Here is a 281,536-nt window from a genome sequence, read left to right as displayed (position 1 = left end):
TTTTACAAAAGCAACATTTTTGATCAGCAATCTGCATAACTGGGCAGTTGTTGATTAAGTGGACATCAAACTACTAATGCTACTAATAAGGGATTACAAGGAGCTCTGTCTATCCCAGACTAATCACTGGATGCTAGATATTTCTTCATAATAGCCAGTGAATGCCAAGTTTGTTTGTATTACATTTCTGTACAGAAAGCAATCTTCTTTAGTGAATTTTCAACCTGCAGGCCTTTTATTGGGCCTGCATAGGGATTTGAAGCAGGAAACCAGAGCTAATGCCTACACTTACTTCAAACAAATGCCAGGAGCTCTTTAAATGTCGGGTGGGCAGGAGTGGGGCTTATGTTATGGGGGGCAGATGGGAGAGAGATGAACCTGGAAGTGCTGAGTTCAGAAAGAGAGACAGATGTCTGCTTCTGCTTATCTGGAAAGCTGTAGTTGGTCATATCTACAATACTAAAACAGAACAGACGCCCAGGGTTGATACCATACGATTCGAGGGTCAGCCAACAAACGCATTGCGAGAGTGAATAAATAGAACATCTTCTTCCAGTCAAAACCTTCCAAAAATGCACATATGCTAAAACAGCATATGTTGTTAATAACAACTCCTTTCCATCATCTTTTGTGACCACATTTTGGGCGATAGTCGTGAGTGTTTCCAGTGATGTCTGGAGTAAATGGAGACAAGATTGTCACTGCAGGTCATTATGGAGCTTGGCAGATATCTAAATGTCCTTGCCTTGAATGACTCATTTGAATGTAAAGAGGGAGTGAAAGGATAGGAGACGCCTATATTGTGTGTACTTGGATCGACTGGCTGCAGCTGTTTAACTCCGTACACACACCATAAGGTCGAAATGCTCTGGGTTTATATTTAATCTAAATATCAACTGACGCTAACAATACACATCGTATGCATTACAAGGATAAACGTGTCCATGTTAAACGATACGTCAGCAGCCCTGCAGACTGAACTGATATAGTCTTTAAATGCGGTACACACACATGCCAGTCCGTGTCCTCTAGACATATCGTACTGGCTGTTAAATAAAGTACAGACTGCCAGAAAGCCCTGAAAACCACAGCCACCCTCACTGTGCTTCAACACCACCCGAAAAAACAACTCTGAAATGCCAAGCTGCCCCCTCCATTTGTTAAAGAGACACTTTTTTTCCCTTCTAAAAGAGGCCAAACTATTTTTACTGGCTTTAGATCCTAAAAGAATGCATATATGGAGGTTTTTGGCCAGAGGGAAGGCGATCCCTCAGAAATGCACCATACGTCTGCATGCGGCAAATGTTTCTGCTCCATAAACTTTAGCAGCTATGTCTGACAGTCAGTGCACTGGAGTAATGCCTGCTGTGATGATGGGAATATTCATGTTGTTGTATCCTCAGGTCTTCTTTACACTGATGACAGGTTTGGACGCACTTCAGTAAAACTATTGATTAATGAGTTTGAATGTGCTTACTTAAACACATATTTAATTAAAAAACTTAACAATTAAACACATTTAATGAATTAATATTGAACAAAATAATAGCTTTCTTTCATTAACACACAGCAACACAACATCAGTTAACCACATAAGTTAGCAGGGGCAAATAATGAAAAATAGAAAAGTAATAAAAGGATTAAAAAAAACATAATTCTAGTTCATGTTCATTTCAACATTTATTAATATCTATTATTAATAGATAATATTATTTAATGGTCCTAAGCTAACATGACCTGCGTTGTATTACTGTAAAGTGTTACCTTTTATTTAACTAGTTACCAAGTTTATGAGATCCAAAATAATTCACTCATGATTCCAAAACTTTTGGAACTTTTCTGATTTTAGCTGAACAGCACTGTCACTCAGCACAGTAATGATTCAAAGTATATGCTTAAACGGTAGTATTTATCTTAATGGATTACACACAAGAGATTATTAATTATTATTTACGGTGGGTTTGTTTTCAGATCTCATTTTTGTATTATAAATCAATCTTCCCTTCGTTATTCTTATGTTTGTTTTTATTGTGGTGTGTTATTTGTTATCTGTATCCAAAAAGAAAATAAAGAAAGAATATTTTTAGGAGACATGTCATGACTGGAGAGGGTGGGGAAGGGCGTAGGCTACTGAGAATCCCACAATGTCTTTCTTTCTTTGCCAGCAGCACTGTTTATGAAAGTGTGTTTGGATTGCCCTCCCTTGTGTGAACAGTTTGTGCAGCTAAATCATATTTTATCTTCATCGTATTAGCTTTGGATGGATACTTCCTGTTGATTGTTTTATACTTCCCATGGTCCGATTCACCAAAGGCATATTTGTTTGATGAAAGAAGTGGCAGTTTTGATGAATGCATTAGTTGTACCTTAGATTAGTGTTCCTGCGACGTACTGTAGATTTCAGTTGCCTGTGAGAAAACACAGTCTGAACAATGGCAAATGAATCACGTACTGTACTTGAGCATACAGTACTAACACACAGAGTGTAATTCACTTCCACTACCTCAGTAATAGCAGGATTCCTATCCTCAAGACTTTTTTCAGCTCCCACAGTTAGATTCACATGACCACATAATTCCACCACAAAGGTCAAGAGGTCATAGGTCAGGTCACCTCCCTCCATTTGCGGGTCCCACATGCCAGTTAGTATGCCCAGTCTCGTATTAATAGGCTTACAATGAAACCCACAAGCTTAAACCACAAGACCGGATACACGAGGTCCACAGAGACATCAAAATGTCGGGCTAAACCAGCATATCTGTCACACTTAGTCTGTGTGTGTGGCTGGCTCTCCTTTAACATTGATTTTTGATTAACTCTACTAAAAACTCAACAGGGATAGGGATATATAACTAAAAGACTGCCCTTCCTGAGAGAATATTTCGTATACCTAAACAAAATTTGCTTCTGTTTTTCCAAGCGAGGAGTGGGAAAAGCATGTAATAATGTATGGTTATTGCTTGCATGTTTTCATCATAATGAAATAAACTTTAACCAGACCTCTTAATGAAGCTCATAATTTGCAAATTCATACAAAAATCCCTTAACATCCTCTTAATTCCTGCAAGTAGTTAGTACCTTCACTACATAATGTCATGGTGCTCCCTTCGAGTCAATCTTTGACATGAGGCACTATCATGGAAATAACTATTTACCTTTTTAAAAAGAGTTCAGCTATGATTTCTGTCTTTTCATTAATGTCAGTCTTACAGGAAGTTTCCTTGCCTTTTATTTCACCACAGATGCTTTTTCAAAGTGAAAGTTATGACATTGATTTATTTTGCCAACTTGACCTTCATGGTTGAATGCAGTTTAGAATTCAAAATGCCTTTTTCCCACGCAATTGCCGTTTTTATGAGCAGTTTTTGACTGACCCACCCATTAATTGAGACTATGGCTATTACATTAGTATCAACCCGAAAACATGAAGTCATACCCACCCAGAAATTAAGCTGCCCTGAAATGACCCAGAGACTGTAATGCAGGGTGAACATATAAACCTCTTCTTTTACAAGAAAAATGTCATTAAGGTAATCAGTGGGATAAAACATCAGATACGATCATGTCAGATGTGTCGGAGAGTTTTCCTCCAGTAAGACAGGACATAAATTGTTAAACTTTACAGTGTTTAGTTGGTTTACATTGCTTGGTGTTTCTGAAGCACTATGACCTGGTGATCCCTCAGTGCTGAAGTCTGTCTGAAGTCGGGCGCAGAAGGGCCTTCCTGTGGAAGTTCTTTGGCCAGCTGTCAAAGAACAATGATGTTAAGCAGCAGCATCAGCTCATCCTCACTGCTCCCCAAAACACTCCTTCCATTTACCTCCACCAGGCTGAAACAGACACCCACATCCTCACAAAAACAACACTGACGGCAGTTCTAACCGGGGCGCAATATAACTATTTTTTTAAGGGGTCATTGGGTTTCTACCAACTTCACTGTTTTTAACAAAAGTATCAAAAATGTAGTGGTACAGTTTTTGATACAGGGAAAGCGTGCTTTAAATTCAAATCTAAAACTTGCTAGCTTTGACAACTCGATAATAGCACTTCTTTTTTTTTTTTTTGCTTTTAAAGCACTGTGTTTGTGAAAATTGGGCAGTGACTTTTGCCTTTATGTTTCTTCACTGACTGTGAAAAGAGTTTTTCCAGAGGTTTGGCAATTAGCTACCAAATACATGCAGTTACTCAGGCTCCCCTTTTCCAGAGGGTGTATATGCAAATTTTTCTTCCACTGGTCCTCATCCACCACTTAATTGTGTTTATGTACATGTGTTTGCATGTATATGGTCATGAGTTCTATAATACCCCAACTCACAAATGGAATACTTCAACTGCAAGGCCATGTATTATTCATGCTTTTGTCCTTGTGCGTAGCTATCCAAGTTTTACATTTCAGTGTTTTCCTGTTATGCTCCCTGTCTCCTACAAATTTCCACAGCAACGGGAAAAAACACAAGAGCTGATGGAACCTCAGTGATCCTCTCTGCTCTTAAAGGCTGGAAAATTTGGGATGTCTCTTGGCATGTTTTTATGAAAGGCCAATTAGAGGCCTAATTCATCAAAACATCTATTGAACTGAAATGACCTCTTTGATCTCACATTCTTTCACATTTCTGTTGTTTTTAAGACTATGACCCACGGGTTATGGTTGGTGGAAACCCAAAAATGGCGTTCCAGTTTTCATTTTTGAATGAACTATTCCTTTAAATGTTTCAATAACATTTTTGGTGCAGTTAAAGAAAAGCTTGGATTAAATGTTCATTAAAAGATTTTTAAATCAATTACATGTGCTGACAATTACCTGTCATACAGACAGATATTAGAAGCCTTGGTATGTACCACCATCAGACCCTGGCCCTCTACCCAGTGTGCAGAGAAACCATAATGAACGTCTGGGTTTGCTTTGCCTTGGGTGGGCACCAGCATGACAGGAGACTATAAAGAGACCAGCTGAGTCAGAGTAGATCACTTCCTCTTGGCTTTCTCCTGCAGAAAAGAAAAAAAAACTGTTGAACAAGCATAAAAACAGTGAATAGTTGGTGGCTCACCTCAATGAGAGTGTGAAGTGTTTCTATACTGCTGTAGGGAAAATGAGCTTGATTATTTGTGAAGTGTGATTTTAAATTATTAATATTATTTTGACACACATACAAATGGCAGGTGAATTAAGATAGAACATTTCTTACACTGAAAAAAAAAGATGTAGAAACGATTTTCAGTCAGAAATTGCTAGTCAATTTCATAAAAAATTATAAAGAAATGAAAAAGTAATGTTAAAATTTTATGTGAAATTTTTAAGTTAAAAAAAAAACATAATCCAATAATCTTTATTTACAACTTCAAAAATAATTTAAACAGCCATTGAACTGTATTTTGTATTATTTTATGTCCTTTCAGACCTATCTGATCCTTAACACATAACACATATAAAATCTAACATATTTAAAATGTAAATATAAATTACAAAATGAGCCGTAAAACAGGTCGCAGAACCTGATTTCACCAAGTGAGACAAGTTCCTGGGACAACATCTTTGTTGTCCCAGGAACAACATTGTGATTAACCAATCAGATTTGAAGAACCAGTTTATAGATTTTGTGAAGTTTACGCTTAAAATCACTGTTTGGAGCTTGTACATCAGTGTCATTCATCTATCATTTCCTCTGATTTTAGGGATTACTCATGGTTAAGGTTAGGTTTAGGTGTAGGGATATGGTCAAGAATATATTTTTGGAGTCAAATGTTGTCCCAGGGTCAACAAAATATGTTGACCTAGGAACACGTCTAACTCAGCAAAATCAGGACGTGCAAAACAGGTCACTACAGGGGCCAGAATGTGCCATAACTCATGATGACTAATGAGTCCATCACTGGTAAACAAGCAGAATCACATAAACCCACACCCCCAAACCAATAGCTGAGACAGAGACTGAATACAGGAAATGAGTGAAAAGATAGATGCAGAGTGATCAAGTTTCTCTGAACTTGCAGCAGAAAGCCGAGGTGAGGGCTCGAGTCTCCTAGCATGTGAAAGCCCTGCGGCCAAGGCTACTGAGCCTTTCCCCAGACAGGGGCACCAGACGGCTCACTCACACAGGAAACCCCCCTGCAGAAATGCTTAGGACCCCTTATCACCCCACTGTTTGGATTCCCTAGGGAAGGACACATAGTTCAGGCCTTGCTCAATTATTTAAGAGCAAAGGGGCAGGTACTTAAGAATTAATCATTTCGGTCAACTTTCGTTTGCTCGTAATGTCATCCAGCCCTCATACTAACCTGGTGATAGAGGGATGTGAGGGAATAGCTATTGGCCAATGAGCAGACAGAAACAAGAGCAAGCTGAACAATGGAAATACAGAATTTAACTTGGCAACTGTCTTTTAAACTGTAGAGAATTGGGAGGTGCTGCATGAAGAACAATCGGCTGAGAAACGGGCACACCTTCAGAAATCCCCTAACTCTTATGAGATGGGAGAGGAAGCCGTGCCAAGCCCCGGATTGTAGGATTGTGTTTCGCATGAGAAAGGCTTCCGGACTCTGTTAGAAAAGTGTGGCTGGTATTAATGATGTAAGTGAGGCACTGTCAGTTACAATAATGGATTTGCAGGGCCCCTTAGCGTAGTATTATACGCAGTAAAATGGCAACCTCAAGATGGACTATAAATCCCTAAGAGAGCCAAATGCTGCCACAACTATTAGCCACTGGGCCTCTTAGCCGCCAGTGCAGCTCAACACGGTGACCACCAAGACAAGAAAAGGGAACAATCAAACTGAGTCAAACTACTGGGAACCCTCGTGCTTGGCCATAATCGCAGTATCTCGACCACTATTCCCAAGAGAATAGTGAAACCTAATCCGAATCTGCAACCAAGGATACATCTCTGGCCTGAAGGGAAATTAAGTGTTTTTCAACTGAAATAAAAAAAGAGAAGATTTAAAAGGTTCGGGAAATATTATTTAGAGGGGTTTTCCCCTAAATTGCTGTTTTTCAATTTGAGACCCTACATTGGCCACCACGTTACTTTTCGCTCTATTTAACCAACTCCTCCCACCCTCTTCCTGTCTTTTCTGATGCACTGCAGTCACGACGGATCGTGGAGATTAGAGGCGATGATGAAATATTTCCTTACTGTCAGATAATCTAGGGGAAATAAATGGCAGCCTGCTCCTTATTAGGGCCTAGGCTTGTATTAGTTCCCAGACTGCTCTGTGGCCTGACCTGCGCCTTTCCCCTGATTAGGTCATATGCTAAACATTAGCGCCACTGCCTCTTTCCCACCAACTCAGCACCTTAAGACTGTGGCCTGAGGGCGGCAACGTGACACGCTCTTTTCTTCCAAAGCCCCGGTCGGCATCTGTCCTTTCATGGCACCTCGTTAGGTCTCTACTGATGAGATGAAAGAGCCGCTTTAAAGGAGAATAGAGGTGGGAAAGAATCACAGGTACGGGCCTGACATGGATAGTTTTACACTAGCGGTTCTTGTCATTCTTGCTTTTGAAAAACGAGCAGTGCTGGTGCCAGTGACTCACTGTTGTGGTGACTATGATTGTGAAATTACAATTAATTTGCTTCCCATGAAGATTTGTTTAAAAAGTCTGAAAGATGGCAAAAGGAAAAACAGCAGTAACTTACGTTACTAGAAAAGCTTCAGGACTTCATGACGATTAACTGTATTCATTTTTCCCCCAAGTGTTTTTCTATGTCCAACAAAGTGCTTGCATTTTGGGAAAAGCCAAGACTGTAATGCTCACATTAGTACCATATGTTCAGCCTCATTAAAATGTGGTCTAAAATAATAACTACTGGCCTGTGTTCACATGTCAGCACTATATAATTTCATACTGCACCAGAAAACTTGAAAACCTTTAGAAACTAGATTACCTTGGCTTGCACCTTCTCCAGAATTTCACACAGGTGAGCCTCCTGTCGATTGAGGTGGAATAGTGTGATTTCATCTTTTAACACCTGGCAGTTCAGCTTCATCTTCTCCAGAAGTTGGACCTCTGATGGCCTAAGGAGTAAACAAACACAAGCTGTTCCCTTGAGCTCTTTTAAAAGGAATAGTTGAACTAGAAATGTAAATTCAGAAAATGTTATCCCCATATTGACTTAAATTGTGGTCTGTTCTCACATAAAGCTATCGTACGGCTTCATAACACTTGGAATATAGTGCACAAGTTATATGGACCAATTTTATGATAATGTTATTGTTTCAAGCAGTTTGGAGCTTCAAAGTCCCTTATTGCATACAAAAGTGTGTTCAATATTCTTCTAAAAATTAACCTCTTATATTCAGAAAACAGAAAGCCATTTAGGTTTGGAACACCATAACACATTTATTTTTAGAGAAATATTCCTGTAAGCTTTGTCTTGGATTAGGAAGCTGATCTGAACAGACTTCCAATGTTCTGTCACTTTATATCAAAGATTAGGCTTTTTATTATTCTGCGGCTCGATCTTAAATAAATGTAAGCGGTCTAAGCCTCTCATTTTCTCAGACCCAAATATCTTAGATTAATGTCATCCAAAAACCCCGAAACTTAAAAGATTTGTTTGCATTTTTGCTGGGGAAATGGCCAAGCACATGAAGGACATAACGTAACAAAAAAACAATAAGCCTTCATCTAAAGTGGCTTATCAGGTAATTAATGAGGACTTGGACATATTGATTCATGATGGTATTTTCTCACACCCTTATCCATTCCTGCTTTCAATCTGTTCAGCTCGAAAAGATGTCAGTATAAATCAAAGGCCATAATGCTGAGGAAAAGCAGGAAACCACTGGTTGAGACCCACACTGGCTTTTTCCTCAATCACCCTCTCTTTACCCTCATAAATTAAACAGGTACGGATTCCCATTTCGCAAAGGTAACTGTTTTCTCATGATAAGGCTGATCTTTAAAAAGAATCATGCCTTTGTGTTCAATTAATAAAATAAACAATGTCATGAAACATCATAACGGTAAGTAAATAATAACAGAATTGTCATTTTGGGACAAACTATCCCTTTAAACATAGTCAGAATCATGTAGGTATTTATAGTAAGAATTACATTAAACATTTGCATGATTGGTCCAATAATAAGGTGGACTAGGGAGCAGCTTTCTCAGAACTTCAGGAAAGTAGGAAAGATCTGTGGACTACCCATTACTCTCATCCAAATGACGCCACAGAAAAACAAACTGTAACAGAGTGTAAACAGAGCATCAAAAATCACAGGATGCACTACACTCTCTACAAGTAAATTACACTAAGTGCATCCAAAACCAGCTCTGATCATCAGTTCTCCCAGCCTCTCCTTCTGGAAGACGCAACACATCATTACCCATAAAGACCAACGCATTAATAAACAGTTCCTTTTCCTCTCCCTACTCCCTGTGATAATCCCTAATTACCCACCAGCTCTGTATTACCTGCCAGAAACTTCTATTCTGATCCATTTTATTATACGGTAAGAGCATATACTGTACTAATGACGCTTTTCCACTGAATCGTACGGTTAACTTTTGGGGGGGGGTTTCCACTGGGTAGGGTACCTGGTACTTTTTTTGAACCATACCATTACCAAAACGTGACATTTTAACCAGGGGCGTCGGAATGGGGGTAAAACCAGTACTGATTACCAGGGCCCCAAAGGAAGAGAGGGCCCTTGAAAAGTCTGGAATATATTTTATTTACCTGGATTTTTCATGGGCGGGGCCATGGGGGCCCATCAGGACTACCTATGCATAGGGCCCGGGATCTTGTGCAACGCCCCTGGTTTTAACTCTGCTGATCACGGATTGGCCAGAGAGAATCTTCCCTACCTGCATCACTGAACTTATGACACAAACACAACAGAACTGCTAGATTGAAATCAGCACAGTCAGCGAAGGAGCTGCCACAACTGTTTTGAACGAGCGCACCTTTTTTTAACAACTCAAAAATGTCTGTTTCGTTGTCTGTTGAGGAAGTACAGATGTTCCTCTCATTGATAGCAGAAGAGCGGATCCAGCGACAGCTTGATATTGCGATGCGGAATAAAAAAGTTTTTCATCGGCGAGTCGTGGCAAGAATAATGACATGTGAATAATACCGCCCACTCTAAAGCGGTACTAAACTGCAGTGGAAACGCAAACCGAACTGAGTTGAGCTGTGCCGTACCGTACTGAGCTGTACTGAACAGAGTCGTACTTCTGGTTATCATTCACGGATCAACTAAAAGCAATAGTGGAGAACAAGCTAATTTGTCTTTTTTTTTTTCCCCTTAAGGCAGGTTTATTTTTGCAAGTCTATTTCTATGGAAGAACTTACCTCTAAATGTTGGCTACAAAAAATAAAAAAGCTACTCAACATTTCCACTGTTATTATCCTTGCAAATAGATGCGGTTCATTGAACACACACAAACCCTGTGATGACATGCTTGAACAGTAGACACAATACTAAAATAGTTTTAGAACAAAATTCAAAAGAATTATTCTTTCCTCGTTGACAACCAGCCCTAGTGTTTATTTATAATGGTGAAAAAGAAGACAGGATGTATTTACCTGCATGATGACATTTTGAAGGGAGGACACCTGTTGATTTAGCTCTTGAATCTTCCTGGTGTTGTTTATCAGATCTTTTCTCTGAATATCATCAGTGGTACAAATAATGTTATCTGATGAATAAGGACCCTCTTTCTTTGTTTCCTACCATTTTTGAAAGGGCAAAAGTAGAATTTTTAAATAAAAAAATAAAAAAAGTATCTCTGAGACAGTTATGTTTGTGGGTTTATTTACTCCATTGAAATACTCGACTAAAACATGCAATTCTGTCTACCTTGCTACATAAGTGAAGCTCCATTAGGCTTGTCTTTGAGCCAGGCAAATCTCCAGTCTCTGCTCAGGGGAGAAATCATCTGAAAAACGTGGAAAAATAGAGACGGTGTGTAAAAGTAAATTCGCTGTGTAAATTCCAGAGCACTTACAAGCCACAAGCCATATATGATTCTCCCCAAATGTAAGACTAAATGACTGATCTTTTCCAAAGAAGACAAAAGAAAAAGCCCTAAAAATAATACAATAAATTGAGCGTACATCAGACTGATTTGATTAATTTTTAATGCACGCTCTCCTAGGTTTTTGTGTGAGTATGTGTGTGTTTGCATTATTTCAAATTACAAACTAATGGACATGCTAGGTGTATATCCATCTGCTTTACTGCAAGTAATATACAAGTATTCTATTTTACATGAGCATCTAACCTGAAGTCTTGCTGTCATATGTGATATTGTATACATTTTAACAACAATTTGTAAAATGATTCCATAGGTTCTTCTGGCTATAAGGTAGATTGTTATCCAAAGGCAACGTGTGCACATCTGTAGATATTTTATTCCGATTTGTTCCTTTTTTGTTTTTTTTTATATACAAAACCTTCTTTGTCCTCATTAATTCCTAGAATCATCACACTTTTCCCACACTTGTCTCTTTGGGTGTCCTTAAATGAACTGTTCAATCTGATGCTAAATCAAAATAACAGACAGATATAGGCCTTTGTCATACTTTAAAATTAAAATGATGTTTAACTATTAAATGGGTCAAAATTGAATGGACAGAAATGTACCATTGACAGTGATTTCAATGAGAAATTATTTGTTCTGAAATCTAGCATTTTGCTTTTTCTGTCTGTGAGAGAGAGCAGGGCACATATTAAGGTCAACCTATAAATACTGTTATGAAAAATAATGTAAGTGTAATTTTGGAAATGATTTGTGATTATGTAGTATTTTACATTCTACAGAGAAGGACGTTCTACCTGAATCTGAATGAGCATCTGTTCATGTTGATGCTGCTAACTTGAGGAGAAGATGTGGACTTGGTCATGGACACCAAAGCCGCTGTGAATATCTTAACATTGTGTGCAACAAATCATTTTCGGGGAAAAGTAAAAAAGTTTGGTACCAGAAAATTGCAGACAAAGTACTTAGGTGTTGACTCAAACTGTTCATGATTGTGTTATAGTACCAAGGAGGGAGTCGGGTCTTTGGGTGGTGGAGTTCGGTGGTTTTAAATCATGGTTAATGGCAGAAAGCCGCCTCTCTCTCTCCTCCAGATTAGACATTTGAAGGATTTTGAGTGTGTTGAGATCAATAGAAGTGATGTGAACTCGGTTTGATCCACCCGAAGCCACAACATTACTATTAACATCTCTTTAAACTGTTCTTTCTGATAAATAACACTAATGGATCTCTAAAATAGCTCTTTATTGGTTTGAATGTGTTACAAAAAGGCCTTGAAAACCATTAGCCAGAAATGGTAAACGTCTCCATGGAGTTATATTAGCTAGCAAATGTTGATTTTCCTCTCTTTTTAAGTTGATGCACTGAAATACTCCTTAAACTGATGCAATAACTTAAAAGTGCAAATGAGTAATAGATAATCAGAACAGTTATTGGTTTGTGGCTATGCATTAGTCTGGTGAATGTTTGGTGAATTTAAACATTCAGAAAGGGTGGGAATATGACAAAAACAAATGTGCAAACTGAACTTTACCTTTAGTGAAGGGCAGGCATTTCTGTAGACCAATATTACTAAACCACTGGAAAAGCTCCTTTGTGTTTAGCTTTGCTAATGTTTTGGCTCTGTACCCAATTAGAATCCCACTAAAGACAGACAAAAACATACAAAATAAGGTCTCAATATGCATGCCTGACACTTTTATTAACTTTAAATAATTCTTCATAAACATACTCCTGCATGTTCACCGTGAATTAACACTATTTAACCTGTGTCCACACAAAAAATGACCTATCTAGAATATTCCACCATAAAAGATTTAAAGTTTTTTATTTATTTTTTTAACCATGGAGAATTTTCAGTGCTCCTATGAAAGATGCTGTACGAGTATGTGTATACCCTACAGCTGTGGATGCTCTGACTGTACATCAAAATGAGGGGTATTTTCAAGTGGAACTGCCTGTTCTTTTACAACATGGCTATAGTTTTCCACTGACTATACTATTTTACTGATTTTGTGTTAGATGGCCAGTGGGGTTAAAAAATAAATCAGTGTATGTTCAAAATTATGTAGGAATAAAAGTCTTCTATGTTTATTGACTTGACTCAGATACAAAAATCATGAGAAATCCAAAACAAAACTACTTGAGAAACTGAAGCAGAAAATTAATACACACACATACATACGCATACACACACACACACACACACACACACACACACACACATAATGTATATATATATATATATATATATATATATATATATATATATATATATATATATATATATATATATATATATATATATATATATATATATATATTCATAATTTATTTATCAGAATATTTTTTACAATCTTTCATAAACACACATACAAATGGCCTTACCTTCAATGCACTTTCTCCAGTCTGCTCCTTTGACCGAGTAATGTATGATGCTAGGAAGAAGAAATATAACAGGTCTAGCTGTTGAACCATCTTTGGATCCCCACCAGAAAAACCAAGCAATGGGTCACATCATCTCTTTATTATTCCTTTGATGTGGAGATTCCTCATCTTCAGGGAGAACATCTCTTCTTCAGCATGTGGAGTGAAAGGTATGACTTCTCAGCACCGTATTGCCCAAACTACTGGACTTAGTGGCATCTATTCTGTAATAGAATGACAAACAAGTGCATTCATACATATACAGCTTATTTTCAATTATATATTCTGTGTGAAATGTTTAATATATTAAAGGGTTACATCAAATATGTGGTCCCCGTGATTTTGCCAAGTAAGACATTTTCATGGATCAACATTGTTGTCCAAAAATATAGACTTAGCCCAATCCCTATCCCTAAACCTAACCCTACCCATAATTTATTCCTAAAAATCTGTAGAAAATGATAGCTGATTAACAAGAGTGTAGAAGCACCTAACCCATATTGTAAGTCTAAAACAGATATTCCCTTAAAAATAATATCTCAGTTCTGATTGGTTGATTGGAGTGTTGCACTTGGTAAAATCACGCTCACCTAAATATGTACCATTTGTAAAAGTTAATGCTAAGAGATTTTTACCTTTTGGTCTGTTGACATGCTAATCTTACTGCTCAGCAGAAGTAGCCTCAACTCTTCTTTTAGCACCTCATGGCTGCTGGCATCCTTGTTGCTTATGTCATCTAAATGAGTAAAACAACACATCACCAAGATGTCAGCATTTTTTAGACAATGCACTCTGATCTGATGGGAAATAACTTTTGGATCTGGAGAAGTCCTAACTCTGTCTGGGTTACTGAGTCCATCTCTGGGAAACAAAACAAGTAGAACTTCAAGCTAACATGGGAAAAATTGGTCCCAAACTCCAGTCTGGACAACATGGAGCACCATATTTGGTGTATTGTGCTCTGTGGAACACACTTGAAAGCTTAGTTGGAATTTGTCTCAAATTAATAATGTCAGCCGGAAACAGCTACTAAATCTCAGCATGCTAGTGCTAATACTTAATAATGTTGAGGGAGGAATGAAAGCATTTTCTTTAGACTATGATTGTTTTTACATGGGGTCTGTAACATCACTCATCAATGATTTATCATGAACCTTATCTGCATACTCTGTAAATACATGCCAGCATGAAGCAAACCACACGATACTGTGATACTGTGTCAAACTTGTGGGATATTTTAAAACTGGGTTGATAGTGAAAAGGACAAGTGAGGGACTGTCTGACCAGTGGCATACTTTAGTGACCAGTGACATGGTATGCTTTCACACAGACAGCAGACATTTTAACATTCCCATAACCACACTCCTTTCTGAACCCCCTCCCTTTCCTTCATTAAAAAGCAGGAATAACAAACAGTGAATAACAAAAAGTGCTGGGAATTGACACACTGAAATTATGGTCTTATGTCCTGTCAAAAGTCCACTACCTGATCCCTGTTGGTTCTGCATAAAATAGGGAACATTATGGGTTTGGCATCAGTTCTAGGTTTGTACTGTACATTGCCTGCAGTCATACTACTGAATTATGTCAATTCATTTGTTAAATATTAAGTGCAACATGGTAGAACAATATACAGTGAAGATCTGAATTTTTATTTATTTTTTATTTTTTGGACCCTAAAGATTTGTAAGTTTTGCAATATTTGCATCTATTGAATTCAATTAGAATTACACAGTGTACATTGCTCCCAACTCCCTGAACAGGGAAAATCAGTTTACTTCATTTTGAAACATTTATTCATGGATTTGCACTGCGCATCATCTTTACACACAGACAATGACATCATATTCCTTACAAGTTAAATTCATGTCTCGCACACTTCAGTGCACATTGAATGGAACATATTTGTTTGCTTCAAACTGGAATCACAGTGGCATATCCTTTGATGTCCACTTCGCAGGGCACTTACGTTCCAATAGATCGAACATCTGAAGCGAAAAGAGGGACATACAAAATGTGCAGAGCAGGGGTCACAAGGACTGGAATTGAGAACTGCGGATCTAATAGACTGCTATGCAAATAACAATTTGTCTCTAAATGTTGATAAAACAAACTGAGACATCGATTTCAGAAAGTCCTGCATTGACCACCTCCCATTGCACATCAATGGGTCTCCTGTAGAGACTTCTGGGTCTGCACATCACTTGTACCACCTCCACCTGACTTTCAGAATTGTTCCAACTTCCTAGATCAGGGTTTCCAAACTCTGTCCTGGAGGTCCACTGTCCTGCAGAGTTTAGCACCAATTTGCCTCAACACACCTGTCTGGAAGTTTCTGGTATGTCTGGTATTGATTAGCTGGTTTAGGCATGTTTAATTATTGTTGGATCTAAACCCGGCAAGACACCAGCCCTCCAGGACTGAGTTTGGAGACCCCTGTTTTAGAGTAATTGTGTGAAACAGTCCAAACAAGGTAATTTTTTTCCTGCACATGTACACTTAAGTTAAGCTCCAGCTACATCTATTCATATTGTCATTATGAAAAAACGAATGTGTCTCAGCTTGTTTAGTTCCCAGACAGAGCTAAAATGGTCCAGCAAAGGACAGGAGGCTTTTCAGAAACTGGGTCACTTCACAGAGTCTGTGCGGTGCAGTCAGTCCTATGAAAGCTTCTGGTCATTCTAGACAGTGAACAGAAAGAGGAAATGTGCAGAGACTGCCCTGAGACTGCAGGGAAAACTCAGTAAAGCCATGGACTTAACACAGGACAAGATCTGAGGGAACCAACAACGAGTTCTCGCTGCAGGAGAATAACACCCATATGTGCTGTAGTCCAACACATTTTCCTCCCTGCAAAATACAGTAAATTGCTAAATGGATTAATAGAAAACTGACTCACATAGTATTTATTCCATAAAGTGTTACAGATGGTGGTACTGTTGGAACTCAAACAAACAAATGTTAACTGTCTTACAATGACAGGTGTTAGTGTGAAAACCTGGTCCCTATATCGTTTTGATAAATCTTGGACACAGAAGGACCACCATTCAAGTGGGGCTTAAATATGCCATGGAGGGATGTATAAAAGATTTTTAAATAAATACTGAGGGTATGAATTTGGAAGCAAGGGTTTACAGTTAACAATTCAAGTGGGAGAAGTCTCATGCTACATTCATCACTCACAGATAACAACATCCAGGCTCAACACTGTTCATGTATCGCATGGTACGATTAAATTAGTTAACATTTAACCATTTTAATATTAAGAGATGTAGTGAAACGTAGACCTTCATTTATGTGTTTTTGTCTCACACTGTACAAGATGCATGAACAGTCCGCTATTTAGGTTTCTATTTTACTTGTTTTAGCCAAAGATACCTTGCTAAAGCACAATGTGACATTAACATTCTGCTTGAGCAGACGAAAATCATAACTTAATGAGAGTATGGCTAAGTATAAATAAGGTTTTTGTCTTGATTGGGGGTGAATACTTTGGGACATTTTGTTCCGTTTTGTTTGGGTTTAGGAATTATAATCAAATAAATTGCATTGCCTGTCCTCTCAGGATACCTGGAATCACTGTTAAAAGTACCCCAGGCACATCATTTTTTTTTCAATTTTTAAAGTATAAATCCCATAAAAGTGACAGTATTGTTTAATATAAAATTAACCTATTATCAAAACTACCTAGTATTAAACACTTAATACTAAATAGCCTAATCTGTGATCTTGCCCTTTTTGGTAGTATTCTCAGACTCAGATTCAGACTCACCCAGATGAACTGCAGTAAACTGATTCTAGTATTGAGACTTCCTGACAATGCAAAAACACAAGTGACTATTTCAGAATGTATCATGATTAAAGCATCACATTGCTGCCCTCAAAGAGATGTGTGAATAAATTGAAAAGCCAAGCTGACCTGACTGATGTGTATAAAGAAAAATTACAGTTAATTTAGGATCAGTAATGAAACTACATGATCAATTGTAGTAGTTACAGTACAACTTTGAAATCTGTTCTTTTTCTTGTTTGGTCTGTTGTTCCATCTACAAAGTTGCTGTGTTTTGTTAAGCTATGCTGCTAATGCTGAGCATTCTGAATCACCTGATACACTAGGAGGTCACTAACACAATTTGCCTGGTAATAATGTTTTTCTCCTTTATTTGATCAGTTATAAAAGAGAAAATGTGCACAAAAAAAATCTAGTTCAAACTAAATTATGTATTTAGCAATAGCTCAACGGTAATTGCACTAGGGTTTTTTTATGAATATGGTTTACTCTATAATGAGCTTATGTAAAACGGAGAAAGAAGGCATGTTTACATCAAAATAAATGATGATGACTTAATTTGAATGCAGTACAATCTATTTTAGCATATCTGGCTAAACTGGACAGCAGATAGATGAGTAAATAGCAAGTTTTTGCACTGAAATACAGATTCATAATTTGATATAAACTACCATTCAATACCATACCATACCATACCATTTTTTTTTTTTTATACTTTTTCAGCAAGTATGCATTAAATTAATTTTAAAAAGTGACATTAAATTCTGGAAAAAAAAAAAAAATATTATTAAAATAAACAGTTATTTTAAAATGGAATGTTTCATAATATTACATAACATAATGTTTCTCTGTTAACATAATGTTTTAATGTTTGCATTTTGACCAAAATAATGCAGTGCCGATGGGTAAAAGAAAAAATCTTACCGACCCCGAACATCTGAACAGTAGCGTATAACTTATCTTGTGCAGTTACCTTATCTGAGTTAAAACTGCAAGTAAGGATTAGAGTACAAGGAATATGCATTCATAAAACAGAAAAGTATTGCTGTTAGAGGATTGCTTCTGTATAACCTTTATATTTCAGGGCCAATAAAATGCCTAAAAGCACAAATAATAATGTTTTAATTACAGTGTTGTGCAAGTTACTTCCAAACTGTAATACATTATAGATTACGTATTACTGTTATTTAAATGTAATACTTTACCTTACAATATTACTGTCTCAAAATTATAATACATTACATTACTCCTGTATTACTTTTGAGTTACTTTCACGAAAATAACTACAAGGTAGAACTTAAAATTCTAAAATGACAAAATGTAATACAGAGCATTTTATATCCAGTAGAAGGCAATTTGATGTTCCATAATGACTGTGGGCTATTGTAGGCTACTAACAATATAGCATATAATTGTCAATGTCTAGGCTCAAGACAAGAAAAGGATGACAGACAAAATCACAAATGATTAAAGTCTGTTAAAAGTATGGTAGAGGTAAAATTATTATCTGGCAATATCCGTGAATAGCTTGGGTCTATTAATATTAGACACAACATAAGTAAACTCTAATGCCATGAAAAGATGCACATTTGTTTTACTTTATTCTCTTTGAATTCAAGAGATTCACAACACAAAACTGTCATGCACAAAATGCACATGATGAACATAGCTTAGGCTGTGCTTTCTCAAGTATAAAGTGCAATTGGAGGACCAACCCCTTCGCGTCCATTATTGAAATCTCGCGGTCTCGCTAAGGTTTTTTTTTTTTTTTTTTTTGTAACGCACGCTTTGCTGAAAATGGACCGAGTAAAATATTACTGAAAATTAATTAGTAATGCCTTACACTACTGCGTTACAGGAAAAAGTAATAAATTACTGTAATGCATTACTTTTGTAACGCGTTACTCCCAACACTGTTTAATTATCACCAATGTCTTTGAGCACAGTAGGAGCGGAAAGCACTGTCACCATGTATCATGCGCTCGATGCAGAAGAAAAGGCCATCATACTTTTTTTTTAAGAGCCAGTTGTTAAGCCTGTTGATCAAAGGCTCCACTGATATTTATATATATATTTAAGCAAAAACATTTGTGCACAATAAAGAGGGACAGCTGTGCAGTAACTGTGTTGCATGACTAAGCATCCATTACAGCTAGCCTAAGATAGAATCTGCATATTACTTTTTACATTTCCTGCTGATTTTGTGAGACGTCCTGTGGAATTCTGCAAATTGTATTTAAAAATGGTAAATATGTTAAACAGAGCTGAGAAAAGGTTAATATATTCTAACTGGTTGCTGAAAAAGTAATCAAATTAGCCAAAATGTTTAATAAACAAATAAGTTGCTAGAATTGTATAAAGGAGTTCTGTGTGCAAAGATTCCTTGTAGGCTTAGTCATAACCATGCAAAGAAGTTGAAGCAACACTTTTATGTACACTGACAAATGGTATTTTACAGGAACCCAATGAAAACCACAGTCAACTGCAATTCTGAGAATGGAGTGCATTTTCATGTAATCAACTCTAAATAAAAATTCAAAATGGCCAAAACTAGCATTTAATGAAAACATAAAATAAAAAGTTACTGCACATTCCGTCATCTCTAGCTACACAAACATTTACTTGAGCCATCCTGCAGTTCAGTCTTCATCAGGCAGCTGCTTTCACAATAATGGCAATTAAGTTACTATTAGGAAACAGGGCATTTGTTAGACTGCAGCTATCTGTCAGGAACCCACAGTCAACAGAGGCAGAGTGTGTTCCTTCAAGGCTCTGGTAGCTCTTAAACTTTTATGGGTTTGAGCATCTTTCAAAGACTTTGAGTTAAAGCTTGACTACTTTTTCCTTTCATACCTCTTCGAGTTTCCAAAATCCAGTACATTCGTTCACATCCAAGACTGTTAAAGAACTGCAACCCTACTGTGGTCTTACTTGAGGAAACCTGGTGGAAACAGCCCTGGGAGACCTTTAAAAGTCTGTCAAACTCATTTAAATGACCAAATTGTACATCTTTGTATTTAGTTTATATTTTGTTTATTTAAGCTGCAGGGTTTCGAAGGTGGAGGATTCCCTATGGCTGCCACAGAGTGTCACTAGCGTGCTGATGTTCTCCATCAGATATGACGAAAGGAGAGGCTAAGTTTTGAAACTTGGCATTCCATTTTTTGGGTCATGTTACTGAAGAACCACACAAATGCTTTTCATTTACCGCTCAGCAAAACAGATATGGCATGATACCTTAATCAAATATTTGTAGCAACACCAATTTTCCCCTTCATTTCTTTTACACAATATTCAAATGCCATTTGAGAACAGCTGCAAACTTAACACGATCTTCTATAATGAGATTCTCTTAGGCACTGGTCCTAAATGCATGCAATAAATACATTATTCGTGCCAAACGCTGAGAGGGGTACTGTCTGCCTTTACAATTTCCCAAATGTTCTCTTTCGAAGCATGTTTTCTTTTGTTTTTGACTGCTCTTCTGCTACAGAGCATGAGAGAGAGAGAGAGAGAGAGAGAAAGTGTGAGGCAGATCCGGGAGAGCGCCCAGACTCTCAGCCAAGAATAACAGTGAGTTTCAGCACTGTCAGAAAGGGCTCCTCGCTAAAGAAAGCTGCAGCACGGTTTTTAACATTCTCCAACATATTGAACATTTCCTGTGTTGCTCGTGTTTCCCTGGGCCACTCTCCTGTTCACTGTCATGGAGCAAGCTGGTTTGTATGGACACGCCCCCTGGTATAACAAATCTAATTGGTTGAGTCTTATACTATATTTGCAGTCAGGTTGTTTCACCACCCTCCCAGGCCTCCACAGCTATAGGCAAATGATCCCTTAATTGCCTTTTTTCTCTAGGAATTTGCTTAAATAACAACCATATGTATGGGGACAAATAATCACCAGTTTACATTAAGTATAATCAAGTGATGATTATACATAACATTCGTTTAAGACAGACAGCGAACAAGAGGATAAATAAAGAGACAAAACAAAACAACGTATATATATTTGTATAAAATGCCAGTGTTGTCATGTTCTACAATCATAATGAATAGATAAATAATATTGTAGTTGCAGACCATATTTTATCGCCCAGTGATATATTAAGAGTTGGATCTACAGTACATCCTGTTTTACCTGCATACATACACGTAAAGCAATATAAACTATATAGCAAATATCATGTGCGGGATTCTTTATATTGTGGCAAAATGTAAATTATATTAATTGCACAGCTCTATGATATATCAACTTTATCCACAAACATACAGTATACTTGCATTCGGTGATATATACTACTATATAGCAAATCGCAACTACTTGATTGCTTGTTTTGTAGCAAAGATTGAACTACAGTTTATTATCATTCAGTGTTAATGTACTAAATGCAACTAAAATGCATGAAGTATTGTGAAAAGTGCTATACAAAAAAATTGACTGTTTGGCTGTTTTCTGGGCTTATTTTCAGTTGTATAAGCTTATTTTGGTGAGGTAAGTCACTTATGGGTATGTTTTGACAAACCTCCGATACCAATCGACCGAGATTTGGCAACACTGCATGATGATTTACAGATTAGGATTTCTATCATGCTTTCCCATTGACGGATAATCCAGAAATTAGAGAGTTACTGAGATGCCAGTACACCTTGGCCTTGAGCAAGCAACTAACCAATGCAGTTCACCAAGAGAGTAGCAAGCATGACTAGTGCGAGACTATCCTTCGAATGATGATTTACAAGTTCACAAACCCTTAAGGACAAGACTCAACTCGTGCTCTCAAGTTCCCCTCCTGGACGCAATTATAGAAATAAAACTGGAATCTGTGCGGCGGAGGGATGCTGGAGTGAAGTAAGCAGCTGTTTATCTGCCATGTTGTGATTTAGGGGATTAAATGAACATGTGACTCTTTCTTTCTGGAATTTTGTTCCAGTAAATGACTCAAAAAAATGAAATGAAAATAAAAGTAAAAAAAAACTTCTTAACACAATATTTTTAAACGTGTTCAATGCAAATCTCATTGAACGTGACAGGGGCAAATACAAAGTGCATTAAACAACATCCACATAAAAACTACAAAATAAATAACATGTTTTTTACGGCTTAACAGGCTATGTTTTCTTCAGAAGTCGACTTTCTCCTTGCCTGTGAACCAGAAACTGCTAAGAAGCACCTAAACAACATCCTGATGTTTTCCAGCTCTCCTGACTCCAAAGTTTTAGCAAATGCAGCCAAATATTTGGAGTTTCCCTGGTGGCTGAACCTTAACAATTATTGCAATGAAGAATCTGTCCAAATAATTGAGAGAAAGGAGGCAGAGAAGAAGGAGGGAGGCATTGACCTTGGAAACCTCTTTCACCTCTCCCCCTTTAAAGCCCTGTGGCTTCAATCCCATAATCAATTATCCACTGAAGGCTGGAGACCACCAAAGTTTAGCAGCAGTGAGGTTACAGGGCTGCAGGACTGTTTGTGTGAATGAGTGGGGGTGCTACAGACATTTTTTTAACCAAATACTTCTGTGTGAATGAGAAATTTGATTTTTTTTTTTTTTTTTTTTTCAATTTGCATGAAGGACAACTAAACTATTTAGATGTTAGTGTGAAACAACTGCTGTGCTCTTTGTTACAGTTGTAAGTCTCGGAATATTGGGCCAGCTAAAGTGATAATTCATGAGAGGTGGGTAATTTTACCATGGTTACAAGGTGGTCTTATATGAAACTTCTATAAACGGCAAAAAAAAAAAAAAAAAAATTATCCATCAGTTAATATTCATAATCCAAACTGTAAACTGTGGGATAGTTCACCCAAAAAAGATAATTCTGTCATCATTTACCAGAAAGAATTTATTTTTTTATTTTTTTATTTTTTTTTTTGTGGTGGGGGGGGGGGGGTAATTATAATGAATGATGATAATTATAAATCATAATATATATATATATATATATATATATATATATATATATATATATATATATATATATATATATATATATATATATATATGTGTGTGTGTGTGTGTGTGTGCGTGTGTATGTATATTGTATATATATATATATATATATATATATATATATATATATATATAAATATATATTAAAATTAACATTTCATATTTATATTAATAATTACAGATATTTAATTTTTGACAAAAGAGAGAAACAATGTGTCATGCAGAAAAGGGGAAAACATGCATACACTAGCATCTTGCATCTATTTGGCTTTTTGTCAAAGGCAAGGAATACTTTAATTGCCACCTTTTAAACAAAACCTGCTTTTCCAGTGTAGTTAAATGAAATCCAATTCACTTGTCTTTAAATGAGCTGATTGGCTCACAGAGTGTAAAGATGATGACACAAGTTAATCTCTCCTTCTTTCTCTCTCTCTCTCTCTCTCTCTCTCTCTCTCTCTCCCTTTTTTTGGTTGGTCCCCTGTTTATCTTTTCATAGAAAGGGCCACTCGTCTCGTGCATGTCAGCATTGTGTGTTTCTTTTATACTCCCCTCGCTTTTATGCAGGGAGAAAACAAGTGAAAGAATGAAAAGTGTGTGTGTGTTTGTGGAGAGCTGTGGCTCATGAAGACCTGATTTACAGGATGTGGGTTGCTCAGGGTTCCTGATGTGTCCCAAACCCTTTCTTTAGCCCAACTTTCCCCACACACAGATTTAATGGCATTATGAGCTGCAGTGGAAATGTTTTGTGCTAAAGGAAAAGACAAACTGTGGCTTTCTACAAACCTTCCCATGGGACTGGTGTTTGTGGCCGCCGGTTCCAGCTTTAAGACGCAGGTCCACTGTTATCAAGGATAACCTGGCAAAGATAAAATAATGCTTAGCTTGACTTTTCCTTTTTCTCAAATCAGACGTAAAATATTGAGGTAACAATTGCCAATTACCAGCTGACACGTAAAGTCACTATTCTGAGATATAAAGTCATTTTGAGGTCTAAAGTGACAATTACTGAAATAACAACTATGACTGCGCACACAGAGAAAATGAATTACTCTTGCAATAATGCATACATGTATATATTTATATGATCTTGTCAAATGTGCCATTATGATTTCTAGGTTGTTAAAATAATAGTAATAAACAGAGGTGGGTAGTAACGAGTTACATTTACTTCGTTACATTTACTTGAGTAATTTTTCGGGGTAACGAATACTTTTCGGAGTATATTTAAAGATGGGTACTTTATACTCTTACTTGAGTACATTTTTTGGGAAAAATCTGTACTTTTACTTCGTTACTGTGGGCGACGCCCCTCTCGTTACTTTATCTTAATGCAATAAATGCTTCAGTTTATTCCAAACGCGCCGTCTACTTTTCTCTGGACAACGAGCGATGCCCATTCGCGAATGATTCATTCTTTTGGGTCAACTCTGTTCAAAGGCTTGATCAAACCAATTGGCAAACGAGTGAATTGGTTCATGAATCAGTTTGATTGAGTCGTTCAGTTCCATGCTGCACGCGCTGAGCTCTGAAGCGGTTCACTCAGAGTTGTAACGTTTAAGAATATTAGCAGCGTTGAAAACGGGGCTATGGAACTGCACTGAATTGAAAGCAAATCTGCAAAGGCTATTCTTTGCTTGCGATGGAGATCCTTATTAGATGAACGCGTGTGCTGTCTACTGTTTAACAGGTAATAACTTGGGCTACATTCGATTACAGTACACGATACCACTGTGACATTAGTTTGTTGTACGTGTGTGGCTTATAACAGGTTGAATGCAGCTTCCAAAAGACAAAGAATAGCCGATTAAGATTTTATTAATTTTAATACAATCACACCAGTGCGAGTACGTTCAGCAAGTCATATCATCAGCTGCTAAATTCAGATCTGTGATCGCTTGCTGGCGCTGAGCCAGAGACAGACGCGTTTTTACAGCGCTGCGCATTAACCAATCACACACGGTTCTGTTGAGCTTTTGAATGCAATCAGGCCAATCAGAGGTGTTCCGATGAGTCATCGCTGAAATGCCGGTGCTTCCTTCACTCGCTCACTTACTGAATACCTCTTTCTGCCGAATTCTCTCGTCAGAAACAACAAAGTGCAGATGTGTGTACGAATCTATAATTAAGATATTGATTTCACAGTGTTAACAGTTTCAGTGATTTTAATGGTAGTTTCTGAGAGTGAATGAAATCTAGACTGTCAGTGAAAATTATGTTTAATAATGTAAATGTTATTTGCTCTCTTTCTGAACAATGAAAGATTAGTAGCAATATTTATATCACATTAACTTTCAATGTTAAATTCACATTTAAAATAAAGTCAGTCGTATTAAAAATATGTTATGGCATGACACCTATATTTGTTACTTAAATAAACAGACAGGGTTTTATAATAAATTACATAAATTGGATTAAAGGCTGATGAAATATATACATTTATACACACACACATACATTACATACTTTTTTTGTCTATATATCTATATAAAAAAAGGCTCCGTATATATGACCCAAAGTAACTAACTAACTACTTGAGTAGATTTTTTATCCGATACTCTTTTACTCTTACTCAAGTAACTATTCAAGACTAGTACTTTTACTTTTACTTGAGTAAATATTTCTAGAATTACTTTTACTTTTACTTGAGTAAAGTTTTTGGGTACTCTACCCACCTCTGGTAATAAAGAAACATTTTAATGACCAAAACACTAAAAACTACGTTAACTACAATCCTGAAACAGGACCCAAACAGAAAAGTCGCTATTATCATAACAGCAGCGCTCATCGTGACACGACCCGTCCATGTATTGTCACTATTAGGAACCTCGACCTAGCAATGTTCAGATCTGTTCTCCTAAAAAATATTTGGATTATCTTTAATTAGCATCATCATGTTTTGTCTGAACTCTGAATGATAGGGTATGGCAGCTGCCATATGCAAACGCCGCCCCTGTGACTGCCCAATAAAAGAGCTTGAGAGTCTAATTTGGATGGGCTGCTTTTTCAGTTCATGTTTCTTTAAAAGCATGTTGCTTGAAAGAAATTATAAAGGTTTATTTAAGTGTAGCAATTGATTGGATGGGCCATATTTATCACAAGAAGGGGATGTGATGGAGGAAGACGCCTCTTCAAAGTAATAAAAGCAGAAAGAGCTGATGGCTACAGTGCTATTCTTTAAATTCCCTTCTTTTAGAGCAAATGGCCCACGGAGTCATAAGTTTTTCATGATGATATTACTGACACGTGCGGATCTAATCCACAAGTCTGCTCATTGAATGGTACAAAGGCTGAAAAGAGCTCATGAATAAAAATGAGAGGGCTTTCTGACGGACCTTGAAGACCCTAACATGGCTGCTTCTTTTAAATCAAAGGAAATCTCTATTTCAGTTTGATCTTTGACCACAAAACATCCAAAGTTCAACGACAAAAGTTCATAATCTCAAAAACAGAATTGACCTATTTGCTATCAAACAAAAGTCAAAAAACGTATATGACTGACTTTCTTCTGTGGAACAAAAACATTATTAAGAAAAAATGCTTCAGCTATTTATTTATTTTTGCAATGAAAGTCATTGGAGTCCAAAACAACACTGGATCCCATTGGCATTCATTATTTGGACTAAAAAATACTCTACAGCTTTGGAATTTTGGGTAATCTATTTTATTAATAAAAATAAAAGTCGAATTAATGGAGCACAGGCGTTACTGGAATGTGTCATTATTCAACTAGCATCATGATGTCACATTCCACACATAGATCCGGTATGATGGCTAAATCCGATTTAATTGTTCTCTATGGTGTCTCTGTGGACCAAACATCAAAACTGATGATTTTTTTTTTCGGCACCATATTTAGCATTTAATGAAAATCACATTTGGCTTATGGCTTACCTCATACACAAATCTTTTATTTGAGACAGAGTTTTCCTCTTAAAATCATTCTCCAAAGTCATAACTAATCTTGTGGCATACTGTGCAGTTGAGGAATGTGTTTACTCACACCAAGTGGGTTTGCTCCATAAGACAGAACCCAAGGCACCAAAAAACAAAAACAAAAAAAAATGATATTCTGAGGCCAATACAAAACGAAATATTCTTACATACTGAGTTGCATAATCACTTCTATAACAAATGAAGATTATTTTAATAACCCTCATGTCTTTTGGAACCTGTATGACTTTATGTGTTTTATTAAAACTCTTGAGGCCTGAGGGGGTTTAGTGGCCCTGGAGAAGTTTTGACATGCCCTAATATTTGTGCTTTTTAAAAAAAAAAAAAATTATAAAAATATTAATGGATAAAGTCTGATTACATTGTATTCAGCACAAACTGGGCTACAATAAAATGTAATCAGCATGTACGAAAGATGAAGAGAGGAAAAGTCAGTGCTGTCCAATGCTGTCTTCAAAATATCTTCATTTATATTGTAGATAAAAGTAAGTCACACGGGTTTGGAACAACAGAATCAGTAAATGATGACGGACTTTGAATTTTTGAGTGAACTATCACTTTAACTGCATTTATATTAAACATTCATGAATCAGAATGTGTAATAAAACTGTGTTTAAAATATTTCTCCTCAATCCAGCTTGCGAGACATTATGATCTGCAGTGTTTTTGTAGGTCAGTGTGTGAAATGTACATGAGAGAAAGCAGCAAAAGAGTGAGAGTTATCATGTGACTGCCCCTCCTCTCTTGTCTTTTTTCGCTGTCAGACATAGTGTAATGTCCCCAGATGGATTACAGGCAGCTGTGTGAAGTCGGAAGCCTGCAGCCACGAGTGTAATTATTTATCCACCTGTTTTACACTTTCTATTCATATTATTCTATTTTCTATTCACATATTGAAAGAAAGAAAGAAAGAAAGAAAGAAAGAAAGAAAGAAAGAAAGAAAGAAAGAAAGAAAGAAAGAAAGAAAGAAAGAAAGACAAGCATATGAAACCACTTCAAATGGCTTCTCTAAAGTAAAGAAAAAATAATAATTTAAAAACATTTAATAGATGACCAGAGCTATATAAGGAATAGTTGACCCAAAAATGAAAATTTGCTGAAAATTTACTCTCAGGCTATCCAAGATGTAGATGAGTTTGGTCCTGTCCCAAATGGCACACTTCATGTACACTTTTGGTCTTGAGACTTGGGACTTTTATTTTAGCTGGAATAAATGGTTTACATTTTATTGTATTTGTTTATTACAAGCAAACAGGTAGTTCTGGTCTTCTAATCTGATTGGCCAAGTGTGGTTCCAAAAGACATTTCTAAACTTCTTTTGGAACAATAGTTAAAATTTTATTAATTAATTAATTAATTAAAGAAACAGAAATTCACTTGCCAAATTCAGTCTGAAATTTACTCTATATTCTATATCTTCTCAATGTCAGAAAAACATCCAAGCGAAACTCAGGATTTATAATGCTGCCAAGGAGGGTCTTAAAGTACCATCATATAAACTCACCAGAGTAACAAACCACTAACAAAGCACAAAGCCGGTGCTTGAAAGAACACAAACACACACACAATATGCATGTTGACAGAGGCTAATGAACGTCCTACGATCGGCTGCCTAAAGCCGTGAGAACCACTTCTCCGGCTTGTGGTGTCCTGCTGGGTCCCTGCAACAAAAATAAGCATTGTGACAATATATTTCAGCACAGGAACACAAACTTAATCACAAAACCGGGAATAGAGCACCTACACCTGATACAGAAAAGTACACTTCTCCACCTCATCAGAAACAAACACAGATCCCCAGCTTGCCAATATAGGCCCTGTAACCAAGGGAACTGATATTTATTGTGCTGGAAAAACGGTTACAGGAAACTAGACACCTGCAATCCAGCCAATTAGCTTATGAGGGAATAGTGCCGTTTCATTTCCTGACACTGAATGGCCTTTTCAAATGACCAAGAATAGCCATGAGAGTTATTCATGCTCGACTTATAATCAAAACACAGACAGATCTCTTTATGTGCTTGCTTAGACAGGACTTACATCTCAGTGAGTTTATAAGCTTTGTTTGTTTAGTTGGAAAGTCTATAGGGCGAATTCAACAGTTCAGATTAAAAAAAAAAAAAACTGCCTGGTGCATTTTTGTGCAATGACTTTTTACAGAAAGACATAATTTGATTTTAATAGATGTTTTTGTGCATTTTATATTATGACAGCAGATATTAATCAAATGATGAAGAAGAAGAGTGTTGATTAAGAAGTACTTTTTAAAGAGATTTGTAAATGAAGAAATGCACGTGTTGTCATGTTTTCCACCTGTCTGGTAATGGGACAAAACAAATCTCTTTAGCTATTAAAAGTCAAACACCCGGAGAAATTTAAATAACCATTTCTAAAGGAGGCACCATTTGTAATCTTTTTCCTGTTCCGCCCAGTTGGCGTCTCATGGGTATGATATCCTACAATAGACAGCGGCAAGCTGCTACATACTCAAGTTGCCAAAGGTCCTCCACTAGCCTTGACCCCTGCTGACACCCGATCCCCCTGAAGCCATCTTTTATTCCTCCTTCAAGAAGCAACATTAGGATCATTCTTACACCCCTGCTGTTTGGTTGTGGTGACCTCTAAGCCTATGGGAATCCAAGGCCAATAGCAGAGTAAACGGCAACAGTCGGTTTCTTAACAATCAGCTCTCCTTGCGCTCTTCCGGTATAATGTTGAATAGGAGGGATTTAAGGTTAACCGAGTGGTGCTTGGGTTGCTGTCTCCTGTTCTGGCTCTTGACTGAATTAGTTCAGGATGACCGGCGCTGCCAATGATGTGTTCTCAGGCTAACACTGCATTCCTCACAGCATTTCATTCTTTTATACAGCATTTGTCCCTGAGCCTACGAGCAACACCAGGTGATCACTGCCCAGAATCAACCACATGGTGTGTCAGCAATTTCATGACTTTTTGCAATTTTACCCTGTCAAACAACCAATTTATAGTCTGATTCTGCAGTACTTGAATGAATAGTTCACCCAAAATGATCCCTGTTTTCACCCTTATTTTGTAATAATTTTCATGCATTAAACAGGAAATTATAAAATCCATCTGATCTTCAAGGTTTGGTGAAAATGAAAACTCTCCTTGCGAGTGTACATTTTCAAATGTGAATTTGGGTGTGTTTCATGGTTTAAAAAGTTTGCATCGATTCTGCTATAAAACATACTGAGTATACCATTAGGTTCACTGCATAAAGCGACGTTAAAAAAAAACTTGTAAATCTTTTCAAAGTGTGGAAATGAGCTTGGGGTGTAATAGCAATAATTGAATAAAGATTGATTTGGCAGTGTTGTGTCAAACATGCTTTGATTATATTTTCTTGTAATGCATGCACATGGTTTGAACCCAACCCTTGCCTGCAGTCACACTCAGGAATGTGCAAGAGAAGGGAAGGTCCTCTCCTTGGAAGAGCACAGTCCTCCACTCCATCACAGAAACGGCCCATGAGCACCTACGCTGCATGCTAATAATGGCTGGTGATCTTGACCCACAAAACAACAGAATGGAGAGAACAAAAACACTAGAGCATTAAAAGCTTGAGACACCCAAAAGTAGCTCTACCTGCACTGTAACAAAACTCCACCTTGAAAAACATTTAAAAACACATTAACAACTTAACATGTTTAAAAAGGAGAGAAGCTTTGTTTATACAGTCACCACACCTTCAATAAAGACAACAATGACTTGACAAGTATATATATATATATATATATATATATATATATATATTTTATTTTTATTTTTTTAATTTTTTTTTTTTTTTTTTTAAATTTTTTTTGCTTCTTAGGTCTTTCATGACCTCACCCTGTATCCAGATTCAGCCTGTACCTTCATTCAGGCTGACTTAGCAGTAAAATCCCAGGAAATCTTTTGGCAAAAAGAAAGTTTGGATTGCAGAAGCTCATCGTATCCGGGCCCTGACAGCACAGTAGGCGATGTCATCATGGGCCCGGGCCAAAGCGTTTCATTGTCCCTGCTCATGGCACAACAAAAGAGGTAAATAAACATCAGCGGCCCTGACTCCCTTCTGCTGTCAGTCCAATTACCCACAAACCCATACCTCTCAAAACGTCTATTTACCCATGACCTCAACAGCTCGTGCCTGAGGTGTTTTTTTTGTTTTGTTTTGTTTTTTTTGGGGGGGGGGGGGGGGTCTGCAGGCATGTGTTTGTGCATGAGTCAATTTTTGCTGAGTCAACAGTTATCTTCTTGTTCAGTATCTGAAGTCTCCCATCCAGCAGATAAAGACCTGCCCTCTGTCTGAACCCTATAAATCACTCAGTTCACACAGGCACTGAGACTCAAAGACTCACGAGGGACCAAAAAGCCATAGAGCATCAGCCTGTAAACTGAAAACAAACAAATAAATAAATAGATAAATACTAATTACATTATATATATATATATATATATATATATATATATATATATATATATATATATATACATCTAAGTGAAAAAGAAGTAGACAAAAGTATAACAAAACATATTTCAACTTTTCAATAGAAAACAAGACAAAAAAAGAGAAGAAAAAACATTTAGATGAAAAAAATATATATATATGATTAGACACATGATTTAGGCCTAAATGATCTCCACTAGTAATTTATTGTATAGAATAATTATAATTTCAATTGTCTCATTATGGCCTGCCATCCAGATTCATCTGTATAAAAATCACACTTGATATGACAACAGATTATGGTTACATTTAAAGGATTAAAAATTGCTGACTTGTTTTTTAATATTACACTACAAACAGATCTGTTCTATTATTAATTGCCATCAGGCACTGCATCATTCTAATAATGCAATCCAATAAATGTCATGTGAACACTTGCAGTTAAAGAGGGATTACATTTATGACTAATCTGTGTGAGAAAACAAGATTACAAGATTACAAGACCACTGTCAGCACAATTTTACAGCAAACATTTAGGTTTGGGAGTGCATGTGTACTGTGCATTATTAGTGATGAGGTAACCACTGCTCTGGAATTAAACAGAAGCTGGTCAGTCATGATTGTCGGGTGGCTAATCCTGTCATATGATCACTGGTCATGACTACCAAGAGATTGCCTAATCTCCCTGAGAGCCTGACAAGAGAAAAAGAGAGAGAAAAGTTCTGATCTGATGACCCATGACATCTATCTGGGTCATACTTTCCAACCAGGACCACACAGACGAACAGACCTTCCATCAAATCACATCAAAGCATTGTGGAGAATGATTGAGCTTGGCTGAAGACAGCCAGAGACACAACTAAGATAGATAGATACTTAGGACTCAAATCTGACCTGAGTCACTCATTCAAGCCATATGACATAACTCTGGCCAAAGCGTGAGAAGCAACTAATGTGCATACCAACCCAAGAAGTCATCAAGAACTAAACAAAACCTCATCAAAGATCACGAAACAATGGCTTGGCAGATTGTCGCCCACTACAGTCCACTGATACGGCTCTCCTACAATTAATCCAGAGCAAGCCACACTCTCTCACTTTCTACCCGGGTAAGATGATGCTCTGTGGGTGGTGGTCTCCAAAGGCTTGTCAGGACAATGGATCAATGCCAGCACTGTTCTTTTGAACTATTGTGTCTGTGTCTCTCAAAAGGCATTATCTGACCCTGGACTTACCTGGCCTGTCAGCGAAAGCAGCAGGCACTGCTCAATGTAGCAAGAAATCCACTTGTTTGGTATGTGACATGGGAAATACTTTTCTTTATTGTGCTGCTTTGGGTTCTCTCAGGGAAATCTTTCAGGTCTCTGAAGAGTGAATATATGTGGATAAGATCATGACTCACAATGTTCTTATCAAACTGCATTGCTTGCTAGAAAGTTAGAAAGTGTTTTGTTGTTGTTGATATTTAAACAAATAATGACAATAGTTTATATGATAAAAACATGAGAACCCACCATTTTGTACACATTTAAGATAGACAGACAAGACAAGAGAGCTGATTAGTTTCACTGTTTAGGAACGAAACCACCAGCACTACCCTACAACTTGTTGAAAGTCGTCCAAATACAACATGACATGCTCTGATTGACTGATCTGTGATATCTATATAGGCAGATTTTCCCAGGTAAAGTTATTTAATGCTAAGCAAAGATTTAAAAAACTATTTTACAGATTTTTTGCTGAATCACTTTGCAATCATCACAGTGGACACTTTATTACAGAAAGCTAGACCAACAACAATAAACCCAGCAGTTTCCTTGCTTTAAGCTCTGTCAAAGGTATTGATGGACCACATAGACTAATTCTGTGGACTTTGTTATATAGTTAATTTTAATGATGTGGCATTGAAATAAATTTTTCGTAATGGGTTAAATGAACCCATTTGTTCATGGCTTCCAGGGGGAGGGATACACTGGTCCATGGCAAAATAAATAGACCACAACCTTCTGCTGAGTGGGTTCCCATTTACTGTAAGGACTATGGATGAGGAACCCCACATTCATTATGTCTACCATGCCAAAGTCTCATTACGTCATGGCTGCTACATCAGAGTTTTTCCCCCTTGGGAGGTTATCCCTCCAACAGCTGTACTGCCCATGATGGTGGTTGCCATATTGTATGTTTGGACTACACACTGCACTCCAATCCATGAATCTTCTCCAGAGCCTGTGCCAATCCATGAGTCCGCTCCAGAGAATGCTCAAGCCCCGGAGCTCAAATCTGTGTTGGTGCCAGTCTGTGTGTTTCCTGCTTGTCCTTTTTTTGACTACAGTGGTCACACATGAACCTTCTGCCAGTCATGCCATGGTAAAAGAGGCCATCTCTGAATTTACGGTCTGTCCTGTCATGGTAAAAGAGGTCATCTCTGAATTTACAGACTGCCCTGTCATGTCCAAGGAGGCTGTATCTGAGCTCTCAGCTGAACTTACAGCCTGTCCTGTCATAGACAACGAGGCTGTCCATCAACTCTCTGCCAGTCCTGCTACGGCAAAGGAGGCTGTTTCTGAACACTGCCTGTTATGTCATGTCTAAGGAGGCTGCTCATGAACTGTCTGCCTGTATTGCTATGGCCACTGTGGACATTCAAGGATGCTCTGCATATCACAGGCATGAAGACCACTCAAAAACCTTTTGCCTGTTCTGTCACACCAGGTGGTCTATCCATGTCTCTGCTCCAACATGGCCTCCTGACCTGTGGTGATCTTCTCCTCTGCAGGCTTAACCATGGTCGCCTGCTTAGTCCTGGCTTCCTGCTCTGCATGGCGGCTCCACCCTTGTGGTCATCTGCCCCACTGTGGGGATCCTCAATCCTGCCTGCTCTGCCCTGGTGGTCTTCGGATCCACCTGCTTCCCCCTGCTGGTCTTTGGCTCTGCCCTGGCCTCCTGCTCTGCTGACTCCACCATGGTAACATGGACAAGGTACTCTACCATGATCCAAGCCCACCTCTACTACACAGTCCATGGTTTCCGTCATTGCTCAATGGTCCAAGCCCACCTCTGTTCCATGGACCAGACCTACCATTGCTCCACAGTACAGGTTCACCACTACTGCAGGGCCCATGGTCTTGCCCATTGCTCCATGGTCAAGACCTACCCTTGTGCCACGGTCCAGGTCCACCACTGCTCTACAGTCAAGACCTACCCTTGCTCCATATCCAGGTCTACCCCTGCTCCATGGTCCATGGTCTCTGCCTCAGCTCAATGGATCAGGTCAACCACTGCAGTTTGGGCATCTGTAGCTGCTCATATGGGAGTGGGGGGGGGGGGCGTTCAGAATCTGAATCAGAAGAGAAATATGCACAGAACAAGCATTGTTCACAACCGAAAACAGTCCTAAACCGTTCTAAACTAATTTTTATATGAGTGGAAAACAGGAGAAAACCAGAAACCAGAAGAAACGTTATTATGGATTACAGAATTGTATTTTGGCCAGAAACAATGGTTCAAAGTTAAAATGCCATAATGGACTTACTTCTTACATGCCTCAATCTGATGGCACCCATTCACTGCAAAAGATCCATTGATGAGATGGTAATGCTGAATTTATTAATTCAGATTAATAAAGATTAATTCAGATTAATTCAGAAACTGAAGAAGAAAATGAAGAAAATCTACATCTTGGATTGCCTGAAGGTGAGTACATTTTCTGAAAGTTTAATCCAGCCATGAATCATAATGGGAAATGAAGGTACTGCTTGAATCACTAATGGCAGCATGATGACCTTTGCCTTCCCCTCTGTGGTCTTGTTTCACTTGAGGAATTGCTCTGGGGCAAGTCTGTATGATTGTTAGCAAGCCCATCTGGAAACTGCCATGAATCTATTGAGAAATGAAATGATCACTTACAGAATAAAACGATTAGGAATGCATTAAAGAAAAATCTCATCAGCCAATGTCTAATCTCACAGGCCTGCTCTTAAACCAACAATCATGGCCAAATTAAAATGTTCAGATATGCATATGTAGTTCAGTTACTCAAATGCATGAGCATTTGAGTGCAGCTGGCTGACTCAGCCAACGCAGCTTTTTCATTGCGACTGCAGGAGCGCTGATGATGACACAGCTGTTTCATGAGTGGCCAAATTCACCACATGACAACGATGACATGGGTTTTGAGTTTATTCTAACATCTTTAATTCAAATACTGCACACAAATCTGTATTTTTAGAACAGGAACTATAGTCGCAATGTTATTTTGAGTCGTGTTTATAGAAAAGAAACACTGCTAAAAGCAAAGATGACAATACTCTGTATTGGTATTTAAATAATCTCCACTTTCAATTTCGCTCCCAACTGCAAGTGGCCACTCTCGCTGGTCGGTCTACGTAGCACTTGATGAAGTCAAACGAACCTATTGTCTACATTATGTACTTTCATTGACAGGAAAACTTCAACATCTACTGTCTTCCTGTTCTTGAGGAAGGTTTTGTGATTACACTCTGACTCAGCGACTGCAGCACTGACTGACTCAACAGATGTGCAATCTGTGAATCATGTGAGTTTTAAATATGTGCAGCACTGCTGCAAAACGCACTTACTGCAAAACTTGCACTGCATTCAATGTGGTATATATTAGTACAATTTAAAATGTATTTTCTTATTAGACAATTTATTTGTCTTGTGTTCAGATAGTTATGTACAATTATCTAAACAACTAATTTCTCAGAAGTGTTATTATCTTCTTATGTAATTTTGCTTCTTAGGTTAAGGAGGTTTCTAAACTACAAATTATAGTTAGCAGAATAAGCAAAGCATAACGACATTGCAAAAAAAAAAAAATCTGAAAACAATTATTTGGCATGAAAAGCAACATTGGTTAACAGATTAAGACTGGTAAAAAAAAAATCTACACAAAATAAACTTTAATGATAAACAATCTTGTAAAATGTGATTTTTAAAAAGACACGTCAAACATAATTAAAAAGTAAAGAAGTAATTTTTGCAGTGCATTTACAGCACACACAGCATACCATTAAGCATCTTTAATTTGTGGTTTGACCAAAACGGCCTTCTGAACATTTTCCCCTTTACCTTAATAGATTATTTTATTTGTTTTAATTTGTGCATTATGCTCCACATACATTACTCCCAGCAGAAAAGGAAGCACATGGTGGAATCATGGTGATTAACGTGATATTTCCCAGGGAGTGTTTGCATTGCTGATAGAAATCGTCAGAGAACATGTCTGAGAAGCTATGATGACAGAAACACTATTATGAGGAATTCAAACTGGTTAATCATGGGGAAGTTAGCTAATGCTGCATTCCCAGGACCTAACTATTTATTTAGAGTGTGGTGTGTCTTTTTCTGGATACTTAACAACAGTTGCTTTATGCCTTACTGTTTCATTGGACTTGCTAGCCACATTGTAAAATAAAACAGTGACATTGTTTGGATTTGTAAATAGTAACAGCAACCAATTTAAAACATTAGATTCAACCTTTTTTAAGTGCAAATCTTATATTTCTTTTTTGTTGCTTCTTTTGGGGAAATACGGGACTACATGCACGTATTTTATTGCGTATATAAAGAAAACCGTTACTATTGCAGAACTGTTGTTAATATGCATTTGCCAGCTCTACTGTGTATTGCATTACAAGCAATTATGGCTACTTTAGGGGTCCTATAAAACACACTGATGTAGACATTTAACAAGCTAAGACAATATTTTCTCAAGAATTAAAAAAAAAAAACATTAAACGTATTAAATAACGTCATCTGTTCCTACTAAAACTGTTAAATCAGTTATTGTTTTTTGACTTATGTTTACCATGTTTGGAAATAAACCAAGCTCTATTTTTGTAAAATAGATGTCTAGTCTACTTACTTCGCGTGCTATTCTCTACTGATTCCAGCAGGTTACTCTCATGCACTTGACCAGGATTTAAAGACAAAAAGAAACTCTCATGGAACCAGACCATGTGTAAAACTCCTCACAATGTCTTTAAAGTTATTTATAGTATTTTATAGTAATGCAACAATGCTAATAAAAGTGTCCTGTAAGGAATAACATTCACTGTAGCCTTTTAAGTGAATCACTTTCCTTCTAAACAGCAAGTTTAATGCAATGCTATACAGGATTATAAAATACTGGAGCTTTTATTTCTATTCAACGATGTATCAGAACTTCAGTTTCAAGGCTGTCATTAACACCAGTAATCAGATATGCTGTAACTCCAAGCAACACAGAGTACCTCAAGTAAAAGATATCCAGATATCAAACATCCTTTCTTGGCCCAGATAAGAATGAATTGGCAGATCTTGAAATCATCACTTCTGAAAAGCCGACGTGCTTTTTTGAGACTTCCAACAATACTAAATTCTTCCACCCTCAACGGACGTCTAGGAGCTCAGATCCTCTGCAAATCAAAGTATAACAGTGAAGTCTTGAATTTATGCTAATTGAAAACAGCTCATTCACCATTTCACAACTATATAGCAAACATACACTTCAGTTAGATAATTTATTACCATTAATGCATTCAAACAAGTCAAGTTTATACTGTTTGGCTGCCAAAAATAAAAAGCCTGGCCATTTCTGGAGGATTTTATTTTTAATTATGGTTGTTTTGACTATATAGCTTTTTATGACTAAGGCCCAGACCCAAGGAGACAATTCCAGGAAATTAACTTACTTAGCACTTAGCAAAGTGGCTGAACAGAGCAAACAAGCAAACAAGTTAATCATTTTAACGGCAATGGGTGTGCGCTTATAGAAAAATTGAGAGATTGCCCAGGAGCCCATTTTTAACAATTCCCTCAACCTTTCTTCCCCTGCCAATGCATTGTCCACCCCAAAATACCTCATTCTTTTGTTGCTGCAAAATGTAGGGAAAAAAAACAAAAGACTTGAATGGCTATGCAATATATATTTCCATTTGGCTCCATCTTAAAAAATTAGTTGTTTGGTCTAGTGCTGATTGAAGGTGATCACTTGTAGAGTTGCTATTTAACATGATGATTTTGGAATAAATTTGTATAAACAATTTGAATGGAGTATCATAAGAAGTTTAGGACATAACTCAGAGCCGTTTGTATGGTGAGACGCCTAATAAGAAAGAGATGAATGACTGCTTTGAGATCTAACATGCACAGTTGGCGTAGAGATGGATGATAAACCATGTGGTGGTTTTGGCCATGCCTTGGGAGATGTGTGGGTGAACAGCAGACGAAAGTCTGTCTAGCTATTTTGAGTGACCCAGTTAGTGAGTGACAGTCTAGAGAGTCTATTGTCTTTTATGTATGTATGGTATCTTTGATGTATTTGAAAAGCATGCATTTACCAATGAAGGCTTGTGGTGAGTAGGTTGGTGGCCCATGATGAGGAAAGTCCACATCTCCCCCTGCCTTCTCTCATTCTCACACTCTAAGACAAAATCTGTGGAAAAATAGAAAAGGTGCTGGTAGGTTTCTGCCAGGACATGATCGGTGTTGCTTCGGACATGTCCCTTAACCCTTAAAACCCGTATTTGTCTGTGACATCTGACATACTGATTCAGCTCGCTTGAACTGGATGTGAAGATCCAGCGGTGGGGGTATCTACAATCTATTTCAGAGATTGAGACAGATGTTTAGATACCGGCTTTTTTATGGTTTGTGTATGACTAATTTACAGATATTGTTTTAACAATATATGATAAATATATAGGGAGAGAGGGAGCTCAATCATACTGTATAAACTAAAATTTTCCAAACTATTGATACACACGTGTGAACTCAAAGATACATACATGTTCTATAAGTAATTATGAGACACTCTGTTTTTCTCTCATTCTTATGCACCATTTGCTTTTCCAAGACATGTCTAGGAATTCTTAAGTTCTCCAGCTCTGAAGGAAAAATACAGATTCTATCAGCTCTAATTTATTTCCCATGTCTGATAACTCTGCTCTCCAATTTAAATAGTAAAAAAATTATCAAATAATAATAATAAAATAACTATAAAACAATAAAATAACTCTCTTTCTAATTCAGGAGAGCTAATTAGTAGCATTAATTGATCTAAAAGTACACCAGTGTATCTATCATCATGGTTTTACAGTATTCCAGAAAATAATACTAATAATTTTAGATTAATCAACACAAACCTTTATAATGAAAGGTTAAAGTATAGTTTAAAATGTATTTATATGCTTTACATATGAATGATGAAAACAGTAATGCATAAATATTGCTGTAGATTCATAATGAGTAATTTAGTAAACATTCAATATATTATTGCAAATACATTGTAACTAACTAATATCCTCTTTCTGTCATTCCAATTCAGCTTCCTGTGGGGTGTTGCCAATTCAAATTCATGCTTCAATTCAAAGGATACAATTCTTCAGTTATGAATTTTGCACAAACTCTTGTCTTAACTTTAAAGGTTATTTCTGGTTCAACAGTTGAACTGCTTGTGATGCAGCTGTACAGATTTGTATGTCATGTACAGACAGTGAGCAAGAAGAATAATGCTGTCCATGCTTGCTTTTGCTCTGGAATGACATTGACCTGCCCTCCTCCATACTGGCTATTAGAGAAAGACACACACACAGTTTCACTCTCTCCACTATTTCTCTCCCTTGATTTCTCCCCGCTTAAATCTCTCCCTCTCCAGGAACAGAGGCATGTGTCAGGCCGGGTCTGGGAGAAGAACAGACAGGGATAGGCCATTGAAAGAACAGTATTGTGAGGTCACATTCTTCCAAATGTGAGCGGGAGCCAAGTCAGTAGCTGTCGGAATTACCCCATGAATCATACCCATTGTGATGCCGACTCCAAGATGAGAACATGGAAAGGATTTAGGTACAGCTAGTCTTATCAGTCCTCCAACACGGACAAGTGTCCATAGTGACAGGGCGACGTTCCTGCGACTGTCAACGAGAAGAATTCCTCCACTGCCATATGTTGTTACTTAAGGGCGTGCTGCAGCCAAGCGGAGTGTGCTTTTCCATACACGCCCGTCTTCCTGTCTGTGCACTTTCTCCCCTTGCCGTTACCCAGAGATCTTTGTGGTGGGTCCTGGAGTTCAGGCAATATTAGGTTGCACCTCTTAAAACATGTCAGCTTTGTGGTGAAAATTAAAGAATGGAAAAAATTATGACACATAATGTTTTATTGATCCTTTTCTTCAAGTTTCAACTGTTAAACAGAGAGAGAGAGAGAGAGAGAGAGATGGCATTAAGGGGAATGGAAAGACAGTTTTGGAGGCGTGCGAGCGAGGCCATCACCACTCGCAAAGGGTGGTTTTTCAACAACTTGGATTTATTAAGCATGGCAAATTTGCATGGAAATTGTGTTACCTCCAGTGTCTGACTCACTGTTTGGTCTCAACGTCGGCACTTTGATTTAAAGGAGCGAATGCTGAGCTGGAAGTTTTCAGGGGTTTACAGTCAGACATTTGTTTTTGCTCCTCTGCCATTTTCACTTTCGCAAGTTTGTGTTTTGATGAGGAATTTTTTTTTTTTTTTCTTCAGAGACCTTCAATGGAAACATTAAAACACATGTTGAATATTAGATACACAGATACCATGTTTGGAGGCCCCTGACTGCCGAGTGAAGACATTTCCCTTTCGAGCCGCCGTATCTTCATGGCAGGCCTGGAGAGAGAGAGATGCGAGCGAGATATGACAAATGAACTGTGTTCTGCAAGTTGAAAGAGAAATGTGTTTGTCATTTTAGTTACAGAGGATGAAAGAGGCAGAAATCAACAATGAGGCAGTGTAATCTAAACCACTTTACAATGGAAAGAGGCATGGTCTCTCCCAGGATATGGGAGGGGATCATGAGGTTAAAGAATAATCAACTGGACAGGTCAGATTTTAAGACATATGAGTTGAATGTCAACAGAGAGACCCGTCCTCAAGGAATCTGATGATGGATAAACACAGTGCCAAAAAAATGTACAAATTGAATGACGTAATAGTGCTCTGAACAGAAAAACACACTAGCAGGAAATCTCATGTCAGCATTCTCCACAGAACTCAAAAACGCAAGAGAGGAGAGGGAAGAGACGGGGCGGAAGGAAAAAGAAAAGTTCTCTGAACTCACAGACAGCAAATCTCGTGTGAGACGGCTGCTGACTGTCAGTGGTTGGGGGAAGGAGGTGGTCTATATGTACGAGTCATTGGTAGATCCTATGCACAATCCCTCATGTGGTCCTCCCCTGGAGGAAACATACTGCAGTGGTAAATTACAACATGTAAACTGCACAGCTTATGGGGTGAAGACAGGCAGATACAGGATATCAAGAAAGGCAATGACAAAATTATTATTAGATAATAAAAATGAAGACTAAGAGATGAATTTAAAAACTGTAATAATCAATACAAAGTAAACAAAAAAACTAAGGGTATGTTACAAAGCAACAAAATACTAAAAACTCAAAAGTGTGTCCTTTGCGTGCAGGTGACAACACTGTCAAAATAACATTGTCACATGTATTAGCAAAAATAGCTAAAACGCTGTATTGTGCATTCCAGCCCTAAAGTTGGTGATGTCACTTCGAAAGAAACACGATGTGCACATACCTATAGACTGAACACATAATACGCTTGTGCGTGACGTCACCATTTCCACAACTTTGTATTTTTGTAATATACATGGAGAGGATAACTGTAACATTTTCAAATACTTGCACTTTGAAAACTGTTTTTAAATGTTTGCATTTCAGGCCCCCAAAATGCCGTTGTTGTGTAAATTAATGGCCAAAGAATAATTTTCAACTTTAACTTTTTACAAAACTGTCAAATAAACTCTCCCTAAATCTAAGGAATAAAATATAATTGTCTACTTAGGTGCTATTTGACCATTTTTTTTAAAGGTTTTCTGACCCAGAGACTCAACTATTATCTGCAATTCTCCAGCTGTGATCCTTGGAGAGTCTCTAGCCACTCAAACTATCCTTCTCACCGTGCATTAGGACTTCACTTCTAGGCAGTTTCGTAACATTTTATGTTGATTGGAAATTTTAAATTATTGCCCTTATGGTGGAAATGGGAATTTTCACTGCTCTGGCTCTTTTCGTAAAGCCACTTAACTAATTTGTGAAGCTCAATTATCTTTTGCTGCACATCAGAAATATATTCTTTGGTTTTTCTCATTTTGATGGCTGATTAAGGTATTTCAGGCTTTGTTTCCCCTCCTCTTTATATTTATGTGAAACAGGAAACCATGGCTGGATAATTTCATGTTTATAACCATGCTGGCGTGCTCAAAATTGTGAATATGAATGGGAATATACTTCAGAGATATTTTACTCATAAGAACTTCTAGGGGTGCCAATAATTGTGTCCAATGAGTATTTGAGAAAAACCTTTATTTCCTAATGACATTTCCCCCCATTTTAAATTCTTATTATCCAGTGAAAGGATACATTTTTGTGAATTTTTTAAATAAAAGATCAAAAGGATTAACAATGCAGATGAATTTTTACAGACTTCTTTGATCATATTTACCAAGGGTGCCGATATTTTTGGCCATGAATGTATATATATATATATATATATATATATATATATATATATATATATATATATATATATATATATATATATATATATATATATACAAAAACAGTAGTAAAATAATAATAAATAACCAATTTGCAAAACTACAATAACATTGGTAAGCAAAAGATGAAAACAAGGGAGAGATGAAAGAAACGGCTCAGTGCTGAAAAAGCCCCCCCAAGTTGATTTGCTGGCTGGTGAGTAAAGCTCCCAGTCCATTAGGCCAAATAACAACCAGGTGCTGTCACTGCGGCTTTTCATGTAAGGAAGGTCTGCTCTGTTTCATAAAGAGACGCAGGAGGTCGGGAAGCGGTCCAGCCAGAGCCATAAAGAGAATTCTCACTGCATTTAAACTCTTCTCCTTTTGTCATGTCACCTGAGTCACTCTCCTCCATTCCGAAAGGGCACCATACTTCCCATTTCACGTTCTGATATCAATGTGGGTTACAGAACCTCATTCTTCTGTATATGTGGGTGTCATCTCCCCCTGAGTGAGACCTCCTAACTATTCACGCTGCTTCCCACAACAGAGCATGAGGCCCCCAGACCAGCACCAAACAACCCCCCCACCTCCATCTGTCTCCCCCTGAACTTTTAATGAGAAACAAGTAAAAAAGAAAGCAATGGAGGGGAGAGGAATGTTTGAGAGAAGTACAGAGGAATTTGACAAAACAACCACAGACAATATATGTGAATGACAATAAGAGAGGTATCAAAGACCCTTCTGATTGAGTTCAAATGGTATACTCTCTTGCAATTGGAGGACATGGACCACCTGGAGAAATCAGGGTCTGACTAACACAGAAAGACTAGGAAGATCTTGTATAGGAGTTTCCCCGAAGTTTTCTCAAAGAATATGTGACTTAAGCTCTGGAGAATCAAGGCTTTGACCAAAAGCCACAGCAGAAAGAAGTGCAGCATATATTTTTTATAAGTATCCCTGCATAATTCAAACAGAAATGACAGGAAAGCCAATGCCTAGCTTGGGTGTGCCGCATACAGTAGATCCAAACGGGTAAACTCTTTGCTGTGTACACTGTGCTCATTCACATTCACACAATCCTTCCATCAATGGGAATACATGTCAGAACAAGGAAAGAAGGCATTTATCTCTTCCTTCTGGATCTGGTTTGTCAGTCTAGGCTGCATCTCAGTGTCTTAACTTTGAAAAGACCCATTCCAGAATGTCTTTCTACCTCCGTGCATATTTGTCCATGGAAAAACACACCAAGTGGAGACACTCATGTGTGACATTCAGGGTCAGTTCTCACTTAACATTCACTCAACACAAATCAGCGATCAAGAAAAGGCGGTATAAGAGTCAACCCAACCAGAAAATACACTTGTTTATCTTTTTCCCCAGATCTGAAAACAATCATTATCTGACACTAAAGAACCGTCAGTCATGAAAACAGCACTTTTCCAAATCAGGGATGAGTCAGGGGCACCGCACACATTATGACTCCTCGGATCAGTAGGTATATGATATTTAAGCTTGGGAATGACGGACAGCTTTGTTCAAATCTAACAGTGAGACATATTCAAATACCTCTAGGCTCAAATCAAGCTGGGGTGTGGTGAGTCTTAATGCTTTTACTTGCTCCGTGGTTCAACCTCTATTTAAAGAGTTGTGTTTACCAATTTGTACTGAACCACTGAATACAAAATTCAATGAGCAGTAAAAACAGAATGAACATGTTTTTATGGGAGGGTTTATATTGTCGCATGCATGGCAAATAACACTTCTCTTCCAATCAATCACCATATACATAGATGTTTTTTTTCATCTTTAGGAAGGCAATGAGATGGAAAGTACTTCAGATACATTAGACAAGGTCTGGAAAGCAGGCAAAAAATTATTTACATAGATCTGCCATCACATTACATGCAAACTTGAAAGAATTGGAAATGTTTTACAACAAGGTTCTACTGTATATGTCAACATTAGTTGCAATACCTAACTTGAATTGATAATGAACAAAACTTAAATACAGTATTTCTTAATCTTGGTTAATGTTAATTTCTACATACACTACTGTTCAAAAGTTTGGGGTCAGTAAGAAGTAAATGCATTTATTAAGAAAAGATGCATTATAAACTGATCAAAACTGACACGAAATAAAAAAATCTATTTCAAAGGAATGCTGTTCTTTTGATCTTTCAGTTCATCAAATAATCCAGAAATTAATTGTCAGTCAATGAAAATAATGTACATTTAAAAAGACTTATTTCTAAATTAGCATTTACTTAGAATAATAAATGCCGTAAAAATTTGTGTCGCTCATTGATTCATCATACCAAATGTATTAACTATAGTTAACAAATTGAATCCGTGTTCATGATTTCTCCTGTCAACAAAGCACCTAACAAGACATGGTCTACTCAGAAAAAACAAATTCTCATGCTATACATTGACCTAACTTTACTATGTGTTTGCTTTGCATTATGTTTATTGGACTCCGCAGGAGGCCCTAACCTAAAAGCACAAAGATTAATGACTGTGGTCCAGTGTGGTGTTATTGAGCGGCCATCGCAGACAGAAAACCAGATGGTGTGGCCCAGGACATGGTTCCACTTAAACTATTGTTTTCTAACCTCACATAATCTTCTCCCTATATCATATTTACTATTGAAGACTGTACTGTGTGTAATTAGAAAGTTATATTATAAAGTTTACTGTAAAGCATGTGGGTATTCAGTAGTGTGCATTACCACAGTAGATTTTTTTTGGAAGTGGCATTCAAAAATCTGAAGGGTCCTGTGTGTACAAACTATATACACTACTATTCAAAAGTTCTGGGTCACTTAGATAGAAACATATTAAATTGATCAGCAGTGACATGCGTAATGTTACACAAGATTTATATTTCAAATAAATGCTGTTCTTTCGAATTTTCTTTAAAGAATCGTAAAAATTAATCATGTTTTCCACAAAAATGTTGAGCAGCACAACTGTTTTCAACATTGATAATAATGTTAAGAAACAAATCAGCATATCAAAATGATTTCTGAAAGATCATGTGACACTAAAACACTAGACTAATGATGCTGAAAATTCAGCTTTGCCATTGTATGAAAATATTACATATATTACATATTATATATATTATATTACATAAATGACTCATTAAATAAAAAAAATACAGTTTTTAGTATTTTGTTGTTGTTGTTGTTGTTAGTGTGTTTATTTGTTTGTTTGTTTTGGCCTTAGTGAGCATAAGAGATCTCTACGGAACCTCGCACATGACATGCAAGAAAAAATAAATAAATTGTGCGCACAATTTACTAATTCAATCCCTAAATGTACTAAAACATGCTCACATTTACTATTTCGTTGCCTCGATTTATTAAATTGCTCCCTCATTTTGCTAAATCGTGCACACAATTGACTAATTCATTCTCTCGATTTATAAATCGATTTATAAATAAATTATTTTTTTCCTGCATGCCATGTGCAGGGCTCTGTAGACTTCTTTTTTTAAAAAAACAACATAAAAACATCTAACCAACCCCAAACTTCTAAACAATAGTGTAGGTTATTTAAATGATGTTTAAATGTGCCTAAAAACTCAAAATATCTTATATCATGGGTTTGGCTTCTTAATCAGTATTTCTTGTGAAATACTTAAATACCAGTGTAATGCACTCATTAATAACTGCACCAAATTATAATTATGCAACTGTTCCCCAAATAATGATCATGCATTTTTCCACCTCTCAAAGATTATAGGATTATCCATTTGTACAGGCACTCTTGGCTCGTTCTCAACAAGGGATTTAGAGCTAAATAGATTTAGCCAGTATAAAAGCTATAAAGCACACTGATTTCTGGGAGATCCAACTCATCATAAAGGAGCCTCTAAGACATTGCACGCACTCAGAGAATAACACTGTAGTAACTTTCTCCATGCACTGACATCAACATTGGAGAGGATGGTGGTGGTTAGAGTCAGTCAGCAGGGTGTGACTATGGGATGGCTGGCAATAGGTGCCCTAGAATATGCCAAGAGGAAGAGAGATTCCAAGTTCCTGTCCAGATTTCATAGGCTTGACATGACTTGGGTCTACAACATTACAGTTAAATGATTATTTATTGAGTTTATTAAAAAGGTTTCTTCAATGAAACACTGTGAGAAACACTGTGAGAAACTATGGAAACAGAGTCCAACAGAAAGTCTAAACTGTAATTTGTGTTTGCTCAATGGTTTGAATTGCTGGACTTTGCCATGGCTCACTTGCTGGTTTTGATGGAAGAGGGCAAATGATACGTAATTGCCTCTTTCCACTGGTGACACCGTATTACAGCAAACAGTCCAATACCATTTTCAAATTATGGTAGATTTGAGGGGGTAGTTCTGGAAAGTGCCTCCACAAAAATGAATAAAAAAAATAAATTAATAAATAAAATGGAAAATAATAGAATAATGGAAAATAAATCTCCTTTTGATAAACCAATATCGATTATTAAATGCCAAGTGTCTGGCTTTTAGTTTATGCTGTTTTCATTTGATGCATGGACAAATATTCACTGAACATTGTTTGTAGCACACCTGTCATCCAATAATCACAATAGGCTTGGTGTTTTGTTACTTCTGATATGTAAAAAAGTCTCAACTTTCAAATTCTGTCAATTTTATTACCAAATTGAAACGATAAATAATAATAATATTTTGGTGTTCTTTAATGTGGCGTGACAACTGTATCACTGTATCTGCCTCAGTTCAAGCACCATGTGGACCGGTCATGCCGTCCTCTTTACTACTAGTTATAGCATGAAATAAAGAGGAATGAAAATCAGAACAACATCTGATTTTAGATAGATAGATAGATAGATAGATAGATAGATAGATAGATAGATAGATAGATAGATAGATAGATAGATAGATAGATAGATAGATAGATAGATAGATAGATAGATAGATAGATAGATAGATAGAAAACATATCGGTTGGTAAAACTCAATATTTCTGTCTCTGTCATACAAACAAGTTGCATGCAAACACAAGATGTCTTTGTAATTTATAGCTACAATGTTGTAAAAATAATGACTTAAACTCCAGTTACCGTTATGTTAACTGGAACCAGTCCGACATTCGTTTGATGAAAAGAGGTCAAACAACAGTCATTCTCTGTATCCACAAGAGGACCAGTCTGTGAGCCAGAACAACATGTGGAGGAAATTCATGTTCTACAAATTCAAATCACAGCTGGAGACAGAAAGCATTTTTACAATGTACATGACAGGATGAAACCAGGCTATTTGAGATCATGATCTGAGCAAGCTTACTTTTGGTCTCTTTTGATCTTTGCAGAGCACCTGCATCTGATGGCTCAAGGAAATCCTTTAAAAGTGACTTCTACAGTAATGTGCAAGCAGTTGAGATGAGGCAGACCACTCTAATCTGACAATGGTTTTTCCTCTAGGGTAAACTGCAGTGAGATAGAGGGAAATGCAGGTCCTCAAGACACATGTGGAAGAACTAAAACATGTAACAATGATTAAAATTGATCCAATGCTGACAATCATCTATGTGAATCCTCTATGGTTACTGACCACATATGGGATGGGAAGAAACATATAATACATGTACTCCACAACAATACCATTGCACTTTTTTTTTTTTTTTTGGTTTTAATTGTGTTTGTGGCAGCATAGTGTATGAACACTGATGCAGAAATTATGAACAAAAATGATGAATTTGAGGTGTGAGGTCTACCACCTGAAAAAGTTTGAGAGCCTTTGACCAGTGCCAACCTTAGCATTTTAGGGGCTCTGGGCAGATTTTCAAAATCAATTAGTTTTGTTCTTGTTGTTTTATAACATTTCATTTTAGTTTTAGTTATTTTAGAACATCAAGAGAAGATAAATGAAAACCAACCCTGGTTTTCCCAAACTGTCTTAATCAGAATCTAATGTACTCTATCTGCATTTTTATTCAGCACGTCTGCTGCTTTTGTTCAGATCAATGTGAAAATCTGAGCCAACTTTACACAGCAAACACGTTGTAACTAGTCGATGGAAAGTAAGAAAATGTAAGTTTTAAAAATCTAAACCATTTTAATAAAAGGATATCTTGAATTATTCACCTTTTTTGAAGCACCCATAACTATAACGTTCATTAGCCTACCGTTGTTACACTTCAAAGCACTCGTAGCACAATGCATGCAGCAACGCCATTTAAACCATATATTTTCAAAATCCATCACTTACCCTTATCTTGCTCACCTTTCTTTTCTCTTTTACCTCTTCTCTGCAGTGAGTCCCAGTTTATAGTGCAGCTCTTCATTTTCAAACATTAACACACGTGACTGAAACTTTGTCAAAGTTATTATTACTGAATTTAGAGGATTACTGTCTGAACCTTGACATGGGGCCCCCTGGCGGCAACGGGGCCCTATGCAACCGCTTAAATTCCTTATTAGGTCGGGCCGGCTCTGCTTTTGACTAAGGTAAGATGAAACCAAATTTTACAAACAATACAGTGCAGGAAATTAGATAAATCCTGAAACTGTGTGCATGTGTGAGAGTACAAAGATGCACGAGAGATATAAAGATCAAGCACATAGTCAGCGGGAGTTTGCTAAATAACCTTTGTTGTTTCACTTAATCAGTTTCACCTGAAATCAAGCTATGCACCGTTGGCAAATGATGAGCCTGGGTGCAGGGCAGATGGGACTTCCTGTCTGGCATGGGCCACGCAGGGAGGGCTGACTCATCGCTCATGTGGGGCCGTGACTATGAGTGTGAAGATCAGGGGAAGTGAGCACACTGGTGGCCTGCATCTCCACAGGGCTAAATCACTGCCCTCTAATTAACAGCAAAACGGCTCTTTCGGAGGCCCCTGGTGCTTAAACCATTATAGACACCGTCTAACACAACTAATAATTTTTGTGGTCTGGGGGGTACACGCAAACCACTTTGAGGTCTCGCTTTCTCTGTACTCAGTAAATGTTAATAACTAACAGGGACCTCCATGGTGAAAACACGGACAAAGAAAAGTATGCTCAAATTAAGGCTTCTTTTCAAACTAATGAGAAAATTTTAGCGTGAAAAAAAAAGGAAATTTAAATACAATTTGTGTGTGTGTATGGGTGTGTGTGTTATTTTTTTTATAATTTGTAATTATTTTATCAAAAACAAAAATGATATATTAGATAAAATAAATAAAATAATACTACATTTAAATTGGGTAACACTTTAGAATAAGGTTCCATTAGTTAATGTTAGTTAACTACTTTCGTTAACATGAACTAAGCAAGAACAATCCTTCTACAGCATTTATAAGTCTTAGTTCATGTTAATTTCAACATTTACTAATGCATTATTTAAATCAAAAGTTGTGCTTGTTAACATTAGTTAATGCACTGTGAATTACCATGAACTAACAATGAATAACTGTATTTTCATTAACTAACATTAATGAAGATGAATAAATACAGTAATAAATGTATTATTCATTGTTTGTTCATGTTAATTAATACATTAACTAACATTAACTAATGGAACCTTATTCTAAAGTGTTACCTTAAATTGTTATAACTAGGATGAAATTGCTTACAATTTACAATGCTGTCACAGATTTTAAAATGCTGTCACAGTTTTGGTTCCTTGCCGCTGCTGCCTCTGGCTTGTTTAGTTGGGGACACTTAATTACAAGCATTTTCGTTGACTTGATTGCACAGATACTATTTAAAATGATCTGATCTGGATGATGACATAATTGAATTCAAGGATGAACTGCCCTTTTGCTTTATTGACACATTTTCCTTTTCATTTTCCAATTTAATGCTGTTCGGTTGCTTTGTAACAATCTATATTGTTAAAAGTGCTATATGAAATAAAGGTGACTTGACTTTACTTGACCAATCAAAATCAAGTATTCCAGAGAGCCTTGTAAAAAGTTAGAAAAGTAATATGGTTAGAAAGACAGCTGAATAAACTTCAATGAATGATTATTAACAGTGTAAAATTGTTGCAATATACAGTAAATCTACTATGAACAGAGACTTTAAAATACTATGTTATAAAATATTATATTCAAGACAAATTTGTTGTGTTGCAAATTTCCATTTCATCCAAAGAGACAAAGTGCATTCAAGCTAAAGATTATGTTCCCTTGGAATCTAACTTTTGACCTTCAACATTGTTAGTGGCATGTTCTATCAGTTGCGCTAAATAAATATTTCAATATGTGAAATATTTTAAAACCAAACTCTGTTTCCATTTACAGATGTTGTGATTTTCCTCAGATATCTTCAAAGCCATTATGTGAAATAGATCCGACTAAAATGATTTGGCGGCTTATAAGCTTGACCTATTGGAATTTCAGAGTGGTTCGCAAAATCTGCATACGACAAACCACAACCAACCACGGACAGGACAAAGTCTCTCTGTATTGCAGCAGTGCTTTGATTCTATCATTATAAACAAACCTTATAAACATGACTCGTTAGGAAAGAAAATGCAAACATATTCACAGTTCCACAGTTTCGGAAGGCAAATAGCCAGTATCCGCAAGAGCCCTGGATATGGCTGACATAAGTCATTTATAGATTATACAGGCCATTGAGTAAAGCCTCTACAGGCTCTGCTGCTATAATAGTAAATGGTCACAGAAACAACGGCTATGCCCATGTTTAATAAAGCTTTCCTGTTAACCTGGACTCAGTTGCTAACATGTGGTGTATTTTTGCATCAAGTGTGTCCACCCCAAATCCTCTGATATACCCCAACCTTCTAGTTATTCTGCATTTATATGCAGCGCCCCTGCCAACTCTGAGCTGGGTTTGAGGTGAAAGTATATCCAATTGGGCTCCAAACATGATTGCCGTCTTGGGAGTGCCACAGAGTGGCATCACTGGAAAGAAGTTCGGGTCAAAGGCTGCCTATGATGTAGTGTTGATGTAATATGGCTTCCATTATCTTCAACAATGGCCAACAGATGAGGAATATCCTCCCTAACGTCAGAGTCAATTTGGCCTGGAGAGAACTAGTGCCGCCTCCCTGCCAACTGCACACATTAAAGGATCAAATCCCTAACTGTACTGGAGACAACAACTTTAACCAATTCAGATTTACTGAATGATACACAAAAAGTTATGAAAGTAACACTAGTGATTGACAGTGCATAATATAACAAGGACTTATATAGCACACAGTGTACACACTGAGTGATATATGCAATATAGCAGATCTCACAGAACAGGTGTCCTTGTTACATGTACTTTCTATTATAATAAAAATTTATTACGTTTAATTATGTGCAAGTAACCCTAAGCCTAACCCTAATCCTTACCCTGACCATGTTGTAAGTACATATAGTTATTTAATATTATTCAGTAGTACTTAAATGTATAATTACACTGTTACAACAACACCTTTATAAGGCATGAAAAATATTAATATATTCTATTCTGCAGTTCTTTTAGCACATATTATACAATGTGTATCATAAATACATTTGACTATACTTGACATTAGTGTAAGAGAATGATACTTTTAAGAGAAATTTTACAATATTGCATTATTCATAAAAAGACTAATGATGTTACACTCTTTTTATCTAATATAATGTACAACAATATTGTTTTACTTAAAGTAAATGTTTCATTTTAACATCTTATAATACTGCATTACTCTTAAGTTAAAAATTTATTTGCATATCTGTAAATAGTACGCATTTAAGTTAATTGTATTATGTGCATTAATGTGCAACTAAAGAAGCCACATAGTAAGCACATGAACAAGCCCATGGGGCAAGGTCTACATAACAGCAGAGGTCTCATCAAGGACCAGACAGAAGACATGGCCTTACTTACAGCTTGCACACACAAACATGTCCCGAAATGAAGACACACCCTGACTCAGTCTGTCTTTTTAACATTCAATCTCTACTAGCTGAGGTCTGACAAGTCAGACAGAAATTTCAGGTGTTAGCGGGCTATTTGCATAATAAATTGTCTAGATCAACTGTTATTATTAAACAATTAAAGGTGACTCACTGTTTTCTGCACTCTTGGCAAGAGTTCCATATGCTTATTCGGCCATGTGAGACTGCTTTACATATTAAAGTGAGTACAAAATACACGGTGTGCTTCCTTTTAGAAGTAAGACCTCCTGGAAAAACATCTCCTGGAAAACTTCTATCCAAAAGCATTGGTAATGGTGTGGATAGCTCTGAGGAGAAGCAGAACAAACATGTATTTTCATTGGCACACTGCAGTCACATTGTGTGGGGCATGCAGCTCTGCAGACCCCAGGCGATTGAAGTTTCATCCAGAAAATGATGTCATTGGATAAAATGTGGCATTCTGTACGACTGTTAAACAGTTGTGTACCCACACTGCAGAGATCTCAATATGAAAAAAAAAAAAAAAATGATGCTGCAAAAGACGTATTTATGGGTTTCATTGTCTTAATTTACAATCATGGGGCTTGTAATTATGGAAATGTGTAATTTTGAATGTCTGTAAGTCATAATCTATCTGCTATTAGTTGTAGATAAAAGTGGACTGGTACAGTCAAGTAAAGGAACAGTGCATCCAAAAATAAAAATTCTCACCCTTACTGTACATCATTCTAAACTCCTTTTTTCTCACCCTCATTTTGTTCCAAACTTATATACACTTGTTATATCTGTAGAACATAAAAGAAGACAGTCTGAAGAAAGTTGGTATCTAAACAGTTTCAAACAGTCCCACTGACTACTATTATATAGACAAATAATACAATTAAGCTTAATGGGTTTAATGGGTTTCTTTAAAATATCTTTTTTTTTTTTTTTTTTTTTTTTTTTTACTGATAATCTTTAGAGAGTTATTGAGGACAGATAAATAAAGGAATCATTCAATTCGCTGAAAAGACCTGGTTCAAAAGTAAATGACTCATTCAAAAGTGAGTGTTCATTTATGTAGTTCAAATGAGGATTTATAATGAAGTAAATAATGACAATTTTCAATTTAAGGCAAATTTCATGTTTCTCATTTTTTAGCTGCTTTGGAGAAAAGTATCTGTTAAACACACGAATGTAAATGTTTAAAGACAAACTCAATTCTCAAACAGATTCATGATCAAGAGGAAAAGTTTGGCACTGACTACAAGAAATTCAAGATTGTATTGTCTTGAGGCACTCACTCGAATCGCCAGGCATTCCATGACTTGCACTTCAGATGAAGAAATGTTTTAGTGAGGGGGAGCTCCTGAGATCTGACTGAAACATCATCCCCTCGTTCAGGATGTTCATGAAGCTCAGCAGCCTGTTTTCAATGTTGTTGCAGCACAGTTGCCAAGAACAGGAACACACCTGAGTAAATACACAGCACGCTTTCTCCCTTTCACTCCCTCTCCCGAGCGCAGACGAAGAACTCTTGGCTCTATGAGGCAGCCAGTTCTTCAGTCTTCATTCTTCTCGCTGTCAGTGCTGTTAGGCTTGGCGATTAGCATAGATCCATCTCACTTCAGTACATTGTCTGACCCGACAACAGCATATCTGCTCCAATCCAGAGGCCCAGCGTGCTGTACCACATGAAACCACTTTGAATCTAAAGTATCTTACTCCATCAATCTGCTCTTCAAGAATTTCAGCCATTGAGCACGTCAGAAAACATGTCTGGACCTCCTTATCTCATGATGCAGTCTTAGGGCTTAAAGGGCTAGTTCATGCAAAAATGAGACTTCTGTCAACAATAACTCTTCCCTCATGTCATTTCCAAAACCATACGATTATTATTCTTCTATAGTACGCAAATCATTTTTAGCGGAAGGTCAAAGCCATTTTGTCCATACAAGGAAAGTGAATGGTGACTAAAGCTGTCAAATGATTTTCAACTTATATTTGATATTGATAAAGTTATCATAGAGCTGAAATCATGTTTTTTCATGGTCTTTTTGACACCCATTATCAGCAGAGTGAAGACAGCAGCTTGGACACGGTCACTCAATATTTTTGTCTGTTCTGTACAGGAAGGTAATGTTGTCAAAAAGCCAGGCACTGCCTTCAAACTTTTCCATGCAGTTTTGTTTGAACACACTATGATGAGCTTCACAGGTTTCTAACAACATATTTTTGAAGGGTTGAGCACTGAAGTGTGGTCTGCTGAGTGTGTAAACGCACAGGCCAATCAGAGGTTGTAGGTTAGAATCTACACAATACCACTCAAAACATTGAAGCTTTTGGTCATGATAAGTTCATTAAAGGGATTGTTCACCTTCAGTTGCTGGTCCCTACTATGGAAGTCAATGGGGACCAGCAACTGAAGGTGAACTATCCCTTTAAGTTCTTCATGCTTCTTTGATTATAACAGGAGTTTTTGAGCTAAACTGAGATGATTGACATCTGCAGTGAATATGACCAATTCAAAATAAGAATAAAAGTCATTTTTCACAAAGTCCCTGTAAAGTCAATAATAAGTATGTTTTCTGAGTTGAGTACATAAAAATGTATTATTAACCACTCAATGATAAAAAACAGCTAAATATATAAAATAAATGGTCAAAATAAAATTTAAAAATGGGTGGTATCCTCTGCTCTAAAACGATGGGGCCATGTCTGCTGTCTGTGATGAGACCACGCCCACTCACGGAAAAGCTGCTACCACTTAACTGTTAAATACCGCTACGGCCTGAATGGATGCTCCTAGCAGCTTAATTGGATTTACAAAGCTATACACCTGTACGTATTTGCCCATACATATTTGCTCTGGTGCGTCATTAACAGTTATAATAGTTTTAGGGGAAATGCTCCAGTGCATCAACGAGCCACCATTTTAACCCCGCCCCAAACATTCTGAACACAGAATTGGTGAAAAACTGTTTAACGGTCTAACTCCACTATTCAGTACTACAGACTTCACAGTCTTTGTAAGGTGTTTCAGCAATACATTTGTAACATTTATAATGCATTTAGAAACAATTCTCAGAATTGACTTTACAGGGAAATTAAGTATCCCCTCTGAGCATGGCAGGACATTTAGAGAACATCCACAGCTTCCACAGCTGGTTGAAAGAGGAACTAGTGGAAGTGGTTGCCAGTTCTACTCATGTCATCAACGTTTGCAACTAAATGTAGACTCCATAACCTTCTCAGCTGCACAGTGGGGCCTCTCAGTCTGAATGACATAACCTTGTTTGCCTGTAAACCAGGAAAAAGACCAACAGAATTGTTATAATGACTGTTTTGGTGGCCCACTCTGCTTCAGAGTAGGGTTTTGGCTGAAACTCTAGGCCGCGTTGGAGGGCCAGCGAGTATTAGCAGTTCCAGTAAAGTCCTCTGAAAGCCAATTTGTTTCGTATCTGACATCCCTCTTCTGCTTTCTTATTCTTTTTCTCAAAGGCTTGCTGTTTTCTGACAGGGAAGGTATTGAGCTTTTTTATTTATTTACAACTTTTTTTAATACCAATGCAGCCTGGTCCAGTTTTATAACAGAGGTAAGGTACAGGCTCACCCATTAGTATCCAACCGTTTGTCCATGGAAATCTGGTTTCAGTGATGCTAGGCTCATAAGAACATTATTTATTAACATGATTGCACTGTTTAAAGGGAGGTGGTCTAAGTTACATTGGACTAATCACAGGGACAGTTCAAAGTAGGGTTCTCCTAGGGTTAAATGCCTCACTTAAGAAGGCAGCATTTGAACAAAACAGCAATCTCAGTCACTTTTAATGGCACATGTTTCCTTGTAAACTAGCACAAAAACTGTAACAAATTAGGGATTCAAAGATATTAACATTCAGGCCAACACCAGCTAAACCAGTTACTTTTTTATGCCTGCTAAACTCAAATGGCCAATACAATAAATAAAATAAATTGCTAATGGAAAATTATTTACAGATTTTTTAAAAATTGTTTAACATGACAATTAAATATCGACCATCAACACATACACTAAAGCAATATTTCCAATATCTAAGTCTGATAACCCACACACTTGCATAATTTAACATAAATTATAATTAATTTGACATTTATCAAAATCAAATTTACACGACAGAAAGAAAAACCTAGAGAGCAGCAAAATTAAATGTAACTTGTCACTGTCAGAAACACAGAGAAAATGATTTTGTTTAGTTTTTTCATGCCTGGTTAGGACGCATATTTAGTGATAATTTCAAACATGACTAAAACTTACCATTGATTTAATTTTGATGGCACATGCCACAACAAAATCTCAGTCTTCCTCACTAAAGCTCTCATTCTAAACCATGTTCTTTCTCCCTCTTATCTCCACTTTTCTTTACCCATATGGCTTTTATAAGAACCAGACCCCTATGGAAGCATATTAAAACAACGCAACATGAACGGCAGGAGAGTTAAATGGAAGGTAGTGAAGTCTTTTGAACCTCTGTTACATTATAACCCTCCTAAACACATCCAGCTGGCCAAAGTTCAGGGAAGACATAAAAGGGGCTTTTGCGGGTTACCTCGGAGAATGATAATAGTCAAGTACCACTAAAACTACTGAGACACTTCACAATCAAAGGAACGACTCCCCACACTTATTACTGGCTGCTAATAGGAAGTCTATATGAAGGAAAGCTCAATGTGAAAGGATGTCCATCTCATAACGGCCAACAGCCATCGTAAAGAAGAGGAAATTTTCTGTGAAAGCGATTAAACAAGGGTTAATTAAATTTCCAAGTAACAGGATTTGTACTCATCTCACATGACAAGGTCGTCAATGTCATTTTGATGAGAGTACAGAGGCTACAGGTGAAAAGCAGCTTTGCTTGTGGATCATGTCAGCCGCATGAAGCCCAAAATTCAAGATTGCAGATGTGGTATCTTTATTCTCACACACTGTAAAACCACAGATCTGTATGCATTAGCTTTGAGAATGTTGAAACCTCTAGTCTTCTATCATATGGTCTGGTTTGGAATGTCTGTTTGGAAAAAGACAAAAAGAAAGATTAAAACGGAAAGGGGAGAGAGAAAGACAGTTTGCATGTTGTTAGTGTGACGACAGATTTTCAATGGTGATTCTTTGCACGCATTGTGTGTGTGTTTGTGCATCTCTGTATGCAGTTTATGTTTGGGTCATGTGTTTTCTGTGGTTCCAGTGTGGAGCTTCTACCACATGCAGTAAATATGAGCTTGTGGTGGGACTGCAGGGTTTGAGGAATGCTCTCATGTGGAAGGGCCACTAACCACCATTGACAAGAGAGTCAGGAGTCTTTCGTCAGCACTGCTGGCTGGTGACATATGAGGGACAAAGAGAGTCTCTATATGGATAGTGACTGGATCAGTTTATACCATCCTTACTGACTTTAACCTCTTTAAAAATTGGGCTTACTGAGCTGTCTGTCCATCCATCCATAGTATCCCAAATATCCCTGAAAGGATCTTGTGAAACAGTCCCAGAAGTTTCTCTTTGGTTGGGTCTCAATCATAAACATTAGCTTAAAAAAAAGAAAATTTCAAAGCACTTCTTTTAGTAGAAAAACTTTAAAAAGCACTTGTTTCTTAGTCTGAGATTCATCAGAAGAATTTGCAGAGCTGGAGGTGCTACATACAGCAAGGAACAACACAAGATTTGATAAACTTCCCACCATTTAACTCTTATCATTAGTTATCTTGGTCGTTAACAATATTAGCATTAAACTGATTAGTTTCAATAAAAGTTATTTTTCATAGTATATCGAAGTCAAAATGTAATTCCTTGTGATACAATCCCCTTTAAAAGAAACATAAATAGAAATGCATTCCCCAAACTGATATTTCCCAGAAGTGGAGAAAAATATATTTCTAGATTAACAACAAACGCTGATTAGCGGTTGGTTCGAGATGAATGTTTCCACCGCAACAACATCCAGAGATGGATGTGAATGGAAAAAGGCGGGAATGACAGAAAACATTAAGGGGAAAGCAGGGATTCGGAACCAATGCCAAATACAATGCATGTAGTGATAAGCTCTCTGTATGCTTTGTGATTTATCAGTCAAATCTCAACTTCAGAACTCAGGTCTGCCACAAGGAATAAGAATTTGTTCCAGCTTCACCCCTAAAGGTAAAACATGTGGACATATTTTAAGCATTCCCTGATATGTCTATCAGCAAACCTCAGGCCAGCGCGTCAACTATTTGAATACATTACCCAGACATCTTAGAGAATGAAGACTGGAAATTCTGCGCAGGTCAGTTGTAGCTGACCTTGTGTGCCAGAGGTTCTGAGAAATAAATGCAAAGGTGAGATAAAGCCCAGCAGCTGTGTGTGAGACTGATGCCACACAGTGAGACAGCAAAAGACAGGAAAAGTGATGCCCTTCTCCCTGCACATGGAATACTTCACCCATGTGTTCAATGCAGATCTCATTCGCAACATTTCCCTGAAAAAAAAGTAAAAAATTAATTGAAATTCATATACCCCAACAGGTGTAATTTGTAACAAGAAAATAGGGAAAGTTTGTCAAAACAAACTCTGAATGTTGGCTTGACAAATGTTTTTTGACTTTAAGTTTAATTTAAAAGTTTACAAATTCTTCAGTTTAGGAGATTCATAGACCATACAGACAAAGATAAATTTATAGAACTGTGTGGTCCAAAATATCTTGCAAATAAAGCATTAACACTTCCAGTTTCACATTTAAACATTTCCCAGAAAGCTATTTAATTTCTTTGAATTGCACTTTAGTAAATTCCACTTACTGTCATTCCGAATCAAATTCCAGTTTAATTTACTGTAAACTGTAAACATGGCCAATTTTTAATTTAAGTTCCAATTTATGAATTGAAAGGAGCCAATCTTTAAATTGTGAATTTTGTCCAATCCTCCCATCACCGCAATTACTGTCAAGGAATGATTTACTAAATTCCTGGAATGTGCGGCATAATGATTTTTCCATTGCGGACCAGACAGATGTTTCTACAATGCCCGAGGCCAGATTATATTGGTTCTTTCCATATTTATGGCAGATCATATTTTTGCTAGATCATAATTACACAGCCTATGCTGATTAACGCTCTTAATCTTTTATAAAAGGACTGTGCAAAATAAAAAAATCCCTAGTTCTATGACATCTCACATTTTATGCTAAATTTCATTAAGTGAGTTTCTTGATTTAAATAGTTTCTTCATTATTTTTTGAGTTATTTGGAGTTGCATATGTTTTCTTGAATGTAAAACTGATTGGAAGCGGAAGGTGCTCTGCTACAGCTCCTAATATTGTTCACTTTCTCTGAAATAGCAGGTAAGATACAATATGCCTTTGATAAGGGTTACTTATTGGTTAAGTGATCTGAATGAATTCTTGCGCACTCTGATCCTTCTGGCTAGTTAAGAACAGACAGTGAGAGTCCGCCCCACTGGTCAAGGGGACTCATGACATTAATTACATGCTCTGTTAACATTTGCCCCTAATGTTCAGTCTTTGCAGGGTTAACTCCTTCCTGACAGAGAAGAGAGTAATAGGGCTTTAGGGGTCTATTTTCCGCTAGTCGGCCATGACCGATGTTCCGTGTCCATGTCGCACCCTCTGTGTTTGTCTGAGAGCCGCGGTTAAGTGCCATATACACAGAGCGGATCAGCCTCTCTCCAGGTGACAGGGAAAGGATCGCCATCAAAGTCTCTGTTAGCTCCAGTGAAGGGCAAAAAGAAATAGCTTTCACGGGTCAATTCTCAGGTTTCTGCTGTTGTTTAGATCCTTGGAGATGCCAAATGAGAGAAAGAGAGAGAGATGGATGTGAGAAAGCATGCAGTGACAGGATATTCCCCTTCTTCAGTGAGCTGTAGAGTAAACACAGAGTAAGCAACAGGAAGCTTCTCAGCACTGTGTACAAGGCTGGACTCGTAACAGATGTCTTAAGAGGGATATTGTACATAAGCAGATGTATTTCGAGGACCGCGGACCAGGTATTTGTTTAGGATCATTGAAGCACTCTTGAGAGGGAGACTGTAACTATTTGTATCAACAAGCAGTCAGATTAACACTAATGGGGAAACATTTCTAGGAAATGGTGGAGAGGTGTAACTGGGTTGTCTGAACCAAAGATCTTTAAACTTTTTGAAGCCAAAGATACAGATTCAACAATGCTATCTCATGACCAATTTGTACGTATTTTACGAGGTAGGAATTTAATTTGTGCAAATTCATATGACCTCACTCGTATGATTTTGTATGATTTGTCTAGACCCCAGTGACGGGTAGATTTAGGGGTGGGGTTAGGAGTAGGTCATGCATACAAATTCATATGAATTGTGCAACTCGTAAAATATGTACGTTTTAGCACAAATCGTATGAATTTGTACGAATGAGGTCATACAAATTATTACAAATTAGCCACCTCATAAAATATGTACGAATTTGCTGTGAGATCAGGCTGGATTTAGTGATCTCATTGTGAGGGAACCCTTCTTAAAATGTAATGATGGATATGCATTATATTTCCTTTATAACGGCCCATTTCAACTCCATTTAGAAACCCTGACAAATACAGACTATTCTTGAATGTTTGTTTATTGTAAGATTTTTAAATATTATATGCAAAATAATTGTTTTTCTATTAAAAACTGGAGCTGTATTTTAAATACAATCATCACGATTTATCTCATGGTTTCCAATCTGAATATAAAAAATAGGATGAAACTATTACATTTGGATAATATTGATATCAGAATCCTAAACTACACACATCTGCACAGACCGAACATGAAATATTACACTCACACACACACCTGGTTGATTCTGGGTGGTGCTCTGGGAAAAGGTGAGTGTTGGTGGAGTCTTGGGGAAGTTCCTTAAACACACTGTAGACACGAACACACATACATACATATTGTACATCTACAGATGCTGCTCTCTTTGTATTGAGACATGACAGCAACACGCCAGGAAGTGTTTGCCCAAATCTGTTATGACACACACACTATGATGCAAATCCCACACACCCTAGAGAGTGGGAAACAACAAACTTGCACCTTCATGAGGGCGCACTGTGTGTCTGCGGCCCACACTATAGCTTCACCACTGAAGCAGAAATGGAAGCTTAGAAGCCATGATTCATATGCTTTTGGATGAAAATGTAATAAAACAGCCACTAAAACCTAATGTGCTTGGCACTGAGCTTGCAGCTTCAATAAAAAGCAACTGTGTTTATTCATTGCTGGACCTAATGAATTCATATCTAGTTGCACATGATAACAACCTTTTATATTGTTGTTATATTGGGAAATTACACAAAACAGAATAAAAATTGATTTGAAGGCTGTATCATTTGACCTGGCAAGCTCCGCAACAATTGTTTGTTATTCTTTGGAAAAATAGTCATTTACACATTTTTCATTTAGGAGAATGCTAGATTTCATATAAAGTGGTTATAAGTGTTTTTAACTTTTTTGGATTTTGTGATATTTAATCGAAAATTTCATAAATTGAGTTTCCGGTGAAACGACTTTTCATACTATCAACTGCAAGCTCACATTTACATCTGCAAGTATCCAATAAACTACCAATGAATAGAACCACCTCAAGCCTATTGTTTTTATTTTTATTTTTATTCCACTTGCATCCAGCATGTCACAATAAAGAAGAAATGATCTTGTCACTACTTACATCATGACCTTAAACTTTGGTGGTTAACTTGGCCCACACTGTTTGTGCTTTGGACATGAATGATATCTCAATTTATATTATAACTTTTCTGTGTATTTTAAAAAAAACAATAACATGAGCAAAGTATAGACCAACAGTAAAAGTAGAGCCATGTCAATGGAATTCAATGTGATAAAAACACATAATATCATCATAAAAGCATTATGATACTGTGGTGGGCTCTTTGGACTTGATCCAATAAGCAATAACCTAGCAATGTATAGCAATGTTTAAATCCCAAGATCGATCTCTTAGTCTATGCTGTTTTCTGTTGATGTGTTAACAAAACTTATTTAAAAGTTTATTTGAAGTGCATCTGGCATCCAACAATCGCAATAAGCTTGGTGCTTTTAATAAGACACAAAGACTCAACTTTGAAATTCTGTCCATTTTATCACAAACTTTAAACAAATATCATTTGACATTCTTGAGACTTCATCTTGTGATAAGACGGGCTTCTGTAGCCATCTCTGTTCAAGTGGCAGCACGTACTGCATGTCATCATATCACAAATCATGAATGAATATCAAAAGATATGCTGAAAGATATAGCATGACTTATTGAAATGTATTTTGTCTCATGTAATGGCTCAGTCAGTGATTCAACCGCAGAAAGATAAACAGCTTGTAAAAAATGACACTTAATGTTGCATTTACCTCAATAAAGCCATCAACTGTCCATAGAAATATGCCAGTACCCAGACATATAAGCAATCACATAGAATCATGCTCAAAACCACCCAGAAGGCCATAGGAACTGCATATCAACATGCTAAAAGACCACCATCTAGACCACCATGGCAACACAGACACATTAAAAACATTCAGAATACCACAGAAACTCATTATGACACAAAACCACCCTCAAAACACACAGAAATGCATAGTAACAAAACCACTTAGCACACTTTAGCAACATACAGCTACATGCTAACTAGCTTTAATCATTTTAGCAATATATGTAATACACTGTTAACCCCCCACAGGGTCAAGAAATAAGAGAAACAAGATGCCACTCTAACTTTTTTTTACTTTTCTAAGGCGTTGTTTGGACATCACATCTGGTCGGGGTTAGTAGCATAGAGCTCGATGAACCTGTGTTTGTGTATGTATGTATGTCCTGCCTCCAGTGAGAGTGGAAATCATCCATTAGGATCAGAGACCAATAGTAACATGCATACCCACCCGAGGGACGATGTAACTCAATCCAGAGCAAACTATGACAGCTAAAGGAGGCAGTTGAACATTTCTGGCCCTCGTGTGACTGGGGCCTGTTTGTGGAGATCTGCACTGATGCACGCTATGATAGTCAGTGCTCCTAATCTACTAGATCAATGCCAAGACGGGGAATGAACCTCCCTTGAAGTACACCATTGATGGGAAAATCTTGGAATCAGTTTCAATAAAATGAATTTATGCCAAGTTCAAATTTTTTTAATTTTCCAAATCATTCAATTAATTAAACAAACACACTGAGGGGCTTGTATGCAGCTTGAACTTACTCACTCCATTAAACCATATGCCATGGGGCTCAGAAATATAGCTAGATAATAATTAAGGCCCTGAATGCACTGTTGAAGCACTGAATGCACAGTTGATTATAGTTGTGTACAATAAAAGTAGGAAATTATTGTGTTTATAATTATGTTGTTGTTTTTGTTGTAATGAGAGGATTCATCTGCTTGAAGAACACAGATAAACCTTACATTGTTGTGTTGTGTTAACTGTTTTATGCTTGATCAGTTCAAGTGTTTTCATTTTCTTTTTATTCAGTTGATGCCTTTGTACATATTAGGGATTTCCTGGAACATCATGAGCTCTATTACGTCTGTGAAGCATATGTGGAGTTCCTGCACGAAGATGCTCTCTGGAATCTAGTATGAGCGTAACTGACATTACACACTACACGGTTTTAAACCCGATTTGCCTGAAGTCAACAAGCTTGCCAACAGGTCGGGCTGTGATTGGGGAAATCAGTGGGTGATCAGCATGCAGAAATCTTTATGTATGAACTACTCAACGACACATCAAAGAGGCTCGCTGAAGCCTTGTTAATGACTCGCAGACTCCAAAAAAATATAAAAAATAAAATAAAACAACTCCCATAATACAAAGTATAACATTAAAAAGTGTATAAATCAGTAGTTTTTTTTTTGAGTGACACTGTCCAACAGAGACACCCATAGGTAAAGTTACAGCGAAGGCTTGCCAGCCTTAGGCCATTGACTTTTAACAGAGACCCACTAGCATGCCGTGACTTTACTGGGGGGTAATTGAGAATAAATGGGGGAAAGTCACATGAGAGGAACCAGTGACTCCATAATGATATGATTGGATATCAATGGATATGAAGCGCCTCTTGTGTTCTTTAGAGTTCCGTGTTCGCAAATTAGTTGCATTTATAATGGAGTTAATTGGAAGACTAATTAAGAAAGTAAGTAAAAAGCCTACACACTTAGATATAACTAATTTGTTAAGACTTAAAATGGCAATCAATAATTTATTAATTGGTGAAATTGGTGAAATTTCTGTCTGTGAACAATATTTACCGTGCTTTGATGACTAATGATCTGAAAAGAATGGCTAAACATAAGTTCACAAATACAATACATTGTTTAAGTTATTCTGCTTTGAGTTATTATTTGTATAAGTGTAAAATAAATGTAAAATGCTCCTATGAATATTCCTTGAAGGCATTTATCATGCCTCTGCATAACATGTTCTACATTAAGCCCATGAGCACTAGCTTATGAATGCTAGACATGTCACTAGACATTCATTCCCATCAGACAGGAAAATCAAACGCTCAGCACTTGTGAACATCAGCTTTAGTGCTTGAGCCTCTCCATGCAAACCACTTTCGTTTTATGACACCACAACATCTACAAATAACCCTTTAATTCCTCAGAAGGATATTGTCATCACTTTCTATCCAGCAGAGATGCTCACAAGTCTCTGAGCTAGAGTCCAAGTCAAGTCTCAAGTCTCTGAGCTAGAGTCCAAGTCAAGTCTCAAGTCTCTGAGCTCGAGTCCAAGTCAAGTCTCAAGTCTCTGAGCTCGAGTCCAAGTCAAGTCTCAAGTCTCTTTATTATATTAAGTCTCTGGTTATAATAAATGTTGCATCACGTACAGCGACCCATCCAAGCTGCTTAGAACACTGCATAGCTATATATAAGGAAATTCAAAGCATGTAATATTTTATTATGACAACTCTATCTATTAGCATACAATATCAACTTTGATTTTGGTATATAATCAGTGTAAACAGGCTATTGCAACATGACAAAAACACCAAGAATGCTTTACTTTTAAGTTAATATCTGTATTTTGCATTTATGGATTCAGTAATGGCCTTCTGTCTGTCCTGGCTGTATAGCTGCACACCTCTTGTCTGGCTTAAGAATGAACGAAGCTACGCTGACTTATGTTATTCATACAATACCTACTCACAAATAAACATCAAAAACAAAGCCGGCTGCAATGAATTTCTGTGCAAAACAGCTTTTACTACAAACACTTCCACACAAGAACATTGTTATCACACAAGAACATTTTGATAGAGAACCAAAAATATTTAAAGTAGATAAAATTAGAATAAATAAAATGGAAATGTCTACATACTATTACTACTGTAAACTTTGCAAATAGGACATCAGCCCCTTCAAGTCAATGAACAATAACAAAGTGGGCTGCAATGAATATCTGTGCATAACGTCATGGCTCCGCTCCTACCCAATGACAGAGGCACGCAGGTTTTTTTCCACTGGAGTACTCACGTGAAGGATGCGTGCACAACTAATAACTAATATCATCACGCTATAAAGGGTTGGCCTGCGCTGGGTGCGCCCCTCCCCCTATAACTGTTCTGTCTCGCGGAGGAGCTCATTTGTGTGCATCTGTGTGAAACACGCGCTCTGAAACACGCATAGGAAAAAAGAGCGACAGAAAGAACGGCTCCCCTCCAGCCGTGACTCGGCTCCCATCGTTCATGTTTATGAGCCGTTCAAAAGAATCGGTTCGTTCGCGAACGTCACAACTCTAACAGCGAGCTCATCTGACGTTTACTAAAAATTAACATTGTTCACGAGTCCCGGAGCTCGAGTCCGAGTCGAGTCTGAAGTCTTTCGAGGACGAGTCTCAAGTCGAGTCTGAAGTCACTGTTTGTGCGACTTAAGTCGCACTCGAGTCCGAGTCTCAAACTCGAGTCCCCATCTCTGCTATCCAGTGACCTCATCTTTTTATCCCCACTTTTGGACTTTATTGAAAGTGTGAGGGTGTTTCCAGAGACTAATTATGAGTATGGGAGACGTAAAATAAAAGTGGAGGAGTAATACTATGTTTTTTTTTCTGTTTCCAAAGGACACACAAACCCTGTCTGCTGTTGCTTTACAATGCTTTGTCCTGATAAGCCACTGAATGAAAGCACAAATGGATCGTAGCTTGTTTTACTGCAATATCAAATAGCTAGTTACATTATGGAAAAGTTTGCGAGCATGAAAAGCATGTCACTTGTAGACGATGGCATAAAAAGATCTCCAGATGTGACTGTAGAGGAGTGGCAAAACCAAACAGTCCCTCATTCACCTCGTTACACAGATCTGACGCATGTGGTCTGCATTAGTGCTTAACGCTAATTGAAACAAATGACTGCGGGAGAAAAGCTCTCTGCTATCACTTTAAAAGCATGCCTGAGTCGTGTGTGCATGTAAAGTACATTGCTAAGGTAACATGAAGACTAGCTTTAAAGGCATGAATCATTGGAATCATTGGGCATTTTTGCATTTCTAAGATTATCTCCTGCTGCTACGCTGTGATAATAACTGAATCAATGAGTGCAACACGAACTGAGAGTTTTGAAGTTAATTTATAAAAACAGAAAACAGCTCCATCACCTCGATCCTGTCATACGGGTGGGCCCTTTTATTTGTGGGGGGTCCCTTCAACGTTCTGGAGGATCCTGCATGTGCACCACACACGCTTGTTTGGAAATAAGAAAATGTGCCACCAAGGATGAACTGAAACCCTGATGTCAGTGGAAGAAATGACAAGCACTGCCATAGCAGAAAACCCTAAAATACAGCATAGCCGAACCCCATTTCCAAATAATGCAAAATCTTTATAAAATCATATCACAAATCGATCAATGTAAACTAATTTTGTGACTAAATAAATTTCAGCAAAACCCAAAATGTTTCTGTAGGTAAAATTTGATGCAGTTTCAAATATAAAACCTCCACTAGGATGCTAGAAGGGTAGTATATTTTACTTCTATCGAGACGAATAAAAACACTTTCAAATCAAATGGCACCTTCCACATGTTCCAGCAATGCATTGTCTCTAGTCTGTTTGTGATTCGAAAATCAGTCACACATTTCCTATTAAGCCAGGCTGTGACAACTGGTTGCTTAAAACGTGCCAACAGTGATCCACTAACAGCTCATCAACAGAAACTCTAATAAATTTGACTTTCCTGATTCCTGATCCCTGATATCTGATTTCACTGTAAAGTAGTCAATGGCACATGAAAACATTACATACAGTAACATGAGAGGCCTTTTCAACAGCCCATCTCCTAAAACAGTGAACACCACCTGCTCCCCTGCGCAAAGAATGAGAAAGATATGAAAGTATGTATATTATTTTTACAAAGTGCCATTGTGTTATTATTATTATGATTGTGTTATATAAAATTGCAAAAACTGCAGAAATGCAAAATAATATTAACAATAGTTATGATAAAAGAGAATAATAAAAGTGTTTACTCTCCGTAAACTGGGATAGGAGGAAGTACTTTAACACAGAGAAAAATACTTCATCTCAATGGATCAAACTGAACTGGTTTAGTTTAATCCACAGCTGAAGTAGTTATAGATCCATATCCCAGTCACAAGACAACACCCTATACAATCTTACCCTCCATATATCATTCAAAATCTTTAAAAAATGACCTAGATGTACAGCTTCTAGCCACACATCAATCCAAGCTGCTTCATAAAGCTCTCACATGCACACAGGACAGCAATTAACATTCCTGAAAATTTTATATTTAATTAAGGTAAACTGATACAGCCCCGGGGACCACAGGGTCAATCGATGCATGAGGAATGCATGAAAGCTGGTCTTCAAGGAAGCCTGTGCTCTTGCCTTCACAAACATGCACACGCTCCAAAATCTGTGCTCCAGTTAAGAGGCTGAAGTCATCAGACGAGGGTGTCTCTGGAAATCTCTAGTTGTGTTTAAAGCCGCACCCCTGGCATTCTGTTTAACACACCACCCCAAAAATAAAGAATTGTTATGGAGGGGATTTTCTAATACTCTTTACCCTCAAAGAAAAAGCAGCACGCTCTGTGGAATCCAGTCGCCCACGCACTCTGTCAGGACACTTGATTCCAATTAGATATTTTCTTTACTTCTTGTTCTAGCCTGTCTGGGCCTCTAGACTCCAGCCCTCCCTCGTTCATTTTCTGACACACACCAACTCCCTCCCACTCTTATTTTGAGGCCTTTTCTTTCTATTGGTCTCCCTCCCATCTCTCTCATTGATGGTATCATTGTCCAGATCAATCAACTATTCATTTTGGCCTACATTTAGAACACATTTATACATTTAGCTCATGTACGAGACTTTAAATGTGGGTTTGTGGGCCCTTGGTGGTATAGGAAACAAAACAGCTCTGCCATACATCACCCATTTGACTCCGTTATTACACTGTGACAAAAGAAGGGAAGGGAACGAATATCTCACACTGGCACAGTGAATTACATGCTCTTCCTCTTCCACATCAAAGTAGACAGGGCCACAAACAACAGAAGTAAACATCTTGGAAAAACAACTTGGAATTGTTTCTTTGATAATAATATGAGAGAACAGCTTTTCTTCTTTGTGGTGAGGTTATTTATTAGTTTAGGCTGAAGAGGATCTTCGTCTGCGGTCTCACTTTGGGACATAGCTATGACAACATGGGCGCAGAAGACATTCAAGACTTTTACAAAGAATATAAAAAGCATGTAATTACCCATCCAAACACTAATTACTGTAATTAAAACATTTAGCCAGCCTTTGGAATTTATTTCTCATCATGTTTCTTGTTCTTTTCTATCTCAGGATAAAATTTGAAGTATAAGAAACGAAAATGACAATGCTAATTGATCAAAATGACATTTGTGCAGTCTTGGTGTTAATTTTTTTTTTTTAAAGGGGTCATATGATGCAATTTCAGTTTTTTCTTTCTCTTTTGAGTGTTAAAATCTGCATAAACAAGACCTGTAAAGTTGCAAAGACTAAAGTCTTAAATCTAAAGAGATATTTTTTTTAAAAGTTAAGAGTAAACCATGCCTACCTAAAATGGCTCGTTAGGGTTAGGGTTAGGGTTAGGGTTAGGGTTAGGGAGTAAACCATGCCTACCTAAAATGGCTCGTTCTAACACGCCCCTACGTCACAATGTGGGAAGATTTGCATAATGCCACCCAAATATTCATGCAAAGAAAGGTGTAACTTTTATTCTTGCTCTTCTGGTGATGCTGTATTTGCAACACTGTTCCAGAACAATTCCAATTCCAAATTTTCAGATGTGTGCTGCACATTTAAAAGAGGACTGTTTCCTGATCCTGGGAGAGTAGACTGCAATGTCAGCTGTTCTGACTCACAGTCTGTAAGCACGTTTACATGTGAAAGGATTTGCCACTGACTATTCAAACGCGAGTTTTAAGCAGTGTAGAGTAGTGCTTGTTTGTCGTTTCTCCGATCACAAATGCAGACATGATTTTATTTTTAAGTGGCGCAATGCATAAGTCAGTATATAGCCCTATTCGGACGGGACTAGTTTTACAGGGGGTCCTTAAAGAAATCTGTGTTTCACAGACGTACTTGGTGATTTTAATCCCGTCCAAATCTGCTGCATCTGTGTTTTTCTCACACAACCTCTGTGATAATTCCAGAGCAAATTACCTGCTGTTTTTCAGTAAAATCAGAATCCCGTCCGAATGCGAATGTCTGTGATTGCCAGCAATATTTTATTACACAACACATTTCCTTGTGTGTTTTGGCCGACGTGAATTACCGTAGATGCTCTTACCGCACGCATCTTTGATATATTTGCTTCCCGGCAAAGAAATAATAATAATAAAATAATAATAATAATAAAATCAATAGCCAGATCACGTAAACTGTTAATACTGGCTATTGTAATATCAACATCAGGTAAGATTACTCACTTTCATTTATTCACTCAGTTATATAATATTTTAGTTACAGACGTACCTTTATGAAAATTAAACTTGGGTTTAGCCTACTACAAATATATATATATATTGAAACCGAGTTAAACTAAAGAAACCACACATTAACATGGTTTTGCTACACTAACCATTTAGTTTTTAGTATTTATTGTGTAATAATACTAATGGTAATCTATCCGAATTAATATACGCAATGCACGCATACAGAGTGTGTGATCTCTGAATGCCCAGATGTACAAATCCGTCCCTCCCACCTCTGTAAAAAAACACGGAGATGTTAGTCCCGTCCGAATTGGTACATGAAAATCACAGACGTCAGGTGGTAAGAATCGAAACTCAAACGTAGTTTAGAAAACTAGTCCCGTCTGAATAGGGCTTAAGTCAGCGGTTCTCAATTCCAATCTTCGCGCCCCACTGCTTTGCACATTTGTACTGTAGCCCTGTGAAGCGGACATCCCAGGATATTTCACCATGATTCCAGTTCAAAGCAAACGTATATGTTCCATTCAAAGTGCATAACCTCATCTGCATATTATTACCATGAATATTGCCATCCACATTTAACACCGTTTAAGGTACAAGAAATTAAGGAAATATTAGATACTTACTATAAATGTCATTTGTGCCATACACAATTTTTATTGCTAAAAATCATCCAGTATCCTTGCTATGTTTTAACATAAATATATCAAAATCCATAAAAACAAAACCGGTTAAAATAATTTTCAGATAAATATTTTTTAATAGAGTTGGTCTCATTCTTTTCAACTGGCCAAATAGTATTTCAATTGTTTTTTCAAATTTAATTGATTAAGTTTTGCTGATAAGGTGAACATCTTTTAGCTATTTTTAGCCTATATTTATTGCAGTGTTAAATTGTCTGACTCGGTGCGTCACTGACAAAGTAGCCTATTTTAAAAAGAAAACATGCAAATTAGCATTTTCTTCAAGTTGTATCATTCAAACACAGTGTTATTTTTCATAATGTTGTGGCGATGCCTTCACACAGCATCAACACCAATATTTTTATAATATTTGCAGGAAGTGACTTTTATTTGCGTTTATTTTTTCTTTCTAAATTTATATTAAAAATAAATAAATAAATACATATTTTTGAGAGAAATATAATTATAGTGCTAACAGAGCAAAATTAGATTGATTTCTTCCTTATATAATTATGTTTCATTTGTTGCCTGGAGGACAATCAAATAATAAATAAAAAAAATTAAATCGCTTATGATATTTTGTGCTAAATATAAAAGTATGATAATTCGACAGATATTTGGGGGAAATAATTAAATGCATTTTATTCTTATTTTGAACCTTTAAAAAAACTAGCTGTATACGTAAGTGTTAAATTGACAGCCCTTTTTTTTTTTACATTAGCTTACAGCTACAAGTTTGTTTTACAATAAAGGTCAAAATGCATGCAATTGCACACACACATTCTAACAAAGCAGAACGCTGATGATCTGGATCAGCGTGTGAACACGATCCCATCTGTGTTCCAAAAAAAGTTGTCCTCTCACGAACTGGGATGCCTGGAATGTCTGTCCATTTATTTAGAACACCAGAGTGCAATTACGACTTGAAAGAAGGAATGGAAATAAAGGACAAACGAAGGGCATGGATTTTTTATTGCCATCTCTGAAAACCACAGAGATGATGAAGCATCCTCGGTTATTCTCTTTGCGTGATTTAAAAGACACTGAAGCCTTGAGTTTTTCTAGCAAAGCCCCAATAAATAAGAAGTACATAAAGAGTTTGCTGTTGAAGCCAAACCAGATCAGTACAGATATTATGACGAGCATGTGAAAACACAGCATTCTCCATCCACTCGCAATTATTATTGTACAGTAGATTATTTCCCAAATAATTCAAAGTATAATTATGATGTTCTAAATCATACAGAAGATAAATTCCTGTTTGCCCTCATGCAAAACCCATCAGTTTTAACGCCTGATAAGGTGAGCATGTGGGTGGTGATGCAGATGAGACAGGAGATCACGTACAAGTTTGCTTGTAAATATTTGTTATATTGTGTTTAAAGGATAAGTAGAGGAAGTAAATTTTGAGTGTTCCCAGGCTTACAAACACGCACATGCACAAGTACAATCTTGTTTTCCTGTCCTGAAAGATTTGTAAGGTCAAAGTATTAAGAAGCTTCCTGTGAGAAGTGATGACTGTTCTCATGGTCAATCAATGTGGAGGAATTAACAGCATTGGTATTGATGACTATGGGGAAGTCATATCACTGGTGGAGCATGTACACAATTGGGTAACCAAGTACAGCTGGGCTTGCATTGACTATCTAAAGGTCATGTGTATCAGGGGGCTTGAGGAACCAGCTCTGATAAGGCAGATGGCTCTTACCCTGACAAACCTATGGTCTGAGTTTCCCCACTGCTTCTGAAAACACCAGCTTTGCTGATGGCCAGTATATATTGGGGATTTGATGCTGGTCATGCTGGTCAACTGGCTTTGGATTGCACCAAACCGTCACCAACCTGGACTAACAAATATTAACCAAAGCTGTCAAAATTGATCTTTTCAGCAAAGCATGTTGCTTGCAAAATATAAGGGTAGCTTTTCCTCATAAAATATAATATTCGATTGCATGTTTGTGCCATGGTACTAGAAAAATACATGGAGATTCGAAATGGATGACATCTTTTGCAATATACCAGTAGAAATTCTCCCCACGATAATAATGAAAAACCCTACTTGATGATATAATTCCCATTCGTTTTTACTCCAAATTCAATTCATAACATCAGTCGAGTGTTTGAAAAAACTTCTTTCTGTCATCAGATCAGATTATTATTATTATTATGATTTTATAAACACTTCCAAACTGTTCCATCATATCGAACACAAATTCAAGTTTGAAGAAAATCTGAAGATGCACAAGGAGACAGAGACACCAATACCAAGCAGACGGTTTTATGCTAAGGTTTTATGTATATTTTATATAACAGGTATACCATATTTGATGATGGGTAAGTTTTACTTTTAGTTCAGTGTTTTTGTTTCTGAGGTTCTCAAGACTGCGTGCAGCTTTCATTTGTAGCCAAAAACAGTGGAGTATGGTACTTTGTTTATATTATCATTGATATCATTAATGCAATAAATACCAGAAAATATTGTGATGTAGTTTTAGGTCCATACCGCTATCGCTAAATGTACATTTATACTGTATTTATGCTTTTAGCACATGCTTTTATCCAAACTGACTGACATTTTGATTATATTGATGAATATTTTGCCAATATCATAATTTAAAACCATTTTGTCAAATAAATTAAATAATAAAACGCACACACAAAAAATTGAAATGCCACAAGACAGTAGCATTTAAAATATTCATATTGTACATGTACAATATGAAAAGGAATATTGATTTTCAGATTACAGTTAACTGTAAGCAAACCAATATCTGAAAAATAAATTATAAATAGTAAGCAGTACAAAGTAGTTTCCTCTGGTTTTCACATAAAAATCCAAACAAGACATGATCAAATTTAATATGCTACCAGAATACCAGCAGAAGTTTTTACATGGCTGAGTCTGAATTGGATTGCCAACCCATTTTACTTAAAACCATCTATGACCTTTTTCTCATGAAAACAAAGAAGATGCAAGTTCTGACATGATGTTATCAGTTATTGGGCATAGTTACTGTGTGTTCATATATGCAAAAACAATCCTGGCAGACTGGGAACCTGAGGGCAACCAGATGGCTTCTAAAATGGCTTGGATCCAGAAGTGGATGTATGAATCTTGAATTGATACATTTTCCAGCATGTCTGCAAATGTTTTCTTCAATAAGAACTACCCCCCAGTCATTAGAAACGAACATCCCGGTCGCTGCATGCCTCCCCTCGATGAGGGAAAAGTTACTGCTCACCTGAGAGATATACATTCATCACAGCAGTACTACAGAACAGACATATGTGCACAAACAAGCCCCCTCGGCTGTGAAAAGAGGAACATACAATAAGAAACAAAAAAAAACTCATCTTGCAGTCAGCAACCCTGACAAATCCATCTGACCCAAGGAAACAGAGGCATCTGTACCTCTTTAATGGATAGAGCAGATGGCTTGGAACTACCAGTGCTACACGTTTATACGAGCAAAGTTAACCAAAACTATATATTAAAGACAGAATTTCAGGCTTTACTATATAACTATATTGTAAATATATTTATGTATAATTATAATTATATATAAATTGCAGTTATATCAATGCAAACACACAGGGAGGAAATTATTATTATTTATTTTTTATATTTAGGTGATCAAATGACTATCATTCATTCTATCTTTGTTTTGGCGGATAAGTTATGAGCAAGAACCCTGCGTTCTCACCTTGGAGTCTGCCAACTTTGACTTTCTCTCTTTCAGAGTAGCTGATGTGTCAGACACAACCATCTTTCAGACAGGGGTCAAGGGATGGGCCAGGGACGTTCCCCGAGGAGGGCTGACCTTCTAACGATTCAATCGTTTAAGAGGGAAGTTAAGATCACTGTGGAACACACAAACACATTCCCAGTCATTTACTAATTTGTTAAAACTGATGGGTCATACCACATGTCCTTGACAGAAAAAGGTCACTGAAGGGGAGGGTGGGAATAAAAATAGAACACTTCAAATGCTGTGTCTAAAGGAGAGGGATCAAATCAGTTCCAAAAGCTAGTCCAACCCCTTTTAATAAAAAAAGTTTAATTAAAATTTTACCTAATATTGGTGTGCTATGTATTTTTACACTACAATCTGAAAAAAAGGCTGCATTACCTTGATTTAAATGGGGGGGGGGGGGGTAATTTCACACCCTTAGGCCAGCCATGAAGTAGGAGGCTTTTTTTCTTCTGTAGAACAGTTTAAGAAGATTTTTAGGTCTAACCATTGTCCCTGGCAGTTAATTCACTGCACATCCGCAGCTGCCGGTTTTTGAGCACCAAAAAAAACATACAGAAGACCAAATCAAATCCCGTGGCTCCTGAAGATACATTGAGGTCTTATGAAGCAAAACAATCGTTCTGTGTAAGAAAATGAACATTATATTCAACATTACCTTTAATCTACATCCCTGGGCAAACTGAGAGAAATGACCAAGTACACACGTGAGCTGATGCTGCCTCTGTGAGGCCGAGGACTTTTGAGACGTATTGGTGTTCTGCCCTGTGTCAGTGTCATGCAATGACAAAAGAGGTAGAATTGATCTGGAGCAGATGTCAGAAATCTGTGAGAATTCTATCATCCCGAATAGGATCATGCATGCAATTGTACTCTTCTTTTTAATTGGTTCCAGTGTCCAGGATAAGAACATTTGAACACCAATTTAATTTACCATGTTTTATGATGCTCAAAAACCAGCAGCCACAGACATGGGGTGTATGAAATGCCAAAGAAAACCGTTATGCTGCATTCCAGACAATTCAGAATTCAGATTTATTCCTACCTTCTACTTGGAAATATTGTCAGCATTTTACGTTAATTGTCTTCTGTTTTTGCCAACTGACAAAAATCACAGAAACAGTCTCATTCTGTCATGGCTAGATAATGTGGTCAACATGTGAACACAATGTGTGATTGTTTGGAAATCAATGAGGTTGGAACCTCATCTGGAACGCAGCATTACACCTAAAAATCTTCTTTACTGTTCTACTGAAGAGAAAAAGTCACAAATGTAAATTTTTGAGTGTACTATCCCTTTAAGAAATATAATAAAATCTGTAATATTGTGAACTATTAATAGAATTTTAAATGACTGCTTTATATTTTAATATATTTTAAAATTATATTTATTCCTGTGAATATTTATTCCTTTTCAGCAGCCATTAGGAGTCTCCGGTGTCACATTCTGATGCTGATTTGCTGCTCAAGAAACATTATGCTGCTTAATATTTTGTGGAAAATATTTTGTAAAAATTATTCATGCCACTGTCACTTTTGATCAACTTAATGCACCCTTACTGAATAAAAGTCTTTAAAAAAAATATTTCTGACGCCAAATGGAATGGTAGTGTATTAGTAGAGCATTGTGTCTTTAGCTGCTAACAGAAAATTCTACTGGATTTACAGTCATTGTAGAGTTGCTGCCAATGTAGAGCATTCCAAATCAGTCCCTTATGAGGTTAGGAAGCGGTCTTAGAAGGCAGCTGCCTATGAAGACAGTAGACAGCGACGGAGCTTTAAGGAAAAACTTCAATTGATTATGAGGAACAAGTCTTTAAACACAACAACAAAAGCATTTTTTCCTTTGAGGGAGAACTGCTTTTCCTGTTAGAAAGAATGATTGTGCCTTGATTGCCAATGCTCACTGTCAGCATGTTATGGCCCTACTAATGCAACTGTATAAATTAAGATCACTAAAGAATTATTCTACTCTGTCTAGCAATTAAAGACACTCATGTGTGGCTTTTCAGGGCAGGCAGCCAGACTCTCGCCGGCACCAGTCCTGGCACTCTTTCATTCTTTGTGAGCGCCTCTATTCGTCCTCCCTAAAACATTTTTATCAGAAAGGAATGTGCGAACGAGCCGCAGAAATCTGTCTCCACAGCAGGCTGTTTTTTGGGGTCGAGTTTTTCTTAACTCGATGAACTTTGATGAAGATGCTCCTATATTAATTATGTTCAAAAGAAACATGCAATACACTTTGCAACCTGCGATCCTGAGCTATCATACATCATCATGTACCAATCCTCACTAGGCTTACATACCACTGTCAGAACATAAACATTGACGTAACAGATCACAATGTCTAGCCATAAAGTCCAAAAAAGCTTTGTTTCAACCGAAAGCATCTACTTATAAATAACACAACAAGTTCTTTCACCGCAGCACATGCATGTGATCTCATTACACATTCACAGGGAAGCACGGCAGTGCTGGTAAATCACTGACTTTATGTACATCTGAGGTTTGCCAAGCTGTGTGAGATACCATGCCTGAAAGAGCACTCCACACCTCAGTGGGAAACCCTAACTGATGTTTAATTCTTGGGTTTTGTGGGTCAGGATCGTACCTCCCTGTAGGATCTGGCAGCTGGGGTTGGCGAAGGGCCAGAGGAAGGTGGTTTCAACACGGGGCTGCCACCAGGCTTACCACTTCAATCACATTCCGCCAGTCGCTTAATGCCCCGCGACAGCTAACATATACCATACGGCTCTCTGCTGCAGCGGTCAGTTTGAGACCTTCTACAGTACCTGCAATACAGAAATGACAAGTTTTGCAGGCTTTTCCCCAGAGGTAATTTGTTGTACATAGGGATACAGCTATATCTAAATTCTGGCTTTGATTAAACCATTAACATTTATGCATTTTAATAGACACTTTTTATCCAAAGTGACTTACAAAAGAGACGCAAAAGCAATTTATATATATATATATATGTGTGTGTGTGTGTGTGTTAAAATAAAGTTATTTATTAAATATAAACTGAAGTGATCAGCATCATGAAATTATGAAAGATTTTCAATTTGCGATCTGCTAATTAAAAAGTTAAACAACAAAACATTCAAATAAAAATAAATAGTTTTAAATGAAACAAATGAATTCAGGCATCAGAGAAAAAATATGTAGGAAAATATGAAATAATTTAATATTTTATGATTTACTTATTAAAATATTAATATAAGGAATGATTCAAATAAAATAGACTAAAAATGGCAATTCATCAGTAACTTTAAACAATGTAGTGCATGAATTGAGGTGGATTTTCAATTGGAGATTTACTAAATATTACAATTAAATATCAGATTGGCCAAAAGTGTTTAGTTTTTAGGTATTACTTTATTTATTGGTGTTTTAAATGCTAATAAACAGTAACTCATAAACAGTAACTATCACAATGAAAAATAAAATAAATAATAAAAATCTAAATGTTTAAAAAGTTAATAAAACTTAGTAATTAATATAGAACACATTTTTATATAAAATAATAACAATTATAAAATCTAAGGTCAAGAACTGGGCTGATTACTGATGCTGATATTTTGTACATCTGTAGTTGCTCTGTTTGGGGGAAGGCTGATACATTCTGCTCAGCTCCAAAAGAGTGGAGACTCTGACTTAAAGGCTTCACAGAGCCAAGAATGGTGTGTTTGACTGCTGAGGTGTCATTTCTGAAGCAGTGGGTGAATAAGGCCCGGCAACATTACACTCCACAGCCAGAGCCATTCTGTTTAAAAATACACTATTTCACAATCCTCCAGAGTGCTGGACTGAGGTACTAGGCTACATTTTCCTCCCGTCTGCAAATGTAAGCATTCCTTCGGCTTACATTAAACCTTCAGTGTGTGTATGTGAAGCGAAACCGCTATGTTACTCTGACAGGCCAGATTCTGTATGTTACTTTCAGTTAGCTCAGCACTAAATAAAGAGAATAAGTGCCCCAACTTGATCTCTTCTGTATCTCCCTGGAAGCATTCCTTGAAAAGCTTTGCATTGCAGGGGGGAAGCCAAATGTACGGGGAAAATACATCCTGACAGAAGAACTGATAGCCAACACATGTTATTAAAGGGGGGGTGAAATGCTCGTTTTCACTCAATATCCTGTTAATCTTGAGTACCTATAGAGTAGTACTGCATCCTTCATAACTCCAAAAAGTCTTAAGTTTTATTATATTCATAAGAGAAAGATAGTCTGTACCAATTTTTCCCGGAAAAACACGACCGGCTGGAGGCGTGATGTGTGGGCAGAGCTAAAGAATCACGAGCGCGAATAGGCTTTTGCGTTGAGAGCATGTGGAAACTGTGACATTACCTTGAGGAAAAAACCATCATCCAAAACAAACCATGGCTAACAGTCAGATTCAGCCGTTTATTTATGATCCAGAATCAGATCCCGAGGCTGAAACTGAACGAGAGCAGCAGCAGCAAAGACTCGCTCCGAGCGGGGCTCGAACCCGGGTCTCCGGCATGGGAGGGGACGCACTAACAAGGAGGCAGAGATATTTGAAGCAGTTTTACTCACCGCCTGCGGTTCCAACACACGATCGTGACCCTTTTTCGTTGGGATTGCATCATCCTTAAGAAATAAACAATACGCAAATCCATCGTCAAACTGGGCCTTGTTTGTAAAACAAGCATCTTCGAAATGCAGGGAACAAACACAAACACTTGCACAACTCCGTTGATGCTCTGTAAAAATAAACTCCATCCACTGGTCCCTTAATGCTGTTTTTTTGTGGTAATCTGTGCAGGGTTGTCTTGCCCTGGCAACCAAAAACACACTTCTTTTGTGACTTTTCGCAACGCTCTCGCTCTGATCAGTGAATCACTCTGATCAGTGAAATGTCTGTGCTGCTGCTCAGCCTCGCTATACGGGAGCGCGTGCTCTTCCGGCAGAAGTGCCTTAGCACCCATATAAGGAAATTCCGCTCCATCTAACGTCACACAGAGCCATACTCGAAAAAAACTTTCCAAAACTTGTGACAAACCGGAAGGAGTATTTTGGGAACAAAAATACTCCTTCAAACGTCCAACTTAATTTTTGAAACTTTGTTCATGTTTAGCATGGGAATCCAATTCTTTAACTGTAAAAAACTCAGTATGCATGAAATAGCATTTCACCCCCCCTTTAACCTTTGTAACAAAAAAATTGTGATTTGGCACATCGAGTTACAGTACACTCCCTTCAAATAGCAATCCATCTGGACAAGAATGACTGAACTGGAGATGCTCTTAAACAAGCCATTCAAATCAGCACTAGCTAGTGCTCATGCTTAACAGCATACACACTGCCATTCAAAGTAATCTTAAACTCCCAATGAGATTTATATGCATGACTTGGCAACTTCAGAACATATTTTTCAAAGTACTGGATGGGGATAGTTTGAGCTGGAAATTTACAGCATTGGCAATCAAATCGAAAAGACATGAGTGTTCATCAAAAAGTTTGCCATGTGACTGAGTAGAGAATGCTGTGCTGGCCATCAAGTGGAATTGTTTATCACTGCCGACTGTGTTTCTCCTTGTGTTTTTCCAAGTGGCTGATGTTTCTTATCTTCTGATCATGCAGAAACAAGCAGCAAGGAATGAAACTCTTTGGCAGCTAACAATGCATCTTGGAAACACATCTGCATGTGTTACAAGTGCAAATACAGCATCATTGTCAACAGAGTCTAGAAGCTCCTGATGAAAAAAAAAAAACATAAAAAATTGCAATGACAACAGGCCTTTTATATTTTAAAAGGCCGTTATTGTGGGATGGTCCTGTTGTAGTGACTATCATGTGCATACGTCACTTGCAGCAAAGCAGCAGGAGTTCTTCAACACATTGTTTGGAACCTGAAAAGAGTGAATGCTTCAAGTTCTTGTCCACCATCAACTCCTTATCCACTATTAACTCTCCTGGGCTGGTAAGTTGAAGGCTCCATACCTTTAAAGAGCAAACTATAATCACTGTGCTCTTAAAATGAGCAGCAGCCCCAGGTTTCTCCAGGAACACTTTGTCAGTGTATTGTCAGTCACTTTAAATAAAATCAAATGCAAGATGACTACATGACTGGCCAAACCTATAATGTGCTACTTTTTCCAGGAATATGTTTTATAAATGGATGATATCTGAAAATCTATCTTTACACAGCAAACAACTTGGCGTACTAAACTTAACGTTTACTCACATACAATTTAAATCCCAGATTAATCCGATCAGATCATATATATATATATATTTCACTATTTACCTTTAATTCATTTTTATTTGTTTCAGTACTTCAACTCCTTTTATTTCTGTAAGATGCCATTGTAATATTTTGTATTAAAAATGTGTATCTAATGTTCATTAATTAAAACTGTTAACAGTAAATTAAGTTTTAAACATGCATTTAATATATATATATATATATATATATATATATATATATATATATATATATATATATATATATATAAATACGTTACTGAGAACACCATAAAACTAAGTGTGACCCATGTAATTCGATTCCCAACAAATGACTACTATGAGCCATTTACGGAATCAAAAACATACAGCAAAAAAAAAAAAAAAAGTGTAATCTGATTGCTGTACTGTACAAAGTACTCTTCTGACTGTTCTCAAAAACATACACTGCAACCATTTCAAAATCTTTCTCTAATGATCTCATTATTTGGCAACAGCTCACTGATGAAATTAATTTCAATTAAAAAAGCATTTTTTTTTTCAATTCCTGATAATTCTATGATTATGACAATTGTGTCCAAACACATATGATTGCAATGTCCTTTTGGATACTTAACACATTTCTGACACTGTTGAGAATCTGCAAGCCCCAGTGGCAGACACCGCAAAATCACTGCTTCTTGAAGCCATTTGTGGTCTAAATGTGCTGATATAAGCATCAATTAAATACATGTTTTGTGGCCAAAATTATGTACCAAGCACACATACTCAACAGACTTCTAACTGATTTTGCTATCAGACTCGTTTCTTGTAAGATCTGTAAGATTGCTGCTGATTGAGCAAGCCAATAAAACAATATATAGAGCATGCAATCCTGACAGTGGCATGATGGGAGTTGAATGCAGTGCCCTGCAGCTGAGGTACTGACCTTCCAGGTGCCCTGGCTTTGTACAGAGCCATTAGCACAAGGAAAGGCGACCCGCAGAGTACAGAACGAGAGAGCATGCAGCTGTGGTCCCACATCTTAACGGACACTACGCCTGCCACGAGTAATTTAGACCTGGGCAAAAAAGAAAGGTGGGTGGGGGGGGGGGGGTGAAAGAAAGTCTATAAACTTTGTGGGTTAATTCCACAGAGGTGGAAGCTATTATGTGAAGCACAGATAACGTACTGGAGCATTTGGAAATAATCAGTGTGACACAAAACCACATGCAAACAGACATCCACACATTATCTACATGGACGACTTCAACGACCAAAAAAATTTAACTTAACGTCCAGAAATAAAAATAAAAAAAGCATAGAAATCTGAATGCAAACATAGATTGAAATGGACTATCCAATACATACATATTTCACAATCTGAAACATTCTGCTAAAACCTGTTTTGTGATCATTTTGCCTTCTGCTCACTCCAGGACAAACACACACACACACACGCACACGCACACACACACACACACACACACACACACACACACACACACACACACACACATATATATATATACATATATATGTATACATGAAGCAAAAGTGTGGCTCGCTCCAGCGCTGGTGCATGGCTGAGGAAAAGCTCAGTTTTCAGACTGGGATGCTTTGAGTTCCAAAGGGGCGTACATGAAACAAAGCCTGCTCAAGAAGAGTGCCCAAGGATACACGGCGGTGCTCAATGTGAGGACAATTTAGGCCTGATGGAAAAAGTGCGATCAAAGGACCGAGCTCCATAATTGCACATTCCCCAACTAACACCGTGCCATTTGAAGAGTGAGCCAGACCTCCAGACTCCTCAGAGAAACAACTACATTCATTCCTCTTTACCTCGCAGAGCTGCGCTCTCTGTTTCAGGATTAGACACAAAAGAGAGGGAGGAGAATAAAATGGAGAGGGAGGGAGAGAAAGAGAAACTTTGCAAGGGATGGTGAACAAATAGATTTCCAACTAGGTTTCTGCTAAGACGAAAGACATACAGCCAACAACTCCAAGTCAAATAATGATAAATAATACACTCATTTATTAGAGTTTGGGTTGTAAGATTTTTTTTTATGTTTTTGAAAAAATCTCTTGTGCTTTCCAAGACATACATTTATTTATCATAAATCACTAGCCTTAAAGGGGCAGTTGACACAAATGTAAAATTCTGTCATCTTTCCCTCTCCTACATGTCATTCTAAATCCATATGCTGTCATTTTTGTTAAACAATTATCTATATGCATTTCCTTACATTTAACAAAATCATATCTGTAATACTAAAAAATCATTTTTTATATAAAATAAATTTGCTTCTAAAAGTGTCTTTGTGAGTATCCTTTGCAAAAACAGGTTTTTATAAAGCACATTGCCCCCAGAATCCTATATTACTATGTGCCATAGCACTTTTCTTGATTATTGACTGAATTACGTTTCATTTCCATGTTTGTCTTAGTAGTAATATACAAAATGGCATAAGCGAATTATACCAAATAACAATATATTTTTTCATGAGACACAAGACTCTATAAATTATAAAATCCATGTGGTTTATTACAATCTAAAACAGAATCCACATCCTCCAGCTTTACATCATTCCATTTAAATGCATAATATTAGTCCCCTGATTCACCTCAGCATCAGCATCAGCCTCCAGAGATCAGGCGCGAGCTTGTGCCTCTAGCTCCGTGCTAACTGCTTCTGCCATGAGCTCACAGCTGCTCTCTGGTCTTCAGAATGTGAAACAAAGACATCTGTTCATAGACATAGTACTGTAATAATATCCAAGTATATTAACTTAAAAGCATCATGTACTGTACTTTACTGTCAATACATGGTTTATCAGATTGTTAGCTGTGCTTTTATGCAGTGATAAAATAATGATAATTTCAGAAACGGAGCAAAAGCGCTCTAATGTGCTCACCAGGTGCGCGTCCTCTCCTCTCCACAGCACTGCTGAATATCTGACTATCTTGTCCAAAGTGTTAGCCTTCCAGTGCACAATATCGCTTTCCAAACAGTCAAAAGAACTACAAGACCCACGCTCAAAACAGCTCAACACTGGCCATTCTCTCCCACTCCTGTCTATTGACCAAGAGCTGTTAAATTTCACAGCACTTATTGGCTGGTGTCACTTAGGACCCCCGAGTGATCCCATTGACTCAACAAACTTTTAATGGGTATTATTTTTAGTGTCTGATAAAAATTCCTGCAAAATTGTGCTTTGATTTGTGTCGTTTGAGCTTTGTTACACTGACCATTAAAGAAAGAGCCATGTTAAAGGGGAGGTGAAATGCTATTTCATGCATACTGAGTTTTTTACACTGTTAAAGAATTGGATTCCCATGCTAAACATGGACAAAGTTTCAAAAATTAAGTTGTACGTTTGAAGGAGTATTTCTGTTCCAAAAATACTCCTTCCGGTTTGTCACAAGTTTCGGAAAGTTTTTTTTCGAGTATGGCTCTGTGTGACGTTAGATGGAGCGGAATTTCCTTATATGGGTCCTGAGGGCACTTCTGCCGGAAGAACGCGCGCTCCTGTATAGCAGAGCACTGAGAGCACAACAGACTTCACTGATCAGAGCGTCGCGAAATGTCACAAAAGGAGTGTGTTTTTGGTTGCCAGGGCAAGACAACCCTGCACAGATTACCAAAAGAGAAACAGCATTAAGGGACCAGTGGATGGAGTTTATTTTTACAGAGCATCAACGGAGTTGTGCAAGTGTTTGTGTTTGTTCCCTGCATTTCGAAGATGCTTGTTTTACAAACAAGGCCCAGTTTGACGCCGCATTTGCACATCGTTTATTTCTTAAGGATAATGCAGTCCCAACGAAAAAGGGTCACGATCGTGTGTTGGAACCACAGGCGGTGAGTAAAACTGCTTCAAATATCTCTGTGTTATTAACTCAGCTATCGGCGTGTAAGCACATCAAATAAACAACATGTGATGTTGTCATCAAACTGCACGAGTAAAACTGCTTCAAATATCTCTGTGTTGTTAGCTTAGCTATCGGCGCGTAAGCACAAAGTAAACAACATGCGATGTTGTCATCAAACTGCACTTTCCACATGTACAGCTTAAAAAAAAAAAAAAAGACGACAAAGTGGAACTTAGTCATTTTCCAAAACCGCTAAGCAAATATATACAGTTTCAGTACATACCACATAGAGACGTCGTTGCTGATGCTGCTCTTGTTAAATTTCAGCCTCTGGATCTGATTCTGGATCATAAATATACGCTGAATCTGACTGTTAGCCATGGTTTGTTTTGGTTGGTTTTGTCCTCACGGTGTCACAGCTTCCAGACGCTCTCAACGCAAAAGCCTACTGGCGCTCGTGATTCTTTAGCTCCGCCCACACGTCACACCTCCAGCCGGTCATGTTTATCCGGGAAAAATCTTTCTCTTATGAATATAATAAAACTAAAGACTTTTTGGAGTTATGAAGGATGCAGTACTACTCTATAGGTACTCAAGATTAACAGGATATTGAGTAAAACGAGCATTTCACCCCCCCCCCCTTTAAGAAAATAAAAAATCTCCTTTCTCACTTCAGGGTGAACAGTTCCTTTAAGTCCATTTGTAGCTTTGCACATGGATCAGAACGTCATTTCACCTCAGTATGGCACCATTATCATGTGCATCAGGTCTATAACGTTCAGATTTATCGATATATACATTTAGGATGGGTGGAGGACCTCTTGGAAATTAAATTCATTTTTGGCCTCAAAGCAGAGGCAATCATGTGGAAAACGCGTCTATTCAGGAGTTCTAACCAAGCCAAGGCCCAGAGGTCATTAAAGAGTGTCGTTAGTGGATAGAAGAATGAAGAAAAGAGCAATTGGGCCACTCAATTTGCCATGCCAGCACTTTCTCTGTGTGAGCATAAATAATAATAAAAAAAAAAATTAATAGTAATGCCTTATAGGAGTTGTAGTAACGAAAATGCTTCAATGGTATTCCCATTGTTTCTCTCTCACTCTCTCTTAGTCTTTCAGCAGTGAACTCTTACTAGCCAATCCAGCAAACCTCTTAAATGACCTGAAGCCAAGTTTGGTTTGTGTGGGTTTTTTCTGCTGCCTTTGGTGATTAGTGGAGATGTTTAGAAAGTGCATGTCCCCTCACACTTTTCAGAGGTTGACATTGACAGTCCACAAGTGCTTGCTATTAGGATTTGCTTGGTTTTATGTTGCGTCTAGACGTTAATAGTTGGTTTGTGTTCACTCTCTCACCGACTCCCATCCTTCTGTGTCCAACAGATGAGCCCCTCCTCTCCTATCCAAAGCCAGATAGGGAGAGTGACGGTTTATGCTACTAATGAAATAAATACATACTAGCGAGTTCAGTCTGTTGACGGGAATCCTCTGGGTGGATGGAAACACACGAGCGAAAAGCCAAAATGTAATTTCTGAGGTTGAGGGACTTTTTTAACATCATGTCAAATGTTGAATTCTGCAACAACACTCAGTTACAACAAGATAAGATCTGTTTTTGGAGTTTGAAATTGATGGTGTAGTGGAGAAAGAACAGGAAATTATGCAAAAATGAATCGGGGAATTAAACTAGCTATAGATTAAAACTTGCATTTCCCATATGAGCACCACAGCGTACACCATTCTGATGATTTGATTTTTTTCCCTTACTCTAACAAAATAGGTCAATGTTTTTGGATATATTAACATGGTAAAACTGTAATTTGGTTTAATTAAGTTCAACAGTGCCTTGATTCAAGTGTACTGTGTTAGAATAACCAAGATTTGTCACAGCACTTGTTACTCTATTGTATGTATTTTTCCCATTAATCTTTCTGATATTATAAGTCATGAACCAAACCAACCAGCTACAAGGTGTTTGAACAACTTTCCAAACTTTGTTTTGAAGCAAAATAATATTTAAAAATCATACAGATAGAGGACTTTACATATTTAACAGCTCCGGTGAGGAATGGAACTACGATCCCATGAAGCACTGTGAATGACAAGTGAATAAAAAATATTTAATTTATGTTTATTGCAAAATATGCATATCTACATACATATTTGAGTAGTTTGAGAGCGTAGACAGATTGCTTCATGCCGAGCAAAGTATTTATTTTTTTGGGGCACAATATGCTTGTCTCGATTCTCTGATTGGTAGCAATTTCTTTGCAAAATATTGGGTAATGTACTTAATTTTTATTTATTTTTTGGAATGACGATGTTTTGGGTGAACTATCCTTTTAAACCTTTAGACTTCTTTCACATCTACAGACATATTTCTAGCTAATATTAATAATTGATGTCTGTGAAATAGGGTCCATTGTAATTTCGAGCAATTCCACAACAGAAGTGGTTCCCTATTCTCTCAGGCCCAGGACTGGGAAAGGCGGTCGACAGGGGGCCTGACTTTTTGACCTCTGTATGCCCCTGGAGATTCTTACACACCTCAATGGGACAATTGTTCAGCTGCCAACATTTTCGTTACTGCGGAAGTGCGCACAAATCATTGGTTTGAGACAACTCGGATTTCTCCCCGTTATTGACATTAGAAACAATGCGTCTCATTATTACTTTGTGCTAAAGTCCATACCACAATGGACTTAACTTGATAGCCGAAACCAGCTTTTCCATAGTAGATGGATTGGCAATTTAGGAAATTCATGGTGGCAAAACATACCAGATGAAGCTTTATAACCCTCTATGAATCAGATCTAATGCTATGATCAAACTTTCAAGCAAATCACATCACGTCAACAGATGAGAGGTAACTAATACTTGTCTTTTGAATCATGGCTTCTCAGGAGTTGTGAGAAGAGCGTTTAGGATCTTTAACAGGTCAAGAGGTCTAAGGTTTCCTGTTTACTGATGGAGGCCGAGGCGAACCTGAGAAGCATCTCATCTGTCATCTCTCAACTGTTTGTCCATGCTACCTGCGGATCCCCTTTGGGACTGTTTGTAAACAGATTAGCATCACTTTCAAACAGGCTGATGGGAAATACTTTCCTTGCTTATCAGAGCACCTTATTCACAAAGACCACCAAACACAGTTCAGTGTGACTTAACAGGATGTTTATCAGTATTTTAACTCCAACGGAGACAGTACTGCAAGAGATCTTCTCAAATCCTGATAAGACCAAACATATTGCCTACGATAAATATCTTCCAACACAAGGAAAGTTACATGTTTTTAAGTAATGAATTGCTGCTGAAAAGGAACATTTCAGAAAGGAGAGATGATACTAAGGCCTTTCCCTTACCTGTGAACAGTTAGTAGCTCAACTGGTAGATTATAGAGTGCTAGTAAAGATGATATAGTTAGAAACCAAAACATTATGGATTCGACTGTACTGGATTTAAGAATACATATACTGAAAACGTACACATTTTACAAGTATTGTTCAAATTTAATAAAAGCAAACTTATTGCTTTGAGACATCCATGTTAGGGATGCAATATCGTTTATCAGCTGATATTATATACCTTTTAATTAATCGCTTTTGACCAATATTGGACATTTAAAAATATATTCTCATATATATATATATATATATATATATATATATATACTCATTTTACTTATCTAATATTAATCTAATAATATTACGCTAAACCAATGCCCATATGCTAAACCAATGCAGTCTGAGCCGGAAAGAGAATTGATTAGTTCATCTCATGAGTCTTTCGGGTCTTCGGGTCGAGTTTGAGTCGTTCCTTAATCACGTGACAGCCCATGCGCTATTTCTGACATTTCTGTCACTTATGTTTTTGTTACTGTTTCTTGAGGATCTGTGGTGTGTTTTTATTTTATAAATAAATAAAACCCTGTTATAAATAAAATATTGATTAATTTGCCTTTTTACTCTCTATCAGTAAATAAACACTAGGCTATATAATAATATAATAATCCAAGCCTACAATACAAAGTATGTATAGCCTATTTTGTTCATTTTTACTCCAATTTTGAGTTTGCTGGTATAATAATTGCTTTTCCTAGGAAGACATGGCATATTGGTCTAATATATGTATAAGATGATTGCTCAAAAAAGGACATGATTTGTTCAAAATGAATGAATTGTTCAAGAACGACACATCACTAATCTACTGACAGCCCTAATAAAAAGCATTGTCAGCTAAAGGGTACCACCGCAAGTTTTTATATTACTGCATCCCTAACTCAAGTCAGTGCTTGCCGAAACAGTATATGAGAGAGATTAGGAGAATGAAACTGAGAAAATGAAAGATGAAACGATTTAAAGAGCTTTGCTCTGTGATGTAGCTCATATCTAAAGAGTGTTAATGTGTAAACCTGACCCCGTGGGTCTAATTGGAGGGGTCCAGGAGGTCAAATGCCTCCCTAACTGTTATGATTTGTCACTCTTCACAGATCGAGTACCTCCGGAAATGAAAGGTCCTCTCCTGATCCACTGAGAACACAGGAGCCCCATTATAACACACACAGCATATGTTCTCACAGTGCTCAACATCTTACAGCCTTGCTCTCTAATTTGAGATTTACTACTGACTTAGTTTTTTTTTATTATTATTATCACAGTCACAGTAGAATTGCTAAATGTAATGTTTACAGCATTTTAAAAGTTGGTAATACAAAAGCATTTAGAATTATTCCCAATTCCACTTAATCTGCAGTGTAGTGAGATTATGTCAGTTTAAGAAAACAGAGAGTCATGAGGAGTGGTCAGCACATCTCTCAAGCATCTTAAATTATTACTGTTTGTCCATGCGCTACAATAAAATTAACACTGATGTGTACAAAGAAGTTGCCAAAACAGTGCTAAACCTGCACTGGAACCTAAACGTTGGAACCATGCATTTTACCAGCACTGAACCCCACAAACCCAAAGCTAGCAGAGTCAGATGCCCCAAGGACAAGGATGCTCCCCAATACATGACTGTTAACATCTCACCAACTAATCAAAAGATATAAATTGCACAAACAGACTTTCATTTTGCACTTAAAATCAGACAAATCTCTAATTTCCATAGTGTATATAAAACAATGCAAAACACTGCCAGATTTTACATTGCTACTTTAATAATAAATGTACAAATTACCTTTAAATGTCCATTTTTTTCTATTATTATTTATTCAATTGTAACAGTAGTTGATATGATTCTGCTGGTGCAATCACACACAGTAATAAAACATTCAAATCTTTATAGATATCATAAATTGGTTGAAATAAATTTGGAAACTGAATTTTTAACGCTTTAAGTGAGCAATTAATGCTAATCAAAGGTAATTTAAATGTTAAAAATAATTCTGTGTATCCTTACTACTAAATATGTCACTACAATGAATAGACTATTAATAATAAGTTAACATTATTGGAGTGATCAATGTTGCATTATCTTTTGGTTTTCTGGAAACAATTCCTATATGAATGATGTGGTTGAAAACTAACCAAGTTTTTTGCATTGCATTTACAGATCTATCAGAGGAAGCGACACTCTGTAGAGTCAAGCTTTACACTACAGCACTCTAACAATTACCTAAGAGCACTCAGCCTGATCCTCCTTTAAGTTCCACATTAATTTAAATGATACTGCAGCATTATCTCCCTTTCCTCTTTAATAATGAGGTTTGTTAATGATTCTTCTGTGGGATTATTAGTTTAGCTACAATCTCTGCATAGAGAAGAGCCATTCTGATGAAGAATGTTTGTTCGAGAGTATGGTGGTTGGTGGCATGATATAGTTCAATTCTGTTTCTCAACTCTGGCGTTTTAATGCAAACACCTTTCATAATAAAACTATAATCTGTCATAATTCTTTCGATTATAATGCTGTTTCAAAACCACACAGGCAGCTTAAAATGTCTTGGACATTTAAAAAAAAAAAAGTGCAATTTTAATGTGCTGTTTCTTATTTCCAGGGGAGTGATGTAGAAGCCAGATCCCAAAATCTGTGCCAGTAAGTCTCAATGCCATTACATTCGAAATGTCAACATTTCAGCTGTACTACCACTCTAACGCTGCACATAGCATCATGTTGCACAGTCTCTCTCATAATGAGCACTATAAATTAAGTGAACTCTTTGCCCTACGCTACATTCCCTCTTTCCTCTACATCTAGATCTACAAATGGGAAAATTCCAGCTTGCGATCAAGTCCTAAAGCAAAATCTCTTTCTCAGTATGAGAGCCCAGCCCAGTCGCTTTACCAGTCGAAGTCTGTGAGGCCTGCTGCTAGCCTTTTCAACCACTCCACCTACTCCCATGATGCATTACTCAACGGGACTTCCCCTAATGATCAGAAAACGAGGAAAAGGAGGGAAAAAAAGCCAAATGATGAGGCGCTGTCTGGCTTTGTGTGTCTGCAAACAGCAGAAACAAGGGAAACAGTGTTGTAGCCTCTCTACTGCAGTAAGATGCTTTTGGTGTTTGTACAATGAATATATACATACAATAATATATACAATGTCTAAAAACAGTGTCCAATTTACAGTAAAATAATGAATGTAATGTTAGATTTACAGTAAAATCCCGGAAATATATACTCTAATTGTATATTAAAATCGATAGTATGTATAATATACTGATAGTCTCCATAATAATGCAGTTTGTAAAACACAAGATGATCAAAAGTCATCAGAGTTGGCCTTTCCATGAAGCATGGCAAATAAATTTAAACTAAAGACAACTTAAAATATTCAAAACAAAATTAATACAAAACATAACCAAAATAAAATTATATAGTAATGAACACATGAATGTCTTGTACTTTTAAAAAATTTTATATTATTAAAAAGTTTTTTAAGTAAAAAAAAAAAAAAAACTGATGTTTTCACAACGAAAAGTGTAAATTAAGTACTTTTTTCTTAAAAAAAAATAACTGTATAGTAAAATTCTATATATTGTTACATCACTTGCTCACCAATAGATCCTCTGCAGTGAATGGGTGCCATCAGAATGAGATTTTAAAGAGCTGATAAAACATCACAATAATCCATAAGTAATCGACTAGTCTCCAGTCCATTCATTGATGAAAACCTGTGTGTTTGTAAGAGAAAAAAAAATCTTTAAGGAGTTTTAACTTTAAACTGACGCTTTTGGTCATAATAGTTATCAGCACTACAATAGTCAATATTAACGCTTCCTCCAGTAAAAGACAAAAATCATCCTCTGTCATCCTCTCACATCAAAATCCGCTAACATATTATTTAGAACTGTTTTCATTTTCAAACAGTGTTTAAACTGTGCGTATTTCTCTCCTGATTCAGACAAGACTTTTTCAATGGAGAAAGCTATATCATGATTAGAGGACTATGTGTGTGTGTGTGTGTGTGTGTGTGTGTGTGTGTGTTTAAGTCTGATTCTGTGCGGAATCAGTCAGCTGAATCTTATTTTAGCCATAACATTAAAAATGACCCATAATCCTAGATTATAAGCGGGTGAATTGAAAATCACTGGTGCATATTGTAAATGAAGCTGGAATCTGCTGTTATGCCGTCCTGATAATGTGGGAAAACAGTGATCATGAAGATAAAGACAGTAATTTTCCAACTATTCACAAAATAATCTACTACAATGCTTCTGATCCTCAGTCATTCTAAAAGAACACTGTTAATTAAATGAAAATGTTGCCCTCTTCACACCATCTGTAACTAATAAAAATACCTGTTTAAAATGAAGATGCATCATGTAACTGATGGGATAAAATAAACAAAAAATACACATCTGAATTATAGGGCCATATATGTATATGTATATGTCACAGGTATATCTGGAGGAGGTTCTTCTGTTAAGAACCTCCTTAGATGTTGCATTCGAAAGCAAATGAATAGGTGTGTCAGAAAGTCAACATTCTACAAATTCACATGCATGTTGATAACATGGTGGTAACATGACGTGTAATCCAAAATGACTGACAGAACAGTCAGTGGTGCTCAAACACTCAAGGTGAATCATTTATTTTATTTGATACATTTCTCCTCCAGATTTGTACGTTATATGTAAAAATATATATATGTAAAATATATATAAACATATTGCTAAATTTTGAGAATGAATGATTATAGAGCAAATATGCATTTTCCCACACCATTCGACATTAACTCTTTGAATGTTCAATACTCATGATCATATCTCCATTTTGTTTTGGAATTTTGCTTAAGATTAAATCTCTCTGCACCAAGAACAGGGGTATGTCACAGAGAAGTGAACTACATGCAATGATTACAGATGTTTTCATAACTTTAAGCTTTGGGGGAAAACATAATAAAGGAGATGTCTATATTTTTTTCTGTGTTAAAAATACTTGCTTACATAATATGAATGCAAACGTCCGTGACTGAACTGTCTGGAAATTATTTAATGAGAAATCTGCTTCATCACTGATATCTGTGCTGGGCATGCACTTGCATGATCGAGACTGTACATGAATAAAAATGATGTTTTGGCTCAGCGCTGACATATTTCCTTCATAAAATAAATATGAACCTCAACTAAAGCACCAGGACTGTCTCTGAATAACAAACAACACCATATATTTCCCTGTTGAGCAAAAGGCATCAGCTGTGAAAACAGACGTCCACCTAAAAAGACACGCCAATGAGATGCTCGTCTCCAGCAATCCCACAAACAACATAGCAGAGCCCACCTCACACAGCACTTCCACTTCACTGACGACATTTACTGTAAAAGACCACCGTCAGGTTTACATACACAGTTAAATTTCATCAGATATATATATATATATATATATATATATATATATATATATATATATATATATATATATATATATATATATATATATATATATATATATATATATATATATATAAACTTTAATGCAAGGCAAAAAGGCAAGAACCACCCAACGCGAAGCTATCAAATCATGCAGAGATGAAATCTCAGTAAGATCACATTTATTTGAATTAATTAATTATAACATTTACTTGCCAAGTGCGTGTGAATTACCTTTGTTTCTCTACTAACAATGAAGCTGTGCTAAGTTACTTAAACACAGCAATTTTATCCCCTTGTTACTGATGAATATAAAGTAGATATCCAGTATCTAAGTGATTTTATTAATAAGAGTCACAGGGCAGTATTGGCAATACATTTATGTGGTCCTGGATGTTTCTGTGTGGGCGCATGTGGGATCTCTGATCTCACAAACCTGTCGAAAATCACCTGACCAAACCCGCAAAACAGATCTCATTGCTTCAGCTTGTCGGAGAATGTGTGATATCTATGGACTTTTAAGATAATCAGTTACACTAGCTAGCTATTTTTGTTGTTGATGTTTTATTTGATTTTTTATTTCTAATGTTAGTGAAAAGAAAAGAAAAAAAAACACTTTTAAGTATCAGTCCGCATACAGTAGGCATATGTGATAGACATTGGTTATTTTGATCATTGGTATCTACTTTAAAGGCATCTTAAGTAAAACTGCTTCATATTTAACAAAGCATATGCAAAATCTTGAACCGGAAGCGACGAGACCCAGTTAACAGAATACAGAAGTCTGTTGTGCATAACCCCATAGACATGATTGTCTCATGCCACATGAGAAACATGCCACAAAATTATTAAAAAGATTACTAAAATGAATACTTATGGATGGCAATTGATGACACTAACAGTTCAGTTTATTCCCCTTATGAGTAAGTTTCCCCTGGGGATTGAAGTTAATATTAGTCTTTTATTAGTAATAATACTTAATTAATATTGTGATTTATTATTATTGATTTATATTTAAGTCAAAAACCAACAAGATATTTTTTCACCATGTTTCCACGTTCTCTACTTCAGGTCCAAAAAAATTTATGAAGAATGCACGAACTGAAAACACTAATAAGCTACTTTTGTGATCTATTTCCATTTATTTTCAGAAGGGAAGTACTGACATGGATGTTTACAGAGCAGAGGTCACCTTTTTTAAGCAACAGCAACTACAGGCTAAGCCAAAGGCGACAATGGTAAGGAAACAAAACACCATCGGTGACAGAAATGGAGAAAGAAAAACAAATAAGTTGGGAGAAACCAGGCCAAGTCAGGGGGCCAGTTCTCCTGTGGCCAGACAAAACCAGCATGGTGTGGTTTAATTCCAGGCTACAACATAGGTCAGATTGTCCAGAGCACTTGTCTCGTTCCCATGGTCTTTTCCCGATGACCGTCTAGTTTACAAGGTCTTCGCTGGGGATTTGTATTTGGGGCTCATCTAGCAGACAAGGTCTCCGCTGTCTTTCAGGGCTGTAAAGGTCGTCTCTAGGTGCTGATCCACCGTCTGGTCTGGATATGGACTTGATCTGTGTGGTGACCTCGGAATTTGAATAAAACAGACTAATATTAGCATAGATGCCATTCTCCTTATGATGTAACAAGTACATCAGGTGTTATTAAAAGTGTTCCTGGGTCTGATTTTCTTTATTAATGTAGCCTAACAATCCTTAAACAGATCTGAATTAAAAAGTGACGTGATGTGACATACAGCCAAGTATTGTATACTAACCCATACTCAGAATCCGTGCTCTGCATTTAACACATCCAAGTGCACACACACAGCGAACATACACACACCATGAACAATGCTAGGTAGACTATTCCAGAGTTTGAGTGCTAAATAGGGAAAAGGAAAAGGATCTGCCAGCAGCAGTTGATTTTGATATTCTATGTATTATCATAATGCAATTCATAATGCAATTTTACTGTAAATGCATGATTTGGTAAACAGTTTTTTAGTGTTAAGTAAAATTGCATATATTACTGTTAAGTCTAATATTATTTTTATTTTGTGTATATACACAAATGCATACGTTTATTTAAAAAATGGCAATGAAATAATTTTACTGTAATTTCTTTTTACCATTTTACTTCCAAAACATAATTTTACAGTGTGAAAGAAAGAAAGAAAGACTGTGTTTCAAAGACTTGAAAAGCCACTTGAAGCTCTGTCAGTGAAATTCTTGACATTTGTCTGAGTGGGCTCTTGTCTTTCTCCAGACTTTACACACTCTGTTTCCACACAGATACCCTGAGGGGGAAGCTGTGATCAGAGGCCTCACTCATCCTTCTCTCTCTCTCACTCTCAAACACATGTACAGAACCTATGCCTGTCACACAGAGCCCCAAGGATCCATGCAGTGGACTCCAGGGGGAAAGAAAGGCTGCATGTGCACCACATTGGGCCAAAGGTTTAGAGGCCAGACAGAGAGCTTGGGAGCCCGTCATTGTGGCCCAGACTGTGGGGGTATGCATTCACATGGAGAGTACAGCAGAGGCCAGCTGTCAATCTGTCACATCTACAAGAACTGCAATCAGCATGGTTCATAAAAGGTGTCCATTTTCAGTCAGTGTGCTCAGTGATTGATAGCACATATTAAGGAATTAGTGTTAATCTATTAGTATTACTTTTCTTTTAGATGTTATATTACATAAATACATTCTTATTAGTAGTAGCATTATTATTATTACAACAACATTTCAAAATAAACTGTCAACTAAACATGTAAATTAGAATATACGAATAAAATAACACTAATTACATTAATGATACAGTATATAATTAAGATTCATTATTCATTCAAGTTAAAGTAAATAAAAATAAGAAAGTTTTTTTTTAATATTTTTACTCAATTTGTATTTTATTTTATTTCAAGCAATGAAAATAATTCTCACAGTATGGTTTTAGTTTAAATTTTAGTTAACTAAAATAACCCTGATGTATGATTTGCATGGACAAGTTTAAGCAGGACGACAACTGTCAGTCAAGTCCAAAAGGAAAAAGAGTGATAGCAGCAATGTAGACCTCTTTCACACACACAAACCACCACCCAATCTTTGTCAAATAAATGATACCCGTCTCATTTCAGTCATCAAAGTTCTAGGGTCTAGGGCCTTTCACTCTGTACGTCAATCAACACCGCTCACGGTAGCTTGGACCGGGAAACACTATCCACAGGCACACACACACCTCACAGGCTCTGTTCTGCAGCTTCATTGATTTGCCCCCTATTCTTTCTGTTCACAAAAGATTCCTTCAAGTGCCACTTTGACAATGGCCTTAAGATTATCAGAGCGTAATGATTGCTGTCCAATGAGAGCCGCTTCAGGATGAATTAAGCCAGAATTAATTTGGGGAATTTCAGAGTACTCTGAAAGGAGATTGTGGTAAAGAGCGGATAGATTTCAGGTAGCCGAGGGAAGACAACTTCAAAACACCTTCGGTTTCTAAAGAGCAACATGTCAACATTTAAAATTTCTCAAAATCTCTTAAGACATTTACTTAAGAAGCAAAACTGCAGAAGATTTAACCCTTAGTCGGGGTAGCACTATATTTCATTTTTAGCAGGAAAGAAATCGAGGCTGTGGGGGACAGAAAGTGCATTCTATTGATTGTAATGTTGTTTAACAACTGATTGTTCAGCTGACAAAAGTCTTTCTGAAATCACTTTCAGTAGACAAGATCAATTCAGTGCTAAAAACTATTTGTAATAATATCTTACACAGTTTGACTGGAAGTTAAGAGACAAAACTGATTAAGACAATACTGATTGTGAGTTACTAAAAAACTCCCAAAAAAGCCTCCTAAAATCAACAGTTTGCCACAGTCATTATCTTTTAGTTGTAAAATGAGACAAAAATGCTGATTAAAAAAAGATTTTTTTGCAGTAAGGGAGGTGATCATACAGAGCCAGAAGTGTCTGTTTTATGTTTTTTCAATAAAAAAAAAAGACCTCAAAAGCTTTCGTGCAACCTTGTTCTCGACAGAGTTTGTGCACAAGTTAAATGCCACAGGCTGAAACAGGATTTTATAGGAACAAGGAACAACTCCAGCAGACCTCTTCAGTCTCAGTGGCTGTCTCACATGTCACAGTTTCCATCCATTTCCATCCATGTTATTAAAAGCAAGTGTGATTACACTGACTAATTCAGCTAATGACTTATTCCTGGATTTAATTGAAAGTATAGTCTACAAATGAGGTATTATTCATAAGATTAAAATATGAAGAGTTAAGTTATTTAAATTTAAAACGACTTAAATGTAAGACCCCCCCCCCCCATCCACCCCCATCCCCTTACTGCCCAGCATTCAAGTTTTATATCTCAATATGATATCAGGCTAATTTTATGATCATAACCAGCCATATACACAGCCAGGCATGGATCAAAAACATAACATTTACAGAGAGTTACTCAAATTGTGATGAAATTACTACAAAAAAAAATTATTAAGGGATGAGGGAAAAGAAATGAAAGAGCAGACAGAAAACCCTGCGGTCAAATCCCTGTCTGGTTCCAACACAGTAAACAAAATGTGCACCGTCTATCCTTGCACTACAGACAGTCAGTGATTCAAACTCCCTGTGACTTGCCAGCATGGCCTTTTTCTTTCAATGATTGCCAACAGAGCAACCGATAGACAGGCTCCTTCATGTCACACATATCATCCCGCCTACATGTTGACCTGCTCCAGAGCTTTTACCATGAAGAGCAGATTCTCACACCACACATGTCTTCTGACTGTCTTCTAGTGGATGGTGGCATGATGGGATTTGACTTCCAATCCAAAGCAGGATTGAAAAAGATGTTCTTCTGGATACATTTTCGTTCGTGTGAGTTGGTTGACTGGTGGCTCAAATTAAAAAGACAGGTTGGCAGAGAATCTGACCTCAGTGTATCTTGCTCTTCTGCCAAAAGTATCATTTTAAAACTTGCTACAAACAGTAACTCCACAGCTGCTTCACTGTCTACATCCTAAATAGACAACTGTTTGTTTTTTTATGGCAGCATCTGATTTGGAACCTTCTACTAAAGCAGGAATTCTGCAGTTGAATAGAATGGAAGAACGGAACTCCGATTTATTTTTCACAATATTTAGCAATACTTTTCAGCATTGAATCTTGAATTCATGTCAATTCAGATATTGCCTAAATGTGCATTAGTTTTAATGCTTTCTTTGATCTACTAAATATTACATTTCTGATATAAATCATTCAAACCAAACACTGACAAACTGTTTTAGAAATGTCTTTAACCTTTCAAGTAAATGAGAGCTGTCAAAAAGATGAGTATGACTGGAGGCATTACCAAGACTGTGAACTTTCTCATGTCACGACTACAATCGGCCAACTTTGATGTGTAATTAAAAATGTTTATATCTTCACAAAGTGTCTAGTGTTTGTTGTTGAAATTCAATTTTGGATGCAAAACTAGGGAGACATTTTTTTTTTTTCGTTTTGTTTTGTGTTTCTTTAACAAAGTGTATTATTATAGCTTTCTATTTGTTGCTGTACAGTTCAGAGTAATTAAGACCTCATGTCTCTTGACGTCTCATCTTTGGCAAGCATCACTGAGCTATTTCAGCTTTGGAGTGTTTAGAACGTTTATCTGCATGCCACACTTTTCTACTTCAATCTAATGCTTCACACCTAGTTAGTCTGAGAAAAGCTTTTCAAATGATGTAGATCTCAAAACAGATGTTTTCTCATCAACATTCCAACAGCTTCATTTCCACACATTTCACCTTCTGTACTTTTCAAATAGTGCTGTTGTTTCTTTTCACTCTTATCTCTACCCATTTATGCACACGTCTCATAACTGCACGGGATCAAGTTTCAGCTTTTCTCTAACTGCTACCCTTCTTATAATGTTTTTTTGTTTTGTTTTTTACCAGCATCCCAGTGTGGTCTTGTTTTAAGCCAAATTATAGGGAAACAAAATTCATCAGAATACGTTTTGATTTCAATCTCCAACGCATTATACAATTGGATAATTCACAGGTATCTGCTTTCTCTTTGGAGCTTGAGAGTCATTACTAATATCTATTTGGGTATTTTAACATGTTTTTACCACCATGTCAAATAAAGAAGAACTCCAAAATAGAAGTATTAAGGGTTTAGCTGTCAACAAATTAAGAAAATAATAATAATAATAATAATAATAATAATAATAATAATAATAATAATAATAATAATAGGGTAATTCAGTGATTTTATCTCTTTTTTTTTTCTAGTGAAAGAAATACATTAAGAAGAAAGTTTAAAATTTGTAGCCATATTATAGGGAGGAAAATAATTTTGGAAAGATGGCAGCATTGTTATTTTATTTTAATACAGAGATTGTTAGGTTTATTGACAGTTGATATCTGTTCAAAAATGGTGGGGAGGGGCACTTTTTACATTTTCCCCCAAAGCTTGCATCCCACAGATATAGGAATATCAATGCAGCCCCATTTGCAAATTGTTAAATTTCATCGCTTTTCAGTGATCGGAAACTGTGGCAGCTTTGCGTGCAGCTAACGTGCAATGTCTGAAGAAAGACAAGCTTTCATTACTAGTTATGTCTTTCTTCTGAAAAACAAAAATTAAAGTCATACATTTAAGCTTGGGAATTTTCTGAAATTTGGTTGATTTGACACATAATTAGTTATTAATATTAATCATTTAATCACATATCAAACAAACATTTATACCAAATTGTTTGTGCATTGCAGTTTTTCACTGGATATGTGCCACTGCACAGGCAATTTACAGCTAACAAAACACCTTTATAACCACCAATCAATAAAGGCAGGAAGAACGGGCTCATCGGTTCAGCATTAAACATTCACTTATACACTTAATGGAAGTGTGCACTTCCTGAAGCCCATAGAGATGTCACCAAGATTCAGTTGTCAATCTCTTTTGGATTTCGTTTCTCCAAACAGATCATGTATCACCTAATAGCAAAACTCTACATTCTCTATCTTTTGGGATAAACACCTAGCTGTAAACTGTAACTCATTCTTATTTTAGTATTATGCCAGGCTGCTAGATGTTTCCACAGCTGACATTACTGGTACACTTGGTTCTCTTTAATTACAGTGTGATTTTGCTATTTTTAAAGTTAAGAAAACAGAATCAATCTGATTTTACCCTTCCTTTGTACTTCATACATTCCATAAAAGGGAGAACGCATGAAAAAAGAAAAGGAGGAAAGAACCTCTCACACATAAAAACATTTATCATCTTACAATGCTGCCTGGACTACTTGAAGTTATTGCTTTATGTGTTCATATGAGCCGTGTGGATTGAAAAGGATTTTGTTTACTTTGAAACTAAATGGAATGTTTACATTAGATTTATTAATACTGACAGAACCATTTGGAAACAATCATCAGAAGTGTCGTGGAAAAAACGCTACGTCATGGCCTACTAGAGGCTCCTTCACAGCGCCAGCATCAATATTTTCACTCAGCTTCAACATTTCTGTCGACTGACAACACAATACAGTTTTAGAGCAAGATACATACGCTGTTAAAAAATCCTAGCTGTTAGATAAACTCTGTTATAATGGTTGATTGATCTATCTAATGCAGAAAAGATGACAAAAGAATGTCAACCTTTATTTATATAACCTTTACAAACAGAATAAACAAAGAGAAATAAAAAATGTAACCACATGTGGTGCACCTGAACCCAAAAAGAAAAATATTTCAGGTTGACTCAATGCAGTGTTGTAGTAACTAGGGTGTTGATGTGAAGTATGACCAGATTGTGTGTTTTTCTTTTTTGCGTATAATTCCACAATAAAACAAAATGTACTTTTTTGGTCACAGACAAGAAATTCTTTTAATTAAGCAGGATCCAAATTCACCAAAAATAAACACTAATCACCTTAACAATGACTCTGAATAAACCACAACTCTTTAAAACAAAACTCTCTACAAAAGTCAAAAGCAGTAAACATAGTTCCACCATCTGTTAATTCTAAATAGCAATTATTTGCACACTCTAAAATTATTCACTCGCAAGGGCTTATGGGTATTTCCCCAGCCACAAATCGTATTAGCAGATGCAGCAATATGAAGTTCATAGCACTTAGCCTTAATAGCTTTACAACAGCATACTTAGAGTTTCCCACTCACAGAAGTTTCCACTGAAAATAAAGAGACAGTCCTGTGTCATTTGCAAAAATACTGTCAACAAATAAGGACCAAAAGAAAATATAAAGTTTCTGTGTATAGGCATCATCAATATATTGCTAATGCTAAGTTATTGCTAGTCGGCCACAGGTGTTATTTATGACATGTCTGTGAATGCAATATTATTCATTAGTATTTCCTGGTAAAGAAATTTTTTGTTCAAATGTGTTTTGTTTCAAAATAAATTGTGTTTACATTTAGGTTTTCATGTCTTTTTGTCATAACATTTTTGTTATTCTCTGTTATGGTACCTTTTTGACATGTGTTTCCTTGCTCCTCATGTGATCATGTCATGTGCTACCCTTGTCTCTGTGTTATGTTTTGATTGGTTTCTTGATTGCATACATTTTCTCATTGGTTGGTTTTGTCATGTGTTCCTCAAGTCTAAGTATTTAAGCCCTCTTGGTTGTCATGTTTGTTTTTTGGGTATTGATGTAATTTCCTGTACTGCTGATGCAGAGTGTCATAGTTTCAACTCTTGTCATGTTATGGTTTAGTTTAGTTTGTTTTGCTCTCGTTAAATGGAATTAATCTGCACTTGGGTTCATCTACAACTCGCATCTAGTGAGATTCGTTATAAAATACACAACATAAAAAATTAACCCAGCTATTAATCTTCTTTGCCTTTGTCAAGGCAAATGGACCATTGAAGATTTTGTGGAGGACTTTTGTGAACTTTGTGATCAAGTGGAATTTAATGATTAGTTTTGGTTTAAATTAAAATATTTCTTGTTTAATGCCCCTGCATACTTTCAAATGGACTTGGCTTAATACATTGATTATGCCCTGATGCTCTGTGGTTATTCTTTTACTGTTGGTATTTGCAGAAGAAGAATCCCGCAATCCCACAGTACCCACCACACATTCCAACATACCCCATATCAACTGTGATGTCAGGAATTATTCACGCCATACCAGCCAAGCCAGAGCCTGTTCACATCATGCCTACCAAGCCATAGCCTGCTCACGCCAAGCCTGCCAAGCCAGAGGCTATTCACGCCATGCCTGCTAAGCAAGAGGCCGCTCACACCATGCCTACCAAGCCAGAGCCTGCTCACACCATGCCTGCCAAGCCAGAGCCTATTTGCGCCATGCCTACCAATCCAGAGCCTGCTCACACCATGCCTGGCAAGCCAGAGCCCATTCAAGCCATGCCTGACAAGCAAGAGCCTGCTCACACCATGTCTGCCAAGCCGGAGCCTGGTCATGCCATGCTTGCCAAGCAAGAGTCTGCTCACATCAAGTCTACCAAACCAAAGCCTTTTCATGTCACAGCCACAATACCTAATGCATCAGCCAAGATGGCCGCCATGCCTGAGTCACAATGTTGGACAATAACAAAGTAGATTTTGTGTGAGTAAGTTACTAATGTTGAATTTTTTTAATTATTGTAATTGAAATTCATATTTCATGTTACTAAGCCCACTGAAATGTTTGCATGCAGACACATTAACATCAGAGTCTCTATGTTTTAGGTTATTATTAAATAAAATAACTCATGTACGTTCATCTTCCCCACTGCTGTAACGTTAGCACTTTTTCTAAAATGCAATGCTACGTGATGTCTGTTTTTATATTGTTTGTCAGCACACATAGCTATGGCCTCTGTGTCCTGGTCCAGGCCTGCCATTGTTTCAGGATTCTGTTCCAGTTCAGCTTCACGGACCTGGCCCTCCATGCCGTCCCCCAAGACTGCCTCGTCCTCCAACCTACTGGACATTTTTGCATCTTTTGCGGTGGGTATTTCACTAAGACGTCAGGTGCTGCCATTAGAGGGGTCAATGTGTCACATCTGTGTTGGGTTTTGTTCACATTTAGGTGTGTTTACTCATATTTAAGCTCTTTTGTTTGCCATTTTAGTTTGTTGTGTATTGATGTTGTTTTCTGAACTGCTGATGGTGAGTGTCATGGTTTCAAGTCTTGTCAAGTTATGGTTTAGTTTTGTTTGTTCTTCTCTCATTAAATGGAATAAAGCTGCACTTGGGTTCATTTACAACTCGCCTCCAGTGGAAATTTGTTACACCTGTATTTTAATATTGGTAATAATAAATCAATTGTTTGTGTATGTTTGCTTTAACAATACATATCTTTTTTATATAAGACAATATATATCATAAATGTGTCCTCTTAAATGAAAGAACAGCTTCAGTTTACTCCTGTAGCAATGATAAACATTTATCCTTTATATATTGTAATAGTCTTCTTCGGTGCTGGGAATGTATCTAGATGTACACACAAAAAGAGTCCATTAAGAAAATTCTTAAACTTACATAATTTCATAAATACATAATAAATGATTGTATAATAAATAATTGTCAGATAAATGTTTATAATTTATGATGTGCACTTTTATGGTAGACATATTTATAAGGATTATTTATAATCTAAAATATTTCAAGAGGCTTAAACTGTTGATATGCTTAAAGTGGGCTTTAGAACCAATAAGCACTATACTTAATACTGTAAACCCTTTTATGACAAATTTAGCATGAACAAGAGATTAAAGCATCTGTTTCTGCACTCTTTATCAGTTATAAGTTTACATGCTGCCAGGCTGGCTGCATTTCTTCACACAACTCAGGAGAAAGAGAAGGCCAGTTTGTTTGACAGTTCTCATGCCTCCCACCGCTAACTGCTAAATGGGCAGACATGCTGGTGAGAAGTGAGACGCAGGGTTAGTATCAACTAAGACTACTTCCTCAGAGATATCAGTGACTTCCTTCCAGCTTTAAAGCAAAAAGTGGAGCATTTAAACAGTGATTGCTGACAGTTTAATGACGTGCTTAAAGTTAATTAGTTGCACATCACTCACTGTAAGCACAGCCAATAATGTGTAAACATACTTGAGGTGAAGAACAAAAATGCTACCGAAACAACATTTACACAGGCACAACTACCTCACAGGCCCAGTAAAAGTAAAAGGTGGAACTTGCTATGTTTTGAACTGGAATGCTTGTTATGACATGCTCACTGATGGGCAATTAATAGCCTAAATACATAAAAAAAAATAATAAAAAAAAAAAATAAATAAATATATATATATATATATATATATATATATATATATATATATATATATATATATACTATATGTTATACTATTTCATTCAGATTTTTAAGACTGGTTGTCATTTTTCTTTCAAATTATTTTATGATATTATAGGATCTACCGCATGACGCATCACAATGGGGTCACACAGAGCAATAAAAAAAAAAGAACAACAAAAAACAAGGGGTCATATGACATTGCTTAAAAGAACATTATTTTGTGTATTTGGTGTAAAGCAATGTGTTTCCCCAGGGCATTTCGATATAAGCCAAGATGAGACTAGTTTTCCTTTGCTAAAGTAAGGAAACTTTGCATCCTTTGATCCTGTAAACAAAGGTTGGTTTTCACGAAACTCGCCGGCGCATGCGAAACGATGACATCTTTAGTCATCCTTCTTATATTTTTCTTACAAAAACACATCGATTCACTACAGGAGGACTTTGCACTGCAACACCCGCTAATTGCCAGTAAACAGCTTGGAAGATCAAAGACAATTTTTTATATAACTCTGATTGGATTAACCTGAAAGAAAAAAGTCATATTCACCTAGGATGCCTTGAAGCTGAGTAATCAAAGCCAGTCCCCTTATTATTCTTGTTATTCTCTGATACAGTTTGAACTACTGATATGTGAATAATTACAGCCACGTGCATTGCTAGACACCTAAGCAATCTTTGTGGAAAAAAAGGTGTCTTTGAAGGGGCTGAAAGAATTAGGATGACCAAGAGAGAAATGGCAGCGGAAGTGCTTGATAAAGTCAATCAAAAACCCCTTTTCTGGTGGATGGGAAATGTGAATAATTAGCCTCACGAGGCCCAGCAAGTCATTTCCTGTCCAAGGAGGACACAGTTCCACCTCATAGAGAATCTGTCACATGGCACCCTAAGCTAGTGAAGTGGAACCACCAAAGTCTTGCAGTATTCCCGTCTCGGGGGCTGGTGTGGGAGATCATATGTTGTTTCAATGCATGCAGAGAGACACAAGCGAGCGTTCCTCACTTCCTCCGACCCATTTCCTCGTCACATCAATCAACCCCATTCCTAACATTGCGATCACAGTGCTAGCAGTTCCAAATCTCTTGATTTCCTTCCTCTTTCCCTCTCACTTTTTTTTTTTAAATCTATGGACGGTCTCTCGCTCACGCTAGTGTTAACCCAGACACAGAGGATGCTGGGTATAAGGGGTTATAGCGGCGACATGGGTTTCCCACACAGCTGTGCGTATGCCACCTTTCACACACAGCTTAAAACTGTACAGAGGAGGCACTTACGTGCATAAAGTGAGAGTATACATCAGGACTTAAGATAGTCCACTTGTCGCTGAGGAAAGAGTGTGTCATTTGACTTGTTCACCTCCTTCCTCTACTGAATAACGGTAAGCAGGGAATTTAAGGTCTGTGAGGACTCACACACCTGTAGGATACAGCTGTCAGTCTGTTTTAAAGTGCTAAAAACTGTCACACACAATCCAGTTTGGATTTAGAGCGGCAACTGCATAACCAAAAGTGACTCTAGACTCACAATCAGTTTTTGAGAGTGAGAACTGTTTTTTCTTAATGTTCACAAATAATTAAGTTAGGAATAGGAGTGACAACTGCATTTTATAACTGAAGTGACTCCAGATTAACAACCATATTTTAAGAGTCGGTTTGAATGACCTGTGCTGTGTGAACAATTTATTGTTACATCATGTTCATACATTACTTAGAACATAAGTGACAACTGCATTCTACTACCGAAGTGACTCCAGATTAACAACAGAATTTTGAGAGTGAGTTCAGTTAACCTGTGCTTTGTGAACAATACCGTTGCTATGATATGTACACGCATGATTTACTTTGGAATATAAGTGACAACCAAAGTGTCTCTTCATAGTCTCAGTCTAGATTAAAAACATAATTTTTGTTACAGTTATCACTCTTATTCATTAAATAAATGATGTGTGTACATAACAATTCTGTTCTCACAGTCGAGGTTAACCAAAATATACTCTAAAAACGTGTTTGTTAATCTTGACTCACTTTAGTTAGAAAACACAGTTGTCACTTTTATTTATAACTAAATTATGTGTGAACACAACGTAACAGATGAGAGATGGAGAATGCATCTGTGACATTAAGACTTCATGTCGCCACTGACTAAAAGCATATTAGGATAATATTTATTATAACAATCCTTTACCTATTTTACGAGAATTGAGAAATAACCTTTTTTACAGCTCACTGCAGCTGCTGTTTTCAGCAAATGTGTCACGATCACAGATTTTAAAGGTTGCTAAGATAAAAGAGGGCTGAAGACCACCTGCATAGGAACTAAAAACAACTATGGTTAAATGTAGTGTCATTTGGTTACATTTCCTCTTTTCTTCTTCATCTGTATGTGACAAAGAGTTAACGCTAATCACAGAGAGGGAAGGTGACGACAGTATCTCGTATTAGCATTAGCGAGGGATGATCGGCTCAGACTCACTGAGTGCGTAGGCAACACAAGTCATCTCTGCCCCAACCTATGACCGGATCAAAACTCTGGATTAATGAGCATGTTCTCAACTGACACACAAATTATTCAACGTCATTTTGACTGACACACACAGGCCTTCTGTCTTCATGTCACACAGCCCTACAAACACGCTCACTCTCATCCATAATCCACTTGGATCCCTATTCGTTACAAAACTGACGTACTATACAGGCTTTAGCAACGTCACTGTTTCTTTATGGCATCACAGAGGATGAAGTCATAGACAAGCAGCAACAATGTAGACGGTGAAACAACATAACACCTTCTAATCAGATTTAGGCTCAATCTCTCTGTATCTATTTCATCTCGGCTGTTTTTTTGGGGTGGATGGAAAAGCACAAAATCCAGATAACCCTTTGAAAATATAAGTTGTCCTTATATGCCACATGAACACTTGTCGGCCAGGTTTGATGTCATTTATGCGTAAAAGGGCCTGGTTGTCGTGTCTTCTGAGTCTTCTGAATGCTATTTCATCTTCATTACAACTTTATTATGAGACACTTTCAATCGCAGAATAAATTATTTGAACAACAAAATAAATTATTTGAACAGACAGAAAATTACTGCTCTGTATGATGTTTGTTCAACACAACAAAAACACCAAACAATATAGTTCACTATATACATTACACTTTTGAGTTATATGTGGAGTAACATCCTAAGATCTAAAACAACTTTCTTATAAAAACTTAAAGAAAGCAATTAAACTATACTCCACTTCAAGACCTGCGCAAACCACATTTGTTTTGTTGAAAATCAGGTCAGACCAAGTCGCTGGCGAGTTGGTCAGTCCGTTTGGCAAACTGATTAAAAAATGGTGAAAAAAAAACTAAAATATTTTTGTTTTCTAATAGCATATGCTATTTATTTTTATTATTTTATAAGAACAAAAAACGGCATGTATATTTGTAATGTAGTGTAGCGCAAATTAATATATTACAGATTTTTTACCTTTTAAACATTTGAATCCACAAAAGTGGATTACATTCACGTTCTTATTATCACCCAGCAGGCATTTCTGGTTGCAACGTTCAACAGGTGTTATATTAAGCATAGTAAGACCTTATTGCTTCATTTTGAATTTGCTATTAATAGCCATAAAAAAAGATGACCAAGTCAAAGCTGAAAAGCCAAACCTATAAACTGACTTAGAGCTTGATTACTTTTCTTTCCATCTGCCAACCCACTCAGCCATCAATGAAATGTCCATTATTTATTACACAAGGGCCAGTTTAAAATAAATGTTGAAAATAACAATGAAGGTCCCACAGCTCAGGGGAGAATAATATTTATTTCAGGACCCACAGTCTCTGCCATCCTGGTCCTGGTCAGTAAAAGCTGCTCATGTAGACAAAGTGTAAATATTCTAAAAGTGTGAGTGAGAAGTTCTAAGCAGAAAGATGTTCAGAGCACTCTTTATCTCACTTCCTCAAATATTACTGCCTTCACTGTGTCATCTGGACAGGATCAGTTCTCTCCATCCTCACAAATTACCATCAGGCCATCAACATTATTGAACAGCTTAGAGAGCACATAGACACACATGAAAGCACATATCCACAAGCACTGAGATGAAAATGTCAATTATCTATAAACGTTTGCATGAATTGTAATTTGCATATGTGTGTTCCTTCAATTGGTGGGAAAATCTACAAAAAAATTGACTATTCCAAACTGCAACGCTGTTCAAAAGTGGTCTATATAATTTTTTTAAGATTTATTTATTTATTTTACAGTAAGAGTAAATTAATCAAAAGAGACAGTAAAGACATAATGTTACAGATTCTAATTCAATTAAATGCTGTTCTTTTGAACTTTTTATTCATCACAGAATCCTGAAAAAAGTATCACAGTTTCCGAAAAAAAAAAGGTTTTCAACCTTGATAATAATAAGGAATTATTCTTGAGCACCAACGATATCTCAAGGAGAATTAGTAGAATTTTCCTAATTTGACTTTTTATACATGTAAAAATAAGAAATCCTGGAATTAATTAGAATTCAATCATAATTAATCTTCTAAAACTGTAATGATTTCTCTTTTTAAATTATTTCAATTTTCATAGAGGATCAGATTCTTCAGTATGAGACAAGTATAATTGAGGAATCTCTCATGAATGTGGTAGAATATAAAATATGTGCTAAAATGTCATATTGCAGCAATCGTGAAAAAACTAAGAAACACTTTCTAGGACATTTATGTCTGTCTTTCACATTCTACCCTCGCTATTTCTCTCTCTACACAGACAGTTCATCTATTCTTTTTCTCTGTCCCGGCCGCATGTTGACAACATATTGCACAACAGTATTATTATTGGATCATCATTAGTTTGTCATTATTTTTATTACTAAAATCTAATTCATATGAATTAAATAGCTTTTTAAAAGTCAGAGGCTGTCAAGATTTATTTTGGCAGTGAAAGCACATGGGCTTTCTTATTAAGGACATTATCTGTTCCACCACATTCTTGTCAGGCTGGACTTGCTTTGGTGAACTGTAATATGAGAGGTGGCAACAAGTTTAAGTAATTGGATTGGTGTATAGCACTAAGTGTCAGACAAAAGATAATCATCTCTGCGACAGCCATCTGACCCTTTGTTCCGGGTTTCAGGCATGATTTAGAAGCTCATAACTGCCTGGTTTAATCTCAGTCAAGGATGAAAAAGGGGGTGAGCAGAGCAGAGTGGGACCGGAAAAGTCTAGTTCAGTCTGATGACCCGTACAAATCTAGGGTCCCCAGTCGAATTTGGGCTCCCCAAAGGTTTGTGGCTTACTTGTGCAGTCATTACTCAAATCACATTGGCCCTGGGGCAGCTTTACAAACACAGATTCTGACCCGGGGATAAGCTGATATGAAAAAAAGTAATAAAAACACAAAGAATGGGTGAAGGATGTTCACTCAGAAATTGCTAGTAAATTTCACAAATCCCAATGATACAGCAAGTTAAGTCTTTTTCTGAAATTCAGATCTACAGCATCAACATCTTTTGATGTTACAATAGCAGAGTGAACATGATATACACTATAATCTATGACTAATCTTGCTAATCTATGCTTGTTTTTAAACGAGCGCCATGCTAAAGAGGCAGGTCAGGACTCTATAACAAAGGCAGTGGTTTAAATCCCACAAACCTGTCTAACTTTCAAAAGAAGGGCTTTGGCATCCCAGGTGAAATGTGAATGTGGATATCAAAATGGGCGAAACCCTTTGAGGGCAAAGCGCTCAACTTTTGAGGTCTAAATAGTCTAATTAACCCTTATTACACAGAGTGGCTATTTGAATGCAGTGAGTAACTTGAGACCTCTCTTGGGGGTCAGGATCTTTTAAAGGCACAGTAGCCGGTACAAAAGGTCCAGCGCACCTTTAATCTTGAACCTCACCGACAGGAAATATCCGCCTGGCATCTTGCCCCTCAACTTGTTATGGATCTCCTTTATGAGGCCACACACATTATTGAGTGTTGTGATTCTGCTGGCTTTACAATATAAAGGTGAAGGTTCAAAGGTTTTTTAATCTTCAGTTTACTTAAAACTACTGCAGATAGTATTTGAATGTAATTTTTTTCTATGTCAAGATTAGTTCTATAAGATAACTTGTTAACCATCTGAAGGTAAATTCCTCTGAAATTTTTTTAAAACAGCAGTATTGGTCCAGCCAGTGGTGTGAATTTAGGGCAGGGCTATGTGTTTGACTGACCGATGGCAGTAAGTGATACTATACTTAATTCTGCATGATTCTAAAAAGGATTAATAATACTAACATGAAATAAAAATGCTTCTAATTTCATTTTATATTATTTTCTTTCTGTGGTGCTTTCTTAATCTACTCAGATCCAACACAGAGTTACACAGAGACCCTCACTCATCTTTTAACATCAAGATTAACACTCTGACTAAAAAGCACTTTTCCTTCTGAGGTTGCTTATCAGATGATTCCATACCAAAATCCCGCCTGTTTCAAATACGACAGTTGTAAAATGATGTGGCGAAATAAGCCTCTAGTTAATGATTAGCCGCTGTGTCGTGCTGTGGGACTGTTTGCACTAAGGTCTGTGGTATGACCTGTAGAGTGACCTGTATGCATGACGTCAGAGAAATATCTGGAAGAGTAAAAGATATCTGGCAGGTACAGAAGTCATAATTTGATTTACATAACCTGTCTGCAGGATTCTGTTTTCGAATAGCGTTTCAGATTGGCCACATGCCCACAAGAGGGCAGCAATAGATATGGGGCAATTAACTCAAGATTACTGTATGTGGATCTATGCACACAGGATGCCTCAAGTATTTTTTCCACACATGGACATCAAAATACATGGCCACTGAAAGAGTCTTTTCAAACATTTAATGTTGACATCATAAGGTGAATGACCCCTTTTGTATCAATATTTCTTCACTGATAAATTGAATGACTTCCAACATTTCTAAATGTGCATTCCACAGTTCTAGATAGTGTCTTTGACCTCTCATATCTGTCTGGCTGGAAGTCATCCTTTATAAATGCTGACTACATATGTATATATGTAGTACAGACCGAAAGTTTGGACACATCTTCTCATTCAAAGAGTTTTCGTTATTTTCATGACTATGAAAATTGTAGATTCACACTGAAAGCATCAAAACTATGAATTAACACGTGGAATTATAAATGGAATTATATACATAACAAAAAAGTGTGAAACAACTGAAAATATGTCATATTCTAGGTTCTTCAAAGTAGCCACGTTTTGCTTTGATTAGCTTTGCACACTCTTGGCCTTCTCTTGATGAGCTTCAAGAGGTAGTCACCTGAAATGGTCTTCCAACAGTCTTGAAGCAGTTCCCCGAGAGATGCTTAGCACTTGTTGGCACTTTTGCCTTCTGTCTGCGGTCCAGCTCACCCCTAAACCATCTCGACTGGGTTCAGGTCCAGTGACTGTGGAGGCCAGGTGATCTGGCACAGCACCCCATCACTCCCCTTTCTTGGTCAAATAGCCCTTGATGCCTTCAGTGTGACTCTACAATCTTCTTAGTCATGAAAATAAAGAAAACTCTTTGAATGAGAAGGTGTGTCCAAACTTTTGGTCTGTACTGTATATATATATATATATCCCCAGTGAGAGACAGGCAAACAGGCAGATAGATATTATTTTTAACTATTTAATGTTTAATATTTTTCTTTTAAAATGTTTCCTTTTAATATTTTACAGTATAACTGATTTTTTTTTTTTTATATATATTTAGCACACAGCAAACTAATTAATATAGTATTTTACATTCATTTTACTTCAAAACTATATCTTCCCCTATAACATTTTTTTGCAGTGGAAGAACATGCGGTTATAAGGACTAAATCTCACAGATAAACCTGTCATCTTGTGGGACGGGGTAAGGGCGGGGCTTCCCTACACGCCACACCCTTTAACTTTTGAATATTATAATTAGGCATGCGTTTGCCACCCCCATTAACTGAATTTGGTGTCTTGAATGCGCATCCAGTCAGTCGCGGACAAACGCTCTCACGGCTTCTGTGTAATGTATACCCGCCGCTGAGAGAGAGAAGCAGAATAAGAAAGAGAAGGATTTCAGATACGCCGGGATAATAGGAGGCCGTTCTCGACACACTGAAAAGTAGTCTTCTGAAAGAAATAAAGTTGTTCTCCACCCGTGCATGTTAAATCGGGGAGTAGACTACATTAGAGCCGTGAGGCGGCTACAACTTCTGAGTCTCAAAGCAACACCAACAAGAAGGCATGAGTGTGCGACGGAGCTCAGTATTTTCTGCTTTTTACCTTCATGCCTTTTTGTTATGCTTGCCGACGAAGGTAAGTCTGTTTTTAATAACTGAAATGCTTTTTCTGTCTTTGTGTTATTTATTTTCAAACATACAACACAAAAAGATATATATTTGGCTATAAATTAGCATAAACCTATACACATATTTTGACAAATGTCTTAGTTATCTCTTAAGCAAGAGCAAACGTTCTGTATGTTTTAATTTGACACTTAGAGATTGGCAGACTTTGCCTTAACTGCACTTTAAATACACGGATTTGAAGTGTGTTTTGCTCAACAGGTGTCTGAGGCATCGGGGCACTTCGAGCTGGAAATCGTATCGATGCAGAATGCGAACGGCGAGCTGCAGAACGGCTCGTGCTGCGACGGCGAGAGGAACCCGGCGGATCGCAAATGCACGCGGGACGAATGTGATACATATTTTAAAGTTTGTCTTAAGGAATATCAATCGCGAGTTTCCGCGGCTGGGGCTTGCAGTTTCGGAACTGGATCTACGGCCGTTCTCGGTGGGAATACATTTTCGGCTAAGGGAACGCGGAGTGAAAGGTCAAGGATTGTTTTACCCTTCAGTTTTGCGTGGCCGGTGAGTAGATGCCCCTTCTTTCTCATTGCAATTTCTTGTTTTAGAGCATATTTAATGAGGTCAGAGCGAGTTATGATGACGCAACGTTGGTGATACATCTTAGCAATGAGTATATACCTGCATGACACCGTAAACAACAACAACAACAACCACCGAATAAAATCGAGAATTAATCCCTGCATTACATTTTCAAAGTGGTGCCAAAGTTCATTACACTAGTCAACCGCTTTGAATGTGTTTACTGATGTAGAAAGTGATCAAATTTAAATGCAAAATGGATGTGAGCAAATATGTTTCTTTGGGAAAATATTTATATATGTCTTTTTGTGCCATGTTGGCAGTAAATTATGAAAATGTTTTCTGTGTCTCCTTTTTAGCAGTCAGCTAACTTGGTAAATAAATACATGGAATAAACAGTTATCTTGCACCTACTCAACCTCTTCATTTGTGTCACTTCATTAGAATGCAAATAAAAAAAAGATTTGTTTGGTGTCAAGCAAGTGAGCCGAAGCTCCACAGAGAGATTTACCAATGTTTGTCTTGCAGCTCTAAAGAATTTATGAGTTGACCATGATCTCTTGAAATGGTAGTCATCTCTTTAAGGGGCTTTTATAGCCTGCGTTATCAAGTCAGTCTAAACTGCAGGTGATTTGCAGTAAACTGGTGTGTTATGATATGCCGCAGTGCAATGGAATCCCTGCTGAAGTATGTATTGTGTTGTCTGCCAACATGAGAGTCAGATTTTAGCTGTTTAGCTAAATCAATTCTGGGCCTGTGGACCCCTAAGGGTCTCTAAAGGTACTCCAGGGGGGTCAGTGGAGAATGTAGGCTAGATAAAACATTATTTTTTAGGACATTTCTGGTTATGTTCTAATGATATATTATGAAGTGATGTTAGTTTATAATCTTAATTAAAGAGTTGCTCTGAGAAAATCTAGCTCTTTTTATACTTGGGGGGTCAAGAGAGTCTGGTTGGGGGTCGTAAGTGTTGAAAAACTTGGTGTAGTTTAACCTTAAACCATTTATTTTGGTAGCAATACCTTTGTTGGAGCTATTTTAGTGGTATTGATCTACTTGATACAGTTGTCTGTGATTCTTCATTCGGAAATAGCTTACCAGGATTCCCACGGTCCTGGAAAATATGAAAATGTCAGGGAATGTGATTTTGAGGCCTGCAAAAGATGTACATTAATCAGATCTTAAAAGGCATGGAAGAGTTGGTCTTTGTTGAGAAAGTGTGGGAACCCTGTGTTCGTGTTAATTTCTGAGGAGCTCTTGACTGAGGATGTTGAGCTGTCCTTTCGCACATTCTGTTGGCGTGAGCACTTGGGCACCTGCTTGCTTGATGATGTAATTGTGGATACTTTCTCAGCTGGGTAAAATGATTAAAAAATAAATCAAAGGACAAACTGTCCCTGTTTGAACTGTTCGCCCCAGTGAGCTGCCCACCTGTCCAGAATGTGAACTAGATGGCCAGCGGGCATGTGTTGATCCTATAACACTCCAGCTATTTTTTGTGATGTCTAATTCCAAAGCATACTGCAAAATTATGAAACGGCACACTTCAGTCAGTCACTAATTATTTTTTCGGTTGGGAGCTGGGGCGGGTTGAAGTTTAGGCTTTGTGTCAGTCACGGCTGACTGGAGACTAGGTATGGCACCTTTTAACTTTGCAACCCTCTGTAATTACTCTCTGCGAGTTCCCAGACACAACAGCAGATCTTGTCACCAAACTTTAAATGTTTCATTTACAGGAATACCACCCATTTATTTTGTACCCTTTGCTGCATTTGATTGCCCCATGCTTTTAGATTTAGAGAGGGTGTAGAGAGAAAAAGAGAGTGAGTGACATAGAGGGGTTTTAGGCATGGCCCACCCAGACAGAGCCAGCTCCAGCGAACATGAAACGGGGTGACAATAGCCGGGCCAAACTGGCTACAGTGAGGATTACTGTGCATAATGGAGCCAGTCCAGGAATAATGCCGGCCCAGGGCAAGCTACAGGAAGCTGCGTTCGACTCAGCAATGATGAGATCGGCTCCTAGACAAACCCGCCCCAACCCTGACCTTACTTCTCATACTGTCCGTTTCAGCAAAGTACAGCACTGTTATCTGGCCCCGTGGTCCTGAATGCACCTGGGGCCTGGCTGCTCAGCATGAGCCAAAAAGCTGGTTCACCAACAAATTGGATAATTCCTTTTTTCCTGTCCCATCTTCCATTCAGCTTAATGGTCTGTGAACCCCGTTCCCTTTCCTAAAAGCCAAACTAGCATTTATGTGTGGATTTAATTCATGTCCCTTTCAAAGTAAACACAGAAGTAATCCAAACCATATTTTAAAGTCTTTCTTTTGCTTGTCTGAGCACATTCTGTCTATTTCTCTTGTGCTATTGGAAAAGACAGAAGGCTTAGGGTCGGTGTGGGAATAAAAATGCAGGTGAACCACCCACAAGCCTGAGGTAAAGCGCTTTATACAGTCTCCTCTGATGTGGCGCTTAAGCGCAAATACTCAAGTCGTTGAACGAGGAAATGCATCGTTTGTCTTTTTCTCACCCTTGTTAAGGACTTGAATGAGGTATTGTTAGGCCAGTGTAATGTAGTGTAGTACTGTGCTTGTAGTGACATTTTGTTTAGCTATAATTGACACACAACTTACTTAATTCAGGCTAATATCAGGAAATATTTTGTTGTATTGAGATCTCTAATCTTGAATACACACCCCTTGACTGGATATCTGACAGCTGATGTGCTGTTTGATCCGATTCTCTCCTCAGTCCCTGCCCGCGATCGCCTTCTTGAGTGACAGGAGATTAGATGGCTGCCAGTAGCGCTTGTGCGCGCACAGGTGACTGGCAGACCTGTTATCAAGGAAGCCCGTCTCATTTTCCACGCCAGAGAGAGCAGTGAAAGATTATCAGAAGCTTTCCCTGCTAGCCCCCCTTATCTCCGGCCACCACTCCTGATAGGAATCTCCCACAAATAAGGCCTTCCTTCTGTGATTGCACATCCTGAAAGGCAAAAAAGGCCTTCTTGTCCATGGTCTAAGTTTTCCAAGCTGCTAATGTAAATTCTGTTGACTTTGATTGATTGGTATCTGGCGGAGTACATCCAGAGCCATTGTTGAGAACGTTTGTCACTCTACTTGTCAGCGTCTCCGTATTAGCAATCAGACTATTACCAGCCGAGATCTAACTTGACAGATTCCCACAGCGAGTCAGTGTGATAAAAGCAAAAAACAAGAAGCCTCGGCCATTTGTAGACGGTGAATACGTCCCATATCAGAGCTTAGGGGGTTTGGATGCAAATGTAGACCTTCTTTTAGATGTCTGTGCAGGCCTAGAGCGATAAAGAAAATGCTATATAAAGTCTGCTGATGAGGATAGTGAGCATTCAGTGATGACACTGAGGTCAGTGACAACCTTTACTTTAAACCTTCCTCTGCCTCTCACCAAAAAACTATCATTCATTTAGTTGGTCTAATCCCTTATAGGGCAAAAAATGTTCCTGTTGCTCAAAGAGTAGAGCATGTCACTAGCAAAGCAAGTCACTTTGGATAAAATCATCTGCCAAATGCATTAATGTGAATGTGAAACTACAGTACATGATGTCAGGAAAAACAATTGCTTAGGTTAAGGTTAGGTAAGTTCATCACCTTATTTAGTCGCCGTCGTGTAGCCCCCGATCTGATGAGAGGTTGTTCAAGCTCATGTCCGGACATGTCCGTTATGCGGCAGTGAGCACTTTCAAGCACATGTGTGGAAGTGCAGGGCAGCTGAAATCAATGAGCTGTCCGCTTGATATACATAAACTGGCAAGATCTGTTAATTCAATGGGGGCCGTGAATCAACAGCATGATTGTGTTCACATTGCGTTCAAGTGTAGACAAGGAGAGAAAGGACAAGGTGTATAATAACAAAGCTTGCATCAAATAAACTGATATTTGATAACCGTTAGCACAAAGACTGTGAGATTGCTGAGTAGCTGGTTAGTGAGTTTGAGAAGTGTAATTTTTTTTTTTTTTTTTTTAGCACAAGTGCTTGGACATTTTGAACAGTAAAACCTTTTCAAAGTAGTTGTATGTTTTGTTTAACACACTTTAGCATTACCGCTACATGAAGTAATGTATGGCTGTTGCATCTTGGCCATACATGCTGTTTTTTGGGGGAAATTAGTTTAAAATCTTATCACAAATGTCTTGACTAAATATGTCAAATTGGATATTGATAGTCTTCAGGTCATCGAGATCAAAATGGTGCAGTCTAATTTTAGCTCTTTGTACAGTGAGAGGTACTGTGCATTGGTTTGTTTGAATGGTCTGTCATAGGGGAATCAAGGTCCATCGTTGTTGCAAAGGGATAGTGAGAACCTTGGTGATGTTGGAAATTCCATGGTCCCTCGTCAAGAGTATGAGTGTGTGAATTTGACAAGTAGGTGCTGAAAAGAGACGCTTCAATTCTGGCACAACCGCGTTCGCACACAGGCTCGTTTTCTCTCATATGCTTCTGCTTTTTTCGATCAACTGTAACGCTAAATCCTTGATATGGATGCTCATTTTATTCTCGCAGGCGAAGTTATCTCTCTCTTTCTCTCCGTGACTCTTGTTACCTGATACCGGTGAGAGCCATGATGACCTTAAGTCAGACAAAGCATTTCAGAAGTGCTGAAATGTAGCCAAGCCCTCCAGAGATCTCGGCCTGCAGTGGAGTCATGCTAAAAGCAGCCCACCCCCCGCAACTCCCTCAGATCCTCACGCCACATTCCACTCCGTGGGGAAAAAGAAGAAACAAAATGCAGCACACAAAAGACCTGAAAACGAGAAGTGAAAGGGGATTTTTGTGGGTTTTTCAAAGAAACAAGTTCACTTTCATTCTACATTTCCTTCTTATCGTAACTGTTTCTGTAATATACCGTATTTTTCTGACTATAAGTCGCACCTGAGTATAAGTCGCATCAGTCCGAAAAATACGTCATGATGAGGAAAAAAAGATATATAAGTCGCACTGGACTATAAGTCGCATTTATTTAGAACCAAGAACCAAGAGAAAACATTACAGTCTACAGCCACGAGAGGGCGCTATATGTCTTCAGTGTAGACTACAGGAGCACTGAGCAACATAGAGCGCCCTCTGGCGACTGGAGACGGTAATGTTTTCTATTGGTTCATTTCTCTTAGTTAATTTCTCTCGGTTCATGTCAAATTAATTTTGATAAGTCGCACCTGACTATAAGTCGCAGGACCAGCCAAACTATGAAAAAAAGTGCGACGTATAGTCCGGAAAATACGGTATATGAGGTAACTATGAAAAATGGACATTAGTGGGAATTTATTAGTATGTATGTATGTATGTATGTATTGTCAGGCATTCTGTGTAAAAAAACAAAAAAATAATATATATATACACATGTACCTTGGTAGAACCAATGAGGTCTGTAATACTTGGACAGCATTGGACTGTTAGCATTCCCATTGCACAACTGGTACAGAAATGAAGTCCACAATTTGAAAACCACCACTATTGCTTAAGAGCACTCAAATCTGCATTCATTTGCCAGTAACCTGAGCCATAAATGTCATTTGACTAATCACATGATGACAGTCAACCAGCAAATCTGTGATTAGGGAGAAAAATGACAAAAGGAGGAGCTGCTGATTGGCTTATGGCACCACAGCAACATTTACAATCCCCAACTTTTCACTAGCAACTATGATGAGTTTATTTTCCACTTTTAAAAGTGGTTACCATAAAATATCTTAGAACACAGAAAAAAAAAACTAATGGTGTAGTTATGACATCTACTAGTAGGTTTCTTGCCAGCCGAACTGTGGTATTCTTGGAGTACCATGTAAATAATGTGGTACATGGATATGAATCATTCATTATCATTGTATATATTAAAGAACCATGATGCAGCCACCCAATTCCATCATTGTGTTTCTCAACCATCCAATTTGTCAAACTCCAAATTTAATGGCAGTTTAGCAAATTTCAGTTAGTACTATGATAGTAGGACTCCTATGAATGTACAAAATGTTGGACCGAATGTCCTTACAATAACCACTGAACTGATGCCACATAACTGTCAGTGAGACTAACACAACCCAGTGATTCAGCTGTACTAGACCCTCACATAATAAACACACACACGAAAAAGAAGTTTGAGGTTTGTCATTTCTGGAAATTTCATTATTATCTCAGGGGGTATTATTGTCTTATTGTAAAGCACTGTGAGCTGCATGTATGAAAGGTGCTATACAAATTAAGTTTATTATTATTGATAATATTATTATACATTTTAATTCATTATTATTAATTGTATTAATATTAGACAAAATCTTAGAGTTAAACAACAGTCTCCCTTAGTAATATTACCAAATCATGGATGCTTGTTGATCTATTCTGCCAGTCATCGTGTAAATAAAGTTGGTGATACTGTATCTGCCCAAAGTTTAGGAAAGCACAACCAGATAAGGCGAAGGTTGTCTTATTCTTCTGATCTTTCACATTTCTAAGCGTGTCCCCATGTTCACATTTTGTCATTGGTGTGAATTGGTTTGTGTGTCAAGGTCCCTGTCTAAAGCTCTGTTGAACTAAAATGATCTTTGATGTTTCTGTGTTTTGGTTTCAGTACTGACTGCATGTGTGTTTTTCTCTTCCAGAGGTCCTACACGTTGATAGTGGAGGCCTTGGACTTCAATAATGAGACCGCCAGTGAAAGTGAGTAGCAGGATCTTTTGCTGTTTGTTTTGCTTTTTATTTTTGATTTGCTTTTTGGTTGATAGATTGTCTGTTTAGTTTGTTTCTCTCTTTGGTGTTCTTTCTTTGTTTGATTTGTTTCTACTTTCTTTTGTTTGAACTTTGGGAAATGTAAGAAATTAAAGTTTGTTTAGTTTTGTTTTCTGCTGCATTTTTTTGTTTTGTTTATGTTTAAACTTTGGGGAAAGCAAAATGTTTAAGTTTGGTCCTGGACCATTTCCACTTATTGCTTGCTAGTCTTTAATGCGCTGACAGGTGTGTGTGACAGGACGGGGAAAAGAAGAGGAAGACTGTGTGCGTGTTTGTCTGTGAGAAACATTGTTGAGGGGGCCTCATGCTTATGAAAATGTTTCCGAATACCTGATGACTAATGGCAGGTGTTGGCAGTCAAGGTCTCACAGCCTCTCTGTCACGGTGCATAGCTCAAGCACAAGGTTTTGTTTGCTATAACCTTTCTCTTCTTACACCTCAACAGGGCTTAACACTTCAGAAACAATCTCATTTAGACACTAAACTGAGTCTGGTGGAGTTCATTTGAATAGCTCGTCTGGGTTGTGTTACCATTAACTTTGATATAGCGACTTTCAGCCATGATCCAGATATTTTGAGTTCAGAGTTTTTGTTACAGAAAAGCTTATGCTGAAGTTGTACTCTTGTTTTGTACTCTACAGTATGTATCAGGTTATAGACTGCACATGCCAATGGTTTCTCTGATCCTAGAACCTGTTATTTTTCATTGATTGTTCCTTCAGATAATTCTTAATATGCGCCCTGCTACATTTTAGAGCTGTTTGTTTCTTTTGATTGGATTTGAATCTTTAAAATGGAACATTAGAATCAGGATATCCCCAAATCTGTAGCCAGTTCAGACCCGCCTTCATTTGTGATTTTGCAGTATTTTTAGAAGATTTTGTAACTTTTAGTTTATTAATATTGTAAAATAACATTGTTAACGATTTAAAGCTATACCAGCTCAAACAGTAGAACATGCTGCTAGCAAAACTAAAAACATAGATTTGATTCCAAGAAATAATATAAACTGATCATAGAGATTATGTATGCATTTAAATGCATTTGGCAAACACTTTCATCCATACACTACCATTCAAAAGTTTGGGTAAGGTAAGTTTAAATATTGTTTAAATTCTGCTCACCTAGACTGAATCTTTTTATGATCCTTTGTAAATCACTCTAATATGCTGATTTGACACTTAAGAAACATTTACTATTATTATCTATGTTGAAACAGTTGTGATGCTTTTTATTTTTGTGGAAAGGGTTAGGTGGTTATCTGGTAACACTTTGGATTAGGGAACACACATTCACTATTAACAAAGAGTTTCCCTCAATTTCCTCCTAATTTGTGCTTATTGATAGTAAGTGAGTAAGTTGTTGAAGTAGTTATGTTTAGGCATGGAGTAGGGTTAAGGGATCTAGAATATGGTCATGCAGAATAAGGCATTTATTAATATGTTCTTGTAATAAAAAAAACAGCCAATGTGCTTGTTTTAAGGAGAGTTGCAAGCAAAACGAAAAAACAAATTCTACTGGCAACTCATCTTATTCTTTGTCCTGAGAGCGCAGAGGATTTTCTGTCAGTTTAATGTGACTTCCTCGCCCCACAGTGAAGTGGATCAGGCTGCAGGTAGTAAAGACGTGACACTAGGGTTCAGGGTGCAAGTGAAATGCCACAACAACCCTCTGCATTCCAGAGTCCTATGAACTACAGGCCCACCTGGCCTACATAAAATCATCTCTTTTCACTCATTCTACCTCATCTAGAAATTATTGTAAATAAATCTACCCTTGTTGCATCAGTTTGCAGAGAACTTTTAAGATAAGAGACATTTCAGACTGCCCTGTTCACATATTGGAACTTGAGCACAAACAAATAGCTAATTATTCAAAAATTCTGTTAAAGATAAATGACTCAAAACATGGAATCTAACGTTGTAAATTGGACTTCTGATTGTATTAGTCATGTATAAAGCTATTCGTAAATATAAAAAGCAACTTGAGATGATTGAGAGAGAGAGAGAGAGAGAAAGAGAGCGAGAGAGTGCAAGACAGTGTTTATTCACTGATGTCATGAGTGCTGGCTGCCAGTAGGATTACATATTGTTTGCACAATGTAATTAATAGTGAATCTGGCTTTTCCTTCAGCTATAGACATGGCCATATTTGAGCAACTAGATATTGTTAGATATCACCAATCTGTGATCAACTAGATATTGAGAGATTAAAGTTTCCTGGTTAACCTTTAATTCTGAATTGTGTGTGGTGTTATTGTGTCAAGGCCTTTCTGAGTGTTACACATTGACTGTTCAGGTGGAAAGCTCATTGAGAAAGCGTCCCACTCTGGCATGATCAACCCGAATCGACAGTGGCAGAGACTGACCCACAACGGCCATATCGCCCAGTTTGATTACCAGATCCGGGTCACTTGTGATGAACACTACTACGGCTTTGGCTGCAACAAGTTCTGCCGGCCACGTGACGAGTTCTTTGGACATTACACCTGCGACCAGAATGGCAACAAGACCTGTCTGGAAGGATGGACGGGTCCTGACTGCAATACGGGTGAGCAAGTAAACTGTTAATGTAGATGTTGCAGCCACATTTTTTTGTTTATTATATATATATATATATATATATATATATATATATATATATATATATATATATATATATATATATATATATTAGGGGTGTAACGGTTCACAAAATTCACGGTTCGGTTCGATACGATACACTGATGTCACGGTTCGGTTCGGTTCGGTTCGATACGTTTTAGATACAGCAAAATGTAAAAACATCTCAACTTTTCAGAATGCCGCAAGCGCACCGCGGGTCATGTGACAAGAACCAACCAATCAGCTTCATCCTTTCCCGTAACAAGGTTGAGAGCTCAGCCAAGATGAAGGAACAGCTGATCATAGTTGTATATGGATTGCAATTTTGAAATAAATTTAGTAGCAGAGCTACTGCAAGCGATTTTTAGAGCTGCAAATCCATTTATCCTTCGCTGAAATTTCCGCGTCTCATGGAGAGAGCACGTCATTGTTGCTTAGCAAAGACAGAGCCTCATGAGCGCTTCTGCCCGAGCGCTTTGGAAAGGAGGAGAAAGACGCGCTTAGCGTTTTCCACGCGTTTTTAGGAGCGATATGTGAACGGCCCCTAAGGCGCTCGCTCACTCAGCACGCGCTGAAGGCTCGTTGCAAAATGTCTAATGCATTTAACAGACCAGAAATATAAGATCCTAAAATAACCAACAGGTCTGGTGTTTGGGTTGGATTCCCTGTAAGCTATAGTGTCTAAATGCTGCAGGGATAGTTTGCTGCGTGCATGTTTCTCCTTTTTTTCGTCTTTTCCCAGATAGTACTGACGCATATATCCCAGATATTCCCGCTGGTGTTTTTTTTTTTTTTTTTTTTTTTTTTGTATTCCCGCTGGTGTACCCTGTCATGTTGCAGATGCGACATACCGTTGTTTTTTTATCCACCACTCTCTTGCCATCACCATTATAGCTTAAAGGGAATCCAAAGTGCACCCAAACACCAGACCTGTTGGTTATTGGGGGATCTTCTCATTTCTAGTCTGTTAAACGCATTGGCTATTTTGCAACGAGCCTTCAGCGCGTACTGAGTGAGCGAGCGCCTGCTGAGTAGCCTAACATAAACATATAAGATGGTGTTTTTTTCTTCTTCGGGAGTGTCAGGGGCGTTGCCTGTTACGTTGTTTGGGTTATTGGGCTACCTTGTTGAACGCATATCATTATATTTCTATCTCTCTCTTTTTTTTTTTTTTCAAATATAATTAATTACTCCAACGAACCGTTCGGTATACATAATGCGTACCGCGTACCGAACCGAAAGCGTCGTACCGAACGGTTCAATACGAATACGCGTATCGTTACACCCCTAATATATATATATATATATACATATAATTTTTTTTTTTTTTTTTTTTTTTTTTTTTTTCATTTACTTAATCAAAAATACAGTAAAAACAGTAATATTGTGAAAATAATATTTTTGTGTAAATTCATTGTTTTCTATTTTAATATATATTTTAAAATGTATTTTTTTTCCTGTGATGCAAAACTGAGTTTTCAGCAGCCATAACTGTAGCCTTCTCTACTCTAGCCTCTAGAGTCACTACCGATTTAATGCTTAAAAAAAAAAAAAAAACTATGCATTTTTATGATTCTTTAATGAATAGAAAGTTTAAAAAACAGCTATTTTAGAATAGTCATAAGAGTCATAAAAATCTTTAAAAAATAAATAAAAATTTAAATCCCCAAACTTATGTACATTTTCAAATTATGTTAAACTGAAATATTATTATTTATATATATATATATATATATATATATATATATATATATATATTTTTTTTTTTTTTTTTTTTTTTTTTTTTTTATTTATATATTGTATCTTTATCAATCATTAAGGACAGGAAATGTAATACATTTTTCTGGATTTTGGCATCTCTTAATGAATCTGATTATGAAATAAAATGCTTTCAAGCAGTTGCCATTTTAAGAGGCTGGTGGGTGAGAGTGATAGTTTGGGATAAGCGGTGAATGGAGCCTGACGACAGGACTCAAATTAGAGTAGGATTCAGTTAGGCTGGTCAGGGGGTTTAAAGATTCCTGCCATATACATTGCCAAAATGTTTTCATGGGTGAACAGGGGACATTGAGGCCCATGGTGTGCATGGCTTAGCGAGAATGGGGAACATACTCTCATTCATCCATTCCCACTCTTTCTGTTTTCCAGCGATCTGCAGACAAGGTTGCAGCACCGAACATGGATCTTGTAATCAACCAGGTGACTGCAAGTGAGTTATTTGCAATATTTTTATTGCATTTCCTGCAAAAATAAAAAAAAGTATCATCAGGTTTATTTTATCCTCAGCCTTGCTCTTTAACATTTTGTGCAACAAGTCAAGCCTTGTTAAAGAGTGAAAGATGCAACAGTAAATGCTTTCACCACAACTAGAGGCTTATGGTTAAATCTTGTTAGAATCCATGTGTCCTGTTCGACCTATCAGGGTCTGATAGCTCAAGCGCTGATTTTGTTCAACAGACAAGCACAGATTACTGACATCCACCTACAAATATGCAACATTGCTGGCATTTAGCAGTGAGACGGTGTCAATAAGGCCATGTTTTAGAAACAACTGAAGCACAAAGCTATTTTTAGGCATTTTATGTTTTGCTTTTGTCTGGCGAGATGTTGAAGCCTTATCTACACACCATAATCTGCCAAGTTCAACCTTTAATTGGGTTTTAAAATGCACTGCTTGTTTTACAAATGATGTTTGGATTTGGCCATGGGGAAGAGAAAGCTAAGCGTATCTGTGTGTTTGTGTACAGCTAAAGCTCAGTGATTTATGAGTGTTTCATAAATACTTTTTTAACACTGATGCACATCAAAATAGACCATAAACTAACTAGCTTGTTTAATATGTAATAAAATAGCATGGTGGTTTTATTCTATTGTGTTGTTTAAATAAAGAAGAAAATTTGAAGTTGAACATTTTTCATTCTTCCATTGCAGCATGATTTCCTTGACTGTTTCTTGAGTTAGGTTTTGCTTCGTAATGTGTGCGATTTCAGCGTGCATGGGAAAAAATGCATAAACAAGGCTTTCTGAAGTTATTTGCTTCATCATAAAGGAATGCATCATGTGTAACTTATTTGTGTTAGGTAGGGCATCGAGTTAATGAAAATTGAATTTCTTGCGCAACAGACTAATCATCTATTGGTTGGGGCAAGTCATGGCAGGTTTTGCATTGGGTTTTTTCTGGTTTTCCATTGGTTTGTTATAGGTATTCGTATGTTTTCTGGTCTGACGTTAATGATGTTTTATTACAATGTTTTGTTTGACTAATTCCCATTGCTGTACCATCGCTGAAAGCGTTCAAGATCAAGGCTAGAAGTCTACCGAATTCAATGTATACTAAAACCTCAGCCCTTTGTTACATTTGGCATGATTATATCCCATTATTTATTCATCTCTCACTGAAAGCTTGCCAGAACACACAACGATGCAATTGTGCAACTGTTGTAACAAGAGCTCTTACTGTGCTAAATCGGAACTGCCGAGGCCTACAGTCAAGGTGAAAATCTTTCTCAGCCATGCAGATTTAACGTCATGTTTCTGCTTCAATATCAAAGTCACTTCTTAGATCTTCATTGCTGATGTGAAACAGTGTTTCTCATAGTCAGAATCTTCTTGCACGTTTAAGAATAGTTGTCTTTAATCACAGAAAGAGGTTTATTTTTACAGCTGAACTGCCACTTCGGGCTAATTGTTTTCTTTATCCCCAGAGGGCAGTCTGTTTTTCTGTGGCTAAGTGCTCAAGTGACTTACTATCTCATCTGTGTCCTTCTTTAAGGAGCAGGTTATCGCTCGGGCTGTTTAATTACTGCCATCTAAAGGGGGGAGTGTAGAGGAGAGCTATTGCTGAGCTGTTTTGGAGATGGCTTTTAATTACAGGCTTAGAGATATTCTGCGGCTGTAGATCTGACCCTGTTTTCTTCATTCCCTGGGTGGAGAATAGCTACAAGGGAACAGAAGTGAGAATGCAAAAGAACCCGCCATAAATCCATTGGCCAATCGAGCAGTTTACAAACACAGTCCTCCCCACCACCCACCCAGACAGTCCGAGCAGTTCTGGGCCAAGCCGCTCCGCTTTTATTGAGACAGAGTGTCCTGCCACAAGCTAATGTTAGTCTCTCTAAAAGACCCAGTAGAGTTTTAAAGCTGCTGTTTGTTGTTTGCATGGCTTGGCATTAAATAATCAGACAAGAAGTTGTCGGCGGTTCCCTTTTCCCTGCGGACTGGAGCGAACTTTTAAAACAGAGTTTATGAAAGGGTAACCTTTTAGCATTGAATGCTCTGAAAAACAACACTTTTCTCAAAGCTTTAAGTACTTTGAGAAAATGATGGCAAATTATGCTTCAGAAAATCACTACACATTGTTTTAGTGTGGTGTTGTCATTATGACTGAATGTACTTCTTTAACCCTGACGCCTCTTGAGAAAATGAGAGGAAAATGAACAGGAAAAGCAAACAAAGCGGTGTTGGTGGATATTATTCGAATTTTTCAAAGGGTAAAATCAAAAAACCTCATTAAAGTAATGTTGTGTTGCAAATTGTTTTGCACTGTTAATCATGAAAGTACTGACTGTTATTCATTCTGTTCATGATAACTGAATAACTATATATAAATATACACATATATGTAAAAATCCACAACAAATGCATACGTTTTATTAGTTGATATATATTTAAATGAATAAATATATATACATTTTCAAAATGGTTGAAACTGGATTGAAAAAGTTTTAGCTACTTTGCACTACTGGTAAAATGAATGAAAAAAAAATTAATGTTACATGATAAAATATTGACTTAATTTAGTGGGCATTTTGGACTAACAAAATGTAAAAACGAACACTACCACTATGCAGAAAATTCCTCTGGTATATATACTGCCATTTAGTGACACTTCCAGTTTTTAGTGGTCTTTTCCATTTAGGAAACTTTACCTTAGTGTATATCTGTCTTTTTCAGGTGTCTGTATGGCTGGCAGGGTCTGTACTGTGATAAGTGCATCCCTCACCCGGGTTGTGTACACGGAACCTGCGTTGAACCCTGGCAGTGCCTCTGTGACACTAACTGGGGTGGACAACTCTGTGACAAAGGTAAGCACACTTTCATTTGATTTATTCTGTCTTTTTTTCTTTTTTTTTTTACTTCCCAACATTCAATACTAATCTTGAATGTTTTTACCTCTTAGATTTAAACTACTGTGGAACTCACCAGCCATGTCTGAATGGAGGAACGTGCAGCAATACAGGGCCTGACAAATACCATTGCTCTTGTGAAGACGGCTACTCCGGGGTCAACTGCGAACGAGGTGAGTCTATCATGCTATATTCTTGCTAGCCACACTTTCACGATGGCATAAAGACTGGTTCAGTTTGCTGATTTTGGCCAAAACCGTCCAATTACTCAGGAAAGGTCAGTCTGACTGACATGAATAGTGGCCAGTCACACATTGTTTCGTTTGATGTGCTGTAAGTGTTGGTTTATCTGCAATAGTGACATCACAATAATAAATCAATCTGAAATGGTGATTCTTACCATTTTGTATTCAAAATGCATCAGTTAGTGAAAAGACAGAGGCTAGTTGTTTTGTATAGCAAATATCAGTATTGTGCATTCTCAAGTGTTCTTTTCCCCTTCCAGTCTCCCTTTTTATGATTTGCATTTGCTTGCCATTTCTTTGTAATTGTTTGTGAAAATTACTAGAAATTTTTGATTGAAAACTGTTTCAAAGTACACCAAAAAAATTTTACCATTGTACAAGAACTTTAATTTGAAGTTAAGGTTGGTTCTGGCCATGTCTATCAGCCAACTGCGATAGACAATGGCATTGTCTATGGGCCCAACTATAATGCACAGCATTATAAAGAATCGCTCCATGCACTTTCAAAAATAAGTTGGGTAGTGCTTTTCAAAGGATAGGTTTGTACTTCATCTATCCCTAACACGTGCAAATTACTACCTTAGAGTAGTATATGTACCTTTAAGATACTACGATGAACATTTTAGGGGTAGATAAGAAAATAAATGTTCCAAGCTCTTGTTCTGCAGGTAATTTTTGTATATTGTGCGTATAGTTTGTTTTAGCAGTACTGCCCAAACGGTTCACCATCTTTGCGTGTTTATGACTCTGAAAAGTAACGATACTGTAGCTGCTTAAAACTAGATACACAGAGCAGTTTAGATGCAGTCATTCAGCCAGAATTTGATTGTCTCCTTTTAAAATCTTAACAATTATTATGCGCTGCTTTCTGTGTTTCTGTTGGCACTAGTCCATTATACACACAATGCCATTTTGTTATTGACACCAAGAGAAATGTTGACAGCAGTGTCGTTGCATTCTGGTATAACTAGATGGAATAGGGCAAAGAGAGCCAATGGGGGATCAGGTGAACCTCAGACCTTAACTGTCTACAGCGTCAGGAAGGGCGCCTAGATCTGCTAATCCTCTGTTATGATTATGTCCTTCCAGTGGATCTTGTCTGTTTTGACATTCAGAGGTTGGATGGTATAGGGATGAAATCTGCCATGGACTGCCATTGCTTTTTTCCTCCCAATCCTCCTCTCGGATTCATTTGATCCAGATTCAAGCCCTCAGGGTGGTGACAACCTCCTGAGGCATTGAAATCTTCCTCTATCCAAACCATTGGAGGAATTGTTCCATCTAAAGCAGGAAGATAAAAGCTTAACTAACTGTTAAGTTAATGGGGTCAGTCATGTGACTGCAGTGCAAAGGTTAGATCAGCATACTCTGGTCACTGTACATGCAGACCTGAGAGCAATATCAGACCTATAGTTCACCCCAAAATTAAAACTGTCTTTATTATACCCATCCTCATGTAGTTTCAAACTATATTTTCACATTGTGGTTTCACAATAATGATCGTATGGCTTCACAAAATAGTTTGAAAAAGCTTGAGGGTGAGTAAATAATAACAGATTTTTAGGTGAATAATCAATACTAATTGCAGACAAGTGATACTATGTGCTTGCGTTCACAGCTGAACACGCTTGTCTATCCAACCCGTGTGCCAATGGAGGGACGTGCAAGGAGACCAGTCAGGGTTACGAGTGTCAGTGTGCAGTCGGCTGGAGCGGCCAATCGTGTGAAATCAGTAAGAAGGCACACAAACACACTCAAAAGAAGATATTCGACTACACTTGATTTGTCTAACCTGCTCTGATCTCACAGATGTGGACGATTGTAAACCCAACCCATGCAAACACGGAGGTACCTGTCAGGATTTAGTTAATGGCTTCAAATGTACCTGCCCTCCTCACTGGACCGGCAAAATGTGTCTGATTGGTGAGAGATTAGTGAAGCAATTTGAAGTTTGACTTTCATCATTCATCATGCTTTTAACTAGGAGTTAATCACAAAAATGTCTTTGCAAAGATGCCAATGAATGCGAGGACAAGCCATGTGTGAATGCCAAGTCATGCCACAATCTGATTGGTGGATATTTCTGCGAGTGTCTCGCTGGATGGACGGGTCAGAATTGTGATATAAGTGAGTATAACAATCTGTATGTGCTTGTTTAGATTCTGTCTTTAGTTTTTGGCTCAGAAATTCTGACATATTTCTCTCAATTTCAGACATAAATGACTGCCAGGGTCAATGTCTGAATGGAGGAACTTGCAAGGTAGGAGATCTTCTGATCTTTTACTATCAATGTACACTACTGTTCAGAAGTTTGGGGTGAGTAGGAAATTAATACTTTTGTTCAGCAAGGATGCATTCAATTCATCAAAAGTGACAGTTAACTTTTATAACGTTACAAAAGATTTTTATTTCAGATAAATACTGCACTTTTGAACTTTCTATTCATAAAAAAAATCAGCATATCAGAATGACTTCTGAAGGATCATGTGATGCTGAAGACTAGAGTAATGGCTGCTGAAAATTCAGCTTTGTCATCACAAGAATAAATGACATTTTCGAATATATTAAATGAGAAAACAATTAATAGGAATAGCAATAACATTGCACAATATTTATGTTTTTACTGTATTTTTGAGCAAATAAGTACAGCCTTAGTGAGGATATGAGATTTTAAAAAAAATCACTCTGACCCCAAAACTTGTGAACGAGTAGTGTATAATATTCTTTTTTTTTTCATGTAAGCATGAAGGGGTTGGCATGTAAAGTGGCCAAGTACAGCTAGTTATTTTGGATGAGATGTTTAGTGATGGGTTTATCTGAAATCAGATATAACTGAGAACAAAGTGGAGAACAAATATCCGCTTTAATTGCTACTGACTGCTTCAAACAAAACTCCTGAGTCCCTTACTGCTTAATGCCACAAACCTCTCTAACTCGGACAAATTCAGGGACTAGTTCATCTTCAGAAGGGCTTGTTGTAGAAGACTAGAAACCGTACACATCCAGAACAGAAACATGAACAGTTTATGGGTGTGCCGTCTGAGGCTGACATCTTGATACCATTCATTCTCAGAAGTGCTGTACAAAAAAAATGTAAGCCTTCTAAGCTGAAAATGAATTTTTGGGGGTTTAGTGCCAGGAAAGTGTGTCTGTGGTTATGGCACAGAGATGATTTCATTGTAGCTTAAAAGTTCTCGCACATATCTTTGACAGGATCTGGTGAATGGCTACCGCTGTCTTTGCCCTCCTGGCTATTCGGGTGAACACTGTGAGAAGGACGTGGACGAGTGTGCTAGCAGTCCGTGCCTAAACGGTGGTCAGTGTCAGGATGAAGTCAATGGATTTCAGTGTCTGTGTCCTGCCGGCTTCTCAGGTCAGCTGTGTCAGGTGAGAGGAAGTCCTGCTTTTATCCTTACTACTTTTTTATATTTTTTTTAATACAATACTTTAGTATTGTGAAAACTGTATGTTTATTTTTGACCCCTCCAAAACAAAAGATTTATTGAAAATGATTCCTAACAGATGAATAAATCTGTTATCAGTAGTGAGTCAGCCTCACGTTATGTAATGGTAAAGCATCAAAACAAAATTGCTCATATAAAGAGAAGAACTTTTAAAATTTCTCTATTGATATATGTTTAAAATGGTATAGCAGAATTTTGACATTTCTATTGATATACACTGCTGTTCAGCAAAAGTTTGGGGTTGGTAAGCTTTTCAGTGTTTTTAAAAGAAGTCTCTTATACTATTTGATCAAAAATACATATGGTCACAAAAAATGAAAAAAAAAGTGAAATATTATTAGAATTTAAAAATAACTTTTCTATTTTAATACATTTTGTAATATAATTTATTTCTGTACATTTTCAGCAGTCATTACTACAGTCTTCATTGTAACATGATCTTTCAGAAATCATTCTGATAAGCTCATCTGCTTTCAAGAAACATTTCTTCTTATTATACATTTTCAATTTGTTTAATGTATATATAATTAAAAAAATTCAAAAGAACAGCATTTATTTAAAATGGAAATGTTTTATACCATTGTAATTGTCTTTACTGTCACTTTTGATCAATGTACTGTATCTTAGCTGAATAAAAGTATTAATTTCATGTAAAAAAAAGTCTAACTGCCCCAAACTCTTAAACAGAAGTGTATACCTTCATCCACCCAGCTCTAGTTGTACCCTAAAGAAAGAGATAGACAAAGAAAGACGGGCTAGATTTGAGACAGGCAGGGTTTGGCTAGCCCTTTAAAATATTCTTCTGTTTGTTTTTATTCTCCTGAGTGTTTTGGTGCGCTTTTTCCTGGCAGACGCTATGTCGAGGCTGTTGAGGGTTGCTCTGTTTTTTCTATGAATCCAAAAATGCCTGGATATCATTTTCCCCTCATCACTGAGTGCTCTTTTCTCCTCTTGTAAATCTTTCTCTGGTGTAGCTGGATATCGATTACTGCCAGCCCAACCCATGTCAGAACGGTGCGCAGTGTTTCAACCTGGCCTCGGACTATTTCTGCAAATGTCCCGATGACTACGAGGGTAAAAACTGCTCTCACCTGAAGGACCATTGTCGAACCACGTCATGCCAAGGTGAGAAATTTCAGTCTCTGGGACAGATCCCGTCTCGGTATCTCTTTGTAAACCGCCCATAAAACCCACAGTAAGCTGATCGGCCATTGTTCAGCTGCTGAGTAAAACTAGATTACAGGCCCGTGGACCCTCCCACCACCTTCAGGGGGGAAAATTAGAAAAAAAAGAACCCATATTTTGTTACACAAGGCTTTTTCAGCCCATGGTGAGCTATTTGACAGTAACCTCCCTGGACACACAGCTAACATATACACAGTCTCTTAAACACTTTCTCCATTGCCAAATTCCTCATGAACATTTGCCAGTTTCTTAACAGCTCTGTGTGTGTTCTTCGTGGTAATGACTTGGTGGGATTCTCTGCCTTGGATGTTTAAAAGTGTGTGTGTGTGTGTGTGTTTGAATTTGAGGAGGGGCAAACCCCACAGCTTGATAAATCTATCAAGTTTCTTTAAACTCTTTGACCATACTGGTACTGGTAAAAAATTAAAAAATGTATAGCCTGAATGTCCTGTAATTCGCTTTAGATAAAAGCGTCTGCTAAATGCATAAATGTAAATGTAAATCAGGGCTTATGTTCAATAAATTGCCTCCTCGCACAATCTTTCTGAAGAAGTAGATTAAAAAAAAATTTTTTGGAAAGTGAACCCAAAAATATTAAAATAAATTAGATTTCTCTAAAGTGGAAGAATGGGAATAGTGTTGTTTTTATGTCACCATCAACCCAGGGATTTAACAGCTGGATTTCGTTCTTTCTCTTAAACCTTTACAGTGATTGACAGCTGCACTGTTGCTGTGGTGTCCAACAGTACACCGGAAGGGGTGCGATATATATCCTCAAACGTCTGTGGTCCTCACGGACGCTGCAGGAGTCAGGCCGGAGGCCAGTTTACATGCGAGTGTCAGGAAGGATTCAGAGGCACCTACTGCCATGAGAGTAAGACTAAACATTATTATCGAACCGATATTACCGTTATTTTCACTTTATGTCCGATAACCGATAAACACCTGGTTTTAAAATTCCAGACTATTTTGTCCAAATTATTTAGATTTCAAACAATTAAAACTAAAATCAGTTTAATTTACCCACCATAACATTATAAATTACAGTCCGATAAATGATAAATTACATTCAATAATATTTGCTAAAGGTTACATTTAACAGTGTTATTAAGTTATTAGGGTCATTAGTTATTAGATTAACTTTAAGTGCACTTTAGATGACAGCAAAGATTATCTCAGTGAAAAAATTGAGGAAATGAACTTGCACAATAAAAATTTCAGTATCAGCCAATCAGTATTAATTTCAGCTGATAATCAACTGTGGTGTCTGTGGTATTTTTGTTCAGATATAAACGACTGTGAGAGTAACCCATGTCGCAATGGCGGTACTTGCATCGATAAGGTGAACGTTTATCAGTGCATTTGTGCTGACGGCTGGGAAGGAGTTCACTGCGAAATCAGTATGTTCACTTGAATAGATTATTCTCTGCTTATGCTGAATGTTTGTGCTTCTTTGAGCTTATTTTCTTTTCTTTTTTTTTCAGACATAAATGACTGCAGCTTGAACCCCTGCCTGAACAAGGGAGCATGTCAAGACCTGGTGAACGATTTCTACTGCGAATGCAGAAACGGCTGGAAGGGAAAAACATGCCACTCCCGTACGAAAGACTATTTTTATGACCCACCCAGTTTGCTGAGTTTTTGTTTGTGTGTGAGCGTGTACACACGGAGTTATAAAATACTATCGGATCAACTGTAATTTCAGGTGATAGCCAATGTGACGAAGCTACATGCAACAATGGAGGTACATGCCATGATGAAGGGGACATCTTCAAATGCAGGTGCTCACCGGGCTGGGAAGGAGCCACGTGTAACATAGGTCAGTTTGGGTGACGCCCATTCACTTTCTCTATCTTTGAACGGGATACAGCTCACTTGCCTCAAGCCCTTACAAAAATACTGCAGTCCCACAAATCCCTGTAGCACACGTCTTGCTGTAAAGACATATTTTTACATGAAAATGCACTTTGGGACAATATTTGCTACAAGTGTCTTGTGCTTCAGAAATAATAATTTCTAGAATATTATGATCACTACATTTTAAACTTTATAATGCCAAGGACCCCTAAGTTTGATCACTTTGCAAGGTACCCCCCCTCCCAAAAAAAAGAGAGGGCAGCTGTATATTAAGACTGTTTGTGAAAAATATGGGAGAGTGATATTAGACATATAAGGATAACGTTATTTAAAAATTAAACAATTGCCGTTTATGTTGTCACTGCATTTCCAACTAATCATTGAATGAAACAGTTGTGTAATGTTTGTGTAAACTGTAAAATAATAAAGTTGCTCTGCAAAATAGGAGGAAAACATTGTTCACATTCAATCATTCTAGCTCACAGACTGAAATCTCACTCTCTCACTCTGTCAATGTATTGGCAGTAATTTGCTTCAAACTGCACGATCTGTAAAATAACCCCATCTGATTTTGGGACAAGCTTTTTTTTTTTTTTTTTTTACAGATTTCTTTGATGCTTTTTTTACAGTCGGCTCCAATACTTTGATGAGAATTTTGGTTGTACTTGGTTATACAAATCTTGGGAGATGTTGAACTTGGTAATACTTCAAGATGTAGTGGGTCTGTTTTAAGTGTGGCAGTCTTGTGGTTGCACTCGTGTTGATCTGTTCAGTTCAGAGCATTCTGACCTCTTTTGTGGCTCCTCTGCAGCCAAGAACAGCAGCTGTCTGCCCAACCCATGTGAGAATGGTGGCACCTGTGTGGTCAATGGCGACTCGTTCACCTGTGTCTGCAAGGAAGGCTGGGAAGGATCCACCTGCACTGAGAGTGAGTATCGCTTCCTGCGGTCAAAACTGCAGCTCTAACTTCATAGGTAGATTTAAAGTGGAAGAGGGAATAGTTTTAATCATAAAATTAATTTTATTTCAAACCTCATTTAGTCTGAGAAGAAAGCAGGGATCCATTTTCCTGGCTTTGTATTTCTTTTCCATTCTTTCTCTAAACCCACCTCACCCTGGCTGGACATTGTCGACTGCTGCCAGCTATGAAGGAATCAATTTAAATGAGGGAAAGTGGAGACAGATGTCCCTCCTACTCAAGCCCACTGCTTCTCCTCTGCTCTCTCCCCCCCCCCCCCCCTCAGTGTGCCTTTCTCGTGTATTGTTGTGCATCTCTCGCTCTGTGAGAGCGGACAAACCTGGAGTCCTAAAAATGAAAAGGGAAGAAAAGCTGGAGATAGCATGTCAGTTAGTTACTGAGCAATCAGCGACTCTGCCAAACTGAACGCCCACGCGAGCACGCAGACACACACACACACACGCACACCGACACAAGCTCTGACATGTTAACTGTTGCGTTCATTCTTATGTGCTCACATGGGTGTGAAGTGAAACAAACCCTCTTCTCTCTCGCTCTCTTTCAGATACCAACGACTGCAACCCACACCCATGGTAAGTCCTGGCAAAACATTTACGCACACAGCCTGCCGCTGTAAACAGGCCCGTACAGCTGTGCTGCACTTTCTCACACTCTCTCACAGTGCTGGGAAACAGGCACTCCCATAGCTTCTGTCATTCCAAGGGTGCGTTAAGCTCGCTGCCTATTGTGCTTTTGACATCAGGTTCATCTGCTCGAGAAGTTGTCTAAGCAAGATTCTGTGTGCACAATAACATCCCAGCAAGAGAGATTAGTATGAGTTAATTTGTTAAGGATTTTGTATTTGGAATTAGGGTCAGCTGGTAACAAGTGAACTGATAAAATGTACTTATAATAATTGGATTTACCCATTTTTAAATAGTTGTAAAAGTTGCAAGCCGCAACAGATGTTTTTTTTTTTTTAATTAGTAGACAGTTTGTATGTCTTTGATTTGAACCCTTTTGTCACTTTTATCAGTGAGGGTTTGATGTTGACAGATGGAGAAATTCGAGATATTTTTATATAAAATAATTTTGTAGCAAAATTCCTTATAAAGTTACCATTGTCTGGTGAGTTTCTTTTTTAAAACAATTTTATATATATTTTTAATTTTAATTTTGCTTTATATTATGTTGTTTTCATTTTTGTTAGTTTTTTATTTTTTATTTTATTTTACTTAAGATATACATTTAATATTTTATGTAACATTTATTTGTTTTATGTAATGTTGTTTATTCATGTTATTTTATTCGTCACTTTATATTATTTTTTTATTAAATTTTTTTTTATTCATTATATTCTATTTTAAATAGGTTTATATTCACTTTTTATTTTACTTTGTTATTTTATAATTTTTTTTTATTTTGGTTTTATGCTTTTTTATGTTACTTTAATAATTTTATTTTATAGGATTTTTTGGTATTCATTTATATATATATATATATATATATATATATATATATATATATATATATATATATATATATATATATATATATATATATATATATATATACACACATATATATACACACACACACACATATATATATATATATATATATATATATATATATATATAAATATACATACATGTTTTTTTTACTTTTTCCACTTTAGTTGATAAAGTCAGCCGCTCTTATACAGTATGTCAGTATGGAAGTTTCAAGTCACTTATGGTGTTTTTGGACACTGATTATAATGCTGCAAAGACCCCTGAACCATACTGTGTCTAACCTTCTGTCTTTTTCTCTCCGTAGTTACAACAGCGGGACGTGTGTGGATGGTGAAAACTGGTACCGTTGTGAGTGCGCTCCGGGTTTCGCAGGGCCAGACTGTCGCATAAGTGAGTGTTAGATGACGCCTGATACTCTTGGCTGTCAGCCCTGTTAATGTGCAAAACAAACAAAAACCGACCTGAAGCAAAATGCACAGTCTAGCCACCCAATTAGCCAGCCCTCTGGGCAGAGTGCCAACAGCAAAGCGAGCAGTGTCCTCGCATTCTGCAGCGCTGATGTTCACGGCCCCTCGAGAGAAACTGACTCGCAGTGACCGAAAGCCAATCAGCCTAGTTATCCAGCACTGATTACAGAGCTCGGTTTGCTCTTTTAAAAGCTTTCATATGGCTGCACGAGACATACCTCAGGCTTTACTGCTTAATGCATCCAAACCTGCAAATGAGCTTGTGACGTTAATGTCAGCTGAGCCCAAGATGATATAGTCCATCAGGATAGGGTGTTCGCTCATATACTTTATGAACTCGAGATTTGACTATCACAGAATAAAGACTTGATTGAGTTATATCCCAAAAACTATGAATATTTAACAATTTCAACGTTTTTACTGAGAAACAAGACCGTACCCGTTGCTGTTCATGTGATTGGAATGTTTAGGACTTTAAAAGTTTAGAGCATTATTCCTAACAGATTCTTTTCATTCCTTCAGATATTAATGAGTGCCAGTCTTCTCCCTGCGCAACTGGCTCTACCTGCGTAGATGAAATCAATGGTTATCGCTGCCTATGTCCACCTGGAAGAACAGGACTAGAGTGTCAAGAAGGTGAGAATCGTATAAGCTTATGCAAACAGGCTACACGCCAAATAACCACACCGACCTCACTTGTTCGCTCGGGAGACCACCATTTCTTGTCTTTCTTGCCATGTCATGTTCTTCTGTTGATGTCGTTCACAGTCATTGGGAGACCCTGTATTGCTAACGGACAAGTAGCTGCTGATGGTGCCAAATGGGAGAAAGACTGCAACGTTTGCCAGTGTCAGAATGGAAAGATTCATTGCACCATGGTAACATAGCTACCGCTGCATCATATTCTCAAGCCATTTAGTAATACTTCTCTTAATTATGCAATCAAAAATGTATATTTTTGTGTCTCTTTTTTCTTTAGAAAAAGTGGTGTGGACCAAAACCATGTCAGGCAGGAAAGGCCAGAAATGAGTGTCCTGTTGGCCAATCCTGTATTCCCATCAAGGAAGAGCACTGCTTTGTCAAACCCTGTCCTAGTCTTGGAGAATGTTGGCCCCCAGCGCCCTCTTCACCCTCCAAATGCCACGCCAGCTTCTCTTACCAGGACGACAGCTGTGCCAACATCACGTTCACCTTCAACAAGGAGAACATGCCTCAAGTGAGTCATAATTTCAGAGGAGAACATTTGAATTATGAGCTTTTGAGCCGTTTTCCCCCCCAAACGTCTCCTCCACCCTTCTTTAATTCGGTGAGCGCAGTGGGGCGTGAAAGATCAGGTTCTCTCCGTCTAGGAGACAACGTTCCTCATGGGTGAAGTTTTCCATGCTGGTTGGATTCTCGCAAGCTTTGTTGTCATATCCAAACCGCTTTTTCTTCAGATGGATAAAAGCGCAAGAAATACATCTTGTACAATAAGCTCTGCCTCGGTGTCCCTTTCCGAACCAATACATTCCAGAGCTAATATCCCGTAACAGTTTAATACTTAGGCCGTAATTTTATGAGAGTTTGAGAAACACTACTGGGGTGGGGGAGGGGTCATTGCCATCTTTGTCTCATTTGTCTCAACATTCTCCCAACCGACTAAATCATCTAGGTTTTGGGGATTTTAGTGCATATTGTTTTAATTTTTTTGTTGGAAAGTGCTTGAATATGAACGGTCTCGTAATAGATCTTTCTGTTGCGACAGGGCTTGAGTGTGGAACATGTTTGTAATGAACTGAGGCACTGTTACCTGCTGAAGAACCTCACGGCAGAGTATGCTGTGTCCATCACCTGTGAGCTATCTTCATCAGCCAGCAACGAGATTCATGTCAGCATTGTAAGTACAGCTTTTCTACAACTTTAACATTTTTCTCATGTTTGTGTTGTTCCAAACATGTTCTGACTTCCTTCCTTCTATGGAACACAAAAGATAAGATAATGTTCGATAGATGGAAGAAATGACTTAAATTTTATGGACAAAAAACAGTTAAACATTCTTCAAAATATCTCAAGAATTGCAGAATTTGTAGAAAAGTACGTCTTTTGTGATATTTATGAGGCTATGTTTCCTGTGCAGTCCACAGAAGAGCCCAGGTCGGACAGGAGTCCTATTAAAGACATTAAGGTTCAAATATTTGACTTGGTAAACAAGCACAATGGTAACTGCACCATCATCAAAGCCATCAAAGGCGTACGAGTCCTCCAGACCAACCACAAAACTGGTAAGAAGCTCTCCATCACACTGGACATTGGGTCAATCTCTGCTGAAATGTAGAAGTAGAAAAGTATTCAGGGCCAGTCATGTTGAACTGTATGTCCTTGGTCTGTCTTGCCTTAGCGATGTTTTACTGTCAAAAGAAGCTTTAAGTCATTGAAGCCATGGAATGTTACATCAACTCTGCCAGTTGGCTGGAACTTCAGTTAGACATCAGGGTCCTCTTTATGCATGCTGTTCATCAAAAATGGCGTCCTATGTTTCTGCCAAGCTACTTAGTCTCTTCCTAGCTTAAGAAACCTTTAAACCGTGTGTGCCAGCCTCTGTAGATTGGGCCAGGGGACCGGATGAAAACAGTGTACGTCTTGTCCAAAATAGGAAAACGTTGCTGTTAAACTTGTGTGCATTATTTTTTTCCTACACCACATTTGTTTCCAAACGCCAAGATTTTCCCATTTCCAAATGTTGATTTCTTTTTACTTAATTGTTAAACCACATGATATTTTTGCCATTAGATTAGTCAATACAATTGAAACTTTTCTTGGAATTGGTACAAATATATGAAACATTTCTAGGAAGAGCATGTTTTAAACTACATGAATACTGATTAACTGTCCCTCTGCTTCTTCTGTTCCCAGACTACTTGGTTCCCCTGCTCAGCTCCATCTTCATTGTGCTCTGGATCCTTGCCCTGGTCTCGGCCTTCCTGTGGTGTATTCACCGCCGGCGGAAGCAGAACACCCACAGCAACGCAACTACCTCAGCTACAGAGGACAATACCACCAATAACGTGCGCGAGCAGCTCAATCAAATCAAAAACCCCATTGAGAAACATGCGTCTCATGGCGTGGCCATAAAAGACTACGAGGGGAAGAACTCCATCATTGCTAAAATTAGGACACATAACTCTGAGGTGGAGGAAGAGGAGATGGACAAACACCTGCAGAAAGCGCGCTTCACCAAACAGCCGGCCTACACGCTGGTGGAGCAGGAGGAGCGTGCGCCCAACAAAAACCCAAACTGGACTAACAAACAGGACAACAGAGACTTGGAGACGGCACAGAGCTTAAATAGGATGGAGTATATCATATAGCAGGCAGCTGTGTTGCCATGCGACCGAATCCCTGTTGCACTTACCGGTCATTTGGCAGGGTTTCGGGGGGGTTGTGCATCTTAAAACTGTTGTGTCGTGTTCTGGACTCCAAGGCTGTTATTTGCCTAGAATCCTGTGTTAATTTAAGTTTTGACAAGCTGGCTTCACACTGGCAATTGTAATAGTTGCTGTGGACGGCTGGAAAACCCAAATGCTGCGTTTCGCATCCAGTGTTTTCCTTCATAAAAAAAAGTTTTAAAAAAAATAAGTACACATTTCAAAAGTCTATATTTTTGTGGATACGTTTGAGTATCTCAGTGAGTTTGAAAAGTTTGCATAGTGTTTGCAAGTAGTTTTAAGTGTTATTTTTGTTCATAATGACAACACTCTCACAGCTAAAACAGTTGTTTCTTCCTGATCCAGCACCTGTGTGGAAACGCTCTCTTGTTGGTTTTACTTCTAGTTCTGAACTCACAGTGCCTTTACAGCCATGCACCACAGCAATTGTCCGAAATGAGTCCGAAAAGAAAAAGAAAAAAAAAAATATTTATTGTTTTTCTTTTCTTGGGGCGGGATAGGTCGTCAGCTTTCTGCTGCCAATATGAAGAATTGTGTCAATTTAGTGTAGATATGTATATATTTTTTTTTAATTAATCACTGTGTATATTTGATTTATTAACTTAATAATCAAGAGCCTTAAAATATCATTCCTTTTTATTTATATGTCCTGTCTAGTTTTGAAGGTTTTGATAGCTTTGTAAGCCTATAGCTTTGTTCGGACAACATTTGTTTCATGTTTCACATACCAAAATTTCAAGAGGAAAAGCAGTCTATTTTTTTTTTTAAAACAAGATTTTTTTTCTTTCTTTTTATTATACGTTGTCAGATATTTCAATATTTGAAACTTTTATTGCATGTATTTTGGCAACTCTTACTTGCTCAATGCAAGTAATGTCAACTTCATGGCTGCTTTTTGTTTGGAGACCTGGTGGCAGACACATTGCTTGCCACAGATGAAAAAGGAAAAAAAAATCATTAAAAAATCTAAAAATAAAAGGGAACACGAGTCTTTTAGTTGCTTGTTGGTAAACCTGATTCACTCAAATCATTTCTCTTCAGCTTCGGTTTGCAGTATGTCATAAGCTAGGCTGTGAATACTTGAACAGTAGGGGGCCAAATGAAAACACTGTAGATGACTGCCTTGCTTTCAGGAGTCCATTTCTATTGCTGTGCACATGTAGTGTTCTTTTAGTTTCTATTTTATATCGAGGCTCTCTAAAAACACCAAACCGACATGCTCATCGCATTTGTACATTCTATGAGATCATGGCAATATTCAATGTTTATATTTGACCTTATTGTAAATTTTAGTTTGTTCCTGGCGATATTTTTTGAATGTTATATTTATTAAACATTTTGTATAAAAGGAAAATGAAACGCTTGTTTTTGATTTGTGCTCCATTGTGCTGTTTTAGGAGGGGCTGAATCATCTCTTACACTGACGTAATGTTATGTGAGGCACAAGGTCTGTCTAAATGTATTTAAGAGGTACGACCGTGTGGGTCTGATTATACCCTGTACCATGTGAAGACTGACGCCACGACTACATGACTAAACTACCCTCCCTACATGATGAATGAGGAATTCAGTCAAATAACTGCAGGGCAAAAGGCAAAGCTTATGGTGATGAGAAGAAGAAAGAGGTTTCCCAATGTTGTCCAATCATGTATCTTGTAAATTATGTCATCATTTACTCATACTCAAGTTCTTTTGTTCCTATATTAGTGACTTTCTTCTGTAATATGCAAAAAAAAAGACAGTTCGAAGAGTAAGGTTGCAGTTTTCCATGCACAATGAATGAGGACTGGAGGTTTCATTCAATTTGGTTTCAGCTAACGAAACATAAGTGAAAAGCAACTTAAAGTTCAGTCTGGCTTTTTAAAACTTCTGAACACTTTGGATATAATGCACAAGTAACTTGTATGATTATTCTTTCATGCTCTGAAGCTGGAAATTATCAATCTCTAGTCATTGTAACTGCATCAAAATGAGTGCAAAATGAGTGCTCAATTTTTTATTTTATTTTTTTGGTGTTCCACAGAAAAAAAGATATTGAAAGGGCTTGAAATGGGTTGATTACATTTTCTTGACCTTCATCAAAATGTCATAATTCAATATTATAAAGATTAATTTAAAGTAAAAAATTAAGTAATGGTAAAACATGAGATATATTGTAAGGCAGTACAGTATATTGCATTACAAAAAGAGATGATTTGAAATATTCGGTGGATATTTAGTTCAACATTTTTATTGATTAAGATTTTATTACATAACATCAGAACATACAGTTAAATTACTTTAAAATTAAAACTCTAAACCAGATGCCTTCGGACTGCAATGCTATGGGATTATTACAGCACAATGCTTGTATATTCTGACAACATATTTGACACATATCTATTATACTAAATACATAAACATCAAGTGATTTGTAAGCACAGCTGGAAAATAAAGCATGAGACTCAACAAATTTATGTCCATGCATATAATCATCCTGCCATCATGCACTACATCAAATGTCAACTGCACCCGTGATTAGCCAAATATCAGACACGAGCACCACTACAGCATTCCATAATGTTGTCAGTCATCCTGCAGCAGCAGACTTTTAGCAGTTACGAAAAGCAATAATACATTTACAAATAAAAACCGCAAGGAGACGGCAGTCGGCTCCAATGGTGAAAACCCCTGATCGCTTAAGGAGCGCGGTGTATGTGAGAACACAGCGAAATCAATCATGTGCTCAGCTGAAACTGGAAGAGTGGAGATTTCAGACGGATGGAGCCAGAGATTTGGGCTTGAAGCCACAGTGTGCTCAATGGCTCCCGCTAGTCTGAAATACAAATCTTGCACCAAAAACGTGAACTACATTTGTGTTTTTATTTAGAGTGGAGTTACTGTTTGTTTGAGTTCCTTTCAAGCTGTTGCTAGTGGAGTCTATTCAAATATTTGAGAGATTCTTGGTAATCTAATTCAAGCGTTTAAGTAGTTTTGTTTTTCAGTTTAAAGGGAGAAGGGAAGTACTGTATGTGCAGAGACTGTGTGTGGTGAACTCTTGTGTAACCGCCGCTGACAGACAATATTACAGTAGAAGTGTGTACTGTAACATCCAACGTGGTGGCGTCAGACATCCTCTCCCATTCTGTGCCGCTGTGCCCCTCAGGGCTTCTTGAGTCGGCGCAATCGGGATGTTCTAAGCTCACCCCCCTTCTTTCCCTCTCTGGCGACCAATCTGGAACTAATAGAGGAGCCAGAGGATACGGGCTTGACGGATAGGCCTTTCAGATTTGCTGCCAGCCCGCTTTGGTTAGTCTGTGAAATCTCAGTCTGGGGACTGCAAACAGAGTCTGGTGTGGCAATATCGGAAGAGGGATTGTTGGAATCACTTGATGCTGCAGGCTCTCCAAGACGCAATCTTTTTGTCTTTTGGTGGTCAGCATGTTCTCCTGAGCTACTTTGGGTCCATGGTTGTTTCCTCGAACTGGTAGCGTCAAGATGTGGTTCCGTGACCTCTTTACTGTTACTTAATTTAGATGACAACACGGCTTTCCCTTCCTCCAATGACTCACCCGTGAGAAAGCTGCCAGACGATATTGTGACAGGATGACATGTCTCGGCAGAACCCTTCTCAGTTTTGTCTCCTTGGAATTGTGCTGATCTGGACTCTTGATCATCTTGGTGCTGTTGGGGTTGGATGCTAGCCTGCCTAGCACTGGAGGAATAAGGAAAGGTTACTTGAAGATGTAGATGCGTCACCTCAAGGTATATCAGAAGAGTACTTACATCTTCTGAAGGATGGCTCTTTTTGTAGCGGTTCTGGGTAATGGATCTGTTATCTCGACAGAGCTAGAAAAATATTTTGAATGGCTTGGTTCACTCTGTTCAGAAAAAAAAAAGAGAGTTGGTGGATGAATCAAATGTATTTTTTGAAGTTTTATTTAATGTATCATTTATTAGGTTCGGTTTCAGTTAGGATACTGTCTATGTACAGTAGGCATCTCATTTGGTTTTGGAACAGAGCTACTCTCTCAACAAATGACAGAAACTCTGACGCAAATTATTTATTTATTTATTTAAAGGACTCTGAGAGAAGACCATTGTACCGACACAAATTAACTTGGAGATATTTGGTGTAGCCATGGGAACAAATCCATGGGATGTTTTGTTTTGATGGCAATACCCAAGATACCAAGGAAAAACACAAGCAAAAAAGCTTGTATTGAACTGCCAGTATTCAGGAGGAAGATTTTTTTTTGTTTTGTTTTTTAACTTTTCTCTGACTTGGTCATCAAATTTTTGATCATGTTTATCAAAATATAAATATTTGTGCAGTTTTACATTTTTTGTGCCTTATTTTGCATGTGCATGTTATATATTTTGTTTCTATTTTAATATAAACCATGTCAAAAATACCAATTTTAATTGTTAAATCTGTATACACACATTCACACACACACTGGCTTTAATTGCTCTAAACTAAACTTTAAATATAAAAAAAAAATGTGATTTGAGTGTTCAATAGCATATTCATATTTGTTGCGGTATTAAAACTGATAATGAGAATGACTGATAATGGAAGATGTGGGTGTGTTTATCAGGACCTAACCACCTGAATAGTTTGACAAACACTTTGAAGTCCTTGTTTTAGTACTAGCCATGCTTAACTGGGCAGCTCTGAGAAGAATAAAGAGAAGTAGCAGCTTATTGAATCCCACCAACATACACCTTCAACAGTCCCAATGAAGCTCTGTCAACATAACAATCCTTGAATGAGCAAGAACAGAGCAGGTGCTTTGTGGTCGCTGTCTTTAGGGGCACAGGATCATTGAACTGCAATTAACTGACACAAAACAATCATTCCAGTCCAAACTGATTGGATTTCATAAAAGTGTAGGTTTACCAAAAGGCCTCTGAACAGGTTCAAGATATACAGGCTATTAGTTCTATTTTAGAAGCAAACAGCCAGATAAGCACAAGGTCTGTCAAGTCATTAGAGCAAAATGAGGAAACTCCAAAGGGATGTGTTTCATATAAAGTGCACAGATGCTGACCTGAAGAAGGGTCCTCAATACCCATATATAATGATTTTATAGAGAGAAGTTGTGTGGTATTTTCATACATAAAATGCAAGTGCTTCACAGGCATTAAATCAATTTAAATCAATCAACTATAAAAGATTTTGGTTTGACCTCAAAATCAATATAAAATAAAGCAATGAAAAAAGAATCATAATATAAAATAAAACATAAAAACTGACATACAGTACAAACAACTTCACGCCATATTGTTACACTGATAAGCAAATTTAAAAAGATATGGTTGTAGAAGATATGCAAAAGGTTTTAGGTTTTGGACACTATAGTGCATGTGATGGTGATGTCAACAACAATACAACAAAGTTAAATGAAAACAAGGAAGATAGAATGACCCGTTATCCATTTTCTCATCTTTGAGCTGAGGCGTTGTGAGAAAGTCATGCTGAATGAGTTCATCAATGAGTGAATGAATCACATACAGAAGGTGAACATACTTCATGAAACATGTGACTCTGGCACAATCCGTCAGATGACCTTTAACGCTGTACTCCTTTGTTTAATATTAAATGAAGACAAAAGTATTATAAAATCTTTGTTGATAGGATCTTTGTTGCAAGCCAAGTCTTTATTTATTTGTATTCCTGTGGCTCAAACAGTATAGAATGGTGCAAGCAATGCTAAGGTCATGGATTCAGTACCTAGGGAATGCATGAACAGAAAAAGTAACCTTGAACCAGAAACTCTGAAAGTTGCTTAGGATAGAAGTATCTGCCAAATGCATTAACATTCTTTTACTTCCAAATAAAGCAGCATTTACACTTGTCAAGACAACAAAATCACTTACCTGCAGGCAAATTGGTGCAAAATAAGAATGGAAGCCACTGTGGCTCTTTTAGTCTACACTCTAATGAACTTCATGATTGCTAGCAATCGACAGAAGATGCCTTCTGAATGGGAGCATGTCAAAAAGCTCTGGGAAGTTAAAGCAGCCAATCATTTTGGCATTTCAGAATGACAAAGCAAAATTTGAGATGCAATGTGATGATTTTATGTGCATGTCTTCTTAATGAATAAAAACATTTGTGCACATTAAGTGATTATGTGTTTTTATATACATTTTGTAAACCGTATTTACATCTTAGTGTTTAAATATAGCATTATTATGATATTCCAAAATTCACAATACTTGGAGATATTACCAAAATCTTACAATACAAGTAATTTTCTCACAATATATTCTCATGATATATTACAAAGTAGTTATTTTTGCTAGAAATAAGTGCCAAAATTGCCAAAAACAATGCCAGTGTGTGAGTAATGAATTGAGTTTTTTGTGATGACACAACACTGCAACCTCACTAGAGCATAAATGCAACAGAAACAATACAACATTTATACTATTTGTCAAGTTTTTACCGGTTTATCGTGTCTACCAGAATATCACACATGGTTGGAAATCCAGCCAAAGACAGAAAGAGCCAACTCATTCAAAGCTCTTTTACCACAAGCTGTTTAAAAGCAGCAGGTTTAGCAGGACTGCTAATAAATCAGTGCTGCTTCACTCTAAATGGGCTGATCAATAGCTAGTGGGAAGGCCCACTTTAAGATGCAGGGAAGGGTAATGCATGGGAAGATCTGAGACAACGGAGTCTATGAGAACCCTAGAGACTCTCTGCGGTGTGTGTCCACCCACAGAGACAAGTATTCATAGGAAATCATGTTGTAATGTGGGCCGATCATGTTTAAAAACAATCCATTGCCAAAGTCAGAGGAAACGAGCTGCTGTCTCACCTATAGACAGTGTTCCATCCATGACCACCGTCTGTCGAACTCTCTCCTACACACACACAAACAAACTCCCCCAGACTCACCTCCGCCCACTGCAACCAAGAATGGATGGTTTTTAGGGGGATATCCAGACACACTAGCACGCAGAAACACACCCACACTCACTAACGATAAGGTCCACAGAAAATAAACACACCCAGCGAGCGTGAACGGCACAGCGCACACACACACACTTGACAAAAACATGGAGGATAGGGGAGGAAGAACATTTGAATTTCAATACCTTCATATGCATTTTACAAACGTTTGGAAAACAGATGAAAGAGACAGCAACAATGGAGCAGTGTTCCTTTCCCAGAGAAACTCACCCAAGAAGCAATTCTCTCATGTACTTCACAGGGCTTCAAAGAAAAACAAGGGAAAGAGAAAGAGTAATAAGAAAATAAACTAATCTCAGAAAGTTCATGTAGTGATTTCAGTGTGTCTACGGGAACAGGGAACATCTATGAAAATTATAATTAGGGCTGTCAGTTTACATGTGAATTAAGTGCAATTATACTCCTGTGTAACAGGATTAAATTCCATATTCCTTACTAGGTACCGAAGTGACAGTGAACAAAGTAATATAAGGCTTATCACTTTCTGACACAACAAGAGTCCAATCTAGTTGCAAGTTCATCCGTCATATCTTCATTAACTGACAACGGCTTTTATATTTAGGTGGAGAGCTGAATATTTGAGTCACATTATGCGCTCTGTGAACGAAACAGCTCTGGACAACTAGATGTCTGTCACGTCAAACTGGCGTGAGTGGCTCCAGTAGAGACTGGATCTAAAACTTTCAGATGACAAACAGCTCATTTCTGCATCACTGAAAGGTACTGAAACCACACATGAAAACATGAAACACACAGTGAACACGTGTGCAGCTGAGTGGCTCTCCCTCTCACGTCTCTCTCACTGTATGACGTGACACACAACTAGTTGTCCAGAGCTATTTCGTTCACAGAGTGCGTGTTTTCCGAAAATGTGATTTAGTCCTGAAAATGCTGTTCTTTTGAACTTTGTGTATATCAAAGAACATTTGTATCCTATTTCCCACAAAATATTTAGAAGTGTTTGTTTTTGATTTTGTTAATAAGGCTTATTGGGCACAAAATAAGCTTATTAAACTGATTTTACAATGACCAAGTCACATAGAATGAAATAAATGCAGCCTTGGTCAATATAAGATACTTTCAAAAACATCTTAAAAATCTTGTTGTAATCATGTAAACAAAATAAAAAACATGCAAATAAAAGAAAAAATAATATAACAAAGTAGCATAACATAAAATATATGATTAAATAAAATCATTTCTGTTCAAATTAAAATGATCTTCACTTGGGCATTATTTATTGTTTAAAAAAAAAGGCTTTGATTAAATGATTTCTTATTCACTTGATTAAATGATATATCATGATATTAATTCGAACAACATCTGCAATCAGTAGAGCCCTAATAATGCAGACTCCATATGCATTATTATCTTGCAAACTGTCAGAGCTGTCATGACCTCTACTGTTACAAAAGTCATGTCTTGCATATAACCTCTTAGTTGAATGTGAAAAAAATGAGAGCAGAATTCAATAAGGAGGAATGCAGCCCACATACCCTTGACCATAAATACTTAATTAGCGTCTATTTATGTCTTTACACTAAATGATTGTTGTAAATGTAAGCTAGAGAGTTACTTCCATCAACTACAAGTCATTTTTGAAAGGAAATGAGTCACTTTTGACTCAAGATGACAAACTCATTCACCCTTTACATTTCCATTAGATCAATCATACAGTTCAGGTTTAATTTAAATGTATTGCCACATCAGCTTCACAGGCTATTTCATGGCAAAGCTTATACATTAAAAATATAGCAGAAAACTAAATAAAAATACAATAACATTACATAAAACAATTATAAAACAGGGTCTTACACATACATTTCTATAAAAGATACTTTAAATTTACTTTTGAAAGAAAAGGTTTTTCTGAGTCCATCTTATAAAACAAGTCCTTAAGTTTGTCCTGATAATAACCTTTGTCTCATGGCATTAAATATTGGACAGACCAAAAGCACATGTTTTACCGTTAAGCGAGTCCTGCAATATTAGCTCAATCATACATAATCGACCATGAAATGCGTTTTAAGTGCCGGCAAACTTCGAGGAAACTCTCACAACGGCTTAACTGTACTAGTAAACAAACAAATATGTACTGTACCGTTAGTCATATATCTGGACTCAACCATTAGGCAAATCACTTGCACTTGCACTTACACAAGCACTTGGTGCCCCACAGTGTGAATAATGGAAGAGCAGTTACGGATCAAGACAAAGATTAGTCAGGGAGAGGTGATCCATGAACTGGAATTTGCCTGTTGCCATAATGCCCTTCAGCAAAGCACTTAAGAGGACCGTCCCAACAAGTGTACTATAGTTATGAGTAAAGATGCGGTCATACTAGACTGTGTCTCATTCACTTCAATTCCTAGGGCGAGCAAATGATGACAATTTTTATTTTTTGGCGAACTATCCCTTTAAATTAAAATACTGTACTTATTTAATTAGTATAGTTACAAAAAGGTTAAGAAGTATTTATTAAATAAATATGATTCCAATGCCAACTTAGTGACTGTAGTGTACATTCTAATTCAAAAATCACATTTCAAAACACCAAACTTTTAAAGAGTAGTGTAAAGTATGATGTATGACCAAATACAGACCCAATTTACACTAAGGGCACTCTGCTAGGACACCTTCTTGAGGTGTTTCACAAAGTGCATTAAAGGAAAAGGAAGAGACGTCTGTTGTCTCAGTTGTGACGACGTGATTCTGTGCTGACTGTGCACCCGCATCGCTTCTTTGCTACGCAACAGTGAAGGATCCTTCCCGCTCTACCCACTTCAGACCACACCACAGGATGTGAATCACTCAAGGGACCGTTAATCTCGTTTTGACAGGGGATACAAGTCACCTTCCAAGGTTTAAACTGGTTACTTTGCACATAGTACCTACCACATATCTTTTTCACACTCTCTCTTGCTCCAAGAAAACACCCATTATATCACAGTTCGCTTACAGAGTGTAACCTTATGAACTCTGGATAGGTGTTATGGAAACCCTGTGCGGCTGATATAAACTGTATTTTGCAAACTGGGCACTAAATCAAATGGAGGGCCACAGACAAATTCCCATGCTGCCTCAAAACATGTGGCGTCATTCAGGCTCTCACTGTCAAGCTCTGTGGTGAGAGAAACTCACCATAAACATATGACAACACTGGAAGAACAAATTCACAGAGCCATTATCATTTTCAAATTGAAAATCTGCATAGTATGTGACTCATACAGCTGAGCCGCATTTTCTTATTAAGATTCATAACTTTCCTGGCTAACTAAAAAGATAAATGAAAGAAAGAAAGAAACTGTAGAAAAAAGCTCCTAGTGACAAATTAGAGCGGAGCAATTGAAATAATTGTTTTGTCATGAGAGAAACTCCAGCTCACTCTCCTGATGCACTCTCTTTCAATCTGCCAAATAACAAGAGCACCACCGCAGGCTCCTGCTAACCCTTCCTTGCAGCATATACAAGCACAGAGAACCACATCCTGATGAGGGGAATGCAAAAACAAGGGCCCTGCATCCCTGAACTGGAAAAGCGGTTACACAATGTGAACTTTTCACTGTCGAACTGGATAACATCACTCAAATTATTACGATTCTTGCTTTCATTGAAAGCCAAAGCAATGCAGGAAAAAAGGGCTGAAATAAAATGTCTCAAAGAAAAGCAATGGCAAATGATTCAACCTGAAAAAGTACCGACATCGATAGCAGGACAGATGGGAGGCTGTCTTCATCCTTGATGTCCACCCAAGGTGGGTGGCTCGGTGCACATTTTCCAGGATTTTATTAGAAGATAGAGCAGGATCAACCAAGAGGCTCACAGGGAAGAAGTGTACATGAAAAGATTTGAAGAAGATCTGAGTTGGCCGGAGACACAATAGATGAGATCTCTGGACTCACAGTAGGAAGTCTGATCAAGGATGCTTTAACTTGGACATTCATGGCTCCAGAGATCCTACCACTGAGTATCCTGTTGAACAAAATAACAGTCTTCATACCCACACACAACCGTTGCCATAAAAGTGGAGTAAGCGTAAGAGGGCATGTGTGTGAGCCAAGTAAAACTGTGGTCTTGTTTCCGAAGCAAAGAACACATAGTGTACCAGTGATGCAACTCATGATTTCAGAATACAAATCCTGCATTCAATTTCCTACTGTTGCTTCAAGATGAATAATCTATAATAATGTACAAAACTACATATATTCTAAATTAATTAAGTGCACTGCCTGAATGACCTGACAACAAATCAGTCTTAAAAGGTATTGTGTGAACATTAAAGAAACATTTCACCCAGAAAAGAACATTCTGCCATCTTTTACTCATGTAGTTCCAAAACAAAACGACTTTGTGAAACAAAGATAAAAAGACAGATAGACAGATATGGTATTTAAAATCAAATATGATTGTATGTGCATTTTATAAATGAGGGCCCAAGGCTCTACATCTTAGGCCAAAGGCATTTAGTGGTCCACCTCAGAGAGCAGTATAGAGTAAAAAGTCTCACCATTAAGTCACTTCCAACTACTCTTTTGCCGCCCCATAATAAGCAAGAGGGGAGAACCAACCACATAGGAATTAGCTACAAGAGTCCAGAACCCACTTCATGGCATTTGCAGAGAAGGGGAAACAGCATACATTAAGACACAAGTACTTAATTTTCTTACATTCTTTATACATTATATAAAGAGCTGGAGAATAACTAGTCATCATTATTGAAGTCAAGCCAACAGAAATCAGTTTGCCCCTTTAAAGATCTTCATTACGGTTAGATACATTTGTTAACTCATAGTGTAGCAAACTATTATTAAAGAGGGTCACCTGACTGTAGTTTACTGTAACTGAATCTATTTAAGCAGGCTGTAGCTTGGCAAGCTAGTTTCAAATGAGCTTCTCCAGCACTGATTATAAACATTATTTTATAACATAAGGGGCTCTTACCACATCCAGGTTCAGATTTCCAATGGGAAGTGCAGAATTCTCCGGAGGACTGGCACACACCACAACACGCTCAGGAAACACACGCAACTCTGTGAAGGTTAAAAAAAACTAAACGACTGTAGCTGAAGTGAGGAAACCATTTAGTACAATATAATATGCAGTAAATTTTCCTTCTGAAACAAAGGGTGAAATGGGAGAGGAGAAGAAAATATGCGTGATGTTCACATAAAATCCTCAGAGATGTCTACAGTAAAAATTAAAAAAATGGGAGTTGATCCACTAAAATGAGTTTACAGGAGCATCAACAGCTTCAAATGACCTTAATGCCCTCTTCATGGGAAATGTTGAGAAAGCTTTATTTGTTGTTTTTAACAAAATGGCTAAGCTGCCACAAAGCTGAATGCAAACTTTAAGTCCCCACTGCCCCTTAGTCAATAAAGTTTCAAATATGTAACTCGATATAACTAAAACAAACCACACTGTTTGATGTATTCTGGTCTAGTTCCTTCAAACTTGGCCAAGTTTAGCTTGAAAAATGAAGGCCAAGCTAACGGTTGGTCAGTTACTTTTCCTTCTTTTAGTTTTTTCTAGATCACTTAAAATAATCTATACAGGACTTTTTAGTCTGTATGTTAAGCATAAATAATGTACAATGATGACAGTAATTCCCTTCAGAGTCTGACATGCTTTATCTCTAAAGATACAGTGAAGCTTTAGTCTGAACTTGTTTACTATGATAAGCCAACCACATTTTCCCTCTGAGCTGTCATCAAGCCAGGCTCGGGTGGCCTTGGCTGTAGTCTGAAATATTTTTTGAGCTCTGCCTCTATTCGTTTGCAGTGCATTCGTCTCTAACTGTATAGGCTCATATAATGGGTTGATTCTTCAAATAAATAACTTTTTTTTTTTATATCTGTTTACATCTGATTGCAACTGCAAGTTCTGCATAAAATGCATTCAGAATCATGTTCTGAGTTGCCAACTAAGTGAACATATTTCAGTTAACTTTTTCCAAAATAAAAATGATCCAGACAGTGACCTCTAACTGAGCCTGACAGCTGAATGAACTAATAACAACAACACAGGTGCTTCTAATACAATCATCCGTCTCATGAGTCAACTTAAAGGCAGGGTAGGTAAAACATGTATAAAAAACGTTTTTTCCAAATGTGTTTAAACTTTATTTATATATCAATACATAATTAAAATGTAAGTACTCTGAAAAAGAAAGTATAAAAATCGAGTGTCTGTAGACCTCTAACGACTGTTTTAAAGACAGCTCATTATTTCCATTCACACCACCCCCTCCCTTCTGGGCGCCTTCTAAAGCCACGCCCCCAAAACACATGAACGCGCGACTCCGACCACTGAGCTGGAAGACGCATTATTTACCTGAGACGAGCGGAGAGGAAGGAGCAGAGTGCATGTAGTGAAATCATGTCAGAATCGCATGTAATAAAAATAACTTTATAATTATGAAGATAAACAAACAAGATGTATTTTAGTACTCACTATCAAGCTAGCATATTGATATTGGTAAAGTTTAAAATATATATTTTTTGATTCGCTAACGAGCTAGTTATCTATAAGGCAAAGCTAAAAACAGGTTGCATGATACACGTTTTTCCATTACCATCATTTACACTGTGATGAAGATGAATTTCGTGTAAGATTCATAACATATACGTTGTTCTGCATGTAAGAGTTTCCATGATGAAAGCATTGTTGACTCTGATGAGGACTAACGTTACACTCCAGAGACAAGTACCGCATCGTCAGCTCGAGGACAGGTCCGGGGTCGAGGGCGAAGCAGAGGAGGTCGTGCAAGAGGCCGTGCAACTAGGGACCGAGGAAGTAGATGCCGAGGACGGGGTGGTCGAAGTGCAGGGCAGGGCAAGGAGCACTTGAGTTCCCTCAGTTCCAGCCATCGCTGGAAAGGCACGCCGATATTAACTCGCGTTTTATTTCTTTGTTTATCCAAAGACTTTTTGTTCATTGCCTTTTCTTGTACTGTTACTGTCTTCCTTTTTTTGCCTGGTTTGCCTTCACTAACTGCATAGGCCGGTACAGTGAATTTTGCTTGCTGTTTCTCTGCCATTGTTTTGGTATTCCTAGGATCCGTGCCTCTTGAATTCCTCAAATCAAACTTGCGTGCGCAAGTGGGCAGGTCATGTGTGGCAAAAGGGTGGTTGCCATGGTTGCGAGAGAGTGACAGTCGCCTAAGCCAATCCTATGTTTCGTGCCGAAAGGAAATAATGAGCTGTGTTTAATACAGATTAAACGGTCTAGAGTCACTCGATTTTTATACTCTTTTTATCAGAGTACTTACATTTTAATTATGCATTGATATAAATAGAAAGTTTAAACAAATTTGGAAGAAAGTTGTTTATAAATTTCTTACCTACCCTGCCTTTAATATGGAAAGAAATACTCAAACCAGTCGTCTTTAATCAATGAGAAGAGGAACTACCTCTGTAGTGCTGCCTGACAATGCATCTCAGGTTGACATGTCGTTTCATGAAGTGCACAGCCAGGCGAACATTCCCACCTGCAAAAGAAAACACGCAAAAAAAAATTTTATGGAGCAAATCTATTAACACTTAGTAAACCTCCACTGTTAATATGGAAATAGTCAGGACTTGTCAGAGTAAGTTAATCATAAGACAATCACATTTAAGACGGCCTGTTTAATTAAACAAATCTTCATTTACGCATGAGGAAACATTTTTCTCTGGAAATTTATTTTAATGCAAATCAGCACTGCATTAATGATAGTCTGTGACACATCTACTGAACATGGACGTTATCAATTTTGCGTGGCCATGCAAAAGGCCAGAACAATGGCTACCAATGTCTGCCAAATATGACACACAAAGGCAGTTTAGTGTCTGAAGCATTTAAGCAAATGAGAAAGAAGCCCTAATAGTTCAGGCATGAACATAAGCCATGCCGAGGCTTCTAAAGCCTTTGAAGTCCACTGTAACAAGACTGACAGAATGCTGAAACTATTTACAGCCTCTAATGGCGAGAGAGTTTTATGAATTCATGCTCCACTCCTTTGAGAAATGAATGCAATGTGCCACTTTGCCTGCAAATCCTGTATTTTAGAATGCAAAAATCTCTAAATACTGGCAGAGCAACTGAAAATTTGCTCTGAAGACTTATTAATTGTGCATTAAATGATTTTAATGCACAACGTGGAGACCAAGAACCACCTGACGAGAACCTCTCTCTCTCTCTCTCTCTCTCTCTCTCTCTCTCTTTTATGTGTGTGAGCAATGAGTAATGTATATGTGTTGTGCATCAAGTTAAAGCAGCAAATTAATATAGAACAATGATTAAACTGACATGGAACTACCAGTGCATTAAACATTGTAATGCATACCTGCCAATCGATCACAATCGAGAATTCAGACAAACCTTGGTATAATCAATTGTGATTGCTCAGTTGCTGCATTCTTAGGCTTAATCATTTAGTGTGCAACTGCCAGACTGTATAGTGGATCACACTGTGCTAGTGCCTCTTGTATAATATAAGTTAATTTCTCAACTGAACATTTATTAAGTGGAATAAGGTACAGTCAGCAGGTAATTATCACAAAATAAACCCCTTCAATATGATAAATTACCAGATCACTCTGTCAGCATATATTTTGCAGCAATAAGATGACAGGTGAATAAATGAAGATTTATTTTAAAATTTCTGTTTGCACAATTATGTCCACACAATGGAAGAAGTGAATAAATAGGGTGTATACAGAGGCCAATCAAACCGCTGAAATACACAAACCAAGATTAGTTTGTGACTCATTTGCTCATTGACATCCTTCATGAAGAATCAGAATATTACCAACAAATATATTCAAGTTAAAAATAAAAAACTCAAACTCTTTCAAAAACAGGATATTTTCACACTAGAGCTTCTGTTGTGGACTCAAGTCAGTTTGACATTAGTCAGAAAATTTGTTTTCTAATCTGAGAATATTAAGCACTGTATTATGCAATTTCAGTTCATATAGTATAATGAATATAATAAAAAAATATATATACAGTGGTGTGAAAAAGTGTCCTGATTTCAAATTTTTTACATGTTTTTCACACTATTATGTTTCAGATCATCTAACTAATTTAAATATAAGATAACAAGTAAACACAACATGCCGTTTTTAAATGAAGGTTTTTATTACTAAGGAAAAACAAAATCCAAAACTACATGGCCCTGAGTGAAGAAGTGTTTGCCCCAGTTTAAACTGTGGTTTATCACACCCGAGTTAAATTTCTCTTAACACACACCTAGGCCTGATCACTGCCCCACCAGTTTACAATCAAGAAATCTCTTAAATGGGACCTTCCTGAAGTAGTGAAGTGGACCAAAAGATCCTAAAAAGTTAGACATGTCGAGATCCAAAGAAATTCAGAAACAATTGAGAAAGAAAGTAAATGAGATCTATCAGTCAGCGAACCACAGTGAGAGCCATTATTCACAAATGGCAAAAACATGGAACAGTGGAGAACCTTCCCAGGAGTGGCCAGCCGGCCAAAATTACCCCAAGAGCACAGCAACGACTCATCCAAGAGGTCACAAAAGACCCCACAACAACATCCAAAGAAATGCAGGCCTCACTTGCCTCAGTTAAGGTCAATGTTCATGACACCACCATCAGAAAGAGACTGGACAAAAATGGTCTGCATGGCAAAGTTCCAAGATGAAAACCACTGCTGAGCAAAAAGAACATAAAGGCTCGTCTCAGTTTTGCCTAAAAACATCTTGATGATCCCCAAGACTTTTGGTAAAATACTCTGTGGACTGACAAGACAAAAGTTTAACTTTTTGGAAGGCGTGTGTCCCATTACGTCTGTTGTAAAAGTAACACCGCATTTCAGAAAAAGAACATCATACCAACACTAAAATATGGTGGTGGTAGTGTGATGGTCTGGGGCTGTTTTGCTGCTTCAGGACCTGGAAGACTTGCTGTGATAAATGGAACCATGAATTCTGCTGTTTACCAAAAAATCCTGAAGGAGAATATCCAGAGTTGCCTAGTCAAAGTCCTGACCTGAATCCTATTTAAAAGCTGTGGCATGACCTTAAAAAGGCGGTTCATTATCGCAAACGCTTAATTGCAGTTGTTGCTGCTAGGGGTGCCTGAACCAGCTATTAGGTTTAGGGGGCAAGCACTTTTTCACACGGAGCCATGTAGTTTTGGATTTTTTTTTCACTTAATAACCAAAACCTTGCTGTGTTTACTTTGCATTATCTTTTACTAATATTTAAAAAATGTTGATGATTCGAAACATTAAAGTATAACAAACATGCAAAAAAAATAAGAAATCAGGAAGGGGGCCAACACTTTTTCACACCACTGTATGTATGTATATTAGGGATGCACGATATTGGATTTTGGCCGATATTCGATATGCCGATATTTTCTAAATAATTTTGGCCGATGCCGATACCGATATCGATATATATACAAATATATACTGATATATTTACAAATATATACTGATATATTTAAACTTTAATTTTACTGAAGAGAAATCCATGTATCTCTTCTGTACTGATTCTACCATAAATTTATTATTTTACAAATGTAGACAGACATTCACATCTGAAAAACAGGTCAATTATTTCACTTGGAGAATATCGGTTTGGCTCATCGGCAGAAATATTCATATCGGCCGATACCGATAATGGTCATTTTAAGCTTTTATCGGCCGATACCGATGTTGTGCCGATATTATCGTGCATCCCTAATGTATATATATATATATAAATAATGTAATCCATTTAACAAAGAACTATTTGATTTGCGAAGTCTGAACCATAGGTAATGACAAAGAACACGACACACACGTCTCCCGGAAATCCTTTATAATTCAACCAATCTGATGACGACTTCGAAACTCCTGAAGTATTTCTAATTTTGTGTGCCGTATGCATAAGACGTTCAGCCAACGGTTCGTGAGCGTGACATCTGAAGCTGAGACTATGTATGTATGTGTGTTTATTTTCAAAAACTTTCTATGGCCTTGAACTATTTTAATTTTTTTTAGATTCAAGAACTTTCAAGGATTTCAAGGACCCGTGGGAACCCTGTATAAAGCATCCGTTATGTCAACATGATGTAGCTGTAACTATGTAACATTTTGTAGTTGCCAGAGCAACCGTACCCATTCACTGTTAACATGCCAAGAAAACAAGTTCATTAAAACTTCCTTGTGTTGAAGCAATGACACAACCATTTGGTTTTAAGACAGTGGGCAAAGGAAGAATCCAGCCTAGATCTGTTTGTCATTGTCTAAGGAATGCAAGATCTACTGAAGGGCACTGTTGCTTAATCTAGGAGGAATTTGTCGGAAAGAGAGGGGGCCTGGTCAACACGCTAGATATCTGCTTGTGCAGCTGTAAACAAAAAAACAGGCATGGGAATCCATCAGCTCTCACTCTGTACCCTGAATAGACCCCTCTCTGACCGTCTGTGAGAGACTGCCCTAGGCTGTCACAGGACCGTAAAATACACACAAAATAGATCGGACTACTATCTAATGACCTCGAGTGCTTGAGCATATTGGTTCAGATCATAAAAACCAGACAGGAAAATAAACTCAGCTTGGGCACTCTAAAATAGCCTAACCCTTACATCAAGCATTTGTCTGTCTTCAGGGTGCGTTTTAGAAGTGTCAAATGAGCAGAAATGCATTAGAGAAGACAGGTATACCAGCTGATGTCATTGCAGACCCTGCTAACAGCTAGCTAGGTCCTCAAACAAGGGCTTCTGCAGGTAATGATATGCAATTACAGTGTCTGCCAGCCACAAAACTGTCATCAACACCCCGTGTGTGATTGATGGATCTGCCTCCTACTTTCTTCTACTTCACAGGTAGTGCTTAACAGCAGCTCCTCTTTAGTTGTTTTATTTATTTGTGCTATAGAAACCATGGTACAATCAGTCTGTAAAAAAAGACGTTCAAGTTCATTTTTATATAAAGAACATTTAAAAACAGCCATAGGACTAACCAAAGTGCTGCACATTAAAATCAAACCATAAACACATAAAACAGAAAGAATAAAACATATTAATTTGACCATAATACAATGCAATAAGATGAGATTGTGATATTAATTTAAAAAAAAAAAGTAAGAAAGAAGATACATTAAGACTCAGCACCAAACTTCCTACACATACTTGCTTCAAAATAAATTCCATTCAAGATTCTGACATTGATAGAAACAACAAATTTAACAGACAAACAGCATTTATTACACCCCAAACTCGTCACTGTATCCAAGATACAAAATAATTATTATAAATGTTATTTTATCCCACCTACGAGTATAATAGGCTATGGCAAGCATCTTGTGTGAAACCCCGGTGAGCCTGCCAAACAGGATCCTAATGTTGATATTCATGTCAATGTTCCCGGCGACTGGTGCTCATTTTTGCTCGAGGGAAGTGATACAAGACTAGTGGGAACTGCAAAACTTAGCTTCACAGAACTGTTCATTCTAAGCAATGCAGGTTAATATGAATCAGATGCTCCCTCAGGTGTTCCTCCCCATCACAAAGAATCAACCGAGGAGGATTTCGATATCAGATTTATATGCTTTTGAGAAAGCTTGGGCCTTGAAGCACTCAAGGGAGAAAGGCAACACCGGCAGAGAGATCAAGATGGCACATGGAACCCAACCAACTTCAATGAGGGTGAAATAAAGCATGCGTGGACAGTATCGGCATCTTATCTTTCCTGCTCCTAATCATTTGAGTATGCAACAGCTGTCCCAAAAGCTTAGGAGAGTTATGGGAAAATAAAATTCTGTCATAACATGAGTCCCTCTGTTGAGCATCAAGAGCCTAGGGCATGTTCTTTCCCTTTTTAACTTTAATGCGGATGGATAGAACAAACAACAGACTGATAATCTGCATATTTCAGGAGATAAAGAAATGGGCATCTTTCCTGTATGCTTCAAAACCTTCAATTTAGTCTGTTTCATTCATGTCCATCCCAACTTAGACTGACCCATCCTCCCGAGTCCTTGCTGAAAAAAAAGTTTAACAGCATTCGTTTCCTCTTTTCCTTCACTTCAAAGATGCAATTCCCAAGACAAGGCCAACAAGTCTTGCTTTAGAACCACAAAAAGGCTCGTCATGAGAAATCAGCTGTTGGTTAAAAAAAAAAAAAAAAAAAAAAAAACCTTTTACAGCTCCAGTTCTTCTGGCCCAGGCCAGCACTCTAAATTTGCGCATTTTAGCAGTTAAAGCACATCTAAGGCAACCATTCTGAAGGGAAAGAAAATAATGGATTTATCTAGATGAAGACTGTTGTTTACAGAAGCAATTCTCAACTGTTTTTGATTCAAGAACGAGATTTAACAAGTGGTGACTCAACACTGTATCAGGATTGCTTATCGAGTAAAAGTAAACAAATGTGCCCATAAAACTAAACACTGAAATTAGTAATTTCAGTGTGAGAGAATTTTAGGCTGGTAGAGAGAACTGTACAAATCTTTTAATGCCTTGCCTTTATTTGGATTTCTGTGGTGCACTCTAAAGTTTTGCTGCAAATTCTGCTGATTTGTCACCAAGATAATGTTATCTAGCTAGCTGACATAAATGAGGCTTAGTCAAAAAAATTTTTGGGGGGGGGGACAATTTTGGCTGCATCAGTAAGATGGCTGAGAATGAAATACAAACTGATAACGCTTTGCATCATTTACCAGCCAAATCTTCCTACAGCGTCACGTTAAACATTAAAATGGGGCAGCTAGGGGCAGCTGTGGCCTAATGGTTAGAAAATTGGACTTGTAACCAGAAGGTTGCAGGTTCTAATTAATGAACAGCACTCTCTTCCACCCTCAGTACCCATGGCTGAAGTGCCTTTGAGCAAAGCACTGAACTCCTAATTGCTCCCCGGGTGCAGGAAAAAAATGTAGCTGCCCACTGCTCCGGGTGTGTGTTCACGACGTATGTGCGTGTTCCCTATTCATTGCTGTGTGCACTTGGATGGGTAAAATGCAGAGCACCAATTCCGAGTATGGGGGTACCATACTTGGCAAATGTCATGACTTTTACTTTTTCACTTAAAAGAAAAAAAGGAAGAAAACATTACATTTTCTTTTTGTAAAGATAAAAATGTTTGCACAAAATCAGAGCATGACCACTAGACCCACCAGATGCTGCAGGTGGCAGGAGAAGACGATTGAGATGCCCTCTGAGAAAAAACGTTCCAACACTGACTCCACATGGCAACACAACATCACAACATATGTCTTTCCACTGGTTTTGTTGACACTATTCCAAGGCAGAAATACATACAGTATATTTCTGCCGGAGCTTTTACCACTTCCTGGGGAAAACAACAGAAAGAACGAAAAGTCAACAAACCAGAAGAATGTAAAGAGGAATGTTAAATAAAATGGAAGAGCGGGGTGAGAGCTCCCTTGTCTCCAACTAGAGGCATACTTTCCACTGATTCACAGTTCAAAGAAGAACACGAGCTATAAAAACCTCATCAACTCTAAACAAATGGAGAGCACAGACAGCTCGACATGCGAAAAAATAATAATCTCTCAGCACCACAGTCCAGATCTCGACAAGCCAACGAGGTTGTACAATCTAAACACATCGAGCTCTTAAAACAGACAACATTAGATATGATTTCTGGTGGTAAAACCGGGTACGATCCATGATATCTGAGCACATGGCTACTGGATGATCTTGAAGTGATCTCACAGATGTGAAAACCGGGGACAGTGGGTGTCTAGTTGACGGAGTTGGAATCTGTAGAAATATTTTTTCTTGACCCCCACTTTGATGTGAATGTTCACTCTCTAAGAGCTTGTCCTATGCTCTTATTGGGTCAGGGTGGGGCTCCCCGGCGAATGTGTGCAAGTGTTTCACAGGGGTCGTCACATGGAAGGGCCAAGCGGGGTTTTCCTGGAAGCACATCACACCCGTCTGCATAACTGTAGCCTGGGCCGAGCAGGCGGTGTGTCTTATCACTCTGTTCAATGTCCACCTGAAACAATATTTGCACATGAGTGTTCAATTTAACATTTGGGTGACCCCTTCAGCATGGTTATGAAATGCTGCAATGTGGCCCAACAGGAGGATGCAACACATGATCAAAAGGAGAACTGTAAAGATAAGTAAATGGACTAAGGTACCTTCAGAAACCTCCTTCTTTAAGGTCATTGCACACTGAGTCCGAATATTAAAATTTTTTGGACTTTAAAAAATAAATATGAACTTACATTACTGTATGTCAATCACGTTTACAGATTGCCTCCAAAATATTCGTCAGTCATAAAAAAAAATTCAGATTGGGTTAGATGTTTCATGTTTTTCGCATCGGTGGCAAGCATTTTGAAAGGCGTTTTGACAGTTCAGAGCCACCGAACAAGCGAACCCCAAAATCCAAAATGGTGATGGTCAAGTTCATCCACTTCGTCTCACAGCACAAAGCAATGTATATAGATCCTTGCACTCTGAGTTCACAGAAATTGGTGGTCTTCTTTTTAATATGTGGCTCTAGTATCGCTAGCAAAGCACCGAACTGAGTCACTGACAACTCTCCATCCTCTCTATATCTCAGAACTGGATGGACCCAATATTTCCTTTCTTTTTCTTTTTTTAAGAAGTGAGAGGACAACAAAATCATCCTCAATGCTTGAAGACTCCATTTAGTAGGCCTACTGTTGTCTTTTTTTTGCAAAGGATTTATTAATACATATCGGACTCAATATGAACGGTTTCTGTGCGTGACGAATTTGTAGGATTTTGAGAACAAAAAAAATGCACACTAAATTTTTGGACTCGGTGTGCAGAGACCTTTAGTCTTCCTAAACAAGCTTCACAAAAAGAACAAAACCTAGACCAAACACTTAAACAGTGACATTCACTGACCAAATTCCCATGACACATCAAAAAGATCAAGACAATGAAATTGAAGACTCCACCTCTTTTCCACACAGATGTCGCCTTTAATTAGGGTTCCCTTAGCTAATTGGCAACACCTGTACTATAAACGTATATGACATCACCATAGCTATGAAAACAGATGAGAAAATCTAATGAATAAACACCAACACAGCATTCTTGAATGAAACATTACAATGACTGCATCTAAAATCACATACTTCAATACTATATAGAAAAATAGCAAGTGAACAGAGTAGTATGTACAAATTCCCAGTATTCATTAAACAGTCAGCAAAAAGTGCCCAGATGACCTAATATTTCTGGTGAGATTCTGAATTGTGCATTCAGTGGATATTATACTATGCCTTGAGACCATGGTAGAGGACTTGTGAATGGCAGTTAAGTGATGCAACTGATGCAGGTAGGTCACATGACAATGACAACATGATGAATCTAGTATGTCTGGATTACATCCATACTATATAGACCCCTTAAAAGTTAGTAAACACTGCAAAGTCTCCGGGTGGGCGGGGCTTAGCTGGAGGTAAAAAGAGGCACAGACGCAATGTTGACAAGCGTAAGCTAGCACTTTTTAGGAGGGATTTATTAAACATGGATGCTGAGGAAGGTTCGGAACTGTCCGAATATGTACAGTACCTGACTCTGCGGGACCGTGACGGCTATTTTTGTAAATTAACTCTCGCAGGATGGAAGCAAGCTACCTGACCCGTATGCCATACGGCCATGTGAATTACTTTTGGGTGGTTTGGGGAATTTCGTCAAGACTTATTTTCTAAGGTAACCTATCGCTGGGCTAACTATGATTTGCAATGTGTATTATCTTAAGAGACCATTCAAAGGATGGCACACACATCTATCGCTGTATGTTTGTTTGGCATTTAAACTAGCTGGTGCGCTGAAGGTTGGCGACTTTTCACCTATAAAACAGAAACTTGCTGATTTACTAGATAAAACCAACACACCAGTTCATATGCATAGATTATTTTACCTGATATGAAGTGTGCACTGCAAACACGAGCATTATTTATGATCATCTCCGTCCAGTCTGTACACTGCATTGCATTCAACCACAATTGTCTTCTTGATTTCTGTGAAGGAATGTCTGCCGGGATATGGTAAAACTTTAGTTTTGAAACAAAAGTGTTTCAAAAGTCAAAAAAACTTTTAGTGCACCTGCTATGAGTTCTGCCTAATGTTTTGCCTCCAGCTATAGCGGTGACGTCACAGTGACGTAGGCGATTAAGGGGTCTATAGAACATCTATAGAACAACATTTTTTTTACTTGTGCCTACTCACAGAATATGCGATTTCAGATGCAGCTAATGCAGTGACTTTCATCATTATTCTAGTCTTCGGTGTCACATGATCCTTCATAAATAATTCTAATATTTGGTGCTCAAGAAACTGATCTTATCTTTATCAATGTTTAAAGCAAATTTGCTACTTAATATTTTTTTGTGGAAATCATTTTTTTTTTATCAGGTTTCAGGACACAACAGAAAGTATTTTTTTACATTTTTTTTAAGTTACAGGGCTCTATAATACACCCGGTGCAATGCAGCGCAAGTGTGTTTGCTAGTTTCAGTCCGGCGCCGGCATCTTCCCATCCAGCGCCATGTCGTTAAATTAGCAAATGCATTTGTTCTCATTTTTGCACCCATGGGCGTGCTGGTCTAAAAAAGAGCTGTGTTCAGGTGCATTGCTATTTTAAGGAGCTGAAAATAGACTGTGCCATAGACCTGGACTAAAGTCATTAAGAGAATAGGGACAACCAATTTAGACCATGCGCCCGGGCTCCCCAACCGTTTTTCCGTCGTTAAAATAGTAAAAGTGGATTTGGACACGCCCTGAGTGCACCTGCACCATGCGCTTTTTACACTTTGTGTTTAGATTGTTAAAATAGGGCCCACAATCTTTTGTTACATTATGTCATAATTGTTACATGTGCATTACAGTCTATAAATGTAATGCATATTTTATGAATTTTATGAAAAGTATTATAAATGTTTTAAAAAATGTAACTGACCCCAAACTTTTGAATAGTAGTGAATACATGATGCACTGTGTGCATAAATAAAGGGAAAATTTTATGTAAGATTCATAAGTTGCAACTAGCGTTGTTATGAGCAGTCAGATGCTAGTAGTACTAGAATTACCAACTGTTATTTTACCCAGAAAAGTCAGGGAAAAAATGTCTGAATCAATAGTGAAGGTACATCAGGCAATGCATCAAGAAATGTAGATTTAGTAACTAAATTTGACAAAGGTCGGTCAAAATAAAAGAGAAGCATTTTGAAAAAATAATGTACCACAATTACAGATATTCCCATCCAGACAAGATTAGGCGTTACAGGCGTTACAGGAGCCTACGCTCTCGTACTAGTAGGCTCAGGAAGAGCTTCTGAACTTCTCACCACCAATCTAACCTGCACCTGCTCTTACTGCACTGGTCACAGTACTTTACATATATGTATTGCATCGCATTTATCAGAATTAGGCTATTTGCTCACACAAACAGCTCTGTTTCATCTCTGAGATGCGTTCTGTCTTTGCACTTGCCAAATTCCGCCATGTAAATAGCTGGAAGATGAGACTCTGATTGGTTTATTGCACATTATGCCCAGAAAACACCCATTACTCATTAAGAGAATAGGGACAATACGTTTAGACCATGCGCGCCAACCGTTTTTCCGTCGTTAAACTAAACTAAACTAAAAAGTATATTTGGACACGCCCTGAGTTCACCCGCGCTGTGCGCTTTACATATATTACATATATGCGCTTTGTATAAATGCATCATCATTAATTCACAATGTACTAATTAAGCTTTCAATGTGATTTAAACTTAAAAAGAACATTAAAATAGAAACAACACAAAGTTATTCAACATGAAAAGCAATAGAAATGTAGTAACTAAGTCATTTCATCGGATAACTGTGGTTTGCAGAGCTGCGGGACACATGACAGATAGACTATTCATTCCTACAACTTGTTAATTCGTTCCTACAACTTATTAATTTGTGACAATTTTTCATTAATTTGGAAAAATTCCATATTTCATTAATTTTGTTCCCTAAATAACCCAAGATTTAACTAAAATAAGGGAACAAAATTAATAAATCGTTTTGAAAAGTTCATAAAAAAAATCTTAAATATTTTTTGTACCAAACTTTCCATAAATACTTACCGTAAATTATATACAGTTATGGTACAGTAAATATACCAAACAGGGACCCTTAAGGATGCCTCAGAAGCAAACAGGGAAGTGTGGTGTGAATTAGGGAAGGGAAACACATTCCTCCTGTTTGGTTCCAACAGATTAACGATGTGGAGAAGGCTTCTGAAAACCTGACTTGTGGGCTGTTCTGCAGCTCCAAAGCTTTTTAACCAGAGCCATGCCTGTCATTGAATCGAGACCTCCTTATCTCTCTTTCCCATTAAATCCATCCAGCTTGTGAAATTATGAATTTGTGTGCATTAAAACTAACCTACACAGCACACTGGTGCCTGCAATGCCTTAATGATGAAATATGAAATGCCATTTACAGTGAAAGTACAATCAAAGTTCCTCTGCCAGGCAAACATGCATATAATATTATAACAGCGGCCAAAAAATAATGATGGATTCAACAGAGAAAAGCACCATTAACCCTGAGCACATGATCTGCCATTTGATCTTCTCTTGGGCCTTAAAATGAAAACATTGAGAGGAAAAGGCAGGGTGATCCTCTAAAACGATTTAGTAATTCCTGAAGTGAAGTTTGGTCAGGCGGCATGTATAGCCTGGGTTCACAGAGGCTATGTCTGTATGTGTGTGAGTCTGCCTGACCAGATTGCGGTTGAGAAACATTCCCATGAATCCCTTACTGATCAACCTCTGCTTCCCCAATCCCTAATTGCATACAGAGCCCTGTGGTGGGACAGCAGCAGAGGAACACAGCTGACCCCGGACAAAAGACAGAGGTGTGTGTGGTGAGATCAAGTCATACTGAATGTGTGTTAAACCGGTGTAGATTTGTGTACTCGAGAGTTTGAGTGTGAAATCACGGGTTAAAAGGTCAGTGGAAATAGTCCGTCTGTCCAGGGGCTTTTCTGTACAGCGAGACGTGGGCTTAGAAGGTGGATTTGAACAGCAACTGCAACATGACAAAGCATCAAGGGCTAATTCTAGAACAAGGAGACAGACAGAGACTAACAGACAGACAGAGGCAGTAAAAAGAGCCCAAGGAATTCACCAGCTCCTGCTCTAGGGTCTTCATTTCCAATGCTGGTAATCCTGCCTATTCCTTTTCACATGTTCCAGGGCAGGTAACTGCTGCTTATGCCGCCACATGCTTTATATTTAAAGGCTATAGGGGATGAGGGGCAGAAACAGAACTTTTATTGCAAACTGTTGGAGAAAAAAAACAGGCTGACAGGCTCTTGAACAGAGATATAAAATTCCTTCATTGATTTGCTTTATTCACTTGCTTGCATTTGCACGTGTTTCTAAGTCATGCCTGTGACGATGTGTGTTTAAGAAACACAAGGAGAGGGTAAGATCCAATTGCTTGTATTTATTGCACAAAAAGGGAATACAAAATAAACAGTCCAAGGAGACAAACAAAACAAAGAAGAACAAGAAGGTAAGGGGAAGTCTCGGGAGACGAGAACATAGGTACACAGACGGTAAGGACTCCATACAAACAACAAAGAAGGACAGCTATTTATAGGGAGACTAACGACAAAGGATTGTCTGCACCTGTGTGATTAATTGGAGTGCAATTACTGTGAAGACAGGACCAGACTAGAGGAATCAAAGTGCCTATAGTGAAGTACCTAAGGAGAAGAGAGCTCACTAAGGAAGACCCAGGAAGAACAGAGACTGGCAGCGTGACAATGCCAATTTAAACATTCAAATGTTTTAAACCATTCAAGTGCTGTTTTTTGCATTCAAAGTGCACACACAGAGAGCCGTGTTTCATACAGGTTGCAAACACTGAATTGATTGCTCTTTCACGTCTCCTTAAGCTTGAACGGACACAAACACACAAAATTCTCAAAATACCTTTCTTAAAAAAGATTAGTCAGTTATGTTGCAGTTACGTCAGTTATGCCTTAAATGAAGTGAACATAATCATTTAATTGCATCCATGCTTCAGATCTTACAAAAGCCTATAAATACCTACTGCCTGTCAATCAAACAACAAAACACAGCTTTAACAAAGATTCATCAACATTTAGTTTATACAGTCTTTAATAATGTTTGACTATTATCAGTTATGCTACTAGTTTTTGCTGTGGTTTCGAAGAAGTACTTGAAGTGTTCTTTAATAAAAAATAAATACAAATTTCACCTCATTTATAACCATCGTGTACACACAATTCTAATATACTGATTTGGTGCACAAGTAAAATGTCTTATTATCATCATCAATACTGAAAATACTTGTGCTGCTATAATTTTTTTAAGTAGTGTAAATTCAATATCTACTGATATAGAATAATTCAAAAATCTTTAACATTGGCTGATACCAATATGGTATAGACATACTATGCAATGCATCCTTAGATTTCATTCAATAAAAAGGCAAATCCAAACACAGGTCAATTTTTCAAAGCTTAAATTAGCTGACAGCAGCATTAAATGCATTTAAAAAGGAAGTGCATATGAACCTAACTGTATTTATCACTCTATAACAGCACCGCATTCTGCTGCTGTGTGAACACAGCCAGAGAGAATCAGAAGTAGATGGAGTGCCACAGCCGGTCCCACATGCCTCCACTCATTGAGTGAGATCTCACTCCCACTGTGCCCTTGTAAACACATTCTCCAGTGGTAAGGCTATCTACTGCAGTGGCTTGGGGCTGGGTCACAGGCAGCCAGCACTGCTTTAAGCCCTCCTCACAGTCCCTGCCAAGACGAGTCAGCCTGGTACACCATGTAACGCTCACAAAGCCCTCTCCCACGGCTATTAGTGACCATTCATCTGGGAAGCCTGGGAAAATGCCTCTGAACCCGGCAGACCATCAGGTGAAACAGCCTGCCAGGTGTTCCCTCCCCCTCTGCCACACCAGCACTGCAAGCCCTGGCACCTGTGAGAAAGAGGAAGGGCCTCGGCGAGGAGGAGGGGTATGAAGAAACTGCCCACCTCATTTCTCCTCCCACTTATCCATTAAGACTTGTCCGATCAAAGCTGCATTTATTTGATCAAAAATACTGTCAAACATATTTATGAAATGTTATTAAAATTTAAAATAACTGTTTTCAATTTTAGATTAAAACGTTTCTTATTATTTCTTATTATTATCACTGTTGAAAACAGCTGGTATAAACCATGACACTTTTTTCAGGATTGATAAGACAAAGGTCAAAAGAAAAGGATTTAATGTAGCAATTATTGTGAAGAAAAAATAAATAAATAGATAAATATTTTTTTTTTAAAAAGTCAATAATATAATTTTTAATGTGCCCTTACAAAATAAAAACATTAATTTATTATAAATAAATAATCTTACTGAACCCAAACATTTTAACAGTAGTGTATACCATCCAGTATTGGGTTTTTAATTGTTCATACTCATTTACCTTGTTTTTACATTTAGATTACCTTTGTAATCTAAATGTAAAATATATATATAATATATATATAATAATTTATTATATATATATATATATATATATATATATATATATATATATATATATATATATATATATATATATATATATATATATATATATATATATATATATATAATTTCTTTTTTTATATATAAATAGTACAGAATATAATATTTTAATGGTGCATCCCTTAATATCGATCTATCCCTAGAAATGACAGAAAGATTTTGTACAGTATTTGAATAAGACATTAGTTTAGGTTCACTTACTGAAATTAATGTCATGTATTCATGAGTGAAAATTGCATGATGACTACTTTTAACGGTTCTTGAAGATGCACCATAAGCAAAACAAATAGCACTAGATTTTGGTCCTGGCATGTTATATAGCAATATGTGGGTAAATGCCAGTGATGCTTTAATGTGAAACCACACAGGCGTGTTGCAACTGATGACTGAATCACCAGTGTCCCAATGTTTAGTCTAACAAAATCATTGCTAGTGCCCAAATTTGATACACAGATTCATGCAAAATTGATTTCACACTAATTATTTGCATTCCAAACTGAAAGAATGCAAAGAGAGTCATTCATTAGGTTCTCACATGAGTGTACGTTCACTTGAAACTGGGTCGCTTTCGTGAACTTTATTGCCAGACTGATCTTTTTAATTTACAGGTTTTCTCAGTAAAACTACTCCTGGAAAAATGAGGTGAGAGTAGGTTAAGAAGAGGAAAACAAGATATGATCTTTAAAAAATTATTTGGCATATACGTTGAGCAACATGCTAATTAGCAGATGTTCTCGGTTTAAACCTAATAACTCTATTTTGAAACTGCAGCATCAGAGATTAGGTTAAAGCACTTGTAACGTAGCAACAAACAGACTCTCCGGGTGTCAGAAAGGGTCATAAAGAGGCTACGGGGAATTCGTTCTTAAGAAAAGGAATAAGGAAGGAGTGCTAACAGTATACCGTTCATCTCATTCCAAATATCACTAATTCTTAAAAAGGACGAAAAGTCATCGAGAACCCTTTTTTTGCTTCTACAGGTCAACATTAAAACAACGCAGTTTGCTGTAGTCCAACAAAAAACATTTCCTTGGTTAGTGTGCCAAGAGTCTGGCTCGTGCTTGCGCCAAGCCAAGACATTTGGTGGGAAAAGTTCCCCCTTTCCCGCCCTCTCCAAAGCATAAATAAATCAACTCACTATGAGCTAATGGGGAAGCATGAGGTAGCCAGTCAGCAACAGCTACGAGGGCTGACATTTGGAAAATGGCCTTTGCAGCTGAGAGCAGAACAGACTGCTCAGGAAATGTGTCGGCATGTGTCACGCTCGCTGGATGTGATAAATGTAACATGCATGCACAAACCGCCACATACAGGTTGACAACAGACACATCTACGCTGAGAATGAACGAAACACCATGCTTCATGCATGCATGATTAAACCATGTAGATTAAAGTGGGCCGACACATACAAGAGAGGAAAAAAAAAATGTCTCTGGTGTATGAGTGAGTTCACACAAAAGGATCGGGGAGAGTTAATAGCTGCTGATAGCCGACAGCTGGAGTGGTCACATGTTCTGTGACTGGGAAAATTGCAGGGAGAACTCTTTGGGTATGTTCCAAACATCTAAAACTGTGCTGTAAAGTAGACTTTACAAGGTATTTGGTCAATTTAATTGCATTACAAAATGCATCGACCATATATGCTAAGTCCGAATGAGAAAATTAACCAATCACATGTACTGTCATATAAAATGTAATAGAATTATTAATCATTAAATTTAGAGGTTGAGTATGACAAAGTATATACTCAAAATACAGGAATTATAATATTATATATATATATATATATATATATATATATATATATATATATATATATATATATATATATATATATATATATATATATATATATATATATATTATATAGTAAAGAGTATATGTTCCCCAAGGCCTGCATTTATTTGATGAAAAATACAATTATTTAACTGTTATATTTTGAAATAGTATTACAATTTAAAATAACGGTTTTCTATTTTAGAGAATTTTCTTCCTGTGATGGCAATTGAAAATGGCTGAAATTCCAATAGCCACTACTCCTGTCTTTAATATCATATATTCCCATTAGAGAGTGTGTTGGGTGAGCACACTCATGTCTACATCTTTGGGAAGGATATCAGCAGGTCAGTGTTTGACCTCTACACTGAGCATATGACCCTTGCATGTATTTCCCAGTCACAGTCCAGCTCCATTTCCTGCCGGAGGCCTAAAAATACTTTAAACTTCTATGTTTATGGACACAAGTGAAGGAGACAGACTGTCCATGCACACACCCTATGAGTGCGTTTCATCATTTGTTATGCTTATCTGTCAGAGATAATGAGTCAGTCTTTCTGATATATTAGACAATAACCCTGTTCTCACCTGTCCCAAGGGTGAGACATTGCATTTCTCACAGCTGTTATATACACAGTGAGCAGTGATTCATGATGTGATCTTCAGATTAACTAATTACATATCTGAAATTGATCTCTAATAAAAAGTGCTGGTCACATTCACAGAATCATGGGTGAAAGTGATCTGGGAAACCAGTTACTGCCAGATCCTTAAAAACTCCAATATCTAGCGCCAGCCTATAAACAATTTTTTTTTTTTTATCTTGTTTTCTGACTTTTATCCCAGCAGCGAAAGGAGAGGAGTAAAATAATCAAAACTGCATGTAATATTAGTGCTAAACAACAAGAACAGAAAGAGATGAGCACCTCTGCAGCAGTGCAGCCATGCCTTGTTGTGCCATGAGAGGAGCAGCAACATCTAAAGAGGAGAAATGTCTTTTTATGAGCTTAACTGCCCTGTAATCTACCTCTGTCAGCGGGATCTGGCTCATGCAGTGAGTCAGCCTTTTACAGGCGTAAGTGCTACCAGTGCAAAACCAACCACCTCCCTTAAGGCCCTAATACATTTCAAGTAAAATCAAAGAACGAACGGTGATGTCATTACGAACTAAATCTGGCCAGCTGATAAGAAGTTTTTGTTTTGGGAATTGTGAAACACTAAAGGCTGGTTCACACCTAGAACGATAACTAGAAAGATGACTATAAAGGCGACATTAGCGTCTTCACCAGCGAACAATATTGTCTGTTTATTCTAAGTGCACCGGCATTTGTTGCTTTAAATTCTACAGCTCGGATGGATTCTGAGTGGCTGTGAATGTTTTTTATCGTTCATCAACTGAAAAAAAAAATCTGGAAATGATTCTAACGATATCTTTTCTCTGTGCCTTTATCGTTTTAGCTGTGGTGTGGACTCTGCTATTCTTTAATATTGAGAAAAATGTTTAGAACTATCTCTTTATCATTATCTTTTAGTTATCATGCTTGGTGTGAACGGGCCTTAACACCATATCTACAGGGGACTGTGATGCGACTAAAGACAATAAAAAGTAATTTTAAATCACAGATCCGGTCTATACTGGATATGTTGTGGCATGAGGCAATGGGACACATATTATTCTTTTTATGACATATTCCAAGTGCTTGTACTATTTCTCACATGAAAGAACTTGTCAAAAACTTGTCAAATCCATATCAGAATCAAATCCAATCAAGATTGTGAAACTAAATCAAAAGCAGATAGCAGAATTCGGTTTTCGATTTGATTCAGAATCGCATGTTCTTATGACTCAATTTGATTAGATTTAAATTTAATTCTAAGTCATTTGAGTTTATTTTAGTTCATTCTCTATTCACCAATGCTGTAAATTATATAGAACAGTGTTTCAGAATAATTCAAGCCGATGATAACTAAATTTAATTACATTTGTTGATGAAACAAACTACACTGGTGACATTATATGCAGGCCACCACTGTTTTTTCTTAACATGCACTGTATCATGAAGAGGAAGTGAAGTCAAACACATTCACCTCATATTTATGGGGGCGGTGGAGACACTCCTGGGGAGTGCTGCCTAGTCTCAACTAGTTTTTATTCTCGCGGGCATGCAGGTAGAGCCTCGATTTTTCCACTTTGTTTTGAAAACTTCCTCTTCCTGCTGTGGGACAGCCGTTAACAGAGTTTTCGAGCTGTGAAGCATGTTTATCAAGGAGAGATAATTTCTAAAGTAAGTGTGAGGTAAAGATGCAGGTCTTCACTTGCAGCTTGAACATGGATAATTATATATTTCAATAACCTATAGCAAATTCTCAAATATGCAGGTGTATATTTGGTATTATATTGAAAGAGTACAGTAGTATTTGTGGTTCAAACATAAATCAGAATAATTAAACATTAGTAGGCATTAATGAGCCTAAGAGATTGGTGTGTACGTCACCATCTTCTGAACACATGCCAATGGCATAAATTAAATGATAATGCTATAAAATGCTGCCAATGGAAACTTACTAACCCTACATCTGACTATTTCTACTTCCCTATTATATAGTAGGTGAGGAGCAGTACTGAACTAATTTTATTACTACTAGAGAGAATGCAATTTTGGACACAGCTTAGGTTTGGAGACAATGCCCATGTGTGCTATACCTTCAAGACTGAGTGGGGTGGTCAGGGTGAGATCCTTCCTTAGTTTGGGCTGGATCTTTTGGTATTTGGTCTCTTGAAACTGCCTCACCCTCAGCTCCAATGCTTCTCTAATCAGGGAGCCCACTTCCTGCGCATACACACACATAAGAGTTTGCACACATATTTGCAATCTTAAAAACAAAGATAAACCTCCCAAGGTTACATTGCCCTAAACTTTTTACATGGAGCTCAAATTTAACTAGACGTGCTGCATGTAGAGTTAAACCTGGGAGGGAAAATCATTCAAAGCTTTTCGGTTGCATGAGCCAGTGAAAACATATATCTTAAACATACATAAAAAGGATGGGGGGGATCCCCGAGAGTAGATCCAAATTCCAGATTCCTGCAGTTTCAGTCTACTGAAGTGTAAGAGGACATACACAAACAAACAGAAACACACCCTCATTCCCATACCTTCCTGTGTTCTGGAGAGAACCAGCTGGCATTGTCTTGGCCGCCTAAAGGCAGGATATGAAGATCCACCAGTACGGCGAAATTCCCACACTTTGAGAGAGAAAGATAGAGAGATGGGGGATTTAAACACAACAAAAAGAAGTCATCACTGAGCTGATTGAATTACACTTTCAAATCCATAGCTGAAGGCAAGTCACTCCATCCCCCTTCCTCTTGTCTTTGTGCATCTGCTTTCCCCTCTCTGCACATCAGTTTCACAAGCTTTGTAAACGCACCTCATTAGCATCATGTCAGTAACCAGATACACTTGATCTCAAGGTGGTGGTGTTAAAACCAAAGCCGTGCAGAAGACTAACACAGCAAAGGATTTACAGCTTGAGGAAATGCCTTACTAAAGGATGCTCTCGCTAACCTTTTATTGAAAAGTGACAAGAGAAGAAGGCCAGATTAGGGGAGGCTGCAGAACTCCATGCAAAGAGTGGGGTTCTTGGACCGCTGCGTCAGCACGACAAGGACAATAAGTTATGGCAGAGTAGGAGAGGCAGAGCCAACGCGGCCATTTAGGCTATTGTTACATCTCCACTCCACACCAGCCTGATTATGTTTTACACATGAACGCAATAGCAAGCCTGTCACTGTGCTTTGGCCCACTCACACAGGCCTTTCCAGGACCACACGCAAGAGGACAGAGAGGAGCCGGCACTGAAGCATGTCAACACCTGAGCTCAAAGCAAGATGGGACTGCATTGATGCTGCGGGGACACAGACATAATTGACACTGGGGGAAACGAGCTGATGACATCAGAGGGAAGCAGACAAGAAATTCCCCTTTTCAAGACACAGTCCAGAACACATTCTAGAGCACAAGTGAGAGTGTGCATTTTAATGGGCCCTGGAGAAGTCCTAAAGTGGCCCAGGCCAGGCAGTAATGTTCTGGGTTCTCCGAGGCCAGCTGGGAAGGCATGGTGTGAGAGTGAATTAGAAGGGTGTGTTGGGTAAAGCCTATTGTTACAGTACTGCTCTCTGGCTACACTCATTTCCTCTCTCTTTAGATCTCCTCTGTCTCTTTCTCTGTCATCCCATAAGCAATGATTTATGCCTTCCCATACCTGAGGAATCTACAGTGACTGAGTAAATAAAACATCTCCAACATTCTCGTTTGGCTTCTATCCTCCGAATTCATCTCCAGTCAAGCAGGATTACGGCACGTTATTAGCACAAAAACTGGCCAAATCCTACTGCCAAATGGTTTTGTTTTTGACATGAAACTATATTTTACTATAATTGCTGCTTTGTGTGCATCAGTTTGGTGGCAGCCCTGCTGAACTTGAAGGACAGGCTGCCCCCTTGTGTTAGTCTATGGAAGTTTTTTTTTTTTTTTTACAAATAAGTGGCTTTATATAAGTGGTGACATGAGACAGCTCTGATTGGATGTGTGTCAAGGTTGTTTTTATTTCACTGAGATCCTTACAATCATATCATAATCCATTATAAATCTCATCTGATGCAGCTATTGAAGTCGAGAAAGAGTTCATCCTATTGCAGGCAACTGGACAAAAGAGCTAAAAGAAGAAACAGAGGCTTCCTTATGTGTGTATGTGGAAGACAGCAGATCCTTCAGAAAACACTGGGTGGCTTTCTCTTCACGTCTTTGTGCTGTGGCCATTCTGCAACTGACCAGTGGTTTCGACTGACAGCCTTTCAACATTACCATGGCGTGGGAAAGCATCAGAGGGGATGGACGGGAACTGTCAATCACGTGGTGAAAAGGTGGTCTTCTTATGCTGCCTCTGAAACAACCACGTTATCGAATGCTGTTCTGTTTTGCTCCACTTTCTTTTCAAAATCTGAAATATGCCATTACAGAAGACTGTAGGAATGTTCCCAGTGCTAGAAAGGCATTTTCGCTCAGCTTTTTCAGGCCTTGTGTGACTATGACACAGAGAGAAACAGTTAATTGGATTGCCTAATATGGGGGTCTGTCTTTAAATGTCCAGTTATCATGAGTTAATTTGACTGACGAGGACTGGTACATGAAGAATTAGGGCAATAGGTGTTAAACGTATTTGGCCAAAATTGCTAAACTACATCATTTTCTTAAAAACAAAAAATCTGTCAGAAAAAACAGCTAAACAGTGAAGTGATCTCGGACCTTAGCTGCTACACAACCTCTACATTTCCTTGGCAGATACATGAAATTTCTCAGAATGTAATCTAGGTTTCTGCTGAGTTTCTTTTGTTTGCAGAGCTACTTTTTCATGCACTAGTTTATTTTTCATTCATGCGTTATTTATTAGCCTGCCTATGTTAAACACCTGCAATGGTTCTCTGTTGTGCAATAAAAGTCTTAACAGCTCTTTGTCACATTCTAGAGAAAGAGGGATACTGTCTACAGGAAACCCTTTGCAGATAAGATCATACAAGGTTTTCTTAGTCTTCACCATATTAACTATTGTATAAAGGGCTTCAGGCAAGGAACTGCTTCTTTCTTTTTCTATATCCTTTTGTTTGTTGATCCTAGTTGAATACACCTGAGGCATCCTGTGGGTCAGTAACCTCCTGATTAAACTCGTTCTTACCTTTGACTCTTTATCAGATCAGCACGGCCTGCCAAAAACACACTACAAAGGCCCTGAAACCAAACAAACAATAAAACAAAACGGTACCAAATCAGTCCCCGCCACTCGGACCGAAGTCCATGGCTAAGCCGTGCTATTTTCAACTCCCAATCGCTGAGAAAACACATGAGGCAAACCGGGTTGCTTTCGACTTTTTGGATTTCTGGCTCTGGTCTACATCACTTGCAGTTCCCAAGATGCACCCTTGTTACCTTCTCTTATCAGTTTCACCCCCACTGACTGAGCTTTCTCCTGTTCTTACTCTCTGATTAGTTTTGGGCAGTCGGCCCAGAAGCGTATGTGCAGCAATTGCCTGTTCACCACCACACCTCCCTGCCCTTTTACCACTGCTATCACTGCTGTGAGAACCAGACCCCCTTTCTCTACACTTAGCTCAGGGACTTACATAAACCAGCCACAGATGTTTATGCTGGAAGAGAGAGAGAGAGAGAGAAAATGAGAGACAGAAGGTAGCAGAAGCATTCTCACTCAATAAAACTCTGCCCATCGTCTAGCTCAGTCTGTGTCTTTGTAAGAGCGTCACAGGTCGACGGAGCCTACTGGAAATCTTTAGATCTATGAGTGTTGCCTGGTAAAGCTAAAAATGTAATCTTTGGTCTTGACTTGCTGATTTTGTATAGCATGAGTCACTTGTTGTTCCCTCAAGAGGGTCAACATTAGCGCCGTCAATCTTAAACAGCAAGAGAGCTATGAGACACAAGCAAGTTTAACTAGATTTTTACATGCAAAACTCAGCGCCATGATTCTGGGTGGTTGCCAGGATGTTGCTATGGGGTTGATGTGGTGTTCTGTAATGTTTCTCTAGATTTGGCTCAAGTCCCGTCTTTAACAAAGGTCTGTGGCATTTGACAAAACAGAACGCCTCTCATCAGTAAGTCAGATGTTTTGTGACATCACTTATATCCATGCAAAAAACTTAGCAACTAAACTAAAATAATACAAATGTGACCAAAAATAATAAAAATAAATAAACAACTACACTGTAATAACAAAAATAAGAAATACAAATATTTATATAAAATATAGTCTTATGTGATGTGTCATGCAAGGACTTGTGTCACGCGGGGAACATCCTTTTACCATTCTTCACAATAAATGATATGTTAATGTATAGTTCTACTTATGAAAACCATAACTTTGACAGTACTTTTACAGTTCAAGAAAAAAAAAAAATTTTTTTTTTTTTAGATATCATCTCATGAGGTGATGTTCTTTAATTACATCTTCAGAGTGTGTTGTTTGCAGCAAGCAACAATGCACACAACAAGAGTTTTGATGTCTGGTTTGTGAACAAATGATCATCTTTTTAATGAATAGTTTAAACAGATCCCCAAATATATTCAGACTTCATTATAAGTTTGAATCAAATTCACTAAGTCTTAAATCAATCAGAGGCATTACTCGAAATGGACTCCCTCCCTCACTAAACCAGAAGCCAATGTTTCCAATAAATCCCTAACCATTTTATTTATTAATTTTTTCGTCTGGAGCCACTGCTTAGGGTCAGGGGTTTTAAAAAAACATAACACATCCAGTAATAAATCAGTGTGATTATGACTAAGCTGGCCTTTATTTCTAGGAACTCTAAAGCGCTCACTGAGTTAATCTCTGGAAGTTAGCACACCTGAATGGTTTTGGTTTTTTTTTTTTTCTATGCAAGAACGCAACCCAGAAGCAAAATTCCAACAGCAAGAACAGGCAGGAATCACCTGGTAAAGCTCCACAAACAACTGAACAATATCAGAAAGATTCCAAGAATTCTAGTAAAAAGGAAGTATTAGAAGTCAGGAAAAACCAAACAACAATCCTTCCACTTCTTTACACTGTAATTTAACTGTAGTTTACAGAACAAATGCTAAACTACCAACATTAAGTTTGTAAATCTAAACATCTGCAGTAATAAATTAATTTAAAATCTAAAAACGCAGTAAATAAGAATTCTATTACATCTGCCATGTCTGTTAAGTTGCATTCATCCCAGTTTCAGAAATAACAACATATTTCCTTGATCCGATGACAGTAATAGGATGCTTGGAGGTCCAAGTGTGTGGTCCATATCTACCAGGGAAGTCGACCTAGCACACAAACCAGAGCCAAGACAGCTGTCATACTACCCAGCACTTAACATTCATACTCAAAAACAAGAATCATGCTCTCCCGCCATCTCCTACACCAGATGGGTATAACAGTGGAGTGCCGTGGCAGCTCTTGTGTAAATATTCAGTGTCTTCTGAGACACAAAGGAGAAAATCAGGGCCTCAACTTAGAAGTATGAGTCAATTTAAGTGCACTGTTAGAAATGTCTGTAAATTTAACAGTATTTAACTGTAAAATGAACTGTAGTTTACTGTAGAACAGTTATACAGCATATTACTGTATTTTAAAGTTACATTTTGGGGAATACCCTCTTGGCAACACTAAATTACAGTATTTTTTATTTACTGTAAATCTAAATACAGTAAAGAAAAAATGAGCGCGAAACCTGACCAATCACAGATCAAGTTTTATTTCCCACTTGGAGAAAGAAGAAAACAAGACACACAGATGCGAAAAGAACCAGTCAGATGCAAAGGTGGGTACAAATATTACTTCTTTTACTTTAAATATATTATATCTTTGGTTTAACTAAAACAAAAATATAAATTAAAAAAACGCTGCCACTGAACGGCGCGCAGTCACCTCACATTTATGCTGTGAAGAGAGCTAGAGAGAGTTGTGGTGACACTGTGCAAACATTCATATTTCTTTCCTTTCTTTCCCTTTTCTGAACGTTTCACCGTCAAAATATGGACATTAACGGGTCTCTGCCTTGGGTTTGACCACTCCAGGAGCTGGTGAGTGTTCATGTGAACTGTTAGCCGAACAACAAAGCTTTCGTGGATTTAGCTTAAAGTCAGTCGGATTTTTTCCCGCTATTATCGCTTGCTGTTAACTGATTACCCCATATAAATGCACGTCATGCTTGTAGTGCTAGAGTAAAACCCGCAATGTTCGTGTCGTGTGCAAACACTGGCGTCTCTGTGGAGACATTATACGCCTTTATTAATCATGCCAAAGGGCATAAAAACACGGCGAATTTAAGGTTTTCGTGTGCAGTTCCTGAATGCTCATACACTTTCCAAAGCCTCTCCGCCCCTCAGTCTCACATTTAACGTTACCGCAAACACATAAAGTTAAGGAAACTAAACAACCAAGAGAAAAATATGTCTACTTCAAATGTAACATTTGTTCTGTACATCAGCATCGGGAGAATAACATAATCTCGTTCGCGAAAATGCGCCGCAAATGGCACAGAACATAATGGAAATGTTTTCAGGGGACCCCAGTAAGTGACGAACCCGACTGTGTACATCCAATGCGCGATCAACGGCTGTCCGAATTCACTCACTCGTTTTCATTCACAGCTTCAAGTGAACCGTATTAGTGGACTAATGTAGAAATGAGTGAATGAGTGTTAAGGGGGCGATTTCGGATTTAGCCAACGTAATTTCCTCATTATTTTAACCTGGGATGTTCTCGTGACAAAGCAGCATGGTGTCTATCAGCTTAATAGCTGTACTTAGGACATAAATGTCTTATTATTGCTGTTAACATAACTGTTGCAAATAAATACATTTTATACAAAAAAGTTTTCGTAATATGCTTTATTTATCTGTGTGTGTTTCAACTTTAAAATTAGCTGTTTCATCTTTGGACCCTACATTACCTTACATTTCTTACCTATGAAACTTATTTAAACATAACATTACATTTTTTTTTTTACAATGTTACTAATGTATAGATTAATATCTCACCCTCATGTTCTTTTTACATTTTTTATATTGTATATAAAGTTGTATGTCATAAATATGTAATCTCTGTATTTTTTGCAAGAAAACAAAAGTAGACGTTGAGTACTAAACATGCTCCATCCGGGTTCGTCACATATTGGGTCCCCTGGAAATATTTCCGTTGTGTTCTGTGCCATTTGCAGTGCATTTCTCTATTTGGTTGTGATGTGAGTATTTGGTTGTTTTGTTAGACATTTTTCACATCAAATGATCTAACTTTTTTTTCTGTTATGTAAAGGTTAAATGTTAACCCTGACAACAGCAAGTGCTCCTCAAAGTTCCACGTCATCAGAAGAAGTGGGAAGATGGTGCAAAGGAAGAACTCTGGTCTGAACCCTCATGTATCCTCCTTCATTAAAGGGATAGTTCACCCAAAAAAATTAATTCACCCATTAATAACTCACCCTCATGTCGTTCCAAACCCGTGAGACCTCCATTTATGTCCTCTGTCCCTCCATTGAAGCTGTGTGTTCGGTCTGCTGTCCATGTCCAGAAAGGTAAGAAAAACATCATCAAAGTAGTCCATGTGACATCAGAGGGTCAGTTAGAATTTTTTGAAGCATCAAAAATACGTTTTGGTCCAAAAATAGCAAAGACTACAACTTTATTCAGCATTGTCTTCTCTTCAGTGTCTGTTGTGAGAGAGAGTTCAAAACAAAGCAGTTCGTGATATCCGGTTCGCGAACGAATCACTCCATGTAGTTGGATCCTTTTGAACCAGTTCACCAAATCGAACTGAATCATTTTAAACGGTTCGCATCTCCAATACGCATTAATCCACAAATTACTTAAACTGTTAACTTTTTTTTAATGTGGCTGACACTTCTGAGTTCAAACAAACCAATATCCCGGAGTAATTCATTTACTCAAACAGTACACTGACTGAACTGCTGTGAGGAGAGAACTGAAGATGAACACCGAGCTGAGCCAGATAATGAACAAAATACTGACTCGTTCTCGAGTCAGCCACATTTAAAAAGTTTACAGCTTAAGTAATTTGTGAATTAATGCGTATTGGAGACGTGAACAGTATAAAATGATTCAGTTTGATTTGGTGAACTGGTTCAAAAAGATTTGGTTACATCGAATGATTCATGAACCGGCTCACAAACTGCTTTGTTTTGAACTGTCTCACAACAGACCCAGAAGAGAAGAAAATGCTGAATAAAGTCATAGTTTTTACTTTTTTTGGACCAAAATGTATTTTCGATGCTTCAAAAAATTCTAACCGACTCTGTGATGTCACATGGACTACTTTGATGATGTTTTTCTTACCTTTCTTGACATGGACAGTATACCACACACACAGCTTCAATGGAGGGACTGAGAGCTCTCGGACTAAATCTAAAATATCTTAAACTGTGTTCTCAAGATAAACGGAAGTCTCACGGGTTTGGAACAACATGAGGGTGAGTTATTAATGACCTAATTCAGATTTTTGGGTGAACTATCCCTTTAAGGAGTTTCTGGATTTCAGCTGGCAAAACTATTAAGCTACTAAGAGCAAATACATTCTACACAGGAGTTTCTGAATTTGTAAATTTTTAAGATTGTTCTTATGACTGAATCTGTTCATGTCTGTTGTTTTAAAATGCTCTTAATTTGAAACTTTTATGTATAAATGAAATGTATTCAAGTTTTTGGAAAACTGAAAGTACAATCTGCAAGAATATTAAAATGTTATTTCAAGTATTACAATTTAACTATTAAACCAATAAAAGAAGTTAAACAGTATTTTGTTTCTTTTTATAGTTTTTACTACTGAGACATGAGACCTGTTGAAATACAATAATTTGTTAAGTTTTACAATACATAATAAAAGTGAACCAATTACAGTAAATTTCACAGTGTAAAGTAATATTTTATTGTATTAAAATATATAAAAGGAGAAAAAAACATAATTGTGTTTTACAGTAAAAAAATATATTACTGCAAATACATTTACAGCAAGTTAAATGGTACTGTAAATATGAATACAGTATTTTTACTGTAAGTTTAATTTACAGTAAGTTACTGGCAAACTGCTGCCAGTAAGTTACTGTAATTTCTACAGGAAATTTTTTACAGTGTGGGAGTAGCTCATCGCCTACAAGAACTGCACTGCAGAGTGGAAACACGACATCCAACTTAATGTTGCTGTGTCAGGTAAGTCAGGATCTTCAAACAATCAATCTACAAATCACTTACAAAGGTCTTATACTTGGTTTTTTTTTTAAATTAGGAGAGAAATGGTCCACAAACTTTCCCATTTTGCTGATTTTTGCTTACATTGTACTTGTAGTTGTTTTAAAGGAGTAGTTCACCCAAAAATGAAAAAGTAAAAAAGTAAAAAGGTGTCCACAAAAGAAATAAAACAAAAAGAATAATAATCCATGAAGTAATTTTATAATCTGACTGTTTCTGTCCAAAATAACAGTTCATAAATGTTTTCACTTGACAACAGTGCTTCTGTATATAATTTATCTGCATATTTCTCAACATTTTCACTGGATAAAGCAATGTTATGGGTACACCATTGAAGTTAAAAATGTATTGATGAATTTATTACAAAGATGCAGCTTTTCACTTCATAAACTGTTAATTGATGGACTGGAGACATGTAGATTACTTGTGGATTATTGTGATGTTTTTATCTACAGTTTTTGGACTCTCATTCTGAAGGCACCCATTCACTGCAGAGGAATCATTGGTGAGCAAGTGAGGTAATGATACTTTTTTCCAAATTTGTGCCGATTAACAAACTTCCATTTTTGGTTGAAATATTCCTTTAAAAGGAAAAAAAATAATGAAATCACCAAATAATTAAATTTTTTAATTATTTACTCACCCTTGTGTTGTTCCAAGCTGCAATTTTTATGCATATAATGACTTTTACTGTGTGGACAGAAACATTTTCAAATTCAAAATAACTTCTTTTATATTCCACTCAAGAAAGAAAGTCAGGTTTGGAACGACACAAAGGTCAACAATCACGGAATTTCCAGTTTTTGGTAAACATTTTTAGAATACTTCTTCTGGGACAGAATAAAATATCTAAAAATGACATGGTTCTTATGTTCTGCTCGAACAGTTCGTTTAGCACTGAAGCAAAGTTGAGAGCTGGGCCAGCTGATGGTACTGTTTGCTTTCCCATTTTTAAATGTCTCCGTGTGGTCACAGTGTTGGGCATGACAGTTCTTTTCTCAGGGAGAGCAACATATATAACAGTATCATTATGTGCAGACTGGGAGGGTGAAGTTGGTGAGTGGCACTCTCCCACAATGAAAAACAGATACAGGAGAGGTGATGAGTGAGAAAGACAGAAAGAGAACTAGTACATAGCCAACGTCTGGCAATAAACACGGATGTGTGGGACCCACAGCAATATCCAGGAACTACAATTAAGCCTTCACTATATGAAAAATCAACAAAAAACAGAGACCCAGGGCTTTTCTAGTAATTAACAGAAACATCTGACATGCATTAGCACTGACATTCATTTTTCTGGCATGTGAGTGAATAGACACAGCCGGACCAGCATCTGTGCTGCTGAGAAACGCGGAGGAGACGTTCAGCTGGATAGATACAGACATGATTATTAAAACATCAAAATGGGATGCAATGCAAAAGAAAGCGACTGAGATGGTATGGAAAATATAATCCGAGCCTAACATTCTGATGAAATCTGAGTTTTTTGGTATGGTTTGTAACAAAATGCAGGCTGAACAATTAAAGAACACAAATAGACGACATAAAGAAGTACGAGCTATGTTCAGTAAACTATTCAAGGAATTAATGCTGTTGCGCAACCTGAGCGCACTCATTGCTTAAGCGACCACCCCCTCTAGCGTTAAAAAAGTTGAAGTACAGGTAGTTTTTTTTTTTTTTTTCAACTGTTCTAAACACCACTTTAAGTCTTTATCTTAAGTCTCCATGCGTTTTCTTAAGGTTCCTTATAAATACCGTGAGGTACACTGCAATGTATAGAAGCCTATTACTATCACATAAGAAAAAAATCATGCTTTGGGAAATCATAATTATGACATGTGCAGGGGTGTCAAACTAAATTCCTGGAAAGGCCAGAGCCCTAAAGAGTTTTGTTCCAACCCTGCTCCAGCACAAACATACCAAGTATTGATTAGGTTTAAGTAATCAAACAGACACCCCTGATATAATGTGTCCTGATTTCAACTTTGTAAGTCATAAAAATTACATAACAGCGATGAAAATTTGATAAAGTAAAAAATATGATAGAAGTCAAAATTATGATGCAAAAAGTCAAAAGTCAAAGACGAAAGGTGAAATATATATATTTTTTTTAAATGATGAACTAAAATGTCATAATCATGAGATCAAAGTCAATGTAATGACATAAAAAGTCAAACATTATGACACTAAAATACAAAAATGGGTAAAAGTGTTAATTAGATAAGTCATAATTAAGACATAAAAGTCAATGTCATAAAATGTTCTGTCATTATTTAATAGATAAATATAGATCAAATAAAAATGTTAACATACCTTGACTACAAATTTAGAAGACTGCATTCTGATGAAACACTGGACAAATCCAAAAAGAATGCGCTGAACAACCATAAACAAAAAATAGTCACAATCTCATAACTTCTACAGAAACCCCAAAATATGTTTATTGCTGAAAAACTGAACATATAGTAATGAAATACTCACATGACGTGCAGTTAGACAAAGTTGTAGAAAGTCAAAAGAAGGAAGTGCAGTAAAGCAGAGCTCAGACTTGTCTTATGATATTCATGGGTTGTTTAAATATAATTGACGATATAAAATTTAGATTTTTTTAATTAAAACGACTCGAGGGTAACAATAACATATATATAATGAATTATTTTCATTTTCTCCCGCCGAAGGTTTGAAACTTGCCCTCTCACGTTAGGACCCGGCGCGTGCCGTTGTCATGGAAGTCGGATTTAGGAGGCTGCATACTTTGCCAGACAGTCGCGTTCGTTGTTCCAAGTAAATTGTAAAATATCCATGATCATGTATCGCTAAACGAAATTATAGTAATTCGTTTAGTGTATAATATTTGAGATTTAAAATCCAATTAGTGTTTTCGGGTTTCTGTTGTTAAATACTTTATAACTGGCATGTGTTGGTCACCATATGAGAACATGTGTGTTGTGTAAGACGTAAACACCATCTGCTTGGCTTTTACCGTAAGGGTTTAATTTCCTATATTTTTCTTTCTAATATGTTTAGTTAGTTGATCCATATGCTGAACTTTAGGGTATGTAAGTTACAAGGTTCACATGGTACATTTTACACGTCTTTTATAAGACAATTCATTTGTTTTGAATAGAAATCAGGAACGATTTTTTCTGTTTGCTGTAATGAAGTAATTTCAAGATGATTTTAATTATTTAACGTTAACTATTTGCGAAGTGGCATGCTAAGCATTTTACTAACTGTTCTTCAATGATTATGCGTGGCGTTTTCAGAAACTTACATTAATTTAATACATAAAATATTTATACTTTTAAAAATATGAACTTATCACACCATTTAAAATGACCTAGTGAAAGCAAAAAAAGTGAAAAAAATGAAAGTGGACCTAATATATTCTTTCCTTTATGCATTTATAAAATGTAGTTTAACCTTAATGTTGCTTTTTAATAATTAAATAAATAATAGATTCTTATATTTATGTTACAATACCTAATACTAATCAATCCACAGAAGAAACAAAATCATCCATAATACTGTACTATTAAGTATGTGATCTTTTCATTTCTGTTTATTGAAAAGTAATGGACTTGTATATATAATCATCAGTAAATTTCTCTGAATGAATCAAACCATAGCATGTCTCGAATTTGTAAGAAGAAACCTGCTGTGTGCACAGATGAACCACTTTCCAACAGTAACATTTGCCAAAAGATGGCTCTGTTGAGAAATATACTCAGTTCTGCCTATGGACCAACTGGTAGACTGAAACAAATACATAACAATGTTGGAGGCCATGTCTTGACAACTTCAACCTCTACAGCCCTGCTCAAACGAGTAGATATGTCTGGGCCGCTTCTTAAAATGATCTCAACTGCTGTTCAACATCACACCACATGTTACAGTGACTGTGGGCTTTTTATGGGAATTTTCACACTCAGACTTATTGAAAATACACAAAATAATGGCCTCAGGACAGCTGCAGCAGCCAAGGTATACAAACATCTTGTGGAAGAATGCAACATGTATCTTAAAGGAGACTCTTGTGGTTGTAAAGTGCCAGTAGACTTCAGCAGCAGCGATTCGATCATTGCACTGGCTCGCAGTATGATCACCAGCAAACCAGCATGTATGTTGAATAGCAGGGAAACAAAACATATCAGTTCACTGATCGCACAGGCCTTCTTGTATTCCATCCATTGCAACACATCCAGCGTGAGCTGCTTTGGAAGGACAGTCACCATCGGCATTGAGAGCCAATCGGTGAGCGATTCTTCGGTTTTCCCAGGACTGCTGGTGGATGTCCCTGAGATGCTTCAGCCTGCAGATCTTGAGAGACTGGGATCTGGCCCGTTTAAGGTGGTGCTTTTCAGCGTATCACTGTCAGGGGATATCTCTGAAGTTGGAGATGTAACTTTGGAGATCCATAGGGGAGTGGACCCAGAGCATGATCTCCTTCAGCAGCTCCTGAAGCTTGGGGAACAAGTTGTTATGGACAAAGTGAGCTTATTTGCATGCCAAAAAGTCGTACATCCAGTTCTCCAGCACTACTTGAGGAAGCATGGAGTTGTTGTGATCGAGAGGCTTGGACTAGCCCTGATGGAACCGTTTGTCCAGTTAACAGGTAAATATTTAATAATGTTAAGGTATATTTATAGAATTGACTATCAATTTAGAGCTGTTACTGAGTTTAATATAAGTTTAAAATATGTCCAGCAAATACTGTAAATTGAAAAACCCGTTCTGTAAAAAAAAAATTAAAGAAAAACATATTTTATTATTAATTTGTATTTAAAACTAAATTGAATACTATGTTTTAAAAAAAAAAAATAATACTATGTAAAATTGCAAAATTTTATACATAAAAAAGTATATTAATTAAAATGTAAATATTTTTGCTAGGGAAAATGTATTTATACTTATAATTGTTGTTAATTAAATAAGGCCATGCCTTTCTGATTAATATATTGGTAATATATAATGTATAACATCATATATACAATAGTATAGAAATGAAATCAGCTTTATTTTAACTCCGTTTTTAATATTTCAGGTGCTCAGGCTATTGCTTCTCTTTGCGCTTCAGTCCCAGTGGAAGCTTTCGGGATGGTTAAAGAATTCTGTTTGCAGTCATGTGGATCCAGAGAACTCCTCCAGCTCCTTCCTTCTAAAGATGCTGCAGTTAGCACCATGCTTCTCTGCCACAGAAATGAAACAATGCTTGAAGAACTAAAGGTTTATTAAAACACAGATCTTTATGTTCATTTCAATTCACTCCGGTATAATAGTTTTTATGTTGTTTAATTCAAACACACAGCTTGAAATAATTCACCAAAATGAAACTTACCAAATCTAATGTCATTTTGCTGCTAAAACATCTCTTAGATGTGTTTAAAAACATAAGTCTGAATGCTTTTATACCCTTGAGTCATGAAACAAGGAAGAATCTGACTAATGATGCTGTTTTAGGAAACTAATGGCCAAATAAAAGCTGCATTAAAATCATCAGAATAATCACAACGCTTACTTTTATGCCAGTAAAATTAACACAGACATCATGATTGTGCAAAGTATTGTCCTCCTCTATTAAAAATCCCAGTCTTCGCACTCATTCTGTTGGGTTTATTTTGGGTGTATTCATCCCTCTCTGTTAATTATCCAAGCTATTTATTTAGTTTCTTATATTTTTAAGTTCCAGTTTTCTTAGTGTATAAAGCCATGCTCCGTACTCAACAAAAATAGTCTTCTTTTGAGTTTTATTTTACATTTATCACCAGTAGGACAGAACACTTTCGGAGTTATTAAACTATTTATTAAATTGTCTAATTGTGATAAATATGTAATCATATGTAATTCTTGTTCCAGCCAGGCGTGTATTATGCAATGTATCGATGGATGTGAAGGTTTGTGTTGTATACAAATGGAAATTGGCTAGCATTTAAATGGATTACATGTGCTTTTGGAGATTGAGGATTGGTTAATGAATGATGACGTCAATTTAATTAATGATTTAAAAATTGGGTGTAGAAATGTAATTGTATAACACACTGAAGAAGGCTTTCAGCTGAAACGTTTCTGACCAGCTGGTGATGAATATAATATAAAACATTCAATACCCGTCTTCATGGATTAATATACTAAGTAATTTAATGGATTGGCACAGCAAAATAAAATATTAAGTGACAAAAGAGTGCGCTACAAACTTTGTATCAATTCCCTCTTTTCCACTTCTGTCATATGATGAACATTATTCCATTTTTTGGACAGATGACATGCAAGAGAGCAGAACATGTGTTGCGACTGACTCTGAGGGAGCCCTGCGCCCTGCTTGGAGGAGGCTGTACAGAGACACTGCTGGCCACCCACATCACGCACATGGTATTCTATTCCACTGAGTCACACATCACGTTCAATTACATTTCTACAGTATTGATTTGGAAGTTCCACTGTCAGAATTTTATGAAAAGATTCATGCATTATGCATTACTTTTTGAGAGGGATTAACTTTGGAATTTATTTTCAAGGATTGCCAAGCACCATATTTCTGCCTGACTAGATTTTTAAACCATTCTAATTTGAATTTTTTTTTTCGTTTGTTTTTTGATACTTTACAGCTTTTGTTGGAGTGTCCCCAATTTTGAGTTAAATCAGTTTGAGAAAAAAAAAAAAAAAGGTGTGCACATCCAAAATCGTACAACAACAATAAACAACAGAAGTCCATGTGCTGTAATTAAAGCTCCAGTAAATGTTATCACAACCAAGCGCAACATTTCATCCATTGGGGCCTTCATGAGGCTCCTGATGAAGCCCTAACTGGTCGATACTTTGGGCGGAATAATTTTTTTTAATTTGCAGACATACTGTTTCTTTTTATTATTATTAATTTTAAATCCTTTTGAGGCCTTGTTAGTCAAAAAAATCTCAGTTCATATTCAGACCAGTCCACACAAAATTGTAAGATGCCATTTTATCTAATTTAATTGATTGTTGTTTAACTTTTATGAATAATTAGTGGCAAATCTACAGTCATGGCCAAAAGTTTTGGCAGTGACATACATTTAGTGTTTTGCAAAGTTGTTGTGGTGTTCATTCACATTGCTTCTAGATTATTGTGTAGCGTGATCAGATGCATTTTAAATAACTGTTAAAAGTAATTAAACTTTTCACAAGATAAGCTTGACTGATCATATCAGCAGCACATGTAAAAGTGTGAATGAGTACTAGTCAGGTTAAAGACTATCATGCTAATTAGATAGTTAGAGCAGACTGATTGCTATAAAAGGAGGGAAGAAGTGCTTCCAATCATTGTGTTCTTGTTAGCAATGGTTACCTCCAAAAAATATGTGCAGCCATCATTGCTTTGCATCAAAATGGCGTCACATGCAAAGAAATTGCTACAAAGAATTTTGGAAACTGAAAAACTGAAAAAAACATTTACCGGATCATCAAGATTGTCCAGGAGAGAGATTTGAATGCAGTGAAGAAGTCTTCAGAAAGTGACACATCCCAGAGTGTCCAACAAGCGCCAGGACCGTCTCCTCCTGAGGAGTCAGCTACGGAATCGTCTCACCAGCAGTGCAGAGCTTGCTCAGGAATGACAGCAGGTTGGTGTGAGAGCATCTGCATGCACAGTGAGGCCAAGACATTTGTACAACGGCCTGGTGTCAAGAAGGGCAGCAAAGAACCCACATCTCTCAAAGAAAAACTGAGTACAGTACAGACTGAAATTTTGCAGGAAGTACAAGGCTTGGACAGCAGAAGAATGGTGCAAAGTTATTTACTCTGATGAAGCTTCCCTCCGACCATTTGAGACATATGGAAAATCAATTGTTCGGAGAAGAAAAGGTGAACGCTACCTTGAGTCCTGTGACGTACCAACAGTGAAGCACCCCTAGACCATCCATGTGTAGGGCTGCTTTTCAAACAAGGGAGTAGGAATTCTACTCCAAAATTCTGCCATAAATAAAGATTGCTATCAAAACGGCCTGCAAGAGAGACTTCTTACACCGTTCCATGATCAATTTGGTGATGATCCATGCATTTTCCAGCATGATAGTCAGTCCTCAAAAGGCTAGTGGACAAGCAGAAGCACACAAATTGTGATCAAATATAATAAACTATTAAAGGGTTAGTTCACCCAAAAATGAAAATGATGTCATTAATAACTCACCCTCATGTCGTTCCAAACCCGTAAGACCTCCATTCATCTTCACAGAACACAGTTTAAAATATTTTAGATTTAGTCCGAGAGCTTTCTGTCCCTCCATTGAAAATGTGTGTACGGTCTACTGTCCATGGTTAGAAAGGTAATAAATACATCTTCAAAGTAGCCCATTTGACATCAGAGGGTCAGTTAGAATATTTTGAAGCATCGAAAAAACATTTTGGTCCAAAAATAGTAAAAACTACGACTTTATTCAGCATTGTCTTCTCTTCCATGTCAGTTGTGAGCGAGTTCAAAACTCTGCAGTTTAGTGATATCCGGTTTGTGAATGAATCACTCGATGTAACCAGATCTTCTTGAACCAGTTCACTGAATCGAACTGAATCGTTTTAATCGGTTCACCTCTCCAGTAAGCATTAATCCACAAATGACTTAAGCTGTTAACGTTTTTTAATGTGGCTGAGACTCCCTCTGAGTTAAAACAAACCAATATCCCGGAGTAATTCATTTACTTGAACTGCTGTGAAGAGACAACTGAAGATGAACACAGAGCCGAGCCAGATAACGAACGAAGTATTGACTCGTTCTGTGACCAAACAAATCTATTCATCCATAAAATTGACATGCCATTTAGTGTACTCTGTAATTCTTGCTTGCTGCTGTATTTAATTTTATTTATTTCTTTCACTTACTTTACAGAGTTGTTCCAAAGCCTCAGAAATAGCTCAGGCTCTGAGCATCTCTCACTCCGAGTTCATCATGGCAGTCAAGGCATTTTGCAGCTCTCTGCAATCTGTGGCTCTTTCCTTAGATCATGATGGACAGGACTGTCTCATTGACATGACATATGCTCATCGCTGGGTCCCAGATATCTACTCCAAAACCTGCAGTTGTGGCCTGGTGGAGGACAGATCCAACCTAGAGAAGACCCCTCTAAATACAGCTTACCCCACTTTCTGTCCTGTTTCCCTGAAAAACACTGACAGTCAGCCCAGAATTTTAGATTCATTTTCTGCCAAACTCAATGCTTTGAATGTGGCGGTTGAGATGGCTAATTTGGTTCTTGATGTAAAATATGTAATTGAGGATATCAATTGAATTTCAATGAATGAAGAGCTGTGCTTTGAATAAAGGTTGTAGGTTTGATGTATTTTACAATTAAATATTGTTCTAAAACTTTTTCTTCAAGAGAACTCAATGTGGCAACATACATGTTAAGTATTCCTTACATTAAACCACCAAAACCAAAATAAGAGGAACACAGAGTTGGAGTCATTGCCTGAACTTTTTGCAAAATATGCAAGCGACTAAATCTGCTATGTTAGAAAAGATTTTAAATGAAGCAAAATAAGGTTTAATGGATACTAAAAAGGGTTTATGGTAGGTACATTTTCTCAGTTCACTCGTATTTGACAGTTATTATGACAAAAGGTTAATTTTGGACCCTGCCTGAGTCATCTTCATTGTGACATGTGCCTTTGAGAAAGGCACTTATCTCCAGGTAGCTCCAAGGCTAATGTTCCTGTAATTAGTGCACCATATAAGGATAAAAACATCTGCTATATTACCACACTTAAGCATCTACTCCGAAGGAAATTACCGTTTATATTGTAAGAAAGCACAACGGCATATATTTTGTAGATGTAGTTCTCCACACTAGGTGTAGTATTTGATTCTTCCAGTATGTTAACGTTTCTGCTGTTAATTTGGATATTAAAGTATTCATAGTTCCATCTAATCTTCGGTTCACTTCAGACGCTCTTTGGCTCTTGCCATCAATTCACTCAAACAAATCAAACGTGTCCGAAAGAGATGATTCTCAGACTAGTTAACCTCTAAAGCCTTCTACACACTGTACGATTTTAGCAATCTAGATCATTGAAAATCGCACTGCAGCAGGGATCTGATACATTAAGATGTTCTCATTGACCAATCTTTCGTCTGGGACAGCTGAAAATCTTGCAGTGTGTCTCGGGTGGTTAAGCCTGTTTAACACATACTCCATCTGCAGTGCGGTCCATGTGCATTTTGTATGCGGTGCAGAAGCAGCATGGACTCAACACTTCACACAGTCGGCTACTGATCTGCGGCTGTTTAGGCCTCAACACAACATTTATCCATTATTTTGATTCCAAATCATGTAATAAATAAATAAATAAAAAGCTTTTTCAGCACTGTGATACTCTTTTATCACAGTACAGTAGGCCTAACAATCTTTCATAGACATTAGTTTATAAACTCAATAAATATAAACAACGTATTATTCATGCATTTGACTTCTAGGTTTGTATTGCTCAAGCAAGTTGCAACACATCTAAACACAACATACAGCCTACTTTTCTTACGTTAAAGCTATCACAAACACTTTAAATTAAAACTCCAACACTGACAGAAATTTCAGTGCCAAAAATCTTACTTCCGGTTTAGTCTACTTCTGAGAGTTTTTTCCCATTGTGGCTCTTCATGATGTAAACTCATTATATGGGCATTTCTCCCGGAAAAACGGAGATGAACTGCAAATGTTAAGTGAAACGGCATCAGATGACCGTTAAAGAACTTAGTTTTTCTACCACCACAAGTGCATCTTATGTTGGCTTGTTTGTCTAAAAGTGCACTTTTCCTTGTTTTGAAAATAGCCAAAAAGCTCTGCGAAACACAGTAGACTTTAATTATATCAATTTATTGTGAAATTACTAGATTTCCGTGTCAACCCATATTAATTTTTACCGCCGAACCATGCCCTGTCACTTTAAATCAGAGTGATCAGCACAGCAAAAAAAAGATCCGGTGGGTAAAGAATCGCTATAGACCAGCCGCTCCTGAAACTCTGTGTTGGACATAGACAGTAAAAGAAATAGACACAGTGACCCCATTGGAACTCATTTGAGACAAGTGAAGCCCGTTTTTAGCTATTTTTAGCACTTTCCGTTTCTGACACGCAGACTCAAACTAAGCTTGATGAAGTCAGCAACCTGTCTGACAAGCTTCTAGTAGCTGTGCGTGCAAACTGCCATTGTTAATCTTGCAGAGACGGCGAGCTTGAGCAGGGAGTTCTTTGGGGTGAGTGAACAGGAGTAAGTATTCTGATTAATTATTTTGTATATTATTTTAAAATGTAACACCAGTACGCCATATTAAGTTAATTGCCTGCGAGCTTCTCCTCCTGTCTGTATGGTAATGCGACGGAGAGTCGAGTGGTTATGATGCAATCATTAGCCTATTTTTTACAAAAACTGTTTCTGCGGGCCGTAATGTAACATAGAAGGTAATGGAGCCCTTTATACATCGTCGTGTATCTTTATAAATAAATAATGGACAAATGGAGTCTTTAAACGGCTCAGATGTAAAGTTATTCGCTGTCAAAGTGACGCCAAAATAAATGGGATTCTAACGCAAGTAAAGTTCTGCTACAAGATGGCGGCACCCGGCCGACTTCAACTTCCGGTCGACTTCCTTGCCGCCTGGTGTCGGACCGCAACCGCGTGGAGTGTGAACGTTCTAATCCGTTAACAAGGGTGCTAAAAAAAAAAAAACTCGCTGTAGAAGGAGTATTTGTGAAACAGGTGTAAGGCTAGATGTCATTCAGCAAAAACTACTGGGCAAGCCCATGTCAATAACGTAATATTTCTCACACTAACAACAATAATTACTATCTTTGCATTATTGTAAGGGGTAGTATATATTAAACACAGTCTAATAAATAGTTCTATTTATTTTTGCTGTAGCCCTTGTAGCCACAGCCGTCTCGGGCTTTATGATGGATTCAGTCCGATTCTTGAATGAATCACTCTTTGTGAACCGGTTCAACTGATTCGAATCAAAAGAACGATCCGTTCACAAATCAGACACCTCTCGTATGTAGTAGGCTAGCATAAAACAAAACGGTTTTATTGTCATCAAGTTATTTAGGAGTTTGTCACAAATGTGTCCACAATAGAGGGTTAAGGAGTGAGGTTTGTCTTTGCACACTGTATGAATTTCTTCAAATGTTTTAGGCTTTTATGAGACCATAAACGGCAATAGTACAGCTCTTTCAGCTTGTCTACAGTTTTTGATAGTACACTTTCTGATGGCACTGGCTTTTTTCCAACAAACTTATATGTAATACAACTGATAATAAATGGGAAGTCGTGGCCTAATGGTTAGAGGGTAGGACTCCCAATCAAAGGGTTGTGAGTTCTAGTCCCGGGCCGGACGGAATTGTGGGTGGGGGGAGTGCATGTACAGCTCTCTCTCCCCACCTTCAATACCACGACTTAGGTGCCCTTGAGCAAGGCATCGAACCCCCAACTGCTCCCCGGGCGCCGCAGCATAAATGGCTGCCCACTGCTCCGGGTGTGTGCTCACAGTGTGTGTGTGTGTTCACTGCTCTGTGTGTGTGCATTTCGGATGGGTTAAATGCAGAGCACAAATTCTGAGTATGGGTCACCATACTTGGCTGAATGTCACTTCACTTCACTTTTTTCACTCAATAGTCAATGAACCATGTTCAGTTATTCATGTGATGGAATAAGATATGGGTTAAGTGATTTTTCTTCCTATTCTTCTTCCTTTGATGAAAAATGTTTCTTAAAACAACTTTTAATAATAACATAAAAAACATGATTTCACTATTCTATTTATTGTTAATGTATATTTTTTTCTTTAAACAAGAAGTGAAATACTTAATTGTTAGTGTCAGCAGAATGTAAAAGCAAATTTATGATTAGGCTGTTTTCAGGTTTACTAAACACACTGTTCATCACAAAGTCACACAATGTTTACACGTTTTGGGCAAATCAGCCTACTTATAGTTTTCACTGCGTATTAAGCTGCAATGGGAGAAAGTATTAAAAAAATTGCACCCAGTTACACAAATATACTAACAACTGCAATAACATAACTGTACAAATGCTCTTTAAAAAAAAAAGACTAAGCTGTAGTTAAGTGTCCTTTTGTGATTGAGCCATTATCATACAGGGATGTCAAAACCATTACAAACTATCTGGCAACATGTACAATTCATAAACTGTAGAATCTTTTCTGCAAACTGTATGCTAAATCAGTTAATGAAAACAAACCAAAAAGTATAGGTGTACACCGTAGCAACTGAGAAGATGATTTCTTTCCTTCTGTCAGAAAAAAACTCCATTTATTTGTAATGACTCTTCAGAAGATGAAGGGTATGAGAGATCTTCTTGATCTGGGGAAATCTCTGAACTTCTCATTATAGAACCTGCAACACATTAGAGAAACCATATGCATTTTTCAGAGCATCACTGCATTGTACTCTCAAAACCAGGTTTAATGATATACCAGACGAAAATGTATGCAAGTAATTATTTTAAAATGTATAAGTAATATTAAATTTACAAGGTAAAGTTTACCTGTGATGGTGATAGGCTCTTGGGCCTATGAAGCAAATTGTAAAAAAAGCAAATGCAAACGTAGGTAAAGACCAAGTAGCAACAGCGTAGCCCAGCCACTCTACAATCTCTCCAAAGAAATTAGCTCCAGACACATATTCAAACAAACCACCTACAGTTAAAACAAACACATAAATCAGCTTAGCATTTATTTAGTGCAGCTAATTGCAGTTTGCTTATGGAGACTGAGATAAAGACAATAAATGATGAGTGTTGCTAACATTAAAAAGACCGCAAAATATTTGTACCTCTTGGGATTTTATAGGAAATTTCTCCAGGCTTTCTCAGGCTGCGGAGAATGTGGTCACTGTGAATATTGATTCCCATTCCTATGAAAAACATGCTCAGACCTAGAAAAATAAAGATGCATATATATATATATATATATATATATATATATATATATATATATATATATATATATATATATACTATCCAGCAAATCCTCTAAAGACATATGCTCTAACAATAAGCTCAAATACTTTTAAAAATAAAGATTACTGTTCTCTACAAGGTTCTTTAAGGAACCACAAATTGTTCTTCTATGACATTGCTGCTTAAACCCACTTTTGGAACCTTTATTTAAGTGCAGTTAGTTTGCATTAACATCATATATATTTTTTATTAAATAACATTCTAAAATATAATAAAAAGGTTGAGCAAAATTCTGAATTTAATAATTATCTCCTTTTCAATTCATGTTGGAATTTGAAATGAACTGGTCAGCATATATTAATAAGCAGCATATGTATTCCCAATATAATACAGTTTATCCCATTTGATTCAATATATTTCTCTTTGATGGTAACAATTAACAATTAATACAGCCGTACAAACAGATCAAAATTTTTCGTCCAGCAACTCAAAAGGTCTATCGCAGTTTTCAGATTACTTTATAAAAATTAGCAGTTGTAATCCACACTAAAATTATGAATATGTTTGTTCATGTCCTATATGAGTTTCTTTGACTGTACCTTCCATTTATTTATACTTTCTTAAAAACGAATTCAAATGACAATTTTGCATCCTGTTTGCCACCTCATTTCAAATGCTCAGTTCAATTTTGAAAAGAACACAACTTTGTATTATAGCAATTCTTTCAGTAAACAAGTTTTACCGGCTACTAGACAGGTATCAGAAAACCACGTGTGGTGATATGTAGCACAGTGCAGCAGATAGTGTGCCTGCAGGAAGCCATTAATAGAGCAAAACACAATCCCTGACAGCATGATGTTAAGCGGATAGGGCCGCCCTTTGGTCAGCAGGGAGTAGATGCAGCACCTGCAAACCAGAATGTTGATACACATCAAATACCATATTTTGGTCATCTGCCCACATATTACACTTCCACTGTCATTATGTCTTTGTAATTCAACACCCGTTCCCAAACCTGTCATGTTTTGTCCAGATCATGCTTCCATTAAATTATGCAAACATTTCTCACTTTATTCATCTGCTTCTGGTCCACTTATGTGTAATTACTCAAATAAAACATGAATAAATGGCTGCAGTTACACAGCTGGATTGTCTAAAGAAGCAGGAATCTCGAACATTCCACCCAGTGCATTCCCTTTTGTCTTCAGATTAAGGGTATTTTTTTTTTTCCTCATTTGTTCTGGGTGAGCTAGATTACACACCAGGCTTGTAAAATGGAGTAACTGAACTTGGGTCCATAGCATACTAAATAAACAAGTAAATTGTAGCAAAAAAGCTGTGACGGCATGCGGATGTTATTATAAAATTGCTACGATCCATTTACTCTGGCCTGTCTGCATTTTATACTACCATACTAGTAATTTAACATCTTGATTTAACAAGATGTTAGTAGCAGTTACTAACATTTTGAAATCTTCTTCAGCCCCACCAATGATCTCCCACATTTTCACATCGATCACATGACTTACCTTTGGAAGTAGTGCAGGCAGAAGGTCCAGAGCATCAGGTGTCTCCCGGTGCCATTGTTTCCATCCGTGGTCAGCATCAAAAGCATGGGAACCAGCAGAGCAGGAAGCTCCTGGAGGAACCAGGCAAGCCTCGCAGGCACCATCATGGAGCTGCCCGAGGTGTCCACGTAACGGCCGTAGGCAGCATGAGACTTCATGAGACATATAAAGTGCATCACCCCACCCAGGATCATCACCAAGCTCAGGCCCCACACGAGGAGCTCCTGGCACTGCATGGAGGTTGGCGTTCAGTCCGGTTTCCAGACCAGGTTTGAGTCTAATGCTGTATCTCCCCTCTTAACCCCTCACCAGAATTCTGCAAACACAGTGCCTCAGAGCAGCTCCTCCCCAAAAGCAGAGGGAGAGCCGAATTCTGACCATGCTGCAGCATGCACCCTGCTGAAATGTGAGAATGCCTTTTTCAAAGAGATTTCCCTTTTAACATAATTAGAGAGAGATTTTTTCCACTAATGCACTGGTGGGGAGCATCAGCATTCATGTGACAAACACAAGCTTGTCTGTTTTTTTGTGCATCTCTGTGAGTCCTAGTTGTTTTTGCCACCAGAATGAAGAGGCATGTTGATGTTTACCTGCCACACGATTCTGATTCTGTTTTGAACTGAACTGAGAAATTTGCTTCACAGTATGTTAAAAGAGCAATAATCCAGTCTGTCTTTCTTTCATTAAACTAATTATCTTGAGTATCATCGTATTTCCAGAAGGCAAATGGACGTTTTTTGGGTTGTTTTGGCATATATATATATATATATATTCAGGCAACATTTGGGTTTCCTTATATTTCCACACTGGTAGAACCATTTGGGGAACCTTTAGGCTCCTTCTGAAGTAACTTCACATTTAAATACTTATAATTATATTATAATTTAATATTAATATTGAGATAACAGTACTTAAATATTATTATTAAATAAGATTACTTTTTTTAATTTAATAATTAAAAACATACCTTTTATGTGTACTTATGTACTCCATGTTGTGAGTTTCTCAGAGAAAGACCCTTTTTGAAAGAGGTTCAACAGGAGGTTTCTTCAGTGTAATGATTATGAACCCCCAAAATCCTTTATTTTTACAGTGAAAAGTTGGGTTTATTTTCCTAAACACTTTGACATAAGCATTAGACAAGTTCAGACAATTTACACACTGCGTATAAAGTATTACCAGATCATACATCCCTGAGGTTACTGATGAATTCAGCTGACCTTTAGAAAAGCATGTGTCTACCTCTATTGCTTGCCACGGGTTGTTTCCTGTAATTAACGGAGCACCCACTGATAATTCTGATGAATGCAATGCATATAGAACTATATCAAACAGCAGGAGATATTTACCCTTGCACCATTTATCCATATTACCAATAGCCTTTCAGTGTTCATGTCCCTGGTAAAAAGCAGTCACTCAATAAAAGTCACTTAAAACCACAGGGTGCTCAGGAAATCCAAGTCTTTAAATTATGTTTCCAAGGAAACACTTAAAAAGATACAATTTTACAGCCTGACTGCTGATAAATTGATGTATAAAAACAACCCTCTAGCATTATTTTAAAGGTGTCATATGATGCAATTACATTTTTTCCTTTCTCTTTGGAGTGTTACAAGCTCTTGGTGCATAAAGAAGATCTGTAAAGTTGCAAAGACTAAAGTCTCAAATTCAAAGAGATATTCTTGTCAACCATTCCTACCTAAAACGGCTCGTTCTAACACCGCCCCTCACGTCTACGTCACAATGTGGGAAGATTTGCATAATGTCGCCCAAATGTTCATGCAAAGAAAGAAGCCCGTAACTTTTATTATCGCTGTTGCCCACACCACCATGTTGTGGAGACACTGTTTCGCTGTGAAAGCAAAACTAATTTGTTTGGCCTTTCTAAAGAGGACACGACTACAAATCAGTGGTTAAGTTGTATTTATCGGCCAATCACAACGTACTGGATAGCTGGCCAATGAGCATACACCTCGCTTTTTAGAACGATGGGCTTTGTAAAATAAAAACCGATGAATTTCAAAATGGCAGAGCATAGAGGAGCAACATGTAATGTACATTATGTGGTAAAATAATCTTTTTTTAACCTTACACTGCATAAAAAAATTGCATTACACCAAATGCACAAAATAATTTTCTTTTTACCCCCTTAATAAAAAATAAAAAAAATCTGTCAACATTAAGCTACTTAATTTAACTTAATACTATTTAATTCTAAATGCATATTTTCCTGCTCTGCAGAAATTGAAACTTAAGTTGCCAATAAAAATTAGATCAGTATTTGATTTTCAAAACAGATCAACCCAATTAGCGAGTTTTCCATTTCGTCTGAGAACATGTTGTAAGATGGAGACCAACACTGAAGTCATTTCTGGAGAAGAAACTTGTGGTCACCACAGCTGACACCTGTGTGTCCAACTGACCAGATGTTCACGTCACTCCAATGTGTTCAGTGCAAACTCAAATGGCTCATGAGATTTGAAATGTCAATGCTGCTAACAGATTGATGAAGTGACATTTGCTGAGCTGGGCTAATTAATGAGAATGCACTGTGTCTTGTCCCCATGTTTATGTTCTAATACAGAATACATTCTAATGACAACAAGGGTAAAAGAAAAGGAAAAATTATTAGAATTCAAACTTTAAACTAATAGAAAAGGTGAAAAAACAACACATCAGAATAGCCGTAGAGCTTTTACTTATAACACCCAAAAGAAATGAGTGGCAGATAAATCCACTTTTAATTTCCTTAGCCCCTGCTTCTAAAAATAAGGAGCCTGGGATTGTTTTATGACCTTTGATATCTAAACCAGTCAACATCTATCTAAAGAAATAAACCAAGAATAAACAGGAAGTTCTCATCCCACAGGAATTTTGCTGCATAGAACACAAAATTAAAAGGTAAACTGGTCTGCCATGCAGATGCACTGCCTTGCATCCTCTTCCCATTTAGAGTAAATGCACGATAATGTGATGATTCCATGAGGCTGGCAAAGCAGTGCGTGACGGGTCTGTTTTCAGTACAAAAGTATGTCTTCAAAAGCAATTCAGGAAAAGCATTTCATGTGTCTGCTTTTATTAATTTAAGCCCTTATATTGCCATTCAAAAGTTGGGAGTTGTTAAGAATTTTTTCTTTTGATATTTTTTGAAAGAAGTCTCTAACTCTCACCAAGGCTGCATTTTACAAGTCAGTACAAGTAAAAACAGTAATATTGAGAAATAATATTACAATTTCAAATAACTGTTTTCTATTTTAATATATATATATATATATATATATATATATATATGTATGTATTTTATTCCTAAGATGGTAAAGCTACATTTTTAGCATTATTACTCCAGTCTTCAGTGTCACATGATCCCTCAGAAATCATTCTAATATACTGATTTGCTCCTCAATAAACAATTCATATTATTAACAGTGTTGACAATAGTTCTGCTATATAATAGTGCTGCTTAATTTTTCTGTACAAACTGTGACAAATTTATGACCGGATTCTTTCAAAAGTATTTTTTTTTTATCTTTATGAATGTCTTTACTGTTGCTTTTGATCAAATTAATGGCAAAAAGACTGCATCTTAAGCACAAGACTTGTGTTTTAATAAGTGGCATCTTGAATTAATCTTGGCCAACTCTGACTCCACTAGCTCAGTCACAAACTCCTCGTAATCATGTCATAAACACAGAAAGGAATCGCAAACGATAAGACAAGTCAAAGACAGACCACAGCACAGTTCGTTTTGTCATTACACTTTATTGTTTCTTTGTAACATACTGTATCAGTCTTATCTGGCGAGAATTCAGTTATGCTTCAATGTAACCTGAGATTCAAAAATGACTCCACTGAGGAGCACTTCAATTAACTGCGACATAGGTTTGACAATGTGAGAACTGTTAATCTTTATGCAATAATAGTTTGAATAATAATAAACAGTACTAACATAATTTTTTTTTTTTTAACAATTGTAACAGTACAAGAACAGGTGTTGTGCTAGGTGAAAATGATGAATCTCTTCCCCTACTTTGAAAACAGTAAGAACTGATTCAACCGAGACAATCAAGACTTTTTTGTGGGTTAATGAAGGGTGGAAAGCACAGGACCCGAAAAAAATAAATAAACATGTTTAATACTGACCCAAGGCACATCTGCATGGTATGACATGCTTTGTCTGTTTTATGTTTGAGGATCTGGTTTGACACATTCAAACCTTGATGGGGATGTAGAGGAGCCTCGCCGTTTTCCTTCCAACGGTCAACCAGGAAATATCTCATTGCATTGTGCTCTTTGGGAGGCCTGGAGTAGATGGGATAATGAGGAAAGCCAGACAAAATGCCATTCAGAAAATCCATCTCTGGCGGTTCCTTGATACAGATGTGTATAACTAAATACTTCTCAGATGTTAAACATGGCTGCTTACTTGCATTTGAAAATAAAACTGTTTCAGAATAACCAATATAAATCCCATCCATCCCACCAACCCTCACCTTACGATTAAAAAATTTGAGGGTTGATGAGACAGAATGGCCAGTCTGAAAAGGGTCCACCTGTACTGCACTTCCTGTAGCCTTCAAACACTACTATATGCTTCCACACAGTTTGAGATATGTCAAACACATAGTAAAACTAGAAAACTAAATCACAAAGAGAAAATAAACAACAGAATATAAGAAGAAAAAATACTTTAATTTGACTACAATAAAAGAGTAGATGAAAGAAAAACATTTTTGGTATATCCAGAACAGTGAGGGTTAGTGGGTATTGTGAAGCCCTTTAAAAACTACAACAGGACCAACGCAGTAGCTATTACTACAATTCTCAAGGTGGACACTGCGTGTTTCATTCCGTCAACTTCCTCTTTTCATTATTTATTAATAAGTGAGACATTATGTAGATTACATATGCAGACTTGTAAAACGAGGCCAATGTCTATGGTTTTATTTACTTTATTTAAACTTTAAATGTGTCTTTCTTTTAAATTACAAAAGGGCTCTTTGGACACCTAACATCCCTTTGGAGGGTCAAAAGTGGATTTTGCCTCATTAAGACCCCCCAACCGACAATACAAAAAAAAAAAAAAACAACCACCAAAAATCTGACCTTGCAACACCCAAAAAACTGCAGCTGTACTTCAAGCTATAGCATCATCCAAGTTGCCTCACGTGGAAAACAGGGTAGGGGGAAAGCTGTAAGAAGAGGAGGTTAGTATCTAACATTACATCTGAATTAGGGGTATGTATTAGGAATCCCAGTTGCGACAAACTTTGTATGTCCTTCCTATAGAAGAGGTGGGGGAGGATGGGGATACGTGGTCAGGAACGGGACGGGTTGGAGGGGCTGGGGTCTTCTAGGAGGCTCTGCGGCTCCTGGGAAAGTTCACCTCAATGAACGATGAGAGCTCCAGCAGCATAACTCACAGAGCTGTCCGACCAGTTTCGGCACTGGCTCGACTGCGCATAGTTTAGGAAAGAGAAGTTCATGTCTATGCCGTTCTTTTTCAATTCCGCCACGGCCTGATGGAGTGAGGAGAATCAATGGAGAGTCAACACTAAAGAGATACCTTTAGACTCACAATCTTAAAAAGCTTCATAATGAAAGAGCGGGTAGTTAGCAAAACATTAGTTGGGGGGGGGGTACATTAATAAAAGCTCTGTGACAGTTAAGTGCTAGACTAATTACCATGCTAACTGACTGTCCATTATCTGCATTATTTGGCTTTTGCGTTTGAGTCAACAGCAGTTTGCCAAATAAAATGTCCTGTCTGGGGAAAATGTATATAGACTTTCACATATCGCCCAGACCTATATCTAACAATATGATCATGCACATTTAATCATTAAATCTGGTTCCGTGATTAGCTCTAAATCGCCATCACCTGCTTTCAAATGAAGGGGCACTTAATAGACAGAGCCGTAGATCACTGACAAACTACGCAATATCGCATTCATTATTGAAGGCATCTGGGATAATGAACGCAATATTGCGTAGCTCTGTCTATTAAATGCTGCTCCATTTAAAAGCAGGTGATGGCGATTTAGTGCCAATCACGGAACCAGATTTACTGATTAGGTGCGCATGATCATATCGTTGGATATCGGCTAGCCCTACTTTCATATGAATCACTTATTAGGTACTTACATTTAGAAGAACGCCGATGGGATGGCGACCACAAATAGTATTATGATATTTCTTCAAATAATTGCTAAAGGAGATGGGGTCCAACTGTTCTATAATACCCATTCCCTAAAAATAAAAAAAAGGAAATTAACATGCATGCATTTTACTGACATCAACAAAACCAACATTACTGGCATTAATAATGTTGTAATTTTTATTTTAGTTTTATTTATGACTCTCTAATATTGGATTTGACATTTGGTGTAGTTCAAACACGGTCCTTCTCCAGTAAATTACCATACAGGGCCAAAATAACTTTTTTGTTATTTGTTTGGGTTTGGGTTTCTAAGAACATCTGCTATTTGACAGACTGTCATGGTTGGAAAGTATTAAAGTCACTCTTTGAATCTTAGACTTCCATGTCACATTATCCATAACAATGACTTCTTTGATTTCTAACAAAGAAAAATTCCTCACCCTTTTTTTTTTTTATAGAACCACCAATAGATTAGCACATTGTGTACCCCAAACCAGAATGGGCCACTTGCAAGTAAAGACTATAGAATACCCAAGATGTGTCACTTGTTTAGTTCTAAATGGGGAAAAATGGAACGCTCATTATGGCTGCTCAATCGCAGGAAGCCCCGCCTTCTGAATATAAGAACCAATCGCTAATCAGTAAAGTCAGCACATCACTGTAGCTGCCGGTTGCTAGAGAACCTGGCTGATCTAAACTGAAAAATAATATTTTTATAACTTAGTGAATAGTTTTGGAGAATTTTATGTTTTCCCATTCAAAGAGATCAGAGTTGCACTTGCATGCCCAACAGGAGTTTAAAGACGGCCACTGAATAACATGACTTGTCTTAAAAAGACTTTATTGCAAGTGAGCCTCATATTTCAGACATTAAGTGAGTTTCCAGGAGCAAAGGGGAATAGAAACAGGTTTACCATTTTGTCAAGGTGCTCGATAGATCTATAGATCTCTCCTTGACTTTCATCGTAGTAGGTGTAACGGAATCGTTGACCTGCAGAATATATGAAAAAGTTATCAAGAGGAGGCACCAAAAAGACCTTCATTAGGGATAATTGTATGGGTACCAACTTCCTACCTATTTAAAACATCCCAAACAACTCACTTATTAGGTTTAACTCTGGGATGCTGCTAATGTAGGTAGTAGGCAGCTTGTGTTTCTGGCAAGTCTATCATATTGATGGAGAGTGTGAGGGTGGAGAGAATGTCTGTAATGCGACATGATGTGGATGAGAAATGAAAGCATGTGTATCTTCTTTACCAGATTCCTGCTGCTTTTGTTATCATTAATTTGAGCAACATTTGATTTAGGGTTAATAAGAATTTTGCCTTCCCAAATGTTTTTACATAATTCCAAAAAAGTATAGTATAATTCAATTTTATTTGTATAGTGCTTTTTTACAAAGCAAGTCAAGTCATCTTTATTTGTACAGCGTGTTATACAATACTGGTTGTGTAAAAGCAGCTTTAGTGTTAAACAGGAAAATAGTTTGTCAATAATGCAAGAAGACAATAACAGTAATTTTTACCGGCTAAACAAAATACACACAGTTTCAAAGCAGCAGAAAATGCATGTGTCTACATTACAATTTAGAGTGAATAAGCAATATATATAAATATGTATAAGCAATACCAAACCAATGTGTGTGTGAGTGTATATACATATGTATAGTAGGGCTGCACAATTAATCGAAAGTAAATCGCGATTAGGCAGAAGCTCTGATCATCACGCGGATCTTTCAATGAAGCACAGTTCTGTGATAAGTAGTAAATTTCCATCCGAAGGCCAGAGAGCGCTCTTGCTGAAAATCCAAATATGCCTCGAAGAAGAAATCCAGTAAATGCCTATTGCTGCAGCTAAATGAACAGAAGATTTAACTGCTTTTATTGTTTCAAATTTACTAATAAACACATGACTATGACAATACATGGTTTATCTGAGTACTTATTATAATTTATCACAATAAAGTATATCTATAATGAAATGCTAATCGAAATAGCCTTTATCACTGCTTAGAATACAATGAACTATTGTGTGCCTTAATTGTCCAGTTTAAGAAGCCACATCATCTTACAAAAGGATTTCAAACACTAGACCGATGTTATGAAGTGAATTTGGATGTTATTAAATGTGATTAAATGTGGTATTTTCATGTGCTCTGAGACAGAGAACAATTTACTACACAGAGCTGTAGTTAAATGAGTAGATGCAAACAGCGGGCATGCAAACAGCTGTAATTTTGCGAATGATTTCATCAATTTCATAATCCTACAATTATATCTTATTCGCATATGAACATGATTTTGCATAGCCTGTCAGAAAGCTACAGCTTAGTAGTAAATGCTGCTTCCCCTGATTCACAGAACCAGATTTACTGACTAATTGTACATGACAATCGCGATTAATCGTGTTTGATTAATCTTTCAGCTCTATACAATGCATAAATATGCATGTACTGTAATGTGTATATGACAAAACTAATACTGAATAAAAAGTTGTCATCAATACTAGAACTACTGAAAGTTATTCGATAAATAAACACGGACCCAACATGTTGACTAGTGCCAGAGCTAAATGACTGATCGTTGCAAACCCTAGTAGACTTATCTTGTCAGCAATACAGATCATCAAAAAACAGCAAATTCTTCATCTGACTATATATAATTGATATTAACTATTTTCCGTTTTTTTTGACGGTTAATTAAAAGTAATTAATTAAAAGTGTGTGAGTGGACACAAACCCCAGTGGCAGAAGTCAGAAGAGATGATGAAAAGATTAGAAGGGTCAGCCAGGTATTTGCTAAGCAGCTTGCCATATTCCTGCTCTTTAGATTCACTCAGAGCTCCCACCAGCACAGGGACGATGCTGAACTCATCTTTATGGCTGTTTTTGAAAAACAAATCACAGAACAGAATCATTTGTCATGTCCCAGATGGAGATTTGACATTTGCATCTTTATAAATATTCTTTTGACAATACATTTTGCATTACTTGCAATCCATGGCAATGTCAAATCAATAGCTCTGTAAAGAATTTAGTTTCCCAAATTGCTGAGATGCGAGAATAAAAAAAAAGAAAAAGTGTAAAAACTTGCTCTGCTTGGGAAAAAAAAAAAATCCCAAATCTCTAATCAAACAAATTGGGGATTCTTTCCTATGCCCATATACTGCAATGTTTTAATGGAATAATGGAATAATAGAAGTGGTTGGTGGCTCCTGAATTTATATATATATATATATAGAAAAACACAACAGAACATCTATCACAGAAAAGTAATTAGAGGCACTCCACTAGGTAAACAGATCCTGACAACGTAATTATTGGACCTGGCAGAGATGAATGAGCATGAGAGTGTGATATAACACTATGGGTCCAATAATGCTACTCGTGGCCTAGAGATGAGGTGAAACCTTGACAAATCCTTCTTCCTTCTCTTTACATTTACATAGTCTGGGAAGATTCTTTCCTACACAAATACATTTATGTCTTCTAGAGAGACTACAGCAGGTAGCCACATAAGATAATCAGAGGGACGCACAATGGGCCATATCATATAATATCATATCATAATATATGTTATGCCATACACAACACTGACACAAGGTTAAAAAGCAAAAGGTGTGACTTTGCATGCAACACCTATGATGATGTTATATATGTACAACTGTCAAGTACCACTAATAAACACACTGGGTTCCTTCAGAGAAAAGGTCTGTAAGATTTTATGATTTTAAAAGAAGTCTCTTCTTACCTGCTTACCAAAGTTATATTCACTTAAAAACAATAAACAAATAAATAAAAATACGCAAATACTGTGCAATATTATTACAATTAAGAATAACTGTGTTTTATTTACGTACATTTTAAAATGTAATTTATTCCTGTGGTGACAAAGTTGAATTTTCAGCAGCCATTACTCCAGTCTTTAGTGTCACATGATCCATTAGAAATAAAGCTAATATGCTGATTTAGTGCTCATATGTCAGAATTCTCAGTATTGAAAACGGTATTTACATTGTGTTGGATTTTTCAGGATTCTTTGAGGAATATGAAGTTTTAAAAAAATCATTTATTTGAAATATATACTTACCGAATGTAACAAAGTACAATTCTTTACCGTCACATTTAACAATTTAATTATTAAATTCTAGGTGTTAAAAAAAAAAAAAAAAAGAATATTAAAAGATCCTTTTTAAAAAACTTTTGAATGGTAGTGTTAGTGTTTTTCAAATGGTTTAAGTATTGAGTATTCCAAAAATCTGAGGTATTCGGTGGATAATTCATGTTGTCCTAAACCTGTATGACTTACTATCTTTAGTAGAACACAAAAATGTTTCAGATTTTTTGAAGATCTTGTGCACATCATGGAAGTCAGTAGGGTCCAAAACAACACTCAACCACCTTTGACTTTCATTGTGTGGAGACAAAAACAAAAAGAAAACACTGAGATAATTTGCCAAGTATTTTCTTTTGTGTTCCACAACATCATGATGAGCAAATGATCACAGAATTTCTATTTTTGGGTGGAACTGTTCCCTTAACAGTCCATATGAAGACGTTCAATAACTGGCGGTTACCTCTCCATGGCTTTAGCGGTATAAGGCAGGTGCATTTCAATGCTGTGTTCGTCTTCATCTGTCTGCAGACTCATCCTCTCAAACATGCCTGTTTTCCACAGATCAGCATAAACTGCCAGAGAAAGAGATGGGGCAGGGAGAATTAAAGCCCAATGTGTTTTGCACTGAGTTACAAAGATAATTACACAAAGCCTCATTAATATGAACATCATCAAGTAGAAGGTTATCTCTCTTATTTCTCTTGCACATTTGTCATGTTTATAGCCACAACACTATCGCATAATAACAAATTAATCATTTACAAATTGAAAATGTTGCAATCAGTTCTGCAAAGCTCCGCTTGAGAGCAAATGAGCCAGATATAAAAAAAAAAACCATTGTGGGTGACACCTTTCTGTGCATTGTTATTCAATCAGCACATGAAATGAGATACCTTACCCTTCTGGTCGATCCTCAGGTCGTACAGTGGCGTTCTGTAGACCTCGGCGGGGGAGAGGGCACAGCGAGACAGTGGCACATGGTGAGAGGGGCCGAGTATGAACACCCTCCGACTGATGAATAAGAGAGCGCTGCGGTTACCTCTCCCCACGGCAAACTCAACATTACGGCTACTTCAAGAGAATTTAAAGAAGCTCTGATGACAGGAAGGACACTTACGTGATGGAGGGGTCCACCTGCTTGTAGGCGTGGGCGGCACACGCGCCGCAGTAAGTGTAGCCAGCGTGCCTGCAAAATACAGTGGACAGTTTTTAGAATCACAACCTAAACAGAAGCAAAAAAAGATGTTTGTTTGCTTTCACTTCACATACGGTGCTATAATGGCTCTAGCTGGACCAGCTGTAGATTGTGCTTGAGATAACCAGCTCTCCAGTTGTGCGTTAAGCTGGGATCCTAATTGTAAAGACAGGAAAATGTCATTAGCAAATATGAGAGATACAGACATAATTTTAAAACTTGACACTTCAGCTGGGAAAATTATTTCAGTGTCTCCCCGATGTATTTTGTAGAGTATCATTTTCACCAAGTAGAAATATTTTTGAAGCATGACAAGTTTATAATCTATTTATAATATATTACTGAAGACAAAGAAAATGAAGCCTATTTTAGCATAATTGTGATTTTTATGCATTATTGTCCTGACAAATAGTGTGTAAAACTAATGTTCAGGTAAACTCGAAACTAAATTCTCACTTTGCTGTTATATAAAAATATCACTATGAAAATTTGCTTGTTTGTCAATAAGCACAATTTCAACCCTAATTTTCATTGTTTTAATGAAACCATACAAAAAAGTCAAGCATTCAATGGATTTCTCCATTTCTGTTTATAAATCAGTCAAACAAACAATGACTCAGTAGGTGAAATGGCTGTCCTGAATGTTGATTTCAGCGATATATCAGCCTCAGACAGTGCCATTGTCTCAGTCCTAATAATTCTTATCAGAGTCTGACAGAACAAGATAACATTTTTGAGAACCAGTGAACAGATGAAGTTTAGCTGATTCTGTAAAAGGAATAAAAAGAATACAACTACTTTTGGTCAAATTTTAGCAGTTATTAATCAAATCTCCACACTGTAATGAATCATACCATTACAACACTAATGGTATTCCAAAGAGCAGCCCCGTCTGAATATTCATGCATGTGCAAATGCATTCATTTTAGTGTCTGACTGACATGGCTTTGTATGGTTGATGAATACATTAGTATATAGAAAGTTAAGTGGTTGATTGTGGCAATACAGCTGATTTTATATAATGCAATGTAAGAGATTATGTATATAATTTATTCTAGCACATATAAAGAACAAATCTAAAATGTATATACAAAAATGGGTTTTAAAAATCAATTATATGTGTTATGTGTGTGTGTGTGTGTGTGTGTATAAACACACACACACACACACACACACACACACATACATATATATAATACAGGTATAAACCAAAATTTTATGTATAAATATAGAATTGCCATTATTCATTTACTTTGTCTGTTCAATTTGTCCAACTCAACTGAACAGTCCTGTTAACTAGCCAGAGTTATCATTGCCAGATGAATAATAACTAGTCATGATCTGAAAAAAAACTGAAGACCTAAAAGTCATGTTATTGTAGTTACTCAGTGTGGGGAAAAGCGTCAACAAAACACCAAAAGCCACCACACAAGAGTTCTAATGATGGTGATAGCATGCAGAATGCAGACTAGATTCTGTAGGGTGTGTGTGTGTGTGTTTGTGTTTGTGTGTATGTGTAGCACTAGGCTTTTTCCATGCAGCCTTTGTTACTGCATGAGAGAGAAAAAAATACCACCGGCCCTCTAAAGACTTTCATGTGCTGACTGTGCTCCCTGTATTTACTGGAATGGAACAGGGCATACATGCTGATCAATATAACAATAAACACAGTATTACTTGACATCAATTCTAATGAAAAAACAGATTTTATTCTCCATAAAACACAGCTGTCATGTACAGCTGTCATATGAACTTCATTAAGTAGCTTTAGCCGTTAGCAGGGTAAATCCAGCCTTCTGAACTGCGACACAAGTTTATCTATCTGGATTTACTGATCCGGAAAATTAAGGCTGGGTAAAGTTGGCGTGGATGGTTTATTAATCTGTGGTATTAGTTTGAGTGGTTGGCGTGTATGAGAGATTAATAGACACCGGCTACAGGCTAATCAGCTAACTGCTGATCTGTTTTTGTTCTCAGCTGCTGTTACACACAGAGAATCTACACATATACAACAGAAACACAAACGTAAACAACAACAGGCAAATCTGAGAGAAACACACAGTCTGGTCAACTTCAATAATGGCCCCTGAATTAAACATTAATTTGGTTCTAGTTTGCCCAATGAAAGGCAGACATACATATTCAAACAATTTTTTACATTTATAGTAACTTAATTCATGAAATAATCATCTACTACATCAGACAAATTTTTGACCGAGGGCAACTTTTTTTCTAGATAACGTCTAGAAACGTATATATTTTTCTAGATTAATTGCTGAGCAGAATTAAATCGCTTTAAAGTGATTTGGCTAAATAAAGAAGTGTTTTAGTTAGCATTTTAAAAGACCGTCAGTTCAGACAAAGGTACAAATATAAAGAAGCTCGTCCTGTTGACTTTAAACCATTTTAGGCAGTTATTTAACAATTCCCAGTTGATCGCAAAGGCTCTGTCTAAAAACAAAGTGAGCTGCCTACCTAGGCAGCACTTTTGAGCCTACTGAACGTCTAAAAAATGCTGTCTAGACAGACAGCTCACTAGGTTTTGAGATACTGCCAGACAACACACACACACACACACACACACACACACACACACACACACACACACACACACACACACCGAACCTCAGGCCCGGTCCGCTCTCGGGTCTCTGGCTCTAACGTTACCTGAGGCCGTGTACCAGCTGCCGGCGTGGCTCGCTTCTCTGCACACCATCCGGTTCGACATCTTGGTGCCCGCGCCGCCTATCTTGGTCCAATAAAACCTTGTCGGTGGGGGAAGAATGAACTAAAAACACTAGGAAAATATGCTAGCTCAAAAAGTATATGCCTGTGCTTGAAGCTGCGTGTCCAGGGAAGGAGTACTTTATATAATCTTGATATAAATGTGAGACATGTAAGTAACGAAACGCAAAAATATAAAGAGGTTGAGGGTTGAGGCTGTAAAGAACAAAGATCCGACCAGTTCATCCGCTCGCTACCAAGTTTGTCTCTGTTATCCGGCTGGTTTAGTTTGGCCCATCTCGACTTCCGTCCTGTCAGAAAACTGGGCGGGGAGAATTGATTGACTAGCTAAAACGGAAGACTGATTGGCCGATTCGGATCAGGGGCGTTTCCAAAAAGATGCATAAGTAGATAACGCATGTATGATTGCTTTTGGTGTTGAAGAATTTTTTTTTTAGGTTTTTTTATTTATTTTTTAATTGCACACTTTGGAAAAATTTCACATCTCTTTTATATAATTGACAGTTATTGTGAACAGATTAAAAAAGCATTGACACCATGCAAAAAAAATTATAATTTTGAAATCTATCCAATTTTATAAGGATTTATGTTATGACCTTGAATTAAAACATATATACAATAACTTAACTAGACAAAAGGACAAAATCTGGATATTCTTTCCAAGAGCATCCTATGACCAGGTCATCGTAGACGTCATCGTTTAATTGTGTGTGTGTGTGTGTGTGTGTGTGTGTGTGTGTGTGTGTGTGTGTGTGTGTGTGTGTGTTTTTCTGGAACTCAATTTCATTGTATATTCTGATTGACTGCAGTTTACCACCAGAGGGCATCGTTACATAGAAAATGAATTACCTTCCCTTTTTTAACTACTACTGGTACAGTCAGTTTGTACAGAATAAGTTTGTTTGAATAATAAATCAGGAAACAGATCTGCTGCGCTACGAATAATATGGATGTGTCCAGGTAAAATAAATGAGTCGGCGTTGTCTGCTATTTGTCTTTATATCAGACTTTAACAACATTCATTGTTTTTATAGAAATTAAATTATATTTGCAGTAAGCCAGAGAAACACAACTTTCACAGTTCTACTGTATCGTGTCAGCATGTACACTTTTCGCTGTAAAAAATAAAATCGTCCGAACAAGCAAAACAACAGTACACGACTTTAGAGACTTCAGAGACTGTTTTTATGTTAGCAATTGTCCCTTCTGATGTGCCGTCCCGTCCCGTTTCCAAAGCAACAAAGAACGCAATAACTTCTTGGTCACAGACCAAACACTGGAGTTTCGTTTACTAATACTACATATAGTATAATTATATATAGGCTGCATTTTTTATAATACTTGAACAGCAATACATTTCAGGTGATGAATGGAATACTTTTGCAGCTGATGTCATTAGCACGTTCCACAAAACACGGCCTTAAACTAAAAAACCGTAGGGCTAACGTTAGTATTCAACAGATGGTCAGTTAAAAAGCAGGTGGGTACCGTAACCCTTCAGACGACCTAGCGGATTCGTCTTAACTCGACAGTTTGATGTCATTTTCACCTGCTAATCATTTAAGCATGGTTTTCTCTTTAGATTTTCTCATTTTGTGTTGTTACAGGGGATTATTGGTGACTCCATGGCTGCTGTGCAGTATTTTATTGAGAGGTTCTCTGTGACTTGCAACAAGCCAATGTCCCACCTGCAGCTGGCCTGCTGTTCATCTCACTGCGCACTCCCATGGCAGGACAAGAGTATCAGGATTTACGAAAACAACAATCTGGAGGTCTTTGTTCACCTACTTCTGTTTTCAACAAACAAATATATATAATTACTGTCAGTTGATTAAAAAAAAACTAATTAATCACAAAATTAGCTGTAATCAATTGCATCTAAATTATATATTTTCACATTTAATTTCCAAATTAATATTTTTTTTACTATGAATTATGAATGAAGGCAAGTAACACCAATACCATATTAATGTATCTATTATTTATTTTATTTTATTTATTTATTTTGGGGTGGGGGGGGGGTAAGATGAGTTAATATAGCCATTTAGCTTTACAGTATTTGTGCCAGTATTTTATTGTATTTTTTATTTATTTTTTATTTTTTTATTATGCAAGTAAAGATTGTGACAATATTTTTTTTATTAGATTTTAGATTGTGTGTGTGAGTGTGAGTGTATCTAGTTGTGGGGAGAGGAAACATATAAATCAGAGATGATTGTGCCATCATTTCTAACATTAAATATAACCAAATTGTTACATAACAAAAGATCAAAATGTAATTTTATTGTGTCTTGTAGCCTCCCTTGGAACTCACTGGTCACCATGGTGATGTGTCTGCCATGGTAATTGGGACGGTGAGAGATCGTCTCGTCCTCTGCAGTGCTTCTGAAGATTATGTTATCGTCTGGGACATTGACCGCTGCTACAGACGGATCAGAGAAGGTAATAATGCATGCAAAGACCTTGATTCAAAAACAGACTGAAAAAATCTGCTTGTCAGCAGAGCACATAAAACTGTCACACTTAAGAATGCTCTACTCCAGAATAGAATGTAGCCACTATTCTCTGTCAGACACTTTTTTTGTCTCCTCTCCCAAACATGACATCTGTGTTCCAGGTGTAAGTGCCTCAGGTACAGTTGTTGGCACATTGCTTGGCAAGGTGGAGCATCTGTCACTGTGTCCACAGAGTGCAAGATTGGCTGCGTGCTCAGGCTCCAGAGTGTTTCTGTTGAATGCAGAGGTATGAAACAACATGCACACAATTGTTATTCAGTGGATCGAAAACAAAAGCAGTTATGCTGAAAGAGTAAAAAGGAAACAAATGCCTTTTTGACCCATCTCCAGATGAAACGCGAACAAAGTCTGCATGGAGAACATTCCGTTACCAAGACTGTGATTGACCAACCCATAAAATTGAGAGATAGCATTGAAATACTCATAGGAAACCAGCAGTAAATTAGTGTATGAAAAAAAATCACAATAAGCCCCTCGTTGGCTTCTGTCTTGTATATCAGAAATAAACGGTCAGATCACATTCAAACAGTATTTGTCTGCTTAAGCCACACTTAAACTTAAGAACATATTTGCATTATGTAATAAAACATGTTTCAGTTAAATGATAAAACAATTAAGATATTTCTAAATAAAGAACCTAAACTTGGGGCTACTGTATATGTGTTTCCTATAGAGAGAGGATGTGCTTGGAGTTTTGAAAGCTCATCTTGGTCCTGTGACTGCCTCAGAGTTCTGTCCATGGGACGTTAATCTTCTCATCTCAATCTCAGAAGACAGAACATTTAAGGTACAGATATGATACAAACCCAAATCAGGACAGCCTGACTGTACCTGTCCTGAATATGGACATGTATTTGTTGTATTACTGTTCAAACATTTGGGGTCAGTATGATATAAATGTAAGATATATATTTTATATATACAGTAGATATATATGCATATGACTTTTTTTCTTTTTTGTATTAGATTTGGGATGTGAAGAAGGGAGATATACTCTTTGAATCTGCTGTCCTGTCAGGTCGGTTTATAATTATTAACACTAATATTCAACAACAGAAATTGAGGTTGTGAAGATGCTGAAGTTTTCTTTTTTTTTTCACAGCGTATCCACTGCTTAGTCTGTTCTTCTTGGAGCAAAGCAGTCAGTTCATCACAGGATCTGGTGATGGACAGGTGAGTACCACACACACACTTTCAGCCTCTCTTGTGTAATCTATATATCACTTTATATATGTTTGAATCTCTTTGTTTTTCAAGCTTTGGTGTTACACTCTCCCTGTGGACCACAAATGCCGCTTGGTGACAAAACTGGACCTTTCGAAGCTCGAACAGAAGTATGAGAGAAACCACAGAAAAACCAGCTCACCTCAAAATAGTCCAGATGGTTAGAAAAAAAAGCCACAAGACACAATCCATTCCAGACTGCGTATAACTACTGTTTTTCATGTGCCTACCTCACTGCGGAAAAAGATACATCTGCTTCAAGTAAAAAAGGTCTCACTGAATCTCATCTGTGTGCTTTTATAGGAATGATTGGTAATGAAGTGAGAGGAACAGTGGAGACAACAAAGCCTGTTCTGAAAATCTGGGCCCAGAAACTGCACTCCAGTCATGCTAGCCTCCAGCAGAGGTACTGTCTTTCGTCTGTTTTTGTTATTCACCTTTATCTGCTTGAGCACTTGTTGAATTTTTGGGGTAACAATTGATGTAAGGCAAACTTGAGAAGGTTATGTTGTGCATACCAAAATATCAGTGCTGTTCGTTTGCAAATGCAGCATGTAATTGATCAAATCTTATTAGGTGGCCAAAATGTATTCACAAACACACAGTATGTATTAGAACAGGATAACTATAGATGTCATGACATTGTGAAGTTGTGGCTGTGATATACAGCATGGTACACCTGTCTACACAGACATAGGAAATCATTTTTCAATGGATATTCCTATGGTCATTGGAGGAAACTTCCAATTAGGAAGTCATTATTCTCATATTTATGGTTTCATGCTGTCCAAACAGCAGTTAATGTTATGAAAAGATGGTTGCAAGAACTTTTGCATCTCATGAAAATCATGCCATTATATGCTGAAATTTGTAATATCATGTTGTAAACACTGGTAGAGAAATGCCTGCAGACCCAGAAAGTAAAGGACGCAAAGGGAGAGGCAAATTCCTAAAAATCACTTTGCTTTCCAAAGCATAAATACTAAAAACTTTGAACATTGACAAAAGCCTTTTATTTTTTTTAAATAGAATGCTTAGTTAACTGTGCATGCATTCTTCATATTTACAGATTCATAGTGATTGATAGAAAGAAAAAAAAAACATGTTATCCCAACAGTTTATTGTACAGAAGAGATTGCCCTTGACCCAATGTGGGTGTGAATTCCTATAGTAGATCTATACAATAAAGATCTTCTTTTTTCTTTTCTTTTCTTGTCATTCTTATCTTTCTTCGGTTGTACCCTTTTACATTAACCAGGCCTTTGTAGTGTTTTCTGGTAAACAGTCTCTTCTTTGTACATTTTCCATAGAACAAGTTGTGTGTGGATCGGAAGTTCCGATGGGCTGTATCTGCTTGACCTGGATACTTCAGAGCTTCTCATGATTCTTCCACTCAAAGGCATCATAAGTATTCAATTAACTCTCAAACATAAACATGTTTTAGGTTCAAATTTAGCCATTCTTCATGTAAATATATGACCCATTATATTTTTACCTCCATATGTTTATTAGTAAAAATAAATAGTTAAAAGACCTTTAAAATAGCAAAAATGTATTACACAAATAAATGCAACAGTGGCCTAAGTGGACAACAAAACTTAAGAGTGTAAGTAAGCTTCTGTGTGATAACAAGGTTAAGGATTCGGTCTTCTAGCTTGGGATGTTCCATGATTACGATACTTTAGAGAGTGGCAGAAAGTGAGTGCATGTACTTGTACACTTAATGATAACATTGGTCAAATCACGCAACCTCAAACAAAATTCACCTCAGAAATATGCATAAACTTCATGATTTTCATTGTAGCAAATGGCTTCCTAGAAATACTTTAAGCAGGGGGAAATACACCCATCAGTATGCGCCATTGTCTGGCTTTCTGAAGTTTAAGAAAGACTGTTTAGTTTTCAAATGCACTCATTCCTCCTGGTTAAACCCTCATTTATTCCAAACCACAATCAAGTTTTTTCACTTCATGGCTATCTATGAGACATAATTACTGCAGTCATTCAATATCTGCCTGGTTATCTCTGAAACCGTCTTACATTTGTTTTAGATTGTTTGAAGTGGCAGTTTTTCTCCTGACAGGTGACCTAAGCATCTCAATGGCAGGATCATGGGCCGTCACTAATGGACTTGGTGGCAATGTAAGTACTGTGCTAAACTTTTTGTGTCTGTTGAAGAATTCTCACTCTTGGGCCTTCTATGCAATATGTATTCAAATTTAATAGTTTATATATTTACTCTTTTTACAAGTTTTTTGACAGATTCTTTAATGATCCCTTTTGTTAACCATAAGCCGCTCAAGAGTTCACATGTAGAGCACCTTTGGTATTTTTACAGCCCTGCAAGTAGCAGTTTACTGTTTCACAAAGCCAGGATTATTTAAGATGTAAAGCTTTTACAAGGTTTGGCTGTGGTTTGCAATCTGGGAGGAAAGTGGTCTGTGTGAGACATATGACATGAGGACTACCCGCAGCCTCTCTCTTTCTGCCTAGATGTGCTGTTTGGTGACTTCTCTATTTGGGACTTCAGTAACCCTTTTAGAGGTTAATAGTGCCGGGCTGGACGAGCTCTGTTTTAGGATGGCAATGGGCTTCTCTGTGGATGAGCAACTTTCAGTTGTGCCCAGGTAACAACACTCATCTTTCAGTCTCTATGAGCCTCCTGGTTTTGGAATTCAAGCACCAATCAAGAATAATTTACCCAATGTTTGATTTTGGTTTTAGCCAGAATTATCTTCAGTAGATGTATTGTCTGTTATAGACTTTTAACATTATTCTTGATGAGTCAACTCCCACAGTGGAAAATGCTTTATTTAATTATTTCCAGTAACAGAACTCTGTTTATGCTATTTTTTCCTCATTTTTCAGCTCTCCTCTGATGACTATGTCCCCTCTGAATGCTGAGCTGGCAAAACATGGCCGAAAACCTCAGAAAAAAATAGGTTGGAGTTTACAAAACCGCACATGCTCACAATTTGTTGCCAAAAAAAAAGAAGAAAAAAAACACTTTTGGATTAACTAGCATTTCAATGTCATTGACACCTCCGATTTTACGATGCTGACTCATTACTGTCCAAGATGTTAATCTTTCTGGCCTTGCAGAGATAAAAACAGTCTGATGCCATCTGGTGTCTAAGGTCATACAGATACAGGGTTTTGATAACCACAGAATGAAGAAACGAGCCACAGACCACATCACAAAAATTCAGTGCTATATCAAAATGTGCACTATTTATTGGTGTTAATTTGTTTGATTCATCAATGCATATTCTTTCAAAGACAACAATGTGCCCATTAAAATAAAAGAATTTATGCCATAAGCTACACTATCATTCAAAAGTTTGGAGTTGGTAAGATCATTCAGCAAAGTGGTTAGCACCCACATACTGGCCTGGAGTAGGACCTCACATCTCCGTCCTTTTGTTAAAATTAACAGAATTACAAAAGACTTAAACCTGTATTTCCTAATACACTGGCAGACACTTTTCTCTCTTTTTTTCTTAAATGTCTCATGGATTTAAAAGCAATCCATCATCATTATTTCTGTCTCCCTCTCTCCCTTAAGGGAGGCTCTTCTTCCTTCTCCAACTGGGCATTATTCCTCTTCCTTACTAGAGTTACACATCCTCAGAGGTTTACATTTATTCCATAGCTTTTTCTGGGGCCTAAGTCAATACCATAACTAGGACAACTCATTTTCTTCATTCTCCTGGGCTTTGACATGACCTGATTGTCAGCAGTTTGGAGAATGGGCGATTGATAAAAGACTAAGCTCAGATCTGTGTGACATATTCCAGAATAATCTGTTATGTCAAGATGTGGTTTGTTGATAGTGACCTGAAACTGCTACCTCTCTTCGGTGCATCGTTTCATGCAACGTAAGCTGAAAAAATGTTGGATACCACAGTAATAAGTATCCATAAGTATCTATGAAAGAATACATGTTTTCTTATTTATTGAAGTCATGACAGAAACCTTTTTAAATATTCCGAACATACTATTTTTTCTTTTTCGCATTTGTAGCATCAGCACTCATTTGTTTTAGTATTATTAAAGTAATTACAATAATGATTGTGCTCAATATATGGTGGAATTTAGTCAGCTCTCACAAAAGGTTATTGGCCCAGTCTGGTATCTATTATTTGTAAATAGTTTAAGTTGTTTGGAAGCGTTTCCTAAGAAAACAGCAAAACCGAGTTCAAACCTCGTACATAAATCACATAATAATGAACTTTACTGATTTTACAGATGTGATGTGTCCAGTCCTGCTCTTTTGCAGAGTTTAGCTCCAGTCCTAATTAAAGATACCTGAACCAGCTAATCAACATTTTCAGGACTACTAGAATGTTTCAGGCCAGTGTGTTGGAGCAGGATCAGACACCCCTGCTTTAGTAAGATGTTGCCTTTATTAGCCGCTTTTCAGAATATACATTTAGTCTGTGGTTGACACGGGAACCGTTTTTGGAAACATGTGCATTAGTATTAATGGAGCTGGAAAAAATGAGCTCACGGAAGTGAAGGAAACTAAGAAAAATCATATAACATCTTTTCTGTAATATGTCTGTAATATACCCTTTCCTGAAAGGGTATATTTTACAAAAATTATCAGCTAAACAAGTATCAAGCTTTGCCAAATAAATATTGGTTCGAATAATATCAGCTTGAAATATCGGTTCGAGTTGAAATGATTTCAATATATGAGCAGAAAGAAACTCTAGAGTGATATGAGAGTCATGAAAATAGCTATGCAGAAAATATCATGACCGTATGCCACTTTTGAAATAAGCTTAGTGTATTCAGCAAAATGCTTACCTGAGTGTGTAGTGTTGCAACTGATATTATTATATCAAGCAAATTATAAATTATAGCGTTAGTGATATACAATTATGATAGACGAGTACTGTTCAGAACTTAATTATGTGCCCGACCTGTTCTCTTTTTGTCTTCCAGGTGTGAGCTGTCAGAAGAGTGTAAAGGATCAGGCTTTGGTTTTTCACACGCAAGTGAAGTCATCAGGATACAATACAGCTCCTCAGTAAGTCAGTAGACCACACAGAGAAAAGCATTTTAGGGTCACCAATTTGAGAGACTTTATGGTTTCAGGTTTACATTTATATGGTTCACATAGTTTCAGGCTTTGACAATTGGAGAAACTGGTGAGTTAAATGTGCGACACTGATATTATGCAGGTTGTGAGCAAGGGTGTCCCTTCAGTGTGTGTAATGAGAGGGATAGATGTTTCTGAAATTCTGCATAGGTAAAATTAACTAAATTAACAGGCGAAGAAGCTCATTCTATAGAAATGATTACTCGGGCTGTGTTCTGGTAGCCTTTTTTAAAACATGACTTAAAGTAAATGACACTAATTGTGCTCACACCTAATATCTTCCATGCTGTAACTTTGGAGTTTAATCTGAGGTCACCAACATAATATTAATTTAAACACTGTTTAATTCTGTTTCCATGGAGCCTACAGGCCTGCTTAGACTCACATTACTGAAAGGCTTTTTTACCATAGGATTATTTGCCCTCCATATTATGTAGTGAAGGTACAAAGGGATTATTAGAATGGCAATCATTTTAAGGCACATCACAAATGTTGTTGCTGCATCTGCTTGTGGCCAAGTCAAATACTTTTCTATGACAAGCTATGATATGTTCTCTTGGATTTTTCTGGAATTAGATTATAAGATTTAACATGTATCTCTTTTATAGTAGGACAATGTTTAGACCAAAGACCAGTGTTAAGAAGAAAAGCAACTCTGCCTCAGCAACTAGCACAAATACGTAAGTATTCTGTACGTTTCAGTACAGAGTCTCAAGAATGTGGTAGTACTGAATAAGAGCATTGTAGCATGTTTTTCAACAGGAAAGGCCTCTTAAGTGAGTATCCATCCCATTTGGAAGCACCGAGTATGCCTTACGCTCATATAACAGTTTCCACAACTCCAACCCCAGTCAGCTCTCTACAGTTCTCAGGTCAGTATAATGGTACAATCACACTAGGCTTTAAACATGTGAAATTTCTTTGTACTGTGCAACCAGAAAATGGGCAACAAAAAAGACTTGTTTTTTTAATAAATATAAATAATTAATTAAAAGGTCGAATGCATTTAATACAATTTGATATACTGTATATCTAAACAATTTTTGTTACATATTGTGAAATTGTTTTACACAAAGTGCACCCTCTGTAGCACTGTAGTGTCCTGCTGTAATTTCATTGGCTTAACAATGCATAGCAAACACAATAATGACTCCTTGAGTTAAACTCCTGGAGTTAAACACAATAAAGTTGTGTACGTCTGTTTTTAAGAGTACTATAGTTGTTGTTTCAGACTTTTGCCTTAGGAACATAATTTTTGATCTAATTATTTTTTCGTTTTTGTCTGTTAACTTTCTCTTTTTGTGTCTAGGAAATGGAAAGCAGATTGCGTGTGGTCTTGGAGATGGTTCTGTTTTGTTGTATAACTCTTCACTCACCAGTAACCCAGCTGTCTACACAGGTAGTGGGAGAGCTTCAAATCTGGAGTGTTTATTTTTGTAAAATTCCATTGCTTGTCTCTTATTTTCATTCTCTAAATGACTGGCACAAAGGAATTGGATCAGTATTCAGATTTTTGCATGCCATTCTGACAGCATCTGACACTGACAGCTGAAACTGACAGTTGGGGAATTCTGACTTTTGAAGGCCCTTTCTGTCTGTGAACTAGATGCTCTTTTTATTGTACTAAAGGCCCTGATATAGTCACAGTGATGTTCTTTTTGTTCTTTATTTCCAACTTCTAAGTAAACAACAAAAAAGTTCTTCACTTCAGTCTTCTGCTGAACACAAGATAAGATGTTTTGTAGAATGTGGGTAACCAAATTTCTGATGTCTATTAACTTCCATAGTATTTTTTTCCAGACTATGGAAGTCAGTGGGAGCTGAATCCTATTTAATATTTTATAATATAATACCGTTGCCTATAAATGCATTTTGATCATAGGGGTCCCTTGCAAAGTGATCATCAATTTTGAGGTCAAAACTATGGCTCTGATTTCTGTTTGCAGGTCACAGTAAGGCTGTGAACACTGTATGCTGGAGTCACAGTAAGCAGTGGTTTTTAAGTACTTCTGAGGACCCCACCCTTTGCATCTGGAGCCCGAATGCTTCAGAACCTGTTTTAACCATGGTAACGTATCAACAGTTGAACCAAATACAGTCCTTGCACTGACATGAGCAATTTAAAAATTGATATTAGCTCTGAGCTTTTGCAGTACCTAGTCAAGTCCAGTGAATCAACAAGAAAATTTTATGGAGAAAAGGTTTAAGATTAAAAAAAATTATTTGCATTTGAATGCGCACGCCTGCGGGACATGTTTCTCTTGGCAGTATTCCTCTATTGGAACGTCGAAGGCATCTGTGCAGGCCCCTGGTCAGCACATCAGTGCTCTAAACACTTGCAGACCTCTCTAAACCCTAATTCCCTTCTTTCCCAGAACCCCCAACACATCTAGAGTTCATTCAAATCAGTTTTCTTCAGTCACATTCTGGATCAGAGTCTCTCTCTGGTGTCCTCCCACCCAGCCTCCTAGACTGTCCATGTGTGCGTGTGTATCTGGAGCCAAATATGACCCAATGCATAAGTGTTTGTGTCGTTTATATTAAAGGGAAAATCTTGAGTCTGCAATAAACGGAGTATAAAAACATTTTTGACATTTTGGCCAGAAATATACTCAAGCAAGCATGCAAACGCGGACAAATGTTTGGCCAGCACATTGCAGTCAAAGGGTCAAGGTTTAGCTGGTAGCATAAGCAGTAAGAATAATAAATAATAATTCAAAAGTAGCATAATAAAAGCAGACAGTTTACTCTAATGTGGTAAAGATGATAATGGAACACACACTGTAATTGCACACATTTTGGACACAAAAATGCATTGATTTATTAAGCTAGATGCTACATACATTCACTTGCATTAAGTAAGTACATTAAATATCCAGTAGCACTTATATTCCACTCACCAAATTTTCTCTCAATGACTTTCATCAGTCTCATAATTTCCAGCCAGAAAAACAGCATTCCTCTATCCACATTTATCTCTTCACACTCTTTGCTAAAAAGAGGGAATGACTGAAATTGTGATATTTTAAGCTGATATAGTGGTGTATTTTATGTGATGTGACATGAATGCTCTTAGCACTTATTTAAAGGCTATTAATGAAGAGTTGATGTCCCTTACTGACTGTCTGTTTATTCACTGTTTGTTTAACTTCACGGTTCTCCAGGGAGATGACCAGTTTGCAAAGCCCATCAGAAGTGCTCAATTTTATTACCTGGACAAGTTTTTACTGTTGGCGTCGGGATCAAATCTAATGCTGTACCTTTACCATCTGGACACCACAAGAGATGACATCAAGAGGTGCAAGCAGTTAACGGATATTGAGCAAGTAACATTAAACGCAGGGTGTTGGTGACCTTCTGCCAAAAGAAAGGTTCAGTTTCGAGGGCTTGTAAAAACTGGGAGTTTGCCAGGCTATCAGATTTATTTAGGACTGTCTCTAGTCTGGCCTGTTTAATATAACAACCACATACTTCATATTCTAAGGCAGGGATATGTATAGAATTTCTGTATATATTTTTGTTGTGGTGAAAAACAATATGTATGTCTGTGCTAGAGGGGTGAGCACTCATCGGTTGAGAATCCATGCATCATTTCTGAAGATTCTGAGAAGAATCCCAGTCTTTATAATGGATTTCTAAACACAAGTGTTGGGGAAATCCTGGTAGAGATACATTGGAGACATGAGCCAGATATTGCACATCATATTCTTTCTATGATGGAACGTCTTCTGTCCCTTTTATAGAGAATAATTATGTGCACAAAACCATTATGTTTCAGCGTTATGAAAGGTAGTAAGAAATCTCTACACACAGATAGACTGCGTTTTCCCTTTTTTTTGTTGCCATTTTTCTGTAAAATTGTCTGTTTGTATTTTACACGTCAGGTTCAGGTCCACACAGCTTCAACTGCAATGCTTTGTCATAATCCACAGAAACGATTCTGAAATAAGTTCAGAATCTTTATTTATGGAGTGTGTTTCATTTTATTTCCCTCTTTGTAATCACAGGTATAAGCAAAGAAGCAAGTGCAAATTGACCAGTAAATTCAACATGAAGTCAGGAACGGACATCACTTCAATGTCGGCCATCAATGACTTCTACTCCTGTATCCTAAAACATTCAACAGTTGCTGAGGGAGTCAGTGCACGAAAACTACAATATTTTCCTTTTAGATTTTAATCTTGGCGATAAACAACACACTGGCTCATTCAGAATATATTGCACTTTCAATATTTTGCAAACCTTTAACATAAGTTAACTCAGATTTTTGTTTTTCTCAACAAACTGAATTTAAAGCCTTTAAGCTTTTAAATCGAAAGGTTTTTAAGCTCTTGATAATCATAAATTCGGTCAAGAGTGCAAACCTTTGATTGGTACAGTAAAGGATTCGTATTTGTCTAATATCCAGCTATTTCTTCATCTTTAATCCTTATTAAGTGTTTTACATGTAATTTATTAAGCAGTAAATGTTCTGAACCCTGCCGTTTGTGATTTGGCAACACATCCAGTGGAACACGTTAGCTTAATAATAATATTTTTATGTTTTTTTTTTATATTTTACAGAGTATAATATAATAATGTTGAGGGTAATCTAATTAGTTGTCTGTAAAATTCATGAACTCTTCAGAAAACTGTTATATAACAGTATTGGATTTGAATCAGTGTGACAGGATGCAAGCTGAAGTGTAAGTTCAGTGTATCTCTTTAACCGCAGTGTGTCAGATATCGTCTTGGCTGCTGGTGCTGACCGCACCATCCAGGTGTTTGATATGAACCAGGGCTGTATGGCCACTCAGATCCCTGATGCCCACTGTCGAGCTGTCCACCTCCTCACCCAGAACAAGGTAAGAGAATGACACCACATGATGTCAGCCAGGAAGATTCTGCCTCTTTTGAAATAAGGGACCGATGTACTATGTATACTAGTGGATTCCCACCATGGATCAATGTGACACTGAAGACTGGAGGAATGGCTGCTGAAATTCAGCATTGCCATTACAGAAATAAATTACATTTTAAAATACCTTTAACATAAATTTGTAAATTTGAGACTGTTGTATTGTCAACAGACTGAATTTAAAGTTTTTGACTCTACTAAAGCATAATAATACCAATTTTGAATGGCCTTTATTATATTAATTGCAAATATCCACAACCAACCTTTCACTCCAGCCACCAAAACTAGTTTTTTTTATGACTGTCGTCACCATTTTAAAAACAATGCAGTGACGCTCGTGCTGCAGAAAGACCAGTGCTGTTTTCACTCAGAATTTTCTGACCTCACTGGTCATTTACAAGGTGCACACAACTCAATACTGGTGGTGACTCTTGAGCTACATCACTAAAATTGGAATTACAAACCACTTAAGCTGTTTGTGGGTAGTGTATGTATTTTTATTGTGGGGCTGGACTATGTTCTGGGTTTATTGTAAACCCAAAGTAAGACACTTTGTTACTGACTCGCTTTGCTCTTCGGTTAACCTCATATCCATGGCAACAATAATGAAGACACTTTCAGAAACAATACCAAGGAAATACTGACTGAGCCTACATCTTAAAGATAATTATAGTTGATTGTGTGAGTTTGAGGTTGTATGAGGTTACTGGGAATTCATACTGAAGGGAAAAGGGGTCCATAGAGTACTAATACTACTATCATCTCCCATATATTAGTTTATTCAGGCTGCTTTGAGTTCAGTGTAGTCAGGAAGAAGTAGTTGGTTCTGAATATCCAAGTTTAACCTCAACTTTAATGTGCGGCAACCTTGAACAGAGTGAAAACAAAAAAACGAATTCAACATGTGTTGGAGTTGCTTAACAAAATCCACTGTCCAACCCAAATTTTCTCTGCAGTTTGGCGCTCCCATCCTCCATTATATAAGGCCTCTATGAATGTTATGCAATATATGATGTCTTCTTCTTTGAAGGATAAAAGTTCACCATTTTAGTTGGGACAATCCAAACCACAGTTGTGTGAGATTTATTAAGGTGGGTCTAAGATGAAGGTCTCGCGTGTCCCATTTATCTTGCCGAGTATCTTGATCTAAATCCCTCAAGTTTGCAGATTAGGATGGATATATGAAATAAATTTAGGGTAGATCTGACTTAAGCCAAGGATGTTAGGCAAGTACATTCCATCTGGAGAGGGTGATGTCTTGCAAATGTCTGTATACTGTCCCTCTGCATCTATCAGACTGTGTCGGACTAACATGACCATTGCACTCCATCCATCTGAAAGTGCATTTAAGTCTCTTATGTTGATTGAGGTTTCATTTATTTGATTAATACAGCAGAAATCATCATTTAACATTTTTGTTAAATAGATTTAAATTGTATGTTTGTAAATAGTTTATTAATTTTCTATTAGATTTATATATTTACATCTATCTATTTTTTTAACATCATCCTTATAATTCTAATTATTCAAATGGGATGATTTGGTGGTCGCAAAACAGAAAACCATAGAAAAATAAATGGTTGTTCTGCTTGATATTTTTTTAAGAGCCATGCTTCGTTTTTTTCAGCATTCTTTGTAAGTCTTTACTGAACGTCTTTACTTGTATGACAGGAGCAGTGTATCACGTGTTTTAAGTATTCAGATTCTCCCCAGTTTGAGAGGGTCAGCTGAGATTAGTTGGGTACATAAGAGGACAGTGGACTGGATTAACTGATCTAACACAGTAAAATGGCTTTAGCTAGCAGGCACTCTCCTGAGCAACCACTTTCCATACCAGCCTCCAGTCACGCTACACATTGTCTGCAGTACTTCTGAATCTGATCACTTAACAATAACACAACCTGGCTCTTACATACACGTGGGATCCTCCAACAAGAAGCCCACACATTAGAGACGCCTAGAGGGATCAAGAGAGCTGATCGCTGGGAATTCTTTCCAGCTGTGAATGAGCTTACAACAAACCTTTTCTCTTCTCAGCTACTCTGCATTCTCCACCGTGGGCTACATGTTCCACTTTCTAACGCCACGTTCATTGAGAATATTTCTGATGGATGTCTAATTGTGTGCCATGCAGGATACCTTGAACCATATGTATTTGTGTTAGGTTGAGAGAGATGGTTTTATTGATCTTCCTCAATCTGTGACAAACATTCCCATTCTGTGGACTTTTTTGGCTCTTTGGTATAACTTCAGTTCTGGAAAGTTTGCGCACTTTCAGCATGCATGTGCAGATTGTTTGCAATCTCGTACCAGATTTGTGTCTCTTCTATGGCCGGTCAACAGCTATAATAACTAAATAACTATTTATTTAGGATAGTAGTTTTATATGAATGAGCTACTTTAGACCAAATAAATTTTACGCACATCTTTCTTCCAATTCAGTTACACCACCATTCAAATGATTGGGGTCAGTAAGATTTGTTAATAATATGATTTGTATTTTCCACAGAATCATTAAAGGGGAGGTCCATGACTTGTTTACACAGTAAAAGAGTTGGATTCTCATGCTAAACATGGGCAAAGTTTAAAAAAATGAGTTGGACGTAGGAGTATTTCTGCGCCTTATACACTCCTTCAAGGTTTGCATAAGTTTCAGAATGTTTTTTCGAGTATGCGCACACATCAACCAGAGCCGTGAGTCGTGATTAATATGTTAATTTGTTAGCAATAGTTAATTTATGTAAATAAAGTTTTCGTCCCTGTTTTATTTATGTTGATGCGACAACTTGCAGGCGATCACTACGCAAAATCTGCACATGCTTGTGACTCTTTATCTGCGCCCGGAGAGAAGCAGTACAGTTCTATCTGCCTTTTATAAATCTGATAAAACTAAAGACTCTTCAGAGATTTGATGCAATACTACTCTATAGGTACTCAAGATTAACATGAGATTGGCAGAAAGTGTTCGTTAGATCTCCTTTAAACAGAAAGAAAATAATAAGAAATCTGTTTTGAGCACCAAATCAGCATATTAGCATGATTTCTAAAGAATCATGTGACACTAAAGACTGGAGTAATAGGTGCTAAATATATTCAGCTTTTCTATCACAGTCAGCATAAAAGACTATTTTCAAAAGCATTTAAAAATCTTAGATATATTTAAAGACTGACCTGATCTTGCAGCTCACAGAGTGATTATATTATAAGTAAAACTTATAAAAGCAACTAATTACTCTAATATTTACGGAGAATATTGCAGCTGTTTTAAGTCAATGAACATCTTTCTGTAGTATCTTGTTGGTGTTGATGTCCTTATTACTTAGCAGGTTTGCCAATATTTCCCTATATTAAGGATCTTTGATTTCCTTTTATTGTGCTGTTTTCTTTTGGTGTGACTCTTTACTTTTTTTCTAATATTACAGGGATCCGCGTTCTGTACACAGGCCTTGGAATCGTACAATCTCTTTCTGAGCAGCGCTATAACAGATGGTCTGAAGTTGTGGGACCTGCGCACTGCAAGGTAGGTCCCTTGATCTCTGGGTTTTTTTCTGAGACCTTCAGAGGGCAAGACTGCAAAATTCACAGTAAAATACAGACCTAAATGTTGAATATTCAATAGTTTCTTGATGCACATTATCCTTTGACAAAGATTTCAATATTGGTATGATTTAGCTAGCTGCAATGGCCTTCTTCATACTTTATGATGCTTAAGTTATGTTTGTTCCAGTCTAGCATACATTTTCAATCTCTCACCTCACTAAAGCACTGATAACCTGTCCTTCAGAAAAGTGAATAACAGTGTAAACCCCAGGGTGTTTATAGGCTTGTGGGAAACAACCATTACATGATCCCCTAAAGATTGTTAAAAACAATCAGGATTAGGTCCAGTCAGAAAGGTACATTTATCATTTAAACTAAGAATCCAAAATTTCCAGATTCTCTCAAAGCTGAGCCTTGGCCGGACCTCAGCCAAAAAAGGGCTTTGGAAAGAATTCCTTCTGTGCAATTGATCTGACAGTAACCGCACTGCTTTAGCTGGACACTGAGTGAATACAGAAATGCTGTTTCTTTCACAGTCCTTTGCTAATCTGTGTAAAACCATGTTAAGTATACAGATAAATAGACACCAACACCAAAGGAATTTGAAAAATAAACCTGCTAATAAATTGTAAATTGAATATTTATTCAATTAACTCTAGTTCAGAATTAATTTAGTGAAGGAGAAGGTGAACATGTTTTCTTATCCATTTATCACTTGAAATCTGTAATAGATCATCTGTTCACCCTCTTGATGTTGTAAGCATATTTTCCCTAGAGTCTGGAACTTTCAGCACATATTCTTTTACCTCTAGTATCTGTCTCTGTCCTGGCTTTCTTTCTTTCTTCATAGGACGGCAGATTAGTACAAAATGTATATTCAACTTGATGTGTTTACAGAGTATTCTTTAAAGTAAAGGTTTGCCCAAAAATGTATTTGTCATCATTTGTGAACCCTCATGATGCATCATATTTTTATGTGTATGTGTGTGAGTATAAAAATATTTTGGAAAAAAGTTGTGGCATTTATTACTTTCTAGCGACCTTCTTCTTAGCTATTAGTATTTTCCTGTTACTTTTATGGTGTTTTGGTTTGTTTGTTTTTGTCATTTAGGAGCCAGTCCCCATTCTTTTTCATTATACGGAAAACAGTGGCAGGATATTCTTAAAAAAAAAACCTCATCTTTTATTTACATTTACATTTAATCATTTAGCAGACGCTTTTATCCAAAGCGACTTACAAATGAGAACAATAGAAGCAGTCAGGTCATCAAGAGAACAACAACAGAATACAAGTGCCATGACAAGTCTCAGTTAGTCTAGTATAGAACGCATAGCCAGGTATATATAATTTTTTTTTTTTTTTTTTTTTTTTTTTTATTAACTGAAAAAAGAGACAAGAAAAGGAAAAGTACTGGTGTTAGTAGGTTAGGTGCAGGCGAAAAAGATGAGTTTTTAGATGTTTCTTGAAAATGAGTAAAGACTCAGCTGTACGAATTGAGATTGGGAGGTCATTCCACCAGCTGGGCACAGTCCAGGAAAAGGTCCGTGAGAGTGATTTTGAATTTCTTTGGGATGGCACCACAAGGCGTTGTTCACTTGCAGAACGCAAACTTCTTGAGGGCACATAGGATTTAACCAGTGAGTTTAGGTAAGTTGGTGCCGTGCCAGTGGTCGTCTTGTAGGCAAGCATCAGTACCTTGAATTTGATGCGAGCAGCTACTGGTAGCCAGTGTAACCTGATGAGGAGAGGAGTAACATGAGCTTTTTTTGGCTCATTGAAGACAACCCTCGCTGCTGCATTCTGGATCATTTGCAGGGGCTTGACAGTACATGCAGGAAGGCCCGCCAAGAGAGCATTACAATAGTCCAGTCTAGAGAGAACAAGAGCTTGGACAAGAAGTTGGGTTGCTTGCTCTGACAGGAAGGGTCTGATCTTCCTAATGTTGTATAAGGCAAACCTGCAGGACCGGGTCGTTGTAGCAATGTGGTCAGTGAAGCTTAATTGATGATCCATCACAACTCCTAGGTTTCTGGCTGTCCTCGAAGGAGTTATGGTTGACGAGCCTAGCTGTATAGAGAAGTTGTGATGAATCAATTGGTTAGCTGGAATCACCAGTAGTTCAGTCTTTGTAAGGTTAAGCTGAAGGTGATGGTCATTCATCCAGCTAGAAATGTCACTCAGACAGGCTGAAATGCGAGCAGCTACCGTCGGGTCATCAGGCTGGAATGAGAAGTAGAGTTGGGTGTCATCAGCATAGCAGTGATAAGAAAAGCCATGCTTCTGAATGACAGATCCTAAAGATGTCATGTAGATGGAGAAGAGAAGTGGTCCAAGTACTGAGCCTTGAGGAACCCCAGTAGCAAGGTGGTGTGACTTTGAAACATCACCCCTCCAAGACACACTGAATGATCTGTCAGAGAGGTAGGACTTAACCCACAGGAGAGCAGTTCCAGAGATTCCCATCTTTCTGAGGGTGGACAGGAGAATCTTGTGATTAACAGTGTCAAAAGCAGCAGACAGGTCCAGTAAGATGAGTACCGAGGATTTTGAAGCTGCTCTTGCTAGTCGCAGGGCTTCAGTAACCGAGAGCAGAGCAGTCTCAGTTGAGTGGCCACTTTTGAAGCCAGATTGGTTGCTGTCCAGGAGGTTGTTCTGTCCAAGGAACATAGAAAGCTGGTTGAACACAGCCCGCTCAAGTGTCTTTGCAATGAATGGAAGAAGGGATACCGGTCTGTAGTTTTCAAGAAGCGCTGGATTTAGAGATGGTTTCTTGAGCAGTGGGCTTACCCGAGCCTGCTTGAATGCTAAGGGAAATGTTCCAGATTGAAGAGAAGAGTTGATAATGTGAGTAAGTGAAGGTATGACTGAAGAAGAGATCGCTTGAAGGAGGTGAGTGGGGATAGGATCAAGTGGACAAGTAGTAGGATGATTGGACATGAGAATTTTGGAGACGTCCATCTCTGAGAGTGGGGAGAAGGAGGATAAAGAGTGTGCATCGGTCATTGTGAAGTTTTCCTCAGTTTGCGGTGTGGAGAATTGGTCACTGATGGATCTTGTCTTATTTGTGAAGAAAGCTGCAAAGTCGTCCGCTGTAAGAGTCGATGGAGGAGGTGGAGGCGGCGGATTAAGAAGAGAAGAGAAAGTCTTGAAGAGTGTCCGAGCATCACAGCAGCTGTTAATTTTGTTGTGGTAGTAGGATGTTTTAGCTGTGAAGACATTTGCAGAGAAGGAAGAGAGGAGAGATTGATACACACTGAGGTCCATATGTTCTACAGAAGAAAGAAAGTCACACAGCTTTGGATACAAACTAGGAAGAATAATGATGACACATTTCTGAGTGACCTATTCCTTTAAGAACACTCTGTAAACGAATCAGGGTGGAAAAATCATTTTGAACCCATCTATCCTCCGATGAAAGGAGAAACAAAACTAGAACAGAGACAGTGAATACAGGTACAGGAATCTTAGTGGAAAGTTCCAGGCTCTAAAAATATTTTTCTACGAACATAGTGATGTTTCATGTCTATAGAGATATTCTGCACCTGAACCTCTCCATTTAGTTTCATTTACCTTATAAGGACAACTGGATTAAATATATTTTACCCATCTTTTGTTCCCTCCCTTTGTAGAATGATGTGAATTGCTTCTATACGTATACATCCTGCATCCTATTATGCTTGGAGCTCCTCCTACTCCTGCTTTCAAACTCTAGAAAGTGTCAAATCCCTTATACTTGCCTTGATAAATATTTGCACCGAGTTCCAGGAATTCAGGAATTTCATTCATGAAGCATGAATTATCTGCTTTAAAATGAAGTTCGATATATTATGTAAACATACTGTAAGTTTCACAACTGACAGTTTCCTCCCCATAGAGGTCTATAATATTTAGAGAAAGCTATCTGTTAGCTTTCCCATTCATCTTTGTGGCGGTTTTTCTGCTGCCGTATGACCCCCTAAAGTTGAATTTTGCCATCTTTGCTCATGGGACCACGGAATGTCAACATTAGTTATAAAAAGCATGTGACTGATCACTCCTGAGTTACAGAAAAATGGCATCATTACAGTGACTGGCCGAAGCAACCTTGCAGGACAGCATATTTTTTCACTTGTCTGAAGGATTAGTTCCAGTGGAAAAGAGAAAGGAAAATTGTCAAAGAAAGGAAATCATGAAAAACACTTAAGACAGAATACTAAAGAAAAATGCAGGTCAAACACAGGAAACATGGATGGGAGCAAATGTGAAAATTAGTGACATCATTTGCCTGCTGTCATTGACAAACTGAGGTCTGGCAATGAAGTTTTTCAGCATAAGCCACTTTATGTGTATTTTTCCAGTTTTCCAATGGCTGTCTCTTTAACAGTGCTCCGACTTCAAGCACGTGAAATTGCTTAAAATCTTTCAATCTCCCCCCAGACTTCATTTAAAGCACAAGTGACATCACTCCACAGGCCAAGACAAAACCTTCAGGCAAAGGCCAAGGAGTTCTGGAAGACTGAGACTTATGGAAAATATGGAATTTCATCTTCTATCATCCTTTCTCTGCCCATTCTGGGACTGTATGTTTTGCATATCACAATTAAAATGCTTCAGGCTAAGTAAGAGGGATGGATCTTGAATTATGGATCTTGAATTATGCATGAGAAAAACTGGCAACAGACCCTGAAGTGCTTCCTAAAGACATCACTGTCTTCAGCTGCACAGGAGATCAGGGCACCACTGGTGGGCCCCTGATCGCAAACTGTAACGTTTTTTTTGTTTGTGTGTTTTTACATCCTTAGAGGTGCAGTTGGAGATCTTGGAAAATGCTAACATTAGTCTGATAGCACTGAAAGCGAACATCCCGTCCTCCCTGCAATCGCCGTCCAAAGCCACGGCCCCTGAATGCATTTCTGCAGAAGACCGGGTTCTTGATGTTTGTCTGCCATTCATGCTCTGTCTGCACAGCATGCGTGAATGCGGTGATGACGTATCCTGTCTTTGCGAACAGGGTGCGCCAAGGTATCCGGATATTTATAAGTTGAAGCAGGAAAGCTATTTAAAATTCACAGACCAAGTATTTTGATTGGACGTACATTACTTGGTCCTATTCCTTCCACAGAATATATAAATACAGATAAATACATTTAGACCTTAATGATTGCTATGGGATGTGAAGAGACTTTCAACCAGCATAACAAAAAATGTTTCTGAAGACAATCAATCTTATATATGCTGTGTTTTTAAAAGCTCTGCCAGTGATTTATTAGTTAATCTGTGCTAGTGCCTTACAGTTATTTAGTTTAGTCAACTTGAAATGTGAAGTTGTTTTAAATGGCAACTTGGATGTTTTAGTTATCTCTTAAATACAGGAATGTTATTCTAATGCTGACTTTTAAATTGTGATAGTTAATTGCAGCAATCATTTTTTACATTCTATAATTAGTGGATATAATGATGGAACCTACAGAAAGAATAAACAAGTGAAAAAATATGAACAAATTGACTGTTGCCTCAGAATCAGATAATCGATTCTATGTGGGATTGACTCCGAACAGTCACGCAGCAGCCACCTTGGCAATGTCCTCAGATAGCTTATTTATAGTCATACTTTTTGCTCTTATTATCAAATCAGATATCATTGTAAAGTATAACACAGTAACTACACAGTTTTCATTTCACACCACAGCTTATGCGATATCTATAAATTCTCATAACTGAATTTTGCAGTTGCATAATACAGCAGTTTATTTTCATTCTGATTTTTAAAGGTGTCTGCAGGCTAGCAAGGTCTGATGGCTCTCCGGTTGGCATGCTGTTTGTTTCCGTTCTGGTGGTTCACTAAATGCGAAGAAAATATGCGGGCTACACAGTAAATTTGTTTATGCTTTCTTTTAAACCATAATCTGTTCTGGTAATGAGAAGCAGATTAACCTGGCCTGCACAGGATGTAAATCAAGACCCAAACCCTCAGAAAAGCACCCTAGATTCATAAAGGCGTGCAAAGCAATCAGTCTGAACCCAACCAGATCCACTCATGTAATGAGAAGAACCTCAGGCAAGCACTCCATGATATTTTTCTTTTCCTGTTGCAGTGCAATGTATTTTGACCTTTATATTAATATCTCTTGAGTTGTCTGTTTGTGTCTATACCAGGATTGTTTGTTTGTTTTGTTTTTATTGTAAGGGCAGAAACAGCAGGCTTTGGCAGTCTATGCAGTGTCATTAAAAGAGTTAATTTATTATATGGTTGTGCTGCTCCATAAAGACTGATGACAGGAGGTGGGTTAAATGCTATAGCATTAAATCACTTTATGTGCCTGTTTTTTGACTTTCTTAATGGCATAATGATCTCATTAGGCTCAAATCACAGTTTATATTTGTAAACCGGTTAGGGTTAAACACTACGGGCAATTTCTCCTATGTGGATTTTAAAATAGCGCTTTTTAAATTGTGGATGCTTAAAGTGCAGACCCAAAATTTTCAACAATTGAACTTATGTTTGTTTGAATTCCATGTTTTACACAAACAACACAGAAAATGGTCCACAAAGCTGTGTGTCTTTCGTGATTGGCTTCTAAATCTATATAGTACAAATTAATTGTTTTAAATGGATCATTATGGACTGTAGGTCAATGATTGACTTATGTGTGTATAATGAGTTATTATTATTGAGTAATGCCACGTAGAATGGCTGCTATAATCCAAAACGATGAAATATTAATAACTGATTATATTGTATTCTTTATATGCTTTATTTTTTGTTTTTCTACGCATTTTGTATAGCAAAATAAAACCCATATTCCATGATAGTCTGTAGTTTGCCTTGCCAAATAATTGTCAGTTAAATACCTTAACCGAGTTTAGTATTTCTTTTTTTCTAATATAACATAATATTTTGAAGGTTTGATCAAAGGTTTGAAAAAGGTTTCAAAGGTTTGAAAAAACTAATATTGTAGACATATCCCCTCTAGACATCACTTTTGGCCCCTACCTGGCCATTTGAAATTCTGCATTCAAAGCGTTAAGGAGCACTCAAACCTCTGGAGACGTTTTTAAAGATGCTTTGCTGACATGGAATTCACATTTGTTTTACAATGGCTTTATATTTCTTTTCACTTGAAGATTTTCCAAGTATGTAAAGTTATCTTAATCATTAAGAATAAACTAGAAGAATGTGGGGAAATATGGTCTAGCAATTGGAAACATAATCCCCATCATGCATGGGAGTAATGAAGTGAAACATAGTCTCATGTGCTTTCTAAAGTTTCTTCCCACGAGTGTACATTGGAGTCTGATGAAACATGGATCCTGACTGTTTGATAGAACCTTTGTGAAGACATAATTGATGTCTTCTTAGCCATCACAGTGTTCCAGAAGGTTCTGTATGTTGCTTTGGATGACTACTATTAGTGTCTGCTCAATGAACTTTTACATCCTAAAGGAGGTGATGTCTACAGAGAAAGCCAAAATTAGCCATGGATATGAAAAGCTGATTTTTATCAGATCCACTTTAAGAACTGATGGCCCTTTTGTTTTTCATGCCAAAGACTTGACTTTCCTGGGTGTTTTTCTTTCTGATGTGATTGTCTACAACACAAACGTGTCCAAATTTGGTACAAGTAATTCATACTGTATGTCATTTAGTCCATGGGTATGCATTTTTCAACTGCTTATCAGACAAAGAAGAGGATCCTAATGGATAAATATTTGAATTAAAGTTGAGTCACTTTAGTTTTCGGTATTTAATGTCAAACCCTTGCATATAATTCACAAAGTGCCCGCAAGCCAGTTTATATAGCCAAAATCGAAATCTAAATTAGGCACATGCAAGAATTATTTACAAAACCTAATAGTATCTTTTTTTCTGTCCATCTCTGTCAGGTGTGTTCGCCGTTATGAGAGCCATGTTAACCGCTGTCACCATTGCACTGCGGCCTTCTCACCCTGCGGTCGCTTCATAGCTACTGGCTCAGAGGACCATTCTGTGAGTAGATTTACAGTAATACATCTCCTGCTACAACGTCCTGTAAGCTCATCTTCTCCCCGTGTTTATTAAGTTGTAATAGAATTCACAAAGCCAATAATTCATAGCACCTTCATATTTTAACAAGCATTGTACAGAATGCACAGAAAAGTTGTAAATCAGATAATCCTGTTCCGGCCCAATGTGAGCCTGTGGTGATAAAAATGCCTTTCAGGACTGCTGAACACATTTCTCACATTATAGGTAAGAATTTTTTTTTTCTTTTATCTCTTAATGGAGTTGAATCTGTAAAAACAGTGTCAAATATAGACTGTTCCAGCTCCACAGCCAAAGGTTAAATGTATAATTTCTGCACCAAATGGAATTGCAACGTTTGTCTAGGAAAGGCCTTGCAATGCTTTGATTTGAAGTACAGACAGACAGACAGACAGACAGGAGACACTGCATTAAACAGTGCATTAAAATCACACCACAAACGATATCTAGAAGGGGGATCTTGAGAGGAACCTACAATCATCTGGACCACTTTTTTCTGCTGACCTCTTTAATTCTCCCTCTCTGAGTATGTCTTATCATATCCAGCAGCTGCATCACATTTACTGCTGAGCTTCTGCATGTCTTGTGCTTTTTGCCAGAATTGTCAAAACAATTTTCTCATATGAAGAAAACAGCGAGATATCCATGCTTTCATGGTGTTCTGTTGTTAAAAAAGATCTGAGAAAAAAAGTATCTTTTACAGAGCTTTTGTCCTAGTGACCTTGAAAATAAACTGAGGATCCTATTCAACAATTTCATGAAAAATAACTCGCAATAATGGGTTTTGTCTCATGCAAATGGTTATGAATGACCTAGATTTAATTTCACAGAGAAGATTACTAAAGCACTATTTTTAGGGCAATTGAACACAATTTGATTAGTGTCAAATTGTCAAATTGATTATGCAAATGTTTTTATACAGATGGTCACAAAATGCTCTTTGGTTTTTTCTCACATCACCCTGGAGTACATGATCATTAGATTTTACTCAAAATTGTGGAGTTCTTGCAGCTTGAGTGCAGTTGTCATTAAATTTACAAGCAAATTGCATTTTTTCTTAGAATCCAAAATGATAAAATCCAAATTTTGAACTGAAGATTTTTAGTCTTTTTGAACGATTACTTTTCCATATGTGTCTACCATTTGCTCCACCAATGTGGGAGGATTGCTGTCTCTTCTCTGTTTGTGTATGTGTGTTTAGTCTTTGCTCGAGTCAGTGGAATAATATGTGCGTGTTGATAGCTGTTATTAATCGCCAGCACTGGGTAAAGCAGGACAGATTGGAGAAGTTCTCCACAACAGCACCGCCCACTTTCCAGTGTTTCTTAGAAGCAAAACGGAGACAGGAGTAGTGAGCTACTATGCTGTTATTTGTGGCTGTCTTGAGACTTCCATAAGCCAGATGAATTTGTTGATGCATTTTATATTTCACAAGACAATCACAGAAAAGGAACTCTATCATCACCCCATTATTGCATTAATTCCAAGCCACATTATGTTTAAGCCATAAGCAACAAATACAAGTATGATCAACAAAAAGTGACTGATTCTGACCACATCTAGGAGTGACGACGTGGAAAACATGGCGAGTTGTGCTATTTTCCTAAACTTTCAACCATCTGTGTTGCCATTACTTATAATAAACAGTTTAAGGGGATGGTTTACCCCAAAATAAAAATCCTGTCATCATTTATAGACCATCGTTGTCTTGTGAATTTCAACTGTGGAACATAGAGTGAGAATAGATTGTATAGACAAAAAAAAAATCTTCAAAATATCTTTTGTGAAAAAAAATGCATACACATTTGAAGCGATATGATTTTGAAACAGATGCTAGAATTTTAGGCGAACTATCCATTTAAGAACAAAAGTAACACAAGAGAACTTTAGCAGTGCATTTGAACCAATTAGATTTCAATGTGCGCGGAGCTACCCAGCAAAACAAAGTGACAATAAAAACCGAATGCTGACAAAAAACGTTGTTGGTAGCTGGTTAGAAGAATAAAACTTGAACAGGAAAGAGCTTTAACTGATAGTTGCTTTGTTGCATCGCATCTTATTTGTACAGTTGGCAGATATCATGGGCCTCCGTTCTGTTGCACTCAAGCTGATTTGTAACTTGTCTAGATAAGGCCATCTGCTAAATGACTTGAATATAAACATAATTGGATGTAGCAAAAACCTGTTAGCGATCTCTGGCTTCTTCCTGGCACCGAGACCTGTGTCTTCCACAGAACACCCTCAGTGTATTTCCTAAGAGGCCTGAATAAGAAACATATGGAGATATCCAACCAGTCTGCTGAGATTCATCTCCTGTGTTCATCCGTGTTACTGACACATACCGTAGATCTTCTCTGTGTCATCTATGGCATTATTAACCTTTTTTTTACCTTTCTTTCAGGCCTATATATTTGACACACGCAGCAGCAGCTTTCTTCATAAACTCCCGAGACACTCTGAAACTGTCCTGAATGTGGCTTTCAACCCTGCTAATCCAGAGGTAAAAATTTTAAATCATTTAACAATCAGTCAACTCAAGCAACTCATTTTAGTGAAGAAACACCAGTGCAAAACTTTTATTGTTAATGTTTTAGGTAATTTTAGTAACCAGTTGCATTTATTAAGTCTGCCAATAGCCACAGGAAAACAAGACCACAGAAGATCACACAACCTGAAAGACTGAAATTATCTACAAAACAATGTAAATCATAAGAATTTAAAATTTAATAGGATAGGAATTTAAATGTACAAATATAAATACAGTGCTGCCTTGCACTTGCACTGTAATCAAGCACTGTTCCAAAACCAAGTGAGCTGCTGTTACCTACATATGCAACTAACTTCTAAGGAAGGTCTACATCCAAAAAAGGATACATGCTGTCCTGCCTTATAGTAATAGTGCCTTAGGAAATAGTTTTAAATAGAAATTTCAATGCAATTTTCTATGCCAATAAAGTTCCATTGTCAACAGTGTGGACCACAAAGCAGTTTTCTGTTGGTCAGCGTGGTGTTGGAGATAAAATTAATAAATTATTCTTGGTTTAATGAGCAGATACAGTCAGATACAGCCTTTGTGTTGGGAGCGTGTTTATGGTGTCTTAAAATGCTACCGTTGTGGGCAGATCATTTAATTTTGGAATAGAGCCCCTTTGTAAATTTTATAATTGTTTGTGTGTACTTGTTTTTTTGTTTTTGTTTTGTGCTCTTGAATTTTGCTTTGCTTCTAACAACAAAGGGTATAAATTACAGATAGATTCCCTTCCATCTCACATATGACAGATTGCAGTAACATGAGGTATGAAGGCATTGAAAAGATGAATCTCTTCGACTATTGAATGGGATTCTTTTATTACAGCCTATCTCATTGAGTGCAGCTGAATATGTTTTACAGTGCGTGTTTTGTCCCACTGCCTTTCTGTGGGACCTATGAGGAACCCCTTCTTCCTTTTACTGTTAAATGAATCCACAGAAAAAGCTTCCGCAGTGGGGTTTGAAGCTGCAAATCAAAGCCTCTACACCCCTCGCTCGGTCCAGTGTGTCCTCACCTCAGTCCCTGGTCTCAAACACAACTCGACACATCACTCACATTGGCCTGTTACAGCCATCATACTGCTGAGTCCTCATATCAAATTTTGTCATATGAACTCCAGCATACGTCTTTGTTTCATTCTCACATTCAAGTGAACCTTTTTGCCAGCTGTGCTAAAGGTGCATTTGCAATTTCAAGAATCAAGTATATGTACTCGGCTATGGTTATTATTTTATGCACAGAAGAGCTCTAAAAACAACCACATTTCTTTTTCAAAGGTTGAGAGTCCAGGTTCAAGGGTCCAGTGAGTCCGTCCTGATTTAGAAGCTATGGTTTGAGCAATATAGTGACAATGTTACAGAAGTTGCGACATAACTTTTTTCTGTATTGTGACATACATCCAGGTGAAATATATTATCAAAAGAAAAAATGTAAGGTATGGAATTGGTCTTTCTTCACATTTTTCCATGCAGTTCAAATTAATTGGGGCTGATGCTTTGAGGTTATAAAAAAGATGCAAAACCACAATAAAAGAGTCACAAATGTAGTCCATACTCCATACGACTCGAATAGAGGAACATTTAAGTCGTTATTCACTGATAATTTGTTGTTTTCCCCATTCATTGTAATTTAATTGTGAAAAGTCATATGGACGTGTTATAACATAACAGGACCTACATTTTTGGGTGAACTATGTCTTTAAACTACAAATGATCAATCTCACTGTAACCACTTTTGATCAATGGTGGATGCGAATGTGCTATAACCTTGGACAGTGGAATGCAGGGTGGGGTGGGGGGTAATTTACAGGGCAGTAAAATGTATTCTTGGGGTTAGTGCTACAGGACATTTTTGCAAGGGAAAGTGTGATTCATGCATTGCAAATGTGTGGGATTTCTAAAACACTCTGGAGTGAGCTCAGCGTGTGCTCACGTCTCTGATTCACTGGGCCATGAAAGGGAGGGAGATCTTCTTTGATGGGGAATTGATGCTCGGTTATCATCTGGTCAGTATATCAATGGACAAGGTGAAGCTGTCTGAAAGCTTGCCTTGTCTCTGGCCCTTGAGCGAATGATCCTCTGAAAGACCTTTGTGCTTTCCTTTAAAGGCTTTGGTACATTGAAATCCAAGGGCTGTGACACCTATGGCAGGCAAACACTAGTGATTTAAACAATCAGATCAAATACTTTACAGGTACAAAATCTACAGGTACATATTTTATTTTACAAAAATTGTCTTGTTAAAGTAATAAATTAATTTTTCTTTCTTTTGATTTCTCAGATTTAGATTTTAGAGTATCCCAGATACAGTGACCCCCAGAATTACTTTTGGGACACTTAAACCACAATTCCAGTACAAATGATGCTAGAGTGTATCTCAGAAATAACTTTACTTGTTCCTAACTGCCTCCAAGATTACTTTTAGTGACTGTATGAAGTTAGTTTTCTTTGAGAATCTTTGAGAGATGAGCAGCTGTTGGAACAAAATAACAAACAGGGTTTCCTGTAAAGCAACATACAGTAATGACTTTCTTTTTTCTGTTGAAGAAAGTTTCAAATGTTTTTGTCCATCTGATGAATGTTAGTTTTTTTAGTTATTTTATTGTTTATAAGGGTCATTGCAATTACTTGACTGTAAGGCCTTTATTTTTTATTCTTTATAAGGCCATTATTTTTTTCTGATCTTACCCTGCAAATAAGAAAAACAGATAATATTTGTACATGGCTGCTTTATAAGATGTATGAGTGGATTTATTGGTAATGATTTAAGACCCTGCTTGTATTATAGTTACACCATTCCCTAAGGTATATTGTCCTGTAAAACACATTAAAACAGAAGGATTATAGTCGGATGAGTGAGAAAGATAATGAGAATAAAAAACCAAGTCCAAATCTGGGTCAGAAAGTGTCTGTGAAAAATTAGAACTTTTGTGTGCAGTCCATCAATGTGTGACCACACATCAGGCTGAAAGGCTCCTGGATAAACGATTGAAACCCCCATGAATGATTTACAAGCATTGTGGTTGCGTAGATGACATTAATTGGTCACACCAATCACATCTTTCTGGGGAAACTGTATTGTAAATGTGGCTACGAGTCTTGTACAAAGCCACAACAGATCCCCAAATGATTTATCTGTTTCATGTTAGCACATAGAAAATATCAAACTGAATTACAGGCTTTGACAGTGCATGCTCTGAATGATCCATTGGTGCATCTGTTTATATGTTGGAGTTTGTAAGAGGTCAGGATGTAGCACTTTAAATGATCAGCGTGAGCTTTTGAAAGAATCACTTGTCTGAGGCCAGAAACAGATGCAGCATCTTATTTCGTGGAGATGGCCTTGAAAAACCCTTCCATACTGGAGTACGGACTCTAGTTTCATGGGTATGTTTTAGCCCTGACAAAATATAATGTCATGCACCTGCTCTGCATTAGGTGCTCAACACCACAGTATAATTTTGGAATGATGTCCCTTTAGATGTGTGCAAGGACTTCATTCAGGTGGTATATAGTTGCGCTGTTGTACTTTATCAAAGCTTGTGGGGTCCACAGTGGTGCAGCAGAGGGTCCACAACCATTGTTTGAACAAAACGTTTTAGAAAAAACACTACCATCCAAATATTAAGACGAAGTTACATTTTTTTAAATAAATGAAAGCTTTTTAAAGCAAATTTGTATTAAATTGATTAAAGATAAATACATGCATAATGTTAAAAGAAAAAATAATTAAATGCAACATTTGCACCAAATCAGCAAATTAGTGTGATTTCTGAAGGATCATGTGAAAATGAAACTTTTCCATCACAGGAATAAATTATATTTTAAAATCTATATAAAGCAGTTATTTTAAATTTTAATAATATTTCATAATATTACGTTTTTTTTAATTGTTATGGTATTTTTGATAAAATAGATCGATAAAATATGTATCCATGGTGAACATAAAAGACTGCTTTCAAAAACATTTAAAAAATCTTACTGACCCTAAACTTTTAAACAGTATTGTGAAAAGGTAGTCTATTTTAAGTATTCAATTCAATTCAATTTTTCTTTTTATTATTTGTAAAGTGCATTTTTCAAATCATTGCAAAGCAACTTTACAGAAAATTTATGTTTCTATATTTAGTAGTCACTTATCAGTGGTGACTCGTAATGTACAGAAAAATCTAATTTAAAGATGTAATCAAATGGACAAAGAACACTGTTAACAGCAATTATTATGATGCAATCAAACTTATAGCAAAATATGGTAGTTCTGTATGTTGTTTCAGTTTTGGCATCATCTGAGGTCCTCTGAGGGGTTGGCATCACCTCTTCTCTGGTGTTCTGGATCCAGACTGAAGCTTGTTTATCAATCCAGTGGCAAGACAGAGAAGCAAATAGAGAAATAATTAGCGTAGCTGCAGTTCCATCCAAATAAATTAATTTGTTTAACCCAAGTTAAAGATTAATAATGCACATTTGATCAGATGCAAATTGTAATCTATGAGATTTTGTGTACTGTACAGTTTTTTTGGTCCAATAATTAATATCTCTGTCTTATCCGAATTTAATAGGAGAAAATTATTGGTCATCCAATCTTTTATATTTTTAACACACTCTGTTAGCTTAGATAATTTAGAAGTTTAATCTGGTCTCGTGGAGATATATAGTTGAGTATCATCAGCATAACAGTGGAAACTAATGCCGTATTTTTCTAATAATATTACCTAGGGGCAACATGTATATTGAAAATAGCAGAGGACCTAGGACAGATCCTTGTGTCACTCCATATTTTACTGGTGATAAATGAGATGACTCTCCATTTAAATAAATAATGTTGTAGCAATCAGACATGTAGGATCTAAACCATCTTAGAGCCTGCCCTTGAATACCTGTATTGTTTTGTAATCGATCTATGAGTATATTGAGTATATGACTTCATGATGATTATTTTAAAGTCATTACATTTTAAAAATAACAAATGCTAGTAAATGCTTTGATGGAAAACTGTGCATATTATGATAGACAGGACACACGCAACACTCACTTTTATGCTTATAGGTATTTTTATTTAAGATGTCATGGGCAGCCATATCACCCTGGAGCCCAAGACTGGTTTCCCACTGAAGCTAAGCAGGGCTGAGCCTGGTCAGTACCTGGATGAGACGTTAAACCGAGGTCCTGACTCTCTGTGGTCATTAAAAATCCCACAGCTGGTGTGTGGTGGGCGTTCTGGCGCACTATGGCTGCCGTCGCATCATCCAGGTGGATGCTTCACACTGGTGGCGGATGAGGAGATACCCCCTGTCTATGTAAAGTGCTTTGAGTGCCTAGAAAAGCGCTATATAAATGTAAGGAATTATTATATTATTATTATTATGGGGGGCCCTGCTCTCTATCCACTAAAGAGGTCCTTGACCTGAAAAAAACATGTCTATAGTGTCATCATCTCTAGCCTAACAAGGACTACTTCTTTTCTGATTTCTTGTTTGAGTCTGAATGTCAATTGCTTGTTAAGATCTTGGCCATGGCTGTTCACTTCAATGGCTGTTCAGATCATTATGTGGAGTATGTTTTGCTTTTGAACTCTTTATTGTTCAAGCACACACAGCAGATGTTCAAGTGCAGTCTGTCTGTTCTTGAAAAGGAAATGAAGTGTCCTCTGGAAGATGTCTCCAGCAACAATTTCAAATTTATCACTTAAAGAAATAGTTCACACAGCATTGTGTCACCTTCATGTTTTTCATACCAAAACAGTCTATCTTCTACAGGATAGTTCCAAAGATGTTTTAAAGATAATTTGTCATTCTCATTTCCATGTGATTGCAGTCGATGTGGAATGAAGGCAAAACAATAGATTTATATGGAGATCAATAATCATTGACCTCTAGCTCTTTAAAATCTAATTTAAAGATGTAATCAAATGGACAAAGAACACTGTTAACAGCAATTATTATGATGCAATCAAACTTATAGCAAAATATGGTAGTTCTGTATGTTGTTTCAGTTTTGGCATCATCTGAGGTCCTCTGAGGGGTTGGCATCACCTCTTCTCTGGTGTTCTGGATCCAGACTGAAGCTTGTTTATCAATCCAGTGGCAAGACAGAGAAGCAAATAGAGAAATAATTAGCGTAGCTGCAGTTCCATCCAAATAAATTAATTTGTTTAACCCAAGTTAAAGATTAATAATGCACATTTGATCAGATGCAAATTGTAATCTATGAGATTTTGTGTACTGTACAGTTTTTTTGGTCCAATAATTAATATCTCTGTCTTATCCGAATTTAATAGGAGAAAATTATTGGTCATCCAATCTTTTATATTTTTAACACACTCTGTTAGCTTAGATAATTTAGAAGTTTAATCTGGTCTCGTGGAGATATATAGTTGAGTATCATCAGCATAACAGTGGAAACTAATGCCGTATTTTTCTAATAATATTACCTAGGGGCAACATGTATATTGAAAATAGCAGAGGACCTAGGACAGATCCTTGTGTCACTCCATATTTTACTGGTGATAAATGAGATGACTCTCCATTTAAATAAATAATGTTGTAGCAATCAGACATGTAGGATCTAAACCATCTTAGAGCCTGCCCTTGAATACCTGTATTGTTTTGTAATCGATCTATGAGTATATTGAGTATATGACTTCATGATGATTATTTTAAAGTCATTACATTTTAAAAATAACAAATGCTAGTAAATGCTTTGATGGAAAACTGTGCATATTATGATAGACAGGACACACGCAACACTCACTTTTATGCTTATAGGTATTTTTATTTAAGATGTCATGGGCAGCCATATCACCCTGGAGCCCAAGACTGGTTTCCCACTGAAGCTAAGCAGGGCTGAGCCTGGTCAGTACCTGGATGAGACGTTAAACCGAGGTCCTGACTCTCTGTGGTCATTAAAAATCCCACAGCTGGTGTGTGGTGGGCGTTCTGGCGCACTATGGCTGCCGTCGCATCATCCAGGTGGATGCTTCACACTGGTGGCGGATGAGGAGATACCCCCTGTCTATGTAAAGTGCTTTGAGTGCCTAGAAAAGCGCTATATAAATGTAAGGAATTATTATATTATTATTATTATGGGGGGCCCTGCTCTCTATCCACTAAAGAGGTCCTTGACCTGAAAAAAACATGTCTATAGTGTCATCATCTCTAGCCTAACAAGGACTACTTCTTTTCTGATTTCTTGTTTGAGTCTGAATGTCAATTGCTTGTTAAGATCTTGGCCATGGCTGTTCACTTCAATGGCTGTTCAGATCATTATGTGGAGTATGTTTTGCTTTTGAACTCTTTATTGTTCAAGCACACACAGCAGATGTTCAAGTGCAGTCTGTCTGTTCTTGAAAAGGAAATGAAGTGTCCTCTGGAAGATGTCTCCAGCAACAATTTCAAATTTATCACTTAAAGAAATAGTTCACACAGCATTGTGTCACCTTCATGTTTTTCATACCAAAACAGTCTATCTTCTACAGGATAGTTCCAAAGATGTTTTAAAGATAATTTGTCATTCTCATTTCCATGTGATTGCAGTCGATGTGGAATGAAGGCAAAACAATAGATTTATATGGAGATCAATAATCATTGACCTCTAGCTCTTCTTGCATTCATGAGAGAAGTGCAGTCCAATTCATAAATAAAACATTCTAAGTAGAATCTTTTCCAAAGACTTGGTTGATCCTAGACAGAGGTTAGCAATTCACTGAAGGGCAAGATTATCAGTAACTAGATCCAGAGTTCTCTCACACAAAGCTATGATTGGCTTCAGAAGTTTATTACAAGACTTTTTTTTTTTTTTTTTGCTTTTAAAGCTTATTTCCCGATTAGGGGACCAAAAAATGCCATGTTCCTATTTTTCTGGGGAAAATATAAACATGAATCTTTGGCCTCCTTATTTGTGGCTGTCTCTGATTCACAAAGTGGTTCATTGTTCATTCCTTTTGATAGGTGTAATCACATCCAGTCCCATAATATGTCTTAAATCCTCCAGTGTGAACTGGTCCTTGTGTTTTGAGCTGGTATTGATATACACATGGCCTTGGGATTTTCATGCACTGTTTTGCTCTTTTTCTTTGTCCTGTTCCAAGCTCTTATTCATTCAGATTTCCAAGTCTGGAAGTGGAAAGTCTTCGTGGTCGCTGTTGTACTGGCTCAGATACAATACTGTGGAGTTTAAAAGCTCCGTTCATAAGTCAACATTCATTCACCAATGTTTGGACACCAATGTCACACTTAATATCTGAACGTGACGTCATTGAATTAGGTGCAATTTACAAGCTAAATATTTCCTATTTAAATAAGGTTTGCTAGATTTTCAATAATAAAAAATTAGATAAACTTCAAAATTAAGAAAAAAGCATTTGGGCATTTTGCACTGGTCAAGCGTAAGTGGAACAAATATAATTAACCACACTTGTGTAAATTCATACATCCAATAAAAATCATCTTTGGAACAGCTGATGTAAAAAAAAAATGCACTAAAAATATCTGATAAATAAATGCAGTTTTTTAAAACATTCTATTCATTAAAGAATCCTTAAAAAATGATCATGGTTTACAAAAAAAAAAAAAACATAAGCAGCACCATTTTTTAAATGATGATAATAATTAATATTTTTTGATCACCAAATCAGCAAATGAGAATGATTTCTGAATAATCATTTGACGCTGAAGACTGGAGCAATGGATGCTGAGAATTCTAAATTGTAAAACTATTTTAAAATACCGTTTCACTGCATTTTTTATCAAATTAATGCAGCTTTGGTGAGTAAATTTAAAAAGTAACTAAAATGGCTCAGAAAAGTGTATCTAATTTTGGAATTTGGTTGCAGATGCCACTTGCTTTGATATTTTGTTATATAATAAAATGGTATTCAGACATTTTTATGTGACTTGAGTGTCAAAAATACTTTTTGAGGCCGTTCTATATGATTTCTGCACATTCAGCGGTATTTGTCTGTAAGTTGTAGCACATGAATTTGGGAAGCTTCAGTATGTGTGACGAGAAAGAGTTATATCCTTAGACAGAGGCTGGATTTTATTGCATAAACAGCTGTAGCTGTATCTCTTGGCAGCTTTTTGGTCGTAAGTGTGGAGAGATCCAGTGCTATAGAAACTATTTTGCATAAAATAATATAGAACATTAAGGTCATCACTTCAACCTGTTCAACCTTTCACGCTGTTATAAAAATCCTTTCAAATATTTTTGCCTTTTTAGATCAAGCAAAATTAATGTTTATATTCTATATTTATATTATTTTTTATATTTAGTTATTTTCAATTTCTTAGTTTTTTATTATATTTAAGAAATACTTGGTCAGCAGTTTGTCCTTGCCATCATAGTGTAACTGGGCACTTTTTAGCATTTAAAATGAGGTTATCATCCCATTTTGCATTGCAGATATGATCTGTAATGTTTCAGTGGTCTCTGCCAAAGCAGATGTCATCCTCATTCTAGGACATTCCCCTTTTTAATGTATTTCAGGTGTAATATTCTTCTAGTGCTAGGTTTTTCCTCTGCTGATTCAGTCTCACTCGCTTTTGTAATGTTAAGCAATGTGATGTCAAAAAGTAGCTTTTTGTGTTCATGTTAAATCTATTATTCACATAATAACACAAGGACGATGTTGCAGTGAGCCTCTGTAACCTACTTTTGCTTGTTATTCAGCCACTTACAGAAGTTCATATTGTGAAAAGCCAATGTGTATAGTATTTAATACAGTTGTTTGAGTTAAGTTCCTCTTTTCAAAACACTGGCTTTTTGTGTTATTAAGACATCTAAGGATGAGTCATTACTGGCAGATGAAGTGGGTAAGAAAAATGCAGTTGTTTAAACAGTTTGTGCACATGAAGATATCAGTGTGTGACTCACACCTTTGGTGTCCAAATAGCGCAACTACTATGTGTAATTCTGAAAGCATATCTCCTTTTAGTTGGCCTTGATTTCTCTTTCCACAAATGCTTAGAGCTTGACCACCTAATAGGTTTGAGAGAGAGCTAGAGAGACTTTCCGTTTAGGCAGACACTACCCATAATCCAAGTCTGAGATGTTCCTGTGGAAGTTAGTGCAGAGGTGTGACCCTTCTGGGACATTAACAGATGTCTTCTTTGTTCTCCAGAAGGGTTACTAGCACTATATTTACTATATATTATATTATATTATGATATATAAGTGTCAATATTTCGAATAAATTATCTTTCCATTGATGTGGGACATTGTGGTATATTAGGATCGGACAATATTTGGCTGGTATACAACTATTTGAAAATCTGTAATCTGCGGGTGCAAACAAATCTAAATACTGAGAAAATTGCCTTTGAAGTTATCAAAATTAATTCTTATCGATGCATATTACTAATCAATAAATTTTGACACATACAATGTTTTTTTTATTTTTTTTTTATTTTTTTTTTTGCTGTTGCTAAAAATATACCCCAGTGACTTAAGGCTGGTTTTGTGTTCCAAGGTCACATATATGAACATGGAAGAAGTTTAGAGTTAAGCCTTAATAAGGGATTCAAATGAGGACAGTGATAGTGATCTGACCTAGAGAGCTGCCTTGAGCTTGCATTTGAATGTGTCTGGAAACATTTGCTATTCTTGACAGCTTTGGTGAGTTTTGGCCAGCCTTTGGGCTGTAGCTGTAATAGACACTGAAGGTAGAAGCCATTCAGGCCATTATATATCAAGTAATATATTGAAAAGTCTTTGAATACACAGTGCATCATGACTTATGATTATGTGTAGAATAAGTGAATGGTCAGGCATACTAAATAAATCCTCTCGCCCAGTGTTATCCCAGCGGGATGGCATATTTTCCTGCTTGTATAACTCTTGTGGCTTTGGGCAGTGGCAGTGGCACTGTCAATTTGCTTTGTCTCAGCTCTCAACTTTTCCCTCTGAAAGTCTATGAGTTTTTTTGGAGACACCCCTCTACACCAGCCCTAAAGCAGCCATCTTTATTCCTCAGTGTAGATTATTCAAAGCAACTCAGACTGTTATGCCAGGCTGTTATTTGGCAGAAGAAGGTTTTATGTAATTTTATTTGTTCACATAATTCTAATCACTTTTTTAAAAGACTTTTTAAGGTTTAGAGCAACTGAGCAGATACAGATTCCTTGGGTCACTGCAAGCATAGCCTGACTAAAAGCTTTATATCCTAAAGAGGCTATTCTGTCTATATAAAACGATCCTTATATGAGCTAAAAACAAGCATGTAAACGTGTCTACAAGTAGTTTATCGTTCAGCTTTCTATTGAAGTCTTGATTAGTGTTTCTTACTTCCTTAGCCTTCTGCCAGTGAGCCTTGCTGTAAATCAGCTTTTGAAACCAGCATCAGAAAGTACGATATTTTGCATTCTGATTTATTAAGTTGCTTGTAAAACCATTTAGGATAAAGTACACTCCTGTGGTAGCAAAACTCAGTGAAAAGAAGATCATGATACATGGGAAAGGGATTTTTCATGGAGATTTTATGAGTGAAACTTCTTTCTGCATTCTTCCACACAACAAAATGCATCTGATCCAACTTACATATTATATTTTCAGATTACACAAAAAGCACTCCTTGTTTGTTTTAGGCATGATACAAGCTACCCAGTCCAGAGCGCTGCCAAGACAGTTTCATGTCACTCTGTATAACCTAACTAGACAATTTCCCACCTATGTCAAAGTGATGAGGTCATTTATGTTACCCCCAAATCTAAAATCTTCTAGGCCCCTTGTGGTCCTTCACCTTGCGGGACTGCACGTCACAACATACTTATGAAGTTTTGTTTCTGATGTGTCTCTGTCAAAACATAAAAATATATAGAGAGCCAATAGATACGATGAATATTAACTTGGTTGGGTTCCAGTAAACAAACTGCTGGTTAAATGGGGTTTCATAACTAAATGACCTGTTGTCTTCAGGAGAGCACGATTCAAAGTGCAGGATATAAACTTTACAGAACATTTTTATTGGCAAATATAAATAAATGAAAACCATCAACCCTTTTACCCCATCATTAGTATTGTCATGAAATAATGTTTCTGTTTTGTTTGTGATATTGGATTACGAAATTGCCCAAACTATGCCATTGATTATGTTCAATTAATAACTGTAAACAACTATTTTAAGTTCACTTGAATCATTCAGGAGCTGATAGTTAGAATAGACAGTTTTATCATGAACTTATTCATGCTTCGACAGGATGTTTAATGTTTTTTTTTGTCCACAGCTGTTGACTGGAACACTCGATGGAAAGCTGGCTTTGTTTCATCCGGCCGAATCTCTTCTCCCTTAAGTGTGGAATCTGCCCCAATGGCTCAGTTCTTGACCCAAGTTCACCGATGCTGCAGACAAATGAAATCAGTCACGTTGAGATTACTCTGCTGGCGTGCCACCTCTGAGACCGACATCATGGACGGGATCTGTGATATCATCATTTAAGCCACCATTGACAACCTACAGATGTGACAACATGCTCACGCCCTCGATTGCCAAGCCAAAGACGCACCCTCAGAGAAAAGTCCATTTGAACAACAGGTTTGAGCAACATGTTTCCATGCATTTGAAATGCAAGATTCTTTATTAAAGTAAACCTAAATCTTGATTGTAAATCTTCTTTTAGAGTGACTCCTTTTATGTAAAATCTGCATATACTATGCACCCGTGATTTCAGACCCAAAATAATTCATTTTAATGGATGGATGAAAGGAGATCATTTTTAGGTAAGTTTATGTTTTAGGTTTGGTTTTGCATAAATTAAATGCTGTACACCAGAGCCACTTTGGCATTCTCATTATCTTTCAGTCTCACCAGAATCAATAGTTGTGTTAAGGTGGCAATAAATTGCAGAATGCATGCAAGAAAGACAAGATTCAGAAGCCTGAAGTGATAGAGAAGAATGCTGAGTCTTTAATGATGGGTGGTGTCCACTACAACTGCTGGCAGCATTTCTGCGCCAATTACTTTTCTGAGGTCATTCTGCGCTCTGCCCATTTAGCAACTATCCCATAGAGGGTTATCTTTAGCAAAGCATGTTTTGCAATGGTTTATATTGACTCTCCTGACTGTTAATGTTATACCTTAATATTTAACTGTATTGATGTACAGCAAATAATAAGTTTGCATTTAAAAAAAAAAACTAAATATGAATAATATTTTAATGCTGGATTATATGTTTCCTATGTATGTGAGAATTTACTGTGGGTTACATTTTTTTCTATTTTGAAAGTATATGAAATACCAAGATAAAACTAAAGAAAAGTACTTTTTTTTTTTAGTTTTATTTGGACAAGTTCTAAGTGTGAATGGAAACAATTCAGCAGTTTTGGTTCATTGTCATTGGTCACGTTTGAGCTCTACTTTTGAATTAAAGAAAAATAATAATGCTTCAACTTCTCTCTTATACAATAATTGGGGTTGGCTGCTCTTTCTAAACAAAGAAGCTGTGCACTTCTAATGGTTAACAGAGAGATGTCAAATATGGATGCACATAACTACTGAATTGGCCATAATGTTCTTAACCTCTTCCCTAGCACAGCCAGTTTAACCTATTACTATTATTAAAAATTAAAACAACGTAATAAATAAATATATCAGTTATTGCTACATAGTCAGTTTTTCAACACCTCTGTTTTCAAGTCATTTAGATGCTCATGGAAAACAAACTTTGGTTATCAAAGTCACAAAAAGTGTTAACTGTTCACCTCATTGGATTGTTCCAGGTCTTTGAAATTTGAAAAACTTTTGGTTCTAAAGAATAGACTTTCCCACATTAGCCTTATCTGTAAGTTCATTCAAAGGACATTCCTTCATTCTGTCAGTACAGGATGTAATTCATTTATTTCAGATATAGCTGATGGGGGAGAGAGGAGTAGTCTACACATTAATGATAAGAGAAAGATTTTGTTTTTTAATGCATGAGTTCCTTTTCATGTGTGAGATATGTGACTGCTAGTTCCATTTCATTCAGTGATTTTTGTTTAATATGTTAGTTTACTCTGCAGAAGTTATTTTCTTTAACAGTTTTGTGTTGGAAGCTCGTTTTCACCGCAGAGGACATTGTTTAATTAACAATTAATTCTTGCAATTCTACATTTCTATCTCGTAACTCAGACAGAATTTTGAGTTTATATATTGCAATTGCAAGATATAAACTTGTAGTTCTGAGAATAAAAGTCAGAATTGTGAGATATAAACTAACAATTGCAAGATAAAAAAAAAATTGAATTTTGAGAGAAATGGTTTAGGCATGATATAAGGAGAAAAACATTTGTGAGATGTAAATTCAGATTTAAAAAAAAATGTTTGAATTGTGATAAACTATGAAATGTAGAGAGTTTATTTCTTGCAATCAATTCTGTTTATATCTAGTAATTCTGACTTTTTTTCAGAATTGCGAAAAATAGGAATAAAGGTTTTTTTTTGTTTTTTTTTAAGTACCAATTATCATCAATCACAGGAAGCTCCCAGAGTTCAAGATCTTCACCAGCAGCACAAATAAAAAGCTTTAGTTATTATTGTTCACATCAAGCGTATGGTGTACTACTATGGTCAGTGCACGCGGAAGGCAGCTGTGAGACGTTTCTTGTAACTGAAGTCATTTGATTGTATGACCTCTGCCACAAAATATTTTTAAGACTCTCGCTTTTAGATTCTCTCCACCAACATATTTACTGCTTGTCAGTTTTAACAAAGTCCAGTTCTGATATTTTAGCTTTATGCTGCATGTGAGGTTTTGGAGAGAACTGACGGACCTTCTGAACTCTCTGATGTCTAGATGCTGGGTTACATTGATAAAATGATCATCAGACGCCCAAACGGAACACTCGATCAGGCAGTTTTACTTGCTTTCCCTGCAGACAGTGACTGACACTGAAATTAGGAACAGATGGACACCGCTGCTGAACTTGACGTGGGAAGTCAGAACAAATACATAACCATGAGAATGTCTGTGTGTGTGTGTGTGTGTGTGTGTGTGTGTGTGTGTGTGTGTGTGTGAGACTGACATATCAGACCTAAATATGTCATACCATCATTTCATTTATCATATCTTTCCTGAGGTCCACTGATGTTTAATGCATCATTAAAACATTTTTCACTTTACCTCTGACACTTAAATTTACACGTTACCTTTAGAAAATGATGTGGAAACAGTATTTCACTTTCCAGGTTTAAATGAAAAACAATCCAGCCTTTCAATGTGGTCTCAGATTTTGGATCCATTATAAGAAAAAAAAAACATTTAGACCTTTAGATACTTTATTGTTCTTTTCAAATAATAGCATGTTAGTTTAGAGTGGTTTCACATTGAGTTGTGTGAGGTTATGTCACCAGGCTCGCAGAGTTCAAGACTCAATAACAATGAACATATCTGTTTTTATTCATATTGTCCTTATGGCGAGGGAAAGTGTACAGTCAGCGTACATGGAAGGCAGCTGCAGGATGTTTCTTGTAACTGAAGTCATTTGATTGTGTGACCCCTGCCAGAAAATATTTTTTAAACTTGTCAGATTCTCTCCAACAACCTACAAGTTTTACTACTTGTCAGTTCCAGCATCCAATTCTGAGACAAAGAACAAAACATACTGAACTTTAAAAAGAAGTCGTGAATAGACAACATAAAATATATTTTCAAAAATGCTAATGTGTGTGTGTGTGTATATACCCACTTGTATGTGACTTTTATGTTTACAGACTTTCTATTAGATATAAATAAAGAGATAAACATTTAAGAGCAATTTATTCTTCAAACCAAAATGTGATCATGGAACTGAACTCTTGAACATTGAAGGAGTGCAGCTGAATGCTGGTATGCTTCTGACATGAATACCATGATTTTAACTAAATAGGACAGGAAGTAATGTGGATTTTTGCACTGGAGCTTCAAAGTCTGAGAACGAGAGACAGAGGAACATGTCTGTGCTGTGTTTGTGTTGTAGACTTGAAGACGTTTTTTTAGTGGGGTGGGGAGAGAATAAAAAAAGGCAATGGAGCTGAGAGGTGCTTCCCGTTCAGACTGTTAGTAATGCAGCACTGCAGCACCTTCTGTGCCCAGGGACCCAAGGCCAGAGCTCCTCCCTCCCAAAACGGCCTATTCTCTCACTCTCTGCCTTGCTAATGTTCTCTCTTTTGCATCTATTTGTTTTAAAGTCAGAAAGTTTCAACTCAGATTTATTTTATCACTCTGTTGTTCCTTGTAAATACAGTAACTTTCCTCAGCGTTTTGTCTGTCTTCAGGCTTGGTTTTTTTTCTGTGTAGAAGAAAAGGAAATCAACAACTGAATGGCATTCAGATGCATTTAGCATCATGGCCACAAGTGTGACCAATCATCTTGACTCCTTTGTGTCTCATACTGCATATAATTGAAAAATCCTGGACATCTGTTCCCCTATTGGTTGATTAACCCTTTAAAGGATTTGTGCATGCAAGAAAATGCAAACTTACAGTGTCATAGATTCATGATGAGCTGGTAAATGGTATTTAATCTGCAACACGGGAAGATTAAAGCCTTACAAAAAACGAATTGTCATGCAACTCTTTGAATTTCCATGTAGCTACATGAGTTTTCTGAATTGTGCTGACAGATGTTTCATTCATTTAACAGCAGTAACGGGAAGTTCAAATCATTTCTGTGAATTGATTCGTTCAAAAAAGTAAAAAAAAAAATCAGCATTCTTTTACATCAGTTTTTAGGTCATCCTGTGGGTCTTGACAACCTGCTGAGGCCTAAACCATGCTTCAGTTAAGTCTTATGTAAGCTGTTTATTGTCGCATCATGAAATCAGATGTCTTATCTGTGTTTTAGTAAGATTCCTCCATCTCTCCAACATCATAACGGAACATTCCACCTCCTGTGAGTTCTTCACAACTTGCATAACCTCCTTTCAAATAAGCAAGGATTTTATTAAATACCACAGATATAACCTAAGCATAACCTTGTTTTAACTAAAGAAAATATATGATGTTTTCCTGAAAGAAAACACACACACTAACACACAAACTACATGCATGAAATAAACATCCTCAATTATGCACTAATAAAAAAGGTAAGTGTGTGTGTGTGGGTATATATGAAAACAAGTGAAAATGTATGTTCATTACAAATTGATTTATGAAACTGTCATGTTAAAACATTGGATGCAAATGTTAGGTGGCCTCTTGGGTGCACAAGAATGGACCAACATAAAGACACTGCAGAAATCTCCACAGAGATTATCTTGACAGAGGCATCCGTGTATAGAGACATATTGGGATTAGAGATGAATCTGTGGGGAATCCTGTCCGTGTCACACTAACCCAGTTTTGAAATGCACATATTCAGCGTAAGGAAACTGCAGAATTAATGTCAACATCTAAAGTGATATTCAGTATGTTCAGCTGTGATGTGTTTTGATAGTGTGCATGTTTGCTTAGCTCTGGATGAATCACTCTCTGGAGCTTGAATGGAACCACATGAGACCAACAGACTCTTACTTTTAAATTGCAAAATAAGCATTCTGAATTGACCAAGCGGTACAGTAGTTTCCAGAAGAAATCTTTTGATTGATGCCACAGTATCTAAAACAAACCAGTTTTCTCAAATGATTAAGTCTCGTCACGCAGTATATTTTCTTGAGCACTGAATTATCATTGCGACATGTTTGTCTCTAACTTTGACTTGGTAGTTTATGGACATAAGAAATCAAGTCATCCTCAGTTTGTCCTTCTTTCTAGGTCTTTCTTCTTTCTGGGTTCTTGAGAGACAACATATCGTTGCATGACGTATTTCAAACCCATTGTTTGAAACCATGCAAACCTCATAATTAAATTCCTGGCATTCTTTAACTAGTGAAATATGAGATATGTTGGATTGACACATACACAGAAATCTACACAAAACCATTTTTTTCCAGACTTTCCAGACACATGCACCAAAGATATCATAAATTATCTACTTTTTGCAATAACTATTATTTACATAGTGCATCCAGAATGGCAAAAAATTCCACAGTTTACAAGCATATACGCTGTTCACCCATGTGAACAAATACTTCAATTTGTAGATTAAAAGAATAAGCACAATGTACATTTAAATTTTGTATATTTTGCACTCCAAATAACCCAAAAACCAATTTTTTTCAAGAGCTGTTCTGGGAAGATGCCACTGAATAATTTTGATCAATTATGTACTTTCTGTCCTCGAATTTGATTGGTCCAGAGGCGCACAAGCGCGCTGGTAAACGACACTGGGACCAGCGCCGATGAGAGAGTTTCAGTATCACTCGGCTTGTTTGAGTTCACGTCGTGTCGGTGCTGAATGGGGAGCGGATTTACTGTTGCGTTATTAGTGTTTTCTCTTATAGAAACAAGCAGAGTCGTGTAGCGTTCTTTTTTATTTTTCTCTCAATGGTCGCTTGATTGGGGTTTCTTTTCCACTCAGTGTGAAATGGAAAGCCTGGAGCGGATCAGTAACCGAGTGGTTACATGACACTTGGAGCGGGGAATCCCTGTAGCTCCGCTCCACATGGTGCTCCTTTTATTCTGTGAGTTTCGTGGTTACAAATTAAATTAAATTGATTTTTTTTTTTTTTTTTTTTTTTTTTTTTTTGTTAGAAACTAAATGTTTTGTCGTCTTTTCAAACTTCTTTTTTGGCGAAAAGAACAATTTCATAAAAACTATTTCACAGACCATGTCATGTTTACAATCAATAAATTGGACAAGTGGACAATATAACCATACACTGTGTGAAATGAAACGCTGCATGTGGTTGGGTGCTGAAACTCAGAACATTTCAGTTATTATTTGTAAATACTTTTCAGTAATATATGTAAACAAACATGTATTTGTAACATAACGTAGACTCTATTTGACAGTGAGTGGGTTTATCCTCGAGTCTCTAAAGCATCTCTCGCATCTTGCGCGAGCATGTTTCTCTCCACATCTCTCTGTTCCTCCTCCCAGTAACTCTGGATCGCGACGCGAACACGTCACTGCAGGGTGTCCTCCCCTGGTTTCACTGCATTGGTAGACTACCGGCATGACATTATAGGATGGGAACCATATAAGTCTCCCCCCTCAGCAGGTTAAGTTTTATAACTGAACTTGACTGACATGATTCGGACTGAACCTTATAAAGGGCATCAGTCCAGTAGTTCTCGGGCCACTGAACTAAAACCCGGAGCCTGGTGGATTTTATAGGCACTGTGGATTTTAGTCCTTTCGTATCATATTTTTGCTAGTATACCTTTTTCTAAACATTTTTTGCCGTAGAGGACATATAGCCTTGACTTTGTGTTGTTATCGTTGGATTGCACATTACAGCAGGTGAGTCTTGTTTATGTGTGAGCCTTTTATACTTTTTGGCACCCTAGACTTGATTTTTTTTTTTTTTTCTTTTTTTTTTTTGTGTGAAAATAATTACTTTCTTTGCGTTTAAAACTATGCTTGAAAGACTTTCACAGATGTCTTAATTTTGTTAGACTGCTGCAGTTGAATGCTTTTAAAGAACTGTTATGCACACACTAAAAAGTGTTTGGCATGTCAATCTAATAATAATGCGTAATGAATTTTAGCTTTATTTTTTGAATGCCAAATTGCACATAAATGTCAATTTGAAGCATAGTGCACTTGATATTACCTTATTTAATGGTGTCCATTTACTTTTGGCTTTGACTTGTCAGTTTATGTATTTTTAATCAAAGATGTGAATTATAAATGAAAATTCTGACTGTTTTGATTTTATCTGAACTTTTACATAGCTGGCTTAAATAGTCACATGACCACAGCTGTTTAATCAGATCATACACTTTGCTCCTTTTAAAGATTATGTCAAATCTACGTAAAATTTTATAATTGAGATACATAAAATAGTTAAAGGGTCTATTATTAATCTTTTAATCTATTAGATTTTTTCACTCTACTGTATATAAAACATTGTTTTAAAGGCATGCAGGGTTTCATTGGACTGTCTAAAGAATATTTGAAACTAAATGTGTTCATAAGATTTTTTTTTTCTAAATAATTGTACGTGTATTTTAAAGGAGTTATGATACTCAGGAGAAATTTCTACTTGCTGTCTTTGCTGTTACTGTGCATCAGAGCACTACCTCAAGGTAAATCCATGATCCACCTGTTACTAAATTGTTTAGAAATAATTAGGATTGAACTTAATTCTTCTATTGACATTGATGTTTACATGTACATTTCTAATTCAGAATTTAAGGTGTCTGTATTAAATAATTAGCTCACTATTCTCTGTGCCTCCAAACACATCTGTGTTTGATTCATTAACAGAGTCTCTATGTGGCATTCAATGCAAAACAGATTTTGAATAGTTTTGATCTGAGATTATGTAATAGTTTCCTGAAATATTTTGAATGGGCTTACCTAATCATCACATAACATCTATCTTGTATTCTCACATAATCATCTGTACTATGCTGAAATGCTTATATTGACTCATTCAAAGATGGCCGTGTGGAAGATGAATCCATCTTCGACCTTTTCAAAATCAGCAGCATCAGCAGAAAAACGATTGGTGCCAAGCTCTTCAAGGGCCACGACTGGGACTCACCTGCGTACCGCTTCATCCGCTTTGATCACATCCCTGCTGTGAGCACCCCGGCCCTCCATCAGTTCCTAAAGCAGGTCCAGAATAATGAGGGCTTTGTGTTTGTGGCCACCATACGACAAGACAAGGGCTCCAGGGGAACTCTGTTTGGTCTGGAGGGTCCCAGTGGGAGCCGTCAGTTTGAGATTGTGTCCAACGGGCGCGCCAACACGCTGGATCTGGTCTACATGGTTGAGGGATCTCAGAATGTGGTGTCCTTTGAGGATGTGGACTTGTCTGATTCACAGTGGAAGAACATTACTCTGTACGTTCACGGAGAGAATGCTAACCTTTATGTAGGATGTAGCCTCATCGACAGTGTGATCCTGGATGAGCCTTTCTATGAGCATCTGCAGCCGGAGGGAAGTCAGATGTTTGTGGCCAAGGGATCTATCCGGGAAAACCACTTCAGGGTAAGACCAGTTCTTCTCCATAAACATCATCTGTACTTCATTCCATGCTTTTTATGGAATTCCTGCATAATGATTTTTTGTACTGTAAAAATTTTTTCAAGTATCTGAAAGTTAAATTCTATACCGTTTTACAAAGACTGGGGAAATTATATCATATCTATAATAAAATATAATATAATATATATATATATATATATATATATATATATATATATATATATATATATATATATATATAATATGTTTTATTTCTTAGGAACCATGTCCTTGATAAATATGGACTATTGCTTAGATATGCTTCATGTGGTCATTTAAATTCAATTGAAGAAAATGATCACAAATGTCTTAAATTTGACATTGTAATTATTCTCTCTGTCCTTTTACAGGGCTTACTACAGAATGTACAGTTCCTTTTCGACACACCTATAGAGAAAATCCTGCGAAACAAAGGTTGTGAGGTTGCCAAACCTGGTAAGAATTCATTTTAGAGCTACAATTATTTTTTGTGTTTGACTGGTGTTTCAGGGGTCAGGTTATGCGCTCATAATGAATGGACTTCTGAATGTTCTAGGTTTCAGGAGCTCTATTGGATTCATTCTGTGCAGTTAATGATCAAATTTGTTTTGAGAGCATTGGTATGTTTTCTGTTGGATTCAGTTTTCATTTGAAGCTTCTCTGGCTTTCACTTAAGTGGGTCACAATATCTGCAGATCAGAGCTGTGGAAATTTCTGACCGTATTACATCATGTTTTCGAGAAACACTCGTGTTAGTGTGGTGGTATAAGGGTCAACCAGTTTGCACATGCCATAAAGAGGATAAAGATTGTCACATTAATATACATTGGCAGGGTGGTCATACTTTAAGAGAATGTGGAAAAATGGAATAAGTACATACTCATAATTTTATACACACACTTGGAAAGAGCATAGACTGGCCGGTTTGACTGTGTGTTCCCTAAAGCTTTGGTTTCCAGGGCTCAAAAGTAAGGATGGCACACTGGTCCAAAGAGAGTTTTGGGCCAGTTTTTGAAATAATCACTTCCTCTTTTTGAGTGAGTGCTACATTGCCAATGATAATCTTATTTTGTTGGTCCTGTACATCTGTATACCTTGCAAACTGCTTCAGAAACATTTGGTTCTTGTCATCCCATTTTTTTTTATATTATAATGAAAAATATTTATTCAATATAAAATTTGAACCATTGCAGCTTAATGCAGAGAAGAGTGATGAGTCTATTTGACAAGTAAATAAACTCTTCACTAGAGCTGACTGACTTTTGTGCTGGAATAAGCAGTTTTAAACCATGACAAAACAAAGCTTTGTGTGAGATGTGCAGGTGTGACAATTTCTCTGGCACTGCTGCCTCAGTTCCTTTAATTGTAATTGAATAAGTATGCATAGGATAGGTGCAGTCAAAAAGGCTTCCATTTCCATTGCCAGCATGGTATACATGCCAACTGCTGAATGTTAAGATGCCAGTGCAGAGGTCTCCATAAACTCTCTAGTGCCCCAGTCTTGGAGTGCCACGTATTCCTAAATAAAAGCTAAACTGAACTGCCCAAAAGCCTGCAAAGAAAGTTGCTGAAACAGACACATGCACACACACTCATTTTCCCAGCATTGACTGAAACCCCCGAGAGATTTGAACGAGTTCAGCAGTCTCTAAAAAGCTGCTTACCCTGCATGAGTCTCAGAGGAACTTCTGGAGGTATCAACATGGCTCTTGATTTAATGTCTTCTGTCCTCCATGAATCTGGAGAAAATTTATGCAAATGACCCCAAAATGGCTGCGGATATCTAATGGGAGTTTTGGCATAATGGACAGCATTCCTCTGATGCTGCGTATCCCCAACCCCACCACCATCCTCCTTTTCCAAGACTTGCTTTCTTTCATTTTTTTCTTTCTTCAGATCATTTTTTATGTGCTATTTCTGGGTAGCTTCTGCCCATTTATCATACTTATGTCAGAAATGTAGTGAGAGAAAGATTGTATTAACATTGTATTAACGTATTAATTCACATATACTATTTCAGAATAAAGTTAATTTACTTCCTCTTTATACTTGGGGTCATTTCTTAAATTTGGTCATGTTATGAAGTCACTCTTAAGTAATAAGTATTACTATTTAATCAATTACATCTTTTGACACCCATCTTCTGCATTCTTTTCTCTCTTAGAAGAAGTTAACGTGGTTAATGAGAGTACAGAGACTGTGTCTGTCGGTACGGCCATCTCCACCAACTTCATTGAACAGAAGGAGAAAATAGCATCGGACGTGTGCGAACGTTCCTGTGAGGAACTCACCAACATGGTCCAGGAGCTCAAAGGTCTCCGTATTGTTGTGGGCAATCTCATCGATGGCTTGCAGAAAGTGGTAAATGTGTTTTACTTAATTGATGTGTTTCATTTGAAAACAGTTGCAGTGAATAGGGGCTGAGGCTTTTAAGTAGTAAGAAAGTCACAACAGCACTATAAAAGTCTCATAAAAGTAGTCCATATGACTTTCATGCCATACTCCAAGTCTTCTGAAGTCAAACGATATCTTTGTGTAAAAAAAAAAAACTCCTTGAAGGCCTCAATTCTCATTCATTGTAATTGCATGGAAATTTGTATTGCATGTTTTCCACAGAAAACAGAAGATGAAGCGATTTGAGCATACATTTGCATATAAAAACACTTTATAAATGCTTCAGTCATTCATTCAAAGTGATATGGAAAATCATGCAGGTGAATAAACATGTTTGATTTGGTGATTTGAAAAGTACACATCATTTCATAAAGCCCCATTGTTCAGGTTGGTGTACAACTTGTGATTTGGTGAATTTTATTACAGATAAAATATCTGACGGTGCAAGCAAAAATTATTTTAGTCTAAACAGAACCATTAAAGGAAAACAGGGCTAAAGAGGCAGTGGAAAACGTGAAGATGTGGGCTGAGATTTTATGGTTTGTTTTTGAGGGAGATAGGAAGTGTGAATTGGAACCGAGTCGTGTCTGGCAGTGTTTAAACAGCCCCTTTATCCTCCACCGGGAGCCTCCCAGCGATGAGGGAGTCTGGGCATAATCTCTGGGAAATCCAGCCACTGGATGCTGCGGGTCCCAGAGGCTCTTCCAGATCATGTGGTGTTCTGTTGCACAGCCAAATAACTTTTTTCTGTGTGTTATTGTATGTACTTAATGTGCTTCAGAAGTTAAGAACCTTTTCCCCTCTTTTGCATTCCTCTTATTAGATTTTTTCCCTTCCCTCAACCTCTTGTTCTGTCTCTTTCCTCTTTCTCAACTCCTTACTTGTGGCCACAAATGCAAACTAGTTTGTGCTAACGCATCTCAAGACTACAAAGTTGTAGTTTGGGTGTTCTTTTTTTTCATTTATTTTTTGAAAAGAAAGAAAACAATATAGAAACAACTGGCAAAGATGAACAAAGAAGCAAAAATTTGAAAAGATAATTTTTGCATTCAAATATTAAGTACATTACATGTAGATCAAAAGTTACCTGAGGACGCTTTACTTCTACTTGATGGTTAACCAGAAATGGCAATTGGGTTGTATAGAAATAAATGACATTTTAAAATATATTGAATTAAAAAACAGTTATTATATATTGTAGTATAATATTTTCCAGTGTTACTGGTTTTACACTATTTTTGATCGAATAAATGCAGACTTGGTTAGCATAAGAGACTACTTTCAAAAACGTGCTTTTAAAATCTTACAGAACTCAAACTTTTGAACAGTAGTGTATATGGAAATCCTTAACAAGCGCAAAGTTCTTCGTCATTTCTCACAGGTTAACATTAGAGATCAACCAAAGCATGTCATTTTGATTCCAAGTTCAAGAGATCACAATGAGAAAATCATCCCAGATTTCCTGGGGCAGAGCTTCTTAGGGTCAAGGATGTGTTCATTCCATTTCAGTTTTAGTCACCTCTATTTATCTACATGTGGAAGACACTGACAGAAGTAGTTGACCATTCATCCATATGTCTTGCTGTGCTTCTGTCGGTTAGACTGAGGAGAACACCGTGATGAAGGAGGTGCTGGGGAACATGAAGAACATCAAAGACAAGCGCATGTGCTGGCAAGACGGCCGTCTCTTTGAGGATAAGGAGGACTGGGTTGTGGACAGCTGCACTAAGTGCACCTGTCAGGTAGGACAAAATGTGACCTATGATGAATGGAAAAGAAAGAGCGAATGACAGACTGCTTTTGTTCTAACTCTTTATGCTGTATGGCTTTATGTTGCAGGAATCAAAGATTGTATGCCATCAGATCACATGTCCTCCAGTATCCTGTGCCAGCCCAACTTTCCTGGATGGTGAATGCTGTCCATTGTGTCTGCGTGAGTAACGATTCTGACACATTGCTGATATTCACACTCTCATTTTCACTTCATGTCTACAGGTTACGCACATTCATTTCAGAGGTTTTTTTCTCTTTTCTTCACTAATATCATTTGTGTGAATTGTATTTAAATGGCTGAATTTTACATCAAAGCCAACTTGGGATGTTTCTCATGCTAACCTTGTGTGGAAATGTTTTTAAAATAGCCCATGATAGTTTTATATGAATGGATTTCCCTCAAAATATTGTAGGATGCAAAGTTTTTCATGTCATTGGGTGCGTACCCAAATACACTTCTGTTCAAGAAGAAATAACTTCATGTCCATTTTAATCAGCAATGATGCATAAAATTGAACAAACATGAAAGTAAAGACATTTATAAGGTTAAAAGGATGTATGTTTCAAAGAAATGCTGTTGTTTAAACTTTCTGTTCATCAAATGATCATGAAGAAACACTTTCATATCTTTTGTGGAAGAAGCACAGCAATTTTTTAACTAATAATAATTAGAAATCCTTCTTGAGCAGCTAAGCAGCACATTAAAATGTTTTCTGAAGGATCATGTGATGCTGAAGACTGGTGTAATGACTGCTAAAAGTTCAGCTTTGTCATCACAGGAATAAATAAAATGTCAAAGTATTTAAAAAAAATTGAAAACCAATATATTTAATTAAATTAATACTTCATACTATTGCTGTTTTACTTTATTTTGATCAAATAAATGCAGCCTTGGTGAGCATAAGATGCTTCTTTCAAAAATACATTTTCAACCAAACTTTTGGACGGAAGCTTAAACTTTGCAGAGCAACTTTTCTCCAAATTTTATTTTCTTTAATGGTAGAGAACTGTTTTTTTTGTAATTGCCTATGTTTGCCAACCACACATTTTTATTATCCCTGAGTAAAAAACATTACTGTATGTTCCCATGCTCTGAAGTGGGTTAAGAAAGATGATGTCATGTATAACTTAAGCTCCAAAACATCAGAGGCAAAGAACAATGTTGCCTTTGCTTTTCAAATATACTAGCAACTAGGAGCACCATATGATTGGTGTGCTGGGGTTAGAACGAGGTGAACTGTGCCTGAAGTTACAAGTGCTAAATGTGCTTGTGCATTTATGTGTGTACAGCTAAAGACAGCGAGGATGGCTGGTCTCCTTGGTCTGAATGGACGGAGTGTACCGTCACATGTGGAACGGGCACCCAGCAAAGAGGCAGGTCATGTGATGCCACAAGTAACCCCTGCAGTGGCCCCTCCATCCAAACCCGCAGATGCAACTTGGGAAAATGCGACAGTCGTGGTGAGACAGCCAATATTTGATTGCACACTTTCTTTGAACACCTGTAATTTGGTCATGTAGAGACATTTTGGACACAATTTTCCTGTCTGTTTTGTCCATAAAGTCTAAAACCTTGAAAGAAAACCACATAACAGCGGTTCAAGTGGAATTGGATTCAATTCTGTTGTTCGTGGCCTTAAGAAATGTGGTATGTCACCCTATAATTGCAAGTGCACAGTTTGTTCTCGCACTGATTTGTTTCAGGAGGATCGGTGCATCAGAGATAATTGTAAAAGTGAAAGTAGTGCAGGGTTTGTGTTCTAAACCAAGTAGAAAGAGAGATCTGAAGTGCAGCTGTCACAACATCTAAACAGCTGTTAAAAATAATGGAAATGGAAGAAAAAGAATCAGTTCACCAAGACACCGGCTCTCAGTTTAGTTTCAGCCAAAATCACTAAATCTTCATGGGGAAAAAATGCTTATTTTAGCTGTTGTTTTTGTTGTTTTGAATTGGTTATGAGCTTTTGAAACAATAGTTCATCCAAAAATGATAAATCTGTTATTTACTCATGTCATTGCATACTTGTATGACTTTTTTATAAAAAAAATAAATAAATGGAGAATTTACTGATTGCTCTTAATTTAATTACAAAGAGTGACGTCTGAAACCATTTTTTGAAATCATACAATATCTTTGTATGAGGACTTTAAAATACATTGATTATAGTGCATAAATCAGAACACTTTATTATTCTTGTTTTATGGTGCTTTGTGTCCTTTATTACTTATTGTAATGACATGAAAAAGAGCAACCGGTACAATTTGTCAAATTTTCTCCTTGCATGTTCTTCAAAAGACATGGAACAACAGACAAGTTTGGAACAACACAAGAAAATACTGAGTGAATTTTACATTTTGGTTCAACCTTTAAAATGGGTCGTATCAACCAAAAATCATCAACTATAATAACTGGAGAAATACCTGCCAACCATTTGCATTGGCAGCAGGCTGAATGACACTCAAGTGGTTACCTATATTTCATCAAATCAGTTATTACCACTGATTCAATGTTACATCGCTCAACTGATATTCATCAGCCTAACTCTGATTTCAAGCCATTCCATTCCCTTGAAGAATGTGACATGATACTGACCTAATTTTGTGGAATTTGGATAAAACAGTGTTTTCTTTCATCGTCTGTTATAAATATTTATGAAGCGTGTGCTAATAGATAAACTCTTTTCCATCGGTGAGGGAACGAGCTGGTATTCATCACTTATGCTCAGTGAGGTTTTAATGAGCGGCATATGGCTCTTTGTGGTGTACCAGTGCTAACTCTGGCTTATGGTAGACTCAGATGTTTTCTTATAACCGACAAATGTTACCAGCTGGTATCTTGGACAGCGATGGGCAAACTTGCCAGTTACCGCTCAACAATACCTATAAGTATTCAGACATTAAGAATTTGTAGATTTATATTAAAAGAATCACAGTCGTTCTCCTCCTCATGTTGTCAGTTAGTATATTCAGACCCATGTGGTTGTGGGAAAAGAATATAGCTGACAGTGTGTGAGGAGGCACTACTGGCCTGAATACAACATCAAGTCTTTCCCATGCTGAATCCCAAAGAGAGGATGAGGTGATGGCTCCAGAATTGTGGGCTAGGTGGTCATCGCTTCATCAAGTTTATTGGCCGTCCCGCCCTGTGTCATTCCTGGACTTCATCCCTCTGGACTTACTAATATAAATGAAAGATGTCATTGTTTGTGTGGGTTTGTTTGCTGCTTTAACGCTGTCTTCAAGTCATGTAAGAATGATCGCATTTATGAGATGAGTGCACATAAACACCTTGACAATTTAGTTTTAGCCCCAATTTTCCATTGGCAGTTTGTTTTCAATCATAGTTAAGTTTTACTTGCCGGAAAACACAAAAAAATAAACAAATTTTAATATAATATACTCAAGCAAAGCTTAATGCATATCTATAATTTGTTCTTTCCTTTTCATTTTGTTGAATTAGGGGTAAACAAATGCCTTAACTTTGCCATTAAAGTGTAAGAGAGAAGAAAGCATTAAATACACTACCTTTAAAAAGTACATCATACTGTAGTTACAACTTCCAAACACAAGAGCAGGATCTACTACAAGGACTCAAAGGCAGCATATGCCATTATTTTTGATGACCATTCCAGGTCTCTGCCTTTCATTATAGTCCGTCAAGATGGTGGTTGGAGTTTGTGGTCCCCCTGGTCGTCATGCTCTGTGACGTGTGGAGAGGGACAGATCACGCGAATTCGCCACTGTAACTCGCCCGTCCCTCAGCTGGGAGGAAAGGACTGTGAGGGCAGCGGGAGAGAGACGAAAAAATGTGAAGCCAAACCCTGTCCGAGTGAGTGCTGGGAGCCTTGCGCTTCTTATTTTGTGCATTAAACAGTCTTGAGAAATAAAGCTAAGACTATATTAGACCAGTTTGCATAGTATGATCTTGGACCATAACAGTTTACATGGATAATTTGTGTCTGTAAACTCAGAGTTTTGCTGTACTCGCTTCTTCTTGTAGTTGATGGAGCCTGGGGCCCATGGTCTCCTTGGGCGATCTGCTCTGCTACCTGTGGGGGAGGAACAAGGACACGAACACGCGTGTGTAACAGCCCTCATCCACAGTACGGCGGCAAGAAATGCCCAGGAGAGTCCAAGGACACTGATTCCTGCAACAAACGGGACTGCCCTGTTGGTATGTTACTTCCCAATATTTGAATTTATTTCTCACTCCAAACATATTCTCTCTCATTGACTGTGTTTGGTTATATTTATGGGACCATATTGTAGATTGTCCCCATTGCTGAGCCATTGCAATAAGGGAGAAAGGTGAATTAGTATCTGATAAAAAGCAAGGTGATACACTTCTGTTTAAAAGTGGGATCAATTAGGTTTTTTTAAAAGAAATGAATACTTTTATTCCGCGGGGAAGTATTAAATTAAGCAAAATTAATTATAAAGATGTCTATAATATTACAAAAAATTGTGTTTCGAATAAATTTGGAGCTTTCTATTCATCAAAAAAAATTCTGAAAAAAAAAAATATAAAAAAATATTAAGCAGCACAACAACACTGATAGTAATATTAAATGTTTCTTGAGCAACAAATCAGCACATCAGAATGATTTCTGAAAGATCATGTGACACTGAAGACTTGAGTAATGGCTGCTCTGCCAGCTCAGAAATAAATTACATTTCAAAACATTAAAATAGAAAATATTGATTTAAAATTGTAATAATATTTCACCATATTGCAGTTTCTACTGCATTTTTGAACAGATAAGTTGTAAGCATTAGAGACTTCTTTCAAAAACCTTCGAATGGTTGCATACATGTGAAATTCATCTTATCAGTGGGTGCTATTATTTGAAGACCTCTATAGACTGACACGTAATGCATAATGTCTCTAATATCATCTTGAGATTTTTGAAATACATATCAATTTCATGAGTAAACTTTAAGCCTCTCCCTTTTTATTCAATGCTTCTTCAGATGGTTGTCTATCTAACCCGTGCTTCGGGGGTGTTGACTGCACCGGCTCCTCTGACGGCTCGTGGGAGTGTGGGCCCTGCCCTGTCGGATTCCGTGGCAATGGAACATTCTGTGAGGATGTGAATGAGGTACAAAGGGAAAAGAGCTGAAGCAAACAAAAATGTTCCTCCAGCCCTTGCTCTACAGATACACTGATTTGAATCCAACAAATCCAAATAAATGTGAACATTATTGAAAAATGCTTTTTAAAACATGTTTCCTAACATTCCTGTTTGCTTCTTCTGTCCTATAGTGTGACATGGTGCCTGATCTTTGTTTTAAAAGTGGTGAATCTCAGCGCTGTGTCAACACAGACCCAGGATTCCACTGCTTGCCTTGCCCTCCTCGATACAAAGGCAATCAGCCCTTTGGAATGGGAGTAGAGGCGGCCAAGCTAAATAAACAGGTTAGTTATACACAAGTATATAAATCTGTCATTAGCCTGGATGAAAATTGGAAAGCGCAAGTTCAAACGTGAAGTATTTTTTTGTTAAATAATCCATACTTTACTGTTATTTTGGAATCTACTATTTTATGTACAACTGCCACTTCATGCGTTTCAAACAAAATTAACTAGTCGTTTGCTTAGCTTGTCAATCAGGTGGTCTCTTCTGGTCTCATTGTATAATTCTTTCCCATGTTTTTTGTATGTATGCTAAAGATTAGATGTCAAATTTTTGCACAAGTTTCTCTAGAGTGTTTGTCCGAGTAAAAAGTGTGTTCTCAGACATTTTAGACAAAGCATGTCTTCTAAATGAAAAAAATCTTTCGGTCCCGTAATGGTGGCCAAGCAGATGGATCTTGCTCTAATTCTTCAATCCCTCACGGATGCATAAATTTTGCAGATTTCTTGGAAAGCTGACTCATTTGCTTTTTTTGTCCAAAAGTTTCATAACGTCCACAGCTAATAGGTTTGTCACCAACCTCCAGCTTGCACTGCTTTGATCCGGCACCCAAGAGCAGTAAATTGACAGAGGGCTGAAAGGAATTGTCTCAGATTTTATAGATGCGATCCAATAGCTTTTTTAATAAGCTTCCCGGTTGTGCACAGCTGAAACCAACAAAAGTTTAGGAAACTATCAATAGGAAGTATTTCAAGAGTCTCACAACATAATTCCCATTTGTCTCCCCAGGCTATGAACCAGTTCTTTTGCCGTAATAGGACTGCTATTGAGCGTTGCTGAAGTCTTTTATTACTATTATTATTATTAAGTCTGTTTATTTTTCAGGAGTGTGAGCAAGAAAACCCCTGCAAAGACAAGACTCACAACTGCCACAGGTCCTCTGAGTGCATCTTCCTTGGCCTCTTCAGTGATCCCATGTTTAAATGCGAGTGTAAGATCGGCTATGCTGGGGACGGTCTCATCTGCGGCGAGGACTCTGACCTTGATGGCTGGCCCAATCAGAACCTGGTGTGTGGAGCCAACCAGTCCTATCACTGCAAAAAGGTAATAGAGTTATTGTCTCTTCTGTGCCTGCATGACATAATTTAATTGACTAAAAATGTAACCAATTAATCGCAAACGTTTATGAAAATAATTCCAGTAATTGAAAGAAGTCTCTTCTACTCACCAATGCTGCATTTGTTTGATCAAAAATACAGTAAAAACCTGTGTGTTACAGGAATATAATAATTTTTCCTATTCCTGTGCAGGACAATTGTCCCAACCTTCCAAACTCAGGCCAAGAGGACTTTGATAAAGATGGTCAAGGAGATGCCTGTGACAAAGACGACGATAATGATGGAATAATGGATGAGGCGGTAGGCAGACTTCTTAACTATAATGTAAAAAATCGTCCATGTATTGTTTTTGTTTAAACTAAGCTTGTTTTTTCTCCTGTGCTGTAGGACAACTGTCCTCTACTGTACAATCCCAGGCAGTTTGACTACGATAAAGATCTTGTCGGTGATCGTTGTGATAACTGTCCATATGAGCACAACCCCGCTCAGATCGACACAGACGGTAATGGCGAGGGAGATGCCTGCTCTGTGGACATTGATGGAGATGGTGAGAAACTACCATGTGCATTCCCACATTTACTACTGTATTTTTCGGACTATAAGTCCCACCTGAGTATAAGTCGCATCAGTCCAAAAATACATCATGATGAGGAAAAAAAACATATATAAGTCGCACTGGACTATAAGTCGCATTTATTTAGAACCAAGAGAAAACATTACCGTCTACAGCCGCCAGAGGGCGCTCTATGCTTTCAGTGTAGACTACAGGAGCACTGAGCAGCATAGAGCGCCCTCTTGTGTCTGTAGACGGTAATGTTTTCTCTTGGTTCATGTCTCTTAGTTCATTTTTCTCGATTCATGTCAAATTAATTTTGATAAATAAGTCGCACCTAACTATAAGTCGCAGGACCAGCCAAACTATGAAAAAAGTGTGACTTATAGTCCGGAAAATACGGTAAGTTATTAAAACTCACAATTTGTTTATACACTCAACAAGCTTGGGATTCTGTTGTGGTTGTGTTGCAGAGGTTCTGAATGAGCATGATAACTGCCCTTACATGTACAATACTGACCAGAAGGACACAGACATGGATGGAGTGGGTGACCAGTGTGATAACTGTCCTCTGCTGCACAACCCTGAGCAGGTACACCAGACTCTAGCTCAACTCTTTCCAGTAAACACACCCTCGTAAACACAAATGTACACTAGGGGGAATGTTTTGCAGCAGTTTAACAAAGTCATCTGCATGCTTTAACAGACTGACTCCGATAACGACCGAGTTGGTGACGAGTGCGACAACAATCAGGACATTGATGAGGACGGCCACCAGAACAGCCTGGATAATTGTCCCTACATTCCCAATGCCAACCAGGCCGACCATGACAAAGATGGGAAAGGAGATGCTTGCGATTTTGATGACGATAATGACGGAATCCCTGATGACAAGGACAACTGCAGACTGGTGCCCAACAAAGATCAACTAGATTCTGATGGTAAGTGAATCTATTGCTTAAAACAACTAGTGTTTGTCTGTATTTATACTGAAATGAAAGGTTAACACATGTATGCACATACAATATCAGTTATAGAAATGCTGACACTTAATTTCTGTGTCGAAATGCAACAGTGGCAGTAATTTGTCCCTTTTTTGCTCAAAGACGGCCAGCTTTATAAAACTTTAAAGGTGTCAGTCATCTTTATTTAGTTATTTATTTAGTTATATTTTGGGTCACATTTTTCTCCTTTGCATCCTTTGAGATTTAGGCATAATTACAACTGGAAGATTTCCTTTAGTGTAGCCAGGGTCAAGGAAAATGATGTCACACTCTCACAGCTTGCGTGTGGTTTCTGAAGGGTGCGTGTGGTTTACCCCACTGCGCTGCATTTTTTTAGGCTACCTTATTTTTTGTGTTGGTGGGGAAATGGAAACAGGTTACAGTCGGGGGTCAAAGTTGTCAGGTGCTAGCATATTTCTCACACCTCGTTATATTTCGTTTATTTGATAGTGTCAAGATGGTTCCAAAGCGAGAAAGTCAACTACTGTAAAAACAGACACATTGGCAAGGAGCTGGCAGCCTACTTGACTTTTCCCTCTTATCTGAGTGCTAAAGTCTGGATTTAATAGATTTCACATTTAAAGCCAGTCATGTGTTAATGCATATGACATGAAAAGACAGCTGAGATTGCTTTCAATATATATATATATATATAAGTATGTATGTATATGTGTGTATATATATATATATATATAATTATTATTAACAAATAAATAAATAGTCAATTATATTATATATAATAATATACTATAGTATAATATAAAATAATATAGAATCTAATAGTTCATTTATTTTATTATTATTAAAAAAATATAATAATAATAATAATAATAATAATAATAATAATTAATATTCTAATAAATTATTAAAATAAAACCAGTTTTAATTATTAACCACTAAATATAATATAATATTGTGACGAGTGGGGCGGGGCCGAGAGCTCCATTCTCACGGCTCACAACCCCGCCCCACTCGTCAAAAATATTATAATATAATATAATATAATATAATATAATATAATATAATATAATATAATATAATATAATATAACCACACTCTAAATTGTGGGCAGGGCTATAATAGTAATAATAATAATAATTATGTTTTTGATTACTGTTGCATCACATTTCTTTAGAATATGTATTATTAATTTACATTTTATAAATCTAAATATTAATATAAATTAAGCATTATTTCATATAAATGTTGATATGTTGATATTGATTTATATTATTTAAAAAGTGAATTTATAATAATAAGAAGAAGAAGAAGAAGAAGAAGAAGAACTATAAATTACTATTAATGACCAATACTATTAATGTGCATATTTTTGGTTGTTAAAAAGTTAGATGGCAGATTAAACCATTCAAACAGATTAATGATGAACTAATCTAACTTTATTCACAGGGGATGGAAGAGGTGATGTCTGCAAAGATGATTTTGACAATGACAACATTCCAGACATTTTGGATGTGTGCCCTGAGAACGACGCCATCGGTAACACTGACTTCCGGAAGTTTCAGATGGTGCATTTGGACCCCAAAGGAACTACACAAATCGATCCCAACTGGGTGGTCAGACATCAGGGAAAAGAGTTGGTTCAGACTGCCAATTCTGACCCGGGTATTGCTGTGGGTGAGTATGTGAGCTGCCGGGGTACCCCTGTCTGGTCATGAGTTTTAAGTAGAGTTTGATGTGGTCGAGTAAATGAGACCTCAACGTCTGAATCCTTCTTCAGGTTTCGATGAGTTCAACGCCGTGGATTTCAGTGGCACTTTCTACGTCAACACTGACAGAGATGACGATTACGCCGGGTTTGTGTTTGGCTATCAGTCCAGCAGTCGGTTTTATGTGGTAATGTGGAAGCAGATAACTCAGACGTACTGGGAAGTGAATCCTTCAAAAGCCTTGGGCATCTCTGGAGTTTCTCTGAAAGTGGTCAACTCTACCACAGGCACAGGGGAGCACCTGCGTAATGCCCTGTGGCACACCGGTGACACTCCTGGACAGGTGAGGCTGACTGCTCATCAAATACCACATCTGTTAGGGTTCAAGAGAAGCTTAGATCAAACTTATTGCTGCATGTTGTCTGGCAGGTCCGCACTCTGTGGCATGATGCTAAGAATATCGGCTGGAAGGATTACACTGCGTACAGGTGGCATCTCATCCACAGACCCAAGACAGGGTTCATCAGGTCAGGAACAGGAAGGCCTTTAACTGCAACGGGAGTCTTATAAAGTGTGTAGAGTTAACAGATCTATTTTACTTTTCTCCAGAGTGGTGGTTTATGAGGGGAAACAGATCATGGCAGACTCGGGGCCGGTTTATGATAAAACCTTTGCAGGAGGGAGATTAGGACTGTTCGTGTTTTCCCAAGAACTGGTTTACTTCTCAGATCTCAAGTACGAGTGTCGAGGTGAGTAGTTTGTCAATAACAGAACAGAATAAAAATACAATAATTTGATTTTTAATATATGTTATAATATATAAAGTAATAAATATTAAAATAATTATGAAAAAAAACTGTTATAGTTATATGAATAATGTTTTAATAAATATTTTAAATACATTTGTTAATACATTTTATATTAATATAAATCAAGTAAAACAAATATTATATTGTATTATATGCAGCTGATTGTTAGTGAACATTCTGAGATTACTTTAGTAGCAAAGAGATGGGAATTGATTTTATTTGTATTATTAATTTATTTTGAGACATTTTGAATGTTTTATGTTAGGTTTTAAAATATTGTATAGCTTAACAGAAAAGCAAAGCCAAAGCTTTACCTTTTTACAAGAAACTTTTTTTCTGCTTTTCAGATAACTGAGAAAGAGAAGAAATGACTCCCTTAAAGGACTATAGCACATCAACAGATTTTCACACTCTCTGACAAAACACAAAAGTCTTTGGTGGAATACAAAATAAAACAGGCTCCAAAGCTCTTCATCAGGAGAAAGACTTAACTTAAATTGCAAGCACATTTAATCAGTGTTTTTGTGTCCTTGAGTCAGTATTTGTTAGCCAAAGTTTGGGTAATGTTAATTGAACATTACATACAGTATGTGGTATTTCTTTACAAAATGAAACACAATCTAGAGGAAAAACAATCACAAACTTCCTCCTCTGACATTTTTAACACCAACTGCTTTACTTGCACAAAGTTTTTTTTTTACTTCCTGTGTATTACAATGTGCAGAATTTGTTGTTGTAATGGAGACATCTTTTTCTACAACCCTCAATTCTAACAGGGGATTTGGGTTTGATCAGCATATATGTTTTAGAGACCTTTGAGATGAAGATGTTTATATTAAGACTGTATCATAATTACTTGTGTAAAGTATTTATATGACTCTTTCAATTCAGTATCAAATTATGTCTTCTTTTTTTTTTTTTTTTAATGCTTTTAGAACCTAGACATTGTAAATACTAATTTATTTGTTTACACTGACAAAATTTGATTATTGCAGAAATAAAGATTTTTTTTAAGTACTTTTTTGTTGCTGCACTTCCAGACATCCATAATGCAATTTCATGCCTACGTAAAAAGTGTTTTTCAAATGTCAGAATGAGTGTACTATTGTTTCGTTTTGTGTTTGTCCTGTGATGCCAAATTTGCTGGTCTTGAACCACTTTTTCCTTTAGTTTCTTATGTTTTTTCTGTTTACTAAAGAAAATGTTGTAGTACGTAACAGGACAAACGGTTCTGTTTGTATCAGAGAAACAGAGACTCTCATACATAAGAGATTGTCATTCATCGTCCATATCTGAACATTCATCTGTTTTGTCTTTCTTTTGCTTGTTCAATGATTTTATTTTCATACCCATTTTTTATATTTTGTAAAAAGTTCAATACCTTTGACGTCCCCAGAAAACCTTGTAAAGTTTTCTAATATTGTTATTCTCACAGGTTTTTCTTTAATAAAAGGTTTAGACACAGTTTTTCATTTGGACTGGTGTTTTGGAGTAGCTCCAAATACTATAATAGGATGTATGATTGCTGCTAAAGATGTCTATCAGATAATGTATGTAACTGCCATAAACCCTGCATCATGTCTTTCCTTAATTGCTAAACAACTATTTTAACTGTTCATGCACAAAGATACCTAAAAATACTGGAACATGAGATTATATACAATCATCTCCAAAGCCTACTTTAATATAGATCATTGCATGTGTTTTATGCTCTGGCAAAGCATGTACAGCCATTAGTTCAATGATGGCATGACTATTTTTGGTGAGCTTTCTCTTTAACAAGTATTCTGTATAAAAATAGTGCCACATGGATGACATTTCTGTAGACCAGAACCCAGAAATGATTTCCGGTTACATCGTCCTGAAGTCAGTGGGTTTTTCATTTGAAATAAGGTATGTGGTTAACACAACTCAGTCTTCTCATGTTATACAGCAACATAAAATACCTCAGTAATACCCCATTGTGATTTTTAAGTATTAGCTTTTAACTATCTTGAAAAAGATGGTTGCTACCAAGTGGCTAAACGGGCTGTTGGGAACCTTAAACCTCATCACAACTGCCCTCAATCGACTTTGAGTCTTGTCTCTTTGTATAAGTAGTAATGTACATTTAAATACTGTGCATATTTACACACGATAATACCCAGTTAAACACTAACTATTGCATAAACAATATGATGATATTCTAGCAGTGCTTTCCCACATCCGCTGTTTTTTTTTTTTAAACCAACAAGGTTTTAAGTGGCAGTAGGGAGTGACAAACGGAAAGCATTTAAAATCACATTCAAAGCCAAAATATTCCAGTAATACCCAAAGACTACAAATAAAGAGCACTGTTGTGCAAACATCCCACAATAGCATATGAGAACCTTGCTGAGTAAGTTTAATTTGCAGTGAAATGACAAAAGCCAGACATTATCCAGCTACATCCTTTCCCATGGATTACACTGTAATTGCATGTGCTAGGCATTTGTAAACCTCATCACAAATTTTGATCCCTTCTGCTTACATTTTAAAGGGTTCCAAGTCCTTTGTGATCTCCTGCAGACACACTTTTAAAGTCCGCTTCAAAACGCAAACTGACATTTGGGACTTGCAGCTGCTTTAGTGTCAAAGCCAAGATACCATTGATGTGTTGTAAATGCAGTTAGGCCGAAGAGACATAAATATGCACATTTTAACAAGCCAACAACTGGCTTGAAGAGATAAACAAGTTAAAAGACTACTGTCATTTCCAACTACTGCTGTTAAAACCAATGAAAAAATGAAGAGGCATCAGGCCAGGATCTTTAATTACACCAGTCCTCAAAAGTAAAGTGTTTAACAATACCTGGGTTCCCTCGTGGACCTTAAGTGAGATATTATCAGGTTCTTTTCCAGAAACAACTGTTCTCTTAACATGTGGAAGAAATTAAGTGTTGCATTTTAAATCTTCCTCTTGAACTCGTTTCACACTTTCAGTTTTATAATCCTAATTCTCATTCTCATTCAGTTTGCAGCCTTGTTAATGCGTTTAGCACTACAGTAAACACATTGGATTGAAGACTTGCACCATAATCCACATTTGGGCCTCATTTGGTAAACATTAAGGTAAATTCTTCTTAAACGGGACTTGCCTGTGAATTTTGTCATACTGATACTGGCATGTTTCTGAGAAGATCAAAGTACAGTTAACCCTAGAAAAACAATTGATTTGATTGTGTGCTATGTTTGGCAAATAGCCAAGTATTAAGCAATAATTAT

At 37.2% G+C, this 281,536-nt stretch overlaps 7 protein-coding genes across 13 annotated transcripts; 4 read left to right on the top strand and 3 right to left on the bottom strand.

The window, feature by feature from the left end:
• The first annotated feature begins 113,456 nt into the window (after positions 1–113,456).
• Positions 113,457–143,328, top strand: LOC113112512 (protein jagged-1b-like). The gene is made up of 26 exons (XM_026278158.1): positions 113,457–113,793; positions 114,045–114,347; positions 121,004–121,061; positions 123,429–123,680; positions 125,882–125,942; positions 128,687–128,817; positions 128,913–129,032; positions 130,723–130,836; positions 130,914–131,027; positions 131,118–131,231; positions 131,318–131,364; positions 132,318–132,491; positions 133,543–133,693; positions 134,463–134,627; positions 135,040–135,153; positions 135,238–135,351; positions 135,459–135,572; positions 136,422–136,538; positions 137,134–137,161; positions 138,387–138,472; positions 139,072–139,185; positions 139,318–139,427; positions 139,529–139,765; positions 140,294–140,425; positions 140,666–140,810; positions 141,442–143,328. The coding sequence occupies exons 1-26, from the start codon at positions 113,722–113,724 to the stop codon at positions 141,894–141,896; spliced, it is 3,642 nt and encodes a 1,213-aa protein (XP_026133943.1). The 5' UTR covers positions 113,457–113,721; the 3' UTR covers positions 141,897–143,328.
• An 872-nt stretch (positions 143,329–144,200) lies between these two features.
• On the bottom strand, positions 144,201–187,857 carry LOC113112514 (protein SLX4IP-like). Its single transcript, XM_026278161.1, has 8 exons — positions 187,565–187,857; positions 187,397–187,459; positions 176,428–176,517; positions 175,975–176,101; positions 156,350–156,427; positions 153,880–153,968; positions 145,740–145,834; positions 144,201–145,668 (listed from the first exon to the last, which is right to left on the bottom strand). The coding sequence occupies exons 2-8, from the start codon at positions 187,421–187,423 to the stop codon at positions 145,116–145,118; spliced, it is 1,059 nt and encodes a 352-aa protein (XP_026133946.1). The 5' UTR covers positions 187,424–187,459; positions 187,565–187,857; the 3' UTR covers positions 144,201–145,115.
• A 181-nt stretch (positions 187,858–188,038) lies between these two features.
• mkks (MKKS centrosomal shuttling protein) lies at positions 188,039–194,418 on the top strand. The gene is made up of 4 exons (XM_026278159.1): positions 188,039–189,698; positions 190,128–190,309; positions 191,342–191,452; positions 193,938–194,418. Exons 1-4 carry the CDS (start codon positions 188,714–188,716, stop codon positions 194,334–194,336), a joined length of 1,677 nt encoding a protein of 558 aa, XP_026133944.1. The 5' UTR covers positions 188,039–188,713; the 3' UTR covers positions 194,337–194,418.
• Positions 194,419–198,070: 3,652 nt separating this feature from the next.
• Positions 198,071–200,956, bottom strand: LOC113113161 (3-oxo-5-alpha-steroid 4-dehydrogenase 2-like). The gene is made up of 5 exons (XM_026279335.1): positions 200,548–200,956; positions 199,761–199,924; positions 198,892–198,993; positions 198,605–198,755; positions 198,071–198,453 (listed from the first exon to the last, which is right to left on the bottom strand). Exons 1-5 carry the CDS (start codon positions 200,820–200,822, stop codon positions 198,387–198,389), a joined length of 759 nt encoding a protein of 252 aa, XP_026135120.1. The 5' UTR covers positions 200,823–200,956; the 3' UTR covers positions 198,071–198,386.
• A 3,371-nt stretch (positions 200,957–204,327) lies between these two features.
• LOC113112511 (protein MEMO1) lies at positions 204,328–215,078 on the bottom strand. The gene is made up of 9 exons (XM_026278157.1): positions 214,722–215,078; positions 212,129–212,210; positions 211,977–212,045; positions 211,758–211,870; positions 211,320–211,431; positions 209,483–209,625; positions 207,658–207,734; positions 206,728–206,832; positions 204,328–206,102 (listed from the first exon to the last, which is right to left on the bottom strand). The coding sequence occupies exons 1-9, from the start codon at positions 214,780–214,782 to the stop codon at positions 205,971–205,973; spliced, it is 894 nt and encodes a 297-aa protein (XP_026133942.1). The 5' UTR covers positions 214,783–215,078; the 3' UTR covers positions 204,328–205,970.
• A 960-nt stretch (positions 215,079–216,038) lies between these two features.
• wdr27 (WD repeat domain 27) lies at positions 216,039–256,589 on the top strand. 5 transcript variants are annotated; one of them, XR_003293442.1, is made up of 26 exons: positions 216,039–216,279; positions 216,407–216,571; positions 217,097–217,241; positions 217,417–217,541; positions 217,989–218,102; positions 218,282–218,333; positions 218,418–218,488; positions 218,573–218,699; positions 218,843–218,945; positions 219,850–219,947; positions 220,623–220,681; positions 221,033–221,166; positions 221,408–221,481; positions 223,490–223,574; positions 224,255–224,326; positions 224,409–224,518; positions 224,956–225,045; positions 225,593–225,714; positions 226,811–226,944; positions 227,654–227,751; positions 228,369–228,490; positions 231,966–232,063; positions 239,948–240,050; positions 242,488–242,586; positions 254,834–255,141; positions 255,227–256,589. XR_003293442.1 is itself a non-coding variant. In XM_026278155.1 (25 exons), exons 2-25 carry the CDS (start codon positions 216,425–216,427, stop codon positions 254,897–254,899), a joined length of 2,439 nt encoding a protein of 812 aa, XP_026133940.1. In that variant the 5' UTR covers positions 216,039–216,279; positions 216,407–216,424; the 3' UTR covers positions 254,900–256,589. The 5 variants fall into 5 exon arrangements, 3 of the variants coding, with proteins under 3 accessions (XP_026133940.1, XP_026133939.1, XP_026133941.1); XR_003293441.1 differs by having other exon boundaries at positions 254,834–255,326; positions 255,409–256,589; XM_026278155.1 differs by having other exon boundaries at positions 219,850–219,938; positions 254,834–256,589.
• A 5,017-nt stretch (positions 256,590–261,606) lies between these two features.
• On the top strand, positions 261,607–279,756 carry LOC113112508 (thrombospondin-2-like). Of its 3 annotated transcripts, none has more exons than XM_026278153.1 (21): positions 261,607–261,908; positions 262,625–262,696; positions 263,053–263,606; positions 263,993–264,077; positions 265,789–265,982; positions 267,617–267,757; positions 267,855–267,948; positions 269,079–269,249; positions 271,441–271,617; positions 271,789–271,962; positions 272,760–272,887; positions 273,052–273,204; positions 274,028–274,246; positions 274,453–274,560; positions 274,648–274,807; positions 275,287–275,405; positions 275,520–275,754; positions 277,225–277,452; positions 277,556–277,827; positions 277,914–278,011; positions 278,094–278,241. In XM_026278153.1, exons 2-21 carry the CDS (start codon positions 262,630–262,632, stop codon positions 278,239–278,241), a joined length of 3,525 nt encoding a protein of 1,174 aa, XP_026133938.1. In that variant the 5' UTR covers positions 261,607–261,908; positions 262,625–262,629. The 3 variants fall into 3 exon arrangements, with proteins under 3 accessions (XP_026133938.1, XP_026133937.1, XP_026133936.1); XM_026278152.1 differs by having other exon boundaries at positions 261,608–261,908; positions 265,786–265,982; XM_026278151.1 differs by lacking the exon at positions 261,607–261,908 and adding an exon at positions 278,641–279,756 and having other exon boundaries at positions 262,630–262,696; positions 265,786–265,982; positions 278,094–278,233.
• Positions 279,757–281,536: the final 1,780 nt, after the last annotated feature.

Source organism: Carassius auratus, chromosome 13, assembly GCF_003368295.1.
Source record: "Carassius auratus strain Wakin chromosome 13, ASM336829v1, whole genome shotgun sequence".
NCBI classification, from domain to species: domain Eukaryota; kingdom Metazoa; phylum Chordata; class Actinopteri; order Cypriniformes; family Cyprinidae; genus Carassius; species Carassius auratus.
This window is presented reverse-complemented; position numbering and strand designations above follow the sequence as displayed.

What these genes read in the sequence shown, in the direction of transcription:
- mkks (XM_026278159.1), top strand. Translation starts at nt 188,714, where the DNA reads ATGTCTCGAATTTGTAAGAAGAAACCTGCTGTGTGCACAGATGAACCA. An exon ending in ACCGTTTGTCCAGTTAACAG is followed by an intron (nt 189,699 to 190,127) that starts GTAAATATTTAA and finishes TTAATATTTCAG; the next exon opens with GTGCTCAGGCTATTGCTTCT. An exon ending in CAATGCTTGAAGAACTAAAG is followed by an intron (nt 190,310 to 191,341) that starts GTTTATTAAAAC and finishes TTTTTTGGACAG; the next exon opens with ATGACATGCAAGAGAGCAGA.
- LOC113112508 (XM_026278151.1), top strand. Translation starts at nt 262,630, where the DNA reads ATGATACTCAGGAGAAATTTCTACTTGCTGTCTTTGCTGTTACTGTGC. An exon ending in GGGAAAATGCGACAGTCGTG is followed by an intron (nt 269,250 to 271,440) that starts GTGAGACAGCCA and finishes CTTTCATTATAG; the next exon opens with TCCGTCAAGATGGTGGTTGG. An exon ending in TGACCCGGGTATTGCTGTGG is followed by an intron (nt 277,453 to 277,555) that starts GTGAGTATGTGA and finishes ATCCTTCTTCAG; the next exon opens with GTTTCGATGAGTTCAACGCC.
- LOC113113161 (XM_026279335.1), bottom strand. Translation starts at nt 200,822, where the DNA reads ATGCAGTGCCAGGAGCTCCTCGTGTGGGGCCTGAGCTTGGTGATGATC. An exon ending in TGATACCTGTCTAGTAGCCG is followed by an intron (nt 198,994 to 199,760) that starts GTAAAACTTGTT and finishes TTATTTTTCTAG; the next exon opens with GTCTGAGCATGTTTTTCATA. An exon ending in TTCCTATAAAATCCCAAGAG is followed by an intron (nt 198,756 to 198,891) that starts GTACAAATATTT and finishes TTTTAACTGTAG; the next exon opens with GTGGTTTGTTTGAATATGTG.
- wdr27 (XM_026278154.1), top strand. Translation starts at nt 216,425, where the DNA reads ATGGCTGCTGTGCAGTATTTTATTGAGAGGTTCTCTGTGACTTGCAAC. An exon ending in TGTTTCTGTTGAATGCAGAG is followed by an intron (nt 217,542 to 217,988) that starts GTATGAAACAAC and finishes TGTTTCCTATAG; the next exon opens with AGAGAGGATGTGCTTGGAGT. An exon ending in TCCACTCAAAGGCATCATAA is followed by an intron (nt 219,948 to 220,622) that starts GTATTCAATTAA and finishes TTCTCCTGACAG; the next exon opens with GTGACCTAAGCATCTCAATG.
- LOC113112514 (XM_026278161.1), bottom strand. Translation starts at nt 187,423, where the DNA reads ATGCAGTCTTCTAAATTTGTAGTCAAG. An exon ending in CACCCCACTCAGTCTTGAAG is followed by an intron (nt 156,428 to 175,974) that starts GTATAGCACACA and finishes TTTCTTTTGCAG; the next exon opens with GTGGGAATGTTCGCCTGGCT. An exon ending in AGAGCCATCCTTCAGAAGAT is followed by an intron (nt 145,669 to 145,739) that starts GTAAGTACTCTT and finishes TTATTCCTCCAG; the next exon opens with TGCTAGGCAGGCTAGCATCC.
- LOC113112511 (XM_026278157.1), bottom strand. Translation starts at nt 214,782, where the DNA reads ATGTCGAACCGGATGGTGTGCAGAGAAGCGAGCCACGCCGGCAGCTGG. An exon ending in CAGGTGGACCCCTCCATCAC is followed by an intron (nt 211,871 to 211,976) that starts GTAAGTGTCCTT and finishes CTTATTCATCAG; the next exon opens with TCGGAGGGTGTTCATACTCG. An exon ending in ACCGCTAAAGCCATGGAGAG is followed by an intron (nt 209,626 to 211,319) that starts GTAACCGCCAGT and finishes TTTCAAAAACAG; the next exon opens with CCATAAAGATGAGTTCAGCA.
- LOC113112512 (XM_026278158.1), top strand. Translation starts at nt 113,722, where the DNA reads ATGAGTGTGCGACGGAGCTCAGTATTTTCTGCTTTTTACCTTCATGCC. An exon ending in AATCAACCAGGTGACTGCAA is followed by an intron (nt 125,943 to 128,686) that starts GTGAGTTATTTG and finishes TGTCTTTTTCAG; the next exon opens with GTGTCTGTATGGCTGGCAGG. An exon ending in AGGGCCAGACTGTCGCATAA is followed by an intron (nt 138,473 to 139,071) that starts GTGAGTGTTAGA and finishes TCATTCCTTCAG; the next exon opens with ATATTAATGAGTGCCAGTCT.